The 254,765-nt window shown below is 37.8% G+C and overlaps 6 protein-coding genes across 14 annotated transcripts; 4 read left to right on the forward strand and 2 right to left on the reverse strand.

Moving 5' to 3' along the window:
- Positions 1–24,678: 24,678 nt before the first annotated feature.
- Positions 24,679–39,557, forward strand: mkxb (mohawk homeobox b). Its single transcript, XM_079876031.1, has 7 exons — positions 24,679–24,807; positions 25,036–25,301; positions 27,065–27,212; positions 30,086–30,239; positions 30,464–30,787; positions 38,677–38,710; positions 38,798–39,557. The coding sequence occupies exons 2-7, from the start codon at positions 25,129–25,131 to the stop codon at positions 38,988–38,990; spliced, it is 1,026 nt and encodes a 341-aa protein (XP_079732157.1). The 5' UTR covers positions 24,679–24,807; positions 25,036–25,128; the 3' UTR covers positions 38,991–39,557.
- A 7,309-nt stretch (positions 39,558–46,866) lies between these two features.
- Positions 46,867–53,956, reverse strand: rab18b (RAB18B, member RAS oncogene family). The gene is made up of 7 exons (XM_079876032.1): positions 53,587–53,956; positions 52,773–52,828; positions 51,076–51,137; positions 50,782–50,854; positions 50,438–50,556; positions 50,124–50,190; positions 46,867–47,777 (listed from the first exon to the last, which is right to left on the reverse strand). The coding sequence occupies exons 1-7, from the start codon at positions 53,652–53,654 to the stop codon at positions 47,605–47,607; spliced, it is 618 nt and encodes a 205-aa protein (XP_079732158.1). The 5' UTR covers positions 53,655–53,956; the 3' UTR covers positions 46,867–47,604.
- A 2,113-nt stretch (positions 53,957–56,069) lies between these two features.
- Positions 56,070–61,202, forward strand: ptchd3b (patched domain containing 3b; the record flags this gene model as incomplete). The annotated part of the gene is made up of 4 exons (XM_079876461.1): positions 56,070–56,829; positions 57,587–57,708; positions 57,819–57,964; positions 59,674–61,202. The coding sequence occupies exons 1-4, from the start codon at positions 56,092–56,094 to the stop codon at positions 61,200–61,202; spliced, it is 2,535 nt and encodes an 844-aa protein (XP_079732587.1). The 5' UTR covers positions 56,070–56,091.
- Positions 61,203–62,565: 1,363 nt separating this feature from the next.
- Positions 62,566–76,739, reverse strand: yme1l1b (YME1-like 1b). The gene is made up of 18 exons (XM_079877533.1): positions 76,539–76,739; positions 75,141–75,266; positions 74,725–74,905; positions 71,824–71,916; positions 71,607–71,716; positions 70,607–70,757; positions 70,409–70,492; positions 68,868–69,041; positions 68,479–68,631; positions 68,151–68,283; positions 68,004–68,066; positions 67,563–67,675; positions 67,282–67,437; positions 67,037–67,188; positions 66,774–66,900; positions 66,540–66,613; positions 64,024–64,110; positions 62,566–63,908 (listed from the first exon to the last, which is right to left on the reverse strand). Exons 1-18 carry the CDS (start codon positions 76,569–76,571, stop codon positions 63,759–63,761), a joined length of 2,160 nt encoding a protein of 719 aa, XP_079733659.1. The 5' UTR covers positions 76,572–76,739; the 3' UTR covers positions 62,566–63,758.
- A 5,395-nt stretch (positions 76,740–82,134) lies between these two features.
- On the forward strand, positions 82,135–155,067 carry mib1 (MIB E3 ubiquitin protein ligase 1). 6 transcript variants are annotated; one of them, XM_079876018.1, is made up of 22 exons: positions 82,135–83,406; positions 84,442–84,613; positions 90,728–90,857; positions 96,624–96,728; positions 97,317–97,383; positions 98,745–98,949; positions 99,885–100,068; positions 101,263–101,407; positions 102,587–102,720; positions 106,813–106,920; positions 109,596–109,793; positions 111,084–111,235; positions 138,593–138,725; positions 141,370–141,456; positions 142,031–142,189; positions 146,187–146,368; positions 146,539–146,728; positions 146,823–146,901; positions 148,280–148,399; positions 151,787–151,945; positions 152,346–152,446; positions 154,264–155,067. In XM_079876018.1, exons 1-22 carry the CDS (start codon positions 83,178–83,180, stop codon positions 154,402–154,404), a joined length of 3,180 nt encoding a protein of 1,059 aa, XP_079732144.1. In that variant the 5' UTR covers positions 82,135–83,177; the 3' UTR covers positions 154,405–155,067. The 6 variants fall into 6 exon arrangements, with proteins under 6 accessions (XP_079732144.1, XP_079732146.1, XP_079732145.1 ...); XM_079876020.1 differs by having other exon boundaries at positions 151,874–151,945; XM_079876019.1 differs by having other exon boundaries at positions 148,280–148,366.
- Positions 155,068–188,512: 33,445 nt separating this feature from the next.
- On the forward strand, positions 188,513–195,350 carry gata6 (GATA binding protein 6). 4 transcript variants are annotated; one of them, XM_079876027.1, is made up of 7 exons: positions 188,513–188,592; positions 189,395–190,304; positions 191,693–191,859; positions 192,311–192,436; positions 192,568–192,655; positions 192,744–192,844; positions 193,887–195,350. In XM_079876027.1, the coding sequence occupies exons 2-7, from the start codon at positions 189,449–189,451 to the stop codon at positions 194,052–194,054; spliced, it is 1,506 nt and encodes a 501-aa protein (XP_079732153.1). In that variant the 5' UTR covers positions 188,513–188,592; positions 189,395–189,448; the 3' UTR covers positions 194,055–195,350. The 4 variants fall into 4 exon arrangements, with proteins under 4 accessions (XP_079732153.1, XP_079732154.1, XP_079732156.1 ...); XM_079876028.1 differs by lacking the exon at positions 188,513–188,592 and adding an exon at positions 188,663–189,106; XM_079876030.1 differs by lacking the exon at positions 188,513–188,592 and adding an exon at positions 188,663–188,977.
- The last annotated feature ends 59,415 nt before the right edge of the window (positions 195,351–254,765 follow it).

Raw genomic sequence — 254,765 nt, forward strand, 5'->3', positions numbered from 1 at the left:
GTTGAGTTGGAAGTTAAGAGGAAGACGTTTGCTCAAGGTGACCTTAGCTGTTCCAGTGGAAGCCAGAAGAGGAAGAGGATGTTGGTGTTTTACCAGCACTCAGTATATTAAAGCAGAATTAAAGAGTAACGGGAGAGTTCCTGGGGTTTCCTTGGATGGCTGCCCGGTCAGCATGAGGGACAGAACTCCACACATACATGCCTTTACCTTCCAGTGAATGAATGAATGAATGAAGGAATGAATGAAAGGAAGAGCAGACTGAAGATGCAGTGTGGCATGCCATCATCTTTTTAAAGAAGTGACAGATTGTGATAGTAAATATCAGGACTTACTGTTGTGTCTTTATTCTTAACTATTCAGCATTTGAGGCATTCAGTGTTTCAACTGCTTTAAGCCTTCACTCCTACTTTCATATGTGAAACCAATTGTGGTTGAGTTCATACGTATTAACCACACATTAACCAAATTTGCTCAAATAATTTGGTTCTTACTCCTGTAAATATGAGGCTGTCACTTTGGTTGTAGAATGCAGTTGTCACTCTCTGCATGAATGTAATTTAGTGCTCCAAACAGGACTCGTCAAAAAAGGTCATAATAATGTAGTAAAGACTTTTTTTTTTTCTTTTTTTTTATACGCGACTTCAAAAAATCCCGAAACAGTTACATTTTGATATAATAATTTGTGAAGCCTGTGATAAATTATGATGTTGACATGACATCTGATCTTAACTCTGACATCTAAACACAAATGCATGTATGAATATTATCATTTCAGGCAAATGTGTTAAAGGGTGTGGTTTAAAATATTCAGCAACATATACCTCTTTCAATTGGTTGGTACAAGTGTACAATTTCTTTAGACAGTAATGTGACAGAATTCTAGCTGATTTGGATCATTTGATAGACACTGCAAGGCCATATTTCTACATTATCACCAGAGTCAGAGTACGTTTACATGAAAACGGTATGCTTAAAACGGAGAAGTTTTTCCTTTGAGTTTTCCACGTACAGACGACACCATTGTCAAAACAATCCCCATTCACACGGATCCGCGAAAACGACTAAAAACGCTGTATTCTGCTGCAAGGCCATGAGATGAGGATGAAACACTATAGACTGAACACGTAATAAGCATGTGCATGACATCATCGTCTTCAGTGATTCGTGTTTCTTTTGTTAGACGGAGACCGTTTTCAAAAACTTGCACTTTGAAACCCGTTTTCAAAAGTTTGTGTTTTAAGGCACCCAAAATCTAGCCTGACTACGTCAGACTTCATACTTCCGCTCAATTTCATTTCGCTTCTGTACTCAGTCTGAGATAGCGTAATAGCTTTCCGTTTTCCTCCGGCCTGAAAACAGCCGGCCAATCAACGAACAGAGGGCGGGCTGAGAGCCGTGACGTAGACGCTGATTGTACCGTGGATGCGTAGATTTACTTCACATAATCTGCAAAAGTCGTTCACAGCCATGTTCACTCCGGTATTTCGCTCGATGGTTTTGTTTTCGCATTATACATGTGTTTACAGTGGAAGTTAGATGCGGCTGAGCATGCGCATAACACACGCCATAACCAAACGTTATGTGATTGGCTTACGGGTAACCAATGATTTTAAACTTCAGACAAGCAAACCCCCCCCCCAACCCCCCCCCCCCCCCCACCCCACCCCCCCCGCGAGAAATAAAACGCTTTTCAATTATGCTATGCCAGACTCTGTCTACGAAGCAAAGCGAAGTAGCAGAGTTTGGTATTACCAGGCTACCCAAAACGCCATAAATGTAAATAATAGTGTAAATAAATGGCCAAAACGCATAAAAAGTTTTACGTTTTTAGTTGAAAACGGTGTCATGTAAACAGCCCCTCATTCACAGAGTTTAAGCTGTTTACACGACACCGGTTTCAAATAAAAACGTAAAACTTTTTATACGTTTTGGCCGGCAATGGCGTTTTGGGTGCCTGAAAACGCAAACTTTTGAAAACGTTTTGTGCAAGTTTTTGAAAATGGTCTCCGTGTAAACAACAAAACGGTTGTACCGCCTGCACGCAGAAAACTCTTCAGGAAAAACTTCTCCGTTTTAAGCATATCGTTGTCGTGTAAACGTAGCCTACCCTAAAACTAATACATATTCAAAAGAAAAAGCAATCCACCTGTCACATGTATGCTCTGTTTCTGTTTAATTTTTGTGTTCCCGTTTTCCTCAGTTCATAGTTAATTTCCCTGTTTGTTAATTAGTTTCAATAATCCCTAATTCAACACCCCTGTTCTGTTTCTCTTGTGATTACGTTCTCGGAGTATTTAAGCCCTGACTTTCATTTGTCAGTTCATTTGATAGTTCATTTGTCCAGTATTGTCCAGTTTGTGAATTAGAATAAAGATGTTTATATCGCCTTTGTTGTGCGCTCTCTACAATAGTCACACCTGACATCACCTGCTGACCTCTTTCTTAATAATGAAATTACATCTTTTAAATACTGTCGTTTTCCTCTCACAGTTTCCACGTGTCTGCGGTGGATGAGAAATTAGTTTATTAGTCAGTCATGGCTCATGTAAATGTCAATAATTTTTTTTTTCTCTAACTGATGTATAATGACATGAAAGAGGCAGTATAGAAACAGATAAATCTGGATGTCGAGATGGACTGCATTTGTCTGGTTTTGTGTGAAGGAGCCGGATGGGTAGACAGCCCAGGCTTTGTGGCTTTATGAGAAGTCAGGTTCCTTCACGGGCTCACGTCATCGCTATTAAAAGGCTATCTGAACAGCGAGGCCCGATTGCGTTAAAAAGACCAGGATACTTCATGCGCGCACATGCACACAAAGACAATGCCAACAAAAACATGGCAAGTCCAATAGAGCTGCGGACAAGGGTTTAAAATAACTGCTCGAATTAAATATGCTACCATAATTCACGTTGAACAAGAGATTTGTGCTTTCCTGATTATCACAAAACACAGCCGAAAAAGCGGTGTAAGAACAATGTTAATGTAACTTCATAAAACAAAGCACACTTTTTTCCCCCAATGTCAAAACGCTTCCCAAATTATAGCCAGGCTTTGGCCATCATCACATTCAGGCCTTCCTCTCTGCAACAAAACGACCATTTGTGGTCAGCAGTGAAATCAAGTTAACCATTCCATGTTTACAAAATCTAATCACGCAGGGATGAAGTTTTTTGATAGGGGGATGTTTTTTTAAACACACTTTAACCCTTTAAATGTCACGTCTCGGGTCTTTTGCTGTGCTTGCTCATGACGTGGCATTCTAAAAACACAGCGCCCAAGTTGAAAGAAGTTTAACTTTGAAAAAACGCATCTCCAGGCCTTGAAGGGTGTGAATCGGTGTTGTGCCCACCGAATTCTGTGACCCTAGCTGTATTGAGCTAATCTGACCTACTCCTAATCCCATAACCCTACCATCACTACTAGGGTCACAGAATTCAGAACTACACCTGCCCTGGTCTCCGGAGGGTCACACCTTCCTCTGGACAGCACACCTTACTGCCAAACCTCAGAAGAACCCTTTTTCATGTAAACCTTGAGATCTTAATAAATAATCATTTATTAAATGTATTACTCTGAATAATTTACTCTATTTAAAATGTATAGAATTAGCTCATTAAGGCTTCTATTATAGTATTTCGTAGTTGTTTGAATCATTTAACACATTTTTATTTTAGTTTTTAGTTTTCACCCAAAAATGATTTACAACCTCAAGTCATTCCAAACCTGTTTAACTTCTCTGCACAGAACAAGATATTTCGAAGAACACTGGGATCCAGACAACGTTGTCTTTTAAATGGACATTTTTACAAAATATCTTCTTTTGCGTTCCACAGAAGAAGAAAAATGCACACAAGGATGAGTAAATGATAAGAGAATTTTCATATTTTAATGAATTGTCCCTGCAATAGTTTACATGGCTTTATTTTGACATGAATTCATCTAAATGTAAAATAACCATAACAATACTGCACAAATATCAATATATATCTATCTATCTATCTATAGTTATATATATAGTTTATATTTTTTATATTTTTATTTTTTTTTAAGAGAGAATGCTTAATTTAAATCTAAATAACATTCACTGAAATCGAAACTGCTTTTGGGATTAAAAAGAAAATACATTTAAACTAAATATGTTCAGTTCAGCAAGTTCTCTTGTTCTGTGACAAAATTCACACAATTTGAATGTTTTCCTAGTACCAATAAACCAATAAACTATACCATAGAAAGCGGAATTGTTTGGTTCAACAGTCCACAGATCAAATTCCCAACAAAAAAAAAAAGGTTCCAGGAACAGGATGCTTTTGTACCAGCAAAATGTTTTATTTAGTCTTTCATAAAGTTGTCCCACTGTACCGCAACTGTGTTGGCTCAATGCAAAAATGGCTTTGCGATTTTGCATGCTAGAGCTAGCCGTCCTTTAGCTGGCCGTTCTTTCTTTCCAAGTGTGGATTAGTCAAAAAACACCACTCCTCCCCGACCTTAGAAATGTTTCAGTATTTGTTTATCGAAGCTGATAAGAGCATCTGCACACATCGCTCTAGTGCACCATACACAGGTGTACGTCTAGGTTTTCAGTAAGTTGCTCGCCCTTTTTTCCAGTGGCATGATTATGTTGGCTAAGAAAGTGAAGAATTCCCCACAAACTTGTACTGTATAACCAAGCACGCATAGACTTCTTTCTCTTGCCGCCAAATGGCGAACTAAAGCGTGTAATCATTCTGACAGCTGGACAGTTTCAATTAAGCGTTATTTATGGAGACTTGAGGAATACAAGACACACACTGGAGAAGTAGAGGGATTCTAAACATATCGAGAGCCAATCACAACAGATTCAAGCCGAATGCACCGTTCTTACAGCTGACTGGAGCACATGAGATTGATTAGTTAATGAACCACTATACACTGGGTGAATCTGACCTCACCATCAGATGGTAAGCAATTCTGCGATCAATATGGATCAAGATGGATAAAACAGACCACCTCTTAGAACGAAATATGCTTGGGATGGAAACATGCCATCAATGCTTCAATTTTTACGAGAACTTCACTTAAACTTGAATCACCAAACAGCGCTTGGGTCACGATCATAACCGTCAAACCACCATCCTGTGTGATTCATTGTGTCCATTCATTTAAAAACACAAACGCTCCTTTTGGTATTTTGCCCCCTGCTAGTAAATGAAAGAGCATGTGGTTGCATTGTTGGGCTCCTCCTTCGCGAGCACACGACCCTGAAACCAGCAAGTTCCCGCTGGGAAGGTTGTCTGTCTAACTGACAGCTCTCATACATTCAATGCAAAATCTTCGAGAGACGAACGTGCAACTGCCAGTAACATCTACTGTTACCTTCAACAGAACTCGAGACTGATTAAAAACATTGAAATGCACCTTGGATCTTCACTTTATGTAATTACTTGCTTTTCCAGACCGTTGAGAAGACAGTGGCTGGATCTGCTTCAAAACTTGAAATCTTGTCTATGATCATAGTTGTCAATCATAGCTGTCTATGATCTGGGTATAGCACTTGCACTGTCACAAAGGTCAGAAAGGATGATATGTAGGTATAATCACAATGAGAAACTTGATGTCAGGATTGGGTGAAAGAATCAGGCGAGGACTCAGAGATGCAGAGAAAATGGGCTTTATTTGACAAAAAAAAAAATACTACCTAAGACTGGACACTCTAACAGGGTGAGGCAGGTTAAGACACAAACAGTACATTAGATGAAAAACTGGCACAGGGCTGAACACACAAGGAGAATAAATAGGGCAGCAAACAAGGCAAACTGAGCCGATACATCAAATAACAAGATGGGCAGGGTTAAGACAATAGACAGGAGAGCACATGGCACACAGAAACATACATGACAAGTCATGTCCTCACACCAAACATGACACGAACACACAGCCAATGAGAGCTCTCACCGACTGCATGTCCATACATGTCCAGCATAGAGACAAAAAAAAACACAAGCTACGTACGACACAACACAACTAGAAAGCAGGCGGCTGATGAAAACACGAACCGCGTGCTACACAGAACACACAAACACACGTGGACAGAAGAGCGTACGGCCCGAGTGAACGTGAAAACGCACGCTCACACAAACGAGTGAAAGCTCATCCCGTGCGCTCACAACAGAAGACAAACATACAAAGCATGAATGTCCGAATCCAGACATGGAAGCAAAACCAAACTAGACATGAGTGCTGGGATCCGAAAACCACGCTCACATAATCACGTGGACAGAAGAACGTACGACCCGAGAGAACTCTGAACCGCAACGCTCACCATGACAATAGCAGTGTCAGAGCTCTGTCACCAAATCAAGAATAAACAGACTGAAGTTACAGAACCCTCACACTTCATACGCTTCAAGAAGCTCAATGTTGTCTGCCTTTTTTTCCTCATCTTTTCTAATTTGATGTGTTTTCAGCTCCTGTGACTGCATAGTAGCAAAGTGTGGGTTTACACTTTTACATCAGATACAGTCAACAGCATCTCTTACTGTATCATGAATACTTAGCATTCAGACTTTGTACACATTGGACATAATGTTTATAACATACTGTGCAGCTAGGAAGTGCACATATTCGGACAGAGGGCTAAACTTACCTCTTGACCCTACTTTTATTTCATGATAGAATACTGGAACTCCTTTTACTCCAGAAAGCGGAGATATTTTTTCCATAAGATGTGATTTACAGCGATGCCTGATCACTTCTTGTTAGTGTAAAACCTTTGGGTAGCATGTGATCAGAGCCGAGGGCCTGGGTTTAATGGACTATGAACAGTGAGCACATAAAGAGCCAAAGAAAACCCCTGTTTATCTTTAACCACATCATTCACTTGGCCATTTAAGTTGGATCTGGGAGTACAAAAATGCAATTTCCTCACATATCTCTCCTGTGTTGTGTACTGAAAGCATGTATAATGAATGTCCATTGGAATGCTGAATAATGGCAGTTGGATGTCAGATATCTCTGTGTGTGTGTGTGTGTGTGTGTGTGTGTGTGTGTGTGTGTGTGTGTGTGTGTGTGTGTGTGTGTGTGTGTGTGTGTTAAAAGAATGAATAGAAGTAGATTGGTTTAATATTTATTACAAAATGATTCAGTGATAATAAATATATTTGAAAAACTGTTGTCCACTGATTCAGAGTCAGCTGGAGCAACCAACATGTGAACGACATAAACATAAAACAGTAAATTATAACAAGGAACCCTGCAGGCCCTCATAACTGTGTCACAAGGTCAATAATTCTCTAAAAACACTAAATAATTTGACTTTTTTATTACAATGAATGGTTATTTTAGGTTGAAAATGTCATGTGGTGTGACTCCCCAGACAGCAACACAGTTGTTGGATTCTAACTCAAGGTTTCCAGAGTAACCAAGGTGCGCATGCTTTAGAGTGAGTGACACAAAAAAGTAAAGAGGTTATCTTTTCAAGATCTGGTGTGAAATTGAACTTTTTGTTGAATAACTAAAACACTCCAACACAACAATAGTGTCGGCCCAGATCCGGCCCACATCTGGTATGTGTGGAATCCACATGCACCAGATGTGGCCCGGATCTGGGCCAACACTATGTTGCTGTCACCTAAACTGATATAAGTATTTGTAAATATTAAGGTAAAAGGATAGTATGTTATTACTTTTTCCTTGATGGTTACTCCACAGTGCATTTCAGTAATTCAATTATAACTTCTTTTTTTTAAAATCCTAGTTCTTCGAAAAGATATGAAAACAACATGACTTGCCACGTTTTGTAAACTACATTTTTCAAAGAGTTTTCCAATTTTTTTTTTTTTTTTAAAAGAAGAAAAAAAAAAAAGAAAAAAATGCATAAATACCAAACAAACTAGAACTGGAAAAATCTGCTGTGCTTTCAGTTTTAGTGGTTTCATTGTCCACTGGATGTATTCTCCATTAATTTCCATACATGAATTGCTGTGGCAAACTCATCCATTAACAATGATGAGTCACTTCTCCATATTTGACATGGCAGAAACATGAATGTAATAAATGTTTTTGTAAAATATCCACAAAGAGCTCTATTTACTGCAATCGTAACCAGCCTCTACTTAAGGCCATATTCATTTGGATTTAGTTTGGCATAAAGAAGCATCGGGCAGCACCTATTTTCCAATAAAAACACTCCTTTATGTGGCTGTCGCAATACAGTGGCCAAGCGAGACAGGACTCCAGAAAGCAGGACGCTTCCTCTCTGGAGTGTTAGAACATGCCTGTAATAGTTCCCAGAGATACAAATAGACATTGTAAGCAGGTATGCGAGTAGAGGTGTTGCTACTTTGTGGTCTTGGCAGAATCGAACATTTTTAGCCAAAAAACATCAGTTGAGAAAAGAACATGAGACCACATCCGTCTCAAACAGCTACGTTATGTTGTGTCAGGTGATTACTTTTTACAGCACACAGTATTCCACACAAAATCAGCAGGTCCTCTGAGGAGGCGTGATTCGGACCATGACTTCAGCGCCGTTGATTGTAGGAACTCCCATCATGGTGATTTACGGATGTTTATTTTCCTACACAATGAGAGGCTGTGAGAGAGGCAGCAGCCATCTGGAGTGGTCCTCGGATGGGTATTAATTCAATCTGCCCTGTTAACGAAATGTATGGCTTTAACTCATGCATCAGAAGCCAGAGAAGAGGCTCAGCCATGCATGTTCCAGTGTTCTGGCTGAGAGGCAAAGTCATCTGTCCAATGAAGACTTACGTGGAGGCGAATGTTTATGCATCTCTTTTTTTTACACCTTGTACGTCTTCTTTACGAATGCCTTCAGAAATCCACCTTGTCTCAGAGGCACAGAATATGGAAGATTTCACATTATCCGTCTCAAAGGGGTGCAGAATGAACATCTCTGGTTAAGAATCGGTTATATCAGGGAGTATCAGCCTGAGCAAAAAGTCAACATACGTTTATAGAGTCAGAATTAAGAGTCTGTTATATATTTGGACAGTTGATCAAACTTGACCATTATACCTAAAGCTGGAAGAGTGGCATTTTGGAAGAATATGTTGGATTGCTAGTCCTTTCAACTAGAAAAATAACTTACAAAATTCCTACGCATGCAGCCAAATTTTATGTTATTCCACAGTGATGGGAGATTCGTTTTCCATTGCAAAATATCCTAATTTGTGTGTCTGGTCTTTCTTTTTGGATGGCCTTTTTGGAGGATTATGCCTTGGGTTGTTTGTCTTGGTTCGGTTTAGAATATCGGGAGTGTTCTTAAGTCTTTCTAAACCTGAAAAATGAAGATGATATTTAACCCATTTAAACACATGGGCCATTAAAGTGGCTGAAGACTCTACTAGACTTTTTACAGTTTGTAGAGTTTTTTTTTTTTTTTTTTTTTTTTTCGTGGCTATAGATGTTTTAAAGACACGTGGCATACAAATAGACCAACTTCAGGAAGAGCTTTCCATTGGAGTTGTTGGAAAAATACACTGCTTGCTAAAATATAGTTTTGGGGAAAAATATGGGAATTAAAGGGTTACATATTCTATAGCTCTCTTAACTCTTTCCCCGCCAGCATTTTTGATCATTTTCACAAAATTTGTATGACCCCCCAGAATATTTTGTTGTATCTGAACATGCAATAAACCAAAAGAAAGAAAAGATCCCCTGCTTTTAAACAGAAAAAATGACATTTTATTCTAGCTTTATCCATTCTTTTTTTTATCAACACTTGAATGTGGGTAGTTTTCATTTTAAAAAAAGCAACATTTTGAGCAAAAAGCTGAGAAAATCACGTTTTTGTCAAAGACTACATCCAGATCGGATTCAGAATTATGATCAAAACATAGATGGGGTAGATCGCGTCTATCAACACCCCCAAAGCTTCACAAGCCATGTTTCCATTACAGATTTGCGCAAAACGTTTGCTATATTTTCTAAATGTCGATAAAAAACTATTGTTAAATGATTGCTTTTCCATTAACCGATGTTATGTGACTAAAACTGAATTTTTTCCTCTCGCGATAAGTCATTCCAAAACCAATGGCAATGGATGTTGGTAGGTTTACGTATATCCCAGAATTTTCCTTTTTCAAATTGCCTGATAAACCACCTCAAGCGAGCGTAAAAACTTTTTTGCGATAAATGGGAGTTTTTGCTAAATTGACATGTTTCCATTGGGCATATTTTTAATTCGTAATTTCAATTTGCACAATTTAAAGGGTAATGGAAATGCAGGCTACTGTCCTATAGCTCATCCTGGATCGACATTTCATTCAGTAACATTAAGCAGTTTTGATTTATATGCTGAAAACACAGAAAGCTGGAAATTTCCGTCAATGGCGGGGAAAGAGTTAAAGGGATATTTTCCCCAAAATTAAAATTAGCCCATGATTTACTCACCCTCAAGTCATCCTAGGTGTATATGACATTCTTCTTTCAGATGAATACAATCGGAGTTCTAGTAAAAAAGACTTAACTGGAATCCTTAAATTTCGTTTGGCCGGAAGGTAGTTATTTTACTTTATAAAGTTTTAAATATATTTCCGTACTCAAACGCATCGCTTCGCTTCAGAAGGCCTTTATTAACCTGTAATAACAAACTGTGACATAACGCTCCCTCTGAGAGTAGGCGCGACCTCGCGCCATAAGAAGAACTCCTCCAGAAGAAGGAGGTTTTGGAGGCAGGCAAGGAGCAGGAGAAGGGCAGGTGATGGCAGGATGACGATCCCCTGGCGATGATGGTGGAGATGGTCTGCAAGCACAGACCCAGCTCCCCAGTGCCGACAGACCACGGCGTAGTCGAGAGAGGGAGGAGTCCAGATGGTGACGAGGCTGACGGCAACTGGGGGACGACCAATGGAGACAGAGCCGGTGGATCCGCAGGCGCAGACCGAGGGTTGAGGGGGTTGAGGGAGCTGAGCGACATCGCTGGTGCAGGAGAGGGCTGGGGCGGTGACGGTGTGAGCGAGGACAGAGGCGATGGCGAAGGGAAGGAGGAACCTGCTCCAGCTGAACGGATGGAGGGATGGAGCGCAGCGGATGGCCTGAAAATCCGTGGCGGAAGTGGTGAGACGACTGACCAAGGGGGAAACGGTGGGACGAGGGAATCCGGAGGAGCCACTAGACTGAGGGTCTCTGGTGGAGCCGAAGGTGGGAGCAGCCAAGCCGTAGCCGACAGGTCGACGGGCTGAGATGGAGCGAAGAGATCCGAGGCCGGAAACAGAGCTGAAGGATCCTCCTGGATAGACGCTGGTGGTGGTTGCTCGACCTGTGGCTCGACGTCAACGCAGGGACTCCCCAGAGACGGCACAGGGCTGCAAGCATCCAGCAGCGATGGGACTGGAGGTCTGGCTGAGCTCTGTAGTAGTGGTGATGAAACGAGACTTGAGATGACAAAGGTAATCATGACACAGTTCACACAGGATAGAGCAAAAAAAGTTCCCAGTTATCAACACTCTCTTTGAGTAATATAGATGATTCAGATAGCGGGTGGGATAGGGTGGGAGTTGACAATACCCCATCGAAGTCTATTAGCCAGTCCTCCGTCTCAGTTCCCTCGGCCACTGGTGTCTCAGGATCACACCCCTGGTCAGATCCATGCTGGGGCACTGCATCTGGGGCGATGGCAAGCTCTGTCCTCTTATCCTCGGGCTCTGGCTCACTCGTCGCAGGTGGTGCCGCTCGGTCTGCAGGGGGCTCACGTGACTTCTCCGTGGTCGATGGTGGTGAAACGGGCTCTGGGTCTGGCTGTGGTCTAGATCGGGACGCAACGCTCTCCAGATACCTCACGACAGCTTCCCTCCAACTCAGTCCAGTGGTGTCTGGAAGGTTGATGGTGTTGTGGAAGCTCGCCCTTATCCAGAACAGGTTTTTTAGGTTCTCGTCATCCAGGGAGCTGGTGACGGCCAAACAAACAAAATCTTTGAAAAAAGAAAAGAAATTATGACTCTCCTGAGCCAGGACAATAAACTTTGCCCGTTCGTCCATATTGGGCGGTCCGATCATCTGTCACGGGTGGTTGCAGGAAGACAGAACAAGATGACGGTATCTTTTCAACACAAAGGTTTACTGATGATCAGAATACAGGACAGCAGAACAGGCAGCAACAACAACTGTGATCGGACAGAGAATGGATGTGAGGGACCATCTTACATAGCAAACACAAATGAGAATGACTAATGAAACACAGCTGAACAAAATTAATTCATAATGATGGTGACCATGGTAACAAAGGAATGGCGGGAAACCTGAACAAAGGAAAACATGTGACTAATGAAAACAAACTGTGACAGGAAGAGCCAGGATATTTGGATAACTCCAATTGTCATATACACCTAGGATGACTTGAAGGTGAGTAAATCATGGGCTAATTTTCATTTTTGGGTGAACTATCCCTTTAATATAACTGAACAAGCTCTAATATCTCACTAATATGTCAATAATAATAAAAATGAATAAAAAACTGTTCATTCACTCTTCAGTTGCCGTCTGTAGGATGATGTTTACCACATGGCTCTCTACCATGCTATAAGGTGCCAGCTGCCTCACACATGGGCCAAAAGCATTTCGCCACAATAAGTCACTAGCTCTGGAGAATTATGCCGTCATCATCTTCATCATCTTCACGGCGAACTCATTATCATCCCAACACCTCATTATGCTCCATTTGGGCTCAACCATATACTCTAAACAGGGAGTCATAAATAACGATGATTACAATAATGAGAGCAGTAATTTCAGGTGCAGTTTCCTCCATGTCATTAGCAAAAGCTCCATGTTCAACACTGACCCATGATGAGTCTAATGAGAAACGTGAAATAACAAAAGTTTTCGGAGGCTCACCTCCCCCCCCGGTTCATATAGTCAATTGGCTGTGAAAGGCATAAAATTGCCCGTTGCTTGTCTACGGAAACCAGCATGATGCTAATATAGAAGAGGTTAATGTGCTACAAGGGGATTTCGTCTTGAAGCTGAGACCTGGAGTTACGAGCGAGCTGAAAAAAAAATACGTTAAATTGTCAGCATCCAAGAAAACACTGGAAACACGACTGGAAAGGGGTTAGCGAGTCAGCGGCTGTCAGAGTAGATTGCAGACCCCGGTAACAGAGACGTATGAAGCTTTGTTTGAAATAGCAATGCGGTAAGTTTTAAAAGCCCAGGAACAGAGGGAAGTCTTGACACATCCTCGTGGCTCTCGAAAAGAACACATTCGTACTGAATTATCAATGACTGCTTAACTAGCACTCATGACCCGACTCATTAGGGATGTGAAACAAGATGTAACCCATGAGGTCGAGGAACCATGTGGCGCATGGTACTGTATACACACACCACTCTGTGGAAAATCATGTGGCAGGCACACAGTATTTGGACCAGAGGACTGGGTTCGGATGAACATATGGGAGCTATTTGTTGGGTTAATGATGCATTAGTATGAAAATGTGATTGATGGCAAAGTCATAATTATATGATATAGTAACTACAGCGCTCAAACACCCAGGGACTTCTGGGAGTGTACGTGGCACAGGCCGACACATTCACAAAGCAATTCATCAAGGGAAAGGCACGCTGGGCATTGCCTCTTCAGCCAGGGTTATTTGTAATAAAGCAAGCTTAAGAACTGGCTGTGTAATCGCTTCATAGAAGCAAACTGAACAGTTGTACTGATTTGCAAAACTTGATGTGCTATGTTTGTATTGCAATAAAAGCAATGAAAACCTGTATTCTCATCTCCTCTCTCTTGTTTCAGAAATCAGTAAATGACAATTGGAGAATTGCAACAGGCACTGCAACAATTATCTAAAAGTAAAATAAAATAAACTGCTGTAATACTGGAAATAAAGTGGATATTGGGTCAATGACAAACATGTGCTCTGGGTAACACTTTATTTTACAGTGTCCTTTTTACATGTTACATGTAGTGCCTGTATGCATAATTACATGCACCTAACCACATAGTAAGATACATGTAGTTTAATTAATATTACTAAGTACTCAAATGTATAATTACACTGTAAGGACACCTAACTAAAATCTGAAACAAACGCTTACATTTAACAACTGTAAAAATGGCATGTGGAGTATTCATCAATTGCATGACGTAACCTATAACAATATCATTGACGTTAAACAGAATTTTAAATGTATTCGTAAATATCATGATCATAGGAGTTGCACTAATTTAAATAGTTACTTTATTTTTGGTAACACTTTATTTTACAGTGTCCTTGTTACATGTTAATAACAGTAAATTATGCTGAATTAAATGCAACTAACCCTAAACCAAATCCTAATCCTACCCTAACCCTAGAGTAAGTACGTGTAGTTAATCAACATTACTCAGTACTTAAATATATAATTACACTGTAACAATGACACCTTAAAATAAAGTGCAACCGTTACACATTTAAGTACTGAGTAATAATAATTAACTACATGTACTTACTATAGGGTTATAGGATTAGAATGAGGGTTTGGTTTTTAGGGTTTAGTTACATGTAATTATGCATAATTTACTTATTACTACAACAAGTGCATGTTACGTGTAACAAGGAAACTGTAAAATAAAGTGTTACCAAATTAAAACTAAACTTCCCTTTTCATAAAAAGTTCAAATTATCTGATATCTTACAGGACTAACTTCTGTTTTTTGCCTGTTTCAGCATGTTCAACACTACTTTGATTGGCAAACAAAAGTTTTTTTTAACATTTTTTTACTGATACAAATGTCAAAATGAGTTTCAATTTAGACATTAAAATGACAAACAACGTAGAACAAATTGAGTCAAGTTATTGTATGCATGAATTTAATTTCTTATGGATTTTTGAATAAATTCAAAGATTCGGACAACAAAAGGAGCGTCACATTATTGACCTCTACAATTTAAATTACAGCTGTGGCTCTTCAGGATTTTGGAAACATCCTGATGTTGTCTTTTTGTAATATTACAATTATTTGTTCTTAAATGTAACAGTTGCACACACAGCAGTATGTTTAAAAAAGAAAGAGAGCAAGAGAGAGAGACTTGTTTTGTAGCTCTTGTGTGTCGTCATTTGGTTGTAAGTTAAAGTCTTTTTTTTTTTTTCTGAGCACAGTGTCCAAAACCCTAGTGGTCATGTAAGGTGCTAAAATAGGGTGAGCCCTTAAAGAGAGCCACCTGCAGAAGAGCAGACAGAATTATATCTGTCCCAGTTATTGTCCTTGCCCTCAATACATTTAGGTGCTCTCAAATGGGTTAAAAGAACAATTTTCGACATCACTTCTGTGCAAGAGGATGCACCCCGTGGAGCTTCGGATACAAATGATGGAAATGCACTATGTGAGTTCCCCTAAATTCATCACCTCAAAGCCTTCTGAATCTTGAAGATCCACAGTTATGCACTGTTTAGCATCAATTTGATGCATGAAATGAAGACTGTTGGCTTTTAAAACCACCAATAGATTTATAGAAATAATCTAAACTCTCCTCTTACATGAAAAGAAATTTGATTCTGAAGTTTTCATTGACTTGTAGAATATATTAAACTACCTGGTACATCTCTTTATTGGACCAATCCCCAGATAGCTAATGTGCAGAACAGCAAGTATGAGAAGACGCTAACATTGGTATGTCATCATACTCAATTTACTGTGCTCTGTGGATATAATTCAACCTGGGTAGATTTATTAGCAAAGAAAAACACATGACGCAAATAGCCTCTACTGGGATTTAACATTTTGTTAGACACGGGGATATGTTGATTAGAGAATGTTTAAGGAATTATGAGCGGACGATGTTAAGGTGGCTGGACGCATATGGAAATGAAATTACACCAGAAAGCCTGCGAAAAGCAATGCATTTAAAAAAAAAAAAAAAAGTCTGGATTATATAAAATGGTATTACAGCTTTTATTGCAGCACACTATTAAAGGGATAGTTCACCCAAAAATCTGTCATTATTTACCCACCCTCAAGTTGTTCCAAACCAAACAGTTGCTGGTCCCCATTGACCAGTCAGAAACTGTTTGATTGCCTGTATTCTTCAAAATATCTTCTTTTGTGTTCAACTGAACAAAGAAACTCATACAGGTTTAGAACAAATTGAGGGTGAGTAATGATGACAGAATTTTTGATCTTAAAGGGGTGGTTCAGGATTTTCGACATCGGACCTCATTTTCAAGTGAGCCTGGTTGTTATTCATCAGTGGAGACAGTTTTCAAAAAAATTCATCCAGTCCTTACTTTTGGATAGTTCGCCTATGCTAGGCTAGCGCGAGTCAACGGTGCACGTTAGCCTGCCATTAAAAACAGTTTTACCCACTCCACAGTACACCAAAAGCAAATCAATTATAACGCCAGACTATCGATGTAAATGTCTATTGAGAGAATAATGTTAGAAATCAAAGTACTCTTGTATCTCAATTATCTGCGGCAGGTAATACACTTGCGTGATTGTTATGTGGACCGGCTCTCTCGGTTTCCTAGGTAACCAAATATGACTCTGCTGTAGACTGCTTATAAATACAGGGAACAAATTATAACTAATGCAATGTGATGAAAGGGTAGTTTGATTTCTAACATTATTCTCTCAACAGACATTTACATCGATAGTCTGGCGTTATAATTGATTTGCTTTTGGTGTACTGTGGAGTGGGTAAACCTGTTTTTAATGGCAGGCTAACGTGCACCGTTGACTAGCGCTAGCCTAGCATAGGCGAACTATCCAAAAGTAAGGACTGAATGAATTTTTTTGAAAACTGTCTCCATAACAACCAGGCTCACTTGAAAATGAGGTCCGATGTTGAAAATCCTGAACCACCCCTTTAAAGTCTTAAAGTCCCCCTGTAGTCAATAATTTTGTCCCTTAAAACTCATCTTTGATCACCAAAATTACATATTTAAAAGTTTTTTCCTTGAAATTTTTTTTTTCTTTATGCTTTAAAATAGCTTGAATGTAACTCTACACCCTTGATTCATTTAGTATATGCGCTTCCAATAATATTCAAATAGCCCCGCCTCCACTCACTCACACCAGCTCAGAGATCCACTCGTTGACCTGATGGGGGGGGTAATAAAAAAAATTATTATTATTTATTAGCTTTTCATCAACTCACAATTGGGAAACCATGCCTCAGCAGGACTACATTGCAATGCTGAACATGTTTAAAATCACAAAGTACAAACTTACCTGATCTTCTGTTTCTGAATAGGCTTTAATTCGGGGGTTAAATTTACCATTAGATCACTGCTAACATCTACGAATAGAGCGTGCGGTGATGTCAGGTGAAAAAAAAAATCATTTTATAGGCGTTATTACATTTTGTTGAAAGATTACAAACAATAAATGTTTTCCTTTGAAATAACATGCACAATTAATGCACAAAAACAGTGTCAGTTATGATTGTTGAATGTAAACCCAGTGCTTCATACATCATAGTGACCAACAACTACACTCTCTTTACCCACGTTACTAATATGATTTTACAGTACGTTCCACATTTTGCCTCCTGTTAAATTTTTCCAGACTGCACCTTGGCATTCAGGTTGCTTTTTGTCTGACTAACTGTACTCACTATGTGATTGTGGTATGAATTAACATTTCATTTGGCTCAAATCGTGGGGGCAATTCTTCAAAGGATTTATATTAGTGTAACGGCAAAGGTCTAATATTGTAGGGGTATGAATTACTTGAACTACACAATTTCGTGTGCGGTAAATGTACCCATGATGAGACTTCCTGTATGGCAAAAAGTAAGTACTATAACTATATGCTAAAAGGGGTGAAGAATCACTTAATACGTCAAAGTACAGTATTTCTTTAACATGACTGGTACCACAACTTCATGTGCCAGTATCAATTTAATTCTGATTTTTATGTCGAAGCCAGTGACAAGGTAATCCGTACGTCTGGCTAGCACCAGAAGGAAACGCGATCTGTCTTGGCCTAGTGCTTATTTAGATAAGACATGTGGAGTTGGTTATAGAGTCTGAGACGGCAGTAATGCTCTTCTCTGCAGACCGTCAGTGATAGCACGTGGAAACCGTGACCTTTCAGATCCACGGCTCCCGCCTTAGAACAACAGCTGCCCAATCAAAGAAATAGATGTGATTGCTAAACGTCTAGCCAATTAAATCTATCGCAGCTAAAGAGTCAATCCCACGGGAACAGAATGTCCTATCAGCCAATTATATCGGTTATATAGCTCATCCAAATTAGCCGCGATTAATAAAAAACGGTAACACTACTGTTCCTTCATTAATGAATAACTACACAGGAACAAATGAGTAACGCACTATTAACATTCTAGTAACTATTAACTAACAAGAGACTCTGATTAACAAATTATTAAGTAATAGCACTCAGTTGAATGTGGTAGTTCAGTAGTTAATCAGTAACTATTATTTTTACTAAAGCATGAATAATGCATCATTTATAATAAAAGGTTACGGTAACCCACTAGTAATGACTCAAGTGTTACTACAACCTTCTAAAGGAACTACTAATAATTTGGATCAGTATTCTAAAGTGAAGATCATGATAACTATATTGACTGAAGTCATTGTAAGCTTTTGAGATTTTTGCAAGATTTTGAATAGTAATTCCTTCCGATGGATTTGGTAACACTTTAGTCATTACTATTGTGTTTCCATGATCTTCACTTTAGAATACTGATCCAGATAATTCCTTTAGAAAGATGTAGTACTTGATTCATTACTAATGGGTTACCATTACCTTATACTATACATTATGCATTATTAATATTAATTATGAACCTGTATATAGTAGTTCTTAGTCTTCAGTGAGGTATGAAATATAGTTACTGATTCAAACTATCACATTCAACTTATTACATACTAATTCATTAATCTGAGTCTCTTGTTAGTTAATAGTAGTTACTAGATTGTTAATATTGTGTGACTCATTTGTTAGTTATTAATTAATGCAGGAACGGTATTCTAAAGTGTTACCAAAGAACTGCTATAGATTAAACCAGAAACATAATTGCTGGGGTTTTTTTTGTCACTTTCAGAGAATTTTTCCTTCTAGGATTATAAACTCGGGCCTGTAACTGTAACTACACACACATTTCATGGGACAGTGCCATGTACCACAGTCATATTTTATTTTTTCCAGTACATGCAATGCTGTATCTGTGACCAAAATCCAGGAATCAAAACAACAGATCAAGAGGGCGCTGAGACCGTTAACCGAATGACTCGAAGGGATACATTCACTGACAATGTTTTTATTCAGATCATTCCATGAGAATATAAAAGCGATTTTGTCATTTACAGACATACCGTACGTCTCTCTGGGCCGTGCTCATTTTATTGTGTGTCGCAGAGCATTTGTGGCTGTGGTGTTTGTGGTTTCAGATTTGCTCTAATTGGTAGTATATTGCAGTAATCTCAAGTTGCCCAATGCTTTTTCATTGGAGCCTGTGAAGAAACTGCAGCTGTTTTTGCAATGAATTTTACAGCTTCATAACCATATATTCTCATTGAAAGGCTACATTACCCTCTGGTGCTCTTCGGTCATCTTTGACCGAAAATTTTTTACGTTTTGTTTTCTTTGAATTTTGTACTTCTTTGGAATGGTACAAAACTTGCTAAAGGTTTTGGCAATTGCTTTGTGAACACAAAGAAAAATCATGGACGTGAAAAAATGACCGCATTGGAAATGAATGGGAGACTAAATTTATCTAGTGAAAACCTTTGGCACTGCAGCCAGAAAATCTTACCGAAAGCTCATTTTTTGAGATATCAAGCTCAAATTTGGAACACGACTTGTTTAGTTTTATGGCTTTGATTTTCTTGCAGTTTTAGAGTAAAACGTGATTTTGAAAATGTTTTATATAAAAATTGAAAATAGTATTTTTGTGCATGTTTCATAACGATACACGTAATACATGTAAGTTCACTTTCTTAAACTTAAGCAATAATCTGCCAAGTGTCGTCTTTGAAAAGAGTAAAGCTTAAGTATGTGCCCTAAAGCATTCAGGAATTACGACAGTTTAAGTCGGAAATTTAATTTTCAGTTCTATGGGAATAAATGGATTGTAAATCTAATTTAGTATAAAAAAAATCCCCTAAAAATACAAAATATTAAATAAAAAACATTATCAAACTAAAATATAGTACATTCGTTTCATTGACAAAAAAATCAAATAAAAAGTGTGGTTATTTTTGACTGACACGCAAAACTAGAATTACTCAATAGTATGTCAAATACACTTATTAGTGCAAAGGAATCAGAAAGTGCACATATAACAGTACATCCCATAGTTCTATGTTTTAACTATTTTTGTGCAATTCCTTAAAAGCATAAGCATACTTCCTTCATGCGAAAAAGAGCAGATAAACATGTGGGAATTCAACCTGTGCCTTTCATGTTGGAAGTTTTTAACATTTGCAGTGTTGTGCAACTTAAGTGAACAACTCGACCTTAACGTGTCCCTTCTTTTTTTGTGTTTTCCTCTGTGAAAAGGGGGCTGCGTGTAGCTAGTATCAACAAATGTGGTAGTGAGGCTATCTCTGAGGGAAAGGAATTTATGGCGTGTGTTGCCGTGTTATATGCCTGGGCTACTGGAGAGGAATGTGCTGTCTGCTTTAAGGTGTCATGTGGGGATGCTTTTTGTGATTACAAAAGCTTGAACTAAAACACCCCTATGTGAGAACATCTGTGCTCAGATTTGAGTGGGAGTGAAAAATTATCCATAACCATAATTATATGCACTTTCAAAAATATATACTGTATGTTGTCATAAAAATATTGCAATAGTTAATTTTAAGGTGGCAATAAAGGCTAATGTGTTAAATGTATCAAATCTAGCTGCAAATCATCATAATAGAAATTTGATCAATGGAGACCTGAGTAAAATCTGGGCCTGCTTCGGCAAAGCGCTTCAGGGACTAAAATTAACGCTCGCCAAGCACCAATTGCAAGAAAAAATTGCCGTTGGCGAGTACATGAAACGGTTGACGAGCCGGTGCTGCATCATCACGAAAGTTTGAGCCTTGACAATTTAAATATTCAAGCTCAAGAAGATGCAAAAGGGAGCTCATTTCATTACTCAAGTTTTGCGTGTAAAGCCAGGAAGCTCAAAAACTCGTGAATTTTAACACCTAAACTACGCGTCAACAAAGTGTAAAAAAGTTTAGGTCTTTAAATTGGAATGTTTTTAAGCTTCCTAGCGTTGATAGGAATATGTGTGCTCACACATCCAAAGCGCGTGCCCAGAAATCCACTCAGACAGCGTACGTACGTGCGAATACTAAACTGAGCTCTTTCACATCTTCTTGCTCTTGAACGGACAAATTGACACAAAATGATGTCAAAAAATAGTGAATATCCTAGTAAACTTAGTCGGTTATGTCTTAAGTGAACATATAAATATATGTATATTCGTATATTTGTTATATTGTATTTATTTGTGTTTGTAATTTAATTATTTGTTTATTACTGACTGTTTACTAATCAGTTATAACTATATTGACTGACTGTATTAGTTAGGCTAGTAGTTTTAGCTGTGGTATCGAAATTGGAATAGAGAATTGGGAATTTTCACTGGTATCTAAAGTTTTGGTGTCATTACCGCCTTTTCTTCCAAAAACATTTTCATGGCCGGTATAAGATATTTATGGCTGGTACATTTTCAGCCATTGGCAGGTGTGGCAAAAAGTTGGTTTTAGGCCTGAGCGCGCTCCAAAAGAGTGATGAGATTTGCGCAAGCCGTTCCAATCGTCAAGCTGATGAGAAAATGTGTGAGCTATTTGAATTCTATTGAGAATATGCTACTTTAAAATGCTATGGAGAAAGTCAAACATGATCTAAAACAGCCACATAAACTAAAACGACTAAGAAAATATCTTGCACCAACAAACATTAGAAATATTTTTTAACTATACTCATGACCACCTTTACTAGAATTTATCACGTTTTATTGTAGGCCTATTTATTGTGGTACATTTTGACTAACTTGTTGTAGAATTTATAATAGATAATCTGTTAATGGAACAGATTTTTCACTATAGATTTATATTACAACTGCGGCATTTTGTAGCTATAGTTTCTAAATGTGTAAGCTGCTATTTTTCATAATAAATGCTTTGGATTAATAAAAAAAGATAAATCAGTGTATACAAATGATTCATTGTAACAAATTCTCTATGCTAAACAATTTCAAGAACTATGGTACATTTTCATAAGGGCAAGTACAAGTTAGAATTGAGAGCTTTAAAGTCTGGACCTTCTTGAATTATTGGCTAAACAATCAGTTTTCCCCATGAGTAAAATGTGTTCTATGATGACTGACAGAAAAAGACCTGGCCTTCAGATATTCCAAGAGATGACATAGCCGTTAAGGAGTAGGAAATAAACAGTTTCAATATAAGAACATTTTAAGTCAAGGTAGTTTGACTTCCCATGCTCTACTAAATATTTTTCCGTTGCACCATTACAGTTAGTTATGAAGCATAACTCTACGTATAAACTAAATATTTAAGGAAGCCTTCGATCAGGAGTAAAGATTGGAATAAAATAGCAGACAGATTGAACTCCATCAGTAAGTTCTTGTTTTACCTGACATACTTACATTTTTTAGACATATATGATAATGCTGACATTTACACTCACTTACATTTTAAGAGAGAGAACATTATGTGAATAGATTGCTTTGTTAGCAGCATCTGTCCCATTGGTCCGTGTTGTGCATGTCAAATAAAATCAGTCATAATCAATAAATGTCATTTCTTATGTTTTTTTTTTTTTGTATCAGTACTTATTTATTTATCCTTATTAAAGGAGAACTCCGGTCAATTTTCACATTGAGCTAATTTTTTTGTAAATTTGGAGTGCTGTCAGTACAGAGGATTGTCGAGTTCACCTATGCGCGTGAACTCAACAATTGACTACTGTGGACTTCGACCGAAAACAGTATGTAAATACAGGTATGAGCGCTGGCTAAATAAATATCATTTTTATTAATATCTTTCACATCTACTGCAGTCAGATTCACCGCGTTCACTCTGAAGGAATCACTCACAGGACCTGTGCACTTGTAATGACACATTAAGGATGTTAAGAGGCTAAAAGCAGGTTTAAAACTTGCCCCATTGAAGTCAACAGGGTGCAAATTTTAAAAAGAGGATAACACGGTGTAGGCAACACTGATTTTTGTCATTGTTCTCAGTACTGACAGCACTCCAAATTTACAAAAAAATTAGCTCAATGTTAAAATTGACCAGAGTTCTCCTTTAATTTCATTTCAAATACGGTATCTGAATGTTATTTACATATAAAAACACTTATTATGTTATTCGTGATTAAGCATCGTATGCGTTAGTTACGTGAGGCAAAATAAGTTAGAATGAAGGATAAACTGAAATTCACAGCATATCAACACATCTTCTGCTCACGTATTTGAACGCTGCTATTGGATCATTGAGGGTAAACCTCATATTATGCGACTACGCATTACTTTACGGAGAGCTTACGACAGAATCGCTACATTCTGCCTTACGAACAAATGGTGCAACGGAATAAAGTATAGTTAGTAGCTAGTATTTACTAAGCCTCTATAGTGTGGACTTTACATTCCAATTTAAGAAAGAACTTACGAACGTCTGGTGCAACCCCTCTCCAGGTGCTTCAATTATAGAAAATACATCCTAGGCCTATCCTATCCCAGACAGCAACATAGTGTCGGCCCAGATCCGGGCCACATCCGTTACATGTGGATTCCACGCGTATACCAGATGCGGGCCAGATCTGGGCCAACACTATCTTGCTGTCTGGGAAGTAAGCAAGTAATTGTTAACTACTATAACTAAAAGGACTTTGATAAAAGCCAAAACGGCTTGCCATACTATTCAGCTAAAAGCTATCAGCCATATAATTATTCAGCCATAACCGCTAAATAACCCCAAAATAAACTCAAAGTCCCCCTGTGGTGAAAATCAAGTTGTGTTTATGTCTATGTGGTGTTTTTAATGTGCTTTAAGACAAACCAACCATGTGCAAATTCATAAGTCAAAACCATTGCTGAGTATTTTCTCTTTAAAACTGCAGTGAACCAAAGACAGTCTCAAGTGTTTCTGACGTCACAAACTACCTTGTAACCAATCATGTCAACTGTGATCATCTGAGCTGAGTGAGTGAGTGGAGGCGGGGCTAGTTTGCATATTCATAGAACCATGTATACTAAATGAGGCAAGGGTATAAAGTTACATTCAAGCTTTTTAAAGACATGAATAAAAAAAAATCAAGGAAAACCCGTTTAAATATGTAATTTATACAATTATTAACTACAGATTAAGATAACTCTGAATGGTATGTGTAACCCTAGTAGTCATTATCACAAACTAAATCAGTTTATGTATTTTTTTTAGCCTATTTAATGGTGGGTTTCATTTTTTCAATTTGTTTTCTTGAAGTTGTTGTACAGCCTGTTTTCACCATATGAGCATGAAACATTCAGATAAAAAGCGCCCGTTTGCCTTTTCGCTTTAAACCAAAGGGTCCTGAGCTAAGCCTCAGCAACATAAAGAGTTATGCGTAAAGTAAGGAGGCTACATGAGAACTCAACTGGAGACGATCCAGTCCCGCTTCCAGCCAGACACAGTAGCAGCACGGACACGATCGAGCCCCTGGACTCTTTTGGGAAAGACGAGATTCGAGCTGTATTCACGTTCCGGGGTGTGAATGAAACCCTCTAGTGTTGGGCTGATATAGTGGAGAGCCGCAGTTGCTGAGCGCAGTGCTGTTGAATATCAGCAGAAGGGATGGAAGACGCTCAAATTATAGTGTTGCTCTAGTTTAGCGACAAACAAGAGAACTTTGTAAGTGCTTTTATATTTTTAAGCAATTACAGTTGCTATTGTGCTCGTATAAAATAAGTGTGCTGTTTAAGTTATTTTTTACACTTTAAATAATTTGGTCTTAATTGATTTATTTCCTAAATAGCCTTAATTGTTCAAAGCATTATTGGTTAATTATGTAGCCTACAGATAGGATTTTCTGTTTTAAATCAGGAGAAACATTTCAAATAACAACCGGTGCGTTCACAGGGCCATTATAACAGTATAAGGACATTTTCCTGGACAGACTATTGGAGAGCTCTACATTGTCATTTGGCTCATGGCACTTCATGGCGAGCAGCGATGAACACGACAGTCTTCAGTAAGTTTGATCGGTTGCGTTTTGAGGAGACCGAGCAGAATGTGGAGAGAACCAGTAGGAGCTATTTAGAGGTGATTGATGGACAACATTCAGATTTACTGACAAGCTACAAAGTGATGGATGGCACCGAGGCTCTCAAACACAGACGAAATGGGTATGTATGTGCTCCATTACACAAAATGACCATGCATGGAACAGTCTAAAATGTGACTGTCTGAATTTGATTCACTATTAGTTAATGCAGCGTTACCGTAGCTAATGGACACTTCCCCCACTCCATATGGAAAAGTAAATATTCGTGAACAGTTAATATTTATTTATACTTTTCATATTTAAAAGACGCTGTGGAAAAACGCAAGTGTTATCTCTGTTGTAAGTGTCATTATGAGAACGAGGCGAAATGATGACGATATTGAATATTTGCACGAGTTGGTGGTTTACATGTTTAATTTTTTTTTTCAATTTATACACTGTAAAAAAAGTTGCTGGCTTAAATTTTTAAGTACAATCAACTTAAATTACATTAAACTGACTTAAAAAACGAGTTGAATCTTGTATAACTTGTAAAAATTGCTTAACTTATTTTGATGAGTTAAAGCAATGTAAAAACATGTTGTAATAATGTATTGTTTTTTTTACAGTGTAGGAAAGCAGTACAATATAGCTTAGGCTACATCGTCACTGGAAGTGAGATATTTCTTATCTTTGTACTTCTTACAAGGATACTATCATGGAAAAATAACAGAGATGTGCTCCTCAAACTCATACATTTTCTTTCTGTTATATATCTATTATGACCAGTCAGGCATCACTATACTATACTATATTAAAAATAGGAACGTTACACATACTTGGTCCACAGTGACATCTACTGCTGATTGTCTCGGTTCTGGATATTTACTTAATCTAATTGGACATCCACTATTTTCTTTCAAATGGTTCATTACTTTGAGCAGCAATGCTCTGCACTTTGTTTACAATATCACTGGTCTCTTACCAGTCATGTAAAATGTTTGGATTATGCACTGACAGCGCAATAATTTGTGTTAATATAGTGTGGTGAGTGGAATGGATGCTTTGTTGACGGTTTGTCAAAACTAAAAGCTCTAAAAGCAACTGTATCTCCCATTAAAAGTCATTTTTGTTTGCTAGTTTTGCATGAAGAGATTCCAAATAATCATTATAAAATCAGCAAAGTAATTGAGGGGGAAAATGATTTGTTAAGTGCTAAATTATTTGTTGAGTTAAAAAACCAGCTTGCATCTCTTTAAGAGACTTGTGGTAAAGATGACTAATGATGTATATTCCCTGAATTTGCTGTGAAATTGCATAACAGATGGTTACAGATAACTATGTTGGCTTTTAATAGAAATGAACAATATGTGACCCTGGACCACAAAACCAGTCTTATGGGTCATTTTTTTTGTTTAATTGAGTTTTACACATCATACGGAAGCTGAACAAATAAGCTTTCCATTGATGTATGGTTTGTTAGGATAGGACAATATTTGGCCGAGATACAACTATTTGAAAATCTGGAATCTGAGGGTGCAAAAACATCCAAATACTGAGAAAATCGCCTTAAAAAATGTACATTTCTGTTGCCGATTTTGCTGCATCCACTCACAAAAATACATTTTGTATAGGAAATTTACAAAATATCTTCATGGATCATGATCTTTACTTAATATTCTAATTTTTGGCATAAAAGAAAAATCGATAATTTTGACTCATAATGTTTTGTTGACAAATACCCTTGCGACTTATGACTGGTTTTGTGGTCCAGGGTCACATATGTGTAATGCATAATGAATTGTTTCCTCCATTGGCATTGCTGTATAACTTTTACATTTGACCTCAGCCAATCTGGAATCTAAAATTGCATCCTTGCCTCTCCGTGTTGTTTTTCCTGAGCAGCGGAGGGAAGGTTCGACACAAACGTCAGGCCCTGCAGGATATGGCTCGACCGCTGAAGCAGTGGCTCTATAAGCACCGGGACAACCCTTACCCCACCAAAACTGAGAAGATACTGCTGGCTCTGGGCTCCCACATGACCCTGGTCCAGGTGAGGGTCGAAACAAGCACACAGACCCGATCAGATCAGGAGGATTGCTGTATGCTATGACAAAAACAGGGATTTACAGAATGTAGAAGTACAGATGTGAAATATTTTCTGATCTTAATAGTCTTATTAATACATTTTGAGCAAACAACATACACAAAAATGTGCAATGCCATTGATTTGCAGCCACTGGTGGATTACAGCTCAAAAATGGGTAGCAGATCTGTTCTGAATTAAAACAATGCTAATGCAAAAAATAACTCTAACATAAAATGTATAGTTAGAATTGAAAAATACAATGGGATTAGGGATGAGAAAACACTTCCCATATCTTTTGTATTTGACATTAAAGTCGACATTAAAGTCAACATGAAGCAGAAGTTCCCTTTTGTGACGTATATCCGAGAGAAACGGCTTCTCGAACTAGAAAAAAAGTAGGGCGGGACTTGATTTTGTCCATGGGAAATCGATTGGGTCATTGGATGGTTGTGGTTTGCTATTGGTCGATCTCATGTGAGTGACAGGTTGCCCCGCCCTCATGCCAGTAAACACGTCATCAGAAAAAAGAAGAGAAGAGCTGCAAGAGGAAGGGGAAGTTATTTTGATTAAAATTTATGAGGACACATGAATTAAATAAATAAAAAAGTTATGACGAGCACGGATAAATCATTTATAATAAATACTGCAATATTTAAAAAAACAAAAAACTGTCCATTTTGATTTCATGGTGACTTTAAAGGCCACACAGCCAATCAAACTCTTTTGTGCAAATTCATGTGTCACTTTTTAATACTAATACAAGTATTAATTTATAATGCTACTAATAAAATAACACTAATATAAGTATAATTGTTCTTCTGTTATTTATAAAAATAATTCTAACTGTAATTTATAATAACTAATTTATTAAACAGAGATCATGTCATTCTAACAGTTATGCAGATTGTTGGGCCTGTGCAGTTCTTGCTCATTTTGAAAAATAGAAATGCATTAATTTTATATGATAAACAATTTTGGTACTACGTTGAGTCATCACTCAATGTTTAACGTCAAATCTGGGCAAAAACAGCTGGTCTTAAACAGTGGCATGAATGGAAAAAGTACATAAACCCTATATTAAGTGTCTTGCAGGCATGGCCATATCAACGTTATATAACCAAATCCTTTATCTGCACCTACCCAAGTGCATTCAACATTTTCAGACCATTTGTATTTTAAAAGTGTCTTATTTGAAGGATCTGTTTTATCGCTCCAGAATTTCAACTGAATTTCAATGACGCTGACTTGGATAGATCTTTCTCTATTGTTGTTCGCTTCAGTGTTGTGTTGAATGAACCATCAAGTTTAACATAACAGACAGATGTTCTGCTGTAGAATTTCTTGGTACAACTTGGTCCTTCTGATTGTAAACTGTCCAAGCCCAGAGGCATCAAAACAGCCCCCACAACGTTATATTCCCACCATTATTTTTCACAACTGGGATGAAGTTCTGATGTTGGCATGCTCAAACTTATGGCAATTTTTTAAATCTTTACTGAACCAGTGTTCCAGTAGTGCTGTGGAATAATCATGAACAGTTGTGAGACAGGCACATTAGTGGTTTCCCCTCGTCTTTAGTGTTTCGCTGATGGCAAATTCACACACATTATCAAGTGCACTAGTAGTCTGCTGAAGCACCACTCATAGGAGCAACAATCATACTAAATTTCTTCCATTTGTAAACCATCATCTTATTATGGATGGATGGAGGGCCAAGTTTGGAAATTCTTATGTAACCCTTCCAGTCTTATGAACTTCTACAGGTCTCTTTCTGAGGTCTACTGAAATCTCTTTTGATTGAGTTATATTACACACAAGCAGAATCCTGTCGTATAGAGCAGGCTTTTTTGATACTGCAGAGAAGGTCGGTCTAAATACATTGAAATACCTCCCTCTTTAACTCTTCAGGGTCACATACGTTTTTCATTGATGATCTGAAATGTTTAAACTATTGGTCCAGTAATGCAGCTCAGGGAGGGCAGGTTTGTGTGACAAAACAGCACAATAATTCATTTATAGTCCAAAATATTTGCAATTGCATTTTTTAAAGTTTACTTTTTAACCTTATTTCTGCTGCTGACACACTATTTTAACTGTAAATTTTAGGGATGCACGATATATCGGCCACCATATCGGTATCGGCCGATATATTTTCAGTTTTAATGTTTTCATTATTGGTCAAATAAATTTTTTACAAATTTGGCCGATATATGAAAGCTGATAAATAATGGATTATTTCCTTCAGCTGAGACACTTCACTGTTCGCCGTGATGGTTTTAAATTGCTTGAAATATGATTGGAATCACTTCAAAAATGAAAATACGGATAAGTGCCACATTAGCAGTGCAAGTCTGTCATATCGGCTACATAAAATTATAATGAGAACATCATTATAATTCTGTGATTGGGACATGGCTTTTAATGGTGTTATCAGGCTCTCAAAAATTATATAAAAATTTGTATTTATATTTATCGGCCAATATATCGGTTATTGGCTTTCAAATATAAAGAGTTATCGGTATTGGCGCATCCTAAAATCGGAAGGATAGAAATATTCCACTATAAAAGCAGGAATAAATGATTTAATTGAATGCATTGGTATGTGAATATTATTAATGTTATATAAATAAGAAAACTGCAAACAAACAACAAACGCAACAGTTTAACGGTAGCCCGACTCTGAAGAGTAAATGAATAACAGCTAGATTGACTGAAAACAATATGACTGTGCATTGCATCATTTTTTAACTATTCATTGAAACATTACACATGACAATGCAAGCAAGATAAACCAAAAGGTGTTCCTGATTTAACAATTACGCATTCGTGTTTTTCAGGTCTCAAATTGGTTTGCGAATGCGAGGCGTAGGCTCAAGAACACAGTTCGACAGCCTGACTTGAGCTGGGCTTTACGTATAAAACTGTACAACAAATATGTACAAGGCAACGCTGAGAGACTCAGCATTAGCAGTGATGACGCAACATCAGATGGTGTGAGATTTACCTATTCTACAGACATATTTTGATGCATTCTGACAAAATGCGGTAACTGTGATAACTAAAACTGTAAACAAGATTTGTATATCCATTTAAGCATAGTCGAACTCAGTTTTGACAAAAGGTGTCGTTACTGCATTTTGTCTACATAGCATCAATATAGTAATTGAACCTTATTTTTATGTCAAGTTTTAGTTTGATGTGTTATTGTTCCACAGATGGGGAGAATCCTTTACAGATGCAGGCTAGCGAATCAGACTATAACAGACCCACGCACAAGAGCGTTATTCAGGACAGCCGAGGCAAAGTGGTGGGGCGAAGTACAGACCCCTCGGTTTGTGATGATTACGTGTCTCCACCAAAATACAAGAACAGCTTGCTAAACCGCTATCTAAATGATTCCCTTCGGCACGTGATGGCCTCGGAAAAAGTTATGGACTCTCGGAAGAGGAACCATTCCGGATCGTTTAGCTCCAACGAGTATGAGGACGATTTGCTCTCACCCGCATCAGAAGCTGAGGCAAACTTCACCTACCGTACAGGTAAGAGCGGTCACAGACTTTCAAGCTTCGAAATTGTAAGAATGGAAAGAGGATATAGGTTGTCAAAAAAAAAAAAAAAGTAACCAAAAGTTTTCAAAACTGTGCTGTTGTACTTTTTTTGTAGTATGTATAGGGTTAAAGAAATAGTTCTCCCAAAAATGTAAATTATCATAATTTAATCAATTTCATGTCTTTGCAAACCTGTATGACTTCAAAATATGTTAGGCATCATATTCACACGGCTCTTTTACATATTTAAAGTAGGGCTGTCAAACGATTAATCGCGATTAATCGCATCCAAAATAAAAGTTTGTTTTTACATAATACATGTCTGTGTACGGTGTATAATTATTTTCTATATATAAATACACACACATGCATGTATATATTTAAGAAATATTTGCATGTATATACTGTGTATATATATTTATATTATATATAATTTATATTATATATAAATATTTTATATATAAATAACACATTTTCTTAAATATATATATGCATGTGTGTGTATTTATACTCCGTACACAGACATCAATTATGTAAACACAAACTTTTATTTTGGATGCGATTAATCGCGATTAATCGTTTGACAGCCCTAATTTAAAGCGAAGAGTGCCATCAAATTAGTCGACACAACTTCAATAATGACATCTCTCGGAATAGTTTTAGCATGTTATTAAAGGGGGAGGGACATACAAAATATGCAGTGATAGGGGTTGCCCAGGACAGGTTTAAGAAGCACTGTGCTAATAGATACACAGACAAGCTACAGTGAGTATATTCAATTATACATGAATCTTGTAACAGATCTAGGCAGGTGGAGCTGGGGAGGTGGTGGATTTCAGAGGAACTCAGTTGGCACACTGCAGGACTATCCTACAGCAAACACTGAACCAGAATATTTAAACGAGTCATGAGTCATGTGATAATGACATTTGCTTGCAGATTGCATGTAAAGGACCTATCAGCCTGTGCTTTATGACTGAACTATAAATGTAAAGGCCTGTTTCATTGACAAAGCTATTTTAGGACTTAAGGGGATAAACTACAGTCATATAGACAACTTTTACAGTACTTAACTATAGTCTGTTTTTTTGGATGTTGACAAGCCCTGGTCACCATTCAATTCCATTGTATGAGAAATTGCAGCATCAACACTATGTTAAACTTCTCCTTTTGTGTTCCACGAAAACGAGAAATTCACAAAGGTTGTGAACAACATAGTTTGCTCTAACTTGCTGAAATATCAAGTTACTGTACTTGATGTGTTAACTTAAGATGGTCAAAATTTGAGTAAATTCAAAAAATGGTTAACACTTTATTTCGATAGTCCACTTTAGACATTCTACTAACTATAAGTAACTTTGTAACTACGAAATCACATTAGAGTATTAATAGACTGTCTGCTTAATATCTACTAACACTTTATTTTGATGCTCCCCCAACAGACTATAAGTAACTACGAGTCAACTTATTCTACTAACCCGAACCTTAACACCTAACCATAACCTAACAGTCTACTGACAGTCTATTATAGTCTACTAATACCCTAATGAGAGTTAGTTGACATGTAGTTGCAAAGTTACTTATAGTAAGTAGAATGTCTAAAGTGCACTATCGAAAATAAAGTGGAACCAAAAAATGAAATGGAGACAAATGCATTGAAAGATTTTGTGAATCCCATTAGAAATAATAATAAAATTGAATGTAAAGCTGCGGTTTCATATGGTTTGATTGGTGAGTGGAACGTTCCTGGACTCTGTTCTGTCGTAGTAGGAACACCTGCTGATGCCTCATGAAAGCAAATGCTTTAGTGTTGCCAAAGGAGTTGAGTCAAATTCATCATTAACATAATTCCACCGCAACATTTCAAAATGTTCTACCGCTCTGTTTATTTTGCCTCTGTGCCCTTTTGGAATGGTCCCGTTTTGGGAAAATTTAGGAATGCTCTGCTTTTTTTCGTTTATGATGTAGTATTGCATGAGTGCATAAACACATGCAGGTGTTTGTTATGAACATTAGCGTTCTAGCAATGCACTGCAAACAACATAAGTTTATTTATAACATTATGCAATACTACAGAGCATAGCATGCTTTATGACGATTGATATGTTTTTGATATGGAAATTAAGTTTTTTAATCCTTCTTTTAGATCAAATAGGCGTGTGTTCAGGAAATTAGGTTCAGTACAATGTTGGAAGTGTCAAAAATGTTTAGCTGTTGACAAAAGCTGCCAACAAAATTGAGACATGGGTTAAATTGACTTTTGATCACACTGTGTCCTGTTCAGAACAAAAACAGAAAAGCTTTTCTGTAATGCCTCTTTGTCCTGACTTTTGCCAAACATGATAAGGACATTAAAATTGACAGTGAAATACAGTACAAAGAGCAACATCTCGTTTAAAGACTGGCATTGCAAATTTGCTCAATGAATAAAACACAAAATCCTATGTTAAAGAAGTAGTTCATTCCAAAATGAATATTCAATAACCGATATATTTTCAATATTCGATTTGTTCTTCCATGGAAAATAAAAAACAGATATTCTGGAGAATGTTCAAGCTGCGCTTTTCCATAGAATTAAATGAATGGTTAATAAAAATACGAATCACCATAGTATCCATACGACCTGTCTCCTTTCATGTGAGGAACAGATGAAAATCATTATTCACTTAAAATCTTCCCCTGCCCTGGAGAATTTTCTCATATGGCAGCTTAAATGTGTCATCACCAATATTCATGCCAAACAGCACTGATTCTCGTGTGTCTCATACCAATCATAACCTAATTTGAATTTGCTCGTAATGCACTAATGAGGTTTGAGAACTACATTGCATTCGTATGAACTATTGCTCTGATTCTTCTTACAGCCCCTGGTCACTAACTTTAATTTGTGTATATTATTTCACATCCAGTCTGACAATCCTCCCTGGCATTCCTTATATGTCCTAAATAGACAAAAAAAGTCAATTTTAGTTTTGAAAAATTACAGTTCAGTCATTTCTTGGCAGTTATTTTGGTATTTCATCTTGCTCCTAATCTGCCATAATAAATGTATAAAGTAACAGCAAAACTGCTCCCTCAATGCAACTGTAAAACCAGAGGCTGTCAGGAATGTTTCCCTCATTCCAAGAAAGCAGCAGTTCAGTTTCTGTCGTTTGTAGATTTGTACCATTGTGATGCCATCATTGACAGTAAAACTTTTGCTTGATTAGCTGTAATTATTTGACTTACTTCATTGATTGTTCACTTTGTATTCACAACACATCCGTCAGTGCTGAAATGTCATTGTATCAGTGAAGCCTGTGACCTTGAGACAGTTCCCTTAGATTAAAAACAAATGGTTTTCCACATAAATATCATAAAGCAAAAAGGTCAATATTTTCACATCATAACTCTGTAGTTCAGAACGGATCATATGCTCTGCTACTGATAGCTGTGAGAATGGTGCTCAAAAGCTTGTGATCAAATTTTAAAGGAGACAAGGGAACATTTACAAGTATTTTGGCCATTATAAGTCACACAGAGGCATCGCCACGAGGCAATAAATTCTCCAATTACAGGGTAAAAAAAAAAACAGGGTATAAATAATCAAAATTGGGCTTGTTTTTGTCTTAGACTAGTAGTCTTAGACTCGTACCAAATGTGGGCCGGATCTGGGCCGACACTTTGTTGGGGTCTGGGGTGAGTAATTAAAGTTCAAATTGAAATGAGAACTTACTTTCTTTATGTATGTTGTTTGTCTTATTATGGATGTATTTGTAATATATTTGATAATAAGCCCAGTTTCACAGACAAGGCTTAGAGTAAGCCAGGATTAGGCCTTAGTTCAATTAGGACATTTAAGTAGCTTTTATAAACGGGCATTATAAAGAAAAACACATTACTGGTGCATCTTGAGACAAAACAATGATTGTGACATATTTTAAGATACGTCAGTGCAAGTTCCTTTCAGTTAAAACAGCTCAATAATGCATTTTAGTCTGGGACTAGGCTTAATCCTTGTCTGTGAAACCGGCCAATAAGGTAATAGCATGATCTTTTTCTTCTGAAACAATAGCAGATGTCACTTAGGTCACTTTGGCTATTGGATCATGTTAACTAAGCGCAAACAATCTACTCGGGCACTGTTTCTACATTCATTCAGGCTTTTGCATTCAATCCAATCAATTCCTGATTGATAAAAATCTTTTTCCCTCATCAAATATCCTGTTTTACTTGAAAATAAAATATATAACATTACAGAAGTAAAATGGGTTGCGACTTTAAATGCGAGTTTGTTGATTTTTCCAGAGTAAAACCACCATGTGGCACATGCTAGCTGGAAATATTACCCTGCCACATATCTGAAATATTTTGGAATTATTGATTTTTTCCAGTTAAAATTCAATTAAGAGACAGATTTGTTAAGAAAACACAGCACAGTTTTATCAACCTTTTTCTATATTTGTTTTATATTTTGATCTCAGTTTATAGCTAATTTGATTTTGGCTAATATAGCCTTCCTGTTTTTAGCCAGAGGAACTGGTGTTTTTCCTTAGGTTAAGTCAATCCGAAGCATCTGTGGACAATAGAAGTCAGTTAAAAGATGACAGACATTCAGTAGCACACAGGAACCAGAGCCAAATGATTTATTAATGGTTTATAGTAGTTCTTGGCACCAATACTGCTTGAGAAATCCGAGTTGGAGATGTTTTAGGCAAAGAAAATTAAAAATAGCGTTTTGTGTGCTCATGCCTGTCGTCCAATTTTCCCTCTCATAGCTCCCATAAGAAAGATTTGTCTTTACTAACCTCGATGCTTTCAGCAGAAAAGAGAGACAGCTTCACTATTACAACCCGATTTATGTAGAACAAAAGAACGATATTAATTTAAACTGATTCCAAAGGATGACAGGGAAAATAAGTATATGATGTCCATGAATGTTTAATGGATGGATCTCAATTTGTTTGAGGTGTCCTCCCTCATCTAACCAAATATGATCTTTCCTGCCATTCATTTTGCATTGACGGTCGGCAGCATTAAATAGCTTGTGAATGTCGATGTAGTTTATCTGCAAAGGAAATCTCACAAAAGTTGAATTCTAGTTTGTTGTTTAGTCAATATTTCTCAGTCTTTCATTTCTTCCAGTTAGTTACTAAAACGTAACTCAAAAATGACAATTCTGTCATCATTTAATCACCCCCATGCTGTTCCAAACCCATATTTCTTTCCTCCATATTTCACAAAAGGAGACATTTTAAAGAATGTGCTGGTCGTTCTGTTTCATGCAATTGCAAAGAAGTGTTCAAGCTTCATAGAGAACCATAAAAGTGTGATAAAGGAAGAACAGATCAAAATTGACTTCGCCACCATTGTCGTTCTGACTGCGCTTCTGTATGATGGGTCATAAATAAGTCAGAAATGTGCCTTCAGAAGACAGAGAATATAGAGCACAGGTTTATGAACTACTTTTATAGTGCTTTTGCATTCTTTTTGAAGCTTTAAGTCTCCAATCTAATGCAATTGCATAGGAAAAAAATTCTCCTTTTGTGTTATGTTTGTCTTTTTGCTCAGGCTGATGCTCCCTGATATAACCAATTCTTAACCATAGCTGCTCATTCTGTGCCTAATAATAGACAGATAGCAGCTATGTTTTCATCCACCTGTTTTTATGCACATTTTGGGATATCGCATTAAAAAAATGCTGGATGGAAACAGCAAGATCCACATAAATTCTAAAAATGCGCATAAAAAAAACATGTGCTCAATTGAGTCATTGAGTCAAAAACATGTGCATAAACAACGACGGAATCACATTTACAGAATAAATTCCTTGATGCGCATCAAAAAATTCATGTGACTTTGCGATGGGATGGCAAAACTGGACCAACCAGCTTCTGAAATGCCTGAGCAAAGTCTGTCTGACACGACTGCGTTCCCAAACAGCAGACATCCACCTCCCAAAGCAAGATAACATGACCGCTTTTATATATGAAAATTATTATATAAAGTGGCTTCTCCTATTGCAACAACTTCCAGCATAACAAAAGTGGTTTAAAGTGGCTTCTCCTATTGCAAGTTTTTCTCAGTGATACAGTATTTTGAGGCAGTTTATCAGGAAGTGACAGTTTTGTTCCCTTCACCTCGCTGGAAGAAAAAGTTTTGCACCTCGCAAATTTTGCGCAAAAGTTAAATTTGCAACTTTAGATGGAAACATACCTAGAGTGGCATCTTTGTTTTCATGTTGGGTGAACTGTTCCTTTTAAGTGCCACTATCGTGCTATTTTTTAGATTCCTTGTTTTGTTTCGGAGGTCTCCTACAATAGGCTTACATGCATCCAAGGTCAGAAAACTCTCATTTTCTCATAATATACATTGCACATCACCTTATTTCTCAAAGAGTCTGAAAAGGTGGGGTCTGAGATGGCCCAGTCTGTTGTGATTGGTCTACTCTGCTCTGATTGGTCAGTTGACTCAGTCTGTTGTGATTGGTCTACTCTGCACTGATTGGTCAGATTGCCCCGTCTGTTGTAATTGGTCTACTCTGCACTGATTGGTCAGATAGCTCAGTCTGTTGTGATTTGGTCTGCTCTGCACTGATTGGTCAGATTGCCCCGTCTGTTGTAATTGGTCTGCTCTGCTCTGATTGGTCAGATGGTTCAGTCTGTTGTGATTGGTCTACTCTGCTCTGATTGGTCAGATGGTTCAGTCTGTTGTAATTGGTCTACTCTGCACTGATTGGTCAGATGGTTCAGTCTGTTGTGATTGGTCTACTCTGGACTGATTGGTCAGATTGCCCCGTCTGTTGTGATTGGTCTACTCTGCTCTGATTGGTCAGATGGCTCAGTCTGTTGTGATTGGTCTACTCTGCTCTGATTGGTCAGATGGCTCAGTCTGTTGTGATTGGTCTGCTCTGCACTGATTGGTCAGATTGCCCTGTCTGTTGTGATTGGTCTGCTCTGCTCTGATTGGTCAGATAGCTCAGTGTGTTGTGATTGGTCTACAGTGTGCGTCGGAAAATGTAACGCCTATTACCATATCTGAATTCTGAGCTCTTCCTCAGCACTTGATACACAAACAATGCGCGCCGATTTTAACTTTTCAATTCTGACTCAATTGATGTGCATGCAAAGTGGATTCGCAGCGCTGAAAACAGCGTCTTCTCGACATGTCGACATCACAAACCAAAATCTAACAGTCTCAGCTACAACTACAGGGCGGGTCAAAGTAGACATTGTTCACGGGCGGCCAATGAAGACCCATAGGCTGGCATTATGCAAATGTGATACATTGTTGCACAGGAATGTAAAATTAAGTAAGAATAGAATTACTAATGACTTATTTTCAGTTCTTTCTTTTAGGAGACAATACCTTTATTTGTCGTGCTCTTTAAAACTTTGCAGACCTCTTACATTCACAAACAGCTATAATACACGCTGCATGAAAGGTAATATTCAAAAAAGCATAATAGGGGCACTTTATCGCCACTTCAGAATCATTTAAATAGTCATTAGCTAAAGGAAAGGGTGTAATAATTTTAAAATGCAAATCAGTTGCAGAGTGGTGGAACAACGTGTCTGTTTCTGACACAGAGCAGATATCCTTTTTCCATCTCGAGAGCGCAGGGGAAGCATAATTGCATTTGTGTTGGCCTGAGCGCATGAATGTGGCTGTAGGCACAGACTGCGGAGCTCCACTTAAATCTCCCCGAGCTCGGCAAACACCCTCTTATTCACCCATGTACAAGCACACGTGAAAACACGTTCACACGTCCATTCCGGCGATTTGGGGAGAGAGGAGCTCAGGGACGTTCCATCAGCTGCAGAAACGATGTGCCAACTTTTAGCAAAGTAGCTTTTTTTAAAGTCCAGTTAATAACTCATTTCACCTAACTGTATTTTCAGTGACGTTGGACTGTGGCAAGCGCCAGAGCGATAGGTAAGAATGCTGTTGACTAATGAACCATAAGGTTTTTAGGTACTGCTAAAACTCCTCATTAACCATTTCCTCTCAATTTGGCAACAGCGGCGCTCGTAAAGGTGGCGGAGGAGGAAATAATGAGACTTACTGGAAAGAGCTCCACGCCGCCATGGCCCTGACCAACCTGGCCCAAGGGAAGGAGAGCGCAGCGCCCAGCACCACCAGCTGTATCATCCAGAAGTCTTCCCATATAGCGGAGATTAAGACTGTCAAAGTGCCCGTACAACCCCAACATTAGTGGCGAACAGACTGGACAGCGGTCTGTGCTACCTGAACACTTGACTATGTACTACATGCAATAATTTAGTTGAAAATGATCCACAGCAGCCTTTTCTGAGAGGAAAAATACATGTTGACCAGTGTGCCTATGTTTTTTTTTTTTTTTTTTTTTTACCACTGTCTGTTGAAAAATGACGCAGAAAAGAGAGTTTGATGTGTGGACGGTCACTACCACTAAACACAGAAGCACAAAAATCTGACTCTTTCTGATTTATTCTGTCATCATTTCTGAAATGCAGTGGCTAAAATGTAATATATTCATCATATATGTATTCATTTTCCTAAGTTATGTTCATTTTAATTCTAATTGACACAGGATTATTGTCATCCTATGGCAATGGCATATAAATGTGGATTCTTGTGTTTTGTTTTGGCAGGTATGACATATAGAGGAAGTTTATTTCCTTTTTTTTTTTATGGATAGCTTTTAAATTCATGTGTCATTGCCTGTGAAGTTTATCATGCAAAACAGAGTCAGTTGAGAGCAAATAAAAAGTTTCTCAATAAAATACAGTTGCGCTTTGATAAAATTTGCTCCTCTCATCTCTGTTTGTTTTCTATGGAAGCCCATTTCCGTGGAGTAAAAAAATAGAAAAGCTAATCGCGAGATAAGATTTTATATAAGAAATTAAGTCACATTGTGGGATAAATTATCAAACCGTATTATATAGTTACATTATGAGAAATAAACATGCAATTGCAAGATATAAAGTCGCAATTACAAGAAATTGCATGGCATGTAAACATATCGATATGCCACGTTTTTATGAAAAAAAAGTCATTGAATCATACACTCGACCGATTCGTTCAAAAATGTTGTGAACATGACTACTATAATTAGGGGAGCAAAATTACACAAGGAAATTTCTGTTGTAAAATATTAAAAATAACAATAATATCACACTCACATTCGAGATGAAGCAATGTTATTTTAGTATTATTTATATACTATTATAGTACTGTATTTATTAATATTTCGAATTAGCTGTTTTAATTTTAGATTTAATTGTAGTAAATATTGTACTTTAAAATAAACTTAAAAAGCTTAAGCAATAATTAGAAATGCAACTAACTAATATAAACTTTTTATCTAATGCTTATATTTGATTTAATTTCAGCTTTATTTCAAATAACGGAAAAAAAAATTATAGTTAACAATACAACATGAAGGTGTCATTAATTTATTTGTTTATTTTTTTTTACTACGTGGCAGAAATGGACTGCCATAATTTTCCCCTAATCCAGTGTGGAATATACAGGGTCGAAAACACATTTTGAGTAAAGCAACTAACACTCCAATCTGATAAAGAAATGGCACTACCCATGCCGAAACAGTTACCATTGACATCTGCAAAGAGCTCTGCTGTTCGTAGGGCATGTTGGATAAGCATTTGCATTTCAGTTATGTACCTGACAGCTCTTCTAGATAGGCTGTTTGAACAGTCCGTTATGTTTGAGTCTTGCTGTGTGCATTAAAACGGTTCAGCCAGCAGTGAGAATGTGGAGCTGAATATACAGTCTCCGTACAGACCTGACCACATGCTCTGTGTTTTGCTCTCCAGTCTTATTTCTCCCCACCCATGCTTCAAGGAAGACTAAAACATAATAGTCACCATTCTTCTGGCTTACCCTCATCTAGAATCACTCAGTGGTCAAATGCACCTGCTGAATCAACACAAAGAGCCCAATACAAATAGTAAAACACCTCTAACTGAAACGGAGAGGGAGCAGGAGACGGCGTAACATCGGTGGAAGTCTGTTGATTTTGATGTAGTTTCAGTTCCAGGCATCATGAGGGCCATAGAGATGTTTATTTAACAGTTTAATTCAGTGCTATGGAATCTGATTGTTTCTTTACCAGTGCATTGAGTGAACTTTGAAGAGATCCTACCACACACATGACATCAACATCACAATTAGAAATTACTTACTGTACAGCTACAAAATCATTTAAAGGTATAGCGGAGGATTTTCTTTTTCCGGGTGGATCATCAAGACTATTGGTCCTCCTAAGTGTCAATCATTCTGGTGATATGTTTACGTAAGGCCGTCGTACGTGCTCGTGCACACGATTCACACGATGGCGTGCGCTCAAAACACAGGTTGGGCTTCCCACTGATGCCTCAGTCGTGAAGTTTCTACTTGACAGGTAAAGTTTGGCATGCTATTTGGAGAAATCCATTTAAAATCACTGCTAGTAAAAGTTAATGTAAGCTATGAATAGCTCGTGCATACGTTTAATAGGCGTTCCCTCCCGGGAGCACTGCAGGTAGAGTGTTGCGCATGTGCATTTTTTCAAAAAGTGGAGAGGGCGGTTCTTTTCTAAAATTCGGGAAAATCCTCCGATATCTTTAAGGCTAATTCTTTGTAAAATGGAGATTGTTGATATTTGAAAAGCTTACAGATTGTGGTGTTGAAGTTGCATTGAAAACATTTTCTGAAATGTACTTTTGTGATTTTTTTTTTTTTAAAGTCCCCCTGTAGTCAATAATTGTACCCCTTAAAACTCATCTTTGATCACAAAAATGACATATTTAAACGTTTTTTGTTTTTTTCCTGTGGGGAAAAATATTCATGCCTTAAAAAAGCTTGAATGTAACTCTACACCAATTGCTTCATTTAATATATGCGGACCATGAATATGCTAATTAGCCCCGTCTCCACTCACTCGCACCAGTTTAGAGATCCACTTGGTCAACTTTACTGTAGTGAACGCTTCACAATGGTGTTCGCTCTTTACAACGTCGGACACGTAACGATAATTCATATGATTATCCTTTTGCTTGACTACGTTATCAAACAGCTAATAATGTGTTGCTAATGTTAGGACAATCTAAAGACAAGTACCCCTTTACAAACAAAAATCTAAATTTTGGAACTGCATAAATATATGTCTTGAGACCCCAGGCCTTGACTAGGGGTGCATAAAGACAGATCTTTTTTTTTTCTGACATGCAGAGTCCTATGTAATCAGTTGGATGACAGGAAAGATGACCATGATCCTGATGAGTGACCTGGGGCCTCATTTATAAAACTGTGCGTAGAAACCTTACTAAAAGTGTACGTACGCACAAAAGCCAAAAATGGCGTACGCAAAAAAATAATCAGATTTATAAAACTGTGCGTACGCACACCTGCACGCAATTTTCACTTTATAAATCACAGCCTACCTGATAATTTGCGCACGCAAAAAAAAAACATTTACCGCCCTTTCTCCGCCCACATTCAACCATATATAGACAATGCAAATTACCTCATTAGCCATGCATATATTAAAGGAGCAAGGAAATTTGTGTTTTTTAAAAACAAAATCATGGCAGCAATGGAGAGCAAGGGTAAGAAGCGAAATTTCTCTGAGGCAGAAATAGAGGTTCTTGTGAGTGAGGTGGATGAAAGGAAGGCTATTTTGTTTGGTGGCCACAGCAGTGGAATTACCAATAAAAAAAAAAATTTAGAGTGGCAACACATCACTGCTGAGGTAAACGCAGTTGCTTCGGCAAACAGGACGGTTCCAGATGTAAAAAAGAAGTGGTCCGATCTTAAGGTGGGAGCAAAGAAACGGCTTGCCTCTCACCGACGGAGTGTGTGTGCGACTGGTGGGGGCAAAGGCACCCCCGATTTGTCCCCAATGGAGACCCGAATGGCCTCGATTCTTGGCCAAACCAGTGTGTGTGGCATTGTGTCTGAGAGGGAGGGAGACACAGATGTGCTGGATACAGGGGAACCAGGTAAAGAACTTTATTGCTTGTGTGCTCAATTAAACAAAATAAATTGCACAATTGGTTTAGTCCTTATTCTTGCAGAGTCTGCGGGAGCCCAGTGTGACGAAACTCCCAGCGCAGAGTCTGCAGGGGCTATGGAGTTTCCCGAGGTCCCCAGCACAAGTGCGTCCCGACCGTATGGCACGGCTGGAAGTGGCCGGGTGCTGACTGAGGCTGTTCTGCAGACACAGAGAGACACCATTAATGCAATTACTGTAATCGCAGATGAGCTTATGCAAATAAGGGTTGTGCTGGGTGACATTGCATCTACATTAAAAGAACTTGTTAAAAAATGAACCTTTGCACGGTTGTTCTTCACAAATGGCGCATTACTTCCTGACGGAGCCTTGCTCCCTGATGATATCCTTCTTGTTGGGGAGGGGGGTGTTGGTCAGGCTCTTCATGCTGGTGTTGTGGTAGGTCGGGAGGAACAGGGATACCATTCATCAGTGCAATGTTGTGTAAAATAGCGCACACCATGATGATCTGGCAGACTTTTTTGGGTTGATATAAAAGTCTACCACCCGAAGCATCAAGGCAACGCCATCTACACTTGAGGAGGCCAATGGCTCTCTCAACTACTGAGCGCGCACGAGCGTGGGTATCATTAAAGCGCACTTCTTCTGCGCTCTGAGGGTTTGAGAATGGGGTGAGTAGCCAGCGCCTGAGCGGGTAACCGCTGTCACCTGTAAAGTATAACAGATTATTTGTACAATAGGCTTTAACTGTTATGTAAAAACAATTATATGCATTTACTTACCCAGAAGCCAGCCATCGCGAACGGCACCTGCCATAAGTCGATTCCCTACACTGCTGTGCGCTAGAATAAAAGAGTCATGTGTAGAACCAGGCCATCGTGCCACAACATTCATTAGAGTCAAGTTGGCGTCACATATAATTTGCACATTTATTGAATGCACATGTTTGCGATTCACATAAATGAATTCATCTACATATGGAGCCCTTATAGCAATATGAGTGCAGTCGATTGCGCCGATTACATTTGGGAAACCGGACATTGCTGCAAATTGCCTTTTGATATTGGCCTGTTCTCCAACAGTGTAAGGAAACTTTATGTATCGATTGGTCATTTGAATAATCCCTTTCAAAACTGCAGGCATTAATGAGCTTAGGGATGGCTGTGAAATCCCAGACCTATGACAAAGTAATAAGAATGTTAAAATCAATAAGGTTTTGCTTAAAAAAAGGTACACTTAGTTACCTGTCGCCTATTTCCCGCTGATATGTCCCGGTTGCCAAAAATCCTAAAACTGAAAGTACTTGAGTTGGTACCGGGATGGCGCGGTTCCGTGTTGTTGGTCTTTGTAATGCTGGGCCAAGTTCAGCACACAGATCCAAGATCATGGCTCTAGGAAATCTAAACCGGCTTATTAGCCACTCATCATCATGGGCTAGGAAATCCTCACGGTCCCTGAATACTCTTTCCCTCCGAAGTCTGCCATTGGCATAGTCTTCCAGCAGTGCCAGCGCATCCATCATACAATATGCACTTAAGTGTTGCTGCAGTAGGCAATTTATGTTTTCAGCGATCAGATTTAATCCTTTACACCTTATCACATTAATCACATAATGAGTGATAGGCCTACATCCATTTAAGAATGGAAGTGAAAGAAATTAAATGTACGTACTTTCAGCATATAGTTCCTTTTATGTCTTTAAACTAAACATGCATGTATGTATCTTTAGGACCCATAATGGTGATTTAATGTTAAGTTGGCTTGAGAAAGCCAACCTCCTGAAATCCTATTTAAACTTCTTCTTCTTCTTCTTCTTCTTCTGACCCAACATTTTCCAACTGTAACTCCTCCTAGAGCTTTAACTCTACAAACTCCAAACTCAGACTTTCAGACTGTTCTGACTTGGGTTGCTATATCTTTTCAAACTGATTTGACTTTCAGTTTTCTTAAAAATTAATATTAAAAATCATAAAAATCCCATAGACTTACATTGCAGAGTGCTCAAATTGAGCCAAGACTACGGTGGGCCATTAGTGTACAAGCCAAAAACTAAACTAAACTCCCTGAAGCCCTAGATTCAACTAAACTTCCATTCTAAATCTATCTATCTATCTATCTATCTATCTATCTATCTATCTATCTATCTATCTATCTATCTATCTATCTATCTATCTATCTGTCTGTCTGTCTATCTTACTAATCTATCTTTCAAACTAACTAACTAACTAACTAAATAACAAACTTATCTATCTTTCTTTCTTACTAGTCTATCTATCTTTCAAACTAACTTATCTTTCTTTCTTACTCATCTATCTAACTAACTAACTAACTTATCTATCTTTCTTTCTTACTAGTCTATCTATCTTTCAAACTAACTTATCTTTCTTTCTTACTAATCTAACTAACTTATCTATCTTTCTTTCTTTCTTACTAATCTATCTATCTTTCAAACTAACTTATCTTTCCTTCTTATCTATCTATCTATCTATCTATCTATCTATCTATCTATCTATCTATCTATCTATCATCTATCTATCTATCTATCTATCTATCTGTCTGTCTGTCTGTCTATCTTACTAATCTATCTATCTTTCAAACTAACTAACTAACTAACTAACTAACTAAATAACAAACTTATCTATCTTTCTTTCTTACTAGTCTATCTATCTTTCAAACTAACTCATCATTCTTTCTTACTAATCTATCTAACTAACTAACTAACTAACTAACTAACTAACTAACTTATCTATCTTTCTTTCTTACTAGTCTATCTATCTTTCAAAATAACTTATCTTTCTTTCTTACTAATCTAACTAACTAACTAACTAACTTAAAGTTTTTCTCAACAAACGTTTTTTTCTAGTTTGTATTTTTTTGTTGTAACCGGGACCTATGAGCAACTTGTAAATATTGTAAATATTGAAATATGTCAAAGTTAATTTTGCCATTTTGCAAAGGGTTAATTCCCTTTATCCGCAGTCAGTTCCTCAACTCACCATCAGTGTCGCCAAACTGCCTTGTCTTCAAAATGTGCGTACGCATGGGTCAGAGTTTGCGTGGAGGTGCGCATATTTTCACGTCAAGTTTTTCTTTATAAATCCCACCTTTTGCGCAGGAACTGGCGTACGCATGTTTTCAGCCCCGTTTTGTGCGTACGCAAGCTTTATAAATGAGGCCCCTGAACTGCCACACATCAGTGTGAAACCTTCTGACGTTTGTTGTGATTAGCATGTTCATTGTATATTTCAGAGTTTGTGTATGTAGTGCACAGTTTAGAAACATTTCATATCTGGCCTGTTAAACTAATATGGAGCTGTAGGTATCAATTTCCTGCCTCTATGTGAGTGCCACAGACACACATGCGCATCTGGACTTCATTTACTAGAAGCTACATACTAATAATGAGGATACTAGAGTTTTGAACAGACATTCAAAGACTTCAAAAGACACTATGCTGTGGCAAAACAAGGTATAAACACTTCTACAAGTTAGATACAAAAACAATTGTAAGACATCATTCATTTCTCCTAATTTCCACTACATGACGCAAAGTGATATACAGACTAGGGGGGAAAAAAAGTATAAATAATTTATGAAGACAGAACTGCTGTATGTGAATTTAATACCCATGAATTATAAGAGATCCTAATTAGGGTGCTGGTTAGTGTTTGGTTTTGTGGCGACAGGAAGTCATAAGCAATTCTTACCATGAATGAATAAATCTCTCTGCAGCAGAACACACACCTCTATTAGAGGCGAAATGAAAGTCAAACATTTTAAGCCTTTTGACCAAGATATGTTTATAATTAAATTAAATGACCAATTTGACCATGTGCCACTGGCCATTTCGACTGGCTACAATAACACTCTCTCTACAGGATCATAGTGAAAGCCAGTAGTGGAGTTCATGTTAAACATGCAGATCGAATAAATATTAAGGCATAACCAATTCTTCCCCGTGTCGAGTCAATATGCGAATCGAATCAAGAACGAGTCACAGGAAGGTTTTGTGATTAAAAGCAAACATGAACAGTGGTTTTTTTGGTATCCATTCACAAACTAGAAAAGAAAAAAAAGAGTCAAGAGTAAAACACAGTGAAGTAAAATGGATCATCCCATGTGTTATTCAGACAAAAGTCATCATATATTACATTATTTAAACATGCTTAATGTATCTCAACTCATGAGACCTGCAGCTAAACAGCGTTTCATTGACAATCGTGTGAATTACGCTTCAGGACAGCTGCTAAAGACGCATTATTTACAAAAGAATATGTCAAACTCTTCAAAAAGGTAGAATCATGTTAAGCAATATTACTAAGGCCAAATATGATGATGAAGAATATGGATTTAAATAAAAAGCAAAGGGATTAAAATGTGAGCAGCAGAGAATATGTTAAGCAATAAGCTGATGAAATGTAGTACAGGTACAAAGAACATTTGATGACTATCATGTTGAATCAGATCCTGCCGTTTCTCGGCCCCGCCCCTCCTGTAATCCCATTGGCCAACACACATCAGGTCAAAGGTGGTGCTCCCATTGAGGGGGAAGCATGTCAGCTCTGTCCTCAAAATCTGGCCAATTTCAACATGCTCAGGTTGTAACCTTCAACAGGGCTTCTTTTACATAAACGGTTTACATGGGCTACAGGTAATGTCGCTCTGTGATGCAATAATTGAGAAATAACATGACGGAATACTGGGACTCAACGACAACTGTGAGACAGAGAGTGTGCAAACTGCAAAGGTCCCTTTGACCAGCCCTAAGGGAGCAGACCGTTCCCCCTCAGAGGAAGCTCTCCTTCAGAAGAATCTCAGTTTGTGGTTGTGTGTGTTAAACCAGAGAGCAGTATCCCCCACAGGCACCCTGACGCTGCTGCTCGTGATCGGACAGCACGACCCCCTGGTTCTGGAGGCTGCTCTCCCAGAGTCCCGGCGTCTGCAGGATCTTCTCCACCAGTTCCTCAAAGGCACACTGGACTCCGTCCCGCGTCTTTGCGCTGGCCTCTGATAACGGCGCCACACGTGTTACGAAGGATGGGAGAGATTGAGAGAGGTGTTTAGGTGACTCATCAGAGTGAGAATTATGTGACAGTTTAAGAGTGTAAAGGTGAAATGATGACATCAGATTGTAAAAGAAGAATGACATCAGAAATCACTAACAGAAAAATCCATTATACCCAAAAATCTGACATATGCTATTCAGAATGAAATACTAGTATACTGTGCTGTATATACTCTATACGGCCTACAATAATAAAAAAAAAGTATCTGAAATAGTATTGTTGTCCTCTGCAACTTCAAGTCCTGCAAGTGGCATCCATTTATCTCAGAAAAGAAAATTTGCAATACGTTTCTGTGAAGAATGTGTGAGCTTTTGGCATTCAAAATCAAATACTGGTTGCATCCGAAATCGCATACTCGAGTAGGTACTTATTTTGAATAAGTAATTACTTCACGTTCGCTTAAGTATGTTCTACATAGTGTGAAATGTATGGATGCTTGTTTCAGCCACTGGATAAAACATAAAGGTAATTGCAACTTTTTATCTCACAACTGATTCCTTTTCCTCGCACTTGCGAGTTTACATCAGAACTATGTGATAAAAACTCAGAATTGCGTGATATAAAGTCGCAATTGCGAGTTATAAAGTCAGAATTGAGAGATATACACTTGCAATTCTGAGAAAAAATTTTTTTTTCCTCAGAATTGGACTTTAACTCGCAATTACAAGTTTGTATCTCACAATTCTAAGAAAACAAGTCAGAAACTTGTAATTGCAAGTTATAAAGTTCTGAGGAAAAAGACTGGCTATTTCTCGCAGTTGTGACAAAAGTCTCAATTATCTTTTACAATTTTTTTTATTTTGTGGCGGAAACAAGCTTCCATAGAAATGTGAATGTGTGTATTACGAATGTAATCTGGATGTACTACATTCGCCATGTTGTCATTATCACGTGGCCTACCATTGTCAGTTGTATCGCATCACAGTCATTCACAAATCCTCTCCTGTGGCCTCATGGGATAGTAAAGTGTCCATCGTATGCACACTTCAGAATCTCGCCGGAAGAACTATGTCATCCAGGGTCTTTTTGTCTACTCTTGTTGTCTACTTATGAGTACTGTGAATTCAGACATGATTCTTTTGTCAGATACCTCTTTGCCTACTATATAGTAGGGAAGTATGCGATTTCGGATGCACCCAATGCGTCTATATGAACTATATTTATATAAACAGCTGATATGAATTCCAGTTCATTCACATTGAGGGAAATAGAAGGACAAGTCAAGCACATTGCATTGTGGGATATAGTACCCAGCAGTCCCACTCTTCAGAACATAGTAGTATTAAAGAAAATTCTTCTTATGTTCCATGATCTCTCCAGGAACAAAGAGTAAATGACTATTTCAAGGGACCAGTGGCCGTATTCACAAAGCATTTTATCTTACCACTAGGAGTACTCCTAAATCGCACTAAAAGATTTTAGCTAGGAGTTTTCCTTTCAGACCTACTCTTAGTAAAGAAAAAGGACAACTCCTAAACTAAGAGCGAGTCTTCGTTGCTATGGATGACGTCATTACTCATGCACGAGCTTGACTGAAGTGACCACTTTGATTGGCTGATGATTGTAACGCGGGAATGATTCCAAACACCTCCCCTACGATGATGAGTGACAGGTGACTGAGAATCTGAGAGGTCTGAGAATGCGTGCGCTACACAAGTAGTACGAAGGACGGAAGATGATGAATAACTGAATAAATAGCCTAATAAATAGCAAAATTGTTCGCTCGCGATTGGAAGCTCCTGTAGCCGCCGCATACGCATTTCAAAACATCGCAACGTGAAATGCCACAAAAAGCGGTTTGTGAATAGGTCTTAGTGAGTTAGGAGTCCTCTCGACTTCTTTTAAGCTGTCCCAGGCTTAGGTGCTACTTTTAGGGCTAAAATGCTTCGTGAATTACTCTTAGTCAAAAAAATTAGGAGTCCTAAAGTTACGAGTGACACGCCCGTTATTTTTAGGAGTTGCTCCTAAATTCGCCAGTTAGGAGCTACTTTTAGCCTTAAAATTCTTTGTGAATACGGCCCCAGTTCAACACAAATTCACTTTTTATAACTGAAAGCCATTTTGATGTTTGCAACTTTATTATTTCAAAGGGACTGGAAAATATAAATAAACTCCTGGCAAGACAGAATTGGTTGGACAAAGACAGAGCATCATGCTCATCCACATCCTCTGATGGCTAACAAGGGGACTTGCGGTGCCAAACAAGCAAATTAAGATTCAAAGAGACTCATCCAAAACTTTCAATCCAACTGCAAACAAAACGAATGATAATAAAGAGGAAACATACCGATAAAGAGCATAGAGTGTTTCCGTGCGAACTTCAAGCCTTCGTTCCGGTCTACTTCACGGTTGTCCTGAAACAGAGAGTGCTTTCTGATTAGAATTAGAATCCACCCAAAGACAAAGCAACTAAAGAAAGAAAACTCCCAAACTCAAGCACATGTCACTTCAACACTTCCACTTCTTTTTCTGTCTTGCACAAAAGAAAGTCATTCATGATGGTGTGTTTTATCCCTTCAAGACACTGTTAACAAGCTTTACAGCTGTACATCAAAACACTGTATCAAGCAGGTTTACATTCAGAATATTAAATAAACAAACCTTGTCAATTTTGTTCCCCACAAGCATTTTAACCAGGTCATTGCGTGTGCAATATGTCTCCAGCTCGTTGAGCCAGTTCTCAAGCTTTGTGAACGTGTCCCGCCTAGTAACATCATACACTAAAAGAAGAGAAAACAGTGTCAATTTCACATTCAGCAGCTAGTGTGGTTTTGAGAGTTAATATCTAAAGGATAACGAGGTTTTGCGATAAGAACCGCCTAACTGTACATTATTCTATACTAACCAACAAAATACATAAATAGACAAGATGGCCTGCAGAACTCTTGACTGACCAATCAAAGTCATATAATAAATAATAGAATCAATTATGCAAAAACACTAACCCAAAATGACACCCTGGGCTCCTCTGTAGTAGCTTGGTGTCAGAGTTCTGAACCTCTCCTGACCCGCAGTGTCCTAAAACACAAGTTCGTGAGGATTTCTAAACAGATCTACAACACTTAATTCTACAAAGTCTGATAGTGACATCTAGTGGTAAAAGACAGCATTGTAAATTGTAACAGTGACAAACAGTAATACAATATTATACACATTTGAGCCACTACATCCCTTGATTGAGTGTTGACCAGATGTACAGCATTTCTAAAACTCCTCTAAGACAGTCATCCAGCACTCACCCATATGGCCAGCTTTGCTCTGTTGCCATCTATTGCAATGGTTTTCACTTTAAAGTCCACACCTAAATCAATCAATGAAAAAATGACAAATGTGCATTTTAAATAGGGGTTCAACAGATCACAAAACCCACGGCTCAGATCATATTGCGGATTTTGTGTCACGGATCGGATCAGCAAGAAAAGAATTTGGGGGTGAATATAACTTCGCTTTAATTTATTACTTAAAGCACACTTTAAGTACGTCGATACCACAGCAAAAACTACTAGCCTAACTAATACATTTCAAACATTGAAGGCAAGTGAACAGTCAGTAATAAAAATAAGAACAAATACACTAATAATTACAAACAGAGATAAATACAACACAACAAATGTGCAAATAAAAGTAAGCTCGAACTGTAGTATTCAGGTTCAGAAATGTAATAATTAGGCCTAATTGTAAAATAACACTATAGTGTTCACTGTATAAATGAAATATTAACAGAGTCATTATTTTGTTGTTTGCTTAATGACATTAATGACAGTCTGCATTAGGGATTAACAGGCTGCTGTCACTTTAAGAGTGAATGCATGGATCCAATATGATGATGCACATCCGAACTGTTTTTACGTTCTCTTAAAACTTAACCCACTGTGTTCATGAGCATACTTGACGAGATTGCGCGAATGTGTGTAAATTGGCAAGGCAAAACGCAAATAATAAAATTTCGCTATGATGGTTAAAGTCCCCATGAAATCAAAATCGATGTTTTTTGGCTTTTAATATGAAAATGTTAGCCTTACTGTTATCTATAAGCTATTGTGCTCCATGACAAAATGTGCATTTAGGAGAAAAAAGTGTTCAAAAGATAGTCTCTCACTTCCGCCAATACGTATCAACAAGTTTGATGCGTTGCTCTGATTTTCTGTCCAATCAAATGCTCTCTAGAATCTGAAGCTCCGCCCCTTACATTATAAATAGACGCTGAAATCGGTCACTTGTTCACACACTTACTATTTTCTACATGGTGAACGGCACATAGTGCACTATATTGGGGATATGAAAAGATTCAGACTGTGTAAATATGCTTTCCATTGTGGCGAATGAAGTCTGCTCCGGTCCAGGGACACGAGAGCACAGAGCGGATCACATGAGCGAGTCAGCACAGACCACTAAACATGTCAGACTCATTTGAATTCTGCACAGGATGCTTTATTTTAAAACGATATGGAGGAGATAAGGAGGAGAAACGGTTAAAGATTAGAAGGGAAGTGAGGCTTCACCGAGCTCAACTGCTCTGGCCGAACTGCGATATAGCATAAACTAAACTCTATTAGCTTTATATTTTAAAAAGGGGGAGGAGCTGTTCTATATGCCCCGCCCTAACTTCCTGTTTCAGTGGAAATTGCATCAACATTGAATAATGGTTTGAGTTTCAAGGCACTTCAGTGGGCCTTTAAACTTTACAGTAATCCGCGAATCACATGCATGCCGAACCATGGGGCCTGGACCGTACGGATCAACCACGATCCGTTTAACTTTAAAGTACGCTCTATTTTCACAAGGATTAAATTACATTAGTTATGGAGGTAAAACTAAATATTCTAACAAGATTTCGTTTTTAAGCTCATTAGTTTTGAGCATTAACTGACTACAGGCATGTTAACAATGTGTGGTTATTATCTGTAATATTCACAAGCACTCATGTGTGACTCACCAATGGTTGCAGCTAATTCTGGGTCGAAGGTGTCATCCGTGAAGCGCAGGAGTAAACTGTGGACAGAACGGATACATAGAAGCAAATTAGCATTAAGATGACAAATAATTCTTGGAATTAAGTATTATATGAGTCTCATATTATTGGTTTCTTATAAAACTTAATTTTCTTTTCTTGAAAACATGACAATAATGAAAAGGACATTTACTTTCCCTTTGGACATTTACGTTTACTCTGGTCACCAATTTAGCCAAGTCACTAGGCATGTTTAAAGTGCCATCTGTTCACACAGCAAGTATTTGACCCCTCTATTTAAACTCAGTCTAAGGCCTTTTATGCATTTCTAATGATAACTGCCACAAAACGAGCATATAGCATGACTGCTACATGAACAGCTGCCAGCTAACACTGCTGCTCTGCTATTGTTAAATATTTAAAGGGATGCGACAACAGCAGTAACATTATACGAAGTATTCATTACCAGCGTGTTTTAAAACGTCAAAATAATTAAATACATATGCTTTACTGTTGTAATGCTAGCAATTTAAGTTAGCCTAGAAAGAAAACAACATCACATCTCAAAATACCACGAGTGGGACACGGTGCCACTTTTACCTCTGTTCTTGAGTCAAAAACAACATTTACGGGTAAAGTTTGACGGCTGAAGTGAATTGGCAGAGTCTGGGCACAGTAACTTAGACGGACAGTCAGCGTTAGTTTAGCCAAGCTTGTTGCTCGTTCAGACGAGGCTAACGCTATTTAACAACTCATCCTACTGGACGGACAAAGAGTAAACAACACATTCAGACCTCACCTTGATTTACCGACACCACTCTCTCCGATTATTAAAATCTTTAGAGTCGTTAACACGTCGTCGTCCATGTTGTGGCTGTTTACACTAAAGCTGGTTTAACTCGCGACGCGTTCACTGTTTCTGATGCGCTGGAACTTCCGACTGGGCCGTGACGTCACGGGGATCGAGTTTGAGGTTGCGTAACAAGTCCAAACAAAACTGTTGAAGTAACATTTTACTGAGGACACTGGCTGGGGCTGGGCTACTTTTAATTCCGATGTCATAAATGGTGTTTATATAAGAAATATGAAGTGGAATAACTAATCATGAGGAAATTATTGACAAAATAAATCCCAAATCCTTTATAACAGCATATTGGCAGTCTCTGACTGAAATGCATGCAGGCTAAACCAAGTATTGCACAACATACATTAAATAGACTACGGTGCACCCTGTTATAAAGTTGTTGTTTTTTATTCACAATTTCATACTTTAGTCCAGATGTGACAAATACTGTGCTGGAAATGGAATAACTAATACTGACAAAATAAATCCTAAATTCTTAACAATACTGGCTTGTTACCAATAAAGCACTGCATGAGCCACAAGGTGAGATAAATGTCTATTGAAAAATACTGGTTAGCCCGTTGGAAAATTGTTTTTAATTCAGAAGTTTCATACTGATTCTAATGATAGATTTCTAAATGTTTTGTGAATGTGTGTGTGTGTGTGTGTGTCTGTGTTTAATTTAGTGAAAAATTGCATAGTGTGTGCTTGTAGTGTACTTCCAATCTCAAGTACGTTTAAAAAACTGTACTTGCAGATAATATATTATTAATGAAATTAAAGGCCACTTAAGTGTATTTAAATACAGAGTAAACTTTCATGACTGTCATAACACACTTAAGTACACTCTGAAAAAAACATTTTAAACCATTATGTTTTAATAATATTTTTCATGCTTTAAAGAAATACAGTAGTAAAGTAACTAGTAAAGTACTTACGTATTCAATAATACATTAAAAGTAAATATTCATTATTGTAAATCTATATTAAATTGCAACTTTATCATTACATATGTTTGAATATACAAGTTTCAATAGAAATTACAATAACATTTTAGTTTACAATAAATGTTTAGTACACCTTCAAAGAATGTTCATATAAAGATTACATAAAGATAGTTAAATCCTACATAAATATGTCAAAAAAGCACTCCTAAGTTCAACTAATTGCATTTACTATAAATTTCACGAGTTCACACTTACATACAATTAGAGGGAGTAATGTTTAATGCGTATTTGGTGTGCTGTCCGGGGGGAGGGCTCCGAGCTTGAAATTCGGCCCGAACCCAGAGTAACCCCCCATATATATATATATATATATATATATATATATATATATATATATATATATATATACCTCTTATCGTTGATTGCTGAGTGCTCTCCACTCATGTTAATTATCTGAACGTGCTCCTCCCGAACTTTGTTAATAAAACATAATTTATCAGCGTTCGTTTCTGTTCTCATAGATGCAAAACCACGCTGAATGCTGAGTGTGTGTTAGAAATCAGGAATGGTGAGAGAACATTGTGCTTGGTATGTTTTTCGCCTTCAAAACAAACTTGGGGCTCCAGCCGACAAAGTTTAAGTCCCATCTGGCTAGAGTGCTTCCCATTATGTTTACTCATTAGGTAGACAGAGTAGATGGTCTTTTGTGGCTGTTCGAACGCATTCGACCACATGAGCGTTTACACTACGAAAGCAATCCGTTCGAATGCGTTTTCAACTTCCTCTGGAAGTCCTCAAAAGTGGACAAACTCAAAACATTTTAGACCACGTTTACACCTGTATTTAGCATCGTCCACTTGTGATCCAATCGACCAAAACGCATCTTAATACCAGGTGTAAACAGGGCCTAAGAAAGCAATCCGGTCGAATGCGTTTTCGACTACCTCTGGTCGAAAGTGGACAAACTCGAAAAGTTTTAGACCCTGTTTATACCTGTATTTAGTGTTGTCCACTTGTGATCCATTTTAATACCAGGTGTAAACAGGGCCTTTGCTGTAAAAATGCCCTTTTGGAGCCTTTATTTTTAAGAGTGTAGGTTCTAAAAGATGCCCATGTACTGAGAGGTTTGTCGAAACCAACACAAAGGAAATCTATTTTTAAGAATACAATTTATCATTCTCAGGATGCAATTTATCTCAGAAGATCTCAGAATCTTTACCCATTTTCATTCACAGAGGTCCATTGTTTCACTGGGAGCAAATTGCTCCACATTTACAGGAGGAATACCGGGATCACTGCTTCAGAAAATTGTTCCCTTTCAGAAGAAGCTCAGCCTATATTGATTATAGGTTTGAGAGGTCATTCTAGTGGAAATAGTTATCTAGATAACAAAAGACAAAGCCTGAAGAGAACACTGTGTTCTTACATGTACTGTTCCCTGGAAATATGACCTGCTCTTTTGATGTTAGGCCTATATGTGTTCTAGTGTATCTCCTCAACACCAGATGTGCAGATGAGCTCTTCAGAAGTCATGGTGTCCTACATCACAGACTGCATTGAAAAGCCCATCCGAATGTGTTTAGAAAGTCTCGGTAAGTTCGTAGGCCTTCACCCTTGGTGGTTTGTCACTTTACCGCTGTTGGTGTCCGCAGGTCTCGGAGGAGGATTTTACTTTCTGAACGACCTGAAATCCAACGACATAGTGGAGCAGTTTACTCCGAAAAACGGCCGCGGTAAAGCGGAGAGGCGTTTCTTTCAAGAAACCTTTCCACAAATTGACTCGCAGTTTTCAATTATACGATTAAACACTGACGGGGTTTTTGCATCTTTGATATTCTCCTGTCAGACTAACATTCTCAGTGTTGCCGCACTAGAGGAGGTCATCCGCATCGATGGACAAGTTAGAGGAATCACCGCAACGCACGACGCACAGACTTTTGTGTTCTCCGACGTTTGCGCAACTGTGAATGGAACATGCAACTCTAATGTAATGCTTGATGTTCTACATTATAATGCCAGCAACATTCATTTAGTCAACATAACGTTTCCTGAGTACTGTCCGTCAGAATTCAAATGTCTCCACATGGGAAATGTCATCAGTAAGGTGGAGGTGGATCACAGTGGAGTTGTTCAAAGTGCCAAAGCAATGAGACTTTTCTATTACCTGAAAGAGAGCAATACTACACTGGGAGATGCCTGGCTTCAAGAGTTGATAGACTTGCTCTCGAATGTAACGACCTCTGTAACAGAAGTAAGTACCGTGTTAAATGTTTTTGTAGTTCATATTTGTTTGAGTCTGTGTGACTCATTCATTTTTTTTGCCAGTTTCTAATTTTCCAATAAATTCAATTCAAACTATACCCATTAAATAAATAAACAGGCTTTATGAAAGGTTAATGGATAAAATCTAAAAAACAGTCATGAACTTAATTGAAATAAAAATTGTACCTACTGAACAATTATGGAACATTAAATGTTTTGCATAATCACACATGAAAGTGCTTAATATAGTGGCACCAAAAAGAAGACACTTCACACTTATGAATTGCGTTAAAATCAAATGGCATCAGTAAAGTTTTTGTGAAATATTTTTTTTTTGATATAAGGATATATCTTTAGTATAGGCCTAATAATGAATGCCAATTGGTTTGGGCATTCACACATTAATTTTGTATTTTGGGGGGTTCGCATACTGTGATTCTTAGTATAATCAAGGACTCTTCAGTATATGTGACTTTAATATTCAACAATATTAATGATCTGACTGTACTGAACTGGATGATGACATATTTTTTGCAGAACTGCTTTATAGATTAAATTAACTAATTAAATAATTGATGCTCTATACAACGAAACTAAATTAACACTGAACTGACTTCATTGCATCTTTTTGCCGTTATCACTGTAAAGCTGCTTTGAAACAATCTGTATTGTATAAAGTACTATATAAAAAAAGGTGACTTGACATGACTTAAATGAAAGGTTTTAATTATATTTTTTCTTCTCAGATCTCCTATTTCACCTCCATGTCAAGACAACAGGAGTTTGAGAAGAGTACCCTATCTGTCACTGAACTTTTTGCAATTACTTACTTTCTTGCCATCTCATTTTCAATAATATCTTGCCTGAGGTTTGTGTAGTACCCAGTGTATTTTATTTCATGAACTGAAATGTATTTCATAGATTGAAAATCTTATATTGATTGCAAAAAGCTATACTTAGTTTAATTTTACTCAACAGGTTTGACAATGTGAGGAATAAAGCGTGGGTGGCTTCTCTTGGAGTTTTTTCCACCGCACAAGCAGTGCTGTCCAGCTTCGGGCTGCTGTTACTCATGAATGTGCCATTTGTTATTACTGTGGCATCTTCTCCATTCCTGATTCTTGGTAAGATAATGTATCCACTCTGAAATGTTTATTATCTTTGCAGTTGGCGTTAGCAATGGCAAGGCTGCGAGTTTGATTCCCAGGTAATGGATCTACTGATAAATAAATAAAAATCAGGGCATACTGGGGTAAGTTGTGCCACGGTGCAAGCATCTATAACATCAGGCCATAGAAATATGACCAATGTTAGAGGTAAGCTGTGTCATGTCAGTGGGGAAGTTGAGCAATTGGGGAATTAATTAAGTGAATAAATGAATTACATCTCAGTAAAAAAAAACAAAAAAAACCATGAAATAACAATTTAGTAATCCATTTTTTTTGGTGCGCATTATTTGCTTTATATGTTCCATTGTATATTGGACTCAAACAATGGAACAGAATATTTGACTGAAACAACTTTTGTTAGAATATTTGTAATAGTCCTGCATTTGGAGGCGAAGCTCGCTATCACTATTAGACGACCCACTGGTATAGCTTATACCAAAACACCTGGCACACTTTACCCAAAGGCTTCCATTTTGAGATATATATTTTGAGACCTGGATTTAAAATGCCATAAAGAACATATATAGTTTTTTTTAGCTGCGTAGCTGTCAGTGGAGGGGACAGAAAGTCTTAAATTTCATCAAAAAGATCTTCATTTGTGTTCCGAAGATGAACAGAAGTCTTACAGGTTTGGATCGACAAGAGAGTGAGTAATGTGACAAAAAAAGGTGATGGGTTAAAGGGATAGTTCACCCAAAAATGAAAATTCTGTCAGTAATTACTCACTCTCATAACGTTCCAAACCCGTAAGACTTTTGGTGATCTTCGGAACACAAATGAAGATCTTTTTGATGAAATTTGAGACCTTTCTGTTCCTCCGTTGACAGCTACGCAAATTTGACGTCAAAAAGTTCATAAAGAGATCCATATGAATTAATTGGTTTAGTCCAAATTTTCTGAAGAGACTTGATCACTTTATATGATTAACAGATTTAATTTTATTCACATATAACCATTGATCAGCAAACAAAAACATAAGCTCAACAGAATCTGCTTGACACACGACAACAAACCTCAGTGGTTCTTGCTGAAGCTCAAACGTGATGCGTAACACGAGAATGAACCTCATTGGTTCTTGCTGAAGCTCAAACGTGATGCGTAACACGAGAATGAACCTCATTGGTTCTTGCTGAAGCTCAAACATGCTGCGCAACACAAGAATGAACCTCATTGGTTCTCGCACGTCAAGCGAACATGCTTGAGCTTCGTTTACCAAAACTGATGTGTGAGTTGATGTAATGTTTATATGTAAATAAAAGTCTAAATTGAATCTGTTCATCATATAAAGTCTCTTCAGAAAATTTGGGCTAAACCAATTCATTAATATGGATTAGTTTCACAATCTCTTTATGAACTTTTTAAAGCGTCCAAGTTGTAGTTGCATAGGTGTCAATGGAGGGACAGAAAGGTCTCAAATTTAATAAAAAATATCTTCATTTGTGTTCAGAAGATGAATGAAAGTCTTACAGGTTTGAAACAACTAGAGGGTGAGTAATTAATTTTTGGATGAACTATCCTTTTAAGTGGGTGGCACATCTTACCCCACTCACTATAAGTCACATCTTATAAAATGGTTCAAAATGCATAAATGCGAATGTAGCACCACATTTCATATCCTCCACAACTGACACATTTTCATTTCAAGATGTGAAACTGTTTTTTAGGAATCGGCATCGATGACATGTTTATCATGATCTCCAGCTGGCAACGGACCAACATTCAAGACACAGTGCCAGACCGCATGGCTGAAACCTACAGGGAGGCAGCCATTTCCATTACTATCACCACCCTGACTGACGTGTTAGCCTTCTACCTCAGCTACGGGAACCCCTTTGGATCCGTTCAGTCTTTCTGTCTGTATGCGGGAACGGCCATCTTGTTCTGCTACTTCTATAACATCACTTTCTTTGGAGCTTGTCTGGCTCTGAATGGCAGAAGGGAGGGGGCGAACAGACACTGGTTGACTTGCATGAAGGTCCCAGAGGAGGTCCCACCAGGACGGTCCAAAGCGTACACTGTCTGCTGTGTCGGAGGATCTTACAACCATGACACAGGAACCGAGGAAGAGCACCCAATGACAGTGTTCTTCAGGAAGTACTATGGACCATTTTTGACAACAATTTGGAGTAAAGCAATAGTAGTTTTTTTCTACTTAGTATACATTGCTGTTAGTGTATATGGCTGCCTGCAGCTTAAGGAAGGCATTGATCTCAAGAACCTAGCACTTGATAAGTCCTACATCGTCCAATACTATGAGGCTGAGAAGACATATTTTCGTTATAATGGTCCAAATGTAATGTTAGCCGTCAACGGCACATTTCCATATTGGGAGGAGAATGAACGTAATCAACTTGAGTCCTGTATTATGCAATTCCAGGAGCTGGATTCTGTCAAGAACTTGTCGACATCTTGGCTTCATTCCTATGAAAAGTATGCAGAGCAACACGGAAGTAACATCAGCACAGAAGCCACATTTAAAACACTCCTGTATCAGTTTCTGGACCACCATCCAATGCTCAAACAGGATGTCAACATAACCAATAACAACATAGCCGCTTCACGTCTGTTTCTTCAGACGATTGTTCAGAACTCCACAGAGAAGAACATGTTGAACTCACTGCGGAAGACAGCAGAGAGCTGCCCGTGCCCGTTGTTGGTCTACCATCCGGCCTTCATTTACCACGATCAGTATACTGTAATAGGGCATGTCACTCTTCAGACCATCACAATGGCAACCGCAGTAATGCTGGCTATCTCTCTTGTGTTGATTCCAAATCCTCTTTGCGCCTTGTGGGTGGCCTTTGCCATCGCTTCAGTCATTTTGGGAGTCACAGGCTTCATGGCTCTGTTAAACATTAGCCTTGATTCAATCTCCATGATTAACTTGGTCATTAGCATCGGTTTCTCCGTGGACTTCTCCGCTCATATCTCCTACGCGTTTGTGTCCAGTACTAAGCCCGACGTGAACGAGAGAGTTGTGGAGGCACTGACGCACCTGGGCTACCCCATACTTCAAGGGGCTCTTTCTACAATTGTGGGTGTGGTGGTACTTTCAGCTTCCAGTAGCTACATATTCAGAACGCTCTTCACCATCGTCATGCTAGTCATTGCTTTCGGGCTGCTTCATGGTATTGCTTTTATTCCAGTTTTTCTAACTTTCTTTGGATTTTGCCACAAGTTACGGCAGCACTGAATTTAAATATTAAATTAATTTTTCTCCTCTCCATCTTTCAGTATAATTGTAAAATTAACATTTTACTGAATAAAAAAATACTTTTTAAAGACCTTGGAAGTTTAAACTATGTGTTTGTGCTGTAAACAGTAAGCAGATTTCATTTTTAAAATGTTTTCCATGTATATATCACTTTAGAAATATGTGCACATTGTAAAAAATTATTGTAACTGTAATTTAAAGTCAGTAATTGTATGATTACAAGAATTTAAAAACCTGTACTTAGACACATAACTTTTCTCTTACAGTTATGAATGATCAGGGGGCCTCAGCACACTTCCAAGTGGGTGCTTGAAATGGTTTTTTAACAAAACAAGCTTTAAAAATAAGCTAAAATCAAGATGCAGACTGCATCTGTAGAGAAGTTAAAGGATCAGGGAAGGAGGTGGAAACCAGCGAACGTTTAAACACTTTAATAATCACACACATAAACAAAACATAACTGTCCAGGCCTGGTCCTCTCTCATCCTTCACTCCTCCTTTTATGCTTCCGAAGCTCCTCCGTGAGATACGAGGCTAGTGAGACGCACAAGTGACGCTCATTATCAATCACGCCACTGGTCTCGCTCCGTTCTCACAGCTCTTGGCCTCGTCCTGCTTGCCACAATATCATATTCCTTATTTTCATTTGTTCCCTGAATTTTTTTTTTATTGAAGAATCAGGTTTCCCAAATTGTTAGAAAAACTGCTAAGAGATGGAGTTTTAAAATGTGATTTGTAGACCTAGAAAAGCTATGCAAATTAGTAAAATCTTAAAGAAAAAAAAAAATCATGGAATTTTTTAATTATTAAGATTTTTCTAGTTATTTCAGGCACTAAAATATTACATCAGGTAGAATCTGCTCATAAATTGCAATTTGTGATGATAAAAAAATAACCCTACTCACAAATGATTGGAAAAGTCATTGATCACTAAGAGTGTAAACCTTGAAGAACATTCTAAAATATTTTATTATAATTATTTTAATACATTGCCTCATTGTTTATGTAAATAAAACAAAACCAAACCAGATCATTATTACAGAGGAGGTACCAGAAATCTCTTGGCTGACATAAGGGACCTTAAAATATAGTCTCGGACAATTTAGGGGCCTTGGAGCCAAAAGGTTGAGAAGTACTTCCTTAAATCATGAACATTCTAAAGGAGAGGCTCTTTTAATTTGGGCGAGAGGGCAAAGAGTTAGCAACATACTAAAAAACACCTAGCAATATACTATATTGTGGCACCAACTTTTACATCACTCGCACGTTCTTCAGAAAATAGAAAACCTAGTTTGCAGTTGTTTGGTTGTGTAAAATGATAATGTTCATAATACATGAAAATAACAATTATGCAGAGTTTTATTATGTTTCCTTTATTCAGTCCAGCTCCCGTTCATTATTAAATGTGCAATAGCATCAACCGAAAAATAATTTTAAATGACAAAGCAGGCAAAAAATCGGACTAAAATCAATTTATACACTTATATACAATGATTTCATTTTCAATTTTATTGATTACAAATATTTACTGTATGTACACAACTAAAATGAGCTTGGATAAAAGGCAAACATACATGGAGGCAAGGTAAACTCATAGATGAATATGCTGTACATGAATAAATAATATGTAGAATAAAGCTGAATAAACCCAATGTAACCACTTGAACCCGAGAAACAAACATCAAATCTGAATGAATATTTCATTTTGGTCTTCCTTCTGTTTCATGATTGGTGTGTATAACCTAACTGATGGAAGACAGGAAGCATTTAAACCTATAATATGGATCGTGTGATATTCCAGATTGTATAAAAATAGTCTTGTGTAGTTCATGGAAGTGCAGAAACAGAGCATGAACTAAAGGAGTTTATTGATCACCGTGAACTTGATCTAGGAAACATCTTGTCAGAAAGGTTATCTAATAACACACTGGGGTTTTATGTATAAACAAAAAGTGACTAAAACTGTTCTGAAGCAGCATTGTTCACAAGCAGAAATGATCAAATGCATCACATAAACAAACATGTTTCAGTACCAAAGGGCTTTGAAACATTCCACAGTCCCTCAGTGAGAAAATACATTCCCTTACATTTCTCAAAGGCCACCATGAAACACACACTTAGTCTGGCTCAGACAACTAGGTCAAAAATGGTAGACCGGTGATTGTTCCTGACTTTATGGTAAACTGAACTATCACTTACAGCTTAAGGATTTATTCAAAATGAGTTTCTGCTTCACTATAAATAAGGAAGAACCTACAGTTAACGGTACAGAAAAAAACCCTGAAATATACTAAATGAGTTGAATTCTCACAAGATCAATTTCTTTGGAAATAAAAAGTCCATGGAGGTGGTTTGTGTTACACCTTCCTTATTAGCATGTAAAATTGAAACTAATTTCAATTCAGAGATCTGGCTCCAAAAAAAAAACCAATACAATTTTAGCAATGGGGAGAGTAGGCCTACCAAGCTCTTGGTTGCATATGTACATTTATGTCTTTTAGGGTTCCATTGTCCGTTTCTTGGTCCTGGTGACCTTCATCTGCCTTGAGGGTCTAATGCCTTTCCCTCCAAGACCAATTGGATCTCTTTGGCATCCAACGTCTCATACCGCAGTAAAGCCTCGGCCAGATTTTTGTGCTCTTTAGCTCGGGACTTTAAAAGCACTTTAGCACGCTCGTAGGAATCCTAGAAGCAAGCAAACAAATATGAGAGTCAAAAACTCCGGTAGTCAGTGTGAATCAAATGTTTCATTACTGATGTGTTAGTAGAGAGGACAGAGCTCGATCAGAAGAGAGTTTACCCTCAGAAGTATCCTGACTTCCTGTTCAATGGCCGCCTGCGTTTCTGGGCTCTGCTTGGTGAGGTCAGCGTATGTCATGACGCCCAACTATTATACAAGAGAAGATAGATAGATAGTTTAAAATTAAATTACAAAAAATAAAAAAATTAAAAATTTTATTACAAAAATACAAATCTCATAAATACAATAAAATCAAGCAAACCAACACAAGTCATATTATATATATATTTTTTTTTAATAATATATGATAAAAAAATCCAATACCTTTTCAGGTATAATCTTACTAAAGTCCTTAAGTGAAATAACTTCATAAAAGAGCATTCTACTTGTATTAAACCCAGGACAGTCCAATAATATATGTTTAACAGAGAGGGGAATCTTACAAAACATGCATAAAGTTAGGTCTTCACCTTTGTATGATCTATACGACATCAGGTGAATACATACAAGAGAAGTCCAACAAGGAGTAAGTTAACATGTTTCTAAACTATTAATGAAATACACAAGTTTTAAGACTAGGGTTCCACCAGAAAGACCTAGGGGTGGGTTGGTTGGTTGCTAGCTAGGGTATCCGTGGAAAATTGTATTATTGAACAATTTTTACTATTTCACTTTGTTTTACTAAGACTGGTGGGAATTCGTGAGATTAATCACAACTATTTTATTCTATTTTAGGCAATTGCAGATGCTATTTTAACTAGTTTTAGTACAGTAACAATATAAAAGCTAATTATACAACTTAATTATAAAGCACCCAGCAAAATACACAACAATGGGTCAAATTTGATGGTGCTTTCAACCGTTACAGTATTATATAGAAATACTACAGTTTACAATATACACTAGAGCTACACGATTCTGGATAAATTGAGGATTTCTTGTAGCCTGGGAAAACCCAGACAACTTCTGGCAAATTCAGATTTGCTCTGCAAGTAGTCTGGCAAAGAGCTCATTCAAGCCCATTTCCATGGCCTAGAAATCGCGGCACCAATCAGAAACGTTGAGGCGGGCTTTACACAATGACGATCGCTCTGATTGGTTTTTGGTCTATCCAATTGCGCCCAGAGGCATTTGAGCGACGTCCGTTCAACATTCAAATTGCAAACACATGAGGAAAAGTCTCCATGAAAGACCCACTGGCAGATGAACGTGCTACTACATTTCTCTCCGAAACGGTAGGAAATTAAATTAGATTTAATAGAGGATTTTAACTGTGACTCGATGATTGACAGGGCAGTTTAAGTGACAGGATGCACGCGACAGATCCGTCCGATAAAGATGACGAAGTAGTATGTCCCAAAGCTTGCCTACTTTTTTCAAAAGTAAATACCTTTTCTTCACAAAAAGAGTACATACTTTTATGGCGTAGTGTAACTTAGGCGAATTGGGACGCAGCATATGGCTTTACACGATGCCGATCGCTCTGATTGGTTTTAGGTCTATCCAACTGCGCCCAGAGGCATTTGAGCGACGTCCGTTGGTGACGCCCCTTTAGAAACGATTTGTCTATGGAGATTTGCCAGACCATAACTCAGTTACTACTGAGAATGGTCTGGTTTTAACCAGGTTAGATTTCTTGGGTTTAAAATAGAGATCATGATTCTGAACGGATAATAAAACAATATGACGTAATTTAATAGAGGTTCTGACAAAATATGAATTGCTACAGTCAATTTAAAATAATATGGTTTTTTTTACTATATTATTATATTAATTTGAATTAATTATAAAAAAAATCAGTTTGATCCAACGGTTCACTCATAAATACTCTTTTCATTCCTGGATCAATGTTTTTGAACAAATCTCTTGAATGAACGATTTAATGACAAATACTAACAGTCACTTGTTGCCACCTACTGGTTTTAAGATGTAATTGATACAATCTTTATTTGAAGCATCTTTCTTTTATTTTGATAGCTTCCGTAGACATCAGTGTTTATATCCGACCTATAAACATTTATCCCAGTACTTCTGTGATAATACGAATTATTGTAAGACAGAAATAATGATATTATTTGTGAAGCTGTTTCATACCTATTAACATGACAACTGCTCTCTCTGGGCCAACGCAGATCTGAATGTTCGCTGTGATCGTACTTGTCAAAGGATTAACAGACACTGGCGAATCATTGTCATTTGGGAATAAGATCGTGTGGGTGTTTGAATCGAGATCACAATCTTTTAACCATTAATCATGCAGCTCTAATATACAGTGAACAGTTTTTTTTGATTTTCCATTTGATGGATTCTGGAAATCGAAACTGCCTTATCAGTGAAGGCTACATGTGATTCTGCCTTGGAATATATGTCAAATCTTTGAAGGCAGCATCATTATCACTAACATAAACTACCTTATAGAAGATTTTGAAACGGGTATTAAAAAGAAGAACTCTGAACTGTACTAGTTTTACAAAATTTCTGCAGCTTTGATCATTTATTACTATACATGCAAAGTCTGGCTTGAGGCCTGAAACCATATTTCAGCACCCAGAGATGATCACATAAATATGACAAACCTTTTCACTCATTCCAAATCTGGTCACCATCATTTTTGCTATTTTTGTAGCGCTGTCAAAATCACTTGATGCTCCTATATGAAAACAACAAAACATTACACGGATAAAACTCGGTGCCCTCTTACGTATTTGCATAATATGAAGTACAATAAACATTCCATGTACTTACTCACTCAAATGTAATTAATGATTGAAATACACCGCAATACCAGAGCAAACAGTCCTGCAACCTACCAGTAGTGATATTTTCACTGCCAAAAATGAGCTCCTCAGCCACTCGGCCGCCCATGCTGACGTCCATCTGAGCCAGAAGCTGAGCACGAGTTTCACTCCAGCGGTCACTCTCTGGAAGCATGGACACCTACAGAGAAGAGGAAAAACTGGACTTGTGACTTAAATAAAACTCAGAGCTCATATCTCTAAGAAGTTCAACCCATAGGTGAACACACAAGGCCTCTCAAGCTTTAGATTCTGATGACGAATTAGCATGTACTCACGTGACCCAAAGTGGGGCCTCTCGGCATAATGGTGGCTTTATTTATGGGCATGGCGCCTTTGGTGTAGTATGCAATAATAGCATGGCCTGACTCGTGGTACGCTGTAATTTCTTTATTCCTCTGGTCAATCTCTGCACTCTTGCGTTCTGGGCCTGAGGAGGGAGCAAGTGAATGGAAAACTCAAGGTATTCATTCATCTTGAGCAAAGTTTACTTTATCATGCAAAATGAGTTAGAGTCTCTTACCCATCAGTATTTTGTCCTTCGCAAACTCCAGCTCCTTCATGGTCACCATGTCTTTCCCGTCCACAGCGGCCCGAAGAGCAGCTTGATTCACAAGATTCTCCAGCTCGGCACCGGAGAACCCCACCGTTCCTCTAGCAATGACCTCTGCCTCCACAGCTAATGTCCAGAAAAGACAACAATCCTACTTTACTTGCTGTATTATTACCTTTTTTTTAACAGTACAACATTAACAGTTTAGAATCTTGTAAGTTTAAGAAATGAGTATTTAACATGCCACTCACCAGAGTCTACTTTAATTTTTTTAAGGTACCACTTGAGGATTTCAGTGCGGCCCTTCACATCCGGTCTGGGGACGGTGACCTGCATATCAAAACGGCCTGGCCGGATCAGAGCGCTGGGGAACAAGGCAGCGTTCAGATTCAATTCAATTCACATTCATTTGTGTAGCACTTTTCACAATTCGTTTCAAAGCAGCTTTACAGAAAATGCATGTGTCTACATTACAATTTAGAGTGATCTGTCATCAGAGGTGTCCAAGTTATGTATTTCAGAAATGTGCATATTCAAATCACACAGTTGGCTAATAATGTATCAAACAGATCTTCTGACCAATCAGCAACATTATATGAGAAATAACCCCAACAAACTCAGACATGTATATCTTATTATGTATCGTAAACCAACCCTTTAGTATTTAGATGTTTGAAAAGAAATCTACATACGTATCCAAAGCTTCCGGGAAGTTTGTTGCTCCGATTATGATGACGCCTTCATTTGGCTTAAACCTGCAGATGTTAAACACCAAAGGTTAGTGATCACAAACTTTCCACTGGAACGCAGTCATCAGTTCGTTAGGTTGCATGGCTCACCCATCCATCTCTGCCAGAAGCTGATTGATTGTCTGTCTAGAATAGGGGTGCATGGGAGACTCAATCCTCTTTCCTCCAACACTATCCAGCTCATCAATGAAGATAACACAAGGAGCGTTAGCTTTAGCTTCCCCTAGAGGACAAATGCAGGAGAACTGCTTTAACATTTGTAGCAGTCATACAATCATTAATTTACCAAATAGGCATAAGGGAGTGCTTTTGGCTACTTTCACATTCACAGAACTCAGAATCAGGCACATTGTATGGCCTACATGATCTATAAACAATCATGCTGGAATTGTGATTTAGAGTGGCACTATGTACTCACTGAAAAGGTTTCTGATACGACTGGCACCAACCCCAACAAACATCTCATCAAACTCGGAGCCAGATGCGTAGTAGAATGGCACATCTGCCTCGCCCGCCACGGCACGGGCCAACAGGGTCTTTCCTGTACCCGGAGGCCCAACCAACAAGATTCCTGGAAAAAACACACAAGTTAATGTGGTAGGAGAAACCTAAAGCTGCCAAATACAATCAGTGTGGAATTTTGTTTCAGAATTAAACTTTTGATTTTACTTGTGGAGAACTGTGTAAAAATCTGTCAAAAATGTATTCCACAGAACAAAGTCATACAGGTTTGGTGAGTAAACAATGGCACCATTTAAATATAACTATTTATTTAAATGGCTCTGGCTGTCAAACGCGAGTTCTTGCCTTTAGGCAGCTTTCCTCCCAAAACGGTGAACTTCTGAGGGTTCCGGAGAAACTCCACCACCTCCTGCAGCTCGTTCTTGGCCTCCTCCGCACCCTTCACATGCTCGAAGGTGACGTTCTTCATCTGGACAGGGTCCACCGCCGAGTCCAGGCCTGATGTGGTTCGGAATCGCACTGTCCGGAATGGTTACATTATAGTTCACACACCAAACACACACACACATCAAGCACTAGGGGCAAGCCAGCTAAGCAAGCATTACTAACGGTTTTCAATCCAAGCCAAAACTTTAAACTAGAGCAGCACGATTCTGGATAAATTGAGAATCACGATTTTCTTGTTTCAAACAGAGATCACGATTCTAACACGTTTCTGAATAGACAACTAAACAAAATAACGTTCTGACAAAATGTCAATTGCTGCAGTCTATTTAAAAATGTAAAAAAATCGGTTTAATGTCACTCATAATGACATAAATTGTTTAATTACTGGATGAATTGTGTTTTTAACAAATCCCTTGAATGAATGATTCAATGACTCACCCAAAAAGACTTCACTTGTTTCATTGCTGGATAAATCAGCGTTTTTGAACGAATCTCTTGAATGAATGATTCAATGACAAAAACATGTTTTAACAGTCACTTGTCGCCACCTACTGGTGTAACGATGTAATTGATTCGATACAGGTTTAATAGACAGGCGTATATTTGTTGTTTAGGAATGAGATCGCGTGGGTGTTTGAATCAATATCGCAATCTTTTAGCAATTAATCGTGCAGCTCTACTTGAAACCTCTCAAATGATTCGGATTTTACATTCAAACAATTGGCAAACTTGGCACACAGGACACAAACTGGACATAATCTGCTTGCTAAGTTACGACATATCGAATGCGTTTTCCGGGTCCAAGCCTCCACTCCATTTCAATAGAGAGCACGATCTCAAGAGTCATTAATGAGCACTATTTATTTAAAGGAACTTTTAAGCTAAGCTTTTACTCCACAGTCTCCGGGCTCATGATGTCCTGGACACCACTATTTTAACGATTCATAAAAGATGAATCACTGTCTGGCCATCTGAGAATTAGATATGGAGATAAAGGTTAGGATCATGATTTTTCTTTTTTGGTAGTATTACAGCACAGCACACTTGAGTGTACATTGGCAGCATTTACTGTTTATGTTGGCATCTGATAGAGCATTTGGACCCAGAATTGATGTAAGACTTAACAAGCAGATACTCAACTTTAGGGCTGGAATACACAACATGACTTAAAATCTGAACACTATGTCATACACTTGTCGACTTTGCAAAATGGTTACAGAGACAAACTGAGCATCATGTACTAAATGACTCAAGATCCAACAATAGCAGATTTTCAATCCATTCCCTAAACAACAAACTCAGGTTTTACCTATCATACACTATTCAATTTTCTGCGAAATCTGTCAAATTTGTCAAAACACAAATCTGTTGTGTAGTGCATTTCAGCCTTTAGTTAGAGAAGCAAATCAGACATGCAGAAGTTTCTTTTGAACATTTACCTGATAAGAAAGGTGTTTTTGAGAGTCCATACAAGCCCAACAGCAAAAGCACCAACAGAATCAGTCGCATCCTCCTTAGTGACTCTATTGAAGATGATGACATGTGTTTTATACAATAAATAATGAGAAAGGAAAGTTGAAAACCTTCTATCATTCGTTCACAATTCATCATTTGTTATTGATCTAGAGACGACGTGCCTTGTGTTCTCTGTGTTAGGGCCTGAGCTTTAAGGAAGCCCTCAGCAAAACCAGTCTTAAAAGCATCATGCTGCCCATCAGGAATATTTTTGTTTTTAAGGAGCTTGTCCAGAGTTTCAACATCTGGCCCTTTGTCTCGTGTGAGGAAACCCTAATGGACAAAAATATAAATAACATTGTAACACCAATATAAACTTTAGCAAATATACATTTACAATGTAGTGAAAACATACTAAAGCATTATATTTGGAATCAAGCAATACAACCAAAATTGTCAATTTAATCGTCCTCATGCCGTTTCAAAACCTGTAGCCTATATCTTAATTTCTTCTGTGGAAATCAAAAGGAGGGCTTTTCAATATGGTTACATGCAATTAAGAAAATGGCTTATTCCAGGAAAAGCACAGTTTTGAAACATGTAAATGTTGTTTTTCTTTACGCTGTTTAAAGGGTTAGTTCAACCAAAAATAAAATTTCTGTCATTAATTACTCACCCTCATGTCGTTCCAAACCCGTAAGACCTTCGTTCATCTTCGGAACATAAATGAAGATATTTTTTATGAAATCTGAGAGGTTTCTGACAGGTTTTTTCGTTGCTTCATAACATTACATTTGAACCACTGGACTATTTTAGGTAGTCTTTACTACCTTTCTGGGCCTTGAAAGTTGCAGTCTATGGGTGGTCATTATTTTTGATTTCATCAAAAAATATCTTCATTTGTATTTGTGTCTTACGGGTTTGGAACGACAGTAATTAATGAGTGAACTGTCCCTTTAAGGGAGTTACGACATCTAGGTTTCTGCTGGGAATGACTCTCATGTGGTCATGTAGTTGAAATATTATGAAGAATTGTCACCCACAGAAGAAAAAATCATACATTTTTGGAAGGATATGAGGGAGAGAACATCATGAAAATGTACATTTTTTTGTGCATCTCTTCATGGAAATAAACACATCAGGCTAATAATATGATTCCAAAGGAAGCACGGTGTGGGTGACCTTCATAAACGATGGTGTAAATCCCTCAGGCTCGGCTGAACTGTCTAAGCCTCCCTGTAGACGCCGTGTTTTGGACTTCAGAGTTTTAAAGCCTCGATTTTGGACCAACACTGAAAAACACAATTACAATTTGTTGAACATGAGCGGCCAACACAGATTATAATTTTAAAATGATGCTGCCTGTTGTGACGACTGAATAATAAACTGTACACATTACATGGCAAATATTGGAGATCTGTACATAGTGTTTGGAGAGGTGACTTGTTTTGCCTGGAGAAGACAGGAGTAACACCACCCATTCTGGAAAATCCTGAAAAAGAGAGAAGAAATTAATCTGTTAATTCATCAGACGAATATGAAAGCTTGTTTCCGCCATGGAATAAAACATTAAAAAGGTGTTTTTTGACTTTTTCATGTAAAGTCAGAAATGCGTGATATAAAGTCACAATTGTGTTATAAAGTCAGAATTGTGTGATATAACGTCGCAATTGTGGTATAAAGTCAGAATTGCGTGATATAAAGTCACAATTGTGTGTTATAAAGTCAGAATTGTGTGATATAACGTCGCAATTGTGGTATAAAGTCAGAATTGCGTGATATAAAGTCACAATTGTGTGTTATAAAGTCAGAATTGTGTGATATAACGTCGCAATTGTGGTATAAAGTCAGAATTGCGTGATATAAAGTCACAATTGTGTGTTATAAAGTCAGAATTGTGTGATATGTCGCAATTGTGTGTTATATAGTCAGAATTGCGTGATATAAAGTCACAATTGTGTGTTATAGTCAGAATTGCGTGATATAACGTCACAATTGTGTGTTATAAAGTCAGAATTGCGTGATACAACGTCGCAATTGTGTTATAAAGTCAGAATTGCGTGATATAATGTCGCAATTGTGTGTTATAGTCAGAATTGCGTGATATAACGTCGCAATTGTGTTATAAAGTCAGAATTGCGTGATACAACGTCACAATTGTGTGTTATAAAGTATATGAATAATTTTTTTATATTTAGAGAAATAAACTCGCAATTTTGAGTTTATTAAATGCAATTTTTGTTCTCAGAATTGCATGTTTATATCTCGCAATTCCGACTTTATAACACTCAACTAGGAGATATAAAGTCAGAATTGCGAGATATTAAGTCGAGATTGCGTGATATAAAGTCACAATTGTGTGTTATAAAGTATATGAATAATTTTTTTTATTTAGAGAAATAATATCTCGCAATTCCAACTTTATAACACTCAATTGGGAGATATAAAGTCAAAATTGCATGATATAAAGTTGCAATTGCGTGTTATAAAGTATTTTTCCCTTAGAATTTGACTTTTTATCTCACAATTGCAAATTCTGACTTCATATCTCGCAATTCTAAGAAATAAAGTCGCAATTATCTTTTATCTAAATGTTTTATTCTGTGACGGAAACAAGCTTCCATAGATAAGAGATTCATCATGAGAAAGCTGAACAATCAAATAAATAGCCTAAATATTCAAGGTTTCAATTACAGCTCCAACAATGAACAATTGTGAATCCTGTTATGAAAATAGAAAACTGGCACCAGAAAATGCTGGAAAAGCACTGAAGAAGCAACAACCTCCGCAAGGAACTTCAACGAATTATGATGTGATGGAATCAAAATACAAAAGAAAATTATTAGGCACGTTGATTTTCTGATCATATTTTATTTCCAGGAACATTTTGCCAATTCCAAACCATATTAATCTTAATAACTACTATTAATTTTGTATTTAATCATGTATAAGTGATATATAATTGTTCATGAAGGCTGGAAATGAAAAATGTCTTATTTTCTGGTGTGCAGAATTATTAGGCAAGTTTTCTTTTTCAAATAAAATAAGCCAAAAAAGAGATTTAACTAAGACTGAAAAGTCAAAAATTATTAAATCCCCATGAGAAGAATGCAATACTAGAGATTGCAGTTAAGGCATGACCATTGGACAGTGAAATGCTCATTGGGTCAGCAGGGTCAGACAAAAACAGGTGGAGAAGAAAAAACACATGTTAACTGCAAAAGCTGAAGTGTTGTGAAATACATGAAGACTGTTTTTATAGGCTTTATAGACAGACAGATTGAGAGTGACTCTTGAAGACCACAGCACCACATCCTCTTCTACCACTGTTTGAAGAATTCATCTTCCAGAATACATTTTAATAAGTTTTGTGAGTTAATTTTTAGTCCATCTCTGCAAAACGGACTTCAGGGTAGGAGATGGACTAAAAATAAACTCACAAAACTTATTAAAATGTATTCTGGAAGATGAATTCTTCAAACAGTGGTAGAAGAGGATGTGGTGCTGGTCCTTCAAGAGTCACTCTCAATCTGTCTGTCTATAAAGCCAATAAAAAAACAGTCTTCATGTATTTCACAACACTTCAGCTTGTGATTCTTATTAAGAGGGGGTCATTTTTAGGATTCTTTGCTTAACCCAAGTCTCTGAGACCCTGACACCTTGCTCTTCTGGAGACTCCAGGTAGGTTGCAGTTCTGGAAAATGGTGGCGCTGAAGACTAAAGAGTTCCCGATGGTTTCACACTTAATTCTTCACCTTAATTCTTCATTCTTTTGCAGTTAACATGTGTCTTTTCTTCTCCACCTGTTTTTGTCTGACCCTGCTGACCCAATGAGCATTTCACTGTCCAATGGTCATGCTTTAACTGCAATCTCTAGTATTGCATTAGTATTGCATTCTTCTCATGGGGATTTAATCATTTTTGACTTTTCAGTCTTAGTTAAATCTCTTTTTTGGCTTATTTTATCAGTAAAAGAACACTTGCCTAATAATTCTGCACACCAGAAAATAAGACATTTTTCATTTCCAGCCTTCATGAACAATTATATATCACTTATACATGATTAAATACAAAATTAATAGTAGTTATTAAGATTAATATGGTTTGAATTTGGCAAAATGTTCCTGGGAATAAAATATGATCAGAAAATCAACGTGCCTAATAATTCTGCACGGCCTGTACAGTAAGTTCTACTATGTGAAATTGATAATAAAAAAACGAGATTACAAAATAAAAGAAAATCAACAAAGCTTCTGATTCACGTCTTTGGATCAGGTTTCAAGAAAGCGAAGTGTCTCACCATGTTTGTTGTGAAAGAAAGAATCTGAGGAGAGATGGGAAGTCCTCCAGATGTTGGTCTCGGTCCTCGGTTGTGATGGCGAGTCCTGCTGAGAAACACGGGGCAGAAGCTTCTCCACCAGCTCATCTAGCTGACCGACTCCTAGATCTGTCAGACCCAAATCCCTGAGCGTCAGTGACGGCTTCCCAGCGCAACACCACACATGCAGGATTTAAAGAGGAAAAACAGTTACACTTCATTTAAAAGCTGATAACATTCAACTGATCCGTTTTAGGAGCACTTCCATAAAAAAGCTAATGATTGGAAGGAACAGAGGGGAAAAAACTCCAATAACCTACATGTGTACAATATATATATATATATATATATATATATATATATATATAAATAATATGTATAATGTTAAATGTAATCACCTCTGTGCTGTTCAGCTCTTGTTCTGGGCTGTTCTCTCTGTGTTTGTGCTTGACTGAAGTGTTGCTGCTCACTGAACCCGTCAGAGAGTGCAGAGCGTTGATGAGGTGACTCAGCTGGACTGTTACCTGACAAAAACACAACAAAACCAAAGCATTTCTTCTTTAATGTCCTGGGAAATAATTTTTTTTTTTTAAAAACATTATGCATGTTAGGGTAACATCAAAACTGTCCTGGACACCTTTAACCAGGCCTTCAACATAAAGTTTTTTTTATATGCTTTTCAAATGCCGTTTAAAAGATTAGATTTGATAGATTTACCCTTGACTCGGCCCAGGGTAAAGTTTCAATCTCAAAATATGAAATTCATACAAAATATGATGAGTTCAACCATTTTTATTTTTAGATTCACTATCATTTTATTAATATTTTGAATTTTTATATTTTTTAGTTATGCTGATTTTAGTTTAATTTTGTTATGTGCTTATGTCATTTTATTTAAAGTATTGCTATTTAGGTTTAATTTATTTATACTTCAGTTTTAGTTTAATTTGATTTATTTCCAGTTAATAACTTTAGTACTTCAACTTAAATTTATTTCTGTTTATTGCCAAAGGAACATTTCTCATTTTTATTTACTTTAAATTGTTCAACTAACATTTATATTTAGAATAACCCTGATTTCACCTACAGTTTTGCCCCTAATGAAAGTTTTATCCAAAATTAGTGTACTAGTTTATCAAGGAAACAGCATTAGTAGAACTGAGTAGATTGAAATGTAAAATATAAAACACATTTGAGAAATGTGGGGGGAACATCATTTGTGAACAATATTGTGAGTCTTTTCCTATAAAACGGTGTGTGTGTATATATGTATATATATATATATATGTATATATACATACATACATATAGACATATAGATATTAGTATTATTTTTAATTTTACAATATTATTTAACTGTGTGCTTTTAGCTATGAAATTATTCTAAGCAAGATGTTATTTACATTTAAGTCAATTATGAAAACATAATTTCCACAACTAAATATATTAAACATAATAACATACCATTTAACTCATCTGAGACATTGTGGTGGATTAAATATTCATGACTTTTCATGGAAAATACTCTTGTGCTATAATGTTATGATTATACAAACAATAATAAACACGACCTATCAATAACACTGTAATCAAGTCAGCTGCAGCAATAAAGACTGAACTAATAATATGAGACATGAGGTTGACTTTTCAGCGTGATGTTTAAAAGCTATTCTCTCAAGTCTTGAGATTACAGACACACAGTTCTGATGTAACGTTAATAAGTGCTAGCTAACCAGCTAGCCTGCGTACATGGAAAGTTATGAAACGAGCTGTCCTTAACAAATGTGATTTGATACCTGTGGCTGTAGGGAAGTAGAAAGAGAAAACATTTCCGATTAGCTGATGACAAACTCTTTTGGACAACGTGAGTTTATTGATTTGGAGTTACATGTAATGTCCTCCACCGGTGTCCCCTCTTCCGTTCAACTAGCCTCGCTGAAACTGCGGACTGCGGAGACTCACCAGCATTACATTATTCAACATCCGGCCTCCATGCCAAAATAAAAGTCTTAACCGCTGCGTTACCCAATGCCTACTATCCTGTTGCCTTGTCATCATAATTTACTCATCTTCGAATCTCTATGCATTTCTTCTTCTGCAGAATTAATCTTGGGGTTACCTTTAATGTTAATGTATACGTTTATTCATTCTTTATTCTTAATGATACATCAAATTTATACAATTTATCTTAACAATGTCAATTCCATCCCTTTATCTTTGATCATGACAAATGCATATAAGGTATATGCCTGATTAAGGTCATGAGACCGAAACGTTGCTAATATATATTTATTGATCCTTTTTGCAAGTATTGATAGTGTTTTTTTGTTTGTTTGTTTGTTTTTCTACAGCCTGTAGCTTTGCCTTTTTTGCCAAATATTTTTTAATAATGAATGTTAAAGAATTTTGACATACTTAAGACAAAAATTGGTTACACTTTATTTTAAGGTGTCATTGTTACATTGTAATTATACAGTACATAAGTACTGAGTAATATTAATTAACAACATGTAGCCTACTTACTATAGGGTTAGAGTAGGATTAGGATTTGGGTTTAGGGTTAGTTGCATATAATTATGCATATTTTACTGTTATTACTATGGTAAGTAAATGTAACATATGTAACAAGGACACTGTACAATAAAGTGTTAGCCAAAACATTTACTTTATACTTTAAACTTTATACATACGGCCCCAGGTCTGAAGACCATATCTGAGTGGGCCAGAACGGGGCCTAGATGTCCCACTTCGTCCGCTGGTACTCTGAGCAAAACCGCTGTGAGTAATCAAATCAGTGGGAAGGCATAAAGTCTGGTCCTGGGTCACTCCTGAGCCAGAGCATCTATTCCCAGAGGCAACGAAGGAGAAAGGAAGAGCCAGAGCGGGCAGTGCGTAGTCATTCTTGAAGCAAACAAATTCACCTCGGCTCAGCCAAGCCTCTGCAATATGAGGCTCACTACTTGAGGGTGCAGCCTCCACTCCACTCCGGGGTCCAAGCCCTGCCTCGGATGTAGGTCCGCTCCCAGGTTCAGATGCCTTTGAATGTGAACCGCTATGACTGACCGAAACTTGGTCTGCGCCCAAAGGAGGACACGCTTCGCCAGCCTGTATAGGGGACGAGAACGTAGCCCTCCTTGGCGATTCAGGTACGAGACCACAGTCATGTTGTCCGTCCTAACCTATATGTGATAACCCTTCAGATAGGATAAGAATCGTTTGAGTGCCAGAAACACTGCCAGTATCTCCAAATGATTTATGTGTCAACCATGATGCACCTCTTTCCAGACTCCAAAAATCGGTTTGCGACACCATGCCCCCAGCTGGACTCCTCTGCGAAGGAGCGGGATTCTCGTCCACGGACTCAAGAGCGTGAAAGCCTCTGCACGTGATCATAACTGGCAAAGAGGTGAGATCCATTGGCTTTTGATCCACTATTGAAATGGTCTCATGTGGAACAGGCCCAACTCAACCACAGGGGATGCTGCTGCCATAAGACCCATCAGTCTGTGGCATAAATCCACGTGGACTAGACTTCATGTCCTGTACTGACTCAGACAGCAGTGTAACGACTGAACACATGCCGGAGACAGCCGTGCCCGCATCATGCGAGAGTCTAGATCCATGCCCAGAAAAGTCATTCGCTGACATGGTAGCAACACACTCTTTTGAAGGTTTATGCGTAAACCCAGGCTCCTCAAATGACTGAGTACAAGTCTCAGTGAACTATTGCCAAATCCTGAGATTGAGCTAATATCAGCCAATAATCCAGGTAGTTCAAGATCCGGACAACGGGGCCAGAACCGCATCTATAAACTTTGTAAATGTTCTAGGAGCCAGAACCAGTCCGAATGGAAGAACGCGGTATTGATAAGCTTTGTCCTTGAAAGCGAACCTGAGGATCTTCCTGTGTCTCTTGACAATCTGGATGGTACGCATCCTTTAGATTGATAATCACAAACCAATCTCCAGTTTGGATATGAGACAAAATAGACTTTAACGTCAGCATTTTGAATCGTCTCACTCTGAGAACACGGTTTATGTGATGTAAGTTCAAAATCAGATGCAAACCACCATCCTTTTTGGGCACAACAAAATAACGGCTGTAAAAGCTGGACTCCATCTGAGTGGAGAGTATTTCTTTCATAGCCCCTTTCTCTAAGAGTGACAAAATCTCCTGACTCAAAGCCGAGACCTCCCAAGGACGCACCGTTGTGGGAAGGATCCCGCCAAAAGGAGGTGGGCCTTTCCTGAATTGGATGGTGTAGCCGTAACACCCATTGTGAGATTTCGGGCAGGTGCTACCAAGAGGCCCAGTACTCTGCTAGGGGTGTTAACCGTTCTATTTTTGGAACCTGCCGAACTGCCGCTGCCAGTACATTCACTGATTCCAGAAAGCCTCTGGCGTCTGTAGAAACAGGAAGCACATGTGGAGTGACCACGGCTGAACTTTTTGTTATAAACGGGTTTCCCTGCATAGGCCCCGAGGTACATAAGTGGTGGGAACCACTGAAACAGGAAACTGTCCCATCGCCCGATCGGGCTGACCGACCACGTTGAACGTGGGGGCTTTGAACGGCGTCATAAACAGGCCATGCGCACATGACCCTAGGGCTTTTCCCTGAAATCCGAAACCTGGAATGTGCGGAGTGTCTGAGGCGTTGCTCGTCGAGAGGGCTCAGCCTGAAACCGCCTGAAACACAATCTGTGGCGGGACAGACCGGAACCAGGAGGCCACAATGAGAGATGAATATGCTTGAGTGGTTTGTTCAAACTCTCCAATGGAGGGTCTGGCCTCCGAGGACAAGTGAAGGAATCAGGAACTGCTTCTGGGGACCTGAGGACAAGGGGCCTTGGCCGTTGAACTCAAGTCTATCTGTCTGCATTGCCGCGAGCGAACCGGTGGACGAGTCCTAGGACCCCAGTCTCTGCGAGTGGGCTCCGTAGGTGATGACTCACTTCAATGCACCTCACGGGGGCGCTGTAGAGAAGATGACCGCGAATGAACTGTAGGTGTTTGCCGCTTGATCTCCCTAGACCTGCATGGAATGAGCTGGTGAAAAACATTGTTTCGCTACCCGAAATTTCTCCTCCACAGCAGTCACAGACTCACCAAATAGGCTGTCCTTAGACATGGGGGCATCTAACAGGAAAGTCTTATCCTTTTCTTTGATGTCAGTAAGAGTGAGCCAAAGATGGCGCTCTACTGACACCATTCCTGCCATGGAGCTGCCTTTTGCCCAGTCAGTGTGCTTGGTAGCTCTAAGCACCAAGTTAGTAGCCCGTCTGAGCTCCTTAACAGCCTCTGGAGTCAGGCCCTCTCCTTCATCCAGCTCTTGAACCAAGTCTGCTTAATTAGCTTGGAGCACAGCCATAGAATGAAGAGTGGCAGTGCCTCTCCAGCGGCCATGTAAGATTTTCTAACCAAAGTGGAAGTAATCCTACATGGTTTGGATGACAGCAGGGGCTGTGAATTCCAAGTTGGAGCTGAAGTTGGCACGAGATGGGCCGCAACTTTGAGCGGCATCGCCGCTGTAGTCATGAAGTCGTCTCTGAAACGTCCTATGAAATCCGTGCTTGCAAAGTCCGTGCTTGAAATCTGTTCAGCACAATCCTCTCGTTCGTTAATATTGTCAGGGTCTTAATCGGGCTCGAAATGGTTTGAAATTGACGCCATCTTACATCTGAGTAGAGCTCACGGTTATGAAGGGGTGGGACATTTCCCGAACATGCACAAAGTGCTGCCAATCACAACACACTGGGCCAGCTAGCCAATCACAGCACATTTCGTACTTCATCGAAAACTTCACGTTCAACCAGACTGGGGAGAGAGGAGTAATAATGTAAAATATGTGAAAAATAATGTGTTTTTTTGTTGTTGTTTTTTTTACAATCAAGCATGAAAACATATTCTAGTACAGCCCAAAAACAAAATCAAGACTTTGTAAAAGGGCATAATAGGACCCCTTTAAACCTGTTAAATGAAAATAGAAGTGGGATCACAACATTCATTGGCTCAGTATAGTAAAACTTGTAATAAAAAACTTACTGTTAATTAACTTGTAGTAAAACTTACTTTTCTCTCTAAATGTGTCCCCTGACAAGTCAAGGAAGATCTTAAAAGTTAAAAAAGACCATAAAGTATTTGAACAAGGATACTTTTCGTGAATATTGAATCTAATTTTTCATTTTCTATTTATTCAATTGTTTATTTGAATATATAAAGTCAGCTCTCTACAAGAAATTAAACCGCTGTTGTCTGTTAACTTTCTCACAACTTGCTCCCTCTACAGGCTACAAGTGGAATATTTTAACAGAATGTGTGAAGCAAAGATCTAATGAGCAAGAATGAGCAAGTAAAAAAATACAAATATTAATCTTTAAAAAAAATAAAAATAAAATAAAAATAATAATGTGGGTGTGAGTTCTGTGTGAAACTTTTGTGAAACTAACAGAAATCAAACCTATAAAAAAATAGGATTCTAATGGGTTTAAAAACAAAAACAAAACACTTTTTAAAAGTGGAATGGTTTCTGTAAATCTAGTATTCAAAAAGCTGTTTGGGTCTTAGTTTTCAGTGATAGTCACATGACTAGTAACTGGTCTGTCTGTGCAATTGCACAAACCTTAATGTATATAAGCAGTAGGCTTTCTTTTTAAAAGTTATTCAGAACTCTTGTTAATTTTATATCTTATAAATTATATTTTTATAAATTATTTTTACTTCTTATGCATCTGTTGTGATTTAATGAATATTCTAATTAATTTTCTATGTAAAGCACTTTGCTTTCATTGTGTATGAAATGTGCTTTATAAATAAACTTGCCTTGCCTTGTCTAAATTAATAATGTATTGCCATTGTGTGAATAATATGTAATCATGTAATCAGTCAAAAGTAATGTAATCTAATTACACTTAATTTTTGGAATCTGATTATGCAATCCAGATTACAATAGTTATATATGATTGTTAAATTTGTCTTAATATGAAATATATATATATATATATATATATATATATATATATATATATATGTTGTCTTAAATTAAGAAATGCATGCCTGAGCTACAAGCAATCAGTGCTACTGAAAAACTGACTTTGATTTTATATTTGACTCTGAAGTTGCATCTAGGATTTAGGTTTTAAAAATAACACCAAAAAAATAATTCCATACAGAACGTTTTAATGGTATATTGTGATGTGACATAAATTGTTTAAATACACTACTGCAATATAATATAAATATATAATAATGATGCTTGACACACATTGAGAGTGAAAGAATGGGACAGACCCCGCAAATTCTTTTGTGTCTGGGCTCTGCTCACTTTAAATCCTGACGTGACGTCATTTTACGCCACGGGAACTGCTTGGATCCCAAACAGTCCCACCTCCACTGGCTCGAGCTCTGAATCTGATTGACAATAATGGCGACGCGATCGTCTTGAGTTGCACCTCAATGAAACATCTCCCAAGAGCGCATTTCACCAATCCTTTGTCATTACCTGGACTTAAAGATCGCTTTTAAGGATATATTGCAGAAATCATCTCCGGATCCTTTTCGATCAGGAAATATTAAGTTCCGCTGCTGGTGTAATTTTTTGGGGAAAGCACTAACAAAGGTCTCTTCATCCGTGGCGATGTGGCTGCTGTTTACAGACCCGTGCGTGCATTTGTTTCGGGCATGAAGAAATGCGACTACTTCACCTACAGCCATTCATTTAGCAATCCTGTTTCCATTAAAAACCAGGAAGCTTTGGTGAAAGTGGATTAGCTGCACTGGAAGCTCTTCTGCCGTTTGCAGACGCTTTCCACGGACAGCGGCTCGCGCAGACCTTCGGGATCGCGTCACGCGAAGTTGGACCATCTGTTGAACGTTTGCGAACGCACGGCAAAGTTCGCCAAACAATTTAGTACATTACACGATAAAACAACGATTATTTTTTTCTAAACCGAAAGTTTTTGTTGCGTTTTTGCTAACGTCAAGTAACCGCTCATAACTTTAGGAAGGTTAGCTGTAGCTGGTTAGCCCGGACTAGCTAACTGGCCTTTGCTAAAAAAAAAAACGGGGCGTTAGAGACTGAAATTGACCGTTTTGCCAACATTTTCCACAACATTGCTGTCAGTATAATTGGGAATTACCAAGTAAATTTGCTTACTCTACCACGCAAACAACTTAGAGGTTACATTTATATGTATCTATGTAACTAAACTAACTGTTTAAATGTTTAGTCAGTTTATCAATAGACATTAATTTTTATGAATTAACCAAACAAGGGCATCCCTTTTCTTGTCCATACCGCTAAATTGTCCTCTTTCACTGGCCATTGACCCATATGTAAGACGGGACGAATTAGTTCATTTATAACCATATTTTCTGAGCTGGCTTAACGGCTAGACATAATTAAGTTACATATTATCGTAACGTCTGCTCGTAAATGACCACCGGTAGGAATAACCGAGTCATGATGGAAGGAGTGGGGGCTCGAGTTATCCGCGGTCCTGACTGGAAGTGGGGTAAACAGGACGGGGGAGAGGGGCACGTCGGCACCGTCAGGAGTTTTGAGAGTCCGGAGGAGGTGGTGGTGGTTTGGGACAACGGCACCGCCGCCAATTACCGCTGCTCGGGAGCCTATGATGTGAGGATATTGGACAGTGCGCCCACAGGTGAGAGAGACCGCTTACCCTAGTCTAGGACTGATCCGGTCAGGTGCGTCTGTCACGTGACATAAACAACCACATTGATTTGAACGTTAAACGCAAACGTGCAAAATAGCGACCGATTGTCTTAACAAATTGTTTTAGGTTACTTTTGACGTGGTTCGTTATCACATATATTTGAATAAGATTATTTTGTACCGTATTCATATATAAAACGACTAGAAAATATATTCTTTATACAGTTTCTTTATTTATTTTAACGTGTTCTTGTGACACGTTACATATAGGCTACTTGTGTTAATAATAACTATAAAGTAGGCATGATTACATGCAACTAACCCTAAACCAAACCCTAACCCTATAGTAAATACATGTACTTAATTAATATTACTCTATTTAAATGTATATTTACACTGTAACAGGGATACATTAGAATAAAGGGTTACACTTTATTTGAAGGTGTCATTGTTACAGTGTAATTATATATTTGAGTACTGAGTAATATTAATTAACTACTTGTACTTACTATAGGGTTAGGATTAGGGTTTGGTTGAGGGTTAGTTGCAATGTAATTATCCATCACTTACTGTTATTACTATGGTAAGTACAATGTAACAAGGACACTGTAAAATAAAGTGCTACCAAATAGCCTACAGTGTAACCAAAAACAGAATTTATATAAAAATATTAGGAAAGAAAATACATTCCATTCTGTATCAACAACATGAATGAAGTGCATTAAACTGGGATTTTGGAGGAACTGCAGGGGATTTGTGATGAAAAGCTTATAATTATATTTTATTTGTATACCTGCATGTCAAGTGACCATTAATAACATCTGAGAATCAATAAGTTATGAATAATTTACTGTCATTGTGTGAATATGTAATCATTGAATTAATAAAGTAATTGTAATCTGATGAGTATTTTAAAAAGTAATCTGACTACAAGTAATTTTTGGAATCGGAGTATGTAATCCAGATTACAAATGCAGGTGGAAGTCAACTCCCTTGTCTTATGCGTGTAATTGCGATGTTGCAGGAATCAAGCACGACGGCACCATGTGTGACACCTGTCGGCAGCAGCCCATCATCGGGATCCGGTGGAAATGCGCAGAGTGCACCAACTATGACCTCTGCACCACCTGTTACCATGGTGACAAACACCATCTGCGCCACAGGTTCTACCGCATCACCACCCCGGGTAGTGAGAGGTGAGTGTGGCTTTCCTCCCTGTGGTCTTCACTCATTGACATTATTCCCTCTGTGGATGAGGGAGCTTCTCTGGCCAGTTTCAGACCCAGCATGCAACATTTTCTTCAGTTATGGGCTGTTGCGCAGCGACAGGTACGACAGGATTTCAGTGGGACTACCAACTTTTAATTGGTGGCGCAGACCAGTTTGCATCATTGGTCGGAGTGTGTGTCAACAATCTAAATGCAAGCCTTAGGTCTCAGTTGGATAGTGCATGACGTTAAAGCCGGCCCACTGGTCTTGATTTAGTTGGTTTTGACTTGAGGGACATTGCACTGTCATGTCTACCTGCGCCCAGTTGTAATAAAAGTCTCTGGAGAAGAATTATCCAGATTTGGAAATCACAGGTTTTGCTATCCAGGATCAGCTAACGCATCTTGCTTTTGCGCATTTTTATTAAGCAACATTAGCTAGCATCACCCTGGTCCAGATACATACATGTATCATTTTATGGGGACAACATTTTTTTTTTTTCTTCTTTACTGTGCTGAAATTCTTCATAGATGGCCTACTTTATCTACAGTCACAGTTAAACAAATCAAGTGAAAATGCAAATGTTGTATTATTTCACCAATTTTAAAGTTTTATTACATTTTGTTCCCAATGTCCATCCTGAATCAATGATGGTATCCCTAATATCCTTCCAAAAAGTTTTGAACGACACATACTAAAGTGTCTGACTTCGCATTAAAATCTCTTCTACCTACTGAAGGTTGTTTGATCAAGACTTGATTTTGTGGTCCAATCCAATTTCAGAATCCCTGTTTTCTTTTGAAATCTCTACATTTTCTAGATTTGATCCAATTGGATAACCGAACTCCAGTCAAATGTCTTTTGATCAACCGATCCCTGGTGTCTTCCATGCTTGTTTGGTCATTTTTTAGCAAGTTCTTATGTTTCCTCTTGCTCCAGCCTATTGAATTTCCATGTTATGACATGAAATGCTTTTCCTTTGACATTCACTGCAGTTTTAGTGTGATACATAAGTTAGCCTACTCTATATTAATTACTTGTCAGCTGGTGTATAATAGCAAATTAATTCACATCTAACCTAATGACAGGTAAATTACTAGCCAATCAAATTGCTTCATGCATCATTCTTGTTGTTATCCACCATTTTGTTTGTGTGCGACATACCTCATTTTTTTTTGGCAAATTCCCAACATTATGGTAAAAAAGTTGCTGTTATGGTGCATGTAACTGGGATACGAGGTATCCAGAGAGGCTAGTGAATGAAGTTTGGTTTGTCACGTTTCCAAATTCAACCGGTAAGCTCGAAAAAATGCAAAAGTTGGATCAGACTGCGTTAGTAGACCGTATGAACAAGTAAACTTGCAAATTTTAAACAAATGTCCAAAATAAATCATCTCTACATTTCCACCGAGGTGGTAGTAGTAGAATACAGTAGTAGAAAATAGTACAGTATGGTGCATGTTTTTAGAAATGCGAATAATTGGTTTAAATAGCATTTATCACTCTTTACGACATTGGCTTTTAATAATTTTGCACTTCCATTATAATTTTTTTCCAGACTATATAAATATGGCCAAAATTAATTTTAATTTATGAAACACATTATTAACTCTTCCGCTACACATTTTCTTTGGTTAAATTACAAGAGGGAATCTAAAAGTGTTAAGTCAGACTGTCAACATGTCATAAATATTGACATTAACACTGTTTTCTTGTCTTCTACCATTATATTTGTGACCCGTGCTGGCAAAATGAGTCGTAATGAGCAACTTAGTTGTTGTTATTTTCACATTCTCTATTAAGAAACCTTTAAATTGATGTAGCCTATGATTTGTTAGACAGAAAAAATGACTGCGCTACACTTGTTTGAAGTCGATAGAGTCAGCAGTCAATTTTTTTGAAAAATTGATTTTCTGAAGGTTCCAAAACAAAATCACCTAGAAACCATACCTTAAAATCCCTGGTAATAACACCAAAATTCGGCACACACCAAGTCAAACCCAAATATTTATAGAAAAAATATTTATTCAACTTTTCCCATGATACCCTTTCACACATACAGTCTTTACTGGTAAATTACCGGTAACAGATCATATGTGAACAGGACCTTTTCAAATATACCGGCAAATTTGTTCCGGCAATTTACCAGTAAGGTTAGTTGTAACATTACCAGTAAATTACCAGTATATACCAGTATATGTATATACCACTTTAGGGTAACACTTTATTTTACAGTTGCATATTTTACATGTACTTACCATAATAATAACAGTAAATTATGCATAATTACATGCAACTTACCCTCAACCAAATCCTAATCCAACCCTAACCCCTATAGTAAGTACATGTAGTTGCTTAATATTACTCAGTACATAAATATATAATTACACTGTAACAATGACACCTTAAAATAAAGTGTAACCCCACTTTATTCTGTGTGAAGGCGGAATAAAGATTACCAGTATTTTGCACGTACGAGGTCAGAACACGCTGACGTAAGAAGTGATTTGGGCCAATCAGAAGAATTAAAAGAGTAACGGCTCTGGGCCATTCATAAAATGACAACGCAGATAACGCTTTTAACTCAGCACTGTTTACAAATGTCTTCAAATGGGAGGGACACCGAAACTAAAGCTCTTCTCCTCGTCCGGGCGGATGAAGAGATTTGTCAACAACTTAGAGGAACAGTTAGCGATACTGTCACGTACGGTAAAATAACTAGCCTTCTTCAAGAGCAAGGCATAAACAGGAGCAAAAGTCAAGCAAGAGCAAGTCAAAAACACTTAGGCTAAAGTACACAACTTTTTTTTAGCCACAGGTGACACAGCATATCCTTTTCCATTGTTTTTGTTTTGGTTCTTCTAGACTAGGCTATGCTTGCAATGGCGGTACTTTTCTTCTTTTATCCTTCCAAGCGAATGTCCTATCCAGTAAATGACACGACTCAGTGCTGCCCTCTGACGATTTGTAGAGTACAGAAAAGCAATTGTACTGCGCATGTGTCGAACTCATCCATTCACGCTCATCCGCGGTACACGACTGTGCACAAGACGAAGCGTAACGCTGAAAATGAAGTATACCCGGGTCTTTATTTACAGGCTGCCAGGAATAGCCTAGTTTTTTTTTGCGCATTGAATCTAGAAATTTGAGCTGCTGTTTTGTTCCTAGAGTTGCCATCTATTCCTTTTGAATGGCTTGAGTAACGTCTCTTTCAGTGTTTCCATATGGTAAGGCTATTAAGAAGTCTAGCAGTTGTTTAGACGTCTCTCGTGTCGGGCGTCCATAACTGCCCTCAACATGAGCTCAAAGAAACAATAGGTCAGCTCAACAGCTGGTCTCCTTTCAACTAAGTGTGCCTCTATTCCCCTCGTGAGAATGGCTAAGTACAACACACAAAGACAGTAGTGAAGCCAGGCCTTTTTGCAGGGAGTTTCCCTTGGCAGCTGCTCTCTCATGCTGTGGTTTCCAGCTGCTTTAAAGATGCAGATGATCTTAAAGGGATAGTTCACCCCAAAATGAGAATATTGTCATCATTTGCTCGCCCTCAAGTTGTTCCGAGTTATTTTCTTATGTTGAACAAACACAAAAGAAGGTATTTTGAAGAATGTTGATAATCAAACAGTTGATGGGAGCTTTGACTAACATAGTAGGAAAAATAATTACTATGGAAGTCAATTGCTATGGTCAACTATCTGGTAACATTCTTCAAAATATCTTCTTTTGTGTTCAACAGAAGAAAGAAACTCATACAGGTTTTGAGCAATATGAGGGTGAGTAGATGACAATTTTCATTTTTGGGTGAACTATCCCTTTAATATTCCACATATGCTAAAACAGTATATACACATTTCCTGATAAAAAAACTAGGGGTGTGGTTAAAATCAGTCTCAGCCAATGGACTAAAACACACATTTTTTTCGGTGGTGACGTGAAAATGCGGGACACATTTTTTTTACATAAAGTTTCAAGATTTAAAAATAAAATATAAAATAAATGTTGTTCTTTTACTTCACTTTTTAAAAGCAATCAAAAAGATATTTTTAAAAACAACAATGGAAAAAAGAAAAAGAAAAACATTTCAATATTATTTTCACAAGTTGAAATTTAGGGGTTAGGGTTCGGGACAGCCACCTCCCAATTGAAAGTACTCAATAAATGATGATTTTATATATATTAAGCTTACTGATATTTTAAATATTATTGTGGGATTCAATAGATAGGCTAATAGAAGGATCTTTGTAAACATCTAAAATTTTAATACTTCTTTAATAATTCTATTTAAATGTGTTTTTTGTTTGTGGGACAGCAGTTTGCACCAATTCTGTAGAATGGCCCATATATATATATATATATATATATATATATATATATATATATATATATATATATATATATATATATATATATATATATATATATATATATATATATATATATATATATATATATATATATATATATATATATAATATTATTATTATTATTATTATTATTATAATATATATTTTTTTATTATCATTATTATTATTCATATTTTTTATTATTATTATTATTTTTCAAAGTTATGTTTTTGGCCTTTTTGTGCCTTTTATTGGATAGGACAGTAGAGATTTTGACAGGAAAGCGTGGGAGAGGGGTTCAGGATCGGCAAAGGACCTCGAGCTGGGAATCGAACTCGGGTGGCCGGAGAGTTGCGCTATATGTCGGCACGCTAACCACGAGGCTATCGGCGCCGACAATATTGCCATTTTAAAAATGAACATGTCAGCAAAGCTGGAGAACCCGAGACGGTCTGCTGTGGTTCAGCATGGGGCAACTTCCAGATGGCAGACAAGTTCTCTTGGAGAAACAGAAACAATAAGAGATGTTAAACATTATACAGGACTTTTCATTCTGGGTGCATTGCAGGTTTCAGGAGACATCAGAGGTTTAAAGTAAATCGAGTAGTACAATATAATGACAATCCAACAGTGGAAGCAAGAAGTTACGGTAACGCTTTCTATGAAGCCCATGCTTATAATGAATTATAGCTCTTATTTATAAGCAAGTATTACTGTTCTATAAATATATTTATAAAGACTCATTAAGACCTGTACTGCATTATAAGAACAGTTATAGTTACATCTATATTATTTTATATTAAGTCATGCATTTGCTTTTTTCAGTGCGTATGCTCATAATCCATTATACACTGATTTATACGTATTAATTAGTCAGTTGTATGGTTTCATGAATGTATTTATATAGAATGCAACGATATTAATTACAATGACTTTTTAGTAATTCAGATTTATATCTGTCAAATAAGTGAATACATTGTTATTAATAGCCATGTTGTGTTCTTATAAATAATTATTGTGAGTGATAATACAGTTACTAACCAATATAAATGCATCATTGATGGCTTTAAGGAAAGTGAAAACATGGGATACAATTTTCCTAAAGCTAATGTTAAGAAATCATGAAGATGTGCTCATTATACATTAAGTTGTTTACTTGTTATTGAAAATAATGAAGAGTGATTCCTGTAATAAAATAATGGGGAAAAAACACCAAAACTATTAATACAAAGTTGATTTTTAAAAAAAATCTTTTTTAATGTTACATACTAGCAAAACCATGCAAATGGCAAAAGGAGATAGAGATTTTAACAAATCAAAATTATCATTCATGACCTCTAATGCAAACATTAGCCATTAAAGACATAATTGATAACTAATTGGTACAGCAAACAAGTGTCTCTAGAACTGTTTTATATTTGATCTTTTATAAATCAGTGTATAATGGATTATGAGCATGCACATTGAAAAAGCAAATGCATGACTTATAATTATAAAAATAATATAGATGAAACTATAACTGTTCTTATAACGCAGTATAGGTCTTAATGAGTCTTTATAAATATATTTATAGAATAGTAATACTTATAAATTAGTGTCAATGGGGCTATAATTCATTATAAGCATGGGCTTCATAGAAAGTGTTACCGAAGTTACTTCTCCACCTCTAACTAGGAGCAAAACTTATGCTCTAATGTTCCAACGCATAACTTCTGTACTCTTGCCATTTGCTTTGTAACATTCTTGTATGTTTTTGCACAGAGTTCTTTTGGAATCTCGTCGCAAGTCAAAGAAGATCACGGCCCGGGGCATCTTCGCAGGAGGACGGGTGGTGCGGGGAGTGGATTGGCAGTGGGAGGATCAGGATGGCGGGAATGGAAGAAGAGGGAAGGTAATGCCTCAACATGTTTGGCTATGCTCACCCTTCTTGACTCATCATTTATTAGATGAAAAACATTCCCTCTATCAAGTATAGACACTGTGTGTTGTGCTCATGCATGTTAGTTGAAGCAAAATGAGATGGTGCCACTACAAGCCTGTTACATTATTAATCTACATTTATTTAGCAGATGTGATTATCCAAAGCAACTTAAACCATACAGCATAAAAGATTCATCATATATGAGCAGTAACATGAGAAGTTATTGTTTTTTTTTGTTTTTTCAATTTCACGCACTAGTCATTACTTAAACTATTTATATATATATAAAGATAAATCTGGCCTAATGATTTAAAATATACTACAAGTGCAAATATAGGGTTGAACTGGAGAGTTGTTGAAATCCCTCTCAATGGCCAACTAAACACCCAGGGTGTGTTATTGCCACTTTTTTTAATGCGAAGCCATTGATATCTGACATTTAAACCAATGGAAAGTCATTTCAACTAGTTGACACACACTTTCTGCAGTTTAAAAAGTGTTTTAAAAGCATTTTAAAATGGTACATTTATTGGTACATGATTTTAAAGGGGTCATGAACTGCATTTATTTTTATTTTGTAATGATCTCTGAGGTCCAGTTATGATGTTATCAAGATTTTTATACCAAAAACATCCTAATTTAGAAGTAATAAGCTATTTTCTATCCTGTTTTTGATCCTTTCTTTCTAACACTCCGTTTTGATGGGCATCACGTTCAAGACTTGGAAGTAAACGCCCACTGCTATGATGGGGTAACAGTTTTGCATATTAAATAATTATCAATGTCCCAGCCATTGCACGCGTGGAATTGTTTTGAAAATGCCCGATGTTGAAATGTATCTCGTTACAAAGTTGAAACATTTACCAGCAATATGAAACATTTATGCGTGTTGCATATGCTTTGTAAGTCTTGTTTGTGGCAAATAAAGTTTAAAGAACTTTATATTCTTTATATATTGTTATAATAATTTACACTCTCTTCACATCCTGATAGCAATCAATAATAGAAGTGGTCTAAATTATAAAAACATGTGCATATATCTTCGATGGAAGTCTCAGGACCAAAAAAAATGTTGTCCAGTCATTGCATTCAGTCTGAACGCAGTGATATGATGTCCTACCTGCCTGTCAACATATGTATTTCCATACCTCCGCGCACCTGCTCGCGCAGACATCACACGTCATATATGCAGAGTTGTAGACATACAGCCACAGAGCGCCAAAAACAAACATAGGCGGTCTTTTACAGCTCCTCTTGAACCAAAACATCAATTATGCTGTTCATGCCATGTCATAACCGTAATTACGAGATGGCAACCCATGACTTTTCTACCCGGAGCTGTTCATGTCCTCAAACTTGGATTTATGCCTTTTTTATGTCAGCGCCGAAAAATCTGCAGCAGTCAGGTGTCCATGTCAGAGCTCTGTAAGTGGTTTACGTTCATTATTATTGTAATGTTTTTACGCCTTTAGGAATTTAACGCCTTCTCTTGTCTCGTAACGCTTTGAAGATGAACTCTTAATGTGTTTTGAAGAAGGTGTGGCTTTGGAGACTCTGAAGGGAGGGTGGGATCTTATGCTTTCAAAGCTAGCTTGCTATTGCTAGCCACTCCGAAATTGCCTACACTAGCTTTAAAGTCCCCCTGTTGTCAATCATTTTATCCCTTAAAACTCTTCTCTGATCACCAAAATGACATATTTAAATGTTCTTTGAAAAAATGTCATGCCTTAAAATAGCTTAAATGTAACTCCACACTCTTGCCTCATTTAGTATACACGGTTCTATGAATATGCAAATTAGCCCCGCCTCCACTCACTCACACCAGCTCAGAGATCCACTCGTTGACGATCACACGTTGATGTGATTGGTTACAAGGTAGTTTTGGACGCCAGATGATAAAATTAAACATATTGTAATGTCTTACTGATGACAAAACAGATGTCGCTCACTGAAGCTTTTATTCAGGATTTCAGCAAATGATTTCAATCAAAACAATAGCAAAAGCAGCATTCCCTACATTGCTTTCTACCGTATCCGAAAATCCAACGCATTAACCCCGTAAATTACGAAGCAAAGGAATGAACAGCAAATTACAACTATCACAATATTCAGTTTAACTGCAGCGCTACAGTATAAATACTCAATACAAATCAAACAGTCTGTATCAGACAAAGCAATAGTGACATAGCGAATAGTAAAAACACTGTTGATCGCACTTGTGTGTTGCGCCATTACTGTTAAGTCCAATGTTGTTGGCACTGCATCAGTTTCTTTTCAGTTTCTCTGAAAAGCCTGCGTCAAACTCTCGTTTAAAAACCAATCTGCAGTAAAATGAAGCAAACAAACGAACAGTGTGTTACTGACTTAGGCATTGATCTTCTGCTGAGGCAGTCTTTTGTCGCTCTATGACTTAATGTGACAAAATCCAAAATGAATCGTTTTACAAGCTTGGCTTCAATAAAAGCTGTTTTTCGACTAGCGAGCAAGTTTTGAGTTCTGAAACTTGCAGGATATTTTATAGTACATGACCTCTTATATGTCAAAAGATCAGGGGAAATTTGATTTCTCAATTCATGACCCCTTTAAGTCTTTTCAGTAACCTCTTTCCTAGTTGTATTCTAGTGTTAGGCGCGTTTAGAGTTTTCATTGTAATAATTTAGTGCTCTATTGCTCTCTTTTGCTTATTGACGAACCTGCAAAGCCCAATTAGAGAACAGTAATTTTTAAAATGTATTTGTACTAGTGCTGCTTCCGATTGAAGATTTTTCATGTATATCGCCTAATAATAGCGCTGTTTTATTCTAGGCTAACATTAATGTTAGAGCAAGCAGCCATTTTAAAATAGCTAATGTTAGGCTAATATCATTTTTCAAATGATAAGCCATGTTTGATGTCGATGAATGAAAGGCGAAGGTTTGGATTTCCTGCCCAACATAACTACCACATGGACCAGGTGTTAGTGTTTTTTCTGTCAGACTGTATGACTTCGCCAATTCCTGTGGAGTTTTTTTGTTTTTTTGCAACTAACCGACATTAAAATTTGTCGACTAAGCCGTTTAGTTGACTATTAGGGGTTGTACACATTGTCCCAGTAGGAAACCATTTTTGTGTAATTTAGTGTACTTAACTTTTTTTAGGACCATAATGCCTTTTGCTGCTCTGTTTTAATGGCATATTTTCCACCAAGAGTAATGACACTTTAAAAAAAAGTACTGTGCAAGTCAACTATTTGTTTGGTCTTTGGATTATCAGATATTTCAGGCCACTCCAGTTAAATGTATTTAAAGAGTGCTCTCAAACACACTTCCTTTAAAGCGAGAGCCTTCTTCAAGCCTACTTCACCATTTGTAATTAGAGCAGCATTTCTGTCACTGCGATTGGCACGCTGAATGGCATGTCTGGTGGTGGAACTCTGCTTGTTTAGTGTTTTTGTTATTTTTAGCTTTTTTACCATTACATAATATTTCAAACTCATAGCTGTTGAAATGCTTTGTATGGTTAAGAAGGGCTTGCAAATTGCATAAGACAAATTGAGAATCAGACTATTCTAATGTTTTCTGTATTTATTTGTTGGATTCTGTGACTGAAGTTTCATATGGTACATTATTGTGGAGGAAATCTTAGCATGTTTGACAGTGGATCATTAAACACAACTGACATTTGAGGCAAGTTGGACTTTCTGTTGTTTTAAGCTCACTGCTTAAAGTCTGCAGGAAATTAAAATTCAGTCTATTTTCTAAATGTGTGTTATGGATCATCTTAGGTCCTGTTTACACCTTGTATTAAAGCCCCCCTGAAATCAAAATTTAGCTTTAAGTATGAATATGTTAGCCTTAAGGTAATGAATAAGCTGGTGTGTTCCAAAACAATGACAAAATTCGCATTTAGGAGATATAAGCATTCAAAACTTTGTCTCTCACTTACACTAAAATGGATCACGGTTTTTTATGACATCACCGCAGACTTCAGCTTCTTACCAGATTTTCTGTCCAATCAAATGCTCTCTATAATCTAAAGCTCCGCCCCCTATGCTATAAACACCACCTGGCCAAAGCAACCGTTGACGCGTCACAGAGCAATATGGATTGGAGATGCATGTTTGGTTGCTCAAATCGAGTTTTATACCGTTTATGCTGTACGTTGGTTAATTTAATTCACACCGCTACTATTGAATCCAACATATTATCAGCGCTCGGGTTCGCTTCAATGGTGCGGTCAAGTACGACTTGCAGTCTGTGAGGTAAACTAAACGCTATTGGCTATTTGAAAAGGGGAGGAGCCATTCAATATGTCCGCTGTTTCAGTGGAAATTACGTCAATGCATCATTCAAAGCTGCGCGATCCAAGGTACTTCAGCGGGCCTTAAAGAAGCATTTTCTTCAATCTGGTCACAAGTGAATGATGCTAAATACAAGTGTAAACGGAGTCTAAAACGTTTTGAGTTTGTCAACTTTTGAGCACTTCCAGAGGTAGTCGAAAACGCATTTGACCGGATTGCTTTCGTAGTGTAAACGCTCATGTGGTCGAACGTTCGAACATCCACAAAAGACCATCTACTCTCCGTCTACTGACCTAATGAGTAAACATAATGGGAAGCGCACTAGCCAGACGGGATTTATACTTTTTCGGCTGAAGACCCAAGTACGTACCCTGGAAATCCAGAGTTCTCGCGAGAGCACAAATTGAATTTGCTCAGCGAGTTACTCTGGCGTCTAGTAATGATGCTCATTAAATATGCCCTAGTATCCAAGCTGCACCAATCACATGGGGTTATCTGATATAGGTGGGCCAGAGGCGAGCTAAACAGATGACGACAGCGCTGTGAGGTCGAATTCATTAGTAAACATTGCAAGATGGCTATGGATGAACACCAGTTGTTTGAAACGGCTTTGGCCGCTACAATGAACGAGTTAGACTAGGCTTTTTATCTAAAAGAGGAACAGAAGACGGCGCTCGAATCGTTCCTTTGCAAGAAGGGCGTTTTTGCTGTTTTGACGACCGGATACGGTAAGAGTATAATCTACCAGTTAGCTCCGCTGGTAGCTAAGCGTATGGGGCTTGTTGTTGTGATTGGTCGTAGTGTTATCCAATTGCGTGCAGTGAGATTTTCAAATGCACGCTTGGTGCCGCCCCTCGAGCTGGCCGATTTTCATTAGTCGATGCCAGACCATTAATCTTTCAGATTTGGGTCTGGATTTCCAGGCTACCAAGTATGGTTTAAAGACGAAAAACATACCAAGCACAAATGTTCTCTCACCATTCCTGCAGGACTTCTCCACTCATTTAGTCTGCTTAAATTGCCGCTCAAGCTCACGTTCATCTGCCTCCACTTTTGCACGCGGCGGCCACATCTCAAAATCCAATCAACAAACCAAGTCCTCACCCTACTATTCCAATCACAATACGGAAGAAAAAATCTGTTGCTACTTCCATTTCATTGCGACTTTAAAGTCAAGCCAAAGACAAGCTGCTTAAAATAAGCATATAATTACCATTCAGTGGCATTTTTTGTTGTTGTAATTTTATAGTTTCACACAATGTCTATATTGGGATATCCATTGTTTCAACCTTTTTTCCATTGAATAATGTGTTTGTTAGTTGCATTAATCAGACTTTAGACTGCTTTAGTCATGTGACTGAAGTAAGGGATATTTAGTAACTCTTTGAATTTCTTGTCATCTGCATGACTTCCTCTTCTCTTTGCTCTTTTTTTTTTACCATCCTCCTCTGTTTCAGGTGACAGAGATCCAGGACTGGAGTGCTGCCAGCCCCCACAGCGCAGCCTACGTCCTCTGGGACAACGGGGCCAAGAACCTCTACCGAGTGGGATTCGAGGGCATGGTGAGCCACCCCCATCGCTATATACATACACAAAAGACTGCAGTTAACTGGCCTTTGTGTTGCTACCCACCCCCCCCCCCCCCCGCGCGCACAATGCACCACACACAGACCAGCATCCCATAAGCTGGGCTTCTTTATAAGAGCCATGTGCGGGGCAGGCATTGTGAGGGGCAGCTGGGTGAGCTATCTGCATGATAAAAGAAATCTGTCCCCTTTCTGTCTCTTCACAAGAGAGCGAGAATCAACATGAACACCAAAGGCAAAGAGAGCAATGGGAGTGGCCTGCGTAAAGCGTGCCTCAGTTATTGAAGTGAGAGGCTACCCATTCATTGGCTGTTCGACTTTCTGCGACGTCTGAATTTCAGCCAATCTCTTTGCAGTCGGGCTACGGCTTTTGTCTGTTATTGCTATATATCCGTAGGGTGTGCGCAGCCATCTGCCACTGGAATTATTAATTAGATTTGGATAAAGAGGATGAAGCATAGACTACTGTATCATTGAGACTGTTTAGACTTTAGGAATTTGTTAGGCACACAAAACAGTTTGAACAAATCTCTCATAATTGTCTTGTTCTGTTTTTTTTTTTAGTCTGATTTGAAATGTGTGCAAGATGCCAAAGGAGGCGCTTTTTACAGAGACCACTGTCCAGTGTTGGGTAAGCTTTAAGATGTCTAATATTATACAAATATATCATACTTGTAGGCACATTTAAGATGAATATGTTTGAGTGAAGTGTGGTTGGGTGAAGTCCTCCATTACAGTGTATTGTATGAGATGCTTCCACTAGGTGTCAGCACTAGATGCTGAGATCTTCAAACACACATATAGCTTCATTACACATTCCAGTTTAAAAGCTCTTTTGGCCCCAATCCATAATTGGCTCCTTGCTATCCAAGCCAATAACAGAAGGTTCTAAACCAAAGTGGATGAACTTTAATTAATTTCTCTTGAAACCTTAAGACATGGTCCCTCATAGCTCAACGTCTTAAGGTGTGGTCCGATTCACAGGGTCCCTATGCAGTGTTCACAGTTGAAGTTCACTTTACTAAAATGCATTCATTTGAAACGCACTGTGATGCAGACACATGCATACAAACCTTGTCAAGCGTATTGGAGTTACGGTGTGATGTATGATATATTTGTAGATGCATATGTAATGCTTCCATTTGTATTTATATAAAATATTTAATATTATAAATTGAATTAATAAAATCTGGAAAATTGCCATGCTGACATTGAAAAAGGCCATTCTCGCGCAAATCCTTTTTTATGCGGGATTGGTGGAGAGAGGAAAGTTATTCAGCCTGATTCAGACCAATTATTATATTTACCCATTATATAATACGTCAACTAATGTTAACAAATGAAATCTTATTGTAAAGTGTCACTAATTTCTTAAATTTCTTAAAAAAAATAAAAAAAATTCTTACTCGCCCCAAACTTGATGGTAGTGTATAATGTTACAAAAGCTTTCTATTAAAAACAAAACAAAACAAAAAAAACGTTAACACTTTACAATAAGGTTTATTGGTTAACATTAGTTAATGTATTAACTAATATGAACTAACAATGAACAAAACATTTGTTACAGTATTTATTAATCTTTGTTAATGTTAGTCAATAAAAATACATCGGTTCATTGTTTGTTCATGTTAGTTCACATTGACTAATGTTAACAAATACAAACTTTGATTTTAATAATGTATTAGTAAATGTTGAAATGAATATTAACTAAGATTAATAAATGCTGTAGAAGTGTTCATTCTTAGTTCATGTCAACTAAGGTAGTTATCTAATTAACCTTATTGTAAAGTGTTACCAATCGTACTGATCTAAAACGTTTGAATGGTAGTGTAGATGTACTTAAGCATGACTAGGCCATTTCAGAATTTTCTTTGTTAATTTTTTTTAAATAATTGGTCACAATAGAATAATGAATACTGGTCCCATGAGAAGTCCCTAGCTGTTCTATTGCTCTCTCGACCATCTCTCTCTCTCCTCTGTGACCTTCTGTAGGAGAACAGAATGGAAACAGGAACCCTGGAGGCCTGCAGATCGGAGACTTGGTCAACATTGATTTGGACCTGGAGATCGTTCAGTCGCTGCAGCACGGTCACGGAGGCTGGACTGATGGCATGTTTGAAACCCTCACCACCACAGGCACTGTGTGCGGCATCGATGAAGACCATGACATAGTAGTTCAATATCCTAGTGGAAACCGGTCAGTCACACGGCACCTCTGAAAAGACTGTTTACATCATCATGGGCCATACCACACTTTTCTTCTTCTTCTTCTTCTTCTTCTTCTTCTTTTGCTTTTATTTCATCGTGACAGGCACAAACTTTAAATTTATGACAAATCATATTAATATTAATGTGGATTAATAAGAATGTACATTACAATTTTACATTTTTATGTACACATCCAAGTAAATAATTGGTAACAATTATAATTGATAATTTACATAACATTACATAACAAGAAACACTTCAGATTAGTCCTCTTAGTAGCATGAAACTGCTTATATTGAGCAGTGTTTAGTGCCGGTCAACGATTAATCGCGATTAATCACATCCAAAATAAAAGTTTGTGTTTACATAATATATGTGTGTGTACAGTGTAAAATTATTTTGTATATATAAATACACACACACATGCATGTATACATTTAAGAAAAATGTGTTATTAATATGTAAAATATTTACTATTTATATATATAATATAAATTATGTATAAATATATATACATGCAAATATTTCTTAAATATGTACATGCATGTGTGTGTATTTATATATACAAAATAATTATACACTGTACACGCACATATATTATGTAAACACCAACTTTTATTTTGGATGCGATTAATCGTTGCCCAGCACTAAGAAGCTGTCTCTTTGTGTGTGTGTGTTTTTTTTTAATAGTTTCGAGGAACTTTGTGAAGTTCAGCTAATATAAATCTGATTCACTATTGTCATTGCATTGCTCAATGGACTTTTCTATGATTAATGCCCAGCTGCTGCAAAACGCTTATAACAATAGTAGATTGATTATGTTTTCCATTTAATTGTTTCCTTACTTTGTGGAATCTACAGTCGTTGAGGATCCATGAATTTCCTTTGAGTTGTAATGAACACAGACCCTTGTGTGTGTTCCAGGTGGACGTTCAACCCAGCGGTGCTCACCAAGGCAAACGTCGTACGCAGCGGAGAGGTGGCGGCTGGGGCGGAGGGAGGCAGCTCTCAGTTCCTGGTGGGAGACTTGGTCCAGATCTGCTATGACATCGACCGCATCAAACTACTCCAGAGAGGACACGGAGAGTGGGCTGAAGCTATGCTGCCAGTGAGCGTCACCCACCTCATCCTCACCCAGAAATTACAGCTCTGTCATCATTTACTCACGCTCATGTCATTTCAAGCCTGCGTGACTTCTGTGGAACGCAAAATATATTTCATTATTTTTTGCCCATACTATTTTTCAAAATGTCTATTTTGTATTCTGCTGAAGATAGTCATATAGGTTTCGAACAGCATGTGTGTAAATAAATGACACAATCTTAGTTTTTGGGTGAGCTATCCCTTTAAAGATTACTTGACGTTGTTTCTTGGCTGAGTTATGCTCTTTTATTATATAATAAGAGGACAAAAAATAAACAGGATCAGGAAATGTTGCTGGATTTAAACCCGTGTCACCCGTATTGGCACCATTGCGACACTAAGCACTAGGCCACAGCTTTTTTATTTTTTTTGTAGTATTGAGTAATGAATTTTTCTAATGAACCTAATGACCTTTTTTTTCATACTGAGACATCTGACTCAAGTCTGCACAAAAATACCTGAACAGCATGTTCAGTTGTTCATAATTCAGAAAGACGTTTACTACTACCAAGCATCTTAAATTACTTTATTTTGCCCACAAATATAATGACTCGTAAAGGCAGGCGATGATGAGACCTCATCATTGTCATAAAGACCCAGTCTGAGGCTGATGAGCATTAAATTGCAGCCACTGGCAATCCACTACCAATAACACAGTTGTTTTATTTTATCTACAGGCTGTTTCAAGCAGCTCTGCCTCCTGAAGCAGTTGATGAGATGCTGTGTGTGGCATTGGGCCTGCGTGCTTGGTTTATATTTCTTGGAACACCTCCCTTTTGTTGTCCTCAATGGACAAAGCTTAGAATTCCAATAGCTTCAGTTATGAGCCATATAGATGAGAAATGGGTCTTGCAAGCTTAGGAGCCTTTGGGTATTCTCTTTTTAAATGAGCCAATCTCAATTTTAAAAGCCAGACCTTACACTTTATTGATTTTTTTTATTCTCTTCCGACCACCACATTTCTCTCTCTCTCCCTCCACAGTACTTAGGATGTTGCTCTCAGAGGGGCGTTTGTACCCGTGCGTAACGAACAGTTTGAACACAAAGTTGTCTAGCATTCCAGACATTTCTGAGCTTTGAGGGAAAAGAAAGTGTGTTAAAAGCAGTAAATCTCGTTTAGGGCAGTCACACACTCACACATGTGTTTTCTTCTGAGCAGACTCTTGGGAAAGTGGGCAGAGTGCAGCAGATCTACTCTGACAGTGACCTGAAAGTCGAGGTGTGCGGGACGTCCTGGACGTACAATCCGGCCGCTGTCACTAAAGTGGCTCCTTCTGGATCTGCTGTTACTAATGCTTCTGGAGGTAACACACACACACAAACACTTTTCTTTTTATAAATAAATATACTGGAGAGGATAGTAAATAGTAATATATATTTAAAAAACATTTGGTCACTTATTCCCATGAACACCATTTGTGTTATTTCATAGATTTAATGACTTTACTAGTATTATTGATGGAAAAAAAGTGAAAAATTGTAATATGTAGTGGTCCTAACTGAGTGTTAGTACACATGGGTGTTTTACCCGTATCTTTTGATATCATTACATTTCAATTAGGGCTGCTCAATAGTGAGAGAATTTTTTTTACAAAATCATGTAAAAGGAATTATCTTTTATTGGAAAATTAAACATTTGATCAAACTTTGATAATAGATTTAATCTTTTCAACAGCTGAGAAGATAGTGATTAAACTATATATAGTGTCACCTGTCAAGCTCCTGAATCGTACATAGAAAATAAAAATAATAAAAACAAAGGTTGAGAAATAACATTTTTTATCCTGAAGACATTGTTTAAAGTATTCTTTTAGGGCAAAACAATTTGAGAAATACTTGATAAATGTGTCTGGTAATGGCTTGCTGGAAAGTGTTATACACATTTTAATATATTAGTTCAAAATAAACAATATAAATCATAATTATTACTATAAAATAGTCATATTGGGTCAAAAAACTGATAATGGCTTGCTGGAAAGTGTGTGTGTACATCTATATACATATATACATACACACACACAAGCCATTACCAGTTTTTGACCCAATATGGCTATTTTAAAGTAATAATTATGATTTATATTGTTTATTATTAAAGTAATAGATTAAAATGTTAAATAAATGTATTAACATTGTAATTATTTTACTGTAAAATAGAGTATTTAATAAAATAATAATTTACTTTTATAGAACAACTGTAAAATTACAATACTCATACCCATTTCTTTAGTTTCAAAACAATCAAGCTTTTCTTTTTTTCTTTTTTTTTTTTTGGTGGATAATTGCACTTAGCCATATCACAGTTTTGCTGTATCATGCAACCCTAGTTTCAATATATAGTGACATGAATTGAATTGCCAGAGGATGAAAGCGTTGTATATTTCAGCGGCGTTCAGTCAACCACAAGCAGGCATCAATCCATCAGTCATCGTGTACTGTGTATGACACTATAACAGTGTTGACAGAGAGTCCTTCTCTGCCCTCAGAGCGCCTGTCTCAGCTCCTCAAGAAACTTTTTGAGACTCAGGAGTCTGGAGACATTAATGAAGAGCTGGTGAAGGCCGCCGCCAATGGAGACCTGGCCAAAGTAGAGGACATCCTGAAGAGACCTGATGTAGACGTAAGAGTTCTACCATAACACACGCACAAACAGTTTATTTATATACAGTCAAACTAAAATGTATTCAGACACCTTCAACATTTCTCACATTATCACAGTTTACTCACTATAGTTTAGAAAATGGCAATAAAATATGACAAGAACTCAGAGTTATCAAATCAGTTGATATTTCACTGGTTTTGGCCATCCTTCTGTTAGACTGTCAAATGAATTAGGTGGAATAGCTGTCAGCTGTTAAATTTAACTACACAAATAGATAATACCAATTTAGCTCAACCAATCACCAAGCAATGCTTCATTTAGTTCAGTCTGTGGTGTTAAAAAGGTCGCATGAACAATTAAAGAAAAAAACACAAGAAAAACATGGTCAGGTCAAAGTGTCTGAATAATTTTTGGTCCCAAATTTATAAACATTGTACTGGTAGTCCACTTTATAAAGAATTTTTGGGTATAATAGGTCACTGTTTACTTTATTTTGCTATGCTCACTTACATAAATGAACTATAGTGTCCTGCACCCACTAGTAAATTATATCTGGTGTCTGAATAATTTTTGGTTTGACTGTACGTTTAAGCTTTCTGTTTTTCCCAACTGTATATTCCACATAACTATGCCTGAGTTTGCACACCCACAAAAAGCTCAGCAGATTTCCAGAGAATTCGAATGGATTCTACACATCCCCTGCATGTTTGTTTAATATTTTGGGTGGTGTCGATATGCGATATCATTTCCGTTCAAACACACCTTGCTAAATTATAGAATTTACAAGAAGAGTTAAAGACAAAAAGTCAATATTTAGTGTGATCCTTGTGACAAGACCCTATTCGACTTGATCAAATAGGTAGCGATTTTTACATTTTAGAAGTGCAAGTCAGAATTAAGAAACCTATGCAGCACGTCGTTTTTTTTGAGCGAGCAACATACTTCTCGTTTGTAGTGGGACCATTTTCTTTGAACACTGCACCTTCAGTTTTCACTGAAATCTCACAGATCAGATCAAACGCACAGTCAAAGAATGAGGGCTGCTCTTATATGTATGAGATTTCCTTTGCTCTTTTTGGGAGCTCCTATGAGCCTGAAACTAAACGAGTAGTCTAACGTGTTGAAAGTATTCAACAGCAGTTTGTATGAAGACATGGACCACATTAATTGCTTTAAATGAGGCTGAACATAACAATCAAGCAAATTTACTCTGAAAGGAAGTGTGTGCCTTCTCTTGTGCCATCTGTACATACTCCTAAAACCATGGAATTATGGTTCGTGAACTGTTGAAGAGCGTTGCTTGTGTTCATTTCAAAATGAAAATCAATTGACCACTTTCTTGAAATGTCTCAAAGCACTTGGTCTTACCACAATAATAATGGGGAAGTCTAATCGCCACGATAATAATATGATTGTGCCAAAGATTGTGCAGCATGTTTATTACAGGGAAATAAGAGGGATGTTAAAGGGATAGTTCACTTTGAAATTAAATTTTGGTATGTTTTAGCTTACCTCAAGGGCATCCAAGATGTAGGTGTCTTTTTTTCCGCAGTAGTTTCAATTTTGATATTTTTAGGTCAAACCGTTCTTGTCTGTCAGTCGTATAATGCAGGTCTATGGTCACTATCTGAAAGAGCATGCACAGAGAAGTCCAAATGAAACAATTCCCCATCGTAAGTACACATTGATGGCCTAAGACACGAAACGAGCGGTTTGTGTGAGAAAACGAACAGTATTTATATCGTTTTTACCTCTTGTATACAACCACATCCAAGTGATCTGAGGGTGCGTGCGCTTCCGGCGCTTTCTTCTTGTTTGTTTTTTACGGCGGAACGCAAACAAATATGTGCATTACCGCCACCTATCTCAGAAATGGACCATTGACACTTTCCTATACTTCTTTAACCTATCAACCGACATAAATTCCCCTTATTTACCCGCATAGAGGCTTCATAGAATTTCATTCGCTGCGTGTTCAGCTCCTCCGTCCACTCTCAGCCCCCATGACAGGAAAAAAAAAAACACGTCCAAGTGATCTGAGGGCGCGTGCGCTTCCTGGTGTGTGACGCTTGACGTGTGACAAGCGCCGGAATTAAATGAGGTTTTTTTTTTCCTGTCATGGGGGGGAAATGGTCATTTTTCTGCAGCGCCAGATGAAATTCTATGAAGCCTCTATGCGGGTAAATAAGGGGAATTTATGTCGGTTGATAGGTTAAAGAAGTATAGGAAAGTGTCAATGGTCCATTTCTGAGATAGGTGGCGGTAATGCACATATTTGTTTGCGATCCGCCGTAAAAAAAAACAAGAAGAAGAAAGCGGCGGAAGCGCACGCACCCTCAGATCACTTGGATGTGGTTGTGTACAAGAGGTAAAAACTATATAAATACTGTTCGTTTTCTCACACAAACCGCTCGTTTCGTGTCTTAGGCCATCAATGTGTACTTACGATGGGGAATTGTTTAATTTGGACTTCTCTGTGCATGCTCTTTCAGATAGTGACCATAGACCTGCATTATATGACTGACAGACAAGAACGGTTTGACCTAAAAATATCAAAATTGAAACTACTGCGGAAAAAAAGACACCTACATCTTGGATGCCCTTGAGGTAAGCTAAAACATACCAAAATTTAATTTCAAAGTGAACTATCCCTTTAATTTGAGTTTTGTTTGGAAAAGTGAGACTAGACACTAGAATGCAGTCCACGATGAACATGCGTGAAGGCAATGATCCTTGAAATGTTTTGTGGTTTTAGCAGGATTCCCATGGTCTTTGAAGACTTGAAATGTGAGGGAATTTTAAAATTGTGACTTCCAGGTTTTGGAACACACACACACACACACACACACACACACACACAGACACACACACACACGGACACACACACAGACAGACAGACAGACAGACAGACAGACACACACACACACACACACACTACCAGTCAAAAGTTTTGGATCGTAATGTTTTGAAAAGAAGTCTCTTTGGCTCACCAAGGCTGCATTTATTTGAATAATAAAAAATAAAAAAACAGTAGTATTGTGAAATATTAGTACATTTTAAAACGGCTGTTTTCAATGCGAATACACGTATACAGTAAAGTGTAATTTATTCCTGTGATAAAAGCTGCTCAAGAAACATTTCTGATTATCAATGTTGAGTATCAATGTATTGTCTACTGTTACTTACGTTTTTATTTCAGGATTCTTTGATGAATAGACAGTTCAAACGAACAACATTTATCTGAAATTGAAAGCTTTTGTAACATTAAAAAGTTTGGGGTCAGTAAGAATTTTTATTAAATCTTTGAGGGGAAAGAAATAAAAGAAATCAGTACTTGAATTCGTCAAGGGTGAGTTAAACTGATCAAAAGTTACAGTAAAGACATTTATAATGTTACAAAAGATTATATTTAAAATAAATAAATTTCTATTCATCAAAGAATCCTAAAAACTGTTTTCAACATTGATAATAATAATAATGAATGTTTTTTGAGTATCAAATCTGCATATTAGAATGATTTCTGAAGGATCATGTGACACTGAAAACTGGAGTAATGATGCTGAAAATTCAACTTTGATCACAGGAATAAATGACATTTTAAAATATATTTAAATAGAAAACATTTATTTTAAATTGTCATAATATTTAACAATATTACTGTTTTTTATTTTTAATCAAATAAACGCAGCCTTGGTGAGCAGAAGAAACTTCTTTTAAAAACATAAAAAAAAACTTTTGAACGGCAGTGTACATCAATCTTTCCTCTCACATTTTTTGGTTTATGTTGGTGCCACGGCTGGCTCTGTCCTCTACCGCCCCTCACTCGAGTAATTGCTTTGAGCAGAGGGAGGGATGGGTAGGGAAGTCAGATAGGCTTGGGTGACTGGCCAAATGATATGCTCGGCAGGACAAGACATGTCCTGCAAATACACCAGGGGCTCCAGTATTAATATTCATGCCTTTGCACACTTGTTTAGCTTACCGCAATGCAGATCACAATTAGACTCTCATGAAAACACTCACACACATGAGCCCACGTACACCTTTTTAAAGAATGACACTAAGATGCATATTGCACAATGTGATCAGACGTGTCGTTTTTGTTCCCAGGTGAACGGGCAGTGCGCAGGACACACCGCCATGCAGGCAGCCAGCCAAAATGGACACGTGGACGTCCTCAAACTGCTGCTGAAACATAATGTGGACCTGGAGGCTGAGGTTTGTACTTGCCTCTTCCTTTATCCGGCTCCTGAATCACCTCTGCTTCTCTGTTGCCTGTTTTTTTTTCTCCCTAAAGATGACTGCATTTAGAGCAGACCGAATATGCTGTCATTTGACTGCTTACATTAACACACTTAAATCTTGCTTTTCATAGTTCAAACACCTTTAAGCAGAAGTTCTTGTCAAAAGTCGACCTCATGGAGCTAGTTGAAGGTGCAGTAAGAGATTACTGAGAAACCTTGTTGGGATTTGAGATCAACCCAATCAAACACGCCCCTCTCTTCATTGCTCCGCCCCCAAAATGCAGAACCGCCCCCAATTAATTTAATACCTAATATCTTTACAGTCGAGTGGAACTGTTTCTGTTGTCACTGTGAAGCTGCTTTGAAACGATCTGTATTGTATAAACGCGATAAAGGTGACTTGACTTGGCCTCCCACAATACAGCGTTTCTCAGAAATCACTTACTGCACCTTTAACCAGCGTATAGAAATACCACTTCTTCTGGCAGTGTGATTTGTTGGATTGAGTGAAATGTGTCCTCGTGTGTCTGTTTAATGTGCTAAGATAAATGTTAAATACTGTTTCGGCATTACAGCCACAAAATAAATGTTAAAATACTGACCTATCCCAACTTAATATAGAGACAGCTTTATAATAAGCCATTTGTCGGTCGATTCCCCTGGAAAGTGTAGACACTATGTCTCTATTAAAAGATTACTATTTTTTGCATCGCATGCAAGTATCGCAAACATGCATCATAATAGAAATCAATTCTGCTGTTTAACAGTTTCTCATATTTCTTTTTCTGTATATAGTTCTATAAAGGCTAATATCTTCTACAGATGAACCTTGCTCTGTAGGGGAAAAAACGCACACACACACACAGAGACAGGATGATATTCAGAGAGCAGCGTTTTAACTGAGTGTCTATTTACACCAAGTATAAATATAAATAGTGTCTATTTGCACTGAGTGTAAATAGCCTGTCTTGTTGGCAAATGTTATTTACACTAACTCCACCCACCAATGCCTGGTTGGGCAAAAACACACGACCACTCGACGTCTGCTGTGGCGTAGGGTGTATGGCGTGTGGAAGTAGCTTTTGACTCGATCGACCCAAGTTCAAATCCGCCTTTTGCCGAACTCGCTCTTCTTCCTTTTCCCGTCACATATCAGATCAGAAAGGCATTTATTTTCAATAAAAATTCAGAAAATATTTGTAAAGTGGAAATAAAAGTGCCTAACAAGTGTTTAATAATAGTGTTTACCGGGTAGGTGTTGGGAAGGCTTTATTGTCCCAATAAGAATAATCATTTACACTGTGTTATTATTGCATCCTGTTAATGTACAACAATACTGAGGTGCAAATAATATATGCCACTATTTATATAGCATCTAACAATTATTTGCACTTACTGCAAAGAACTGCTACTTTTATATAGTGTAAATAGCATATCGCTAAATATGAAAAAGAAAAATGGTAATATTGTCACTTAGTGCAAATAGCCGTTGCCACGTTTTACAATTAACTTGCACTGATGAAATTAAGTTTCAGGCTCACATTATTGTAATAGGAATGCTAAGTGAAATAAGTCTGTTTATATTTAAATAGACAAGTACTATATTGAGAGAAAGTTACTGAACCTCGATTCCCGTATTATGAGGATCTGTTAACGTTAGCATGCTAGTCAGCACATCTACTGTTTGATTATGTGCAGGGAGGAAAACATACAGGACACTGGGAACACTAACATTGTTATTCAAGCCACGTGAAGGGTTCTCCGCTCACAATCAAGCCCCAATATTTCTTTCCTGGTGATGTTTCAGGGGCGGAAAAGATCATACATGCTGCTGTGAATGCGGTTAGCTTTGATACAAACTTCCACAAATCACTCTATCCCCCATTTCACTGGTTTTGTTTGGTTGTCTGTTATGAATTGTGAGTGGCAACGAATTATATATATATTTTTAAATCTCATGAAGGTGTAAATTAATATTATATTGCCAAATATTACATAAAAAAATGTAATATACACATTTTATAAGACTAAACAGCTATACACAAGCAAGGCACCCTGTTAAAATTCTGCAAAGTCATTCACTTATGTCACTTGTATGATTTAGTTGTTTCTTTTGTAGTAATTTTGTGCTTTTGTCATTTAAAAAAAAAAAAAAAACATATTTGTAAAATTGTTTATTTCAGTTTTAGTTTATACATTATTTAACTTGAATTTATTTAAGTCAGTTGCCAAGGAAACATTTCTAATATTAGTTAGAATTATTCATATGTTTAGTTAAACATAACAATAACAACACTCTGATGTCAACTTTTACTGACTGAATGTTAAGAAATCCTAAAGTCTTTATAGGATGTTTTATGGTTTAACGGATGTTTGTTTTTCTGTTAGTTTCACATTGGAATTCTTAATGCAATATTGTGATCCAGTGGAGAAAAAAAGTTTATTAGGTGTATCTTTTTTAACCTCAAATGAATTAGCCAGAAGATTTGCATCATTATAAGGCGGTTTGCTTCAGTAATGATTGTGTGTCCATTAACATTCCTCAGCGTTTTTCCTGTTCTAGGCCAGTTCTAGTTGTGAAAGGCTGTAGAGTCAGACGCTGGTGTTTAAATGAGGATGCTGACAGTGATTGATGTGTGACTCTTTCAGGATAAGGATGGAGACCGAGCTGTCCATCACGCATCCTTCGGGGACGAGGGCTCGGTCATTGAGGTTCTGCAGCGAGGCGGGGCCGACCTGAACGCCAGAAACAAACGCAGACAGACACCCCTGCACATCGCTGTCAACAAGGGCCACCTGCAGGTGGTGAAGACTTTACTTGACTTCGGCTGCCACCCCAGTCTGCAGGTGAACTATCTGTCCAAGTATTTTTAGCCCGTGGTGTCTCAGGACCTCTCAGTTTAGAGAGTGAACTCTCTTCCTTGCTTCAACTTTCTGTGACGCTTTCAGTCTCACCATTTGAGCTAAAGCTGATAGTTAGTGTGTATATATATATATATATATATATATATATATATATATATATATATATATATATATATATACTTTTTTTTTTAGGATTAAAACAAATCTGGATTTGTAACATTAAATTAAATTGATCATAAGTGACAGTAAAGACCGTAAAAAGAAAATATACTTTTTTAAATCTTACTTACACCAGACTTTTAAATTATAGTATATTATGGTTTCCACAAAAAATATTGAACATCAAAGACTGTTTCAACATGGATGATAAAAATAGATGTTTTGTAAGCACTAAGCACCAAATTCAACATTTGATTTCTGTGGGATCATGTGACAGTGACACTGAAGACTGGAGTAATGATGCTGAAAATTCAATTCCATTTTAGGAATAAATTACATTTTGAAATGCATTGAAATGGAAAACTGTACATTTTAAATTGTCGTATTATTTCACAATATTACTGTTTTTACTGTATTTTGATAAGAGTCTACTTTCAAAAACACAAAAAATATATTACTTATAACTTATATTTGATAAAGGCCATTGGCATATTTTGGACAATAGTTCAGTAATAGTTATTGGCCGATGCTGAAAATCTCAAAATACCAAAATATCAGCCAATTATAGGCTGATATTTTGCCTATAACTGATTGCAGCAATGACATTGATTTATATTGGTTCATATCTTTTATATTTTGTAGAAAGTTAATATTGTCGTCTTAAATGATTGATGCAGTTCTTCAACACTGTCTTTTTCAGTTTTAGCTCCCAGTAAAATGTTTATTTTTTTTCATAAGCTATTGCCACAATTTTAAGACGGTTATTTGATTAGTATGCTGTTTATACTGCAGACTAGACAAATAGATGGTGCTTTCCCAAGTGATTAACACTGCGGCACTTTAGACATTTTTTTTCCTCTATTCAGCAGTGAAACAATATAGTGCAGATTTACCATGATTCAGCGCTGCTTGGTTGCCTGCATTTCAAAAGCTTAGGAAATGCCATCACACTAAACATTGCATTGGGATGCCAGCATTTATGATCATGTTAGCATTTCTGTGGTCATCACGCTGCATCACAGCCTCTTTTATTCTCTGTCTGTCAGTAAAGAGACTGAAATGAACCTGCTAGGCGTTATATTAGTGTGTGTAACTTGAGGCTGCCTCCTACAGGACTCAGAGGGAGACACGCCGTTGCATGATGCCATCAGCAAGAAGAGGGATGACATGCTCTCTGTGCTCCTGGAAGCAGGTGCAGACGTCACCATTACCAACAATAACGGCTTCAACGCGCTTCACCACGCGGCTCTGCGAGGGAACCCCAGGTATGACTTCAGATGTGGCATAACTGAAATTGGGCTTCTGGTTAGTGAGAATTACGCTGCTCTGAATTTATTCAATGGTTTCAGCTCATATCTGGGGCCTGTACAGGTCTAATTTGACACTCTATGTGTGAAGTTCATCTTTAATGCAGCACATTTACCATTGTAGTTTCACAAGTGGTGATGCCCACTCACATACAAACTACAGTAGGCACTTTGATTGCTATTTTCATAGTAGCTGTAGAGGATTCTGTGCAGAATGTGCTCCTCTTCCTCCTCTTTAACACACATTTCTCTTGATATCAGCCTGAATGTCCAGATAAAGCAGTCCGAATATGCCTCATGCTTGTTTTAACTCTTTTCATGCATGTTGTTTCCTGGATCAATGGCAAACTTTTCCACTTTTTTTCTTACTTTTTTCATGGAATGGTAGAGTAATTCCTTCTGGCTGGAATTTCAAACTTGTTGAACTTCTTCGAGCTGAATTTAGCTTTTTATATATAACATTCCTGATTTGAGAACAAAAATATGCACGTTAGAGGCTTTAAGAAACATTTGTTTTAAGACGGTTATTTATATCTTATGCTTTAGTGTGCCAAACATTTCGATTTTTGAACATTCCTTCTGCAAATATTCTAATTAGGGCTGTCACAATTCCTCGATTAAAAAAAAAAATCAATTAACCGGCAAAATACCGGAAGTGGCACAAATCGCGATGAACAACAGTTCGCATATTTCAAAAAAGTTGAAACCCTCCCTCTGAGTTTGCATGTTTTGATGTTCTTGGTTAAGAAATTACAGTGGCTATAGGAATAAGAAGTGTTTGAATTAAATGTTGGTTGGCCAATATTAAACAAGGATTTGATCATGCTGTAAAGTGTAACAACAAACCATTGCTAGCATTGGTTATAATATGTAATGTACATAAGTTGATTGTTTATATTATGTATATTACATTATGTATTTTAACCGTGTTATTCAATAATATCATGATTACATGCTTTTGATACTTTATCTGAACCATTTATTATTGCCTCAGGGTTATTATACCTATGTATTTAAGTCATTTTAACAGTTATCGTTCACTTAGGTCTATTTTTTTAATTGCCACATAAAAAATGATTCGATTAATCGTCAAAATAATCGACTGATTACTCGATTGCCAAAATAATCATTAGTGACACAGCCCTAATTGTAATAATCCAGCGAGATTTTTGTATGAACGTCCTACGACATTAGATTCCAACGTTTGCAAGCTTCTTGCAGAATTTGCCGCAGTTCCTTTATGGATTTAGACAACTCAATCGCTTCTGTCTCTTCATGTAATTCCAGACTGACTCTGTGAGATCAGATCTCTGTCTGGGCCAAACTCTCTGTTCGTAGGAATCCAAGTGGATATAATAATCTGGATTATTACAATATTTGCAAATGGATTGTTTGTAAACCCAAAAGTGAGATTTCCTATTGATACACTAAAGAAAATTATACAAATAACCATTTAAAAATATTATTGTGAAGCGTCTAATCTAGTAATAAGACTTTATATTAAAAAAATATCACAGAAGCTCAGTGAATATAGTATTATAGTAATTGATTAAGGATTGATTTGGTGCATCTTTGTGCAGTACAAAATTGTTGCACAGTTCAGTTACAGATCCCTCAGTGAAATGATCAATCTTGACTTCAATCTCCCAATGGCAACATGGGGATCCTTTTTTATTGACTGTGCGGATGAAGAACTGCCCCGGGTTAGTATTTATGGCTCGCTCGTACAGTAGAGCCTTGCTTAGGAGCAGAACCTGTCCCTTCACCATCAGAAAGTCCTAGAGATATATAGCTCTCCTCCAGCTCACCATTTACTTGTATTTCTTGCATGAGCTCCCACCGCTGCGGTCTTCTCTGAGCAGCACTCTTTCTTGTGCCAAAGCTACTTCTTGTCCAACTCTGGAGAATAGACCTATGCATGCATTTACTAGGTCTGAAGACTTTTAGTTACACTCTGCTTTAAAATATTAAATTTTCTTAATTTAATCCACATGCATTTCTTAGGACTTGTCTAATTGGAGACATTTGTGCACGTAGTAGTAATAATAATCATCATTTTAATTAATTCAAAGACAATTTTTACATGAGACACAATATTTTTTGTTCTCCTGCAATTCAGTATTGTCCACTCTTTCATAATATTCCTGTTAATATTTGAAGTAACCCGGTAAATATTTCAAACCAGTAGGTAACAGCCTGTCTCCTCTTGCACCATTTTAACCAGCTGTTGAATTTAATCACAGAAAACTCTTTTTCATCCTTGCATATTCTCCTAAAGCCTTTAACACACTGATGTACATCCATCGCTGCTTTCTCAATTGTTTTAGCCTCGGTGAAAAGTAAAGTACAGTCATAAACTTAAAAATAGGAATTTTAAACATCCAGGCCTTGTTGGACTGTCACACACTGTCATGGTATGTGCACTTGTTTCTTTAAATTCATACTTAATTAGACATAACTCTTTTATAAGACATAAGGCTTTTTCTATTGTAGTATTTTTTTTATTGAAATTCTTATTGAATATTCATTGAACAATCCCCATATCTCTATACATTGTGAGTTTGCACCCTGGGGGTGTCGTAAGTGTTCATAAATGAGTTTGTTTTTTCCTCCTCCTCGTGTGTTTATGACAGTCCCAGGCTGAGAGCAGGACTGGTTCCTCTCAGTGACTCTCTGGATGGCTGCTGGAAGGCAGTTGTGCTCCAGCACTGTAAACAGTACAGTTAATAGCCCATGACTCATAACACAGTCCACAAACAGGCCATCCAGAGGCAGCCACTGCATAAGCCCCTATTACTACTGTACAAATGGGCCAACCTGGTTGTTCACCGCCGCATGGAGTCCCACCCTCAAATGCTGCCTCTATTACAGCCGTTTAGTTCGAGCCTTAGCCAATAGTCCCATCTAATGCTGCCAGTGGAGCCCGGTGTGTTAGGAACTGGATTTGGCACTAATGAAAATGATTGATCAATGAGGCGTTTTATATGTCTGTCGAGAAAATGTAGAATATGAAAGCCAGTGATCAGCGCAGATTATTATAGGCTGTTTGTGCCTCTGCTGTTGCCACATTGTCAGGTGCATTACCATTTTCTGCTTCGTTTTGAGCCAATCATTGGATTTATTTATAGAGATCTGGGTCATAGTTTGTCTTTTTCGTCTTGCGGTAGTTAACAAAAAAAATCATTTTATTTTTCTGACTGCGATTTTTAATTAAAAGTCAAATTTATTTTTCCTAATACTTATTATACATGCAGTTTTTGGGTCAATGACAGGGCTTTTTTTATTATTAAAAAATGCATTAAAAATGCCATACATGCATACAATGATTTTATATGTATCTGATTACTGACTGATTTCTCTATTATGATAGTTACTCATACGATTTTGGTCATATCGCCCACCCCGGTAGTGGTAAATAATCATGATTACAATATTGACCAAAATAATTGATTATGATATTTTGTCATAATTAAGCAGCCCTACCCCGGTGGTATTCCACCACAATAAAAGCTCTGTGCTTTTTAACATTTGAAAGCAAAGAAATTAAGACAGCCATAATTTATTACTATTGTAATTTTACTGTTGTTCTTTAAAATAAAATAATAATAATATATTATTATTAGGTTTGTGTTTTCCTTCTATTTTTGTCATTTTCTGACCACATGCCTGAGAATAAAATTATTGAGAAAGAAAACTAATTAAACTAATTAAAGTAGTTTAAGGCATAATCTTGTATTATATTATTTTAGGGGAAAAAACTGCTTTACTTACTGACATTTTTACTGACTCATCATTACTGACAAAAAAAAAAGAACAGTAGAAATTTGTCAACCGGTAGAGATTTTGGACTATCGTCTCTTGCTTACGCTCACGTGACGTTGCTGTGCTGCACGAAAGCTTATTGTTTGCATGCGTTTTTAAGCATTGCGTGTTAAAAACAGGTGATTTTTAAACCGTTGACGCTCAATTAGCAGTGAAAGATGTATATGCACGCTCTCTGAGAGACTGTTTCTCAGCGCTGTGAACTGAACTGAGTGCTTTTTGTCACCTAATTGGGCTTGAACAGTTAAATACACATACCTATCAAAGTGACTATGTATTTGCAAGTAAACAGAAAGTGAATGTAAATGCACGAGTGCTTACTCCGTACAGACGGTCTTAAAGTGACAGCATCCAAATTGACCTGCTGCCATTTATTAATGCTAATCAAACAACATAAAAATAGAGAAAATCTCTCTCTGCTCTTGACGGAATCACTTTAATAAGAATAGATATATATTTAATTTAAACTGTAAAGTCTATACATTGATTTTTATACATTTGATTATACTTTTTATGCAATATTTCTAGTGCTTGAAGTTTTTCAAGTAGGTCTATTTAATTTGTCTTTGCTCTGTTGTAGTTTGTTTTCTTAGCTTTTTCTTTATCACTGTTTACTTGTCTTCAGTAAGCTTGGGAGTTTTTTTAGGCTAGTATTATTATTTTTAATTGTATTGAAAATGGTAATAAGAATTATATTATATTTTTTATATCATTAAAACCTAAATAGAAGCAAAAATAACTATCGTGGTATATATCGTTGTCGTGAAATAAAATTACTCCTATTGTGATATTAGATTTTGGTCATATCACCCACCCCTAGTGCAACTTATTTATAGATGTGAATTAATCATTCATATACTTTTGAAAAATATATTTAAAAACCTTTTTGAAAATGTTTTTTTTTTTAGCTACACCACATTGTTAGCATCTTTACATTTTATTGTGCCCACTTTTTTTTTTTGTCATTGACCTTTTATGAGCTCATTTCATTTGTCTCACTCAGGATTTAGGATTAATATAAGAATAAAAGCAAAGAGGTGATTTAAAAAAAATCCTACAAGAAATACTGACCAGTTACAGCACTTAAAACATACATCATTACATATAAATTTGAACCTAAAATCATGATGTTGAAAGAAAAAAATGTTTTATTTCTTAACTACCTCTGTATATAATGGATATGGATGGAGGTGCAGAGCAGGTTCAGCATGACATGGTGGCAGATCAGCGTAATTATGGGTGAAATTATGATGCAGCGTTGCCATCCATGTGACTGAGGGAAGGATGCTGCTCTGATGCAGAGGAGAGGGAGGTTCACACCGCATGCCTGCGCTGCGTCAGTGTGCCAGGGGGCCATAATTGGTGGACTCTCTCTCTGTATGATTTGTGTGTACAACCCCCCACACTTAGAATCATCTGGTTTTCATCCCCACTCCCGTCTGCAGGCAGAGAAGGGTTACCGAGAAGCACGCAGGCGACCGTTCCCGCATGTGTCGCAGTGAGCATGTGCTGCAACTGCTCTCCTCCCCACTCCCTTGACTTTCTTTTCTTATGTGGATGTCAGTCCTCTGCTTAGCCCAACTTTACACCCCCATTGCGTCACAGTACCTTCTTTTCATAACTTGTCTTTGTCTGCTCTCTAATGGTGACTGACGCATTTATATTTTAACCCACTCTTTAAAAACACAAACTTGTAAAACCAATGCTTGTAAAATTTTATTTCTTAAAAAAAAAAAAAAAAATGTTGAAAGAATTGTTCAGCTTGTAGAAAAGGCAGTCATAATACATTGTATTAACGTTTATTAAAAGAAACTTTTTCACTGAAATTATTTAATGAACTATATCATCTCGGTTTCCTGCGGAAGCAAAAAAAGGCAGGATAGAAACAATTCATGTTGTCATCAAAGCATAGCTACAGCTGGTTGAAGGGGACCAAATCCATTGAAGAGGTGATTTGGTTCCATTTTACCAGCTTTAGCAAAGCATTGTGGTTTGCTGTTAATGAGACTGATAAGAATCAGCTTATGTGACCCTGTTTTATGACCTTAAGCGGTTAAACTTTGTGAAACATGACAAGCAATGTCGCATGGGCTCATTTCAGACTGTTTCTCTATACTTATCGAATAATACATTTCACTGCACTCCAGAGGTTTTCTTTCTCGTTATTTAAAAAAAAGAGAGAGAAGTGTGCTCAGTGAAAAAGATAATAATCCATCATGGTGCACTCAAATCGAGTGTCCGCGAGTCTTGTAGCAATAACAGCTGCTGATGGATTAAGCCTGCCGAGGGCAGAGTGTCGCTTGGGCGATCAAGATGTCAGCATGTGCTGCTTTTTGTAGTTGTCACTTTCTAAAATTTGAAAAGATTTAGTCATACTCTGCTACATTGCTGGGCTAATTTGCCTACTTAATCCAATAAAGGAGTGTGGTGGGAGCGCCTCTGAGACTGCGCGTGTGGTACTGCTGAAATGACTAACACAGATATTTGTACCACATGTCAGTCACAATCCGAGGCAGAAGCAACTCCACCAGACAATTCGGTGACGCACAGTGAGCTCAAGCCAAAGCGTTGTTTTATGACACGCAGTTGACTGTCCGTCAGCTTTGAGGTGGCCAAAAAGCCTTTAGCTCCTTAGCAGGTGGCCATCTAAGAGTGTAAGCAAGGGGTCATTGCTGCTCAATATGGCGCTCATTAAACCGGGGTCAGTAAAGTGCTATTTACTCCACAGATCCCCCTCCCTGCATTACACAGACACTTGCTTGCGGCATTCTGGACAAAGTTCGGCCCCTTAATACACTGGCCATAAGAGGGCAAAAGCCAGGGATAGCAGCTGAACATTTGATAATGTCAGCATCTGCTGTGCATGTCACTCAGGCTGGGGTTGAGGGCGAGAAAGAGGGAACACAGCCATACGACTGACAGGAGCGAACCATACAGCAAGCGGTGCACAAAAATGGAAAGAGCACAGCCCTACAGAGGACAGACGGGAGTGTCTGACATTCAGAAAAATGGGCCACAAGCTCTCAGTCATGACCAAAAACCCTTACTGTATCTTTGCACACAGTGCGTCCATTACATTTTTCTTGGCCTGTGACGTGAAAGAGTGGGAGGTTTAAAACGGAAGTGTTTATCGGACAAGAAATTGCAGGTGCGCTCTGACCTTAGTCATCACCACGAATCAAATATTACCTCAACAGATAGATGACCTGGTGCACAGCCAAATGCTTGGAGTAGGTTTGAAGCATTCGAACCCTTAAGTACAACTGTCCTTGATTACCTTATCCCCTCACACAACTGTTTTCACCACCTGTTGATCAGCTTTAAAGTTCAGCATTGTGTAATACCTTTGTTCTACTCGGACATTCATTCTACTCTGTTCACTGTGATTGCTATTGTAACCTGCTGCACACCAATAGACCAAAAAATGAAAGAAAACATGCTTGGATGTCCTCTTCTGAAGGCCTCCGTCTACATTTTGTAAAGGACAATTGGAATCAGCTGACAGGCAGACCCCCTCTGATCCTGCATTGTCACTTTTCCATGCTCTAATCTGACTACTCTGTGGTCCAGCAAAGCATTTGGCAAGCCTAGCAAACATGAACAATGGGGGCAGGAACGGGTGGCAGGGTGAAACAGACCACCGTACTATCCCGCAATGTGAGAGAAGCTTCCTTTTAATAGCTGAGCGCTGCTCACCTTTATGGAACTGTTACCTCAGCAGCTTCCTTGTAGCAAGATTACATTTTCAAGATTCAAAGAAGTGAAGTTGTCCCAAACTTACCCTTTCTAGACAAGTTTGAAACGATTAAGGTATTAATGGTTCTGGCGTATGCCGCTCCTGCAGTACAGGATCTTGGTTGCAGCTGGCCACAATTCATAGCCTTAAATGCCGCAAACTCCAATAATGAAAGGAGCTCCTGTTCCTATGGCGATGTCTCAGGCCGTCATTGGATCTTTTAGGTTGCAGTGATTGAACCTATTCTGTCACCAAGAAAGTGGGCCCTACAAACCAGTATTTTAATGTTCGTCTACCTGCAGCATTCCAGACTAAACGATCTAGCATGTCAATTGCTGAATTGGGGAGGGGTGGTGTGAATTGCTGGTGAAGTCACTAAAAGAGCAGCGACTTCTCTCAGAATTCACTGCTGTAGTAAGTTTCTGCACTCCAGTTACAAAATTCATCACACTTGTCTCCATGTACCAAAATTCAGTGATGCAGAGAATCATGGCAGAGTTTATAAACTGAGGATCAGTGCCTGACCAAGAATACATACTTCTTTACATTCCATAGTTGTTATATGTTCATATGGGCACATAAAGAAGTATGTACACCAAGTAGGCAGCCCCTGACACAGCTGAGTTTCCTTACCTTCTCTGATTTGATGTTTGGTTAGCGCAGCCCTTATATAAACCAAACGCTTGTTTAATCACCGTCGGTAGATCAGTGGCAATATTTTTTTAACCATTCTGCAGAATGCAGTGGTTAGCATTATACATAAGGTCACTTTCACAGTTTCTTTTGGTCATGCTTTCTTTTGCCCCATCCCAATACTGTGTAACCAGTATGCATTACACATATTGGGGTTCACACAGTATTGTATCTTCTGTTGACCTTGGCTGTCCTTTGAGAGTGGGGTATCCGTAGGGAAGTTGGAAAAGCACAGTGCCATAGGTTTCTTTTGGAAAAAAAAGTTGAGTCTTTTTCTGTAATTGGTAAAATTGTGTTGTTGAAAAATAAGGTAAAGTGTCCTCTTCCATCCTTGTAGCCTGGATGTTTTTGTTGTCCAGGAAAGTTCAAAGGACATTTCAAAAAAAAAAAGAAAAGAAAAAAGTTGCATTTCTAATGTAACACAGTATGTATCTCCTTTCTGCCTTTTTCTGTCTGGTTGTCCGTTCTTTAACCACATTCTCAGTTGTATGTCAGACTGGTTGCTGAGGTCCAAAAATGAGGTTGATCCAAGTGGAACAGGAAGCTATTGTGAGCAGGATTTGGGCTTTAGCCACACAGACCAGGCCAGAGGTCACATGCAAGAGCTAATGCCCACTCAGCAATAGTGATTTGGAACTAGTGTGCTGATTCTTCTTTCCTTTTTCATTTTTCTTCTCTTTTTAACCTCTTCTTTTCTTTCCTGCAACCCCCCACCCTCCATACCTTTTTTCCCTGAGTTGACCTGGGTCTGTTTGTTCTAGAAGCTTCTCTAGAGCTCTAATGCTATGTGCTAGAGATCAATAACTGTTTGCATGGCAGCATGAAATGTTCAGTAGCTCTCTAATGAATCTTTGCTCCAGCTCCACACATTCCACAAGTCAACACCGCCCTGTCTCATCCCCCTCCTCTCAGGAGCCTATCCAATACCAGGCCAAAAGGAGAGGCGCATGGGTGGAAATATATCAGAACACTTAGACGGGCTATTCTGAGCACGGGTGGAAATCCTGGGTGAGTTTGGTGCTTGACGGGGTTAGATATGATGGCTAGGTATGGCTGGACTCTTGTGGCGCCACAGTGTTAGTAAAGATTTAGGGATGAGTGTGTTGAGAGGGGGAGATGGCACTGCAGCATTACAGCCCTGCCCCTGCCTAATGATTGGAAAGCATGCAGAGAGAAATTGGGTTACTACCCTTGGTGTTGTGGGTTCACTCACTGACACACATATCAGCAGCCCTCCCCAGAGAATTAATATGCCAGCACATCTGTTTTTTCATCAATCCGATTCACCCCCCACCTGGCCTGAAACTTGCCTCTCACCGTGACACCAATGTCCCTTCATGGCTGGCGTACACCTGTCCCCCTGTAGTTACAGAAGTCTTGAATCACCAAACATGGTTCCAGTTATTAGAGCTGACCAGTTGAAAAATGAGTGTTGGCGAAGTGTGTAACCATCCCGACAGTCGTATTCCATACGAAAGTGCCTCAAAGTGAAAAGATCCAAGATAAATGCTGCATGTTTCGCGAGCAGTGAGTTTCAGTTACTGAGTCCATCTTTTAGATGTCTTCTGTGCTGCAGCCACGAGGAGGTAATGAACCAGAGAGTGCTGTGCTGCAGCAGCCTGACCAGCACTAGAAAAGCAAGAGACACGGAGAGAGTGAGGTAGGGCACGAGAGAGCAAACGAGTGAGCAAGTGACAGTATTCTAGCTAGCAAGCAAGCAAATCCATGCAGAGGACAGCAACTTTCCCCCCGTTCCACCTACACTTGACTGTCGGGCTGTTTCACACATCCCTGCCGTTTTTGCTTGTGAAGGGGGAGTAGCACTTACGTTTCCTGCTATGTGTGGTGTTCCCAGAGAAGTAGTTTTTCCTCATGCTGCTGCAGAGCTGTAAATTCCACTCCCTCTCACCGACCACGGCTGACCGGCCACGCGCTTCACCCCCAGTGCATCCGAAACGGAGAAGAAAAAGCAGAGACGCCAGTGCGGACCAGCCGGCATGGGGGGCGAACTCCCGTCCGGAGGGAGGAAGGCACATGGAGCATATATTACCTGTCAGCTCAGTTTCCTCTGCTCTCTGCTCCTCCCTCTTTCTTCTCTTCTGTGTGTGAAGAGCCATAATGACCTCCCGAGTTTCCAGCTGCTGCAGCCATCGCATGCTTGACTCGCTGATTCAGCTTCTCTGACGGGGGGTTGGGGAGGGGGGGGGGGTGGTACTGAACGTGTGTTGTAGAGAAACAAGAGTGGTAAAGCGGGAGGGGTGGAGCCGGGTGAAGAAAGCATACTCACGGCTTACATTTAGGCAGGGAATAGACATCATGCTGACACGAGGAGCTGTCGTTGCTGCTCTAAAAACGGACAGAAAAAAACTGCAGCACTTTCACCCCCTCCTCCCTCCCATCTCTAGCATGTGCATTCTCAATGAATTCTGTGAAGATGTGCATGACTGCTGGAGCTCTCTCTAGCGCTTTTAGTGTTTTGGCTAGTTTATTTCTGCTCTACATTTTGAAACGGCAGTTTTATACTCAAGCCACTGCCTTCTATAATTCCTTTTTTTTTTCATTTCATAAGCAAATTTATAAAGTGGAAAAGTAGCTGTTCTAATTTGGAAACAAATGTACATCAACAATCCACCAAGTACGCATATTGTTGCCTCTGTGAAGCTTGCAGATACCTTTTTTTTTTATTCTAAACCATTTTACCCTTTTCTTGGTTAACCTTATCTAAGGTGTCTAGAGGTGATTATGTTGCTTTCAGAAACTCTCCATGATGTTCTTGAAGGTGAACGAAGAGCCGCTAGTCACAAAAGGAGCCAGCTGTTGCACCTTGAAGATCAAAATCATTAGTGCTTTTTACCATGGGAAGTGTTTGAAAACCAGCTCCTCTTTAGTATCTTGTTCATCTCCCTGTGACCATATTTAGTCAACCAGTGCAAAAAATAACCCCCCTCCTCGCACCGAGGCAGCTGTCCCCCTACAAGCTCTGGGAAGTATCCCGTCCAGCGTTCCACCTATCGATTGTGCATTCAGCAAGGCAAGTAGCTAGCCTGCGTTAGCGCAGCATTGGTTTGCTGGCCTGCTATTCGCTGTGTTATTTTTAGTAGCACCAAATAAAGTGGTCTCTCATGGTTCCACTTATGTTTCCCTCACTCCTTTCCCCTCCCCTGCTTTTCTAACACCCAGCCTCTCCACCCCTTACTCTCTCCATCTAAACACTTCGTACTCTCGGTTCTCTTTTAAATAGTGCCGGAACATGCTGCATATGGTAGATCTTGCCTCTCCTCGACACTATACTTAGTAACATACGCAGTTCGGTGTGAGATAAGATACATTACGTTTATGAAAAGTCTATAGAGCACTAGAGTGTAATTTGGATCAAACCTGTTACAGTGTTTCAAAGTACACTAGCTTATCTGCAGCTGTTGAACTTGTATTAAGCATTTGATTTATCTTGGTTCAGGGACATGCCAGGATTATCCCATTATTTAGTGTGATGTCTCTGTTAAATAATTTAAATCATTAGTTGTAAATTGTCCTGAGGCTTCTCCTCTCCCACCTTTCATAGCTTACAGCAGTGTTGGGCAAGTCTTTGAGGATAAGAGTTTTTAACATTTCAGTAAATCACTAAAAACGTATAAAAACTATAAAAAGTATTAAAAAAAAAATCATCAATCCTCAAGATTGTATAATGCTTGCAGAACAATTTCTTAATCAAGTCTTTTTTTTAATTATGAAATACTATTCAATTAATTCACAGTCTGACGTATTGGCATTCAAATGCTGTCTGTATTTATGGGGGTTATGGAAATTGACTATTTGCCAGGTGTAATGCACTCAGAGTAATGCATCAGCTTGAGGCCGAACTATGGAGCTAGAAGAGTCTCAATAAAGATAAATGCACAAACTGCATTCACATATGCACACACAGGATACACAAATGCACACACATGATTCATAAATACACACACAGGATACACAAATGCGCACAAAATTCACAAATGCACACACAGAATTTAAAAAGCACAGAAGATTCACAAATGCATACAAAATTCAGAAATGCACACAAAATTCATAAATACACACACAATTCAGAAATGAAAACAAAATTTACAAATGCACACAAGATTCACAAATGCTCAGGACAAGATTCAGAAATGTATTTCTGATGCACACACAAATATATCTTGATTTACAAACTGCTTGCGGTCTGTGAACTTCACTGCATTTGTGTGTGAATTTTGAGACTCCCCTGACTTGGCTCGACACACAAATGCCTTTTTTTAAACAGGGAATGACCTGTGACCAATCAGATACCTCCCTTGTTTTAGCCAATCACAAGAACGCACCCCACGTGGGGGATTGTTTACTTGTAAGCCAATCACATGAAGTGTGGGCGCGAGCGCTAGAGCGAGGTGGGTGGAGTTCTGCCAGTTGGTTGAGACCATTTTTTACAGTCTATGGTTGAGGCGGTGGGCCGGACCTCGAAATTACGAATTTAATACTTACCTCTCAGCTGTGTACGTTTTTTTTTTTTTGCTGAGGCCATGTAATAAAATCGTATAAGTACTGCAGACATTGTTTCCAACTTTGTTGTTTGCACATTTGACGCAAAATGTCCTTACAAACTCTTACTTTTTTAAACCGGCAAGTAAGCAGGAGTACTAATCATAACGTTAGAAAACCTCCCGTTTCCTTGACAACCAATGTAAATAATGAACAGATTCTACGGCGGAGGCAAAGTAATCTTTGTCAGTGACCAGGAAGCTGCGTTCTTGAAATTTTAATTTTGCTTTAATCTTAAAAAATGTAATTTTAGTAATGTAGTTCAGTAATACTGAGGTAAAAATTAGGTGTTTTATCCGTTTAGCCTCAAATGTAAAAAGCCCTGTAACTCCTTTCCCAGACAAGTTGGGCAAAGTCTGTTCAATGTAGCCTACACACAAATTATTTTTATTAATGCAATGGACTGTTGCCTATGGCTTGCTCAGTTGGGGATATTTATTTAATCAATCAACAATACTATTGATCAGCATTACCAAACGTGGACGTTTTCCACTAGAAACAAACATTGATGTATTGTTTTAATTTAATACTGTGAAGCTGCTTTGATACAATCTCTATTGTGAAAAGCGCTATATAAATAAACTTGACTTGACTGTAACGGCACATCCGTATGTCATATTTTCCTAATGTCTGGTACTTTTAAACATGTTTTCACGTGAATGAATAATGATATGCAAGTGATGCATACATGACATACCCAAAAAAAAAAAAAAAAGGTTGTTGCTCAGAAGTCATTCTGAATAGACACATAACCAACATATATTTAGAAATCCAACCCTTGAGAGTTTACATTTCAAGTCTCAAAATTAATATTGATATATATACGCTTAAACACAAACAAAAACAACAAATATTAAGAATATATTTATTAAATGTATAAAAATTTTATGTGAATTTAGGATTGCAACTTATAACCACAACTAAAACATGGGGATTTTTTAAAGACAATCATCCCGCACATCCTATTCTATAATAAAATCAGCTAATCGAATATTTGAAAATCGTGCCTTATCCCTAATTAATATAGTATTATTGTGTAAGTGGATGACATGACAAGTAGCAAAGGCAGTGTAAGTGGGGTCAAATGTTCATAGCAAATTTAAAAATAAAACAATGTAGCAGCATCATAGTGTAAACTGCCAGTGTACTTGTGCAAGAGTCAATCAGCTGCCCTTAGGTTATTGGAGGGTGGGGGTGGAAGGAAGAGGCTCTCTATGATTCCCCTATAGAAAGTTAAGAGGATGGATTTTTGGGAGATGAGCCTTCCTCAACTGTGGGAGGAAGTGCAGAGGTTTTTGGACTTTCTTGGCCAGGTTCTGTTGGTGGTGTCGATAGATCGAGATGGGTCATCTGTGATGTGGATACTAAGCAACTCTGTGATCTTGACCTGCTCCATCATGGTGCTGTTGATGTGATGATTGTCAACGATCACCTCTGTAGTCATTTGGGTGTGGAGAGATATGATGTTGTCCTGTCCGTGTCTGTGTTAGATAAACAACTGAATTATATTCAGATAAATAAACACAGAAAGCGCACATTACTAGATAATATTCAATCACATTTTTCATCTTGACATTTGTATTAAGACTACTGCAGTTCTGACCACAAATAATTTTGTTAAATAGCTCAAAAACAGCCATCTTTAACTAAAATATTTTTCCACCATATTCCATCTTATACCTGTTCTGTTGTGTAGGTGAAGCCCAACCACTGACAGATGTACCATGCACAGAATTGTGTCATTGTATAAACTGTGACAATCAACCATAATTGGCTTAAATAACTCCATGACTACCACTATAAAGTTGATTTGAAATCATTCTTTATTTTGGTTTGCACTCTTTTTAGCTGATAATTAGTCTAGCTTACTTGTAGCCTAGGTAGCTTGCTGTAACCAACCTGGACATACCCTCCCGTTTACCCCGTGATTCTCCCTTAGTCAGACTTATTTCCTGCTGTCTTCCCGTTTAAACTTTTTCCCGTAATAATCCCGTATTTGAATACTCTTTGCTTAGTTTATTGTGTATGTACCGAATGATTATTTTGGATTAGCCTAAGCAGCATACCGTTAGACCTAGCTTTACTGCTCCACTTACCAACATTCTTTCGTGGCTAACGTTACTGTTCTCATCAACAACAACCAGTGATGCGCGGGTTGATCCGAAATGAGCGGGTGCCTGCGGTTACGAGTCATCCAAAAATATTTTTAATGATATTCGGGTCGCGGTCGGTCGGATCGTTTGAAATAAAGATGCCAATTAAACCTTTGTAATTGATATAGTTCTAGACACAATTTTCTATGAATACGTTTTAAATTTAATTTACACTTTATTGGCTGAATAACTGGCGCGAAGATGACGCACGAGCTCAGTCTGCAGGTAGAGATGGAGGCGGCAAGAGGAAGAGTGGAAGCTCCGCAAATACACAAATAGAAAGAGCAAAGTGTGGGAGACATTTGCCGAAATAATGAAAGATGATGACCAAAGTGCTGGCTTTGTCACGTATAGGCTACTTCTTGCGATGCTATTTACACATTTGATAACCACAAAACTGGCACGACCAAGCAGGCACGGCGCCAGGATTCCAGTTTTGGATAAGCCAGACCAATTGTGGGTGGGCCTTAAATTAAAAACGTTAAATAAAAATAAAATAAAAAAACGTTATCCAATCACTGCTTAACCTAATAAAAAAATATTTACTAATATAGCCTACTGTTATATTATCTGTGCGTATACATAATATAGATTGTAATAGCTTGATGCTCTTTAAATATTGTGTTGCATTGTAAAAGTAAATCCGCGATCGCTCTCCATGGTTCTGACCAAAGAAGAGAGCTTTGGAATCTCCATTATGAATATACCTGGGCTGCATTTTCCGATAACATTGTCTCTTAGCGCGCTGCGATAACTTAACTAAAGGTATACTACCACTAAAGGTATATCATTGCTAGGCGTCTTCAGGGCTATCATCCACTCGTGAGGCAGAGGCGCTGAGAGGCAGAGGCGCTGACGCCCTCCTAGCAACGGCGCTGTTTTTGGTAAAACATGATTTTGACGACTTCATTAAGTTTTGTTTTATAGAAAACTCTTTTTAAAAGATTTTCGTTTTGTATAAATTGTATCTTAATTTTGATCAATGTTTTATCAATCAATTGCCCGTATTTATTAAATAAGAAGCAAATATATAGCAGACAAAATAAGGCGCCGGTACGCGATCACTGCATGTGAACTGGAGGGCGCCGAAACTCAACTTGTGCCTCACAGATTTGATAAATATAGGCTATATATTACAGAAAGCTTGAAATGTCTACTTTTAAACGAAAATATTCAAACCAAAATAAATAGGCTATACTCTCTGATTATGTAGGCTAATCCATATGAAATGTACATTTCTCTCTGGCGTTCATGGCGAGTCCGCAATCTCCGCATTGTCAACTTCATCTTTGCAGCGACACAGAAAACACCAGTTTATTACTAAACAATTAAATGTCTCCTTGCTAATTTAGACACATTCATAATCATTACTTCAACCGGTTCTTTGTGGCAAGCTTTAAGCGTGCGGTCATTACCCATATTCCTGTAGGCTAGCCTTTAAGTAATTAATTTAATATAAAGGGGCGATTTGTCCACGAATGGCTTAAATGAACAACTAGTCGACAAGAAAAAAAAAAAAAAAGTCGGAGGCAGCCCTTATTCCACATATTTTCGAAACAGCAGGCCATCTGGGTTGGGCGAGCGACCATGAGCGGAGCGGAATATTCAGAAATGCGCTCTCCGCTCACGAGCTCTGATCGGAAACCCGAACCTCACTGTCTGCTGAACTTGCGCAGAAACATCAAAATAGACATAGCCAGCTTTTTAAAATTGTTTTTAAAACTAAACATTTAGACTATTTTAGTTCAAATTATGAGCTTATATTGATGATTTTTTTTTAATTCTTGACAAAATTAGAATATTAAGTTATATTAATTGCTACGATGAGCATTATAGCTACTTTAAAAAAAATGCGGGTCAGGAAGCGGGTCGGGTACAATATTTTCTTTTTCGTTTTTTGCGGTCCGAGTTGCGGGCGGGTTAGTTGAAAACGTCGGTCGGGTGCGGTTTGTTTATACATTGACCCGCGCATCACTGACGACAACGCATATATTCACGGCGAACTATAGCTTGCAGTCTTAAATACAACTTATATGAAAAGCATTAAGATATAGGGGTGTATAATCATTGTAAAACAAATCTTACCTTGACGTTGTCTTGCCGAAACACACCGGTCTCTTCACGTTGGGTTGTAGACTGTACTAGACTCAAAACTGACGCGACGTCGGTTCAACGAATAACGTGATTGGCCAAATCTATTCAACAAGGTAACAACACAAGCGTTGATTGGATCTCACTCCGGCCAACGTTTGTGATCAGCTAGCGAAATGAAATCTATTTTTATACTTTAATGTGCAACAATTGGCGTTGGAAACAATCATTAATCTTTTTGTGAATTATTCATACAGACAAAAATGAGCCACACAGCTGCTGAGTAACTGTCAAATCAAAAACTAAACGAGATAGACGGACTTGGCCCACCGCCTAAGAAGCCGGTCTAAACCAACTGGCAGAACTCCACCCACCTCGCTCTAGCGCTCGCGCCCACACTTCATGTGATTGGCTTACAAGTACATAATCTCCCACGTGGGGTGCGTTCTTGTGATTGGCTAAAACAAGGGAGGTATCTGATTGGTCACAGGTCATTCCCTGTTTAAAAAAAGGCATTTGTGTGTCGAGCCAAGTCAGGGGAGTCTCAAAATTCACACACAAATGCAGTGAAGTTCACAGACCGCAAGCAGTTTGTAAATCAAGATATATTTGTGTGTGCATCAGAAATACATTTCTGAATCTTGTCCTGAGCATTTGTGAATCTTGTGTGCATTTGTAAATTTTGTTTTCATTTCTGAATTGTGTGTGTATTTATGAATTTTGTGTGCATTTCTGAATTTTGTATGCATTTGTGAATCTTCTGTGCTTTTTAAATTCTGTGTGTGCATTTGTGAATTTTGTGCGCATTTGTGTATCCTGTGTGTGTATTTATGAATCATGTGTGTGCATTTGTGTATCCTGTGTGTGCATATGTGAATGCAGTTTGTGCATTTATCTTTATTGAGACTCTTCTAGCTCCATACCGAACCTTCAGCCAAACAGCACAATTGAAAAAGACAAAATTTATAGTTCATGGGACTGCTTGCAGCTAGGGAACCACAAATTCAAGAAAATGTAAAAACATCACCCAAAATCTGGGACCTCAAAAAAATCAATCTTCAAAGAAAGTCACCCCTCATTGAAATGTCAAAAGAAAACATGGGAGTTTTAGCTTAAGGGGCTGTTTACACGACACCGTTTTCAAGTGAAAACGTAAAACTTTTTATGCGTTTTTTGGCTGTTTGTTTACACGACAATAGCGTTTTGGGTGGATGAAATCACAAACTTTTCAAAACGGTTTTCAAAGTGCAAGTTTTTGAAAGTGGTCTCCGTGTAAACAGTAAAAACGTGAATCTGAAAACGATGACGTCATGCACATGCGTATTACATCATATTCTGTCTCTAGTGTATCATCGCCATATAATACAGCATTTTTAGTCGTTTTCGCGGATCCGCGTGAATGGGGAATTGACAATGGTATCGTCTTGTACATGGAAAACTCAAAGAAAAAACTTTTCAGTTTTAAGCATATTGTTGTTGTGTAAACATACCATAAGTTTCAATAGTGAGAGGTTGACAAGCTTTGCGGTGACAAACATAAGGATGAATACCTAGGACTAATGCCTAGTCAATAGTCTCTTGAGTTAAATTCCACTCACTCTGGGATAGAGGAAGCATACTATGCATATACTGTATAAATGTGTGCCATCTAGTTTCCTCCTTTCAGTCATAAATTGTGAAAATTTTGTTGAATAGGTTATCGACCAGAGAAAGCAGGGCCACTAATTGATGGCTTCTTGTATTCTACTTCTCATCTGCAGTTTAAGACAAATTGTTCTACATTGAACAGTGGCGGGAATACTACTGTGCCTCATCTTTTCCCCTAGTTAAGCCTTTTTATTTAGGGAAGGTGGCCTAAATAAGTTGTTGAACTAAAGTCAGTCATTTTAAATGCTAGATGTGAATTTAGACTTTACAACACTATAAAAGTGTACAGTATAAAAAAAAGTGTATTCATTTAGAGTTTTTCTAAAAATTACATTTATAATTGAGAACATTGAGAAATGAGAACCTTTTTTTGTTTAACCCATTCAATTCAAATGTATAGAGCCATGCTAGAATTTTTGATGGGTGCTTACATAGTTCACTGCAAATGCTGCACAGCTAAGATTTCCAGCCACGATCTGAGAACTTTGACTCAGCTTCACTCTGACAGTCAGAGCTTTGACCGGATGCACCACCCATGGGTAATTCTCTGTAGTTTTGAAAGCTGTCCCGGAAGTGCTGAGATCAGGTACCTCTGTTGCAAGAGATCTCATCAATCACACTATTACTTGACAGGCTGAATGGTGATAAGTATTGAGTTAAGCAGGGCTTTTAATTACTATGGGCCTTGGAGTCTGCACAAAAAGACAAATGACTTTTCTAATGTTATTTGTCGGATTAATTTTGGCACAGCTCTTAAGTCTAGATGCGACTGATGCGACAGACCTGTTTGATTTCTTATTTGGCATTGTAAAGAAACTAAAAGGTAGGCGGATGAGTCAAAACATTTGGTTTTATTCGTTCAGGATCAAAGACACCCTCACTTCGCTGTATCATCTTGTGCTTCTGCCTAAACACGCCTTCCATATTCAGTGTACTTAAAACACTATCCTCCACCCTGTTTTTTTTCTCTCTCTCTCTCTCTCTCTCCCTCGTTCCTCAGTCCTTTAAGCATTCCATCATGGAGTGGGTAAAGCTGCTGAGCGGCAGACGGCATAAAAGTGATTTATGGAGGGCCGACCTGAGTGCTGTCGGGGGGAAGCCTGTGGCAGCCGGTCTCTCGGCTCCTCCACTCAGCCCCACTGCGGCTGTACCACTGATCTCTCAGCTCCAACCCCCCCTACACGTTTACTGTAAGACCCAACAGTAGAGAAACAGCACAGTATGAGCAACATTTGGTCTGAGAATATTGCAAACAGAGTTACCAGTTTATTTTCTCTTAAATGTAGTTTTTTTTTTTTTTTTTTTTAGGTGAATCAATTGAGCAAGTACAAAAGAAAATCTATTTGTTGGAGCTAATAGCCTCATTAGCACTGCTTTGGGCGAACAGAGTTCGAATCCTGCTTCTTTCCCACTTTCTCTCGCACTTTGCTTTCTCTCCTCTCTCTGACTGTCCTATCCAATAAAGGCAAAAAGCCAGACAGCGGAAAGCTTATGATAAAGATTCATAATTTAAACTGTTGGGTTGGATTTTGCAGGAAATGTCAGTTTCACAATTTTTTTTGTTTGTTTTTTGCGTGGTTACGTCACATCCGTAAACAAAGAGAAAGTCCAGCTATTATAGCGGAAAACAACAGAAACTACCTACAGTCAAGCCAAATATTATTCAGACACCCACTATAGTTAATTTAAGTGAGGATAGCAAAATAAAGTAAACTGTGACATATTATACCCACAAATTCTTCATAAAGTGGACTACCAGTAAAATGTATAAAAATTTGGAACCAAAAATATTTTTTTTCTTTATTGCTCATGCGACCTTTTAACACCACAGACTAAACAAAATGAAGCATTGCTTGGTAATTGGTTGAGCTAAATTGGTATTATCTATTTGTGTAGTTAAATTTAACAGCTGACAGCTATTCCACCTAATTCATTTCACAGTCTAACAGAAGGATGGCCAAAACCAGTGAAATATCAACTGATTTGATAACTCTTGAGTTCTTGTCATATTTTATTACAATTTTCTAAACTATAGCGAGTAAACTGTGATAATGTGAGAATAAATTTTGGTTTGACTATACAAGCTGTTCTATGACTTTAGAAGACTTTGATTTTGATTTTTAGTTGTGTACACCAGAACAATCACAAGCTTGGAGTGGTATATAGACAAGGAACAATGACTGCATCATTTGTGTTCTTTCATGTTAATAAATCAAGAGTGGTGGCTAGCTAGCTGTCCCATATTAATAACTTAAAATGTCTGGGTGGGTTTCAAAATTTCTAAATCTTATATTTCACATTTCCACAAATCACCAACAAGATGTTCTACCCGTGTCATTGCAACCAAAGAACGGAAAACTATTTGGACAATGCACATTTCAACCTTTCCCCCACATGCATATGTCCACCTCCACTGGGGTAAAGGACTGTAATCAATCAAACCAGACTATCCAAGGACAAACTGACACAAGCCAAACTGCCTTTTGCCCAATCAAACTGCTTGTTCTTGTTGTGTGGGTTGGCCAAGTTGTTATTCTGAGCCAATAGTTGTCGTAGTAAGTGTCGTAATGGTAAGAGACGTGACTGTGGATGATATCATGAGTAGCAGTGAGGGAGTTGGGTACAGTAAGTAAGTCAAGCACTGGAATAATTAGTAATTCATTTGACTTAGTCATGCTTATCAAACAAAAGTATGACATCTTAGAGCATTTAAATATGAATGTAGTTTCTGTTTGCTTTGTACATGGTATTGCAACAAGAACAAATGTATTTCTAATAGTAGCTTATAGCCCAGTTCAACAAGGATTTATCTTTTTACGATGCTCCTTTTGTAGACTAAAGAATCATTGCATCACTAGATATTCAGCTCAATTGCTTCAAATTCCTCCCATTAATGAATCAACATTTATTGAAGCACAAATTGAAAAAAACTTCACCTAGACTGTGATCCAAACTGAACTGCATCAGTAATGTATACATTTACAGTTTGCATACTGACCCATGTTAATAACTGACCCATGCTCAAGTGTTGAATAATTCATACATGGTTGCCATAGAAACCCATATGGTCACTTGGAGGTCACTGTATCTACTTAACTCAAACCGGCAGGTAAGAGAATGATGGCGAAGTTGAGCATTGATGGCCTCATGATTCAGCCATTATCTCCACTTTCTATGTCCAAAAATAAATAGTTTCTTTTCATGGTGTTTTCCAGCATCCACTTTTAAGATGTCTTGCTTGTACATAACACTTTTTTGCATTGATCTACAAAAATGTATAATGTGATATTTATTCGATTTTTTTTTTTTTTTTTTTTTTTTTTTATTCATTTGAGGTTGCATTTCCATTAAAATAACCATTTTACTGAAAAACAGTTCAGGTATTATAAAAACATTCATATTGTGATATAAGGTTTTGGTCATACTGTCGACTCCTTGCTTTTACTATTAATACTCTTTCCTTGGCAAGACCCAAACATGTATTATAAATGCATTTTCTGACTGTAATGCATGAGCAAGCTGTAAATAGAACCCCAATGCGGATCATTAAATCAACCTTTCAGCAATGCATCATACTGCTGTTAATGGGCATCTGACTTCAAGTACACCCAACTGTATCCTTAATAGAAACTTATTAGACATCTGTCTGCTGGCTTGTTAGTCTAGTGTTTCTTTGCTGCTTGTGTCTGAGAATTTGAACACCAGCTGAGCTACTTTGTTGGATTGAATTTTCCCACCTCTAGTAAACAATTTGGGGTTGGAGTGAATTAAATCTTAAGATTTATAGCACTGATGTCTACCCCTCCCATAAGTGAGCCAGTCACCAATCGAAGAATTTTCCATCATTACACAGGGAAAATAATTCTCAGTGTTAACTCATTGTCAAATGACTTTCCTCCAATCTATAAAATCTTCAAAATCTCAAAAATCTTCCCTCCAATCTAGAAAGACAAATACGTTTTTAAAGTCCCCCTGTAGTCAATCATTATATGCCTTAAAACTCATCTTTGATCACCAAAATGGCATATTTAATTGTTAATTAAACTATTAAACTTTGAAGACCCTGTAATTGTTTAATTGTTGTAAAAATCTTCATGCCTTAAAATAGCTTAAATGTAACTCTACACCCTTGCCTCATTTATTATACGCCGTTCTATGAATATGCAAATTAGTCCCGCCTCCACTCACTCACACCAGCTCAGAGATCCACTTGTTGATAATCTCACGTTGACGTGATTGGTTACTTGGTAGTTTGTGACGTCAGAAACACCAGCGATTTCAAACTGCATTTTTGAGACTGTCTTTGGTTCACTGCAGTTTTAAATAGGAAATACTCAGCAATGGTGTTGACTTAAGAATTTGCAAATGGTTTGTGTTAAAAGCATAATTAAAAACGTCACATAGACATAAACAACATTAGAAGCTGGATTTTCACCACAGGGTTTTCACCACTTTAAGTCAATCGTGCTTACATTAATTTGTATTTATTATGCTTTTAAGATCACTGGAGGACTTTATTTGAGGTATTTTCAATTTAATGTTTCTTGACACTTAATGTGTAGCAAAGCATATATGCATAGTGTAAGTGAAATATAGATTTCACTTTTAAATACAATATATATTTTTTAATCAGTAGATGTCAGTCTACTGTTGCCTTCAAGTAACAGTATAGATAATTAGGTCATGGATATTACTGTGCCGTTGGGTCCCTCGTTGACTTTGCGTGAGACAGACATATCTGTAAAAGTAAGCGAATGATGCTTTGTAATGCTGTGCAATACCTTCTTCAAATATTTTCACGAAATGTTTTACTATATCAGTCTTCAGTAAAAACCAGTGTAAAAATCCAGTTATTGACCACACATTTAATGCTAATGGATTTTATTACAGTAAGTTGCACAGCCATATGTCCAATAAAGACCAAGTTGGCAGGGAGTCACTTTAAAGAAGGCATTATGAAAGCTGCACTTAATAACAAACTCCTCTTCACTCAGCAGAAATTCTGAGATGCCACTTTCCCTCTTGATTATTCTTAATTGTTTCAATTACTCTCATTTCAGCCATTGTTCTTTTTCTTTCTTTATTTTTTGGCATTAGTATAGGTGTTAGGCTGTTATTTATGATCTGGTGCTTGACATGGCTTATAAAAACATGAAGAAAAAAGCTATCACTCCAATGGCACAGCACACACATTTGTATGAACTTAGTGTCTCACCCACAGTGTTTGCCAAGAGATGGTGCCAGCAAACCATCACAACTTTATAGTCTTGAGATCTTGATCAAACAAATTGGTGCTTATTCCAGTGTAACCCGAGTTAACTGGTTCACCTTATCCAGGCCCACATATAATTGGGGTGGGGGGTGGTGGACCAGAACCAGGGTTGGGAACCACTGTACTACAGTAAGGTAGCGTTAGCCATTTCCCTTCCTAGTAACAGTAAGCTCCAGGTCTATGACAAATTACCATGAGGCTACCGGAGAAAACAGGCCTCGTTGGCGTACTCCTGAGGGATCTTCGTATCTCACAGGATGACCCAGTTCCATCGTGCTTTTCCTTCACCTTACTTCTCAGCTTGCTTTTTCCACTCTCTTTCAGTTCTACATTTGCCCCCATGTTCATTTTGGCGTTCAGACTGTTACTTCAGCCACGTTGTGTCCTCTGAGCCTTGTTCTTTACCTCTTAAATGGCAACTGTTTACCTACCTCAGGTCGATATCAAATCCCTATAAAGGTTTGCCACCAATAACAAGCCATTCATCATCTGCATTTTCCTTTTGCTCACAGTAGAGCAAATCATTTCCAGGAAGGAATTACAAGAGGTTTGTGCCATAGACTGCATATGTTTAGAGTTCTTTGAACTCCTCCTCAAAAAAAAAGTTGACTGCAATGCAGTAGTGCCAGCAAGCTGCATTAATATTAATGCCTGCCCATTTCCACCACCGTGGCAGGCAGCCTGTCAATCTAATGCCGCATCTGCTCACCACTCACAATGCCAGCACCTTTATTGGCACCAATCCTTATTATTGTTGCCAACACAGGAGTGCCCCAGTGCCAGGCCATTTCCTGTACCGGCTACTACCTTTCTGAAGGTAGGAGTCCATCACCAATTCTTGTCTTGCCTCAGGATGTATCTATTGTTGTACGACTTGATGCACTCAAAAGAGGTTGATGCACTCAAAACCTTGGTTTTCCTTTCTTTCCTCACTGTGTTGACAATCAGATTTACTTGAACTTATTCATCAGATGATCAGCAGTCAGTAACTTAAGGCGCATGTCCACAGACTCCCAACCCCCCATGAGCATCGCAGGTGTAAAGATGTTTCTGGGCTGCGTGTATGTATGTGCATGCTGTGTACACTGCAGTACAGCTGCTTTGCTGCACAGCGCTCCAAATGTGTACTGAGCTGATGCTCTCTCTCTCCGCACTACCTAAGAAACTAGATACCGGCTTTGGGTTTACCAGAATTCACCCTGCAGCAAAAAATCAGCACTCCAGAGGCTTCCGCAAATCCACCTCATCTCTGAAATTACATTCATCAATTTCTTTCTCTTTTAGAAGCCTCTTCACTTATTTCTGCTCTTGACATCCCACCAATGACACCTTAAGAACAACCTTAACATTTAAAGACATTTGAGAATACTAACCCCGCATTTCTTCTTGAGTACTGTGAATAACCAGATGAGCAATGCATAAAGTGATTGGCAATTTCCTTGGTCTTTCGGAGGTTTGATAGGGTTGGATGGGTGGCATGACCTCTATAGTGGCTGTTTTTATTTATCCTTTTATTTCACATTCATATGCATTTACCTAGGGATGCTATTTAGCTATTCAAGTACTGGACAGATAAATCAGACATTATGTGGCACATTGATCAATGTACTTGATGTACTTTTTTTTTTTTTTTTTGACATTTTTAATATGTTCAACTTTTAACACTAGAAGTGCCAGAATTCCATAACTACTAGAACTGCCGCAAGCAGTCATTTTGACCGCTAGATTCCAAACTCTATCTTTAATGATAAATACCCAGTTGAGAGATTAATGCATTTATTGTATTAGGATATCTTTTAAAAACAAAACAACACCAAAATGTACATTTAAACAAGTTTAATTATAGCCTACATCTATAAATAATAATATCCGTAGATGTCCTGAACAAAATGACGGAGTAGCCTGTTTTCATGTTTACACTGTTCGATCGCGCCCGCCGACACACAAACACACACAAACGCACACACACACCCACACCATATTCCATTGCAATCTTGACATCGCAGCCGGTTCATTACAGCCATAATAAAATATAATAATAAAATAGCCTAGTCAACCTAACATATAAAAATTCCACTGCTCTGTTTATATAGTCAGTAGTAGGCTACAATTCGTACCATTTTGCGCATGTGAAGGATGATTTTTTCCGTCGATTTTGGAACACGACACGAGTGAAGTACAAAGCCTACAATAAAGAATAGTTTACCATCCAAATACATCGCAAATGTTGAAATATTTTGATTCTAATTAGAGAGTTACGTGAGCCTAACGCCGCTTACTTTCACTTTCGCTTGAAAGTAGCCGATTTCATTTTGGCTTGTTTATTGTTTATTTATTTGTTATTGTTCTGTTCTGAATATCATTACATTTAAATGATTTGTTGTGGAATATGTTTTGTGTATTTTTTACCACATTTTATTGTTGTGTATATTGGTATATGTATAATAATACCGCGAAATTCAGTGCGGTCAATATGACCGTCTATGGCCGAAATAGGTAAATATGTTAATTTGTTTTTTTTTGCCTTACGTGTATTTTATATGAAAAGCATTTTTAATGAAAATACAGACATTTTTAGGAAAAGTCAGGTACCAGTAGGATTTTATTTATTTTTTCAACAAAGTTATTGCAGATATAAAATTCAAAACGGTCAAAATGACCGCCATGGCAGTTCTAGTGTTAAAGAGCTTACCTTGACCAAATGTTATTAAGTTGAAAAAGCACTCACTCAGTGGTTTTCATGATGGATCATTACTGTAACTTCCAATTACGTATGTTTCTACTATTTACATATTTAAGTATCACCAAATACAAAAAATATATATTCTTCCTCATAATAATCATTGCACTATTACCCCTCATTACCCTTTAGTAGTTTATTACTGCAACCCATTACTTGTCCTTTCCTCTCTTCTTGCACGCTGTCATCATTCTGCCTTTTATTTCAGCTAGTCTGTGGTGATCATAGATTCTCTACACAAATTTTCTAGTTTACTCAATTTTTTTTTTAATTTTTTTTGACGTTGAACGCTAGTTTCTCCAGGACAGGCAACTATCTTATTGCTGGTGCTGCATCAATTCTTGATCAGCTTTCTGTTTTCACCTCTGCATTATGGATATGTGCTGTGCTCTTACCTGCTGATCTGAAAAGCTGGTAGAAAACGGTTTGTCGTTCCCTGTTGATTTGCGGTATGCTTTCAGTTTTTATTGTTATGGGTTATGTTCCTGACTTCAGTTGCCTTTATGTGCCCTTCAGTCTAACCACATCCATGGAAGCCCTGCACTAATGACATGTTTATTAGTCAAATGCTAAGATTTGTATTCTCACTTTTGTTTTGCAGTGCTATGCGTGTGCTGCTGTCCAAACTGCCACGGCCATGGATAGTGGATGAGAAAAAGGATGATGGTTACACTGCGCTTCACCTGGCCGCCCTCAACAACCACGTGGAGGTGGCAGAGCTTCTAGTCCATCAGGTCAGCAGTTCTAACATGCACAAACACACATTGCACTATTCGAAAGGACCCCTCCTGAAGACCCTGTACTGTATCCTGCAGATAAGGATTCAGGTGGATAATTGATGCAGTTAATGTCATTAGGGGTGCAGAAGAGCTGAGAAAGTTCAGTTGTTACCCAGCTCTCATTGAACTAGGTCAGTCATAATTAGGGATGCACCGATCATGATTTTTCATGGCCGAATCAGATTGCCTTTTTTTTTTTTTTTTTTTTAAGCAAATGGGATGATTCTGATACAGGTTGCCCCCATTATTTTTATTTTTTTTGCTCTATCACAGGCTAAACTGGTCATAAACAAAATAATATCTGTAAACATTTGAAATTAGAGGCAACCACTGCATTTTAACCATGATCCAAACACACATGCAGCATAACCAGTTGTTTTTTATTTAAATTAGATTGTATAATTTGCATGAAAGTCCCCCTGTGGTGAAAATCAAGTTTATATGTTGTTTATAAGTTGTTTATATGTCTATGTGGTGTTTTTAATCTGCTTTAAGACAAACCATGTGCAAAGTCATAAGTCAACACCATTACTAAATAATTCTCCTCAAAACTGCAGTGAACCAAAGACGCGGTTTGAAATCGCTGGTGTTTCTGACGTCACAAACTACCTTGTAACCAATCAGGTCAACGTGCAGGCGGGCTTTAGCGTATCATTAACTGCGAAGCAGGGGAGTTTCGAGAGATGTCAGGTTATTCCGCCATATTTTTCTGTTGATATGAAAAATCGTGTACATTTTAGCATTATAGCAGGTGAATTTTGTATATAATGTATATTACAATGTTATGATGAACTATATGCCTTTCTCCACTGACGTTCTAAGTTGTTCAAAGCGAACAGGAACATGGTTTGGGTAACATTAGCAACACATTATTAGGTGTAGGATAACGTAGTCAAGCAAAAGGCTAATCATATGAATTACCGTTATGTGTCCGATTTTGTAAAGAGCGACACCATTGGGCAGCGTTTACTACAGTAAAGTTGACCGAGTGGATCTCTGAGCTGGAGATCCGTGTATACGAAATTAAGCAAGGGTGTAGTGTTAGATTGTAGCTATTTTAAGGCAATTCTTTTCACAGGAATTGTTTTTTAAAATATGTCATTTTGGTGATCAAAGATGAGTTTTAAGGGATACAGTTATTGACTACAGGGAGACTTTTAAGCAAAAACAGTATGGTCTGACTTTAGCTTTGTGTAATTATGCTACATAAAACATACCTGCTCAATGATAAAGTAAATTCACTCTCTGACAGAAGGTGGTGCTTATGGAGCAGCAGCGCATAGAGTTACCGCTGTAAACAAAAGCAGCTGCACATATTAACACTTCTCTGAAGACAGTCAGTTCCCTTCAGAGTTATATTCATATAAACCTCCTCCCCCAATTCAATATTTGTATTTTTCTTCCAATATTTTGAGCATCAACAAACTCTCTCCTTGACTGCTCTCCTCTCCTCTTTACGTCGGTCTTCAGCGTATCCCATCTCTGGCTTGTTAACATCATGTTTACAGACTTTGTGATATTTCCACACAAATGACATTTTGGCATATTATTGCAATGCAGTTTGTGTGCAAGTCCGAAATTGAGATGTTTGTTGCAAAGACCGTTCGGTTCTGATTTATGGCTGGTCGACCAGTGCATCTCTTGTCATAATGACTCTTAAAAAGTTATGATAGTCCTTTTGTCCCCATTGTGAGGTACATCTGAGTAAAACAGCATCTCGAACAAGAACAAAAAGTAGGCTTTGACTTGATTTTGTCCAACGGAAATTGATTGGATTGTTGGATCGTTGCCATTTGCATTAGCTATGATCTCATGCGAGTGGCAGGTTTCCCTTTAAAACCTTTCAAATCTCTGCAAGCTCAAAATCATCAGATGTAATTATGAAGTTATTAATGACAAAAAATGTAATGCTTTTAAATTCTAAATAAATTCTTGAATTGAAGAACACTGGTCTCCAGTTGACCTGTCCCTAAACTTGCATCAGTGTCTTAAAAATGCAGGATTCTCCAGGATTCTCCATAGCTCCTTACCTCCTACGCCACAGTACAGCGTGACACTGTGGCTCAGCGTTATGCCGCGGCACAGTAACAACGTTATTGCAACATTCCAGCAGTGTTATGAGACTGCTGTGCTGGCTCAGTGCAGCCCTTTGTCAACTACCTGCCATGAGGGAAGAGAGGGAGAGAGACAAAGAAAAGGTTCACACCAGTGACTTAAGCCTCAGCCTGCGAACCACAGTAGAGCTGCACTGCAGTAATGCAGAGAGATGCTGCTATGGGGGTTCAGTCAGGAATATCTGAATACAAATCACCATTAGCTCACATTTCTTAACACAACCTATGGGACTCGAAGGCATGCTCATGAGCGGCGATTTATCTTCAGTTGTTGAGAAGTGAAATGGACACTGACTGTTACTGAACATCAGTGGGGGGAAAAAGTGGAATGGAAATGAACAAATACGCACAATCACTTTGTTTTGCTTTGTAAGGCATCTAATCTAATAGTATCTATATAAATGCATATATCATAATTGTTAAAGTTTAAACCATTTATATTTCTCAGAGGTCAACCGATTGATTTGTTCTTTCTCTCTCCATAGGGAAATGCTAATTTGGACGTACAGAACGTTAACCAGCAGACGGCATTGCACCTTGCGGTCGAGCGTCAGCACACCCAGATAGTGCGAGTAAGTGGCTGTGTTCTGTTCTCTTCATTTCCCTTCAATGTTTGATGTCTGCACCCCTCACCCAGCGATCTGGCGTCCTACTCAACACAGACGCATTGATGAAGCAATGTTGATGAAGCAATGTAGCTAAGTGCCCCGGCTTAAGATTTAAATGCAGGGAGTTCTGCTGCAGATTTATCCCCTTCAATTGAATTCATTTAGTCCTGAGCAACCTGGACTACGCCAGGAGAGGTACGGGGAGCGGGGGTGGTGAAGGGGAATCAATAGAATCGAAAGCGCCATCGTGTGGTCATATAAGAGCAGTGCAACTCTCCTCTTTTCAAAACGTCTGTAATGGCATGGTCTGTTGAGAAATAATCTCACTTAATGATCAAACAAAAATGTTTTTTTGTCTCAAACATTACACTTTTTCTATTTGAAGCCTTATTTTTGTCATATACATGCATGATGAAATTTGTCACCTGTGCTTCAGATGTCATTATCTTGTTCGTCAGCATCGATTAACATGAGCGTAATTAAATCTACCATTACTGAGAACACACCGGTTACATTTAGTCCCCGTGTTTGTGTCCAGCTCTTGGTGCGAGCCGAGGCGAAGTTAGACGTGCAAGACAAGGACGGAGACACGCCGCTGCACGAGGCCCTGCGTCACCACACTCTGTCCCAGCTGCGCCAACTTCAGGACATGCAGGACGTCAGCAAAGTGGAACCCTGGGAGCCCTCCAAAAACACAGTATGTATAGAGAACTATATAAACTGTACAGGTGTTCTCAATAAAAGCTTTCGATTAACAGAACGTGATGTTGAACACATTTTCAGTTTTTCTTAATTCTGAATTGATCCACAAGAAATAGAAATTCTGTTTATTAAAAAAATCATACACATATTAATGATTACTTATATTGGGCCCTAAAAAATCTGTTTAAATATTCCAAATTACATTTCTTCCATTAAAATTTTCTGGATTTTCCATTTTAATGGTTAAATTAAATTTTAGTCATCAAAAGCATGTTGAATTAATTGAAATAATAAGTATACATTTTAACAATTTAAGTTTCACAAAAATTACATTTTTAGGGCCCTATGATGTGCAGAACATACAGACTTCATATTTAAACAGCAGGTTTTTTGTACACTTTAATATTCATAGATACTAGTCCATATCACGATTAGATTAAGTATACAGCCCTACTTTTAATTTTTCATCAAAAATACCATCCAAACTAACTGAACGCTTACACAAGACATCAAGAGCCCTAAGATCAGCACTAAACACTGAGGCGGTGTAGATACTCAGGCTTTTCCCTGTGTTAACAATGATAGATCGCACTCTGCTATAAGAACCATTTCCCTGCTGTCACATGAGTTGCTGGCCCAATGAGCCACAGTTCCACTGCAGTCCGACGTCCTGTTCACTACACAATCCTTCAGGTGAGACATTCTCCCCGATCATCCCCTCCCCTTCTGTGGGATTGCATATATTTGTGTGAAATTGAGTGGGTGGAGAAGAAGCAGAAAGAAGACAGCTTTAGGAGACAGCACTCTCCGTAATGCATTGGCACAACGATGGCAATCAAATTACCAAGCCTATGAGCTCTATCAGGGCCGATTTAAAATGCAATGAATACTGTGGTCTCAGGTAAATGGTCCTAAATGTGACAGTATAGAGAGTAAGCGCTTCATACAGAACATCAATGAGCGAAACCAGCCATGTCTTGACGTGATGTCACACTTTCATCTAACAACTCATTACAGCGTTCCTGCTCATACAGTTATATTTAATGGTTTACTGTCTGCAGGTTTTGATACACCGCCCTTAAATGGGGTAGTTCATCTGTAAATGAAAATTGTCATTTACTTGCCAATTATTTGAAAATGTTTAAAGAACAGTTAGTTTACAAATGTTATTCAGTGAATAATTACTTACATTTCTGTCTATTCTTCACACAAAGCTATTGTATGACTTAAGACGACTAGCAATATAGTGAACAATTAGGGCCCTGTCATACATTCATACAATGTAGCGCCACGCAAGTGTTTTTTGCTAGTTTCAGCCCGACGCAGTTATCATTTTCACATCCTGCGCCACGTTGTTTCAATAGCAAAAGCATATGCGCCCATGGGCGTACTGGTCTGAAAACGAGGTGTGTTCAGGCGCATTGTTGGTGCGTTGCTGTTTTGAGGCAACTCAAATAGACTGAGCCATTGATGGCGCAATATTTTTTGGGTTGTTTTAAAGGGCACATTAGTAAAATGCATCTATAGGCGGGTCAACAACGTGTGTACACTTTGTCCCGTAGATGTTCTGCTCACGCACTTTAACCTCGCGCATGAAAATATCTGTTTCCTCGCTAGAGAAGCATTCATTTTTTCTGCTTGCAAATTCCGCCATATAAATAGCGAATCCGCCATGGCGTGAGCACAACAGGCTTTTCAAGGGAATGGGAGATGAGACTCTGATTGGTTCATTGTACGTTACGCCCAAAACACACCCATTACTCATTAAGAGAATAGGGACAACCCTTTTAGACCATGCGCCGGGCGTGCCGACTATTTTTCCCGATGTTAAAATAGCAAAAGTAGATTCGGACACGCCCAAAGTGCGCTTGCGCCGTGCGCTTTAGACCATGCGCTTAGATCGGTAAAATAGGGCCCTTAATATGCTTTTATGCTGCTTTTTGTAGCTTGAAATGCTCCCAGGATTCAATCCCTTTTGTGTTTTAAGAAAGAAAAGTTTTAGGCTGTTTATTTTGGTAGACAAAAAAAGAAGGCGGGGCTTATTTGTTACAGCTGATAGATCACATCTAAACTGATCTGCATGTTTTCTCTCGAGTGCTGCTGCTGTTAGGCTTTAATTCTCCCATGAGTGCCATTGTTTCTTAGGCATCCCACAGCACTTATCGGTGACCTCCCATCCCGCAGCATTTCTTTATCTTCATTAACACATTATGCTATCAATACACACTGGATCAACTGTCAGAAACTGTCTCACCATAACGTCTGACACCAGACAGACTGACGATGCCGGTCCCGTGCACCCTATCTGTTACAGCCTTTGTAGTTCTTCTTACGCCTGACCCCAGCCCTGCCAGTTCACATCATCGCCACCCCCACGGCTGTCGTAAATCATGCGTTGTGTGACAGGAGGCTGCTTCCAGGCCAGCAGTCTGCCATTTATTAACACAAACAGTGTGACAAATCTCTCTCCCTATCAAACCATCACACTTACCGCATGCAGCAGATGGAGAGTCGAGCCATCCATTTAAAACACTCCACTGAAGCCATCAGTATGCCGAAGTCTGCCCACTTTCATCTCAATATGGTCCATAGCTTTTCATCACTTCAGTTGAATCTGTTAAACCAACATTACATCATGGACATGAGTGGGGCTCTTGTGTTTCTTTAAGCTGAAGTCAATTACTGATCATTTATTGCCGTTTAAGACGAGCATCACTGAGAGTTTTGCTTATGTTGCTTAACAGTGATTTCAGTTAAGTGATTTTTTTTCACCTGGTGAATGATAAAACTGACAAAATCTTGCATTGAAGAAGGAACCCGAGCCATTTCTAGAAACTTGGGTGTTTGACACTTGACTTGGCCAGTAAAAAGAAACTCTGAACAATTGTATAGCAACATCTCTAAAGAAAGCAAACAAAAAAAAAAAACCACCCAGAACAGATTTCTGTTGCTACACCCTAGCAACCACCCACAACATAACATTTCATTAAAAAAAACTTATATTTAATGCACTAAATGTCTACTGATGTGTTCTTTTCTGGTATTAGGAGGACAAATACCTAACTTTGTTTGCCTTAAAGGGTTAGCTTACCCAAAAATGAAAATTGTCTTCAATTACTCATCCTTATTTTGTTCCAAACCCATAAGACTTTTATTCAAGACTTTTTATTTACACAAATGAAGATATTTTTAATGAAACCTGAGTCATTTCTGTCGCTCTATTGAAGGTCCACTCAACCAAAACTTAATTAAGACTTTGTAAATGTAACTGTATGAATTGAACTGTTTAATCCCAGGCCTTCTGAAGCGACACGATCGCTTTTGTTTTTGAACGCTTAAACATTAACACACACAATGTTTAGCAAGCTTGTCAGAGGTTGTTCTTGCACGTCAAGCAAGTATGGTTTAGCTTCTGTTTATCATATTCTGTGTGCGTAGATCAATGTTTATATGTGAATAAAAGTCTAAATTAGATCTGTTTATCATATAAAGCGATTATGCTTCTTCAGAAGACTTGGATTACACCATACAGATTATGGCTACTAGTAACTTTTTGAAGCATCCAGGTTTTGGTTGCATGGGCTTGCAATGGAGGACCAGAAATCTCTCAGGTGTCATTAAAAATGAAGGGAAGATGAACGGAAGTCTTATAGGTTTGGAACGACATGAGGGTAATGACATTGAGGTAAATTATGACAATATTTTCACTACTCACTGCTCCTAATGTGTGTGCGCTAACTTGGGTGGGTTAAATGAAGAGGACAAATTCACGTCATGTCACTTAGTTTTTAGTTTGTTACAATTTTCAGTTTTGAGTATACTATTCCTTTAAATGATTTAGATAAGTGTTGAAAGGAAAACGTTGTCTCTGCACTGTTCTCATTTTAAAAGCGTAGTGTAATTATTCAAACTTCAGCATGAGAAATTGTGAGTTTCTTTAACAGATAACCTATATTAATCTATAGTATTTGACACTGGTTGCATCTTCACAGTTGATCATGGGACTGGGCACTCAGGGGGCCGAGAAGAAGAGCGCAGCTTCTATCGCTTGTTTTTTGGCGGCCAACGGAGCTGACCTCACCATCCGAAACAAGAAGGGCCAGTCTCCTCTGGACCTGTGCCCTGACCCCAGCCTCTGCAAGGCTCTAGCTAAATGCCACAAAGAGAAGACCAGGTATGAACGTCTGTTATCAACCAGTAGGGGATCTATTGAAGCTCAGTTGAATTCGGCTCCATGATGTGTTTCCCTGCTATGTATAACGGCTTTTCTCCATCTGCACTTTATATATTTGTATATCTCAATCAATATTTTGCTCTCTCTCCCACTTAATCTCTTGCTCTCAGTGGGCAGGTCGGCTCCCGCAGCCCGTCTCTAAACAGTAATAATGAGACTCTTGAGGAATGCATGGTGTGCTCGGATATGAAAAGGGACACACTTTTTGGCCCCTGCGGTCACATCGCCACCTGCTCTCTCTGCTCGCCTCGCGTCAAGAAGTGTCTCATTTGCAAAGAACAGGTCCAGTCTAGAACCAAGGTATAGAAACCCTCCTCACTAATTTCTTTTGTCCATGCACGTGTTCTTATGTGCCATAGTGAAGATGTTTTTTTATTTTTTACTTCACCCACAGATTGAGGAGTGTGTGGTTTGCTCTGATAAAAAGGCAGCAGTGCTCTTCCAGCCCTGCGGTCACATGTGCGCTTGTGAGAGTAAGTCATCTTTCTCTCTCTCCTCCCACACTACAACCTCTTCTTTCATCACCCCATGTGATTTGTCTCTCATCCAGCTAAAAAAGCTTGTTCGGTCATCTGACTTGTCAAAACGTCACATCACACATAACATGACTATGATACAGATAAAGGCATCTAGGTGTGCACACACGGGATGAGCATAAGATATGGGTGAATATGGAGTCATTTTTCACTCCATAATCAGAAGAAAATTAGCATTTTAGGACCATTTTATTAAATGTGACAATATTTGATGGCATTTAACCACAGTTCCACCCAAAATTACCATTATTGTTATGCAGTTTTATCACTTAAAAATAAAAATAAATATATATTATTTCAGTAAAGTAAAACGTTTTATATATTATATAAAATATATGCAGTAATATTATAAGTAAAACGTCTGCATTACAGTAATGGCATTTAACCACAGTTCCTCCCAAAATTACCATTGTAATGCAGTTTTATCACTTAAAAATAATAAAAAAATAATAAAAAAATTATATATATATATATATGTATATATATATATGTATATATATATATATATATGTATGTGTATATGTGTGTGTATATATATATATATATATATATATATATATATATATATATATATATATAATTTCAGTTGAAACGCATATGAAAATGATCTATTGTTTATACTTCACTGCACATGTTTCCATTAGTGTACAAAATGATTCCCAAGTTTCCCCTTTTGAATGGATGGTAATGAATTTGAAAGTCTAACATCTGTGTAGGTGTTCAGCTACAACTGATTGCTTTGATAGTTTTACAGTTTTTAGTTATATTTTTAATATGGTATTACTGTAGAAATGTAGCAAATGTAGAAATGTAGCTGTCTCATTCAGTTTTGTATTAAGTTAGGTTTTGAACTTAAGTTTAACATTTTTTAAAAGGTATGTAAACGTGCAAATCGGCCTGTAAGTGCATGGAGTTTGGTGGAATTTGTGTCTGTGTAAGAAGTGCATTCATGTAAATTGAAAGTAGTCATTGGAAGCTTTTTATGCTAAAGCAATGATAAATGATCCACTCATAAACTGCTGGTGTTCACTGTGAAAAAGTGTCCCAAGCATCGAGAAATGTGTCCTAGCGATTGTAAAAAAAAAATTTAAAAACTGTTATTGTACAATAAATCTCTTATTTACTTTGTGTTTACACTTTGGTTATAATGAAAGGATTCCAGAACATGCAGCTAGCATTGAACAAAACAAAACCTTCATTTTGACTTACTTGCTACATGCTAAAAGTATGAACTATCAATGATCCAGTAGGCTTTATAGGATAAAGAAGCTAACCCACTTTGTGTGTGTTTGCGCATCTGTGTGTGTTCCCGCAGACTGCGCCAGCCTGATGAAAAAGTGTGTACAGTGTCGGGCCGTGGTGGAGCGCCGCACTCCCTTCGTTTCGTGCTGTGGAGGGAAAGGTATGGAGGATGCCACTGATGATGAGGACCTTAGTGAGTGAACTTCCACACGTTCCCGTTTTTTTATTTCTCTTTCCTCTCTCTCTTCCTACGTTCTCATGTCTCTCATGTTTGATATTTACGTTGGCTTTGGTTGGTGCTTCTCTGTTTCTATTGCCCACACTCATTTCTCTCTCCATTGTTATGACTAATGTGTTATTTCCCAAATGTGTTTTCATGACTCCAATCAGACGTGTAGCCCCTCCTCTTAATGCATAATATCAACACCCTGGAATGAGCTTTGTAACTGCTCTGGAATGTCTTCGTAACATGCGCTGCAAGTTCTAAGGATTTTTGGGAAGCCACTCCAAGCAGACGACTGAAAATGCATTCATTTTTCACAGAAAGCATAGAATATTTCTATAATTGGACACGCCAAAGGGGCTATGCGAGATTTATTTTAGTCCCATCTTTTTTTTTTTTAAGTTGTGATTCACTACTATTTGTTACAACATCATTCCTTTGTATGTGATCATGACACTGCCCATGTTTTTTATGTTGGTTTAGTTTGAGTTCAAAGGGATACTGGTGTAAGTTCACTTTTTTTTTTACAGTGTTTATTTATAGAGAGGAGGATCTGTTTCTTGTTAGCCTCACTTAGATGTCCAACACATTCATCCACGCTGACATCTCTGCTGACCCTCAGACATGCTGATCCACAAAAAACACACACACACTCGCACACAGTCCAGTCAGCAGAGGAATGTAGCCTTTAGGTCTTATCTTGGTCTGTCTTTAGTGCCTGAGCTCTGTTTGTTGTAAGGCGCCACTTTTCCACACACACAAGACCGAAGCAGCATCTCATATAGACCTAACACAGTCCGCCCCCCCTCTCCATGTAGACGAAGCAATGAGAGAGAAATGCCACCATAGATGGGATTCTCTCCTGCTTCAGTCACTCTGAAGACTAAAGCACTTCAATCCCCACATACAAGAGGCTCCTCGCTCTAAAAGTGGACGCGATAAACTGCCATCTGAAGGCTGTGGCCAATTGCATGCCTAGAACTTTAATTTCCACCGAAGGGAACTTGAATATGAACACCGGAAACATCCACTAATCATGCTGTTAGACAGATTCTACATCATTTTTGGAAAGTAAGAGTGGGGGGACTGTGAAATGATCCAGTGTTGTTAGCCGACCCCTGAAGCCAAGAAATGTTTCTCACTATGCCACCATTAATTTCCCATTTAGCGAATATCCATCTAATTTTTTCCAACTTGTCAGGCTCAAAATTAACCAGTCTGTCTTCTTTCACACTAATCCATCATAAAAATCTCCCTTTCAAGCCTCTCAATGCCCATGGTCTCTAAAACCTTTGCAATAAATGTTTTTCCACTGAATGAAAACCTTCAAATTAGGGATGCACGATACCATATTACTATTAGAAATGTTTAAATATATATATATATATATATAATATATATATATATATATATATATATATATATATATATATATATATATATATATATATATATATATATATATATATATGTATATCGGACGATATTAGATTTTTATATGTGCATGCTCATATCCCCCTATTTTTACATTTAGATTACCTTTGCCATCATATAAATCTCGCTTAAAAATAACTTAATCTGCTGCAAATCTCTAAATGAGTATTTACCCGATTCAGATCATCAGCTCTTTAGGTGAGAGCTTCATGAACTGAGCTGAGTGTGTCAGATAAGAGAGACATGTGAACTGTGCAGAGCGGTGGGTCCCCGGACCAGGATTGAACCACTGGTGTAGAATTTTCCATTTATTGATTATTATTGGATCTTGAGGACAATCCTCTCACCCTTGCAGTCCCAGATATATGTGACTTCTGTGGAACACAAAGATTGGTCCTACTTTTGATTGAGTGTCCTTAACTACTTTCATTTGTTACTAGCATGTACTAACATTTAAAAAAAAACAAAAAAAAAAACTTTATTTTAGTGTCCTTGTTACATGTTACATGTACTTACCATAGTAATAACAGTAAATTATGCATAATTACAACCAATAATAATATAACCCTCAACCAAATCCTAATCCTATCCTAACCCTATAGTAAGTACATGTAGTTGCTTAATATTACTCTGTACTTAAATATATAATTACACTGTAACAATGACACCTTAAAATAAAGTGTAACTATAGATTTTATCCAATATTCTTGTGTAAATACATGTTTTTACATTGTACTTAAAATGCCTGCATGCAGTTACATCTGTAATTCATTTCTGTGATTACATCTATAATTACAGTGTTAACCCCTACACCTTAACCCACCCTTAAACCTACCCATACCACCAAAACTGTCCCTCACCGTACACGTATCCCACCTCAATAGCAGCAAATTTGTTTTGCAATACATTTTGGTTACACTTTATTTTAATTTGTCCTTGTTAATGTAATTATACATTTAAGTACTGAGTAATATTCATTAACTACATGCACCTCGAAAGGGGAAGGTTTGTTACTTGTAATTATGCATAACTTACTATTAATAATACAGTAAGTACATGTAACATATGTAACAAGGACAATGTAAAATAAAGTGTTACCTTTTTTTATGTTAGTTACATAGTTGTTAAAGACACCATATATAAAGTGTGACCCAAAGGTTTTTAGAAAAATAATCCATCTCTGAGTCCATATAATGCAAGTAGAGGGAACCCTCAATGTTGATGCTTCAAAAATGATACAAAACAAACACAATGGTAACCCATAGGAGCCCAGTGGGTGAATCAATGTCTTCTGAAGCAAAACGATAGGTGGGTGTGAGAAAAATACTAATATTAATATTTGAAAAGTTTTAAACCATAAACCATCGCTTCTGGCCAACTGTCCTCTACGCTTCTGCGTCACTTCTCCTGCGAGCTTGGCCGGAAGTGATTGTTTAAAGTTTAAAATGTTCAGATTTTCCAACACACCTATTTTTTGTTTTAGAAAGCATTGATTCATCCACTAGGGCCGTGTTCGATATTGGTGTTTTTAAAGCATCAACTTTGACTGTCCCATCCACTTGCATTATAAGAACTCACAGAGATGGATTACTTTCCTAAACATCTTTGTATCCATCTGCGAAATGAACGTCATATACATCTGGGATAGCATGAGGGTAAGCAGATAAGATAATTTAAATTTTTGTGTAGTATCCTTTTAACATGGAAGTAATTATCGACCATCAGGCCAAATTTTTATATCAGTGCATCCCTACTTAAAAGATTTATTTTATGATAGTGATTTTCGTCACCTCTGCAGAATTGCTGTGGAGGATAGTCCTGAACCCATAATTGGATAGTTTGATGAACAAGCCCTCCCATGTGTCAAATACTTGCGTTAACTTGCTCTTCCCTTTGCTCCCTCTAATGAATATTTATAACTAGCGTATACCACAGGCCAGGCTGAATTGGCCCCTGAGCCAACAGCAGGGGTACGTGCAATACGTAACACTGTGGCTGGTTGCTTCTCAGCAGGGAGCTCTAACTCATTGGCAGGGGGGTCGCAGGATCTTCTCCAGCCCAACAATCTGGCACTAAGTTGGTGTAAGTATTCTATTAATCACCCCAAGTTCTTCCTGCCTCAACTTCTTCCTGCTCCTTTGGGCTCAAAGTCCCTATCTCCACCCCAACATACGTCATTCTCACTGACCCACACTTTATGAATTAAAGTAGCCGTTAAGTGGGACCATAAGCCTGCTTGCGGCCTGCTGCGATTCAGTGCTATGGGTTGATTTCACACCACAGTGCCCCATATACACCATGTAAAGTATCAGAACAGGCACTTCAAAACTTCTAGAATCAAGCTATTCCTCTGTAAAATTTGCCAAGTTAGAAGACTCTGCGGTCTGCAAATGCTGAGGCCCAGGGGTCCACTTTCACCAACTTCATGATGAACTGTTGACCCGCTTAAACTTTTCTCAATGGCCTCTGCTTTGCTTTTCAGCCAGTGGAAATATCCCAGCCTTGCAGAGGGACAAAGACAACACTAATGTCAATGCAGATGTACAGAAGTTACAGCAGCAACTGCAGGATATCAAAGAGCAGGTGAGCGTCGCAGTTTGAAGCGATTCACTCGTTTCCTTGATGTATCGACAACAAACCCTGCCGATCTTTAGTTGTCAGAAAGAATTGACTTCGGTACCAAGTCGGTTCTGAAATTTAAAAAATGTGATGATACCAGCATTTCCCTCTAGCATTTTGAGCGCTGTTGAACGGATTCTTAAACATCTCTGATTGGCCATTGCATCCACGCGCTCAACATATATGTCTGATTGGCTACAATGATCATCAATGACATCTTTGATGCTCTTCACAGAGCGGATACACACGGTAGCGTTTAAAAGCAGCGCATCCGCTGATAGACGCAACTTTCAAACGCTCCCGTATGTATCTGTGTAAAGCACAATGGCCTATCACAGACATATATGTTGAGCACGTCAACACAATGGCCAATCAGAGACATATATGTTGAGCGCATCAAAAATGGCCTATCACAGACATATATTGAGCACGTCAACACAATGGCCAATCACAGACATGTATGTTGAGCGCGTCAAAACAATGGCCATTCACAGACATATATGTTGAACTCGTCAACACAATGGCCAATCAGAGACATATATGTTGAGCGCATCAAAACAATGGCCAATCACAGACATATATGTTGAGCGTGTCAACACAATGGCCAATCAGAGACATATATGTTGAGCGTGTCAACACAATGGCCAATCAGAGACATATATGTTGAGCGTGTCAACACAATGGCCAATCAGAGACATATATGTTGAGCGTGTCAACACAGTGGCCAATCAGAGACATATATGTTGAGCGCGTCAACACAATGGCCAATCAGAGACATATATGTTGAGCGCATCAAAACAATGGCCAATCACAGACATATATGTTGAGCGTGTCAACACAATGGCCAATCAGAGACATATATGTTGAGCGTGTCAACACAATGGCCAATCAGAGACATATATGTTGAGCGTGTCAACACAATGGCCAATCAGAGACATATATGTTGAGCATGTCAACAAAATGGCCAATCAGAGACATATATGTTGAGCATGTCAACAAAATGGCCAATCAGAGATATATACAGTATGTTGAGCGTGTCAACACAATGGCCAATCAGAGACATATATGTTGAGCGCGTCAACACAATGGCCAATCAGAGACATATATGTTGAGCGCGTCAACACAATGGCCAATCAGGGGTGTTTAAGAATCCGTTCAACAGTGCTCAAAATGCTAGAGGGAAACACTGGTATCACCACATTTTTAAAATTACAGTACCGACTTGGTACCAAAGTCGGTGCTTTTGACAACTCTACTTTTGAATCGTGAATTGTTTGTCGGTCAATAATCAGTTTAAAATTCTAACATTTAATGAATCGCAATCCTGTATCATTGTTTTTTTAAATATATGAACATTACATTAGTTAGACATGGCGAGACTTAATGGCATCGTTCACGCTCTAATACGCACAGAATTGTAAAAAATCCGCCTTGACAAGTTTTCACGTTCCCACAGTCTATGTCTCAAGTGAGCGTAAACGTGTGTTAGGTCTTACAGCAGCCTAATGTACCTGCTACTGTCTGTATTCTTAATGTTAATCAAACAACAAAAGAAAAACGGAATCACTGCTCTTGACTGAATAACTTTTGTAGCTTTCTGTAAGTTTAATTAACACAGTGAGGACTATGCAGGGTTTTTATTTTGCATTTGATTATTCAATTTCATTTGTAAGATTTCACTGGCATCTAAAGTTACAATGTATTATTTTATGATCAACTTTTTTCCAGAAAAAAACAAACAAAAAAAAAAAACTCATTTAACATGTTTGCCTTCCACTTAGACCATGTGCCCCGTGTGTCTGGATCGCCTAAAAAACATGATCTTCATGTGCGGTCACGGCACTTGTCAGCTTTGCGGAGACCGAATGAGCGAGTGCCCCATCTGCCGCAAGGCCATCGAACGTCGCATCCTGCTTTACTAGAGCGCCAGGCCATCGCAACCTCCCTGTTTTTCAGCCACAGTCTGCGCTGCTGCTCTCATAAGCACCTTTCCTGTATCCGCAAGGCTCTCCGTGTCTCACGCTAAGCTAAGAGACATCAGTGTTACGCCATCCATCTTTATTTGATCTTTTAGCCTCAATATTTGTCCGGTTTGCTTCAGTTTTCTGTTTGCTTGGATTATGTTCACCACAAGGAGGAAGAAACTTGCTTAACTACTCCATCTTGCCATTTTATTCATGCAGGTGCCCGCATTTTTCTGCCGCGAGTAGTTCAGCTCCACCTACAAGACATGAACTGACACTGTCAGGGTCTGCTAATGTTTCATGTTTTTTATTATGTCAGTGTATTATGCTTCTATATCCTGATGCAAACAGTTGAATCTACAGTATCTGTGTCTGTCATGATACAGCATGGCGAATTTAGGACATGACTGAACTCTAAGAGTCCTATTGAAGCTTTGGAAATTCATTTTGAAATCTCATTTTGTGTGACGTAGCGTTCAGTTCCAAATAATGTGTAAAAGCATCTGCATTTACTTGTCCTGTCCAAACAGTGGAATAAAAAAAAACATTCACCTTTTAGCAGTACTGTTAGTATAACATTGCATGTTCCTCTCTTGAATTGCTGCTGTACTACAGTATATACACAGTATTATTGTCAAACCCATGGTGGTGATTGGCTCGTCATCTGATCAATACAGGAAAGTGCATGCTTTCAATGCAACTGATCCCTGTTGTCTTTAAAAGGATGTTCATTTACTTAACAAGCATCATTATTGGATTGTTCTCCGGCAGTCTTGCTTTATGCACCATATTGTCTTGCTAGATATTTAATACAAAAAGGATTTGAAAAGAAACTGCTGGTCTTGTGCCATTGTTCCAAAAACATGAAGACGTTTCATTACCTTTTGGGAATAAGATGCTGTTTAACAATATACTAGTTAATTTATGTATTTTTACCTTTTTCCACTGAATCACGATGACTTGGAATATACAAAGAATATCACCTGCAAGCTATAAATGTTAAATGGGGCCTTAATTTAATTAGGCCACAAGAAAGCCTGATCAAAAAGAATTTGTAGCTGAGGACTGTTCATCAAAATAGTCTTTCATTAACAATTTGGCATCTTTCTGTGCTTGTCCAAATATATTTTGAAGACGTGTATTTCCCCCGTTTCCTGTTCTCATCTAGAGGAGGTTTAAAGTTACTTCTGCAGTTGTTTGATGGCATGTTTCATTACAGTGACTCAACATATTTTTACTGGAAGCAAAAGTAGTTTCATACTTTACCTTTTAAAGAGTTGTATCATTTTCCACAGATTTTGTGATCTTTCTTTTTCAGTATCAGTCTCTTTGTGTCATTTTAACACTAAAAAGTAGATGCACTAATATACCTTAATGGTAGAACTATTTTGTCATGGTTACTCAAACAGTCTGTTTTGTACCTTATTTTCAGAACACAAAAAACTGCCCTGGTTTAAACAAAACATACTTTTTTTTTGAATGAACGAATGAATGTTTGATGTATGATGTACAACATTTATCATAGGAGAAATTCCTTTTGCCCTGTATTGAAATTTGCTTTGAATATGCATTGCCGAATAAAGATCTAACAAAATGGCGCACAGTACTTTGCAAAAGATATTGCACTTTCATCTTTAATTTTGACTTCCGCAAGACTCTAAATGTCGCTTCAGACCATCAAATGATCATCATGGGAAAAAAAAACAAACAGAATTTAACGGTACACAATATAACTTTTTTTTCTTTCAAAATTTAAATACATCAATCCTTCTTCCAAAACGTGTCTTGTCTTGCCCTGATTGACTATAGTACGTATAAGTGATGATATTTTAGACCTGTCCGGATGGTTTTCACGGGAAATTGTGCATCTCTTCATATCCGTAAATAGAGAAATGTTGCTACTTTGATGCGTGTTTGGTGTGGGAGTGGAATAGGGAAAGGTTGAGATGGAGCAGCTAAATCTCGAACCTCCGGGAATCACCTGTTTAAAAAATTACGCTGAACATGAACAAAGAGAGAACATGACAGAGCTTGTAATAAAACAATAATTAACATTGCCTTGGCTCTGTGAAGATGGCGAGAACTGAGGGATTTTGTTATTTCAGATTAAATATATTGAGTAGATTCCAATATTCTAGTCTGTGATTTTGAGTAAATGGAAATGAACTTTGTATTTGACATTCAGTTATGTTGTACAATTGAAAGACTGTCTGCAACTAGCACAGCAAAGTAGAAAGATACTTGTTACTGCTCATTGGACATATGTGACCCTGGACCACAAAACCAGTCACATGGGTCAATTTTTATAAATTGAGATTTAAAGGTCATCTGAAAGCTGAATAAATAAGCTTTCCATTGACGTATGGTTTGTTATGATAAGACAATATTTGGACGAGATACAACTATTTGAATATCTGGAATCTGAGGTTGCAAAAAAATCGAAACATTGAGAAAATCGCCTTTAAAGTTCTACATTTATGTTCGCGATTGTGATGCATTCACTCATAAAAATATGTTTTATATATTTACGGTAGGAAATTTACTAAATATCTTCATGGAACATGATCTTTACTTAATATCCTGATGATTTTTGGCATAAAAGAAAAATCGATCATTTTGACCCATACAATGTATTGTTGGCTATTGCCACAACTATACCTGTGGGATTTGTGACTGGTTCTGTGGTCTAGGGTCACATATATCCTCACGTATCACAGTCTTAATACATGTAGCCATCCATAACCTAACCATAAGATCTACTCTTCAGCACAATGGTAACCATAAAAACTTCTTTTAAATGTCAAACGTAACAACATTAACAGGGCTTTCCCTTCACTCAAAAACATACAATTAATTATTCATTTCAACACTTACTCTCCTGATCCAGCCATATGCACAGCATGCTGGGAACTAAAAATCCCCCGCCCATTTTCATTTAATGCAATTCACGTAATCCCAACACAAATGGATTGAGTACATTTCTATTTGAAATATATTTAAGTGTATTGAACACAATGAAATTAAGTTAGGACAAAATGTATAGCAATTGTGTAGCTTTAGCTCATTTTAATTAAGTAATTTGAACAAGCAGCAAAAATAAATGTTTTCCAGTGCAGGTGGATATAAGTTGCAATATGTAGCTCTCTAAGAGGTTCATTGTAAACGGTATCGATTGTGAAGGGTCATTTCATTATGGCTGTTAGCGCTGTACTGGAATTTATTTTCAAAGAAGTATCGTGTCTATTACTGGGTACAGCTTCAGTCTTCAGCTAGTCAGCTTGAGATCCTTTCCATCTAAACTGGTTATATCTCTTAACCTAGTTTTATGAGCAGTAGGATAACCAACATTTGTAACGTCACTAATTAAAAATATCAGTGTTTCCAATTAGTCATAACAACAGCATCAAATTTTGAATTTACATGCCCAGATGAGACAATTTTTGGGATTTCCATCCATTCGTCACGAACCATATTCATCCGCAGAGCCGAAGCACAACCAAAACAATGTTCTTTCGCAAAACCCATGCTTTTTGTTTTTTAACCGCTAGTGGGCCAAAAGTTACATGGTGTTCCTTTAATGTTGGATTATTACAATTCCCAGAGACGACCCTTCACACTAGAATAGAAAAATGGCAGGTAGTCTAGGTTCACTGGGGTCTTGTGCATTTGAAATAATCCAAGACAAAACGATCCATGTGTTAAGTTTAATCTTAAATGTTTTAATGCATGACCACACATGTCCATAGAGAAAGATGTAATGGGAAAACTCAGCATGACATCTCTTGAGCCTTGGTTGTTACTGAGAGCTTTTACATCCTGCCTATCGACCGATTCATTCACAACCATGGCTTCTCTTCTGATGACAGAGCGACCTCTTACTGAGGAAGATCCTGAAGATCTTTCTTCTGAAAACCTTGATCCTTGATTCTGGCATAGTATGTTAATAGTGATTTAGTGATAACATCTTGTTAATATCTCACGTGCTGCACAAGTGTTTTGAGGCGCGCTGCATCAGTGAACAAGTCTTCAGAGCGTTTCGGATAGAGAAAAGAGCTTAATGGAGCTGATTATAGAAATTTGGCCATCCTTCATCCTGACTGTGGCCATTGCACCACAGAGTAGTGTCTGTTTTGTTTAGGATGTGTTATGTTGTATTGACACCTCTGATTTAATCTGATCATACACTTATGAACAAAAGTCATTAGTGTGCGAAAAGGTTTTTTAATGTTTCTGAAAGAAGCCTTTTGTGCTCAGCAAGACTGCATTTATTTGATCAAAATACAGTAAAAAACAAAAACAGTAATATTATGAAATTTGAAATAACTATTTCCTATTTGACTATATTGTAAAATGTAATAAGCTGAATTTTCAGCATCATTACTCCAGTCTTAAGCATCTTCAGAGATCATTCTAATATGCAGATTTGGTGTTAATCAGTTTTTGCCAGTGCTCAAGTTATAACAATGGTTCTTATCAATGTTATAAACATTGGTTTCTGATGCTTAATATTTTTGTGTAAACCATGATAGCTTTTTTTCAGGATTCTTTGATTAATGGAAAGTTCAATGAACAGCGTTTATTTGAAATAGAAATGTTTTGTATATCATGAATTCTATACTGTCACTTTTGATCAGTTTAAATCATCTTTCCTGAATAAAAGTATTAATGGAAATTAAATCTTATATCAAACTTTTGAATGGCAGTGTTTCACTGTTTCCACAAAAATTGTTTTTAACATTGTTAATAAGAATTGTTACACTGAAGACTGGAGTAATGATGCTGAAATTATAGCACTGCAAATATATAAATAATATTTAAAAATTTACTGCACGACCAAAAAAAAAAAAAAAAAAAAAAGTCACTGTTTGGATTTAAATAGGCAAATACTTAAGAATCAATGATTGGATTATTATCGCCGTGATAGTTATATTTCTAGCATGTTATTTGTTTGGCAACAGAAAATGGATGCACCTCTTGATGGAAATAAAATCACAACATTAATTTCCATCAAAGACTTTCAGTGAATTTAAGCTCTGAACTCAGAAGAGCAAATTAATTTGTAAAAATGATTCTTCCTCCCAATCATTTTATCATAGTTTCAGCCTGATGAATATGGCCGTGATGTGTCTTCCTACATGGATGTTAAAGAAATGAAAAGCTACACACTCTGTCATTTAGGAGAAGAACTGATGTCAAAAATATGCTAGAAACATAATAATCACTGTAATAATGATCCAGTCGTAGACTCTTAAAGTCCCCCTGCAGTCAATAATTGTATCCTTTAAAACTCATCTTTGATCACCAAAATCACATATTTAAATGTTTTTTTTTCCTGTGAAAAATTCTTCATGCCTTAAAAAACTGTAGCTTGAATGTAACTCTACACCCTTGCTTCATGTAATATATGTAGACTCATGAATATGCTAATTAGCCCCGCCTCCACTCACTCTGTCAACTTTACTGTAGTAAGCGCTTTCCAAAGGTGTCACTCTTTACAACGTCAGACGCCTAACGGTAATTCATATGATTAGCCTTTTGCTTGACTACGTTATCCAACAGCTAATAATGTGTTGCTAATGTTACACAAACCATGTTCACATTCGCATCTCAGTCTGCCTTCAAACAATCATCAGAAACGCTTTGAACAAGAACGTCATTGGAGAAAGACATACAGTTCATCATAACATCGTACTATTCATCATACACCCGCTATATTGCTAGATATACCCGATTTTTCATATCAATAGAATATCTCTCGAGACTCCCCTGCTAGTTCGCAGTTAATGATATGCTAAAGCCCGCCCGCACGTTGACCTGATTGGTTACAAGGTAGTTTGTGACGTCAGAAACACCAGCGATTTTTGAGACTCTCTTTTTTCACTGCAGTTTTAAGAAGAAAATACTCAGCAATGGTGTTTGACATGAATTTGCACATGGTTTGACTTTAATCATATTAAAAACACCACATAGACATATAAACAACATTAAAAACACAGGGGGACTTTAAGTATTTGCCGATTTAAATCCAAACAGCGACTTTTTTTGATCGGGCAGTGTATATTCAACAAGAAAACAGTTCTTTTAAATGATAATATTTCACAATATTACTTTTTTTAGTATATATTGATCAAATAATTGAGTATGAGACCTCTTTCAAAAACATTAAAAAAAAACTTGTGACTGGTAGTGAACATCACGAATCCACCAACATGTGTTAGACTTTGATAAACTTATGATACTGTATATGAAATCCCTATTCTGAATACATGGATATTGTGTAAAGCTTCCTCAGATTACATGGGCTGCACATATTTCTCCACTCTTCCCTACATCTCAGTGTTGTGTGTTAGCAGAGACAGTGTAGATTAGGAGATTTAGGAAGCAATTATCTTCTCAGCGGTCACAGGCCTTCAGTTTGTGAAAGAGGGAGAGAGGGAGACGGAGTGAACGCTGGGTATCAGACACAGACGGAGTCTCCCGCTGAGAGTGACTGACACCAGACTGTGGGGTACGAGAGCCAGATAGATGACTGCTTTATCTTTACAGAGATCACACCTCAGCTAGAGACAGCTAGCACAGAGAGAGGTGTTGCTGTGATTGATTGTGATCCCAAAGTGAAAGTATGAGAAACCCCCACCAGGGGGCAGTGCCTGCACTCATCAGAGCAGTGCCTGAGGAGATTGGCACTGTGGAACATTTAGGATGAATCCGAAATACTCTTGAGTTACTTATTTTGAACAGGTAATTCCTACGCGACCGCTAAAATAGTATGTACTGTATGAGTGTGCGTAGAATGAATGTAATCTGGACGCACTACATCCGCCATGTTGTCATTATCATGTGACCTTCCAGCAGTTGCGTCGCTTCTTCTTCATTTACAAATAATCTCCCGTGGCCTCATGGGATTGTAAAGAGTTCTTCATATGCACACTTCAGAATCTCACTGGAAGAAGTAGATCATCTGGGTATTTTTTTTGCATACTCTTTTATGAGTACTTTTCTGACATACTACTTTTGTCACTTACTGTTTTTCGCCTATATAGTAGGCCTATGTGATTTCGGATGCAGCCATAGTAGTTTGATACAATTTCAAGAAGAAAATCTTTATTTCAGCTTCCTAATATGATTTTGGTGCTAAAGAAGCATTTCTTATTATTAGTGTTGAAAACTGTTTGTTTTTTTGTGGAAACGGAGATACTTTTTTTCAGGATTTTGTTTTTTGATGAAAGAAAAATGTTATGTAACATTATAAATGTCTTTACTGTTACTTTCAATCAATTTAATGCATCGTTGCTGAGTAAAAATATTTATATCATTTATTAATTTAAGCAAAACGTACTGACCCCAAACTCTTAAAAATATATATTTTTTTTTATCAGCATCAATCGTTCCATGGAAAACCTTTAACATGCAGCCTTTCCATTGGACAAAAGGTTCTTTAGATTATTAAAATATACTTCACACCATTTTTTTTTTTATGGCATCCCTTTTTGGAACCTTTACTTTTAAGAGTCTATCCCCCGGTTTCACAGACAAGGCTTTGGCTAAAATACATGTTTGAGCTGTTTTAACTGAAAGCAACTTCTTAAAATATGTCAGTGCCATAGTTTGTCTAGATGACCACCAGTATTGTGTTTTTCTAAAACAATATCATGCTTTTAACAGTAAAAGACTAAAATGCTACGGTGAAAAACTGTTAATTGGTTAAAAGAAATTTTCTGTACTATATATGGTGAATAACTGTGATAGATCTAACCGTACATTTTAATTTAAAATGTACAGGTTTTGGAAGTAAAAAAAAAGAACATCTTTGTATAATTTACTGTGAAAAACCGTAAATGGACATTCCCACAATTCCCTGTGGGAACATTTGATGTATTTTTGTTGAAATAACTTCATGGCTTCATGCTCTTCAATAATCTTTTTCTAATCAGTTATGTACATTAGGGTTTTATGTTACATTTAATGTTGTTAAATGAATGTTTATTGCATTTTTAAAAATGTTGTGTGTGTTACCGTGATGGTGTTTAGTGTTTGTGTGAATAAAACTGTGCAGCTTCTATATATTAATATTATCTTTCTCATCTTGTGGAAAAGCTGCTTGTGATGAGCTTTGATTCATCACGTGACTCTCATCACCACTGTGATTGGCGGCCATCATCAGTGTATAACAATGGTACAAAACAGATATTAATACTTATATAGGTTGTTTATTTAAAGTTTTTTACTGTAAATTTAAGTCTGTAAAACCTAAAATGCTGCTACTGTATTTTTTACTGTAAATTTCTGGCAACCACTGCTGACATTTTTTTTACCGTAAATTTAACGGAATTTGTTTTACAGTATACGTTTATAAAAGCTACTTAAATGCCCTAATTAAACTAAGGCCTAATCCTGGCTTGGACTAAGCCCTGTCTGTGAAACCGGGCCTATAAATTGTAAAAATTAGAATATTATAGAAATTAGAATAATGTATATAGGTCCATAGCAATATGACGAAGTTTTTTTTCCTAAAGGTGTACAAACTATCCAGGAAAATGTGACTGTATTTTATTTTTATTTTTTTTTGCATACTTAAAACCGTTGAATTCCTGACAGAGAAACCAAAGTTTATAAAACTATCCTTATTTGGAATACATCAGCATTCAATAAACTCATCCACCAACGTCAAGCACACGTTTCAGATGCCACACCTGCTGCTGGAAGACATTGATCCTTGTGTCTGAAGGTCCTCACACGTCACCTCGCTCATGGCAGCGGGGGATATTTACGGCCTGGCGTTAATGACAGGCACGGGCAAAGGCCGCTCGGTCTGGACAGGCTCTTCTGGGAGTGCTGAGAGCGTGTAGGACACAGGGCTCTGGAGTTCGGACCCTACAGACGCCACACAAAGTCATAAAGAGGCCGTGTTTTCTCCTCCCTTCGCCATCTCAGCTCTATGATTCTGCCATTTGTTGTGTAGATGTAGGTCGGCCAAAAGTGTCGGCCTCACTTCTGCTCGAGGCGCGCTGCAGAAAACGATGAAAACAAGCTATAGTAGCACTGCAGGGCCAGTTGCGTAACTTAAGAACTAATCTGACCAAACAAACTAGTATTAAGACTAGTCTAAGCAGTTTATGCAACTGGCCACCGTTCCCCATTCACTGCATTTCGCAAGCACCTCGCGTTCACCCTCATGCACAACAAACACCTTCGACAGATGCGCTCGTGCCAAAGTTCCAGGAAGGACGGCTCTCTTGAATTTGAACATTCCTTTGAGAGTGTACATCTCGTTTTGTTCATATTTTAGTACGTAGGCCTACTGTTTGCGTCTTTTGTTTTGAAGGTAAAAAAGGCAAACGGAAGTATGTCATTGAGATTGTATTTGGATATATTTTTTTTTTTATACAATGCTTGCGGCCTTATCTTAATAATAACTACAGGGTTCGTACAAGGTGCTTAAAGTACTTTAAGTACTCGAATTTTACTTTTTGAAATTTAAGGCCTGGAAAACCCTTGAAAACAGCCATATTTACGAAGAGGCACTTGAAAAGTCCTTGACTTATTTAAATACAATATACAGTCAAACCAACATTTATTCAGACACTTCAATATTTCTCACATTATCACAGTTTATTCGCTATAGTTTAGAAAATGGTAATAAAATCTGACAAGAACTCACTGGTTTTGGCCATCCTTCTGTCAGCTGTTAATTTGTTAACATTTTTTTCCTGTAGTAGTGCTTGCTAACTTGACCCAAATAATATCAGCATATTGTTAATATTTTAGTATCCTTTGCTTATTTTACTAGTAAATAGGAATAGTGCAATTTCTTTTTCACTTGTAATACTGTAATTAAATGAATAACTTTAAAATAGTGCTGCGCAACGATTAATCACATCCAAAATAAAAGTTTGTGTTTATATAATGTGTAACTGTGTATAATTATTTTCTATATATAAATACACACATATGCATGAATATATTTAATACATATTTGCATTTATCTACTGTATACATATTTGTATTATATATAAATATAAATATTTTCTGTATAAATAACATGCATGTATATATATATATATATATATATATATATATATATATATATATATATATATATATATATATATATATATATATATATATATATAATATTATACACAGTACACACACATATGTAAACACAAACTTTTATTTTGGGTGCTATTAATTGTTGCCCAGCACTACTTTAAAATAATTATTTGTATAAATATAACATTCACCTTTTTTTTTCCCAAGATCTGTAAATTAATAATTTGGTTCAAAATTATTTAGATAAGGACCACATGGAACAATGACCATTATAGCTCATCTTTATTTTTTCAGGAGTTTGAATCAACCTGTCCAAAAAAAATATTTTGAGAAGGCTTGCTTTAGTTAACCTCAGTAAGTAAAATCTGGAATGTAAAAATATTTGGTATTACTAAAAGCTCTATATTGGCCCCATTTTTGTCCTATTTCATTTGAAGGTTTCATTTTTGCCGTCTCAGATAAATGCTCAATTCAGTAGTGAGTGGGCGAGGGAGGCGAGGTGAAGTGGTGTTTATTCATCCAGCACATTCACAAATTCTGCCTACTTCTGAGGTCAGCGGGAGTGTGTTACATACTTCTTTGTTTCTATGGAATATGACTAGACCGAAAAAGCTTACAAATTAACACAACTCAATCATTTGCATATTTTTCAAATGACTTTCCCTCTGTCTCATAAGTATTTGTTTGCAAAAATTTGTCACTCCCCACACCCATAACCGACTCTGCCTGCAAACTAAATATTTTATTCTTTTTTCAAACACTTTAAAAGCTCTACCATTATTATTAATGATCGGTGCCAATATACAGTCAAACCAAAATGTATTCAGACACCTTCAACATTTCTCACATTATCACTGTTTACTCGCTATATTTAAAAAATGGTAATAACAAGAACTCAGAGTTATCAAATCAGTTGATATTTCACTGGTTTTGGCCATCCTTCTGTTAGACTGCCAAATGAATTAGGTGGAATAGCTGTCAGCTGTTAAATTTAACTACACAAATAGATAATACCAATTTAGCTCAACCAATCACCAAGCAATGCTTCATTTAGTTCAGTCTGTAGTGTTAAAAGGTCGCATGAGCAATTAAAGAAAATTGAAGAATTTTTGGGTATATACACTCAACTATAGTGTCCTGCACCCACTAGTATCTGGAGTCTGAATAATTGGTTTGACCGTAATATAACAAATATTCTGTGGAAGCTCAAAAAAGCATTTCACTGTATTAGCGTTTTTGCCATGGAATTGCCTTTGCACAATCCCGAGCAATGGCAGAATCCCAGATTGAACTGAGTAGACGAGGATTGGGTGTTGTTGTCGCCGGGGATGCCGTGAGGAATCGAGATAGTCGGCTTATCAATAGGCCTCGACTGGAGCTGGAGCCTCCAGGCCACATTTACAGTGCAAATGTTATCGTTCCAGTGACACTTTAAACAGTCTTTATCAATATATACTCATTCAAGGTTTATGAGCTTTGATAAAAAATACCACTAGCTTTAGCAGGGTCATGCTAACCCTTCCTCAGTTCAACAGTGGTCCCCATGAGCTTCTGATGCTCGCCATGAATAAAGACAAAATTCGCCCGGCAGACAAAACATTTGCTGATTCTATGGAAGAAAAAGGAAAAACAAAAGCAAAACAAAGAACAACATATTGGCTCCTGGCGCGAGGGGGTGAGCGATAATGCTCTTCTTGCAGAATCTTATCGTTCTATTATCTTTAAAACGCTGGGTTATCATAATTGCTTACTTAATAATTCTATAAAACCTCCTTGAGCTCAACCTTTGACTGGGTAGTAAACTGGTGGAAGTACTTGATTTCTAGATTGGAGACGATAGTTGTTTGTTCACCGAACAGCATGTCATTCATCAAAACTTCCTCTCAACTCTCCTCCGTTTTTTGGCTCCCTGCACATACTGTAATCACGTAGACGATACTTTAGTCAGTGATAAGCTTTGATAGTAGTGACTCAATAAGATATATTTAGCGTCCATCACATGCTCTGTGCACTAGCGAATGCTTTAACACTCTTGTGGCATCTCGCAGACTTGGGTGTTTATGGATTTGGGGTTAGTTGGGATGGTCTTTCCATAATGATTTGATTTTTAAGGGATTTTTACAATGGCCGAGAAGTGCAAAACAAACCACAATTATAAAACTAAATAACGAATCAAAAAACGAAACAACAAATTATAAACGCAATGACAAGCCTAAAAACAAAATAACAATTCAGAAAACTCAACGAAATAAAAAAAATAAAAAATAATAGCAAGTCAGAAAACACAAGTCAGACAAAATGGAAAAGGTGTATTTTGTGAATGGAATACTTAGCGTTGATTGGACGAGACATCTGTCAATCAAGACATGCAGAAAGCAGGCTGCGAGAAAGTCAATTCTCATGTGCACGTGTAAGTATTAGAGATGTATCGTCTACGATAATAATTGTTGTTTTAACGATGTACAAGCTGACGTTATTGAGTTTGACACTGAAAAAAAAAATCGCCTTGAGACGCTCTCACTTCATGATTTTAGCCTATTAGAATGCAGTTATAATGCTAATGCTTATTATTTATCTTATATGGTATGCACACAAGCAAGAGTGCTTTTCCCCCCCTGAATTCGAGTGATATTGATTTTATACAGTTCAATTAACAAGAAGTTAATATTGTTAATTACATTTTTCGACTTCCTGCTGCCGCAGCCTGCTGTACTTTCTGCATGTCTTGATTGACAGATGTCTCGTCCAATCAGCGGTAAGTATTCCGTTCGCAACCTATACCCACCTTTTCCGTTTTGTCTGACGTGTCGATGTGTTTTCTGACTTATTTCGTTTTTAGAGTTGCCATTGTGTTTATAATGTGTTATTTTAGTTTTTGCATTTGTTATTTTGTTTTCATAATTGTGATTTGTTTTGCATTTTTCAGTCACCGTAGATTGAATTCACGAAGATATCTTTTCCCTATTTTATTTTATTTAGTGAAAAATTTTGTAAAGTTGAAATGTTAATTGAGTTTTACAGGGATGACATCAAAACCCAGAGGTCTAATTCGCTACTGGTTCTCTCGAGATTCTCCTATTGGGTTTTAGAATTGGGTTTTTCAATGTATGAGCAAGGGCAAGTTTACACGACAACGATGTACTATAAACGGAAAAGTTTTTCCTTGTTTTTCATGTAGAGACGACAATGTTGTCAAAATGATCCTCGTTCACACGGATCCGCGACACCGACTAAAACACTGTATTATTCATACCAGGCCAGTAGGTGGCGATGGCACTTTGTAAAGAAACACTATAGACTGAGCACGTAATACGCATGCGCATGACTTCACTGTACAAATTCACATTTTTGTAGTTTACTCAGAGACGATAACGTATCGTTTTCAAAACTTGCATTTTGAAACCGAGTTTTCAAAAGTTTGCGTTTTCAGGCCCCAAAACGCCGTTGACGTGTAAATGAATGGCCAAAACGCATAAAAATGTTCCATTTTTTGTTGAAAACACTAGATAAGACAATTTGTGAATGTGTGTAATTTACGTTGTCGAACAAAACGTTCAAATATCGTCAAATTATGTTTTTCACAGACCTTATTTTTGTAAGAGGAAAATCTCGAGGGAACCAGAGGCGGATTTTTCTCCCAGGTTTTTACGTCATCCCTGCACCGCTTTATTACAGCATATTCATAGCAGAATTACAAAACATAGCAAAATTCTACGATCTAAAAAGTGGTGAGAGCATGAACAATGCTGAGCGCTGGAATATTTGTGCACCATCTATTGATTTGGGGTTCAACCCCGGGCTGTAAAGAGAGATAACGCAGTTAGCCATTAACTTCTGTCAGGGGTCACTCTGCAAGTTTCACATAGGTCCACAAAAAAGAAGAGGAAAAAAAAAATGGATGGACTCTGGAATATTGATTTCTACTCTACCCATTCTCTCACCCTCAGAGAGAAGAAAATAAGAAAAGCTGGCTTTAAGTTGTACTTCTGCTGCGAGAGATAATGCCCCTGCATTCCGGTCGACTCCCTTCAAGGTTGCTGGCGTTTGGCGCGCAACACCTGACAGATGCAGTCTTGTTTTTGTTCTCATCTAAAGGCTCTTTGTTTTCTTTTTGAACCCTCTTTTGTGTAAAGAGACCTTGTACAAAGTATCTTCGAAAAGTTTAACAACTTAATGTTTCAAGTGGGAGAATATTATGTAGAGCTGAGGTCAACGCATTTAGCCTGTCACTTCAGTCATTAAATGAAGTAACTAATACTTCATTTTTATTCATTATATCACCATAGTTGAAATTCTAAGCTGTGACTACTTATAAATAATAAGTATTTATTATTTCAATTATACATAGTTACTTATTATTAGTGAACAATTAAATATGCTAAAAGACAATTAATATTCTGTAATATCAATCCAGCTGCACTGACATTATTGGATGAAAACTAATTTTTAAATATTAAAGCTGAATTATGTTTCCAATACAACGGCTAACAGAGTGATGGCAAAGTTGACATCTTTCTTGACCAATATTTTTTTAATCTTTTGGAAAGTCAAATGCTTTTATTTTGCTGTCGGAGCAAATGGGAGCGTGAAAATTATATTAGTTGTATTTTCCATTCCCCATTATAGAAGTTTCCCAAATTATATCGACTTCTGCTTCTGAGAACCCTGGAAATGTGAAAAGGGTCCATTGATGAACATCTGAACTGAACCAACACTAAACTGACTTGAGTTATAATAATCACACTATTGTCTTCCGTAGAGCTGCTTTACGGCTGAAATTGAATTTGATTCATAATTGATTAATTTTGCAACATGAACACTGTTATTGAAGCTGCTTTTACACAATCTGAATTGTATAAAGCGGCACATAAATAAATGCGACTTGACTTCACTTAAATGAAATATCTGGAATTACACAGTAATTCATTTCACATAATTTGCATGCAATTTTTTCTAAAGAAGAGTGTAGTGGTAAATGTAGTTCATTGGTGATTCATGAGAAGGTTAGGAAACTCTGTGCTAACGTCAAGGTTATTGCCCTGCCTGGGAATGAAACACCTGGTCTCCGAGTTTCTGGTTACACTGTTGCCTGCTGGTAAAACTGGAACATGGGTGAGAATCCAGCTGTCATCTACCACTGTTGCTCAGTCCTTTCTGTTACTTTAAAAAATCTGGCCTTCGGAAACACACGATTTATTCCATACAGGGAAAAAAAACATATTTAGATTGATTTAGCCTTGCGTTGCTTTCTAGTTTGTGTTAACGCTGTGGCGTGTCAGCGTTGAACAATGATTATTTGTGTTTGACAGCAGATATATGTAAATTGAATGAACTGCTGAAACTGTAACCGTAATTCCTGACCTTACTGTGTTTGAGCTCATGATAGCTGATAAGGAAATGAAGCTACTACATTGGCTGTGTGTGTGTGTGTGTGTGTGTGTGTGTGTACATCTGAAGACAATGAAACTGCTGCTCAGATAATGCGATTATATGTGACCTAATAGGGACCTAATGTGACATAAAGACAGTCCCTTCTGAAGGTCGAGGAAAGCCGCATCTCAGATTAGACAATGAAACTTTCAGCGCTGTGAATCTATAAAATTTCATTTCTTAAGCATTTAGTGTGACATGAGCTGAGGTTCATTTACCTCAGCTTTCAACTTTTCATCAACAAATGGACTGTATTTCTTGACCTAGTAGCTTTTTATTTATTGTTATTATTTAAATATTAGCTAATTAATTATATATGTACCACAAAAGAAACATAAAATCCAAATCTCATGAACACTTTTATGCCATTTTTATCAAAGTGTATTTGAGCACATTCTTGTGCGTCATGCTTTAACCGAACCGACTCTGTATTTGATACACGTCCAAGTGAGCGGAGCATTGTGATTCTGTGTTACAGTTTATGTATTGTGTACTTTACTTTATAGGCTTTTGTCATAGTTTTCCAGACACAATATACGATTTAATCAGAGCTTAATGTTTAATCTGTAACAATTCTGCTGTTGGCTTGAATATTAATCTCTCCCCTTTATGCAATTCACAAAATTGTTGCGTTGTTCTGCCAATGTCAATTTACACATATTCAGTTTTTTAAGATGAACTTTGGAACGCTGTAAGTTTAAAGAGATTTAAAGCTGCCTAAGTTATCAATAATCATTTATGGCTGAAGACAGTTACTCCATCAGATTTCTTTTCCCCCATGATGCACTCCTGCAGTTTAAGGGTTCTGTTCATATGCTGTTCTGAGATCCACTACATTCAGGCGACACTTCTAGACTGATGCCATTATATTCAGACTCGCTATTTTACAGATTTACAGAATCCAACTTTTTTGGGGGGATAGTTCACCCTCACCCTCATGTCGCTCCAAAACGGTTTGCCTTTCTTTGTTCTGCACACAATAAAACACAATAAAAAGGTATTTCGAAGAATTTTCCAAATGTGTTTGTTCATACAATGAAACGTCAGTTAGGTTCAATACTGTTTTGGACCCTGAGGAATTTCGTTGTATGGACGAAACAGAAGAACCACACATTAAAAAAATGTTGAATAATTAAAAAAAAAAAAAAAAAAAAAATTTGTTATGTGAACTTGACACTTCCACATAACTTATTTTTTTCAATTACTCATGGTTTATTTACTTAATAATTTTAAGGTTTCCTCACTTTTTAAAGTTAAGTCAGCTGATCAGTTTTTGGCGAACTATCCCTTTAAAAACTGTAACGAATTGTAATGATACATAGTTATAATCAAGCCCACAAATCAACTGCTAGCAAAATTCATCCCAGCTAACAAAAATGAGTTCTACGCATGTTTTTCTGAGGATCCCAGTTATGAAGATGTTATTTCCGTATGTGTTAAGAACGTTCAAAGAGTCTGCTTTTTTTTCTACTTTTTTCCCAGTTTCACAGACAAGGCTTAGTCCCAGACTAAACTGCATGTTTGAACTGTTTGAACTTAAAGCAACTTGCACTAACGCATCTTAAAATATGTCAGTGCTGTTGTTTTGTCTCAAGATGCACACCAGTAATGTTTTTCTAAGCCATGTTTATAAAAGCTAATTGAACTAAGACCAAGTCTTGGCTTAGTCTAAGCACTGTCTGTGAAACCAGGCCAAAATTGGTTATGTGAACGTTAGAGAAAACATTACGGGAACATGATGTTTGAATGTTCTCTGAAACAAGTTGTAACATTTAAAAAAACATTAGACTAGCCAAAATGTTTCAGAGGACTGTTCCATGAACAAAACACACTTTTTTATTAAAGACCATATAACTTCGAACGAAAGTTCTGTTAACGTTACCGAAAGAAAATGTGTTCGTAACTTTGAGAGAACCTTGCCAGAATGCTATCCAAAGCTTGTTAACTGAGATCGTCCACCAATTAGCAACCCCGCAGAGGAATGTTTAAAGTGCTCCTCTGTTGAATTGAGAACGTTGATAAGGACAGTGAAGTGGCTCGTCAGGTAGAGATGACCTGGTCAGCGGTGTGTGTGTGTGTGTGTGTCACAACAGGAGACGGAGCCTTTGGGTCATCAGGAGGTTATCCTGACCCATGTTTGAGCCCCGCTGGCAGTGTTTATCAAAGCACCGAGGCAGGAGTCACACAGACAGGCAGGCAGGGGGGCACGAGGCTGTTGGTAGGGGGGTGAAAGAGCTTACTGAAGGTGTCTGTCAAGGATGGCGCTCCTCACCCTCTGCCTGGAGCCACAAGGCCATTATGGGGGAGCGGGGGGAGATAGATAGTCCTTAATCATGTTCCTCTGACCCTGGCGAGGGAGGGAGGCGTGAGTTTTGAGCGAACGAATGAGTTTTAGAAGACAATAGTTGCAGGAGTGGCGCAACTTTTGGCTAAACGAGCAGCAGTTGAAGCCGAATTCTCGTAAAAGCCTTATTTATGCCTATAAAATCTCCACTCCCTGTCGGAAAATTCCATATCCGTTGTCGTCAAACATCCCCGCCCTCAACAAACTCAGATTCACTTGTCGTTTATGTGTTTACCTTTATGCATATATATATTTTCTGTTTTCTGATGGACCAGTCGGCAATCACCACCAGCAGGTCCGTGTGAGTTTAACTCTGTAAGGGGCCGCAAATCTGGGGTCTGTGTTAACTATTAACAAGCCCATATAACCACGTTACTGATTGACACCTCATGTTCTTGAGAGACGCATGGCGACCCAGGCCTTGTCCTCTACAGGTGTTGTCTTATCCGTAGGGAATATTTCAAATGTCTTGAGAGCATCCGTTGTGGCGCCTTTAAACCCTTGACTTGGCGCAGCCTCTTCGCAGCTGTGTGTCTTCCTCCCCGTCCTACAAAATATCATGTACCATTGGATTTCATTTTGATATTAGATGCAAAAGGGAATTTTGATGGGTTGCTAGTGTTGTAGATAGTGTTGCTCACTGGTCACAAGTCAAAAGAGCACACCTCCAAGTATTTATAATATTCTGGTTCTAGATATGGCATGCATTCCTCCATTGTATGCATTTTAAAACCCATTTTATCTGAAGCATACAGGTGATGTTGACATTTAAACTTGTTTATTTGAACATTATAAATTACTTAGTTCTTAGCAGCCAATTTAAACTATAAATATTCTCCATGCCCTTCACTTGGTGCAATTTCAACAATCTCAAATACCATTCCTGAATATTCATTATTTAAATATACTATTTACACTACATGATATAATTTATATAGAACTAGAATACATTTCATTATTATTTATTCATCATATTTCAATGAATATACATTTTTATGGTTGATAATTAGCTGTAACTCACATCCACAGATCTAAGAACTAACAGTGCAACAAAATTAAATACAATTTATGGTAAAAAAAAAAAAAAAAAAAAAAAAAAGAAAGTTGGCAGAAATTTACTGTAAAAAAAAAAAAACATAGTGACAAATATTTCAGTTATTATGGGATGGTATATTGGAGCCTGAGTATTTTAACTTATTACCATATTGAATATAGCAAAATCTGCTTTTGCCTTAAAATGTACTGATAACAATCATAATAATACAGGTGGCAAAATAGAAATCCACATAAATATAAATAGACATTAAATAAACACCATTAAATGTAACACAAAACACCCTAACGATGTAAATACAGGTATGAGCGCTGGCTAAATAAATATCATTTTTATTCATATCTTTCACATCTACTGCAGTCAGATTCACCGTGTTCACTCTGAAGGAATCACTCACATGACCTGTGCACTTGTAATGACACATCAAGGATGTTAAGAGGCTAAAAGCAGGTTTAAAACTTGCCCCATTGAAGTCAACAGGGTGCAAATTTTAAAAAGAGGATAACACGGTGTAGGCAACACCGATTTTTGTCGTTGTTCTCTGTATTGACAGCACTCCAAATGTACAAAAAAATGAGCTCAATGGTAAAATTGACCGGAGTTCTCCTTTAAGCTTTTTGGTTCCAATTCCATGAATGTGTTTGATTTAAGGGTCCTTCAAACATGACCGGTTTCAACGTACGCACTGAAATACTATGGCAGTAACACATATTGTTTTCTCAGGTTGCTTGGGGTGAGCATTACATCTGCTCATCCAGTGAGCCCTTTGTCTTGTAAAAGGGGGGCTTTACACAATGGTAACAGGGAGAGTGAGAGAGTGAGCACTCCACCGCTCGTGCCCTTTGAATTCCACTGTTGGCTTGGCTCGCAGACCAAAGGTAAACACAGGTACGCGGAACTACTGCTCGCTACAAGCAGGCCAATTGTTCCTATAGAGATGATGTTTGAAGTGAGCAAGGTGAGAATGGCTGGTCAATGCTGTTTTCCTTTGTCAACCGTTTAGAACAATTCAGCTCTATCAACTAAGGGATTGGAACAGGATTATGTGATCCATCTTTGATGATAAAAGAGAAGCACTGAGGTCATTAGGGTTCTTATTCATGGACTATTTTGGTTCAGATGATATCATGACTATGAAAGTAGATAACGGTTTGTACCAAAACACATGCAGAAACGAGAACGGTTAAACGCTGAAGCTGTGGGTTAGCAGTTCGTGCTCTGGCACATTCAGCTATGGTGCTCATGTGGGCGACGCAAGTTCGATTCTGACTAGATAGATTTCCTAATCCTGTTTTCCCTCTCATAACTTCCTGTCCTTCTTTCACTGTCTGTATTAACAGTTCTGGCAAATCGTAAATCAGTATTTTCATCATCTTTTCATCAGTTTAAGTGGCATATAATACTTTTGAGAGCTTGACCTGTCCTGTGTGACCTAAATTAGTACATCTAAACCTATTTTAAAAAGCATTTTTCTTTCATTTCTATTAATAATTACTATGCATGCATGTCTACTTTTACTTCTAAAATTCATTAATCACCACAGGACTATGTAAAATAAACCTCAGCAAATAAACCTCAGCAAAATCCTACATTTGTCCTTACACTTTCAAATAAATTTTAACTTTATAACCTAGTTGACAAAGTTGACATGAGCATATTATGATGATAGACAGTAGACACCTTGCTGTGGCCACTGAGCGTTTTTGAATATGTAATAGTCATCCTATGTGACCCTATCCGACATTTGCCTAGTGTGCTTTCTTGTATCCTATTTTAAAAAGTCTAAATCATATCCAAACATGATTAGATTAGTGTCCAAGATGACGTATAATCTTTTTTTTTAGCATCTCAGTTTGAATCATCGCGACCAGTGCAGGTCACAACAAAGTAGATGAGACACCTTGTCTCCTATATTATCAATGCATATCTTGTTTTTGAAATCTCTTTATCGGAGGTTTAGAGAACCCCTGCTTCTCTCCAGACTCCTTATTCGGTTTGCATCTTGTTGTGCTCTTGTTCTCTCCAAACATGAATCTCCAATGCGACCATGTCTTGCTGCTATGCATCAGCCTATCAAAACAATTAGGCCTCAAAGGCTGAGAAGGGGGAGTAATGGAGGGATTTTAGAGGCTAGAGAGGTTTAGGGCACTAGGGGGTCAGTGATGGGGTGGGTGGAGCAGATCATGCTGGTTCCTTGTTAACTCCTCAGCACTTAGGGGACTTTGATTGACAGCAATCATGATACAGATCATACAATAATTAGAAATGGCCAGAAATGGCCAAAAATTAAGGCTGGTCTGCTTTAACGGTCTAACAGTGCTCGTCAATGTCAAAATGACTGAGATGGCCAATCAAATCAAAGAAGGCAAGATTTACCGTTCACAGGAACAGAGTACAAATTCCAGCGTGCCACTTTAGTTCCCTTTCGAGGGGACATAGACGCCTCATCATGGTGTTGACGCTATTCGAACACATTCAGCGTAAGCCTGTGTCTGAGTCGGTGGAGTAAGCCAATCCATTGGCCAAGTTTTGTGAGTCCACAATGTCCAGTTTTGTGAGTCATCTGAAAGCCCACAGAGGTTAGTTGAAATTGATATGGTTCAGTAATTAACTTATCAGGTTAGCTACTTTAGGTTAGCTACTGTGGACATCAACTACAGTTTTGGTGTGAATTATTTGGCATATTCATTAGTCCTGATTTGTTAAAAACACTGGATCGTTTATAAAAGAAACAGTGGCTGTGAACTAAATAATACATTCACTTAAGCTTACGATTCGTTTACAAACTCTGATTTATTCCTAAGCCAAACACATAATTATACTTACTATATGCTATTAATGACTGAAATGACATATTCTAATAAAATGTTAAATTTCCATAAAGTATTTCATGAATTGACAGGGGCAATACAGGCCTACAGATATGCAGTCATGAGTGAAAGCTTAAAAGGTATGAAATTACAGTATTAAAAAACATATGGTACTATATATATATATATATATATATATATATATATATATATATATATATATATATATATATATATATATATATATAAATTTATAAATTTAAATAAAGTATTAGTAAATCTTGAAATGAATATTAACTGAGTTAAATGTTAATTAATGAAATCTTATTGTAAAGTGTTATCATATATACAGTGCTATGCATAAGTTTAGACACCCATACTAAAGTTGACTAAAAAGAGGAATAAAAAATCATCTTTTGGAAACTGAACTTAATGCCTTAATTTAAAAAATTAGGAAAAATCCAACCTTTAAGGACACCAATTTTCTTTGTGAATGAATAATGTATCGTAAATAAATAAATGTTCTTCCTTAAAATACAGGGTGCATAAGTTTGGACACCCCTATGTTAAATTCCCATAGAGGCAGGCAGATTTTTATTTTTGTTTAATTTTTTTTTTTAGGATACTATGCATCCTGATAAAGTTCCCTTGGCCTTTGGAATTAAAATAGCCCCACATCATCACATAGCCTTCACCATACCTAGAGATTGGCATGGTTTTATTTCAGTTAGCCTAATAGCTAGTTTGATTTGCATTGAGAGATGATCTTATGGAAAGTACCCCATGCCAATCTCTAGGTATGGTGAAGGCTGTGTGATGATGTGGGGCTATTTTAATTCCAAAGGCCAAGGGAACTTTTTCAGGATGCATAGTATACTATATCCTATATATATATATATATTAGTATACATTTACTAATTAATACTGAGACACTAATTTGGGCCAAGAGCACTAATGACTTGTTTAAGACTTGAAGCTTAAAGTTGAGGACTTGCAACTTGGCTTGGAATTGTATGTCTTGACTCGTGACTTGACTCAAGACTTGAATCCAAAGACTCAAGACTTACTTGTGACTTGCAAAACAATGACTTGGTCCGACCTCTGGTAAAAATTCTGTCATAATTTATTATTACCCGTCATTTAATTTTTCATATTTTAATGATAATAAGACTTTCAGCAGAGGCCACTAAAACACTACATTTGTGCCTGAACAGGCAAATATGAACAACACAATAAATACTGTTTCAATTATAATATGAACAAAACATAAAAAACAAATTGAACTCAACTCAATTGACGCTGCTCGCCTCAGCGTAATCAAACGCATTAATTGAGACTGATGCAGAGGCAATTGTCATTATATTTGAATGTTTGCCGGTTCCTTCCCATAACAACATACCATGTTACATTGGTGCTGAAACCCAGGAGGAAGGAGGGACATGCTGTCGGAGAGCCCTCGCTGCTGAGGGGGATCGTGGTGCTGAGGAGGTCGGGCAGCAATAAGGAGCGGTGACCGCCAGTGGCTGCCTGAGGCGGTGGTACTGGATCAATAGAAGAACAGGTGGGATAGAGAGCTTGTGCCCTGCTCCTGGGGCGAGGTGGGGTGACTGGCGTCCATGAGGGGATGGAGAAGTTGCCGCCGTTCTCTGGAGGCCAGGCCTTCTGCCGTCCACCAGACCACGGGAACTGGGAGCTTGCTTCTGGGCCGTCGTAGCGGAGAAGCCATCGTATATTATGTAGCAAGCAGGACGAGGGTGACAGCCTTGAGAGCATGGCGCACCGGCCTCGTATCCCACGGAGGAGCTACGGAAGTATAAAGGAGGAGCGATGACAGTGAAGAACGAGAGAGGACCAGGCCTGGACATTATGTTATGTTTTGTTTATGTGTGTGCGGCAGTCGTCCGTGAGGGGCTGCCTCTTTATACTTTCATTTGTGTTTGTTTATTTTATAATTAGTGTTAAACGTTTGCCGGTTCCCACTTCCTCCTTCCCTTATCAACATACCTCGTTACACCCCTTATTTCTCTTGGAACATCAACTGCCTAGATGAGGGCATTGTTTTTAGCACTAAGACACTTCCTCACAGATCTCAGGGGCCACAAGGGCATAATATGGGAGCAAACATCATGTCGAGGCAGGGGCTGAGGCCCGGTGATTGGTGACTCCATCCTCAAATGGTGAAGTCCATATGGCAGAGAGGTTTGGCTGATGGGGCTGAATGTGGTACAGACATGGCTGAGGCTGCACATGTATGCATTTTCCCCAATCGGTCTACTCCTGGGTGTTCTGCCGAGGGTCCATCAGGAGGGGTTATGGGTAATATTAGTAGCCCCGTTTATTTCCTGCCTGAGTATGGTTTGCAGACTTGGTACAGTATCTCTCTTGGAAGGCAGTACGTAGGAGATTCTGATCTGGAGGGACCCTACTGTCCCAGGTTCTGAGGACAGTCTTTCACCCCCGACCAGAGATCTTGAAACTGTGGGTCTGGCCCCTGAGGGGGACCAGCTCATAGATTCTGGTCTCTCAACTGAAGTTATTGATACCATTCGCACTGCTAGGGCTCCTTCAACAAGAAAGCTGAATGCTCTCAAATAGTGTCATTTCTCATCATGGTGTGAGCAACGCCGTCTCAACCCAGTTAACTGGTTCAGGACTGTTTCTACAAGAGCATCTTCCAGCAGGGCTGAACCCCACTACCCTGATGGTGTTTGTGGCCACTATCTTGGCTTTCCACAACCAGACTGCAGGGGCTTAGCTGGGAAAACATGTCCTGGTGTCCCATTTCTTGTGCAATGGTAGATGGCTGAGGCCTTTCTACAGACCGCTCAGGCCAGTGGCGTAAATCTGATTTTGATGAAAATCTGAAGACTCTTTGACTCCTGAAGACTCCGCCACTTCCAAACAGACTATATGTCACTGGGTTGCGGATGTGGTTTCCATTGACTATAAGGATTGCAATGTCGCTTTGCTCTAGGTGTCAGGGCCCATTCTACTCGAAGTGTGGTTGCCTCAAAGGCACTTGCAAGAGGGTTGTCTTTGTGAGATGTTTGTGCTGGGGCAGGCTGGTCCTTTCTGAACATATTCATCAGGTTTTATAGTGTGAATGTGGGCTCAACCTCAGGGTCTCAGGTCCTCTCGGGTTGAGTCCTTTTGTGCTTGTGCAAACCTTTCACAACCAGTGATGCAGACATCCTCTCAGTATGGTGGCATAGGTATTGTCGTTCCTATAGTCTCATTCCCACTGAGACAATTTTAACGGTGAAATAGTGTGAGGTAAGATTAGAAAAGTAGCTAAACATATATTAAACACATAACTGTTTTATATACCCCCCTTTCCCCCAATATTCTAAGAAGGACAATATACTCTCAACAAAGTTCTTTAAACAGAACAGACTTTTGAAACACCTGAAACGAAACACTGTACTATTTGCATTCTGATGCCTCCCATGTTTATCACACCCATTCTTCAATTTTGTGAGTTTACATGTTTTGATTGACTTAAAATACTGACTCCTTAAGGCTTTATACACTGCACTTAACACCGGGTTATCATTGTTCTAATCCCAGGTAAAGGAATCCTGCATTGCAGTGCCAAACATGTTTGAATGCAATGGCTAGAAGCTTAGCAACAGACAGCCAAACGCATGCCTAACATATACGTGATTTGGAGCACTTGACCTCTTCATTAAAAAGAAAGTGCAAAAATTCTGTCATCATTATAACTTCAAGCACCAAATTTTGTAAATGTGCATGATTGAGATCCGAGAGCTATGGCAGATTTTCACTGAATGATGACTTAAATTTTGATTTATTTTGATTTGATTTTAAATTTTTAAAATATATAACAAGTATACCTGTATACGATCATTGTGTGGAAAAGAACAGTGTGAACATTCTGTTCAACTTCTCCTTTTGTGTTCCACAGTCATATAAGTTCAGAGAGACATGAGAGTGAGTAAATGATTTCCTTCATGGGTGAACTATCCCTTTAAATGTTTTTCTTTTTCACTTTGACATTCTCCCCTTTCTCAAGCTGTGTACGTGCTAGAATCAAGGTATTGATTCTTTAAAAAAAAACACCCTGTTTAAAAGAATGACAGTTCTAACAGTCTGCATACGTGCTGTAGAGACATTACATGGAAGTGGTGTATATCTGCATGCAGCACAGAACTCTGATCTCCCACGCCTCTCAGAACCACTTCACAATGTTAGCATTATACATACAGCAGATCTGCCTGATACGACTCCCTTTCTGAAGTTCCGCTTCTTCAAGTCCTTGGATCCCTGTGCAAAAACAAACACAACAAAACCCAATAGCTTGGCAGCCTGGTCTCTTCTTTTGAAATACGACTGAAAAAGCGCAGCACATGACTGAGCAGAAGGAACAAAAATTAAAAACCAATTAGTCTGGGAGAAGTGAGAGGGAGTGACACGATGGTTTTTGATAGTATTACATCTCTCATTCTCTCTTTCATTTTCCAAAGCAGGGAGCAGATCCAGATTCACTCATTTCCCTCCATCAGCAAACAGCGAGTGCCTGGTACAGCATTGCTTCTGAAAGAATTATCACTATTTTACTGTTTTGATGTCCTGATAAAAAAACATAATTGAGAAGGTAGAATGCATATGTATTTTCTGCCTAAACAAACCCTGGTCATGCCACAGAAACTGGACTCAACTGTGTATTGAGTCTTCAAACAAGTGGAGCATGTTTAAGTTCACAGCTCTTACGGTAAGTAGGCAATTCCAGGATTTTGTGTTGTGTGTGTGTACAAGGAGTTCATGAGGACAAGATGAATTTGTACAGTTATAAAGGACAAGAGGAAACAGTGCCATATCATGGTGGCTATGTTTCTTGGGACCTCACTCCATTGGAGCAGACTGAGATCTTATCTTAACTAAAGTGCACAGCTTTGTTTGCCAGACAAAGAAATGGAAATGGAAAGAAAACTGTCTGAGGCATGACCATATTTTTTCCATGTAGAGGTGAAGAGTACTGTCAGTACAAAAAGTGAAAGGACTCAAAGAGCCATTATCGTTAACTAAAACCAAATCTTTTTTCAATTAAGCTGAAATAAAATATAATTATAAGATGACTCACTGACGACTGCCGCACACATAAACAAATCATAATAACTGTCCAGGCCTGGTCCTCTCTCGTCCTTCGCTGTCGTCCCTCCTCTTTTTATGCTTCTGTAGCTCCTCCGTGAGAACTCCTCGCCCCTCTCTCACAGCTCTCGGCCTCGTCCTCCTCCTTACCTCAAGGGGCTTCCAAAAGACCCTGGGCTGGGCGTCCGTCCATGACAGCACCCCAACCCATGAGTGAGGTGCGACAGCAACACGCCCCTTTAGGGACCCAAGGTTAGAAACCGGGGACTCCTCCATATAGAAAGACAAAAATGAGAAATGTTGCCATGGAAACTAACTAAAATAAGTTTTCTCAATAAGTTGAAGCGCTAAAATTACTAACCGGAAATAAAATAAAAATACTACTGAAAAATTACACTAAATTTAAAATGAGAACTCAAAATATAAAAATAAAACACATTTAAAATATTAATAAAAACTATAAGGAAGGGATAATTCATGCATTAAATGATTTTAATGCACTATGTGGTGTGCATTCAGATCTTTTAATGCATAGCTAGCCGCTTTTGCCATGGTCATTTGTCAGCATTAAAGCACAACTTAAAGCTGTTATTGATGTTTGCAGTGCAATATTTGACCGGAAGGGTAAAAATGACAGATATTTTTGTCAGTTATTGTCTAGCATTGAGTCCGTAAGATTACATTTGTTTGAAATTGCAGAGAAATATGATGTAGCGATTCAGCTATTTTATTAATAAAAGTCGCTGGGCAGTGTTGATTTGTTTCTCTCTCTCTCTCTGTGTGTGTGTGTGTGTGTGTGTGTGTGTGTGTGTGTGTGTGTGTGTGTGTGTGTGATTCAATGAAAACAGTGCATCAATATAGAACGTTGATTAAACTGACCTGGAACTAACTGTGCATTAAACGGTTTTATTGCACACCTTCCAGCCAATCAGAATCAAGTATTCGGACAGACCATGGTATTATAATATATAAATAATACTAACACTGTTTCAAACCTAAATGACTTCCATGTGCTTTTCTATGCACTTACAGCGAATGGGGACTTTAAACTTTAAAGCTAAAAAATAAAAACACACACCATAAAAGTCTTGTATGCTTTATTCAAACTCATGTTGGGTTCATAATAAGAATTCAATGGCTGACCTGACTACTGAATAAATAGTTATTTTAAGTAAAAAAAACAAAAACATTTTGGCGACAGAACATTTGTGTTTGCAAAATTGCTCTGAATGATTCGTTCATAACAACTTCAATTTAGGTCTTTCCATCACGCCAAGCTATTACTTGGCTTCAGAAGAAGTTAAATATGGTGGACCATTTAAGTGATACTTCTATGGTCATTTTTCAGGACTGCATAGAATAGAGAGACCAGTAGGTGCATTATATGCAGATAAATGGATGGGTTTGGATTCCAGAAATGTTCTCCTCGGGTTAACTGTTCTTTTAAATTTAAAGGTGAAGTGTCTGAGAAGATAATGAGGTCATACCTCATTGTCTTTGACATACCATGAAAAACTGTACTGAGTATGAAGCTATTTTAGAATATAATGTCAATGATCCCCTGCCTATCCATGAGATATCAGTCAGTCACACACACACACGCTCTGTCCCCCAAATCTGGGGTCCGAGTGATGTAACTCGAGTCAGAATAGACAGCAGATAGCGTCCACTGGCGCTGAAACAGCTGATTCAGGGAAAGCCACAGTCTGACCTTCCCCCCTAGACAAAACACAGGCACAGCCTGACAGGATGGAGGCTGATTGGATGGTGTATGGAAAAAACAACATGGCCCAAAGAACGTTAGCTTCATCGCGTTTTATTTTTGGAGGGCAGTGGTCGTAGTGGATTCAGACACACAGCGGCTAAACAATATTGATTTCACTCTGAGGTCCGAACTCATGAAGGGTTCAAAGGTGAAGCACACAATGAAATGTTGGACAGTGTGATCACATCTCGTTCGTACTGCTCATACAAACAGGGCAAGATGCACCAGAACCCCTCAGTTTGAGTTGATGTCATGCCACGGCAAGTGATCAGGTTTGAAAAGCTAGAAATCAAATACAATACAATGTTTGTAATGGTTCTTAGCTTGGATATTTATGTAATGCCCCCAAAATGAACCAGTATCAAAAATGAATTATCTTTGTATTTTTGTCATTATATATGTGTGATATTCATATATTCATCTACAATGTCAACAATAACAACTATAATAATAAACATTATTATTAAAATTTGCATTTTTTTTAACATCCATCAATTCTTCAAACCGTTATATTATATTATATTATATTATATTATATTATATTATATTATATTATATTATATTATATTATATTATATTATATTATATTATATTATATTATGTTATATTAGTGCTTTGATGATGTTCTTATGGTAAAAGGCCTATACTTTTCTAAATAATATTTGATGAACTTATTACTATTATTCATATTAATATTATTGTTAGTAGTAGTAATAGAACCTTAGAGATTAACTTAAATAACTTTTCTCACTTTAATTTCATTTGTCAACAGACCTCTTCCTGAACACAGTCATGATTATATCTGGTGTATATGGAGAATAGACAGACTCTAACTATCATGTGCGGCACTAATAGTTTCTTAAACACTTGAATGAAATGACTAATGATGGGACTCTTATCTGTAATCCTAGCTCATCTTTCATAGGTCATCTATAATGTGCTTGACTGCTCTTGGCTCTTCACTGCTTAATAGCCCATGGTAAACGGTTAGGATTTGATTTGATTTTTTTTAATTGTCATTGTCTTAATGTGTACACCCTGTTCTTACAGATCGAACTACACAAACATATATTTTCAAAACAGGTTTGTATCCACCATATATAACTGAGCTCTTACCTGTGATTCCAGCCAGAGAAAACAACAATGAAGCCTGTAAACTCTCTCTATATTTTTTGTTCGCTATTTCAAAGGAAGGAACAAATGACAGTGTGAGGAATCTCACAGAGTGCCTAATAGCTCAAAGTCCATGTACTGTAAATTTGCCTTGTTAATAACTATATTTTCATACAGTGTGGCCTCAAAAGAATGAGGCAACCTTTTCATTTTTAATATAAATTTTCATACTGTAACAATTCAGTATAAAAAATATATATGTATGTATACAAGAAATGTATATATATATTTATATTTTTTATATATTATATTTAAATAGTTTTCATTTGAGCATTAATTATATATGTGTGTGTGTGTGTATATATATATATATATATATATATATATATATAGTAACACTTTACAATAAGGTTCATTAGTTAACATAGTTAATGTATCAACTAATGTGAACTGACAATGAGCAATAGATTTGTTTCAGTATTTATTAATCTTTGTTAATGTTAGTTATTAAAAATACAGTTGTTCATTGTTTGTTCATGTTAGTTCACAGTGCATTAACTAATGTTAAATACAACATTGGATTTAAATAAAGTATTAGTAAATCTTGAAATTAATATTAACTGAGTTAAATGTTAATTAATGAAATCTTATTGTAAAGTATTATATATATATATATGTGTGTGTGTGTGTGTGTGTGTGTGTGTGTGTGTGTGTGTGTGTGTGTGTGTGTATTGTATGCAACAAATAAATATTATGTGTGTGTGTTATTTCATAACATTTTACAACAGTTATTTCATTATTTACACATCCACTATTATTATACACCAACTGTACTGACAAATGAGTCAAAAGACGGGTAATGTTCTTCATTTGAACTTCCCCTGCAGTGCTTCTGTATTTCCACTGAATGGGAGAAATGCAGTTGTCACAGTGGAGAATCGCATGACTCCAGCAGGGTGTGACCAGAGATCTGTGTGAAGGTTGTTAACACGTTTACTATCCAAGGCCTCTCCCACACGCCCCCATATATAAACTCTCACACACACACACACACACACACACACACACACACACACATACACACGCACACAAAGGTTGCTTTTACACCTTCTTGTTTAATCATCTACTATTGCAAACAGCAACATATATGCCTCGAACCGTCCCTCTCTACAGAGTCTCTGACTTTTAGTTCAACTGGAGAAGGCAGTGCCAGGCATAAAAACATAACATCTGTCATAAACCATAAGCAAATAGGTCAAATTTTAATGCAATGGGAAGGAGAGGGAATTTCTCAAAATGTAGGAAGTAACACAAAAGTTACGTTCTATAGAAAATGGTTTTATTCTTAGTCTGTGTCAGCCTGACAGTCTTGAACGCTTTTAATAGCTAATAAATAGGACTTAAGAACATAAAAATGGAGAGTGATATTTTAAAGTCTGTAAGGGTATAGATTTGAATGATCTTTTCGTGATGATTTAATGTCCACAATGAGTGTTCTTGCAGGAAAAGGCCAACACCCTGCCTTACAATATGTCACCTGGTAATGAGTATTTGATCGCTTCATCATCATTCATCCGGCAACAACTTCAGTGATGTACAACACAAAGCAAACGAATCTGGCAATGATTGGTCTAGAAACATTGTTTGAAACAACCTGATGAACCATGAGCAAATATCTAATATGACTCTGACCAATGGCAAACATGCTTCCTCTACTGTGTTAAAGCTGTCTAATCAAATGGAGATAATCTGATGGCACAGTTGAATTATTAGTTTTTTAGATAGAAAGCAAACTACTTCAATTAGTATATTATGGTAACACTTTATTTTACAGTGACCTTATCACACATGTTACATGTCACTGTCAAAATAACTGTAAATTATGCATAACTACATGCAACCAACCCCTAACCCTATGTAGTTAATCAATATTACTCAGTAATTAAATATATAATTACACTGTAACGTGAAATTATCAAATAAATATGACAACTGTGAAAACGTTAGAAAGCTTTGCCCGAGAAATAAGAGTTTTATAAGCGATACCTACAACAAAACACAAATGCCTAATATTAATAATAATCAAATAATGGAATAAAATATTGTCGCTAATAGCATAAGAGACTATTGACACAGACATCGTGTCTCTATTGTGTTCGTTGAATTGGTTTTACATTGTGGGGTCAAAGTACGCGGAGACAGCCTGATAAAGACTCTCTTTGTAGTGGCCTAGAATGTCATAAATTGGGTAGTATATGAAATATCATATACAGCCGCCTGTAGGAAAGCACTCTTTCCCGTAAATAATTGTAAGGCTGTGATTTCGATTTTTTACTTGTTTATTTCGATTGACGGTGATGTCGAATTTGCTCTCATTCAATAAACAGTCGTGTATAGTGATAATAACTGTGATATGCCTAATGTTTGTGACAACTGCACACTATACTGAAATACAGAGTGTTTCTCCCATGCTCGCAATATTCCATGCATAAACGCAAAAGATTTGTCGCTTTAGTTCACTTTAGTGCATGATATTATAACCTACATATAGGGCAACTATAGGCCTGATTTTGCGTCTTTCTACTGAAAATAAGCTAATAGCTAATAAAAATTAGCATTATTATTATTCCCATAATTTTATTATTATTATAACTAATGTTTGTTAGTGCGATTTGTATACTATTTTACAATTTTAAAACGTTTGTTGTCAGCGCTGCAGGGAGAGGAATTGGTTTGATTAGTTCTTAAGAAAGATCACAGATGCAATTCAATGTATGCAATTTCGTTTTCCTCCTGAAAAGAATTGGTTTTGGTCGATCTAAAAGAAAAGCCAGCAGACGATTCGATTGCAGTGCGTCTTTGAAGATTCCTCGTTTATTCGGAGACAGACACACATCATGTCAGACAGCAGATCATCTATTCACACGTGCTCTTATGAATCTGTCTGAGCGTCTGGAAGCCATAGACAAACACTAAAATCGCAAGTGACTATGCAGAAATGTTTTTATTTTTTTATAGCACGGGCGCATTTTTTTTTTTTCATACGCAGACGAGAGCAATATTTAGGCTATTTAAATAATATTGACTATATGCGTATAACAAATACACTATCCGAAATACATAAAACAATGTTTTAATTGTTGAAGAGTCAATAAAATGGCTTCAGATCCTTGTTTTTGAGCGTATTACTGTTCAAAAATTATTTATCACTATATCAACTATTGTTAATAATATATCAATAGGCTATCCTAAATAATTATATACATAGGTTACATGAGTATTTAACTCAGTTTTGTTGCAAATAATAAAATAATTCAGTGTTGGTTATCGAACAAACTGGGCAACAAAAGAGTCAGAGACCCTCTCGACTTCAGAATGATTAATCCAATTGGCGTCCTGCAATACCTGATCAGGTCACAATACAATGTATATTCTGCCTGAATGAATTATCATCTGTTCAAAGTGAAGCACTCAGTAGTGCCTATTGCCCGCTGGGTGTTTGTGTAGGATCCTTTACAATCCTAAATGATGCCCCATCGTCTTAGATGAACTAATTAGCAACGAGCCCAATTTACATAGCATAGAAAAGGCTCAACATCAAAACAAATAGAAAAGTGATTTCATCATTCTGTTTGCGTGATTTCCCTCACAGTATATACTAAATAATTTAAACACAATTAAATATACAACTATAAAATATTATTCATTAGTTGCGTTAACTGCGTTTAATACTTTTTTCCCCTCTTAAAGAATAGGCTATCCTAACTTTTTAAAGTCAGAAAACTAACCCTGATTAGCTCGTCTGCTAGTTGGTCAAAGTTATTGTCTTAACAGAAGTTTATTCAACTGGTACCAAGTTTAAATAAAGATTTTAATGATCGAAAAGGCATTTTGCTGCTCGCTCACATTTTTAGACTGCAATTATAAGGCTATATGTTTGGAAGTAGCCTATACGCTAATTATTATTATTATTATTATTATTATTATTATTATTATTATTATTATTATTATAAAGAACTGTTTAAAATTACACCGATATTTCATGTCGGCAAATTTATGAATTGAATACATTTAAATAACCCTAAACCTAACCCTAACCCTAACCCTAACCCTAAGCCTTTCAGGGAAATTTTATATAGAAATATATAGTTTGCTTGTCCGCTAAAGCAATTAAACACGTCCCTTCCATTTGTGAAAATGTAGTCAGATTTATAAGACTCGCATTTTCCATTCGATATCAAGGACATGCACACTAAGTAAGGTGTAAAGTGAAGCGCAGCACCCCTATCGAGCAGATGTGTTTGCTCAAGCCGGAGTCCAATCAGAGGCTCGGAGCGCACGAGGCGCCTCCTCTCTTAAACATCGTCACGAGTGAACAGAAAACTTTCATTCCTAATAGTTCTCCAAGTCCTGCAACCACAGAACCGCTGGATCCCGCGAACACCAACTTATGGCAAACCACCAATAGGTCAGTGGTGTCTTTTTCTTCCCTTATCCGAGTCTTGATTATAAATTTCCTTCCCAGCGCTTGCCTTGGTGCTGAGTTCGGTGCCAGCCGAGGAGAGTCTAAATCATTTTGGGATTATTTTTACCCTGCCTCTCTCTCTCTCTCTCTCTCTCTCTCTCTCTCTCTCTCTCTCTCTCTCTCTCTCTCTCTCTCTCTCTCTCTCTCTCTCTCTCTCTCTTATCTGTTGTGGGTCTTATCAAGTGGTTATCTATTTTCTGCAAAGACATATTACGTTTTGTTTCCTATCTGTTTTTTTTTTTTGTAATTATGATGAGGCTTCATCAAGAGGGAGGACGGATTTGCGACACGGATGGATTCAGATCTTCAGTGTAAAGCCCTGTATGGGGTGTGTATGCGCGCGCGTGTTTGTTTTCCTGGAATTTAGTGAAGTTGTGTGTTCGGTCATTCATGTCATGCAGCTCAACTTTTAATTTTAGAATACTACAAGATGTCACAATAATCATGAATGATTTGAGTAAGTTAGTAGCTGCACCATTGTGCGCTTTCTGAAGTGAAACTGTCTCCGCGGTAAAAGAAAAAGTGAATAGCCTTTATCATAATTCATATTTTAAGTGCTAAATCACAATAAACATTCAGAGGAACTTTAACAGTTGGATAAGTTTATTTACTTTATGCTTTGAGCTCCTCTTAAATTCTCTGACATTATAATAATATAGCATCTATATATATATTTTTTCTTTTCTTTTGGAGACCATTTCCCATTACGCTCTATATTCTAACATTTTGATGTTCTCATTTTCAGTGCACTTTTGCCTCTCCATTTTCCACACACTGTGAGATATAAAAGGGATCCTGGATGGACCTGGGTGATAACAGCTGGTCCATGGTCAAGCGCGAAGTGTCCAGCAGCAGCAGCCCAGGGTCTCCGGCTGAGCAGAGCTACCTGAACACTGACCGGAGGGAGCGGCTGAGATCCCCGACGCCGACGCACCTGGACGCGGTGGGAACCCGTCGCCCCGAGGCCAGGCCCCTACACTCCTACGTTCACTTTGGGCATCCCAACAACGCCCTGCCCAATTCTGACGACGTTACACTCTTCACGGATTTAGACCAGGGCAACAAACTCATCATCTCAGGTGGACACACAAGGGAGACGCATAAGGGAGGCTTAATTGTGGACCCTACCGACATGTATCAGACACTGGCCATCGCCGCGGCCCAGAGTCAGGCCGGTTATAACGACTCTCCATCGGCCAGTTACATGCACTCCAACCCTAATTCTCCCGTTTATGTGCCGACGTCTCGCGTTGGAACGATGATACCGAGTTTGTCCTATCTACAACCAGGGGTTTCTTCTCAGCCGAGCCATGCGGTAAGCAGTCATTCGGTTTGGTCACAGTCCGCACCGGAGAGCCCGTCCTACAGCACTGGAAGCCCGCATACCTCCAACCGTTTCCACTACTCCCCTAGTCCGCCTATGAATAACGGCACATCGAGGGATAACAACTACACTAACCCTCTGAATGTAAACGCTCGAGAGCAGTATCTTTCACGACCAATAAGTGGATCTTACACAAGCCCGTACCCTCCTTATGTGGCCCCGCAGCTCTCACAGTTACCGGCGGCGTGGCCCGCGGGGCCCTTCGAGAACTCCATGCTGCACTCCCTGCAGTCAAGAAGCGCGCCGCTGTCCATCCGGGGGCCCAACGGTGGTAAGCTATGGCCATTCATTCATATTCATATCAAAATTCCTTTCTGGCTGTGAAATTCAAAAACTCACGTTTCCGTCACATTTCTGACAGTCTGTGAATAATCCAATTATTTAAAAAAAAATTTTTTTTTTAATCATTTTAAATGTTAAGGCACATTGTAGCTAATATGGCGCCAGTCTCACAGGTAGATATTTTTATTTTTTTATAAAACATTAACGATATAGGCTATTTGTGATATTTAAATCTATAATATTGTTTTATATAATGCCAGTACTTGTGTTCGTTAGCATCTGTAGCCTGTTTGGCGACAGGTGAAAATACGAGCAATCGGACTATTTTTTTTTTTTTTTTTTTTTTTTTGGGAGGGGGGGGGGGGGGGGGGGTAATTTGCATCATTACAGAAAGTTTAAAACACCAGTTGAACCTTTTAGCTACTTGTGTGTAAAAAAATAATAACTTTTATTAAGACCTTCCAATCTTTTGTGGGAGTTCAAGCCTTATAATTTATATAAGGCTTGTTTTAGGGTTAGGGTTTAGGGTTAGGGTTTTAGGGGTAACCCTAAAAACAATTTAGGGTTAAATATTGACCCTAATTTATATTAGGTTAATATATAATTGATACGAACATGTCAAAAATATGTAATAGCTAATTTATATAAATAAAAAAAAAAGAAAGAAAAAAAAAGGAATGGACCAATTTACTAATTCTAACGTTTCAAATAACAACGTAATAAAACAACAGTGGTAGATAATTGTGTAGCCTGTAGTCTGATGAAACTTTTAATGAGAACGTCATTGAAATTTACGTTTTTTTAAAATAAAATGGTTAACGAAGTTCTCAGTTTGCAGCCCATGGCTTCTAATATTCCTTATATAACTGTGCGTAAGTGTGCACATGTTAATATAATTCATTGTAATTAGACTCAAAATATGCTGGTATTAACAAGCTGCTCTGAAAATAAAGTGCTTAGACTATTCCAGATTTCGTGCATGTTAAATTTGGACATCAGTTAAAACGAGAAAAGAGGGTTACACTTTATTTTAAGGTTTCATTGTAACAGTGTAATTATATATTTAAGTACTGAGTAATATTGATTAACTACACGCACTTAGGGTTAGGGTAGGATTAGGGTTTGGTTTAGGGTTAGTTGCATGTAATTATGCATAATTCACTGTGCTTGCTATATGGTAAATACATGTAACATATGTAACAAGGACACTGTAAAATAAAGTGTTACCGAAAAGAGTTACAGAAAAAAACAATAGTCACACCTGTCATTAATGCTATTAGTCTGTTGCAATGTGTCAAGTCTGCGCAATTCATTTGGCGCACATTGAAGTTGATGGTGAATAGTGATGTTGACTGACGGGCGACTGTCTGTGTTTAGATTTGCTGGACGACATGATGGAGAGCCGCGAGTGCGTCAACTGCGGCTCCATTTCCACCCCGCTGTGGAGACGCGACGGCACGGGTCACTTTCTCTGCAACGCCTGCGGTCTCTACAGCAAAATGAATGGACTCAGCCGACCATTAATTAAACCTCAGAAGCGTATGGTGAGCGTCGTCTCGATGAGCTACTTAACCACTCAATTTCCTGCCTATTTATTTCAAACAATAGCCAGAGGTTATCTGGGAACATCTTCACAGGTCTACTCCCATAATAAACGCTATTTTTATTGGCTAGACAAGTTTGCAGGCATTAAACGGTAATTGTTTAGGCTACAAAAATACAGTGTGCAAATGTTTTTAAAATTAATTAAATATTTAATATTTGTCTAATCGAAGCCCCTTTTCATTTGAATTGTTTAGACAATGAAATTCACTTTGCATTATACAAGTAAAAAACAAAAGTGAAATATTGCGCACAGGTTGAATATCTGAAACATTAAATCAGAGGCAGAAATTAATAACATAGATTTCATTCTACCATTTTAGATTAATAAATATGAGAGGTTTGATCTTTATTAGAATTAAATAATGACATTGTTAATTGCTTTTGTCTCAGTCGTCTTCAAGGCGGATCGGCCTGTCGTGCGCAAACTGCCAGACGAGCACGACGACACTGTGGCGCAGAAACGCGGACGGCGAGCCCGTGTGCAACGCATGCGGACTTTACACAAAGTTACATGGGGTAGGCTATGCTAGATATTCCGTCTAAACAAGATCGGATACAACTGAAATAAAACAAATTGGTACAATTAAAATAAACGCGATGTGTGCCTATTATCAGTATTTTACAATCTGGATTCATGTGTTTTTTAGGTGCCTAGACCCCTTGCCATGAAGAAAGAAGGCATTCAGACAAGGAAAAGAAAACCAAAAACCTTGAACAAAACAAAGGGATCATCTGGTATGTTAAGTGATACAAAATTATAATTAAAAAAAGCTTTCATTTATGTGTGATTCTGAAGAAACTGACTTGTTAAAATAATTCACAGGAAGTAGTTCTGTTCCAATGACTCCAACATCTTCATCGTCTTCTAATTCAGACGAGTGCACAAAGAGCAGTCCTTCATCGACGCAGGTGCCTGTAACATCAGTAAGTTCATCCACCCTTATTTTTCCTTTTCAAAGGCTGCATTTGTGTTGTAAAAATGCAGCATTAAAATGTTACAAAACTTACAGATAAAAAGTTGTGTTAACACTTTATTTCGATAGTCCACTTTAGACTACATGTCAACTAACTCTCATTAGAGTGTTGATAGACTGTCTTCTTAAAGGGATAGTTCACCCAAAAATGAAAATGATTCCATAATTTACTCGCCCTCAAGCCATATGACTTTCTTCTTTCAGCCAAACACAATCAGAGTTATGTTAAAACATATCCTGGCTCTTCCAAGCTTTATAATGGGAGTGAATAGTAACTTGGTAAAGGCCTTCTGAAGCGAACTGATGCGGTTTTGTAAGAAAAATATCAATATTTATAACTTTTTAATAACTATAATCACTGGCTTCCGGTAACGGTCATACGCAAGTCTAGTTCCGGCGGAAGAGTGATGCATCGCTTCGCTTCAGAAGGCCTTTATTAACCCCTGGAGCCGTATGGATTACTTTTATGATGGATGGATGCACTTTTTTGGGCTTCAAAATCCAAGTTACCATTCACTCTCATTATAAAGCTGGGAATTAGTATATTTCTTAATATAACTCTGATTGTGTTTGGCTGAAAGTAGAAAGTCATATACACCTAGGATGGCTTGAGAGTGAGTAGTAAATTATGGGACGATTTTCATTTTTGGGTGACTTAACCCTTTAATATCTGCTAACACTTTATTTTGATGCTCCCCAAAAGACATTCGACTGCCTATAAGTAACTTTGCATCTACATGTTAACTTATTGTACTTACCCTAACATTCAACAGTCTACTAATACTCCAACGGGAGTTAGTTGACATGTAGTTGCAAATAAATGAGAGTCAGAATGTCTAAAGTGGACTATCATTCTGGTGTTTGATAAATGATTCCTCTGCATTACTCATAGAACTTGCAACATTTTGTGCTTTCAAGACATTAGACCATTTGAGTGCAACAACATGGTTTGCCTTTTATTTGTCATGCTAACATTCACTGGTTTGATCCAGGTCAACTCTTCGACGCTGCTGGGCCAAGTGGATGTTCAGTGCACGACCGGCTCCATGGTGAAGTACCCCGGCCAGGAGAGTCTGTACACAAATGTAGGCCTGACGTCCACAGCTGACGTGGCAACCTCCGTGAGAGGGGACACTTGGTGCCCCATGGCCTTGGCCTAAACCCTGGCATTATGGGACGGGAGCCATTTGCTGTCCTTCAGCTCTCTAGAACATCGCTTTCGGCGTTGTACTTAAAATCTGGCAGGGTGTGGGGGTTGTCATCTGTTTTCGGTCTGTGTTCGTGATCTTGAGCAGAGGCCTTATCTGTTCCAAATACTCCAGTTTTTGATTCACCCCGTGGAATACTGGACGTCCATGATGGAGATTATCTATGAGGACAACACTTGAGAGAGAGAGAGAGAGTCGTCTTTAACATGCCTTTGGTACTTTCAGAGCACACCCTGCACCATGAATGTTGCTTGGAGGAGTAAGTGGATCAAAAATCATTTAAAAAAAAAAAAAAGTAGATTTGTACATATTAATGCCAACGGATACTTCACCCATCTGGAAAGACAAGGTTGTTGATTGGACTGTAGTGATCTGATGAAAGAGAGAGAGAGATAGAGAGAGAGAAAAGGTTGATCTTTCTGAAACTGGAATTGAAGATTAAGTGTCAAGGTGTTCTTATTGACAAATGCCAACATATTTATGAAGCTACCGTTGTTCAAATGATGCATATATTTGTCAATAAAGATAATGTCAAATAGAGTAGGACTGAAGCCTTGCCCTTCCTTTGAAATATTTTTGGTTTGTTGCAGTGGACGTCGCTCACAAGTCTGCACACCTTCTATGTGAATTTTAAAAGAAAATGAAACAAAAAAACAAAACAAAAAAAAGCTCTTATAAGATTGAACTGATTTGTGATGGTTTAACACAGGGTATCAAAGATCGCAGGAACTCGCACGAGACCTGGCACATTTTTCCTAGAGATCGCTATCAAATTAATATGGTCTAATCAAACAAAAATAGTTTTTGTGTAAGTGTGAACCTACATGGAGAAATCTGAACGTAAATCATCAGCAAAGCATAAATAAAATGACCGTTATATATCTCTGTTTGAACAAACGGCACTCAGGATTTCTTTTCTGATGTGTTTTTTTTTTTTTTTTTTTTTGTTACACAAGACTGCAAAAAAGGTTTTGCTGCAGTGATTTTGGATGTATAAGACTACCTAACGCCATTGATGTGAAATATCAATGCATATTTCTGTTTTTTTGTATTTTTTCCTTTCAGTGTGATTCACCTCTGTGGTCACGACTTTAGCTGATGAAGGGACAATGTTCAATCTGGATCTTGCTTTCACAATTTATTGAATGTTTTAGAGAGAGTAATGTGTGCCAGAATCATCCAGTAGTGAAGGTTTCTTGTAAGTCGCCATCTGAAGCTCAAGCATAATGCGCAATGACAGTAATTAATGAGTTTAATTCACTCGTGAAAGAGTTCAGTCTCAAGTGCTTTTGATTTACGGCCTCTGATCTGTTAAACAGTTACCCAACTACAAGTTTCCCGTGTAAACATCTTATGGCTTTGAAATTGGGGATTGAAGGGGAACCAGAAGAGCCTTTCTTCACATGATGATGAGTGAATCCGTGACATTTTTGGACAATAGTGTTGCAACCACACAAGAAACATTTCGCTATCGTTGTGATTCGCCACCTTTACAACCTCTACAATTATTTATTTCTGTAATGTAGTGTGTTTGTAAAAGGTGTTTATTGTATTTTAATTAACATGGTTGTATTTTTTTTTTCTTTTTCAATTCCAAATTATTCTGATTAGTCTGTTAAACACAGATTTATTGTTTTGGTTTTGTCTTGAAAATATCCAAAGCATATGTTGATAAAATGGCAAAGGTGTGTGTTTTTTTTTTTTGAATATAGATTTTGAGGTTCAGACCTTCCATTTGTTCTGAAATGGTTTTTCACATGAACCACTGGAACCACATAGTTTTGATAAATTGAATCAAAATGATTTTCCTTTTTTTATTGTCATCACCAGTCATAAAGCAATGTTCTTAAACCATTGACTGACTCTCCCTTCTGTTTTCCAGTGTACAGAGTATTGAGAAGGATATCATTGTTCATTTTTTCTTTCTCAGATTAGTTCATTAACACTGGAACAATAAATAATAGCCATGACTAAAGTGGTTGTTTTTCCCTTCCCTTCTTTTTCTTTGAATTGTTTTAATTTAAAGAAGTATTAATCCATATTGTTAAAACAACAACGCTTATTTTGCATTGATTTTCGAGTCACGTACTCAATTGTACTCATAGGCCAGATGTTTGCTCATGGGTCACGGATCTTTTTGTTTTGTTTGTTGGTACACTGAAGCAAATTAAAAACTTGAAGTTTGTATTTCAACAATAGTAACTTTTCACGAATATGTTTATTTATTTCGTTTGTTTTTGTTTCATCACAATTACCTTAATTGCATAAATGATAAGTATTATCAAAAATGGATTTGGGTCAACATGATCATCACAGATAAAGTTGTGCGTTTAACATTTTGAAGACTTTGCTTTAAACCAGAGCCCAAATGAAGAATTGGTTTATGTGAACTTTGACATTTGAATGTGCTGATCTTTGCCTCAAGGTTGGACTTTGATTTACGACCGATTGATGACGTCTCGGCCCCAATAGATTGGAGGTCTCTGATGTAATTCCTTGTGATGCTGGTGAAACAAACAGAGAGCATGTTTTAGCATAAAACACCATCTTCACAACGCTTCTTTTGCTAGAACCAGTTGTATTGTTTCTTTGTCATAAATGTCTTTTTTTATAGTACATTCAATATAAATGTTCCTCTCATTTGTTTGAAATCTTTCTTTGCATTGTTCACATTTTGGTTTTGTCTAAACCCATAAAATCTCTTTTAGAACTGTAACTTTTTTTTAGAACCAGTTCCTTTTCCCATGTGTTGTTCTTCCTTTATCTGTTTGTCAATTGCTACACTATAACACCAGCCCAGACTAGCATTTCCACAGAGCAATAGTTGCTCCCTGCTGCCCTTTTGAACTATGTTTGCCCTCTTTGCTTCAGAGAGAAGTACCAGCCACAACATAAAGCTCAATAACTCAGAAACACACACCATTAATAACAGCTTTGGCACAGCCCAACAGAATTCACTTAGACTGCGCTAACGTCACATTACATTCCAGCTCCCCTCTCCTGTCACCTACCGTTCCAGTGTTGATTAAGATTGATCCTGATGCATTCTGGTTATCTGCCCTGGGTGTATGACATACTGCTATGAGGTTTATTGGGGGGCTGGGATCTGTGAAGGATTTCAGCAAATTCTTCTCTTTGTGATTGAGGGCGGGGAGTGGCGATCTTGGCCAAGACGCTCCACGCAAGCGCAGTTCTATTGGTACAAGGTGGAATCGCATATATGACTGTTTTTTTTTTTAATGTCACAGCAGAGGTGAGACCCATAGTGCCAGAACACTGCATTGCAAAACAAAACTATTCTTTATGAGTCTTTCCCCCCAAGTTTTGTCTAAAGTGTCCAGTTTAAATATCTAAAAAGATACATTTACTGAAAAAGCAACACCGCTTTCTCCTGCAAGGATCTCCTACAAGTATGTTTTGTCTATCATTCTGCACTGGCAGATTTTTTCACTTGTTGTAAAACAAGTTAAAGTGAAAATGCTGCCAGTGCAGATAGACAAAATAAACATAGATTTGAGGCGCCGTCTATGAAAACCTTATGTAATAAGCAATGATACTTCTTAAGTAAATGTATGTAGTTTTAATAATTTTTTATTCTTTTTTTAACTGAAAAGCAAGTCAAAGAGTTTCGTTGTAATGTTTATTGGTAACACTTGATTTCGATGGTCCACAACTTTGCAACTACATGTCAACTGACTCTCATTAGAGTATTAGTAGATTCAGGTTAGTAAGTTGACATGTAGTTGCAAAGTTACAGTCAGAAACTTGTCTTTTTTGGCGGGCCATCAGAAAAAAAAGTTAGCAGATATTAATTAATCAGACAGTCTTCTAATACTCTAATGAGAGTTAGTTGACATGTAGTTGCAAAGTTACTTATAGTTAGTAAAATGTCTACAGTGCACCACTGAAATTGTTCAGTGAAAAGTGTTACAGCTATATTATTTTTAAAAGCTTTTTTATTCATGGAATGATGCTTGGGACACTTTGCTGGGTTATTTGGTTACAATTTGTTTATTTGGTTGAGGCAGAATGTTAAAGGCCCACTGAAGTGCCTTGGATGCGTTGACGTAATTTCCACTGAAACATCAGGAAGCTATGGCGGGACATGTTGAATGGCTCCTCCCCCTTTTCAGCGAATCCGAGCGCTGATGATACGTTGGATTCAGTAGTAGAGGTGTGAATAAATTCTAGCCATTTCATTCCTAACCAACGTACAGTTGGAAAACGGAATAAAACTCGAGCGTTTGAGCAACCGAACACACATCTCCAACCCATATTGCTCCGTGACGTGTCAACGGTCGCTTTGGCCAGGTGCTGTTTATAGCATAGGGGGCGGAGCTTTAGATTCTAGAGAGCGTTTGATTGGACAGAAGATGTGATGAGAAGCTGAAGTCCGCGGTGATGTCATAAAAATCTGTGATCCATTTAAGCGAAAATGAGGGACTGTAAATTTTGAATGCTTATATCTCCTAAAAATGAATTTTGTCATTTTTTTATAGCACACCAGCTTATACATAACCTTAAGGCTAACATATTCATACTGAAAGCTAAAAAACAAAATTTTGATTTCAGGGGGCCTTTAACTATATGTAAAAACATACTGTGGCAAGCAGGGCGAAGCCGAGAGCTGTGGGAACAGAGCGAGGCCGGTGGCGTTAGTGCCAATGAGCGACACCTGTGCAACACACCGGTCTCAAGTCTCATGGAGGAGCTCTGGAAGGATAAAAGGAGGAGTGACAACAGTGAAGGACGAGAGAGGACTATGCAGACCTGGACTTTACGTTGTGTTTTGTTTATGTTTGTGCGGCAGTCGTCCATGAGGGGCTTTACTTTTGTTTTGTAGTTTGTTTATTTTTTGATTAAAGTTTTGTTACGTTACTTCATCATTGTGTATCAGACATCGCCTCCTTGTGGAATAAAGGTGAATTGCACTTATATTTATATATATAAAATTTACTTACACTGTTACACACCTCGGGTCATTAGTGACCCTAAACAATTTTTACAAAAAAAGAATGGGAAAACAGACATTCTTTTATAATTGTATAATTTTTTTGTTAAATTGTTTGTAATGAATTGATTGAGGAATACTAAGAATGATGTTGTCTAACTTTAAAAAAATGAATGAGGAGGAGGATAGTGAATGATGTCCCGGGTCACTTAAGACCCGAGGTATGCCTTTAAGGGTTAATGTTTGTCACATTATTTTAGTGTGTTTTCCCATTATGGTGTGTTGTGTTTGTGTATATGACATTGTGCACCATATATATAATTATATTTACATATGATAAACTTGATTTATCATGTGGCTTTCTCTTCATCACCTGTGTTTTTAAAGTGGTTGTCAATATATTATATGCCAAGGTAAAGGTAAAAGGTTAAGGTAAAAACGAGAATTTGGTACATTTACATTATTTCTGTGATATATATATATATATATTTCTATGACATTACAAAGGAACGATAATATAGTGGAATCTGTTGGCAGACTCTCAGTATATATATATATATATTACTGTCCATTTCATTTTAATCTGTAAAACTTAAAATGTTGCAACCACATATTTTACTGAAAGTTCTGGCAACCAAAGCTGACTTTTTTTTTTTTTTACCATAAATTTGGTAACACTTTATTTCGATAGTCTATTACACATTCTTCTACTAACTATAACTAACTTTGCAACTACATGTAAACTAACTCTCATTCATTTTCAACAACATGTGAACTACCAGTCATTAGAGTATTAGTAGACTGTCTGCTTAATATCTGCTAACTCTTTATTTTGATGCTCCCCAACAGACAATCTACTGACTGTAAGTAACTTGGCAACTACATTTGAACTTATTCTACTAAATCTAACCCTAACAGTCTACTAATATTCAGAAAGTTAGCTAACATGTACCTTTAGTTGCAAATTAATGAAAGTTAACATGTAGTTGCAAAGTTACTTATAATAAAATGTCTAAAGTGCATTATCGAATTAAACCATAACCCTAAATTTCACACATTTTAATACTGTGTGGTCTAAAATGTACATTCAATACGACAGTAATGCTTTCAATATATCAATCCCAAAGAATATTTCTACTTCAACCCACGGCTGAGGACACGGTCTTCACAATACCAAACATGCTCAGAATATTTCTTTGTCTGTGACGTCTGGGACAAGCCACTGAATTCCTAGAAATATATCCACTAGCTTTAATAAAAGAGATATAATAAATATGCCAAAAATATGTTCCACATATGTATATTTGTATGTGTATGCCGCTGTATAAGCAAAAATGGGTTTGTCCAATTGTTTTATGGTAGGTCTTTTTTCTGTAGAGCCTTTCAGATGTTACCCGGGGAACCAAATTTGAATTTAATTCAAACCTGAAAATGACATGATCGATTACACTTTACTGCAGGTATGCAAAATATAATTCTAAAACACACATGTGATAGGCTTCCCTCTAAATCAACAGTGAGTTTGGCTTTAGTTCCACAGCCTGTAATGTCCAGCACTGAACTCTGTATTTGGACAGTGAGTAAAAGGGTCAGTGTCACCCTCTCCTCTCTGGGGTGGAGTTGAAAGTCCAGCTTGTGCCAGAGTAAACATGGAGGAGGTCTCAGGACTAAGAGCTGGGAGCCTGAGGCTGTTTGAAAATGGGTAAAGAATGGTTTTCCCCAAGGGGGAGTTACCCAACGGATCTCAGCGAGGCACTGTCTGCGCCTCTACGGCCTCCGGAAGAGATGGGATCACTGACGCAGCCCTTGAGGATTTCTAGTTAAATTCAGCCCAATTTCTAACTGATCTTTCCCTAAACAAAAAGGCCTGACATTCTGAAAAAGGAAATCCTGAGGATATTTCCTCAGGAGTATGAGTAACAAATTTCTGACGAAGAAATAATAATATAGTGGAATCTGTTGGAAGACTCGAACTTGCGCATTTTCTATGTGGTGACATATGAAGCCATGAAAGGGGATTTCATAACAGAACCTCTTTAAGCCACTCAATTTTCACCAATATTATTGATTCGACTGCACTGGCTCTATTGGACGAGAACTGATGACATCACTGTTTTCTCCAGAGCTGCTTTATAGATTAATTGAACTCATTCTATAATTGATGAACTTTACACAGTTATTGAACTGACCTGAACTGAATCAACACTGAACTGATTTAAACTGAACAACATTGTCTTTCTAGCAGAATTGAATTCTGTTTGAATCATTGATCATTATTTAACACTGTAAAGCTGCTTTGAAACAAACTTATTGAATAAAGCGCTATATGAATAAAGACTTGATTTTTACACAAACTAATATATTTTTATCTCAGTGTTTTGCAATGGGGTCTAATGTTGTTTTGGACCCCATTGACTGTCTTTTTATATGCAAAAACTGCCGAAACGTTCTTCAAAATATATTGTCTTGAGCTCTGCAAAAGAAAAAGTCAGCATGTTATTTTATTGTGTGACATTAAGGAAGATATTTCTTATCATAGACTTCTGCACATGCAATGGAATGTGAAATACATTTTAAAAGGAAAATAGTTAGGCGATATGAAGACTGAATATAGTCAAAATTCTAAAGAAAAAAAGAAAATAAAGAAAGTAATGGTGCACTGAATCTTTTAAAGATGTTTAAAAGATTTAGTTTGAGGCAGATAATTGTAAATACTTCTCAAAAAAATTCTGGGTTGTTTCAACCCAACTTTGGGTCAAATATGGACAAACCCAATGGCTGGGTTACATTTTTAACCCAACGTTTGGGTTTGTCCATATTTGACCCAAAATTATGTTAAAACAACCCAGCATTTTTTAGAGTGCAAGATATTTGCCAAATGTTCCCCTTTTGAATGTGATGTTGAAATAAAGCTGCAAGCAATAAATCAATAAAAAAGTATTTCTCTGTATTTTATCATTCTACAAATATTTCTTATATTATTCTTTATTTATGATCAGTCACCTGGCATATGTGCCCATGAAGTAAAAATGGAGGCCTCCAGGTCACATACTTCTGGGGGATTCCTGAGCCAGCCGAGCAACTGCTATTAAAATGTTGTTGCTAACAGATTAGAGATTTCTCTGTGTACTTTGGACGTCCTTGGTTATACCTACCAAATCTGATTTTCCTGGTAATGAAGAAGCTTGATGAAACATGACTATGGAAGCAGAAGAGTGAGTGTTTGAAGAAGGCGCAGGAAGCCAACGCATTAGTTCTGTTTTTGTTTTTGCTGCTCCTCTCCAAATGAGGAATATGAGGAAGTCAAGGGGAAGGGGAATTCGGATTAGCATAGAAAGAGCTAGGTACTACTGTGAAACATGAGGGAAGGGCAAAAGTACAGGTCCTTAGTCTTGAAGAGCGGAAATGTGTGCATTAGTCATAACTGACAACTGACTCCTGCATGGCCTCCAATAATGATCTGGAGGATATGACACTCGCACTTCCACAAGCTCTGTTTGCGAGGGCAATTGCGTATAGAATCTGTCCCATGAGGGACAGGCTAACCTTCCTGAAAAGCTCTTAATTTTAGAAAGTCACTCCTATAATAACAACATATCTTTTCTTGTAGTACTTTTCTTTTTTCTCAGCAGGGTGGGGTTAAAAAAAACTGCTGTTGACAAACCCAAACTGCTGCCGTGGTCATTTTTATTCTAGGCAAAAATGATAAGTTGCTACTACTGCTCATCTTACAACTGAACTGTTGAGAATATTGGAGGGTGACACGGTCCCCCCATGCTTCATTCATATTTTTAATATATATATGGTTAGATTTTGGACAGTTTATTAAGATAATTGGCAGCAATGTTAGCAGTCTTTAAGGTTTTTCAGTTAGTCTTTTGTCATCCAATATTGGAAAATTAATACCAAAATATTTGTCAGATGCATGCTAAATATATGTTATAAACCGAATGGCTTAAGGAAATATATTTTCAAATCGCAGGAATATTTTGTTTAAACCTTCAAATCCCAATATATATAAAATATACTTTAGGCAGCAAGAAAATACATTCACAATTTAAATTTGTAAAATCAATGCAAAATGTTTTTATTATTATTATTATTATTTTGGACAATATAAATATATTTGAATGAAAACATATTTAAAAATGGTCAAAAAATATGTAAGGAAATATTAGAAACTTGCCAAATGTAAAATATTTAAAAATCTATACAAGCAATATATATATATATATATATATATATATATATATATTTTTTTTACATATATTTAGCTTGAAAATGGTATCAAAATGATCTTCTAGTAGCTTCAGAAAGAAATCATGTTCTTAGGAACTTTATTGACTTGTTTTCTTTAAAGATTGCCTGTCACAAAGAAAACAGTGGTACGTTTTCCCCATCTGCATTGTGCCAAACTAGTCAATCTATTTCCGAGTGTAAACATGAATCATGAATCATAGATTACGGTCATTTTTGACTTGTTTTGACGTCTTTAACCACTTTTAGATTACAAAAAGCACACACAGGCCAAAGTACAGCAGTTTGACAGTCAGATTCTAGCGGCTATGTTAGCATTCTCTTATAGTGGTCCTCTACTGTTATTTTCCCAGTTTCCTTTTCACCTATTTCCCTCTATTTCAGAACCGTGTCTGTGAGCCGCCCCACTAAATCATGAAGCTCATTTAAGTATTTTCTCCGAATACTCCAGACATAATCCAAGTTTTTGCAGGAGTTCACAGCGAGGTCACTACTTTCTCTCCTCTCCCACTAGCTCAACAGTCATCTCACATCCAAGAGGCTTGGAGCTGAGTTCAACACATTGGTCTATGGGAAACTGTGCTCGCCGCCAATTGCAATACTTCCCGGCGTATTTCTGTCAAAGCTCAAGCCTTTTAAAAACAACACAATCACTGAACTCATTGGAGCCCCATTTGAATCAATTACCTGTGTGTCAACAAACCAAATTTTAATCATTCTTAACAGGGGAAAGGGACTGTTGTCGTATGCAAGCCGTGAAAGAGCAGCAGAAAATGAGATGAATTCATCAATTGAAATTTGCATTTATTTCATCTTTTCATGTGTGATCATTAAATGCTGGCTACTGTGCTAATGATAGCCTTCAATCATGACGTTCAATGTGAGTTTTTCTTTTCTTCAGTATGATCTTGTCTGTTTTTGTAGATGAAAGAGTCACTAACTAATCCCACAAAACAGAGCAGCACCTGAAGGTTAGTTTTAGTGATCAGTGGTGTGTAGGTTAAGAACCTTTATACCTTTTAATATGATATTTTCTGTTTGTTAAATCATGACAACTCTCGCCTCTCTGAATAGATTTAGCATGTTGATGGAAGATCTGCTGCTGCTGCATAAATAGACATACATCCCATAGCAGATCTAGGCATGTGGAGCTGGGGAGGTGGAGGGTTTCAGAGGAACTGCTGGAAGACCATCTAACTGCGAGCTCTGAACCAGACTATTTGAATGTTTAGCAAGCAATCTCATTGGCTGCAGAATAAGCAGAGGCCAATCAGCTTGTGCCATGTAGCAAATGATGTGATTCCCAGAAGCTTGCATGTAAAGGACCCATCAGCTGATGCCATCTAGTTTAATGAATGAACTAGATATATCTTAATTTTGCTCTGCATTTTTGGGCTAGTTCACCCAAAAATGAAATAAAAATATGTCATTATTCATCGTTTCATCTAATCCATGGAACAGAAAAGAAGATCTTTTTAACCAGTCAGTTTTTTTAATCTTTTAGCAGGGTCCAATATTGTTTTGGATTCCTTTCACTTTCATTATGGATAACACACATTTTTATGTGAACCACTGCTTGTTCCCAACTACCCTTACAAAAATTAACCATGGTTTTATTATAGTAAAAGTGTAGTAATCATGTTTATTTTGGTGGATTGATTACCATTTGTATAAATTTGAATGTGCACTTTTTTTGATGTGATTTTAAACCATTCAAGATCAAGAAGACGTGAAGAGTAAAATCGGCACATCCAAAGTGCGCAGAAATCCACCTCTCCTATGATGAATTGAGTTCTCTTTAGCGTCTTGTTCTTGAATATACTTCTAACAGTCGGTTTTGTCTTAAGTGAAAATAAACAGTTGTGAAAGAAAACACGTGTAACAGTATATTAGAACCGTGCAGCTCTTAAAGTGACAGCAGCCTAATATTCCTGCCACTGCCCGTGTCATTAATGTTAATCAAAGTACAAAAGAAAAAGAAAATCACTCACTGATCAAAAAGTAAAATAAAACTATGCAGTGATATTTTACATTTGATTTCAATTGTTCAGTTGTATGTATTTGTGCAATTGCTAATATGTTTATTTGTTCTTTTTTATATTACTGACTCTTTACTTGTCTTTAATAATTTTTTGAAATGTATATTAGTTAGTCTAGTTGTTTTTGCTGTGCTATTTTTTGTTAAAATCGTTAAAAATATTGTTAAAAATATTTTTTGTTGTTTAGATCTCTAAATGTCGACTTTTTGTTTTTTTACCTTATTGGAATTGAAACTGGGAATCGATAAACAGAATCGGTATCGCTAAAATTCAAGCGACACCCAACCCTATTCCTAACTGGTTTATGAGATGGTAAACTCATCTACATAAATGAATAACAAGAAGTTGTAACACATAAGGCACATTTATCACACTGCCAATTACACAAAGAGCAGCTTTGGTTATTTGTGGATCTCTGTGTGTGAGTTGTTCTGGGACTGCCCTTCTTAACTATCAGCAGTCCCCCGGGAGCCAATAATAAACTGATAACAAGACAAGAAACCAGAGTAAATCAGGGATGACGTAAGACAGGATACAGCTCAGAGAGACACTTCAGGGACTAGAGTGAGATACAGACAACAGACAACCTGTGTGCTATAGAGTAACCTCCCACATTTACAGCAAATCTTTTTCTTCTTTTTGTTTTGTTCAAATCTTCGATTTTATGACACAAGCATGCATATTAAGAGTGTTTTGTATTTCAGCAATGTTTCTGTTTTGAAGATGTGCAGATGTCGCTTTTTATCAACAAAATGTACAATGCCGGACAAAAATACAGCCTTTTCCTGGATCCGTACAGAGAGTGACCATGCAGACCTCTTGGCCAAGGCTGCCTATTAATTACCCACAGGACTTTAAAATTTCCTGTTTTCCCCTCCTTAATTAAGCTAATCTGCCCTGAACTTTAAAGAGAGGAAATACCTAGAAATAGTTCCCAATTTTCAGCACATTCAATTACTTTGTGCCGAGTATAGCAGATTGCATCAAATCGTGTCAACGCAGAGATCAACAGTGCTTGATCGTGTGGGGGAAATGATGTCTGTCATTTCTTCCTTTGCCATGAAGGGTAATGTGGGAATTTTTCGGAGGGAACCGTGCCTGCTGTGGGCATGGCCAGTGCCCGTGCTGTACGTGCTCAAGGTCAGGGCCATCCACCATCAATCTCTGACCGTTGTGTTTATTATCATTACTTGCACTTACTCACTGAGCGTAGAGAAGAATTGTTGACTTATGCTCCCTGTTACTTTTCCTCCCTTTTTCACAATGTCTCACACTTCAAATAAAAGTTCAGCATATGAGAAGAGTGACGATTTAAGAGGGACTTTCTTGTGAAAAAGAGGGACTTCCTTCTTTCAACAAACACTCTGGCTTTCCCGACATCGAAGGCATAAAGACTATTTCTCCAAGTATTATCTCCCAAAAGCACCTGCCCGATTGAGTATAGTTTTTATATTTTTAATGTGGCAGTAAAACGCTGTTACACATAACGGCAAATTGATTCATATGCGGCTTTGTTGTTGATGACAGCAAAGAAATTCATAACTACATTACTTCGCATCAGTATTCTTTTGCAAAAACAATTAAAGAGTACAAGATAACATACAGTATGCCTATAATATTGACATCAAACAGAAATATTTTGAGGTAGCCACCTATCATAAATTGTAAAAATGCTAACTGTGATATGAATGGTTTTAAATGGGTCATGAATTGAGAAATCAAATTTTCCTTGATCTTTTGACATGTAAGAGGTCATTATACTATAAAAAGAACGCAAAAAATTGTTGGATTTTGTCACATTATGATGTAATAGTGCGACAAAAGACCGCTAGACTCAACACCTACTTCTACATCATCATGTCTTTGGCCCCGCCAACTGGTACGTTAGTGAGATGAGGAGAAAAGAGAGCAGAATCTCAAGACTTAAAATTAAATTTTTTGTCTAAACCAGCCAAAAGCAAATAGAACCCATTATAATCAGTCAAGTCACCTTCATTTATATAGCGCTTTTAACAATATAGATTGTTTCAAAGCGGCTTTACAGTGATTATAGGAAATTACAGTAACAGAGATTGTTTTGGCTTTACAGCAGCTCTAGAATAAAGTTATTGTCCAGCTAAAGTTAGTTTTGATTGATTCACTTCCGTTGCAAAGATCATTAGTTATTAACTTAGGGGCCGCTAACACGACACCGCTCTAACAGAAAACCCTTAACGCGCTCCGGCACGCTCATCCGCACAACAACAGTGCTTGGTGGCTCGAGAACGCAAACCTTGAAATAGGTTCCAAGGTTCAAGCCTTGAAATATTTAGAAAAAAAGGTTATATCTGCGCAGACTTCAAAAACGCAAACCTGTGAAAACACTGATGGCGTGCACATGCGTATTACGAGTTTAGTCTATAAGTATGCGCTTCTGAATATATATGTGTGCAGGCATGTAGTCTTTCTTTACAAATTGACCTCAACAAATTACTTGTCTGGCCTTAAAAATGTATAATACAGAATAATTTTTCGCTTCCGCGTAGCCATGTGAACTGGAATTATTTGACAACGTTTTATTTGTACAGAGGTAAAGGGAAGGAGGCCTTCACAGGGGAGAGACTTCAGGACTGCGTTGTCGTCGTGTCCAGGCGCAGGTCCTTCATCAGATCTGGATACGGCTCGGATCCGGCGGACTGCGGTAAACCTTAGATAAACAGAGAGACTAATATTAGTGTAGACGCCATTCTTCTTATGATGTAATGAGTACATCAGGATTTATGGGGAGTGTTCCCGGTTCTGACTGACCTAATCTATGCAGCCTAACATTGAATTATAGAAGTCTATAATGTGTTATGTGCAACACATTCTCATCCTAGGGCGTCATATACTGACGCTTTTGACATTTCGTCTACATCCAACGCACATGGCACCCTTTAGCATCAATATGACACGCACAGAGCTTTGTTCGGTTATGGGTAGGTTTAGGTCTGGGGTAGGGTTAGGGTTAGACCGCTAGGAGGCGCCTTCTGGCCCATATCTATCTGCGTCTCATATTGACGCTAAAGGGTGCCATGTGCGTTGGATGTAGACGAAATGTCAAAAGCGTCAGTTTATGACGCCTTGGGATGAGAACGGGCTGGTTATGTGAATGCTAGGTCAAAGAGATGTGTTTTTAGTCTAGCTTTGAACTGACAGAGTGTGTCTGCTTCCCGGACAATGGTAGGAAGACTGTTCCAAAGTTTTGGTGCTAAATAGGAGAAGGATCTACCGCCAGCAGTCGATTTTGATATTCTAGGTATTATCAACTGGCTGGAATTTTGAGATCGCAATAGACGTGAAGGACTATAATGCGTTAAGAGCTCGCTCAAGTACTGCGGAGCTAAACCATTTAGTGCTTTGTAAGTAATCAGCAATATTATAAAATTGATACGATGTTTAATAGGCAGCCAATGCAGTGTTGACAGAACTGGGCTAATATGGTCATACTTCCTGGTTCTGGTAAGAACTCGAGCTGCTGCGTGTACAGTCAGATGTTCTTTGTCTCAAAATGATTTATTACTGTTTATGCATCAGTAAATCAAGCCAGTGACTAAACGGTCAACTTCACATTGTTTCTCTAAGTAGCATGAAAATAATCTGCTATTTAAATATTGTGATTAAATTATATACAGAAAGCAATCAAAGTGCGCTTCCTTTATAATCACTGGAGCTGTCAATCACACAGCATGTGGAAAAACTCCTGCTATAATCAATGACGAGCGGTCTATACTGCACAATGAATCTCTTATTTACTATGTTTGTACTATTAGTTAAGATGAAATCGAGTTGCTAGGACGAGATCACTGCATTCATGCGCTCACCCCACATATTTGTCATTGGCTACAAGCTCATCGCTGAAACCTTTTGTGCGACGGGAGAAGATCTAAATATAATGCTACAATCAACACTTTTCACAATTAGTTAATCTCGATAGCTATAATAGTAATAGCGTAGTAAAAGCTTTCGAGAGAGTTCCACATGTAATACTTTATATGCAAAGATGTAAGCCAATCACAGCAGTGAAGTCTCACAGCAGACACGCCCCTTCCAACAGAGCATTCAAATCGTAGACTGTATGAAACAATGGACGTAGTGTCCGTGACATCACCCGTAGGTTTCTGAATTGCATTTTTGAAGCCCAAAGTGGGCGGAGCCGGCCGTCGACATCTTGGTAGCGTGTCACGGCACTAACACACAGCAGACAAACGGCTAGAAGTGACAGCAGCGACAATCCACTTGTCACTCAAGTGGCCACGACCTTAATTATGCAGAACTTTAAAGCTTAATATATTTTAAGATATAAAAAATTTCAACCCCCTCACAGTTGTCATGAAGGGCAAAATTAGCTATTGACCGAAACCACTTTTTGTACCAGGCTGTAAACATGTTTTTTTTCTGCTGTAAAGTTGGGCATTTTAACATGGGAATGACTCTCTTTTGGAGCCTGTCTCTAGTGGCCAGTCGATGAACTGCAGTTTAAGTCACTTCCGTGTTGGATTCAAGAGAGACCGGAAATGTTGCTGCTTGGTTCAAGTCAGAGGGCTAAAATCAGGATAGGCAAATGCTTTTTATTCCTAAATTAGGGTTAGGGTTAGGGTTTATGTAAAAATCATACTTACATTATAAGTGCACATAAAACAATAATGAAAAAAATAAAAAAAATAAGTTCATGACCCTTTTAAGTATAGCAGAAAATTACAGTAATTCTGAAAACACCATGATTGGGGATCTAACTCTAGATTACATCATCAGAGATATGAATCTAAATTCTATTCTCAGAAATACAAAACAAAAATGACTGTCAGAATGTAAATGGTGATGGCGGTGGGTACGCAGTCTTGCGGGGAAAATCTGGGACATTGTTATACTGCGTCTCTGCATCACAACTATGTAAGCCTGCCTGCCCCCTACAGAAAACAGGCGGGTTATCACACCACTAACATTTATTTAACCTTTTTCTCCTGTGGAGAGCTAAAGAGGAGGGTTCCGTCCGGGCTGGCTTCTCTTCTGATAGACATTACTATATTTCCTGACCATTAGGCGCTATAGTCCTCCTAAAACTGTCCCTCAATAATGAAGCTCACTCTAGCAGGTTCATGTTTGAACGAGCAAAACCCAAACGTGTACACATGTACTCACGAATGTGCAGTAGCCCAACATAACATAAACATTATTGTAAATCTGTTTGAACACAAGAACACATTGCTTTGCTGCCCTGTCCTAAACAGCCATTTCACATTTAGTTCCTCGCTCTCCACTGGGAGCCTTAGAGTACATGAAACAGGAGGATGATTTCGCCACAGTGAAGGATTCTCATGTGCATTTATGTCGGCCTGTTTTGGAATTAACGGCAAAACTCCCCACTCCCACATATCCCAAGCTGGGACATTTCTTTCTCTGATTCATCACTCACAAGCAAAAAAAATATATATTTTTTTTTAAATAAAGTTGATACCAAAATAAATAGTGGGTGTTTTAAGTAGACATAATTTCATTACTTTTAAATACTTATATGGATAAAAATCAGGACCATTATCTATTTCCATGGTGTGACTCAAGTATTCTGTAGAACTGTTGTTTGCAGTCCTAAAAGTCCCGGAGGAGGACACACATATTTAAGCCATGGGTTCCTTCTGGAATTTCAAATGGGTCTGTAGAATAGTTTTTTTTTTTTTATATATTATTGTACAGTTGTTTTCACCATTCTATCATCTCATTACAGAGGAAGTCCATGGCAAATGCAAAATAGCCTTCTGGGTTAACCTACAAAGATTGTGCTTGGATCATCTTGTAAACACTATAGTAGTCTATTAGATATGAAGAAGAAAGTTTTCACAAAATGAACTTTTAGTAGAGATACACATTTAAAGTTGCAATGAAACGTGACCTACATTCGAGTGAAACAGATTGTCGAAAAAATGTAGGGTGGGACCTTGGTTCAATCCATCGGTTTTTGATTGGATGGAGGTAGATATGAATGCGAGTTTGCAGTCGATTGTAAAAAAGAGGCAGGGTTTCAGCAGACTAAATGCCTGGAGTTTGTTGTTTTACTAGAAGATCATGTTATGATTTTTTAAAGACCGTGAAGAAACCATGTGCAAATTCATAAGTCAACACCATTGCTGAGTATTTTCTTGTTAAAACTCCAATGAGCCGAAGACAGTCTCAAAAACGCGGTTTAACCAATCGCGTCAACGTGCTTTTGACTTTAGCATATCATTATAACTATGCTCTGAAGCAGAGGAGTCTCAAGAGATGCCAGGTTATCCCGATATATTTTTGTGTTGATATGAAAAATTGTGTACATTTAGCAATGGGTGTATTCTGTATATGATGTATATTACAATGTTATGATGAACCATATGCCTTTCTCCTGACGATCTGAGTTTTTCAAAGTGTTTCTAAGGATACTGATTTTCAGAAGGCAGCTGTCTGACTTTAGGTGGCGAAAGAGAACATGGTTAGTGCAACATTAGCAACAATTTATCAGCGGTTTGATAACATAGTCAAGCAAAAGGCTAATCATATTAATAACTGTTATGTGTCCGACATTGTAAAGAGTTTTACCATTGTGCAGCGTTTACCTCAGTAAAGTTGACCGAGTGGATCTCTGAGCTGGTTTGAGTGAGTGGAGGTGGGGCTAATTTGCATATTCATGAGTCCATGTATAGTAAATAAAGCAAGGGTGTAGTGTATTCAAGCTATTAAAATGTTTTCGTTAAAACGAAAATTACATTGTCATTTTGGTGATCCAAAATGAGTTTTAAGTGATAAAATTATTGACTACAATTTTGGAAAAATTAACCATATCGAATGAATCATTCACAATAACATGCATTTAGAAAATGGAGAGTGTGAATTTTCATTTCAAGGCAACTTTAAAATTCTCTTATGGCAAAACGGACCACTAACATTGATGACTCATCTTGCACTACACAAATCTTTATCCAATCAAATGCTCTCTAAAAATAAGCCCGAGCTGACAGTTCCCATAAAAAAATACGTCAAGTAATATCATGGGGTCTTCAAGTGTTTCAGAATTGCTCTTTGGCACATTCCCAAATCTCGAAGCACACATAATTCTTACATTTTCACTATTTTTGCTTCTTTCATTGTAGAACTAAACTCTCTCAAAAGTTTTCGCTCTCTATCAGAAATCAAGCCTCACCAGTCTTCTCAGTGTCTGTGTCTGGCTAAGACACTCACCTCTCTCATGCCTTCCACTATGCATCCTCTTGTCTTTGTTTGGCTCTGCTCCTAAACACCTGTCACTCTGCTGTAGCACTGCGGTCCCCGTGTGAGGTCCCCTTCCACAGTCTATTGAACACTCTCTCAAGCAGAACACTTCAGCAGAGCCATCCTTCATGGCTCAATTCCAGTCTTTTACTGCAGGCTGCCCAGGTCCCTAAAACATCAATGATTTGTTTATAATTAGCCCTGGCACCTCTTCGCTACTTAGAGAGTACTTGTTTTTCAAAAAGGCCAGGGGGGTCGGTTGACGGATGGGTTGAAGGTGGTTGTGCAGGACCCAAGTGAGAAGGTCTTGGGCTGTGGCGCAGTCGGTCACATTCCTCGCAAGCCGACAGGGCGATAACGATAATAACCTAGTAGAGATAGTCTTCGGGGGCTGCTTAACTGGGCCCTGCATTCAGTCACTCAGTTAGTATGCAGGAGAAGAGGACCTGAAGGGAAACATGGTGCCCAAGCCTGGCAGTCAGCGACGTTTATGCTCGCTGGATGCTCAATTAATAAACACGGCTGTTTATATCAAGATGTGTGAGGTATAAATACACTTTGTGTGGTCCCTGAAGTTTACATGGCTGATGGGGTAAAGTACATCTTTGCACCCTCCTCTGATTGTTTTCCAGCAAGGACAATATCCATGGGAACATTACACACAACCCGTCAGCGTTGTAAATGAGCCCACCTCTGGACAATTAATCATTGAGTATTTGGGGACGTTTAACAGGATGATGTTTGGAGGACGTCACCTGAGATGGTAAATGCTTTTAAATACATCATATGATATTTACATAGCTCAACACAGTGCTCACTTTGTAATTGTGTCATATTGCATAGTGAAGGCCATGGAGACATGAAACCATTCAAAAAATGTAACTAGCTAAGCTGCAAACTGCTCCATAGAAAATGAGCTAAAATAAGCTGAAATGTAATAATGCCATAAAACCCAGAACAAGAACAAGAACAAGAACAAGAACAAGAACAAGAACAAGAACAAGAACAAGAACAAGAACAAGAACAAGAACAAGAACCACTGAAGGAAAGAGTAATCATTTAGTGTTTGCTTTAGTTGGACTCTTTAGCTACATTAAAAGCTATATTTAAAATATAGTTTCTTAACTTGTTGTTAATGGTTATTTGTGATCAGCCAAAATTAAAAGTAGTAAACTGTAATTTGTTAAAATGGCTGTAATAAAAAAACAACAACAAAAAAACATTATATTATAGCCTGGTTTCAAAGGCAGTGCTTATATTAAGCCAGGATTAGGCCTTAGTTCAATTAGGACATTTAAGTAGCTTTTATAAATGTGCCTTAGAAAAACACATTACTGGTGTGTATCTTGAGACAAAACAATGGCACTGACATATTTGAAGATAAGTCATTGCAAGTTGTTTTTAATTAAAACAGCTCAATAATGCATTTTAGTCTGTGACTAAGCTTAAACCTTGTCTGTGAAACCAGGGGAATATACTATTATATCCACACAACACAAACACATGAAATATACTGTAAGGGAATTGGAGAGACAAAAATTGCCCATAGGTATGAGTGTGGATCTGTCAAGGGATGAGGTGAGGACTCACTTGTGCAGAGTTAATGGGCTTTTTAATATATATAAATAGAACAAAAACAACAAAAACTACCCCGTGGGGTAAAAACAGCTGGCCAGGACAAGGCAGGACTGGAACAGGCAAGGCACACTGGCAACACACGACAGGTTACATTAGACAGCAAAATGGCACAGGACTGAAAACACAAGATTACACAAGGAGCAAACAAGGCAGGTAACAAGGGAGGACAGGTGTGGCAAATTAACCAATAATCAGAACAGATGAGCAGGGTTAAAGTCTGCGTGAACCGGAAGTTGCGAACGACTTTTCTCCAGTGTTGTGACGTATTTCCAAGTGAAACGGAATACTGAACAGAGGGCAGGGTTTTACTTTAGAGCTCCTCCTCTTTTGAGGGGAGTGGTTAGCGTCTTCAACCCAAGCCATCAAACTGACGTCATCAAAAAAGGAACGCCATTCCAGACCGGAAGTAACTTTTCAGATTTTGATTAAAGATTACCATGCAAACAATTTTTTTTCTGTGTATTAACTTGCACGGATTAATTAGTAATATGCGCTAACAAAGTAAATAGGGTCAATTACAGGTTCGAAATTCTGTCCGACTTGAGACAGCGCCGATGCCACATGACTGTGACGTGTAGCATCAAAGTACCGCGAGAGCGATTCGAGAGCAGCCGAAGGACTCTCAAGAGCGGCTCACGAGCTCTGATGACGACACAACTGTTCCATGATTGGCCGGATTCATTGCATGACAACGATCATATGTGTTTCGTGTTTATTCTCACATCTTCAGTTCCACTTATGTTTACAAATCTGTTCAAATCTCTTTTCATTTATTCGCGATGTTATATTGTGTCATCAAAATAAAACGTAGACCCGACTTTATTGATAGTAGGCTATAGTCTTATGTTGAACTTTATTCTTGTACAAACAGACACTGTATTTAGCAGTAGGCCTACATAAAGTATTGAATGAAAATCTCACGCTCACACATCAAGACTGGAGTGCAGAGAACGAGCGAATGCTCTTCCCATGCACTCACAAACACGGAGCATGTATGCCCGAACCCCGACACAGAACCGAAACCAAATTAGACCGAAGTGTCGGGATCCGAACGCAGCACTCAGACCACACATAACAACTCACGTTGACAGAAGAACTTACGGCCTGAGAGAACACTGAACCCGCACACTCAATATGACAAGACAGAAGGAGTGTCAGAGCTCTGTCACCTAATCGAGAATAAACCAACCAAAGTGACAGAACCCTGACAGAACGTGATTGTGTCTGGTGTGACCCCTGCGATGGACTTTCCTCTTCTGTGGCCCAAGATGCCGGGGTACAATGAGCAGTAATAACATCTTCACATGCACACAGATTATGTAAAATGCTTCTCATTTAAACCCCTTCAACATGTATTTTGGGATGGAGCTCGAACTCATCATAGAGTGCTGCAAGGATGCTATATTTTTGCCAAAATCCAGATACAAGTTAGCATTTTAGCACTCCACGTTCTTTGTTTTTTTGTCTGTGGTTAACACAATGCTCAAGATGTGTTCACGTTTTATAAAGACTGAAAGAGTCATCGGAAGCTTAGTATCCCTGGGCTGGGATAGGAACATTCGAGAGTGAGGAGTTGGGGTGGAGGAGGGATGCTGGGAAACTGTTGTGGAACCGAGGTGAGTCAGCTCTATATATATAACTTGCCTCCCCTCGTGCTTAATGGATAGATTATCTGAACGTGCTTCTCACTAACTTTGTTAATAAAACATCATTACTTCTGCCTATTGTATTTAGGCTTTAAAGACTTGTTCATTTGTAAAGATTATCATGATGAACAAAACATGTAGGCTATAATAATAACTTTTGTTGGTCACAGAGCTTATTTTCAGCAATAATCCAAAAGCCAATAGACTTTTTTTTATTTATTTTTTTATTCCGAGGGAACCAGAGTGATGCTAACTTCCAGAATGGCCTACAAAAATATGTCACTACTGCAGCGCTCCATTGGACTGTTTTCACTATTCATGTTTGGGACTGACAACATTTACTTACAGGTGTGAGTGTTGGAATGTCGAAGTGCCCAGTTTACACACTAGCTTACAATAGCAGCTCAACTACTGTCTGTTTGCACACGCAATGGAAGTCAACCTCCTATTCTATTCATGATTATCACCTGTAAACACAGCAATGTGGCTAAAGTAAAACTAGAAAGTCTTATCATAATTGACACAACAAGAGTCCAGTCGAGGCGTGAGTTTTTCTACAAAATCTTAACCGACAGCAGCTTTTATACCTGAGTGAATGGATCTAAAATCTTTAGATAAGATTCAGCTCATATCTGCTACTTATGATACCAAAACCACATATAAAAAACCTACAACAATAACGCATTTGAATAATAACTGTTATTTGATGTACTGTGGTTAAATTATCACATAGATTCATTTTGGAATGAATAGTTTTGCCATAGAAAATAGCAAAGGTCAACAGAAGTGAACTGGTCTGTGATCTAGTTGTCATCTAGTAATTATAGTCATTATAACATGGCTTGAACACAGCATATTGCACTGTATGATGTGACAAACAACTAGCTCACACAGAACAGGTTAGACGGTTGTGTCCTGAAAATATATGGGTGTGATTCCAGCAATAGAATGTGGTTGTCACTCTCATAAATTGCCAAACTGCGTGTGAGCGTGACCAAATGAAGAACTGAAATACAGGACTGACAACAATATAGACCTTACTCAGGGTAGAACCATATATATATAAAAAAATTCTGAGGAGTGAAAACAAGAATGTGAGGGATAGAATTACACTGTGTTTAATGAATTGATGCTTAACAACAGAAGCTTCTGATTGCTCAGCTGATGAAACGTCTTTGTGAAAAAGATTTCAGTAGATAGAAACAGTTTTAAAAATAGCAGCAAAACCCCCAGAGTTCAGTAGCCAAACAAACTGTAAACACAGGGCGGTCACATGACGTTAAGCATTTTCTGGCGCATAATGTGACGTTTGAGAACCTAAAACCCCGTTTCTCCCAGTTGACACGGCAACACATAACCGGCGTTATCAGAAATCTCCACTTTGGCCGGAGTTTTTAGAAATAATCATTTTCTGTGATAAAAATGGGGTTTTTCGTATAAATGAGAGGCCAAACCGCAGGGAAATATCTGCATCTCATCTTCGTGTAAACGGGGCCTAACCCTCCTAGTTTGACTCCACACTCAAGAGTGTTCAAATGAACTCTGAAGCAGTGTTAGTGGTAATGAGATAATTAAGTGATTAATTAAGTGATGATTGATCATTAGTGAAGACACCTGATATTAACAAGCGGAATCACTGAAGGAAATAGTCACCATTATGGTGATCAATGTTTGCTTTAGTTGGGCTCTTGACCCTTCACTTCATAATATTAGATTTTGTCTGGTTGCTTTAACTGTGTGTTTATAAAACATGTTTGTTATGGCACAAAAAGCACATAGAAAATGTGTTCAGGTGTTGATTATGCTTGATAGTAATGTAATCATCATGTAGTGACCTGATGAATTGATATAATTCTGAGGCAAATCTCCGATTAAATGGGTGATGTGTTGATTTTACATGATTGATTATAGCAGCCATGTGATGTTACAGCATAAGATTCTGCAAAAGACAAGACTACTACTCACAATTACTACTACTCATACGAAGACAATTCAGCTCACAATTTATTCATGCCGCAATGCATGCTGGGAGCCATGGATGAGTTTTCATTGGTGCACCCAGAAAACACTGCATCATGCTTTTTGATGGTCAATGTTGTTGAGATTCATATGCTGATTCTTGATGTCTAAATGACAGAGAGATTCAAGCCTTTTTGATCAGAACGACTAAAAATCCCAGATCTTATGCTGTAATCACAGGGCTGCTGTAATCAATAAGGTAAATCTAACTCAGAGATTAGGCTCTAAATGAGTTTAATAACATAAGCAACAACACCTGATCACATTTTCTCTTGGCTTGTCTGGCTGATATAACTTGGTTACAGCAGTCAGACAAAATCTAATGCTACAAAGTTAAGGGTCAAGAGTCCAACTAAAGCAAACACTAAATGATGACTCTTTCCTTCAGTGGTTGTGGTTGTGGTTGTGGATCTTGTTCTTGTTCTTGTTCTTGTTCTTGTTCTTGTTCTTGTTCTTGTTCTTGTTCTTGTTCTTGTTCTTGTTCTTGTTCTTGTTCTGGGTTTTATGGCAGCTTGCATCCAATTTGTTGCATAGTGATTCTGTTTATTAACATCAGGTGTCTTCACTAAAGATCAATCATCATTCAATTAATCAATTATCTCATTAACGTTAACACTGCTTTAGAGTTCATTTTAACACTCTTGAGTGTGGAGTCAAATAAACTCTGAAGAGAGTTGATTTAACACTGGGTCTTTTGGCTGTGTACGTGATCGCTGACCTCACGTGTGTGTTATTGTAAAGACTGTAAGTGTCTCTCAGCTTCATTTTCAACTGTGTTGAATTCAATATTGTGTCTAACCTAACTAAGGTCTATTCATTTCATACAACTGGCAAAGGATGGACATGGCTGACTCACTGTCCTGACACATGGTAATGTGGGAGAGCTGGGAGGGTTAGGGCACAACTGCTTGAACGTTCTAACAGCTTATCTGACGTTTGGAGGAATTACCCAACCGATTCAGTGAGTGAGTGAGTAATTTTCACTGGAACTGCTCCAATAAATTCAACTTATACAGTAGTTGTGTCCCAAATGACGCACTATACACTATGCATTTATATGTTCTTATCTGTACATGTACTCGTACATGAAGTGTATGAATTTTATAAGGTTATTTTATGTAACGTCGCCTGATAGCCCCTCCCCCTCCACTATGTAAGGAAAGCTGCAAGTATTTTTCCAGTTAAGTGCATCAGTGCAAAGTGCACTATTTTTGGGGAATTTTCAGATGTATTTTTTGTATAACTAGAAAACACCGCATGGAGTAATGCACAAGTATGCAAATTGGGATGCACATTATGACCTCAATGATTCATATCGGTTCGAATGATTCCTTGAAAAGTACACATTCAAAAAACAAATTCATTCCCAAATCGCTCTGATTCGCCATGAAATACTGTCTTGAAGAGTATCACAACTCTGCCTAACTGCTATTAAAATAAGCAAAATACTATGATCTTGCTTCTGAGAAATGCTAAGTCATTCACACAAGCAATGCACAGAAAAAAACAAAAACAAAACAATGACTCATTTATTATTTCTCAGCATTCTCAAAAAAGAACATGACACAGTTTGGGTATTGTGTAGCTTTACTATGTCTAAATCAATATGTGCCAAAACCTGATGGCAAGATGATGAATTTGATACCTAATGGCACCAGGTTGAAGCCTGTGTCTACAAATCCAGGAAGAGAATCTTGCCTGGGCAACTCCTTAGTGTATCACTTAGGTTGTGTTGCCATTTGATCAGCTTTCTTGTTTGTTTAGCAGTATATCTTGAGTCAAGAGACTCTCTTTGATTTAGCTGAGAAAAAAGTTTGAGTATTTTCATCTTCAAACCATATACCAAGCTGAAATGACCACTTAATAAGGGTTACTTCCCTTTCCATTCCATTTCCTTCATTCCCATGGCAGCTAAACGGACATCTCGCGTTTCACCTGTTGCTGACCTCTTACCTGTAGATGCCCTCTCACTCTCCTTCATCTAACAAGACCGTGTGTGTACAGTAGAGGTCACATTCACAGACGCTCACACCCTCACACCTTTCAATGTGACGTAATCTTGAATACAATAGTCTATTTACATGTGTTGTCTCACTCTTAATCAGGGATTAAACATTAAAGTGCAGCAAGTGTGAGGTAAATATGTTCAGGCTATATTTGAACACTTCTAAGCTGCGGATATTAGTGTCAATACTGGCCTTTTTCAGCCTGGCATAGAATGTTTGCCCTTTTCTAAGAAACTAGTGCAGTGGGAGGCCAGACAGACTCACTATAATGGTGTCAGGAGCAGGGCACGGTAGGAGGTGGAAGGTTGTAAATCAGAATAGTGCTAATTCTGAGTGAGTGAGAGACATTAGACATTCTGTTGACTATAAGTAACTATGTGTCAACTACCAGTCATTAGAGTATTAGTAGTCTGCTTAATCTCTGCTAACTCTTTATTGTGATGGTCCTCCAACAGACATTCTACTGACTATTAGTAACTTATTTAATACCAGACAGCAACATCTGGTACATGTGGATTCAACGCGTACTAGATGTGGGCCGGATCTGGGCCAACACTATGTTGCTGTCTGGGTAACTTTGCAACTACATGTCAACTTATTCTACTAACCCTAATCCTACCGCAAAAAGTCTACTAATACTGAACTAATACTCTAATGAGAGATCGTTGACATGTATTAAATTCTATCATTATATATTGTCAACTGAATGTCTAAAGTGGACCATCAAAATGAAGTGTAACCAGGATTTTCTCTTGACACATTTCAGAGTGTGTTCATCAGTTGTGATTTATCTTGTGCAACTATAGCACTGTTAGCTAAATATCAGCTAATGTAATTAAATAACAGCGTGAGGGAGGGAAAAGTATGTTTTGTTGATATTCAGTCCAACACTGATCCTATCTGTAATGGTTTAGCATGTATAAACAATCCAAAAAGAGCAAAATGCACTATGAAGACACTTTTAATGAACTATCGAGAACCAAACTAAAACACAAAGAAACTAAAGACATAGAAATAACCTCAATTTAGTAGTAAGACATGACAGTGTCCTGACCTAAAACGTAAATCCACTTTATCTGATTTCATTTAGAAAACCACATCAACCCAAAGAGCTCCATTTATCAATTGTTTCTTACTTCTTGCGACTCCTACAACATTTTGTTTTGGCTTTCTTTTGGGGGTTTAAACCTTTGGTGCACTATGTAAATTATTTGGCATGTTGAGTATCCATAGTGTGTACTTATGGGAAAAATAACCAGGAACATTTTTTTCTTACTACTCTGAACAGGCTTGGGAAAAGAGGCACATATCTTGATTTAAATTTTTCTCTTCATAATGGCCTCTAGTATTGTAAAGTCAGTTTTATTCCAAACGATTTTGTTTCAAAATGTTCATGTTGATAGATTCAAGAGAGAGAAGTTGAAAAATTCCCATAACATTTTGGGAATCGAGTTTCTGGTGTGCTGCTAATGTAGTGTAAACTTCAACAGAACACCCTCACAGGAGCCGTGTAATTCATTATCAAAACTGGAGATGAAACATGAGTTGGTTCATTTGTTGAAAATAGTCATTTAAGAGCATCCATTTATCACAATGACAATTACAAAATTAAAGCAGTTGTGTCACATTAAAGTAAAAAGAACAAATGTGACCCTGGACCACAAAACCAGTCACATGGGTCAATTTTCTGAAATTGAGATTTATACATCATATGAAAGCTGAATAAATAAGCTTTCCATTGATGTATGGTTTGTTAGGATATGTCAAAATCTGGAATCTGAGGGTGCAAAAAAATCGAAACATTGAGAAAATCGCCTTAGAGTTGTCCATTTATGTTCGTGATTGTGCTGCATTCACTCACAAAAATAAATGTTATATATATTTACGGTAGGAAATTTACTAAATGTTTTCATGGAAAGTGATCTTTACATAATATCCTAATGATTTTGGCATAAAAGTAAAATCAATAATTTTGCCCCATACAATGTTTTGTTTGTTATTGCCATAAATACACTGACTGGCTTTGTGATCCAGAGTCACAAATACAAAATATATGTACCATTACAGAGCCTTCTGCCACTTTTTCTGCTTAAGCATCAAGTCTACTAGAGGAGCTCTATAAATGCTTATTCTGGTCCTCGTTACATATGTTGAATAATTATTTATTAATTTTTTTAAATAAAAACTTGAACTCATGGCCTTGTGGTTAGTAGCATTTGTGAAAGACACAGGTTTGAGTCTGGTGTGCTTCATGGGCAGAAACTGATTTCACTTCCAACATGTTCCTGGATAAACATCTTTGTTGATCCTGGAACAACATTTCAATCAACCAATCACATTTGAAGTTTACATAAGTTGATGTAAAGTTTAGGCTTACAACCAGGGTTAGGTGCTTCTACATCGGCATCCTTCATTTCCCTCTGATTTAATGGATACGTTATTAATATGGTTAGGTTTAGGGATATGGTTATAAATTACATTTTCAGACAGGAATGTTGTTCCACTATCAACAAAATATGTTGACCCAGGAACACGTCTAACTCGGCAAAATCAGAACGTGTATCCCATTCTCTTTGTTTTTTTAGTGATTTTTCTGTGATATTTCACTCTCTCCCTAAAATAAAAAGTGGAAAAACCTAAAAATAAGAGGTACATAAAATAAGCATTTATTTAGCAATTAAGTTTTAGTTTTTTTTCCAGCAGAAATTCAGCTACTTTTGAATTGTGAAATGAGCAATGGCTTACAAATAGCAGAAGACAATAACGTCACTTCACATACATCCCAGACAGCAACATAGTGTCGGCCCAGATCCGGCCCACATCTGGTACATATGGATTCCACAAATACCAGATGTGGGCGGGATCTGGGCCGACACTATGTTGCTGTCTGGGATTAAATATCATAGATGCAGTTATGAAATCATGGGCCACTGAAGCTATGTTTATTTGGTGTCTTTTCTCAGCTAATTTTGATACATTAATAAGATTGTGATAGATTTTATGGATTAATCCGCATGTAATTTAGTTCACATTTTTGAATGATTGACAGCCATAATAAATATACAATTTAAAATCATCTTACAATTGCATTAGAATCTCAATGAAATGTATAGTTACGTCTGTACATTTCCAACAGTGCTTGTTTAGCCTCCCATGTTTGCATTTTGCAGATTTGCTCTCTTCTCTGGGGGCAGATTACATTGAGTTCTTGCTCATTACAGATACATTTTCACTGTCTGTTTCGAGAAGGTAACCCAGAATAAATGACTGTGTTGATGGTGTTAAACAACAATGGTAGGTTTACTCTTGTGGACTCTAAACACTTTAGGGTTGTGTGTCATTTGTCAAATGTTTGGAGAATGTTGCTGAAGCAACACTGCGTTACCATTACCATGAGGAGGGGGTGGTAAAGGGGTGCAACATATTATCCAGATCTATTATCCGTATCTAAACATATCACATTCGCAAGTTTTCATGGTTAAATAATTAGCACAGAGAGGAGAAGGAAGTAAAAATGTGGTGTACAGCCTGTGATGGAAGAGAGAGTCCAGACCCAGCTCGGCTCTGAGACCCTCCCTTCTCCCGTAGCAACAGTAAGTGTGGACTTTGGATGCTGAAAGAATTATAAGTAGTGAGGTAAGCAGCTGTCATGCATCTATTGTGTAGATATTGGCCACACCATGCTTTTTCAATGGCTCTGCAAGTCTTAGTATCACATAGGCTTCATAAAAGTTTATTAGATTCATCCTGTCTAAGAACGATCTTTGCTAAATTGAGTTAAAGGCTAACCAAGCCAAACTTTTATCAAATTATAATAAATGATTTTAGCAAATGACACCAACATGAAAAGTTGAAGGAATGGACAAGTAATTGAGGTATTGGCTATACTGTGCAGTGAGAAATGTGCATATAGGGCCCTGTTCATACCTGGTACTAAGATGTGTTTTGGTCGATCGGATCACAAGTAGACAAGGGAGACACATTCCCGTTTACATCTGGTGTTTTAATCCGTCTCTTTTGTCCACTTTCAACTGCTTCTGTCCTGATTTCTTCGAGGGGAGGGTCTATGAGCGGGTTATATGTATGTTTGTTTGTTTGTTTTTCAGATATTTCGATCTAATGGACGAAATAAGCTTGTGTGAAGAACATATGAACGCGCCCGAAGACGACGGAAAAACATATGGAAGCATCAGCTTTAATTTCTGCTGCAAGATCACGGCGAACGCCGTGTGTGCGTGTTAGAAATCAGGAATGGTGAGAGAACATTGTGCTTGGTATGTTTTTTGTCTTCAAACCAAACTTAGGCCTTCAGCTGACAAAGTTTAAATTCCATAATGGTTATGCATTAGGTCAGTTGGCAGAGAGCAGGCGGTCTTTTGAGGCTGTTTGAACGCATTCGACCACATAAGCGGTACGAAAGCAATCCGGTCGAATACGTTTTCAGCCCTGTTGACACCTGGTATTAAGATGCGTTTTCATCAATCCAATCACAAGTGGACGACACTACATACATGTGTAAATGGGATTTTGAGCTTGTCCACTTTTGACGACTTCCAGAGGTAGTCGAAAGTGCATCGACCGGATTGCTTTTATAGTGTAAACGCTTATGTGATCGAATGCGTTCGAACAGCCACAAAAGACCGTCTACTCTTAATGTGTAAACAAACAGTATGGGAAGCGCACTAGCCAGACATTTACACTTTATCGTCTAAAGACCCAAGTGGGGTTTGAAGATGAAAAATGTACCAAGCATGATGTTCTCTCACCATTCCTTTTTTCTAACTCACAGCGTTCAGTGTGATCTTGCGGCTATCAGAGCAGAAACAGAAAAGTGGACAAAAAAGATGGATTTAAACACCAGGTGTAAACTGGAATGTCTCCCTCATCTACTTGTGATCCGATCAACCACAGCGCATCTTAATACCAGGGCCTTCGACTACCTCTGGAAGTGGTCAAAAGTGAACAAGCTCAAAATGTCTTAGACCCTGTTTACACCTGTGTTTAGATCAGATTGATGAAAATGCATTTCAGTACCAGATGTAAACAGGGCCTAAGGGTAAATCCGCTATTAGTATTTCAGTTGCTCTTTATTTTCTATCCATTGTGAGTTTTCAGATAAGTCTGAACAACATTTATAGGGGAGGCTTGCTCAAGTAATCGCATAAAGTAAAAATGTGATGAAAACGTAATGAAGACTCACAACGAAATTCTTAAAAACTCATGTGGTGCAACAAAAATGCAGGAAACAAAAACATAAATTAAGGAAATGAAATGACCCTTGCACACCCTCATGACTGTCTGTCAAGATCAAGAAGTCTTTTAAAATACCAGGTTATATACACTTTGGCTAAAAAAGCTTTTTCCGTGAGTTATATTACAGCAGAGCCATAAAAATAGTTGACTGCAAGTTTCTATAATGTTCTGTGTCCCTACAAAGATTATACTTTGTCTTCCTTGTTGCTTTTAGAAATGCTGTTGGACTTCTGGGACCTCTTTAAAAATAATACCCACACCCCGGTACTGAGAGTGCACAGTACAACATTTCCAAAAACTGTCAAAGCTGTCACATTGCCAAATGGTGATTTGTTCTCTTGTTGGACCTTCTCATTTAATTTCAGCTTGTTAATTTCCCACGTTCTTCAAAATACTCTGCAATCATTAGGGACAAGTCAATAATCTCCCCCAGAACACAGTTCAGCTCGTATATAACACTGAGGAATAAACTATTAAAAGGCTCTTCCTTCGTGTTGTCACTTTTTGAATAAGACTTTATTCCATGTGGTCAGAAGAGTACATGAAATACAGCCACCTCTGATAAAGCTACTATTTTAGTCCCACTGTTTTCTTGGAATGCACATTTTCTGGCTTCAAGATGAACTCCCTTTTGAGCTAAATCCCTTTTGAAAGGCAAGGTAAGATACAGTCCAGTCAGTAGAGCTCCATTGCATTGTGACTCAGGGCATAGTGCTTTAAATAAACTCTATCAAGCAGATGTAACTGCTGAAAGCCCAATTATGTTCACTTCAAAGCAGTGTTTTCAATACTTCCCGTTGGCATATCAAGTTGTGCCCAGTGCTTTCATCTTGTCCTGTGTGCCCAAATGATCTCAGCTCATAGACAGAGTCAGGAAGTCATCGGGAACGCCTGTCGCATGAATGTTCCAGTGATGGAGTGAATGTGCTTAGTATCTCAGTAGCCTGGGAAGAGGATCCAAAGACCCCTAAATCTCAGATAAGACCCCTAAAGTCAAACCCGGTCTCATGAGAAATTGGATGAGGATGGTGGAGATATCATATGAATTCGTATGATGTGATTTAAAGTCCCCCTGTAGTCAATAATAGTATCCCTTAAAACTCATCTCTGATCACCAAAATGACATATTAAAAAAAAAAAAACAATCCTTGGAAAAAAGAATTGTCATGCCTTAAAATAGTTTGACTGTAACTCTACACACTTGCCTTATTTAGTATACGCGGTTCTTTGAATATGCAAATTAGCCCCGCCTCCACTCACTCACACCAGCTCAGAGATCCACTCATTGATGATCACACATTGACGTGATTGGTTACAAGGTAGTTTGTGACGTTAGAAACACCAGCGATTTCAAACTTGAGACTGTGTTTGGTTCACTGCAGTTTTAAGGAGAAAATACACAGCAATGGTGTTGACTTATGAATTTGCACATGGTTTTTCTTAAAGCATATTAAAAACACCACATAGACAACATTAAAAAGTTGATTTTCACCACAGGGGGACTTTAAGTAAACGCAGAATATTTAGAAAAATAAAAATTAAGCATGAAGATCCACTTCTCTCCCCATCTCTAAACCTAATCGCCAGTAGGGCATAAACCCAGAAAAGCATGAATGAGATTATATGAATTGTATGAATGAATTTGAATACAAATTAGCCACCATGAGAGTGTGTTGAAAAGTCTTTAATATTGAAAACAAAAGGCTTATTATGAACCTTTAAATGAAGCACAAATAGAATTTTAGTTTATTTTACATGAAAAAAATTTGATCAACCCCCCCCCCCCCTCCCCAGCTGTGTTTACAGCTTTTAAGAACAATTGAAACATTATATCGCTTCTCTTTCCAGACACGAGTTTTTAACGCAAAAGCTTCCTTGGGTTACTTTAAGAGTAAAAGCCATGAGAAACTGCTGATGGAGTGTTTTCATACTCCGGCGTCGCCGTCGCACGTCTCCGTCCATTAGTCGGGCAGGGAGAGGGGAAATGATGCGGCCCATCATTGTGTGTCGGCAGAGCCTGAGAGAGATTGCGGGGTCGGAGGAGGTGTTAGGGAGCCTTGCGGTGCTGCCGTAAAGGAAAGCGCCGGCTCCACAGGGGGTTCCCTCCTCCCCACGGGCCCGCGATAGGCTGGGTGGCAGGAGGGCCGTAGCTCTGGGGGAGGGTCCCTTCTGCCCTCTCGCTGACAGGATCTGCTCAGTGTCCTGCCGCTGAGGGTCACGGCCCAGCTTACGAACACAAACTTATCTTCCGTGCATCTGCCGGGCCGCCTGCGCAGTCAGTCTGTCTCCTGCGCTCTCTTTCCTGCAGGGGGAGGTTGGGGGATACTTCGCTTGAGGAGAGTGACAGAGAGAGGGAGAGGGGGGACAGAATGGGAAAAACCAAGGATCTAGACCCTGCCAAGTCGCTGAGCTACATGGAAAACACGAGCTGCCTCCAGGGTAACAGGCCCACTTCTGAATTTCGACAAACAAAAATAACTCGGGCGACTGGATACGGCCATTCCTCAGGCGAAGTGCAGGTTTTTTTCGATCTGTCAGCCAGAATTCCCAGAAGCTGAGCAAACTCATTCTGGAACCTGCACTGTCTTTGAGGACTGCTAATTTGCTCTACTGTTACAAGCGAGGAAGAAACTTAATAATACTGTTTTGCCCCAGTTATTTATCATTCATCTCTCCACAGATGGAGATGACCTTTGAGTGACCAATGGTGAAGCTCAACCCTGGCCCTTTCGGTGACTTATTTCATCATTTGAGCGGCGTATGATTAAATTCTCATGACCTAATGCATTGTAGAATGCCTTGGAACTGAAGTTAATGTTTTCTTCTTTCTCTTTCTTTCTTTTTTTTTTATTCAACTCCCACCCTTTCCTCAGCAGAGCAAGGCTGCGTCTGCCCAGGAGAAAATGACAACTTCATTAAAAGAGTTTGGATTGAGCAGAGAGTGAGAAAACAAATGATTGTAAGCGGTGTTGATGGAGTGCAGTGAGTTCTACCTGCCAAAACCTTGTCTGGCTAACCTGAACCCAGACGAGAGAATTAGGAGATGATGAATGGCCAAGAGCGCGCTATCTGATGGGAGGAGCGCTGTGAAAGGCATGGTTTGAGTCTCTTCTTTTTTAGGAAGCGGTTTTGGTTCAAACTGCTGGTTTTTGGGGCGAGTTTTTAACACGTACATTGTGAGATGCATAAGCCAGTGACATAATGCTATTTTTATCCTATGTATTAATTTATTCAAAAATACATCTATACATATTTTTCATTCATTTTCACTGCATATCAAAACCCAGCTTATAAGATAAAAAAAACATGAGAGAGAGAGAGAGAGAGAGAGAGAGAGAGAGTCAGAAAGTTGTGATGAAGAACACTGAAAGAGCTGAAAATATAAATTATTGTTTATAAATTATTTATTTGATGATTTGATTAGCTAGTTATTAATTGCTAATGATACCTGCTGAGCTAATACCTCACTAATTGTAACGTCTCTGGGCTGAAGAAAGTGCACGACGAAGGACATTCAGAACAGCAAGGTATTTAATAGTAAACTTGGGAGTAACAAGACGTTCACACAAACAATAACCGACAGAGGACTGAACAGAACAGGAAGTATAAATACACAGGGTAAATGAGGGAAGGGCACAGGTGGAGGAAGATCAACTAATCAGGGACTAACGAGAACAGGTGCAGACATGACCATACTCGTGACACTAATATAAATTTCAAGCATTATTAAAGACACATAAACACTCTACGTAAAGAACAAATAAACAAATTAGCAATCGCACAAATAGGCGTCTGCAGATATGAAAAAAAAACACCTAACCCTAAAAAAATTCTAACAAAAGGTTTCTCAGCTGTTTTTTGTAGTATCCGGTGTCCTTAATAACATACTAAAAGTTTACCAAAGTTTGACTGCTAGAAAGGTATAATTTTCAAGATGGCGTCCAAGATGGGAAGGAAGCCCTTAAAATATCCTAACTCCTTCATTATTTGACCTAGCCAAGTAATCTTGGTGTCTAACCCCATGTTTTCTGGGTCTATGAATCCATTGGACTTGTCTAAATTGCACTGACATGATTACATACTTTGATTACATACTACATTCTTTGTTTGGGGTGAACCAGAGATGTAAACGATTTAGCCTATGTCATGTAACTCCTACTCAGTATGTGTTTTTGGACAAATACCCTTTTTTTTTGCTAAAACACAGACTTGACATTCAATGTAAAAGTTATTGCACCCAAAAGTAACTTAAATTGGAGTTGTATAACTTTGATCAGAAACAACTCTGAATTAGCCCGAACAGAGGCATGTGTGTGAAGTGAACCCTCTAAAATGGTCACTCATTTCAATTTAAATAAGGGAATACATATGTAATGCATCCTCTATAGATGTTTTTGAGTATAAAGGTGGCATTATACTAAACCTCAGGTTTAGTAAAATTCAGGTAAACCTTCAGACTTGAACCGCGGTTTCTTCAGCTGCTACTTCCTCGTCCCAAAGAAGGATGGGGGTCTGTGCCCCATATTGGACCTGCGTCGCCTGTATTTTTCCCTTTACAAAGGGAAGTTCAAGATGCTGACGTTGAAAACTATCCTGGCGCAGATTCGAACAGGGGACTGGTTCGTCACCATGGACCTGAATAAGGCATATTTCCATATCCAGGTCATTGCACGGCACAGGAAGTTCCTCCGGTTCGCCTTTGGGGGAAAGGCATATCCTTCCATTTGGTCTAGCTCTGGCTCCGTGGACATTCTCCAAGTGCATGGATGCAGCTCTGGCCCCCTTGAGGCTCCAGGGCATCCGTGTGCTAAATTATCTAGACAACATTCTGCCTCATTCCAGAGAATTGGTGTGTCCTCACAGGGACGTCCTTCTCCACCACCTCCGGTCTCTTGGTCTCAGGTTGAATGCTCAGAAGAGTGTCTTAACTCCTTCTCAGCAAACCACTTTCCTGGGTGTCTAACTCGATTCTCTCTCGATGCAGGCCAGTCTGGACCCTGCTCGAGTTTCCAGTCCAGAAACAGTTCCCGTTTCAGGCTCGGCCATCATGTAGCAGTGGGCATATGTCGCAGGCTTCTGGGGCTCATGGCAGCAGCCTCTCCTGTGCTGCCCTTGGGTCTCCTTCATATGAGACCATTCCTGTGGTGGATGAAACTCAGGGGCATCCGCCCTTCTTCGTCTGCCTTCCACCTGCTGAGAGTGTTGAGCAGTTGCGCTCTTTGGAGGTGGAAAGACTGCCCCTTTTTACTTCAGGGGGTCAAGATGGGTGTAGTTTGCCGTCGCCAGGTTGTCACGACGGACTCCTCTTTGACTGGTTGGGGTGCGGTCTTCGAGGGTAGACCGGTGTGCGCTGTTTGGACGGGCAAGCTTCTCTCGTGGCATATAAATTGCCTCAAGCTGCAAGCTTTCTCTCTGGCCGTGGATCATTTTCTCTCAGGCCTGATGGGCTGTCATGTCATTGTCAGGACGGACAACATGACAGTGGTGTCCCATGTAAATCGCCAGGGAGGCTCGCAGTCGCGCACCCTCGACAGGCATGCAGACCGCCTCCTCCTTTGGGCTCAAGACAGGTTTCTTTCGCTGAGAGCAGTTCACGTTCCAGGGGACCTGAACGATGCAGCAGACTTTCTGATAGCCCAATTCTGGCCATCCCAGATGTGGTTCTCGGAACTGAGCTCCCTGGTGGAGGGGTCCCCTTGGCAGATTCCTATCAGGAGATATCTGCTGTCTCAACTCCAGGGCAGGATTTGGCATCTTCGACCCGACATATGGAGGTTGTGGGTGTGGCCGATAAGAGGCAATCGCTAGCGACAGTGGCGTCTGGTCTTCCCACTGATGTTCGGGAGACCATTGATAATGCTCGTGCGCCTTCTACTAGATTTCTAGAGGCTGTATTTCTCTAAGTGGAAGCTTTTTGAGTCTTGGTGTACAACAGGCTCTTTCTGTGAGTGAGCCTTGTATGGAGTTTTCCCAAGGTCTTGTGAAGTTGTTCTACAGCCTAGACCTGGTTATGTCCCCAAAGTTTTGTCCACATCATTCCGCTCTCAAGTGGTCGTGCTTCACTCTTTCTGTCCCCCTCCTTTTTCCTCTGCTGAGGAGGAGAAACATAATTTGCTAATTTGCTCCTGTTCGGGCTTTAAAGGCATACGTGGACCGCTCTGGCAAGTGGTGCAAGTCGTCTCAGTTGTTCGTATGCTTTGGGGCTGGCTGCCGAGGGCTCGCCGCCTCTAATCACAGGAACTCTCACTGGGTGAGACGTAATTTCCCTGGCTTATGAGGTGCGGAAGCTTCCTTCACCTCTGGGTGTTAAAGCTCGCTCTACTAGGAGTATCGCGTCCTCCCAGGCTCTTTTCAAGGGAGTTCCCTAAGAGGATATTTGTGTGGCGGCAGGTTGGTCCTCTCCGCACACTTTTATTAGGTTTTATAACTTGGATTAAGATGCGGCCCCTGGTTCCCGGGTTCTTTCTGTATGAACTGGTCGCCTAGGTCCTAGTTGAGTCTGGTCTGGCAAAAAAAAAAGTTATAGGAAAGTTCCTTGTTGGGCCAGACCTAGCAGCGCTTAGCTTGGCGTGTGTGGTATATCGTTCCCATTGCGTCATCGCTACGCAACGTTGAGTGAACCTATGAAAGAGAACCTTTCGAGTTACTTGCATAACCCATGTTCTCTGAACAGGGAACGAGACGCTGCGTTTGCTGCCAAACTCCTCTTGCTGCCGAAGGAGCTTCTTCTTTATCGGTGGAAAATCTGAATAGCAGATGGCACGTTCACTGTATAAGAGTGAGTGACGTAGCGCCGCTGAGGAGGCGCCCGCACCATCAGCCAATGAATTGGCGTGATTCTATACGGATTCAGACAATCAGCACATGTCTTTATGTGGCAGCCCTGTTTTGACTAATTTTACAGTACCACACATTTATAATTAATTTATTTTTTAATGGAATCAAAAGAATGGTTATGAACCACAGAAACCACCAACACTAGGCAAAACAATATGATGGAGAAATATGCAATTATTTAAGGGAAATTGTACTTATTTTCCGCATTTTATGCTTGTAACCAATTGCTTTAATATATATTTGTGCTTGTATTCACTTATCTATCATGCAAATATACTAATTAGAATATTACATGGCCCAAACATGTATCAGGCACCAGTATTCCTGGTCTAGGAGGAATACAAAGAAGTAATGGTCATTTTGAGTACCTGATGGCCGCCATATTGAAAATGGGGCCTTTCTTGGAGTCAAACTTTGGTAAACTTTTAGTATGTTTTTTTAAGTACATCTGATACTACTGTAAACCACTGAGAAACCTTTTGTTAGAATTTTTTTGGGGTCAAGCCATATTTGCAGCTGACTTAAATAAATACAACTGAACAAAGATATGACTGAAATAAACAGTGTTTAAAGATTTTCAGGTACAGAAGCTGTAATCAAATGTAAAAAAATATATACATTACAAATATAGTTACAAAAGATATTCAGTCAAGAACAGCAAGTGGATTTTCTCTGTTTCTTTTGTTGTTTGATTAACATTATTATATAGACGGTAGGAATATTAGGCTGCTGTCACTTTAAGAGCTGGACGGATCCAATATACTGTTACACATGCGGTTTTTTTATCAACTGTTTACATTCACTTTTGACATAACCGACTGTGTTTACAAAGATATTTTGACACATTTTTGTGTTTATTTGTCCATTCAAGTGCAAAAACACACGGAAGAGAACTTTGTTCAATACAGCGCACTATATGAGAGGTGGCTTTATGTGCTCTTGTTTTGTATGTGTTAGCAACACAGAAAACAGCGCACAAGCCTTGAATTGTTTAAAATCACATTAAAACAGCCTTTTCTGTGTGCGCACTTTGGGTGTGTGTATAGCACAGAAAACAGCACAGGTCTTCTTGCGCTTGAATGGTTTTAAATCATAATAAAATACAAAGGAATCAATAAGAGGAACCGAAAGTATCTGATTCCTGACCTTAAGTACTCGATTGAAGAATTGGAATACATTTTCGATTCCCAGCCCTAGTGCTTCTCAAACCCTCAGCCTCAATATTTAATGTGTGCTGACTGAATGGGGGAAATTCCTGTGAATGTCAATGGTAAGTAATGATTTGTTTTATAGGAATTTAGAGTTTTCCAAGAAATAATTACGCTGGTACAACCAGGAAACATAAGAGGTAAACCTGTCATTAAAATGCAAAATGGTAAACCTCTTCTTTGGAAACTGACACTTGTTTTTTCGCTGCATGTTTCCATGAGGTGAGGCGTAGATCTTCACAGTATCACCAATGCTACTTGTACTTATCTTTAGTTGAATAGAATTGAGTAAAATGTCTTAACTGGACCATCGAAATAAAGTTTAACCAAGTATTTAACCATTTTCAGCATCACATGCAGTGCACTGTCCTTATCACCTGATGTCTGATCATATGGTGCATCATAAAGGTTTTTAGCTGTCTAAAAGTAGAGCACACAGACTAACTGGTTAAAGTTTATGAGACCTACTGAAGTAAAAAGCAGAGCAGATGTTTTTTTGTGGTGTTCAGTAATAAGAAGGGTTAATAGTGTACAGTGGATGAGCAGTGAGTGATGTGCTACAGGTTTTACAGTGTCTTGTCAGAGGGGCTTTAGGAAATGTGGGGCAGTCTGTGGTTAGTGGTCTTTTTTGACACAGGTTGATCCTCTGCTGTATCCAACTTGTATTTCACATTGTGAAACATGAAACAAATGACCTTTTCTACCCTGTTTGTGTCATTCCTGAGCCTCACAGACTCAAACCCAGGTTAACCACCCTCCAAATGTTTAATCAGTGTCATATATCACTGACGAGATATTATAAATAAAATTAGACAAACATGTTCAAATGTTATGTGTGGACTACAAGGAAAGAATGAAATGTAAAATAAAAATGAAAACACAGCAAAAAAAAAAAAAAAAAGCTCAATGGACAGAAATCCATTTTCAACCATAGAAATTTAGATGTATTTAATATGGTAAAATCTAAGTTAAATGGTTTTAATCAATCCAAAAATATGATTTAATATCACTTAATCATCTTATTACATCAATGAAAGTAGTTTTTAAGGGTCAGATCAGGTAAATAGCTTCTTAAGGTAACAATTTGCTTTTAATAGTTGTATTTTAACCTGCACCAGAAACAAACAAACAAAGACTGAAAATGCTAACTAACTAACTAACGCTAATTTACAAATACATGTGAACTAACTCTCATTAGAGTATTAGTAGACTGTAGTAGACTTAGTTTAGGGTTCGAGTTAGTAGAGTAAGTTGACATGTAGTTGCAAAGTTACTTAAAGTCAGTAGAATATCTTTTGGCGAGCATCAAAATAAAGAGTTAGCAGATATTAAGCAGACAGTCTACTAATACTCTAATGAGAGTTAGTTGACATGTACTTGGAAGCTACTTTTAGTTAGAAGAATGTTTTAAAGTGCACCATCAAAATAAACTGATTCAGAATACTTTTCCTGCGTGTACTGTATCTGCTATGTTTTATGATGGTTCCATGGAAACAAAGCCATAAAAAAAAGTATTTTCACAGTAACATCAACAAAAATTCAGTTTAACAGATCTCACATTGTTCACTCACCGCATCAGTGTGTTTCATGAATTATAGTGGCCGTTAAACACGGCTTGATCTAATATGGGGAAGCTTTAATAAAAACGTCAAACCACTTCACAATTTATGAGTCATTGTGATGATCTATAACTCTACTCACACCTTGAACTTGTAGGCTAGGACTCTATGTAAACTTGCTAACATTTCAAAAATATCTCACAAACAAAGCACACTTTATTTCGATAGTCCACTTTAGACATTCTACTAACTATAAGTAACTTTGCAACTACATGTCATCTCTCTTTAGAGCATAAGTAGACTGCCTGCTTTTTTAACTCTTTATTTTGATCCTCCCCAACAGACATTCGACTGACTGTAAGTACCCGTGTTGCAAAGTTACTTATAGTCAGTAGAATATCTAAAGTGGACTGTTATACTAAAGTGTAACCAAGGGGTGTTTCCAGAATGCATTCCCTAAACACTGCTTCTAAGCATCGTGATCTGGGGGAGAGGCTCAGATGAAATAGGGGGTGCTCGAGCTCAGCGTACATTCTGTCCTGGCTGCCTCTCTCAAGGCTAGTTGGGGCGTGTGCTGCGCGGTTTCCACCCCTGTCCGTTCAAGCAGGTGCCAGGCACGGTGAGAGGCTTCAGTCCTGCAGCGCTGACCCAGGACGCCCTCAGCCAGCCCGTGATGGATCCTCTCCTCCTCCTCGTGAGCTGGAATGGGCTGGAGCCTCACATTCCTATTTATCAGTGTTTGCGGTAAATGCATACATGTGCACAAACACCGCGAGATTAACACAGTGACCTGATGTAAGTTTATCCACTAAACCGCAGAGGCTCTCTGTAGAAAAAGGGTTGTAGAAAGTACAGGGCATTTCATTTGCAGCCCCCAAGGATTCATTTATTTACCTAGACTTGACATCAGATAATACTCTGCTTTAAAGTACTGTAAAAGGAATAATAATGTATTTCATTGAAATTGTAAGTGACATATTGGTATCATACACCTGTCGCAATGCAGCGCCAGGCGAGACGCAAGTGTTTTTTGATAGTTTCAGCCCGACGCAGTTATCATTTTCAAGTCCTGCGCCCATTTGTGCGCCCATGGGCTTTTGGTCTGAAAAAGAGGTGTGTTCAGGCGCATTGTTGGTGCGTTTTGAGGCTGAAATAGACTGCGCCATTGACTTAAGACCAGGTTTTTGTTGGTCAATTGCGCAGTCTATTTCAGCCTCAAAATAGCAACGCACCAACAATGCGCCTGAACACACCTCGTTTTCAGACCGGCACGCCCATGGGCGCACAGATGGGCGCAGGACTTGAAAATGATAACTGTGTCGGGCTGAAACTATCAAAAAACACTTGCGTCTCGCCTGGCCCGATATTTTTTTTTTTGGTTATTTAAAGTGTGCTTTAGTAATATGTGCCTACATTGTGGACACGCCTCACAACGTGCGTACACTTTGTCCCGTAGATAGTCTGCTCTTTAACCTCGAGCACGAGCAGATCCGTTTCCATGCTAGAGAAGCGTTCAGTTTTTCCGCTTGAAAATTCCGCCATGTAAATAGCGAATCCGTCATAGCACAAGCGCAACTGGCTTTTAAAGGGAATGGGAGATGAGACAATGATTGGTTTATTGCACTTTACGCCCAAAACACATCCATTACTGATTAAGAGGACAGGGACAACCCTTAGACCATGCACCGCGTCATTAAACTAGCAAAAGCGGAAGTGTGCTTTTGACCATGCGCTTAGATCGTTAAAGTAGGGCCCAATGTGTTTTTTAGGACATTGCCAGGGACTTACTTCTGACTTACTTCGGTAGATGTTAAAAGGCAGTGACAAAAATATTCTACTCAAAACTGAAAAGCATAAAATAGTGCTAAGCGCAATTAAAAATGCTTTATTTTGCCCAATCTGTTTGCAATAATCATGAAAATATAGTACATTGTTAGCTTAGCATCATGCTAAGGCCAAGCTTTATTGAACTCATTTGTGATGCCCTTTTGGCTACATCTACATTAATCCGGATACATTTGAAAACTGCGTTTTCGTTTCAAAACGCTCTCTGTCCGCACTAGCATTTTCAAGCATTTTCCAAAAGTTTCTCATTAACACTGAAACATCGCTAAATTCACCTGACTGCACATGCGTAAAACCTCATTTTGACATCGTCCCTATCTCTTAGACATTGAGAAATAAAGTTAGATTAAATATACCTGAAGTATATTTGTATTGTTTAACATATTTAATTATTGCAGGTTTACGTAATATTTTGAGTTTGCAATTCACTGTTTTTATTCATTTTGAGGAATACTGAATCTGTTTTTGTGCAGGTCAGATGAGTAAATGCTTGCATTAGTCTAGAACAACAATAACCATCATGTTCACACACACTTACTCCTGATTTATCTCAACATGGGGACAGGAGAGCTGTCAGTCAATACGTGGGAAAACAAGTAACATATTATACTTATTTTAAAAAGTAACTCAGGAAGTTTACTGTAAATTTAAAAGTAATGTATTTACTTGTTACTTGGAAAAGTAATCTGATTACGTAACATGGGTTACTTGTAATGTGTTAAACCACAACACTGGCAATGTTATATCTAAACTGTATGTTTTCGAGTCAAATTCATAGGAAATTGCCAGTTTGTACAAAACCTACAAATTCTCAAGAGATTGGGCTGACAATAAATGTCAATGTCCTTACACTATAATAGAGAAAACACTTTATTAAAAGAATGAAAACATTAACAACAAACTAGTTTGGCATAATCTTTAAATCCAACTTTGTGGTGTCTTTAAAGGGATAGTTCTCCCAAAAATGAAAATTAGCCCATGATTTACTCACCCTGTAACACAGGGCTTAAATTCAATGGGAGGGTGATCAAACTGAACGGAAACAGGTGTGAGGGACAAATTAACTATCAAGGAAACTAACTAGGAACTCAGGCAGGCAAAACAGAACACAGTGAATCAAAACCAAAACTCAACATACATGTTATACACATGACATTTTAACGGACATTATATTTAAACTTTTTTTTTTTTTTTTGGAGGATCATTGTTGATTTCAGAGGATTGTTGCTAAGAAAAGGGTTACACTTTGTTTATGGTGACAAAACAGTGTAATTGCACAAATAAGTGATATTAATTAAGTACATGTAGGGTAAAGGTTAGAGTTTCATGTTACTTATAATTATGCTAATACTGTTATTACTATAGTAAGTACATGAACATAAAGTGTCACTAGAAACAAATATCATTTGTCCATAGCATAAGCAGGACAAGTTAAAAAGTTTGAGCATTACAAATGATGCATTAATAATTATGCTTACCTTAGAAATCACCTCACATTAGTGTCAAAGGACAGGTAACAGGTAAAGGATGGGGAGTTTAAGATCAAACAGCTTTCAGCAGAGATTTGGAATGAATTAATCATAGATCATTCACAGATTGTATTTGAGGGGAAAAGGTCATTATGGCATAAACGTCAATGGAACGTATTGCTTGGATTTCTACAGAGTACATATTTTAAGGCACTAAAGACTAAACCAACATGTTTGACAGACACACACACACACACACACACAGTACAGTCATCCCCGTGGCTGAGGAATGCACAGGTCTTCTTCCTCTCTACTTGCTGACTCATAATTAGCTCCTTCCTCTTGTATTGAAGGACTGCTGTTCTTGCATGGGATTTTCCTCACATATTTGGATTTTCCTATAGCTGCTGTTGCAGTAAACTTGGAGTCGATACACTGACCTTCCCAATGAATCAGCTGCTACTGTTTTCACCTCAAATTTCCCCCATAAATCCTCCACCATGTTTCCTCTCAGCCACCCAAATGTGGCCCCATTCATGGCCCTTTATTGTTTCATCCAGTGTCCCTATCCTGCTTCATTTTACCTGAAATCAAAATATTCTCCAAATAGTTATTCTACTAAGGCTGGGTTGTGATCTTTTCCTTCAGAATGGGGGTCAGTGTGAGGTGTTTTTATTCTACAAGTGTATTATTTTCTTGAAGGCAGACGCCAGAATGTCTCTTCTAATGGTGATGACTTGAATAAACAGCCAATATGAAAACTGAAGTGGAGCGAGTGATATTAATGGAGCATGGGAAGGGGCTTGTGGAACCGCACATGTACAAAGAGGTTTTCAATATTTAAGATGCCATGGATCATAGGCGCCGAATGGTCGAGCAACCACATAAAAACATGACACATTCACCATTCATTTTAACCAATCAAAACAATCAATTGGGATTCTGGAACCTCTCTGATTGGTGGATTTCACAGGGTCGTAATACGCACAATTCTACCATTATAATTTGCGTAGCAACACAACAAACTGATTAATTAACCAGTAACTAACTCCAAGGGTCCTATACACTTGTCGCAATGCAGCGCCAGACAACTATCAAGTGTTTTTTGCCAGTTTCAGCCCGATGCAGTTATCATTTTCACTTCCTGCGCCTCATTGTTTAAATACATAGCAAATGCATTTGCGCCTAATTGTTCACCCATGGCCGTGCTGGTCTGAAAATAGGTGTATTCGGGCGCATTGTTGGCGCGTTGACTGAAATAGACTGCGCCACTGACCAACTGAAATCTGGCCTAAAGTCAATGGCGCAATTTATTTATTTTTCGTTATTTAAAGAGCGTGTTAGTAATGTCTTTGTCCCGTAGATGGTCTGCTCTTTAACCTGGCGCACGAGCAGATCCGTTTCCTCGCTAAAGAAGCGTTCAGTCTTTCCACTTGCAAATTCCGCCATGTAAATAGCGAATCCGCCATGGCGCGAGCACAACTGGCTTTTATAGGGAATGGGAGATGAGAATCTGATTGGTTTATTGCACGTTACGCCCAAAACACACCCATTACTCATTAAGAGAATAGGGACAACCCTTTTAGACTAAGCGGCGGGTGCGCCGACCATTTTTCCTGTTGTTAAACTAGCAAAAGTGGATTCGGACACGACAAGTGCACTTGAGCCGTGCGCTTTAGACCATGCGCTTAGATCGGTAAAATAGGGCCCCAAATCATCAGGAATATCAGTGAGAGAGAGACTCATGACAATATTCATGGAAAGAACATGTGAATGAGGAAGTGCTTTTGTTTGGTTGGATCTTACGCTGTTGATCCTTAATTTACCCCTTAACCCACAATTAACCCTTACAATACCAGCAAACCGGTCCCTAACTTTACCCGCATATAGCAGCAAAAGTGTTTTGCAAAACTATATGAACTAAAAAAATTATTAAAACAATTATTTTTAAGTACATAGTAAAGACACCTAATATAAAGTGTGACCAATTTTTTCTACTCACTATATATTAGTGACAAATTATTATTATTTATATCAATCTTTTATCGTTTACTTATTCATTTATTATTGTTTTTCTCTAAACTTTCCACACACGCCCTTGCAGCCCCCATCACTTTGAGGTCGCTTAATGGTCCGGATGCTGCCTTAGAAGACAGTTGCCTATGTAGGCACTGGGCTGAAGGTAACCAGGCTCCTCACTAGGTTTTGGAACATGTGCAACTTCTTCTTGTTTTGGAACAACTTCAGTGTCTCCCACCAAACTCTGTCTTGCTCATTCTCTTAAAATGAATGTTTTCATTTTGAGCTGAACAGTAAAGTATGTTATCACAGGCCTGCTCTCCTCCATACAAGAGAAGGGAAAACAAATACAGATTCAAACCGTTTTCAAAAATGCTATCCCATTATGACTAAATTGTTTTAATGGTCTAGTTGTGCGCAAGAGTGAAGATGTGATTAATTTGGTCAGCTCTCATCTGACAGCTTTATGAAGTGCCTCAGTTACCATCATTTCAGGAGGTCATAACCTCACATGTAACACATGATCATTGGACTAATAACTTATCATGGGAAAATGTATTATTGTTTAATTTTGTTCTGATAAATTATGTATATTTCATATAATGAATATATTACAGTTGAATTGCTTAAACACAACTCTCAACCAAATTCTCAATAGCCTAAACCAATCTGTCGAATAAATCACTATTTCTGCAAAACCTTAAACAAGTTCAGAAAGGGAGAGGAAGAGGATGAGGATGAGAAAGAGCAAGGTGTGGACAGTGTTGTCAAGGCTGGATCTGACTAGAAGGTGTTTTCCTTTGTCTGGCAAGAGACGACATTGCCTGTGATGTGGACAAACTAAAGTCCTCAGGCCTGACCCAAGATGAAGACATGGAGCCCTATCTTGCACCCAGCGCAATTGACTTTGTACACCGACGCATGTATCATTCCTATTTTGCACCCGACACACAGCGTACTTTTCCCTCGACAGACGCGCGTTGGTAAACTAGGGAATGAACTTGCGCTCCCGGGGGCGGTTCAGCGAAAAGAGGAGGCGTGTTCCGGCGCAAAAGTTCCCCGGTGCTATTTTGCGGTTTCAGAAAACAATTCCTCCACTGACCAGGAAAAACCTAGTCTAAAGTCAGTGGCGCATGTTATTCAGACGTTATTTTAAGGGCGCATGCTTGGCCATAATGTAGCGTGTGCACACCGCGCATACACTTTGCTTCTCTCATCTACACAGATGCAGGCAGCAGTTTCCATTTTGCAAACCATACATAATTACAAGGAAAAATATTCCACATGAGGAAAATCATTGTTGTGTCTATGAAGATGTGAAAAATAGGCATAAATCTAGCTTACACATTTACCCAAACTATTATACGCCTGTTTAACCGAAGCTAATTTGGGTGGGTTTCACCATCCCCGTACAATGTCACTTCTCTGTCTTTTACGGCCCTGACGAGAGCGTCGGTCTCCTCGGCTGTGAACTCCTGGCAAATCCACTGTTATAATAGCAATCCGCCATGGAACAAGCGCGTCTGCTCTTAAAGGGAATGTGAGATGTCGCTCTGATTGGTTTATTTCACGTTAACCACACCTATGAGTAATATAGCTACTTCAGACTAACCCATTTTAGATTTGCGACGGGCGCAAGAGTCATTTATCCCACCGGTATAATAGCAACAGCGCCCAAGACCCGCCCACAAAGTTACTTGCGTTTCACGTTTGACACTTGCGTTTCAGATCGTTAAAATAGGGCCCATGATGTTGAAGCAGAATCAATCTCTCATTTACCGTGATTTTGCAGTTGCTAAACTTACATTATTTGAGTGTACTGTAACACGCTTTTAATTTAGAGTATTATTTGACCTTTTTAGCTTTTTGCAGTTGGACTGCAGTATTTTTACAGTATGCAAGTGCTGAATATACAGACATTCAATAGGCCTATTCAATATTCAGTGCAATACTATACTTGCAGTGCATACAGTATACAATATATTCACCTTACTCAGTTGCAATTAATTACTATACTTTTGTATGTAATTACAAAAATCGTTTACTGTATACAATATCATTTTTGTTTCTGTAACATTTTAGATGCTGTGTTGTCTGTTTGTTTGTTTGTTTTTTTATGTCTTATGAATGATCTGTTGTCCTTCTTTTATTGATCTGAAAGCACTGTTTGATTTTTTGAGTTTAGTTTGAAAATTTGGAATTTGTGTTTAATGTTGTGAGAAAATGGGTGAAGGTTTCAAGAAATGTGCCTTAGCAATTGTGAAAATATGGCTAATATGGAATTATTAAATTCCAGAAGGTTGTTTTTTTTTTTTTTTTTTTTTTTTTTTTTTTTTTTTTTTGCACAAACTCAAGCTGTGAAGTTTTGATTGCTGTTAAACAAAACTCTGATTGTTACAATTTTATGTAGGGGGCTTTATAATCAAATAAAAGTACTTACAAAACTTAATTAAAATATATTTTAAAGTAAAATATGAACCTTTAGGAGAAACTTGTCAGTTCGATTTTTAAAAAAATGATCTGATAATCTAATTTCTGAGGAATTCAGGCACATGCCAGGAATGTGTGTGTGTGTGCGTGCGTGCATGTGTCCACAAAGATAGTAAACCAGACGTGTGTGTGTTTAAAACACATTTGTCAAGTTCTTAGAAATGTATTCTTTATATTCAGATTCATTCATTCAGTTTCATGTAGTTAAAAAAAAAAAAAAGACACCATTGTTAAAAAAATCTATTTAATGACATGACTGTCATGTGGTGGAAAAATCAAGTAAAATGAACATTTACCTAATGAATTACCTAATTAGGTGTACACATATAATTATTATTTTCAGTAATGTCTGTAAACATACTTTTCAACATTTTTAAGATAAAAATCAAATGAAATCACATTCCAAGACAATTTCTGGCAATGTCTGCAGGGGCCCTCTTATCATTTCCTTTTTTTAGTTTAAAAATGTTGTGCCTAATGTGCCTTAACATCAATAACACATTTATTCTTTTATAATATATATCATTCTAATTTGTCTAGAAACAGTATTTGCACACACGTTCTTCAAGTGTTATCAATATTTCCCCAATATTTGGTCTCCATCAACTCAAATTGTGTCTTCAGCTGAAGTGGGCTGATATAAATCTCTCCAGTTTGAGGGCCAGGCCTGACCCGTACGATTGGCCCCCATGAGCCTTTGTTTGGCAGACGCCTCCGCTCCTCCTTTCATCCTCCCTTGAGATAAATCCCTCGCTGGACCTTCATACATCACAGTGGAGCTGCTGCGTTTGATGTGGCCCACGGGTGGGCTGGAGATGGACTTCCTCACAGTTCTCGCTCATCAATCCTGCGCTCTGACCGCTCATCTCCACCTCTGCCCTCTTGACCACAGAGAAGCAACAACAAGAACACTCAGCGTCAGACTGTGTGACGTTAGGGCAGAAGCAGCTATCCGTCACTCCGATTTGGCTCCTGAAAGTATATAAATCTCCACCTAATTTGGTAACTTCCATATATTTCCAACAAAACTGACTGACATTAATTATTTTAGTCACACCCAAAAGTAAATGTTGGGAACACTTTAGGTAACAAATCAGGTAACACTTTATTTTACAGTGTCCTTGTTACACGTTACATTTATTAATGACTATAAATTATTCATAATTACATGCAACTAACTCTAAACCAAACTTAATCCTAACCCTATAGTAGGTACATGTAGTTAATTATTTATTACTTAAATGTATAATTACACTGTAACAATGACACCTTAAAATAAAGTATAACCAGTTCCATTAGTTAATGTTAGTTAATGCCTTACCTAACATTAACTAACAATGAATGATACATCTATTACAGTATATTATTAATTAAAATATAACTGTTCATTGTTAATTCGTATCAGCTCAGGCCCATTAAACAATATGATAACACTTTACGGTAACACTTTGTTTTATAGTGTCTTTAGTGTTACATTACTGTAGTAACTACAAATTATGCATAATTATACAAGCAACTAACCCTAAATCAAACCCTAATCCTAACCCTAAATACTTGCCATTAATTATTATCACTCAGTACTTAAATGTATAATCACGCTGTTACAAGGACACCTTAAATAAGGTTACACTTTATTTTGTGTCATTGTTACAATGTAATTATATATTTAAGTACTGAGTAATAATAATTTACAGCATGTACTTACTATAGGGTTAGGGTAGGATTAGGATTTGGTTGAGGGCTAATTGCATGTAATTATGCATAATTTACTGTTATTACTATGGTAAGTACATGTAACATAAAAGGATCCTGTAAAACAAAGTGTTACCAAAATAAAGAAACACTTAGTGTCCTTGTTACGTTACATGTATTGTTGTAAATACACATTATGCATAATTATACATGCAACTAAACCTAAATCAAACCCTAATCCTAACCCTAAATACATGTAGTTATTATTACTCAGTACTTAAATGTATAATTACACTGTAACACAGACACCCTTAAATAAAGTGTATCCCACTTTACAGTAAGTTTCCATTTAACATTAGTTAATCTTAGCTATAAAAGCTTGGAATAATTACTAATACATTATTAAAATCAAAAGTTCCATCTGTTAATATTATTTCATTGACCTGAGCTATATTTTTATTTATTTATTAACTACTGTCAATAAAGATGAATAAATACTGTAACAAATGTATTGCTCATTGTTAGTTAATGCATTAACTAACGTTATGGACCTTATTGTTAAGTGTTAGCAATAATATTATCAGATACAACTTTTGATTTTAATAATGAAATTAAAATTTAAGAAATTAACATTAACTATTATAATAAATGCTTTGGAAGTATTGTTCATGTTAACTAAAGTACTGGGTAGTAACTGATTGTAAACTGGATTACGTAATCGGATTCCTAAAATGAAATACTTGTAATTAGATTATATTACGTTTTTTAAAACTCGTAATCAGACTGTTTACTTTTTTATTTATTACATGATTACTAAATATTCACAAAATAGCAGTAAATTATTCATAATTCAATGATTCTCCCTAATTCTCCTTTGTCTTTTAAAATTTCCTTCCTAAGTTCAGAAAGTCTTCCACACATAAGAACAGCCACTATAGGCAGCTATATGAAAAACTTGAGAGGCCACACATAATAAACAAGTAATATATATATTTTTCAATTTATTAATTATAAGCTTTTCATCCTTTTGCAAACCACCTGCAGTTCCTACAAAAAACCCAGTTTGAGAAACCCTGACACAACGTTTAATGCACTTCATGTTGTTGATAACAAAAAAAGGAATACATTTTCTCTCTCTTTGCATATTTATATGCAACACGATTATTCTATTCAAATCAGTGTGTTAAACGAGTTAAAAGTAATCAAAAAGTAATCAGATTACATTGCCTAAAATGTGGAATGTAATGGATTACATTACTAACAACAATTTTCCTCATGTCAGTTGTGTGCCGTAATGGATTATGGATCTGCTAATGTTAACAAACGGGACCTTATTATAAAGAGATACCCACATTTCAAACTTTACGTTTGATTAAATAAACCGTAGTCGCATCACATGAGTCACATTTTACTCCCTGAACCCCTCTGATAAGAACAGACACACTCATTGACTCACTTTCGCTTTCAGTTCAAGTAATTCCAGCTTCATATTCCAAAACTATCAACAAAACATTTGTTCCCTTAACGTCTTTCTCCTCCAATCAGCGTGAATTAAGCAGTGTCCACACCGTGTGCATCAAGACTCACAATGAGGTGCCAAAATCACTTGAGGGGGAGGAAGCAGCACACAAACACAGGAAGTGCTGCATTTCACACACAGGGACAGAGAGTCTGAGGTCTGAGCTCTGCTCCACTGATTTAGGGATAAGATTAACCTGACTGAGAGTTACTTTATTGTTGCCCGTGACAGCATACCCTCAAAACCCGCTGTGAAAAGTTGTGTTATTTTGGTGCATTATGAGACTGAGGAAGTAATAAAACAGCACAGAATGTGCAGCCAATTGAGGATCTGTCAAATTAAGAGTGGAAAGCGAAAGGATCCTGGGTCTTGTTTTATTGATGTTTAATGCTGATCTGTCTAACACAATAGTCTTTCCCATTTTTCTCGTCCCCTTGAAAACCGTGGCTGATTCCGGCAGGGAAGACGTTACTAAACGGCTTCTGCGGCTTATGTATTTCTTCGCTTGAGTATCTGTCATTACCATAACATGGTTAACTCAGCATGTTAGAATAATGTCATTGACCTGAGTGCTTCTGACCGAGGAAGGTTATCAGCGGGGAGGAATTCTGAGCAGATGACAGAGACCACACACCGATACTGAGCATTGATGTTATGTGGTCCACATTTGCAACAATCTCATTCCAATATCTCCATTGATTTGGCCAAATTAGCAGAGTGGAAAATTATAGAAACAAATTGTTTAGCCATTTAAATGGCAATATGTCATTGTTGTTCTTTGTTATTTTTTTTGACAAATATATATTTTTTTGCTTCATATTATTGCAGAGGTCTCATTCATTGCCTTTTATTTATCTTGTCTGTGGTAATATCTCTCTCTCTCTCTCTCTCTCTCTCTTTATATATATATATATATATATACAGTGAGGAAAATAAGTATTTGAACACCCTGCTATTTTGCAAGTTCTCCCACTTGGAAATCATGGAGGGGTCTGAAATTGTCATCGTAGGTGCATGTCTACTGTGAGAGACATAGTCTAAAAAAAAAAAAATCCAGAAATCACAATATATGATTTTTTAACTATTTATTTGTATGATACAGCTGCAAATAAGTATTTGAACACCTGTCTATCAGCTAGAATTCTGACCCTCAAAGACCTAAAAATATAAAAAAAGAAAATATATCTAAATTACGTCATATGCTCTCATTGACAAATGCGGAACAATTAGTTCATGCGTTCATGACCTCAAGGCTAGATTATTGTAATGCTCTACTGGGTGGTTGCCCTGCACGCTTAATAAACAAACTACAACTAGTTCAAAACGCAGCAGCTCGAGTTCTTACCAGAACCAGGAAGTATGACCATATTAGCCCAGTTCTGTCAAAACTGCACTGGCTCCCTATTAAACATCACATCAATTTTAAAATATTGCTGATTACTTACAAAGCACTAAATGGTTTAGCTCCGCAGTACTTGAGCGGGGCTCTTAACGCATTATAGTCCGTCACGTCTATTGCGATCTCAAAATTCCGGCCAGTTGATAATACCTAGAATATCAAAATCGACTGCTGGCGGTAGATCCTTCTCCTATTTAGCACCAAAACTTTGGAACAATCTTCCTAACATTGTCCGGGAAGCAGACACACTCTGTCAGTTCAAAGCTAGATTAAAGACACGTCTCTTTGACATAACATTCACATAATACATTATAGACTTCTATAATTCAGTGTTAGGCTGCATAGATTAGGTCAGCTGGAACCGGGAACACTTCCCATAAATCCTGATGTTCTAATGTTACATCATGAGAAGAATGGCATCTACGCTAATTTTAGTGTCTTTGTTTATCCCGAGGTCTTCCCGCAGCCTGCCGGATCCAGGCCGTATCCAGATCTGATGAAGGACCTTCACCTGGACCCGATGACAACGCAGTGCTGAAGTGCCAACTAGTCTCTCCCTATGGAGGATCCCTTTACCACTCTACAGATAAAGCGTCGTCGTGAAAACTCAATTTGCGTATCTACCCCGAATTGATAAAATAATATAAAATTCTGAATCAAAACTATAAGGAAACACCAGTAATTTGTTTAGGCTTGGTTTGTAGGGAATAACAAACCTGCACACATATATTCAAACGCACTTAACTATAGAACCAATTCTTAATGCGCATGTGACCACCATCAGCGTTTCTCACAGGATCGCGTTTAAAGTTTGTGTAGAGAGAATGGTGTCTTCTTGGCGGAAGAACCGCTATAAAGCCAAAACATTCTCTGTTACCTTAAATTATACGTTTATCTCTGTAAAGCTGCTTTGAAACAATCTACATTGTTAAAAGCGCTATATAAATGAAGATGACTTGACTTGACTTGACCTGTTAGTCTGCCTTTAAAATGTCCACCTCCACTCCATTTATTATCCTAAATTAGATGCACCTGTTTGAGGTCATTAGCTGCATAAAGACACCTGTCCACCCCATACAATCAGTAAGAATCCAACTACTAACATGGCCAAGACCAAAGAGCTGTCCAAAGACACTAGAGACAAAATTGTACACCTCCACAAGGCTGGAAAGGGCTACAGGGAAATTGCCAAGCAGCTTGGTGAAAAAAGGTCCACTGTTGGAGCAATCATTAGAAAATGGAAGAAGCTAAACATGACTGTCAATCTCCCTCGGACTGGGGCTCCATGCAAGATCTCACCTCGTGGGGTCTCAATGATCCTAAAAAAGGTGAGAAATCAGCCCAGAACTACACGGGAGGAGCTGGTCAATGACCTGAAAAGAGCTGGGACCACCGTTTCCAAGGTTACTGTTGGTAATACACTAAGACGTCATGGTTTGAAATCATGCATGGCACGGAAGGTTCCCCTGCTTAAACCAGCACATGTCAAGGCCCGTCTTAAGTTTGCCAATGACCATTTGGATGATCCAGAGGAGTCATGGGAGAAAGTCATGTGGTCAGATGAGACCAAAATAGAACTTTTTGGTCATAATTCCACTAAACGTGTTTGGAGGAAGAAGAATGATGAGTACCATCCCAAGAACACCATCCCTATGCATGGGGGTGGTAGCATCATGCTTTGGGGGAGTTTTTCGGCACATGGGACAGGACGACTGCACTGTATTAAGGAGAGGATGACCGGGGCCATGTATTGCGAGATTTTGGGGAACAACCTCCTTCCCTCAGTTAGAGCATTGAAGATGGGTCGAGGCTGGGTCTTCCAACATGACAATGACCCGAAGCACACAGCCAGGATAACCAAGGAGTGGCTCTGTAAGAAGCATATCAAGGTTCTGGCGTGGCCTAGCCAGTCTCCAGACCTAAACCCAATAGAGAATCTTTGGAGGGAGCTCAAACTCCGTGTTTCTCAGTGACAGCCCAGAAACCTGACTGATCTAGAGAAGATCTGTGTGGAGGAGTGGGCCAAAATCCCTCCTGCAGTGTGTGCAAACCTGGTGAAAAACTACTTTGACCTCTGTAATTGCAAACAAAGGCTACTGTACCAAATATTAACATTGATTTTCTCAGGTGTTCAAATACTTATTTGCAGCTGTATCATACAAATAAATAGGTAAAAAATCATACATTGTGATTTCTGGATTTTTTTTTTTTTTTTTGGATTATGTCTCTCACAGTGGACATGCACCTACGATGACAATTTCAGACCCCTCCATGATTTCTAAGTGGGAGAACTTGCAAAATAGCAGGGTGTTCAAATACTTATTTTCCTCACTGTATATATACATATATATATATATATATATATATATATATATATATATATATATATATATATATATATATATATATATATATAAGTTCAAAAGTTTGGGGTCAGTAAGAATTTTAATTTTATTTTTGGGGGAAAGAAATAAAATAAATCAATACTTTTATTCATCAAGGATGAGTTAAACTGATCAAAAGTTACAGTAAAGACATTAATAATGTTAGAAAATATTCTATTTTAAATAAATGCTGTTCTTTTGAACTTTCTATTCATCAAAGAATTTTGAAAAAAATTGTACACAACTGTTTTCAACATTGAAAATAATAATGAATGTTTTTTGAGCATAAAATCATCATATTAGAATGATTTCTGAAGGATCATGTGACACTGAAGACTGAAATTGTCACGTTTCTGTGTTTTGGTTTAGTTATGTTATCTAGTTTTCCCCTGTCTTTTGTGCTTTTGGTTTAGTCATGTTACTTAGTTTCTCCTATATGTTCTAATTAGTCATGTCTTTCACCTGTGTCCTGTCAATCACCTTGTTAATTATCCTCAGTGTTTGTTGGTTCTTGTCTTTGTATGGTTGTGTTTTGCTGAGTTCCTGGTATTCTCCTGAGTTCCTGTATTTTCCTGTAACCTGGGTTTGTGAATAAACCAGCTGCATTGAAATTCTGTTCCCTCGTCTTCAGCAACCTGCACAAACCAGCCCGTTCTCATCCCAAGGCGTCATATACTGACGCTTTTGACATTTCGTCTACATCGAACGCACATGGCACCCTTTAGCGTCAATATGAGACGCAGATAGATATGGGCCAGAAGACGCCTCCTAGCGGTCTAACCCTAACCCTACCCCAGACCTAAACCTACCCATAGTGCGTGTCACGCTAAAGGGTGCCATGTGCGTTGGATGTAGACGAAATATCAAAAGCGTCAGTATATGACGCCCTAGGATGAGACTGACAGAAATCATGATGCTGGAAATTCAGCTTTGATCACAGGAATAAATTACATTTTAAAATATATTAAAATAGAAAACAGTCATTTTAAATTGTCATAATATTTCACAATATTAGGCTACTGTTTTTGTATTGTTTTTTATCAAATAAATGCAGCCTTGGTGAGCAGAAGAGACTTCTTTTAAAAACATAAAAAATCTTACCGATCTAAAACTTTTGTCCAGTAGTGTATATATACAGTATATACACACATAACAATATACACATGAGTAGAACATAACATGGACATGAACTTTTGTGTTCTGACACCAAGAATTTAGGGTTAAAATGTATGTATATGTGCGGTATGACAACCCCGACAGCAACATAGTGTCGGCTCAAATGGATCCAGGCCGACACTATGTTGCTTAAATTCGGTGTAGCCTCCCAATTAATATGAGCTCATAAAACTCCATGTAAAATAATTCTACAATAATTAAAACAATGTTAGGTTACATTTTATTTGGTAACACTTTGTACACAAACTCTTGCATAATAACATGCAACTAACCCTAAACCAGACCAAACCCTAACCCTATAGTAAGTACATATTACTTAATATTACTCAGTACTTACATGTAACAAACACACCTTAAAATAAAGGGTTACACTTTATTTTAAGGTGTCATTGTTACAGTGTAATTATATATTTAAGTACTGAGTAATATTAAGCAACTACATGTACTTACTATAGAGTAATAGGATTAGGATTTAGTTGAGGGTTAGTTGCATGTAATTATGCATAATTTACTGTGATTACTATGATATTTACATGTAACAAATGTAACAAGGACACTGAAAAATAAAGTGTTACCGTGTAACCTTTTATTTTAAGGTGTCAGTGTTACAGTGTAATTATGCATTTAAGTAATAATAATTAACTACATGTAGCCTACTATAGGGTATAATTGCATATAATTATGCATAATTTATAGTTGTTACTACAATAACTACGTGTAACAAGGACACTGTAAAATAAAGTGTTACTCAATGTTGTTGTTTTAGATGGAAGTATAGCTGTGAACCACACACATGCTGCACAAAATCTGCAGTATTCCCAAATTGCACCACACTGTTTTCACCTCATTTCCTCAATAATGTCCTCCTGTGAGCTAGAGAACTGATTGAGTAAGAATTCCAGAGTATCTGTTACAAACGGCAAATGAACTTGAATTTCAAATATTTCATCACTGGTTTATATCACCTCCCTCATTCGTTTCATCACTGGAATCTGTCTCACAGCATTTCCAGGGAGAAATAAATCCTTTTAAGAGCGCTTAGAAGACACTCTAGCGCCACCTAGTGAACAGCTTGAAGGAATGATCAGAACAGAGTGAGCCATCTGAACTAGCCAAACGTCCTCATAGGTGCAACCTTACACACTATCCTAAAATGTTATTTATTTTGTTTGTCGTTTTGTTTTTTATCCACTAAATATGTATGCCATTTTTTTATCATGCAATATACACTTACAGGCCAGTTTATTGTGTAGGCCTACACTTTGCTAGTACTGGGTTGGAGCCACTTTTGCCTTCAGAACTGCCTTAATTCTTTGTGGCACAGATTTAACAAGATGCTGGAAACATTCCTCAGAGATTTTGATCCATATTGTCATGAAAGCATCACACAGTTGCTGTAGATTTATCAGCTGCACATCCATGATGCGAATCTCCCGTTCCGTCACATCCCAAAGGTGCTCTACTGGATTGAGATCTGGAGACTGTGGAGGCCATTTGAGTTAAGCGACTCACTGTCATGCTCAAGAAACCAGTTTGAGATGATTTGAGCTTTGTGACGTGTGTTTATCCTGCTGGAAGTGGCCAACAGAAGATGATACACTGTGGTCATAATGGACATGATCAGCAACAATACTCAGGTCGGCTGTGGTGTTTAAACATTGATCAATTGGTACTAAGGGGCCCAAAGTTTGTATGAATGTGTGTAGTATGAATGTAATCTGGACGTACTGCATTCGCCATGTTGTCATTATCATGTGAAATACCAGTGTCAGTTACATCACTTCACTTTCATTCATAAACCCTTACCCGTGGCCTCATGGGATAGTAAAGTGTCCATCATATGCACACTTCAGAATCTCGCCTGATGAAGAAGGCCATCCGGGTACTTTTTGTCTACTTTATGAGCACTGTGAATTCGGATATACTTCTTTTGTCACATACTGTTTTTCGTAGGGAAGTATGTGATTTCAGATGCAGCCTACATGCCTAAGTTGCTGCCATGTGATTGGACGATTAGACATGGCATGGAATTAGTAGCCTATGTAAAAAACAAAACAAAAATATGGAAGTCAATGGGGTCCAGCAACTGTTTGATTACCGACATTCTTCAAAATATCTTATTTTGTGTTTAACAGAACAAAGGAATTCATAAGGTTTGGAACAACTTGAGGGTGAGTAAATGATGACAGGATTTTCATTTTTGGGTGACCTATCACTTTAATGAGCAGTTGAACAAGTGTACCTAATAAAGTAGACGGTGAGTGTCTCAAGACATTTAACTTTATAAACACTAGATGGTGCTGGGACGTTTAAAATAACTGCTATCAACCAGTTTCAGTGCAGAAAAGTCAGTAAAAGTTTGATCTTGTAATAAATTTTGCCACCATATGAAAGTTCATCATTCATTTCAGTTTAGGTAGTTGAAGAGGAATAATAATAATAAAAAAATTCCATTAAACATTAATTACATTATTTTTATAATCAAGTGAAGTTCAATAACAAGTTGGAGCTAAACTGCAGGACAGTGGCTCTCGAGTTTGGACATCCCTGGTCTACAGATTCGACAAACTTACACTTGTGAAAAAGAAGTGCATTTGTAAGTGTAGCCTACTTCAAATCTTATATATTTTTAAAGTCTGTATTGCAGATCATATAATATTAACAAAATAAATGCCACTTAAGTGTACTTAAAGAGAGTAGAGACTTTCATGATATTTTTCTTAACACACAAATAAAATGCTTTTTTAAACTTTTTAATAATCATGCTTTGCCTTTACACGTATGATATCTTGCCTAACATACTAAAGCACATGTAAAGTGGTTATAATTTTAACAGTAGTGTGTTATTTTATATTACACTTAAAGTCAATATATTTTAAATGTACTAAATTGCCACTTCATCATCATAAATGTGTAATGACAAAGTATACACTGTAAAAAGTGAATAGTTGGATCAACTTAAAAAAATTACTTCAGTTGGTAACACCTAAAGAAATTAAGTTTTCTCAACTTAAATTATCATGGTTTATCATGAAAAACGTGATAATTTAAGTTGAGAAAACTTAATTTCTTTAGGTGTTACCAAATGAAATAATTTTTTTTAAGTTGATCCAACTGTTCACTTTTTACAATGTATTTCAGTTTACAATGAATGCTTGTCAGTATATCCAGGTACACTTAAGTGGGGAAATCCTAATTACTTTTCATATGAATTTAAACTATAATACATCTGTAGCACTTTACATACGGTTCATTAGTTAACAACCTTAGTTAACATGAACCAAGAATGAACAATACCTCAACAACATTTATTAAACTTAGTTAATATTAATTTCAACATTTACTAATAGGCCTACATTATTAAAATCAAACGTTGTATTTGTTAACATGTTAATGCACTGTGAACTAACATGAACAAACAATGAACAGCTGTATTTTTATTAACTAATATTAACAAAGAATAATAAATACTGTAACAAATGTAGGCTATTGCTCATATAGTTCATGTTAGTTAAATACATTAACTAATGTTAACAAATGCACTTTATTGTAAAGTGTTACCAATACATTTTCATTCAATTATAGCTAACATGCAGCTCCACGATGAAAAAAATATATTCAGTTTGCACAGTAAATGTATATTATTTACGTAAGTTAAAAGCATGCTAAAGTGTACTTCTTTTTCCACAAGGGCATATGAAGTGGCCAGCTAGTAATCAGATCTAGCTACAAGCTTAAACTGAAATTACTGCAGGTTATAATGTAAAGAACACACAAGTTAAAATTCAATATGTTTCAAAGTTTTAATAATGGAGAAGGTATTTTGCCAGTTGTTTTGGTTATGAACTACAATCATCACACATGAACTAGTGCAACACATTTGAAGGGTGAGTTGAAATATTAGGCTATTTAAACGCACAATAACGACATTTAAAGGGCAGCAAGATATCGACTGTTCGTGCCTGGAATGTTTACTTCTATGTCATTTTTATTTTTTAAT

This window comes from Squalius cephalus, assembly GCF_949319135.1.
Source record: "Squalius cephalus genome assembly, chromosome: 7".
NCBI lineage: Eukaryota > Metazoa > Chordata > Actinopteri > Cypriniformes > Leuciscidae > Squalius > Squalius cephalus.

Excerpts from the sequence above, each read along its gene's own strand:
- mkxb (XM_079876031.1), top strand. The coding sequence starts at position 25,129 with ATGAACACGACAGTCTTCAGTAAGTTTGATCGGTTGCGTTTTGAGGAG. Across the intron at positions 30,788-38,676 it reads AAACTTCACCTACCGTACAG|TGACGTTGGACTGTGGCAAG; the intron begins GTAAGAGCGGTC and ends CTGTATTTTCAG. Across the intron at positions 38,711-38,797 it reads GGCAAGCGCCAGAGCGATAG|CGGCGCTCGTAAAGGTGGCG; the intron begins GTAAGAATGCTG and ends ATTTGGCAACAG.
- rab18b (XM_079876032.1), bottom strand. The coding sequence starts at position 53,654 with ATGGACGACGACGTGTTAACGACTCTAAAGATTTTAATAATCGGAGAG. Across the intron at positions 52,829-53,586 it reads AGTGGTGTCGGTAAATCAAG|TTTACTCCTGCGCTTCACGG; the intron begins GTGAGGTCTGAA and ends TTCTGTCCACAG. Across the intron at positions 47,778-50,123 it reads ACACTCTATGCTCTTTATCG|AGGCCAGCGCAAAGACGCGG; the intron begins GTATGTTTCCTC and ends CGCCGTTATCAG.
- yme1l1b (XM_079877533.1), bottom strand. The coding sequence starts at position 76,571 with ATGTTTTCTCTTTCTACTTCCCTACAGCCACAG. Across the intron at positions 70,758-71,606 it reads TTACACCATCGTTTATGAAG|GGTTTCCTCACACGAGACAA; the intron begins GTCACCCACACC and ends TTTGTCCATTAG. Across the intron at positions 64,111-66,539 it reads GATTTGGAATGAGTGAAAAG|TTGGGCGTCATGACATACGC; the intron begins GTTTGTCATATT and ends CTTGTATAATAG.
- mib1 (XM_079876018.1), top strand. The coding sequence starts at position 83,178 with ATGACCACCGGTAGGAATAACCGAGTCATGATGGAAGGAGTGGGGGCT. Across the intron at positions 142,190-146,186 it reads GGGAGCCCTCCAAAAACACA|TTGATCATGGGACTGGGCAC; the intron begins GTATGTATAGAG and ends GCATCTTCACAG. Across the intron at positions 146,729-146,822 it reads AGGTCCAGTCTAGAACCAAG|ATTGAGGAGTGTGTGGTTTG; the intron begins GTATAGAAACCC and ends CTTCACCCACAG.
- gata6 (XM_079876027.1), top strand. The coding sequence starts at position 189,449 with ATGGACCTGGGTGATAACAGCTGGTCCATGGTCAAGCGCGAAGTGTCC. Across the intron at positions 192,437-192,567 it reads TTTACACAAAGTTACATGGG|GTGCCTAGACCCCTTGCCAT; the intron begins GTAGGCTATGCT and ends TGTGTTTTTTAG. Across the intron at positions 192,656-192,743 it reads CAAAACAAAGGGATCATCTG|GAAGTAGTTCTGTTCCAATG; the intron begins GTATGTTAAGTG and ends AATAATTCACAG.